This window comes from Mytilus edulis, chromosome 4 (genome assembly GCF_963676685.1).
Source record: "Mytilus edulis chromosome 4, xbMytEdul2.2, whole genome shotgun sequence".
NCBI classification, from domain to species: domain Eukaryota; kingdom Metazoa; phylum Mollusca; class Bivalvia; order Mytilida; family Mytilidae; genus Mytilus; species Mytilus edulis.
Genome location: NC_092347.1, coordinates 84,843,577 through 85,131,934, shown reverse-complemented (window position 1 = coordinate 85,131,934; position 288,358 = coordinate 84,843,577). Strand labels below are relative to the sequence as shown.

Genomic DNA, 288,358 nt, shown 5'->3' with positions numbered 1-288,358 from the left:
TCATAATGAAATTATCACAATTTGAAAGATTAATCTTTCTTCGTTCTTTTGGTACCTCATTTATAAAATATAAAGAAGGATGAAATGAATTACATCAGTTTAAAGTTGTCTGATTGGGAGTGAAAAAAATCTTTTTGTGCTACCTTAAGCGAACGCTGGAACAATTTAAAAAATTTCCAAACACGGCGCAAAGACTACAAAGATATGTCAAAATAAAAATAGTTATGTACGATGTGAACTGGCATAACTCTAAATTCTCAAAGGTGGTGACAGTTGAGATGTTAAACAACTGCGTGGAAATACAATAAACAGTCCTGACCGATCTAAGCTGGTATAATATTTAAAATATGGTAACGGTAGAGCAATTGCAACAGAGACTGCGTATTTAAACATCCCAAAAATATAGTAATTTGATGATAAGAAAAATGAGTATTAAATTTTTACTAAGGTTAAGTAATAGAACGTGGCTGCGTATTTACACATCCCTGCCAACTGTAATTAAAACTAGTATAATTAAAAAATTCCTGAAAAGTGTAAGAGTCAAGTACGGAAGCCGGAGTTACTGGACACAAGTGATGGTAGGGAAAATGAGTGACTCTTCTATGTTTTTTCATTAATGCCCTCTGGGGAAACTGTCCTGAGCTTTCTAATCCAAAAACTTTCCCGAGCAAGTCTGTCGGCCTTTGACCAGACCTCGTTGTGATCTATGATGGTGATGGTAAGTTTTTTAAGATCAGCTTGGGCGTGCCCATGTGATCTTAAATGACGACTTACGGGGAGGTCGGGCTTGCAGGTGTAGTCACTACGATGACCATTCATGCGTTTGTTGAATGGCAGTTCTGTCTCGCCAACTTACTGCATGCCACATCGACACTGCAGAATGTATACAACATTCTGGGTTTTGCAAGTTGCATTACAAAATATTGTGTACACAGACCCAGTGGAGTGGCAAGTCAATGTTTGAGTATTCAGTATTTGTTGGCAAGTCAGACATCGTTTGTTACCACATGACTTGCACCATCCTGTAGTTGAACAGCTTTTATTAGAGGAGACGGCAGCTTTCACAAATAGGTCTTTTAGACTTGCTGGTCTCCGAAAAGCTAAGACAGGAGGATCGGGAAAGATTTTGGATAATGTTACTGGACACAAGTGATGGCAGGAAATTGGTGATGGTAGGGAAAACGAGTGACTCTTCTATGTTTTTTCATTAATGCCCTCTGGGGAAACTGTCCTGAGCTTTCTTATCCAAAAACTTTCCCGAGCAAGTCTGTCGTCCTTTGACCCGTCCTCGTTGTGATCTATGATGGTGATGGTAAGTTTTTTAAGATCAGCTTGGGCGTGCCCATGTGATCTTAAATGACGACTTACGGGGAGGTCGGGCTTGCAGGTGTTACTGTGTAATATATATATAGTCAAATGCGTCTTGTTTAAATATACTTCTTCACTTTTTTGGTCTTTTGGAAAATGTTGTTTGTGCTGTATTTAGACCCTTCTACAACGAAATTTGTTTTCCATGCACACGTATAAAAATTGCGGTTTTTATCCAACGCAATCATAGGTTTGAACGTAGTTTTCAATTTAGACTCGTTTATATATATATATATATATATATATATATATATATATATATATATATCAAACGTCTGAATAATAGTCAACGATTTTTCCCACGTGGGAGCTGGATCGTTACAAGTAACGATACATGTACACAATAAAATAAATTATATAAACGCCTAAAAAGTGTACATAACAACACCAATGATATAAAAAGGAACTATAAATGTAATTATTTATAAATATTTCGGATAACAAATATCCTTCGTCAGTCAGATTCTGATGTTAAATGAATCATCTTTAAGTCTTCTTAGATTTTAACTTTTACTAAATCTTGAAATTTATACAATAAAAAAGGCAAACCGAACATCAGTTAAGACGCTTGCACCATTCTAAAAATTTGTTGAATATGACATAGGTTATATGACTAATTACATCAGAGAGTTCACATATATGCTTTAAATAAAAAATAGCACAATTTTAAAGCTTTAACGGTGTCGATATATATATATATATATATATGCGCTTCTCAATTAAAAAAAGCAGATATTACTTTGAACTTTTACGTTGGTCTATATAGACGACATCCCCTTCACTTTTTTCACTGTATGTATCACAATTGACATGATATAAAGGATACTACCGATATAGTTAAGTCTGCTTCATATCTTGATCAACTTTTACGTCATTTGGTCACTGACAGAGTGTTGTCTAATTGGCAATCATACCACATCTGGCATCTTTAGTCAGTTTTTATTGGACTTTGATTCATTTGATTGACTCTGGTTTCTTCTGTTTCTATTTATTTAGTGTCTGTGGGAAAAAGCAATAGGTATATACCATTATCGTATAAATTGATATTCCCCTATGAGCTTGGCAGTCTTGTTATATTTGAATTAGCTTTCGCTGCGATATAGCCCTTTTGCGCTAAGGCGATTTAAAGCAAACACAATTCATTCAAATCAAGATAGGTTGTGAATTGTGGAACATCTTTACAAGCATAAAAGTGGAGTATTCAGTTAAAGCCACGACAAAGAAAACATTATAATATAATTACGTTAGATGTATGTTTAAATATTATACGCTATTCTGATTGGCTAACTGCACATCACGTGTTATTCCTTAAGCAGTTGCATTACACAATAAAACTTATCATTCATGATGACACGAGGTCCCATATTAAAGTGCACAGGTAAATTAAATAAAAACTTGGTGTTAATCGTTTTTTCATGATCCTAGCTTAAAAATGCTATTATAAGTATTGAATGCTTCTTTTTGTAACTTCATAGGGTTGTAAAAGCGTTGACCGTGCGCACACTTTTAGAATGAAGCGCTTCCGCGCTTCATACAAAATGTAATTCGGTCAACGCTTTAAATTTTTACACCTCAATAAAGTTACAAAAAGAAGCTTTCAATTCTTAACTACTGTTTCCTTTCTAACTCTATAGCTGTTTTACTCTTGCTGTTGTAAATTAAGTTATCAGACAGTTATTAAACGTAGCAGACTGGTGTTGCAGATAGTATCAAAGGAAACACTGACAGTTGACTCATGCACACCGGGGTGAGGTTGAAGGATGTTATTTTCATTATATCAGTTATTACTTCCTTATATCCATGGTGATCGAGCTATTTGTTTTTATGTAACAATAGGTTAAAACCGGATAAACAATGATTGACATATCATATGATAAAATACTTGTGAAAGGTCTTACAAGTTTAAAGGTTTCTGAGCAATTCGTAACAAAATAAACAGAGAAAAATAGTAAGTTTAATTTTTATTCTTGTTTGAATTAATACTGTTAAATTCAATTATAGTTGTTATTTTTCGGTTTGCAATTGATTACTACGAATGAATTCTCGAAAAAGGTGATGCAGGAGTTACGAAGAATGAAACGTTTGTAATTTTGATGTATGTTGAATGATATATGAGAGTTTTAGTCAAATCGGATAACAAAATTTTTACAGCTAATGCCCAGTTAGATGCGTTTGATATATATATAATATATATATATATATTATTATAGATTGCCTAACAATGTAATTTTAACACACTTTTTAGTATGTAAATATAAGAATGTTTAAAATATTTACAAAATGATGAAATTAAACGCAATATTTCGCTAGACCAACTAGCTTTATCAAGCGTGCATCTATCCAGGTGAAATCGGATGTATATAAAGCTAGTTGGTCTAGCGAAATATTGCGTTTATTTTCATCATTTTGTAAATATTTTAAACATTCTTATATTTACATACTAAAAAGTGTGTTAAAATTACATTGTTAGGCAATCTATAATTTTATTTGTATAATTGAATTAATCTCTGTACTGATTAATCCACACTTCCATAGATTTGTATGTCATGTGCTGCTATTTATAGGCACTTATATATTATTATATATATATAATATAAAGGACAATATATATATATATATATATATAGACAATATATAGACTCAAAAAATGGTATATCAAACAGAAGACAAAAAAGGGACAATATAGTGAATTTTGGAGAATTTATATTATTAAATGTACATGCATTTGAAATATTTAAGATCCATGGTGACCTAGCTACCAGTTTAGAAAACAGTGATTTAAATGCTAGTCTATTAGAGGGATATTTCATTTTCATTGGTAGTAGATATAGAATCTTATTTTATCATGAAGTCCAATTTGAAAATGACTTTGGGGAGGGTTGGGATCCCGCTAACATAATTAACCCCGCCACATTATTTATGTATGTGCCTGTCCCAAGTCAGGAGCCTGTAATTCAGTGGTTGTCGTTTGTTTATGTGTTACATATTTGTTTTTCATTCATTTTTTTTTTACATTGTCTTATCGGGGCCTTTTATAGCTGACTATATATGCGGTATGGGTTTTGGGGGGGGGGGGGGGGGGGGCAGTCACGCTTCAGTGAGTGATTCCCTATATAATCAACCAAATTTTTCCCATAAAAGGGTAAAAAGGGGGGGGCGGCCCCCCTGGATCCACCTATGGTCTTAGATAACATTTTATAGTTATGAATATTTTGTCAGTTGACTAAAACTAGATGGAGGTGTGTGTGTTCTTATTTCCAACAGATGTACACTAAACCTATATCAATATGTGCATAAAGCAAATTGATAGTTGCTAGATACTGAATGATTATACCACAAGAAAGTTTTAACCTGTGCATATATACATGTATACTTAAAATACGATAAAACAATCATGTCTTTTTCAGGACTTCTGAATCCAACCATGTAGTATGGAATGTTCTTGAGATATGGTTTTGGTCGATGGATGTTCACGAAGGACCTGTAGTACAAAGTATATCACTGGATTTAGCTCTTTGTCTAAGTGTATTATTAAATTACTTTGCTTTGAGTTCAGTTCATTGTTATGCAATTCTTTCTTTGTAAAATAAAGATTTGACAGACAACTCTCATGTACAAGGATTTGTCAAAGTAGTATCACCTCTTATGTACAATGTAAGTATTAGGGAGATAAAAGCATTCTATTTTAATTTGAACCAAACATATTATGTTAAAAAAATGATAAGCTCTATCTAGGCTTATCGATTTCTTAAACTATATTTCATTGTTCATGCTTGAAATTTTTATACAACCACAGAAATTTTTGCGGTCCTAAATAGGTATCCTGTCGTCGTCCGAAGACAGATGGTTTCCATATAATAACTTAACTATAAGCAAAAAGAAATAAATAAAATTATAACACAATATTTATAACCACAAAAGGAAGCTTGGGATTGATTTTGGGGGTTATAGTCCATAAGGTTTAGGTTCCAAAGGTGCCCAAAACAAGCATTAATTTAGTGTCAGTACAAAAAGTTGTGTATAAGTATTTCAATTGCTCTGAAATTGTACCATAATGTTTAATACCATAAGTAGAAGGTTGGGGTATATTTTAAGGGTTATTGGGGCAAACAGTCGAGGAATTGAGGGCCAAAAACAAGCATGTTTGTAGAGTCGAGACCATAAATTGTCCAGAATGGTTGTTGAATTACCTAAAACCAATGCTTTATGAAATCTTCTTTGAAAATTAGAGTTGTCTTTCTCTGTCCAGAATAGTAGTTTAATCATCTTAAATTAATGCTTTATACAATATACAATGCAAAATTCACTTTACTGCCAACTGATAAATTAAAGCAGTCTTTAATAACCATTCAGTGATTACAAGCACTTTAATTATCATTCTAGGGTTATGCCCTTTTACAAATGGAAACATTGAAGAATTATTTAGTCTTAACTTAAGTTTGTTTTAACTAAATCTAGTGAACCATACCAATAGTAAGCAAATACATATGAAAAAGATGTGGTATGCTTTCCAATGAGACAGTTCTCCACAAGAGACCAAATGACACAGAAGTTAACAACTATAGGTCACTGTACGGACATAAACAATAGGTAAAGCCAATACCGCATAATCAGCTATAAAAGGCACCGAAATGACAATATAAAACAATTCAAACGAGAAAACTAATGGCCTTATTTATGTTAAAAAAAAAATAAACAAAAAACTTATATGTTACACATAAATAAACGACAATCACCGAGTTACAGGCTCCTTATGTCATGTTCTCAAATCTAGATATCATCTCCCATATAGAAAAAAAAAACGTGTGAAAAAATTAATCTATTATGTGTTGCTCTCCTAGATACAAAGATGTAGAACATATTCTATCATAATCATTTTGTAACTAGTGTTATTACTGTCTCCTCCATGCCTGTCATGAACATAAAAAAAATATTAAATAAATAACAGTTCTAATGCTCAGGTTGGTTGTCACCGTGCAACACAGTTAATAATATAAAAAAGAAGATGTGGTATGATTGCCAATGAGACAACTATCCACAAAAGACCAAAATGACACAAACATTAACAGTTATAGGTCACCGTACGGCCTTCAATAATGAGCAAAGCCCATACCGCATATATAGTCAGCTATAAAAGGCCCCGATAAGACAATGTAAAACAATTCAAGCGAGAAAACTAATGGCCTCATTTATGTAAAAAAATGAACGAAAAACAAATATGTAACACATAAACAAACGACAACCACTGAATTACAGGCTCCTGACTTGGGACAGGCACATACAAAAATAATGTGGCAGGGTTAAACATGTTAGTGGGATCCCAAGCCTCCCCCTAACCTGGGACCCTTACAACATAAGAACAAACTATAAAAATCAGTTAAAAAAGGCTTAACTCATCAGATAGACAAAAAAATAACACCATAAAGGAAAAACATAGAACTCCTTTTGTCATAAGACACTGTCAAACATCCAAACATACTATCCACACTCATCTGTGTCCACACTTGTATTATATATATATATATTATTAATTTGTATATTTTAACAAAAGAGTATGTTCGGTAAGGTCCTAAAATGGCCCCCATTTTTAGCGTCAATTTCAAATTCGGATTTATTGACCAATATCACAATAAATTATAGCTTATACAGTGACTAGATAGGAAATAAGCCATTTTGTTGAAAATTTTACGTTTTTACGTTTCATTATGACGTCACAAGTTGTACTCATATTGATTTTTCACGAAAAAATCAATGAAAATGGGTTAATTTCCCATAGATTTTTAGACAGGAAACATAGAGCGCATACGTCGACAACAAAGATTTTTTAATATAATGTTTGTGAAGACATTTCACATGTTTTATTTGAATATTAAGTTTGTCGAGGCCTGCGCTCTATCTTTCCTGGTCCTTAAATTGGTTGAAATCTAGCTGTTTTTGTCAAATTTCACCAAAGCCCTTTATTTTGACCTATTTGGGATGTAAAAATCAACGTGTTAGAATAAAATTTTGACAAAAACAGTTCTGTTAAACTTTCTCACATATCTTTAAGGCAACTTAAAACATTTATTGTCTTGTTACTATGAACTTTATAATTGGGGCCAAATATGGCCCTTACCGAACTTACTCCTTTGATTCGTTATGGGATAGTCACATGTTAAACTATATTTTCGAAGGTAGAGAGAAAACGGCGGATAGCAAAAAGCATATTGACCGGCAAAAAGCATATTGCACGGGTTTTTTTTATAATATCTAAAAACCAATTTGTGACGTCATGTAATGAATTTCAGGATATTGTTTAACGTTTTGAAACAAATGATATCTGTGATCGATTATTTGACAAAACAATCTTCACATACATAAGATGTCCAAAATGAAATAACAACTAATATGTTGTTATTGTCAAGGAGACAATGTAATATCTATAAAGTTCCAACAAACCTAAATGGTCGGAAATTAATAATATAACAAATATAGCCTTTGTATGAGGTCAATACAGGATATATCGACCCAAAGAAGTATATCGATATTATATTATAATATTAGTAAGTTTGACTTCAAAACATTAATAGATTGAGTAATATAACTTATTTTTTCTTTCTACCAGGGCAATCGAAGCCAGTGTATTGATGACGCCATTCATTGTCTTGCTGTTTTTGTCTTCAGTTTGTGCTACACAGTCTTACACAGAAGAATGGAATGGATGTAAATTTCGAATAGAGGACGAATCGGCTGAATATTTTACCAAATGGGTAAAAATACTACAGGGAATGCTTGCACATATAAAATTCATATTTTACGACAAACCGTTCAACGCGACGGACGAGGTCCTGTTTCCGGACAGATGGATGTGGACATTTGTACCTCCTGGAGGAGGCAAATTTTACATTTCATGGCCTGTAGACTATTTTGTTTATTCGTTTGGTCTACTCGACACGCACAGTCTAAAATATCCAGTCACGCTCTATGTTCAAACAGACCCTGAAAACTGCAGTATTCTTTTCGGTGGTAATAACACTATTCATGAACTTAGCAATGCTTTGTATAACATGTCAGAGTATTACCTTTTCAAACTCAATGACCTTTATGAGTACAGTTATTGGTGTTATATAACAACAAACTCAAAGTTCAGAGACTCCACGTGGTATATGCTTAACCAATATCTAGGTGTTCCGCTACAGTTGTTTGGTTATAAATGTTGCCGTAATTTCGTAGAGAAAAGGAAAGCGATTTGTGACATTAGAAACGAAAATATCTGGAATATTTATCAGCTCCTGCCATACTACATTGGAATAATTGTCATGGCGTATTTCCCTCTTGTTGTTGTAAAGATAGGAAAACACGCCATCGATTCTGGGGAAGATTTAGAGAATTCAGGTACCCAACTGTTGAGTCTAGATACTAAAGATACAGATTTTCTGTTTCTTAAACAAAGGGGGCCGATATCAATTTCCAAATTATTGTTTGGATTATTCGGTCTTGGGGATAGGCATCCGCTCCTTGTCTCAAGAATTAGATGAACATTGTTTGTATTGCTCACTCCGATCATTGTGTACGTTTTTCTCCTAATATATCATGGACTTGGACAAAACCTCATCAAGGAGATAGTCAAACATAAAATACCGTGCGGTTTCATGTCACTTCTCGGTGGATTCACAGAAAGCAGGGATTTGTTCCTGCCAATGTTTGGAGGCCCGGTAATATTCCTTATTTTATACAACATTGTTGGAATGATTGTGATATTGGTTCCCGTAGATCTTTCTAAAATTTTGGAACTAGGTCTACCACCGGACACAAAGCCATTTTCAACTCTTCTTATGCTTGATATAGCTACAATAGAGAAATTCTCTAAAAAGCACTGTCTAAACTTCAGTAGATATAGAAAAGTATATTCAGTGATGCGAGGATCTATTTACATGCTTATCAATCCAGTCTTTTTGAAGTTCATAACTTTATTTCATGTACGTAGATGGAATTCCATTATGATGGCTTTATGCAGTTGCTGTAACATGAGCAGATGCCTCGTACTTCTTGTTCGTGTGCCATTGTTTATTATCTACATCTTTTGGTGTCTATTTGAAACCCTGGTAATGTATATTTTCTATGGGTTTCCGATTTTTCTCTTCATTTTGTCTGTCGTGCGAGGATATGTTCGTTACTTCAAGCAATCATACAGAAGGATCCCAGTAGTATCCAGTATATGTGCGATCATACTATTTCCTCTGTGTTGTCTGTTCTATTTCTTTATGTTCAGTATCATAATTCTGCAATCCTTCACTATCATTGGCTATTTTATATTTTTTCTTTATTTGTCATTGATTGTTTTCCCCAGTCGCTCTTTCGGATTCATTTATTTTGTCATTATGTTTATTTTATTTGTACATACTGTGGTGAAAGAATTTGAAAACGAGTATCAAGCATTACTAGAATTGACAATCAAAGCTTCGGAAAAACTAGTTAAAGTTAAAATTGTCAAAGAACTACTCGAAGACAAAACTAAATATAACAGTGGATGCCGTGCAACTGAATGTGTGGCCTTGACAAACACAATTCCTTTAGGAATGTCTTATGAATCGTTGTCCATTCAGTATGGATTTCAAAATGGCGAGTATGTGTTGTATAAAGAACAGGTGCCCGGAGTCAGAAAAGATTTGTTTGAATACATAATTGACAAATTTCGACCCGTTCATATAGCATTTTTTCATATTATAATTCAGATTCTGTGTGTGCAGGTACTTGTTTTAGTATCAATTATCTTCATTTCAAGATACATTAAAAACTTTACATCGGACGAGTCCAATGAAGTCCTGAATGTTATGTCAGTTGTCGTCGTTACCATGTTCCCAAATCTTATTCGTCTGCTTTTCGTGCGCATGCACAATAAATATGTTCGAAAAAGGAAAGTCAGGCAGACGGTGATGGACTTTTGGGAAAAGAAAAAGAAATTTGCAATGGAGAATTAAACATGCTTATTATTAAGTATAATTCAAATAAATATTTCAAACTTTTCCAAATAGAAGAATCGTTCGAAAGCCGAATTTATCAAGGTATCTCTTAAAAGATAAACTCACGATTTAGTGTGTAGACAGGAAGGTCTAGGTCGTGACTAACTAGACAAGGAAATTCACCGAATGATATAGTTATCAAAATGTCATGATACATTCGAACTTTAGTTTTTATATCTATTAAGCTGTTTGTTACTTAAATTAAAAGAGGGAACTAGAAAAAGAACTAACACTATCAATATTTTAATAAGACTGAAAGTTAAAAATAGAATTGCAACTAATATGTAGGAAGAATAATTTTGTCTAATGAAAAAGAGAACAGAAATTTAAGGTTTAATCATGTTTCCCTTCTGTGTTATTCCGTATATGCATTTCTTTTACATTCCAACCTTTATTAAAAGTGACCTCTTTCGTTTCTTTTTGTTTTTTTATTACGCATATGATTTTCAAATGTACATTTTCGTACATTATTCTGTTGTAAGATAAAAGTGTCGGGTAGTATACAAAATATTGTTTTTCGTTGAATATATATGGTTAGTTTTATTTTTAGCCCAAATCTTTTTGTGTATTAAAAAATTTCTTATGTCATGTTCCTTTGTATAATACTATTGTTTACGATGTAGAAAAGACGATGTCTAAAAGAACAAAAGATACTTGAAATAACATTTACTTTAGATTTAAGTACGTTGTTCCTGTCTCGTTATTATTTAACATAACGGAAATAAAAAAAATTGGTGCATTAGTTCTTAGTGTTTACCCATGCAAAGTACACTACAGAAATAGTGTTGTTTTGCTGTTCTTCATCTTCATTTGAAGTCACAGCCTTGAACATGGACCAGAAGGTCATATGGTATTTCCTCAAACAACGGTAGTGCACTAAAGAATCTATATAATTAAAATATATAGAAGTCTGATTTCTTCATGCTGATCCGACGAGTAGGCGAGTTATGACCGAATTTTAAACATATTGTAAAATCAGATAGAAAAATAATTATTTAATAGTTGACAATGCTAGTTTAAATGGACAAAGCATTTAATTCAAAATTAGTGATAGTACCAAGGATTTGTAGATTACTATAAATATCCCTGGTGTGCTTGACCGGCATTACAGGTTGGTTCATAGTAAGCGATGTTCAGCAAGACTTTGGTTATGCACTATGTCGTGTATTTATGGATTCAGTGTCTTTGAAAAGAATAAGTTCAGTTCACAATTTTGCGTCTTCAGCAAAGCTTATAGTCATGCATTTAGTCCCCCACCCGTTCTGACTCTATGTCGGTTTTAAGATATTTGACTTTTCGAATAGTAAAGTCCATGTTTCTTTTAACTTTGATATTGATATATCTGTTGTGTGTTACATCATGATATACTATCTATAATTTATTATTAAATAAGTTGTGGTATAAAATTGGCTCGTTAGTCCAAAATCGCATGAATTTAAGTAACTATATATATATATATAAAGGACACCGTTCGGCTTTCAAGAACGAGAAAAATTCATACCAAAGGTCAGATTTAAAAGCCCCAAACATGACAAGATGTAAAAAAAGAAAAGAAAAAAGGATAACCAACGGCCTGATTTATGACAAAATAATAAATGAAAAACAAACGTGGTAAGACAACTACTGGAAACAAACCAGGCTCATATCCTTGAAAAGTAATATAACGAATGTGGCGGGGTTAAACGTGTTTTTGAGCACTTATCCACATATTTAACCTAGATGAGTGGTGTCACAGCACAACATAACAATACACTAAACATCAGTTGAAACTGTCTTGAATCTTCAGATCAGCATAAGGACATAAAACAACTAACTTGAAGACAAAGAATAATACAACTTACCAATCTTAGAGTACTCGCAATTACTGAAAGCTATTTCAAAGCCAATAGCAACTGATAAATCAATCATGTTTATCTCAAACGAACGTATCAATCAGAACACATCCACGGGATTCAGTGTAAATGTTATAACCCGTCTCAGAAAAAGGTGACATTGTACAATGCAAAAAACAACAACCAAAAACAAAGCATAGTATTGGCAGGATGTAGTCCCTAAGCTTCCATATCAGTATATATAACAATACATTTCAAGTTATGTTTTAATTTATCAAAAAAAACAATATTAATTAAACTGTCAATTGTTCTTGAACAATTGAGAGGTCTTTCCTTTTATAATGTAAAATACATGTTCTAATAGACGTAGAATGTATTGACAAGGTCAAGGTCAACCGTACAAAGCTTGAAAACACACTAAAAATCCATTATATGAGGTTAAAAACACTAAATTCGCTATCTGGGACATGACCTTGACCTTTGACCTTTTTCAAGGTCATTAGTCCTCAATGTCATTGCTGAAGACCCCATGGGTCTAGGACCTTTGGTTATATAGTAAAAGCTGATTTTGTCTTTTTAGAAACCTAAAACAGGGGTTATGCCCCTTATTAAAAGGTCAAATCTCTTTGGTCAAAATGTAACAAAGTTGCGCCGTAATGACCCAAACATTTTCCACTATTTAAAACTTCTGTAAGTATAATGGTTTCTGAGATTATCCCATAACAAGTGTTAGGTCAAAGGTCAAGGTCAAAATACAAATTTGACCTTGAGGTTTTTTTCAAAGATACATGAATTGATGATGATTGGTGAAGATCCTAGGTGTCTACGACTTGCGGTTTCTGAGTTTTGGTGGCCAACCGACACCGGTTAATTTTCATAGGGGCATAACCCTATCAATGAGTCGTTGAATCTTTTCGATCCAAATGTAACGAAGAACCGGGGTCTGTTCCTGAACAAATTCCACCCTTTGTTTTTTTTCTACCTATTATGGTTATGGAGTTTGAATGATAACAAGGTTTTTGGGTTTCGGAGGGATTACTCCGAACCGACAAAATATTTCGACTCACAGGGTGAGTTCCGGATAGGTATTTATGACACCGATACAAAGTGTGAACATGAAAGCGACAAGTCTTACGGTTACGGAGGCTAACTTCGTCAAAGTTTGGCGGAACAAAAAGAATAATAATTAAAATGTCAATTGTTCTTGAACAATTGAGAGGTCTTTCCTTTTCGAAATGTAAAGTACATGTTCCAATAGGCGTAGAATGCATTGAAAAGCTCTCAAACACACATAAAACCGTTAAAAAATGACAAAAACAATAAATTCGATAATTTGGACATGACCTTGACTTTTGACCTTGTGACCTTTGTGAAGGTCATTGGTCCACAATGTCATTGTAAAAGACCCCATGGGTCTAGGACTTTTCGTTCAAGAGTTAAAGCTAATTTTACCTTTTCAGAAACCGTTAACGGCGGTTATGCCCCTTAAGAATATGTCAAATCCTTTCGGTCAAATTGTAAAAAAGTTGTGCCTCAGTCACCTTAAAATTTTTCACTGTTTACTATTTCTGTAAGATTAACCGTTTTTGAGATATCGACTAAAAAGTTGAAAGGTCAAAGGTCAAGGTCAACCTTAAAAACACTTAAAACACACTCAAAATGCTTAAAATAAGGTCAAAAACACATAATTCGCTATCTGGGACATGACCTTGACCTTTGACCTTGTGACCTTTGTCAAGGTCATTAGTCCCCAATGTCATTGGTGAAGACCCCACGGGTCTAGGACCTTTGGTTATATAGTAAAAGCTGATTTTGTCTTTTCAGAAACCTAAATCAGGGGTTATGCCCCTTACAGAAAGGTCAAATCTCTTCGGTCAAAATGTAACAAAGTTGCGCCATAATGACCCAAACATTTTCCACTATTTAAAACTTCTGTAAGTATAATGGTTTCTGAGATTATCCCATAACAAGGTGTTAGGTCAAAGGTCAAGGTCAACATACAAATTTGACCTTGAGGTATTTTTCAAAGATACATGAATTGATGATGAATGGTGAAGATCCTAGGTGTCTACGACTTACGGTTTCTGAGTTTTGGTGGCCAACCGACACCGGTTAATTTTCAGAGGGGCATAACCCTACCAATGAGTCGTTGAATCTTTTCGATCCAAATGTAACGAAGAACCGGGGTCTGGTCCTGAACAAATTTCACCCTTCGGTTTTTTTCTACCTATTACGGTTACGGTGTTGGAACGATAACAAGGTTTTTTGGTTTCGGAGGGATTACTCCGAACCGACAAAATATTTCGACTAACAGGGTGAGTTCCGGATAGGTATTCATGACACCGATACAAAGTGAGAACATGAAAGCGACACGTCTTACGGTTTAGGCTGCTAACTTCGTCAAAGTTTGGCGGAAAAAGAATAATAATAAACAGAAGAAATACAGTAAGGTCTTTCCTTATAGAAAAAGGAAAGACCTTAATTAAAATGTCAATTGTTCTTGAACAATTGAGAGGTCTTTCCTTTTGTAATGTAAAATACATGTTCCAATAGACGTAGAATGTATTGAAAAGCTTTAAAACACACTGAATATCTTTTAAATAAGGTAAAAAAAACATAATTTGCTATATGGGACATGACCTTGACCTTTGACCTTTTGGCCTTTGTCAAGGTCATTAGTCCCCAATGTCATTGCTGAAGACCCCATGGGTCTAGGACCTTTGGTTATACAGTAAAAGCTGATTTTGCCTTTTCAGAAATCTAAAACAAGGGTTATGCCCCTTATAGAAAGGTCAAATCTCTTCGGTCAAATGTCAAAAAGTTGCGCCTCATCCACCTCAACGCGTTTTTCACTATTTACTATTTCTGTAAGTACAATCGTTTTTGAGATATCGACTTAAAAGTTTTAAGGTCAAAGGTCAAGGTCAACCTTAAACAGCTTTAAAACACACTGAAAATCTTTAAAACACATTGAAAATCCCTTAAATAAGGTTAAAATCACTAAATTCGCTATCTGGTACATGACCTTGACCTTTGACCTTTTGACCTTTGTCAAGGTCATTGGTCCCCAATGTCATTGCTGAAGACCCCATGGGTCTAGGACCTTTGGTTATATAGTAAATTCTGATTTTGTCTTTTCAGAAACCTAAAACAGGGGTTATGCCCCTTACAAAAAGGTCAAATATCTTTGGTCAAAATGTAACAAAGTTGCCCCGTAATGACCCAAACATTTTCCACTATTTAAAACTTCTGTAAGTATAATGGTTTCTGAGTTGTTCTGATAACAAGGTGTTAGGTCAAAGGTCAAGGTCAACATACACATTTGACCTTGAGGTATTTTTCAAATTCACATGAATTGATGATGAATGGTGAAGATCCTAGGTCTCTACGACTTACGGTTTTTGAGTTTTGGTTGTCCACCGACACCGGTTAATTTTCATAGGGGCATAACCCTACCAATGAGTCGTTGAATCTTTTCGATCCAAATGTAACGAAGAACCGGGGTCTGGTCCTGAACAAATTTCACCCTTCGTTTATTTTCTACCTATTACGGTTACGGTGTTGGAACGATAACAAGGTTTTTTGGTTTCGGAGGAATTACTCCGAACCGATAAAATATTTCGACTAACAGGGTGAGTTCTAGATAGGTATATATGACACCGATACAAAGTGTGAACATGAAAGCGACACGTCTTACGGTTAAGGCTGCTAACTTCGTCAAAGTTTAGCGGAAAAAGAATAATAATAAACAGAAGAAATACAGTAAGGTCTTTCCCTTTTGTAAAAGGAAAGACCTTAATAACGATAAAAATAGTATACAAACACTATGGTGTTAAATTACATTTGTGTTGCATGGTGTATCATTTGTACCATAAAGCTGTATATATAAATATAAACCAGGAAGACTTTCTATTGGCCGTATATTCAAGAACTTTTACAACAAGGATATAGATGAATCAAAACTGTTTCTTAGGTTAATAGCAAACATTAAAATGTATTGTTAAACTACGATATCACGTTCGGGAATCAGATAAAAAAAAGTGTTATTATTTTAAAAAAACTCGCACATTTAGGAGGCCGGTTTACACGGTATATTGACATAATACAGGTTATGGTCCATTGCGTGTAGCTTTTCGGGGATGAATATCATTTCCCTAATCTATTATCCAAAATGAGACTTTTAAAAATGTTTAATTTGCTTTTCTCCATGTATTTGTAATGCATACAGCCTATAGGAACACTTCTCTGTTAACATACTAAATAACTTTTATAACATGGATATAGATTTCATAAATTTATAAAAATCGTATGTAAATTATAGCACATGTACAGTCATCAAAATTATAATTTTTCATATCAGCAGGTTGAGTACACTGCAGCTATGAGCTTTCTTTGGTTTGGTTGATGTTTTCTATGATACTAGTATCGTAGAATTCGTGTTAATGTTTTTAATTGATTCATTCAAATTTTACAATACTATTATATAAATTGGCATGAATATATAATTATAGTTGAATCATTAGTGCGATTCGGAAACAAGTTTTAAGCTTATATAGTATTGCACAACCCAAATGAAAAAAATAACCAAAAGATATCTAATATCTTTGGTTAGCTTGCTTGCTAGCTGAACCGTGAAGTCATTGTAAGGTTAGGTAAACTACCCTTCTTTAAGAGTAGACTAGTCTGACAAATAACCAATCTATCTGTCTGTAGGATAAGGCTGCTTCGTAAGGAGGGTAGTTTACCTAACCTTACAATGATTTCACGGTTCAGCTAGCAAGCAAGCTAACCAAAGATATTACCTTTAGCTACACACTCAATGAAATTGGTTGTAACATTATTCTACCGTTGATACTGTTTAAAAATATCATTGTTGATCATTACTGAGAGTCTGTTTCTCACCAGCCAAATTGTTCAGTTCTTTTAAGATCTGGAATCAAAATTATTCAAAATACGGACGTGACAAGACTTTTATAGTACAACGTAACATCTATTGCTACTAATGTTTAAAGTTGGTTTTTTAATCGCCTTTTTAAATCAACTGGAGATCCCATCTTCGCTAGCTAGGGGTTACGATCCAGCCCTCTTCTCTCCACCTAAGATGCTGGAGATCCCAACTATTTTTGATATTGTCATCAGTTGATACTTCCAGCTGAATTGAAGCCATGTCCTTTTTCTTACTCATTACCATCGTCGATGTGAACATCGTTCCTTCCTCTCCAAAATTCTATAACTCTCTGTCGGATTTTTCTTTTTCTGACCTTATTGTTATGGACTTTACAGAAGAAAAGGCGAACAAGATTTGGAATCATTGTAACTATTATCACACACATTACATTGAGGACATCACTTGATTCTCGTGACGATTCCCTCTTTATGTACGTGGAAATAAATAATATGGAGATCAAAACAATAACTTGTAGCACTAATATTTGTACTATGATATGGAAGAATGCGATATGCACAGGATATGATCTATCGATAACGAATCGATACAAATCTTTCCGAACTCCTGGTATCTGTTTTCGATATCGTACATATTCGATTCGATTATCATGCTGTATTGATGTTGTTTGATTAAATATTTCTAAGGGAATTCTGTTAGTAATTGCTATAAATTCAGACATAGCACAACAATTCTGTCTTTTATTTAATAGTTCCTTTGCTATGGCAGCCTTTTCCACTTTAATGGAGGCTTGTATAGTATGATGCAATAAGTCTTGGTATTCCTGTTTAAAATCTTTCAATACACTATGTACATATAGAATGAACATAATCACATAGTAGACAAACCCAAAAGACCAGCCGGGAAAAATTATAAGTGATAGGTAGACGAAAAATAGGAAATAACCCATGATTATGAAAGTTTCCAGACTTATCATGACCAACATGAACATGAAAAAGAGAAAGCAAATAGGAAAAAGTATTGATAACACAACATTTAGCATAAATGTCTGTTTTTGTTGTGCTCGTTGGAAATACTTTGCGTATCCTTTAGCAGTTGACACCACAAAATAACAAAAGGGAAAGCCGTAATAAAATATCACCAGAAACGTCTCTAAAATACAGAAACAAAAGTAAGACAGAAATACAGGGACACAAACAATGGCCATACAGGTCGTCCCAACACACCCAGGACACAATTTATCTATTACTTTTCTCAATCTTGTCTTTTGGAACGATATAACGAAACACCAAAATGACGGGTTAATTAACATGTATAACGATCCCCTCATTACAGAATAGAATCTTCGGTAGCCAGATACATTATGACTGCATTTCTTTTTCGAAAACTTTTCAATTGTGACCAGGTCTAATGTTAAAAGTGTTGAATATGTTGATTCGTCTGGAGATAACCCTAACTGCAGAATATCAGACAAACTTCGTGGAACTAAAGTTAATATTAATCCTACTATGAGGTATAAAATGAGCGAAATTGCGGGACCCCCAAACATTGGTAGATACAGGTCTAGACTCTCTGTAAAACCACCGACAACAGATACAAACCCATGTGGAATTTTATGATTCACTATTTCTGTCATCAAGTATCGTCCTTTCTTGTAGTAAAGTAAAATGAATATGTATACAAGAAACGGAGCCAATATTACAAATATAACTCGTCGTACCCTCGACACAATTACCGGATGTTTTTTAGCCAATCCAAACGCGCTGACAATCATTTTAAAGACTGACACAGGACTTCTTGTTCTCATAAAAATATAGTCGTCATCCTGATCTGGTATAATTGAATATTCCGATTGTAACGAGAGATGTGGTATATCATTACTGGATTCTAACACATTTTGTCCAAATTTTAGAAGAGCAAGTGGAAAATAAACTAGGAAAACGAGTCCTATGTAAAACGGTATAAGTTGATAGGAATTCTCTATGACATTTTTGTGGTCACAAATTAGTAGCTTTTTTCTTCCACCTCTGTTTTGACAGCATTTATATCCCAATAGTTGTAATGGTACATTTAGGTATCGACTTAAACCATAGTAAAAAGAGTTGTTAAAATAAGAACTCCTCGACAAATAACACCAGTAGCTATAGTCATACATTTCGTTGATTTTATAAAAGTGTTGCTCCGAAGCCATTTTTTGCAAAGCTTTACCAATACCTTCAGTAGTTTCAGGATCGCCGAATGTAACATTGCAGTCCGGAGGAGTAACGTTTAGGTAGATTTTTGTGGGATATAAAGTATGCGTATCGAGTAGACCGAACGAATACACAAAATAATCCACGGGCCATGAAATGTAGAATTTTCCACCAAAAGGAGGAACAAATGTCCATATCCATCTGTTTGGAAGCAAAACATCTGGTGTTGAACTATATGTATTGTTATTTGTAAACGTAATGTCCAAAGGAGCAACCATTCCGTCTATAATCTTAAGCCATTTTGCTAAGTAAATGCCGGATTTCTTCTCAACCTCAAAATGACACTGTTTATGCTTTTCAAGATTATTTGAAGCATTACAAGAAATAATAAAAGCAACTAGAAGTATCGTGATGGCGTAATCATTCCTACTTCCACACCTTCAATAGAAAAAATAAGTCACAGAACCATTTAAAATAAGGTCACGGGGCAGTGAGTGCCTGGTCATACACTCACCTTTTCTTTACATTTTATTAAAATTTTTACAGTATATATTCATTTATATTTCAACTTATTTGATGTGTTCTTGTTCTTATCCATATCCAATCTTACAAAACAGAAGCAAGTGTATTATAAGTTCTATCAGATTACAGGGGCATGGAGCATATATATTACTGGTATATTGTCGTTTGATGGATAAACATTCCATAAGTTGAAATATTATTGAAAATTGCTAAATATCTAAAACGCATGTGTACAAAACAGAAGGAAGGTCAATGCCCAAAGAGCCTGTTTGTAAAAATAAAAAAAAACATCACATTCTTCAAAGATTTGACATTTTAGTAAACATATTGTAGTTGTATTGATAAGGGTGTTGTGTTTTCATAAAAAAAAAATATTTATTTTTTATTGTAGTTGTATTGGTAAGGGTGTGATGTTTAGATAAAAACATCGCAATTCATTTATTTCTTATTTTATTTTTTGAAGTTTTTTTCAGAGAGATATATCATTTAATTTGCTTAAAATGTCAGTCAACATCACTTTACAGGTATTTTGGTTTTAAATTTATGAAACCTTGAATATTTGAACAAAAAGAAACTTAAGGTTAAACTATAGAAATTAAGGTAAAATCATTTGACCTTTCAGCGTTTTATATAAAAAAAAAAAAAAAAAAAAAAAAAAAGAAGATGTGGTATGATTACCAATGAGACAAATCTCCACAAGAGACCAAAATGACATAGAAATTAACAACTAGGTTTTATAATATATATATAGTTGCCAACTTGGCTAGATAAAAAAAATGTAAACACAAATATAACTTACGCTTTCATCCTAACACAACTACGACAGGTATAAAGAGCTAGGAAGTATATGCTTCATTAAATCTTTTTGGTTTTTTTATTGGTTTTTTAAAGTAGGAAGACGGAAACATTTCAATAAAAAATGAAATTACTTACGTATTTCTATTTAAAATTTCCAAAATGAAATAAATATGTTTAAAGGTTATAAGTTTACTGAAATAACCTCGATTTTTAAATATTGATTACAATTGTTGATAAGATGATCATTTTAGTAACTATTGAATCGTGGATGCAACTTACAAGATACCTCAAACCTTTGTCCAAAAATCATGAAATAAGATGAACGAATCTTTTATGGTGCTTATGCTGCATCGTTTGCTTTCAAATATTCGTCTATGAGTATTCTCGTTGAAGCCAAATCCAGAAAAACGATTCGGACGCAAAACAAGTGTTAGGTGTAATTTTCATTTTTTAAATACTTGAACAGGAGAACATTTTAATAACCAATAACCCCCTTTCCTCATTTTATATGGAAACTATTTTGACTCTTATTCTCTATTCGCTATTTTTCAGTACCCCATTATTCTCTCTATTTTTTTTGGCCAAATTTTCTGTTCTGGATATAGCTTTCCATTTATTCTTCATCTTTTGACGGCCATACTTTTCTCTTCTGTGAACCCCTTATTCAGACCCTAGCTTGATGATGAGTTTTGATTCAATTGATGTTTTATTTATTACCTCGTAGGGGTCATAATCTGGGTCATAATCTGGCTGGAGAAAACACTGTAAATATGCTAACAAAAAATTAACTAGTACTGTCCACACTGATCTGTGTCCACACTTGTTGAAATTGTATTTGACCCGAGTGCAATGTATATAATATATATTTGATATAATTGCTTCCCTCCAAACAAACGTCACGGAAATAAAAGATCATGAAAACAAAAGACACACATATAAACCTACTTTCGATCTCATGACAGACTATATATACGGTAGAATATTTTCAAAACAAATAAAGTGAAAGTATATGTGTAAATTTTATAAATCAATTTGCTCTTCCTTGACAACTTTCATGGTAATATATAGGGAATTATGAATGTATAAAAATACTGTGTTTTTGTGTTATCTATTGCTATGTAAATACTCAGCTATCGCTATGTAAATACATAGAATTGGAACATTAAGTTATTACAATTGTAACGACCTCTTCTTTCTCCTTATAATACATACAGGCACTTGTCTCAGAATTATATAGGGAAAAAAACACCTTCTGAAACAAGTGCCTGTGGTGAAGCAGTATAACTATAAACCAGTTCGGTGTCTTCACACAAATATATATATATATATATATATATATATATATATATATATATATATATATATATATATAATATATATATATATATATAGTTCAACCTTAAAACCTGAAACACCGTATTCCTTGACAGTAATGAATCAGCAATCAATCACCAAGGTAAGAAGATACGAAGCGGGTGAATAAAAAACAAAGTCCGCCTTCAACCCTTCAAATAACTTGAATCAGTTCAGGATCATTTAAACTCAGTAATATATTGTTAGAGAGACGTTCTTCTAAATATGGGTGTTAAAGAATGCTTAGTCAAGAAATGAAGCAAATGCCATGCCAATAAATATGAATCTAACTCAAACACGCGTATCAAAATCTTTGATCTAGATTTTAGGGATGATTACGCGATCTCAGTGACGGTAAATCCAATTTCAGTCATATTGAATACATGTATGTTTGTCTCAACTTCAGCAACCAACTATTAACATATTTTTTGTGAGTTACGACCTATACATGGTTTTTTTCTTAATTTCTAAACTGAAATATGTCAAACTTAAACGAGACATAAGTTAATTAGGCCTCTGTTTTTGTTGTATAGCAGTTATTTCACTATATCAAGGCCGACACTCGGCTAACCGAGAGATTGGTCGGTTAATCTATATTGAGTATGCGGCTATATGGGCGATTGGTCTGTTAATCGGGTTTGATATACGTCTGTTAAGAGTAAAACGCCCAATTTTATGTTAAACTCTATTAAATATACAGATTTTTGGCATATTATAAGAACCAAATCAAAAAAAGAAAAGTGTCTGACAAAATGATATCTATCATAGAATATTTTACAGCTGTAAAAACATTTCATAGTCTGTGCAGTTTTCAGTAAAACTAAAAAGCGTCGCGCAAGTATGTATAATTTATGCTTATACGCATATAGCAATTTTTTTAATAAAAGGCGAAACAAACAATTTTAGATATCATTTAAAGGACACAAAATAGTACTTTGGTTCTAAAAAATAAATTGACATTAGTAAATATTTCATAATTGTAATATAAAGTGAATAATACCACGTTTTAGTGAAAATTATGGGAATAAAGTCTGTTAATGGGTTGGACAATTGAAATTGTGTCAGTTAAGAGTTATTTAGCCACGGCAATAGTTTTGCTACATTTATATTTTCCCATTGAAAAAGTAAAGAATGAGATGTTCTTGAGTAAAAAAAAAAAAAATGACAATACGGTGCAACAGTATCGTTCTAGTAAGAGCATTTTTATTTTGACTTTCTTTGCATTTTATTGAAGGGTGTGTCACTTCAATATAGCATGATATGGATTGGCCGCTGGAATATGCATGAATTTAATATCAACGTTTTCAATCAGCCTTAATTTTTGAATCTGTTCAAAGTAGCACGTTCTCAAATCCGACTGAAAGTGTCTTTCTAATACAAAACAGGGGTACATATAACGTGTTGTCGTTCTCATATGCACATGATATTTGTCACTAGACGTTAACCCCTAATTCGTCAGCATCATCCAATTGGTTCTTTTCTTCTATTACTTAATCATATGTTGTTTTCAAATCGTTCTAAAGAAGTAAATGGAAAGGAGCGAATGCAGCTACATTTTGTTAACTTAAGTTTTAATTCATGTTATTCCGTTTAGTTCCTTTCTACATAAGTGCAGAGGAGAATTGCAGTTGTCCGCATGTCAACTTCTAGCATTCGTCACCAATATGAGTACATCGCAATCCGTTACTGTTTCAACACCCAGGGGTGTTTCATGTTTGTATTCTTAAACAATTATTATTTTTTCTCTCTTTTTAGCAATGCATCAATCTCTACTGTCCTTATCTACTGTTCTATATTCTGCGTCTCCATCCAGATTCTCGTGTATACCATGAGGGTCCGGATTTGGGGTGGTGTTTATTTCTGTATTCTTTAAATTGTTATGTCACTGTTCTCTACATTTTATTTATCTTACTCAGTATTATTAATTCGTATATTTTTAAACTTATTTGATTCGTTCAGGGAAAGTCACATGTTAAACTATATTTTCGAAGGTGATCAAAAACGGCGGGTAGCAAAATGCATATTGCACAGCAAAAAAGCATATTGCACGGTTTATTTATATGTCGTTAATGTATAGGAGACACTATGATATCTATAAAATTTAAACAAAATCAAATGACGATTTTGATACAAATATGGTTGGAAATTTAATAATATCACAATTATAGCCTATGTTTGAGGTCAATACAGAATATATCGACCCAAAGAAGTTTTTCGACCTAGGACTTCGTCCTCAGTCAATATACTTTTTTCAGGTCAATATATTCTTGTATTGCCCTCATACAAAGACTATAATTGTATTTATTCCACTGTTTATACATATTGATAGTTTAATTAATATATGATTGGTTGAGACTATCCCACGTGTCATTGAACAAATCTTCATATCTCCCTGAGGCACGGGAAATAAATGTATATTATTTTTTCTCTATTCTTTATATTTTAGCATTCCAATATATTTTACTTACTGATGGTTAGTTACATTATTACGTTTATCTCTGATTTTTATACTGGTTACCAATGAAGATGACAAATTGGTGTCATTCATTATGTAAACAGAATCCATACGATATATGCTACCATTCTTGGATGGAATTAATATTACTTTAATATAACACTTTTTGAAACCATTTTTATCAATTTTCAATTTCCATTGTCTAAATTGTTAATTGTTCATGTGTTGCTATCGTATATTTTATGTTTCATTGCTCATGTGTTGTTTCCATATATTTTAGCTGCTCGTTTTGAGCCTACCCATTTGATCCGATAACACCCCATATAGCAATAAAATTATATTTTTATTGCCATTCATAACTCTTAACAGACCAATTAACAGACCGGGTTTTATACATCCGACCCATTAACAGACCAGGTTTTAAATAAAGATTGATTTATGTCACCAAAATACAGATTTTCGTGTAGATTTTTCACACAAAGATATCATCAATATGGTTAACAAACATAATGCCTGTCGTTTTTCGATGTTCAAAATATTGCATGCAAGTAAAATCAATCAACGTGTCATTTTGTGTACATTTTGTGTGTGTAAAATGTGTATAAATTTATTGATGAGTAACCCGCCTTTTCATTTTATAGATCGTACATCGAAGCTAGAAAAATAACAATTACACCGCTGGATTCAGTATATTGAATGGTTTTGTTAGACATGAATAATGTTTATAATAAAAATATATTTAAAAAGTTATACAATGAAACATGCTAAACTTTCAATGATTTTCTCGATAAAACCTGATTAACAGACTTTAGCCAACCCGATTAACAGACCAACCGCCTATATACCCGCATACTCAATATAGATTAACCGACCAATCTCTCGGTTAGCCGAGTGTCGGCCGTGTATATAGATGGGATACTTTAATTTCAGTCTGATACGCATTCGTATTCCAATTTAATGATTCCAAGAACTTATTCTTTGAGTTTGTTACCTATAGAAACGTTTCGATGAAGGTATGCTGATAGTAACAATATATCATCATCTATAATTCAATGGGAAACATCAACGCAAACTTCGAAAGGTTTTAAAACTTAAATCCCATGTCGTTAAAGATATGATTCATCGGAGAATCGTTACTATACAACTGTATATTTCTGTTTATAGAATTCTTTAAACAAACGCATAAAACATGTAGTGGATTATTTTATAAAACACTTAGTAGATTTAAATTTGGTAAATTTACATGTCAAACCAATCTGATTTAAAATTAAATGAATAACGTACTATACTTAAAGGGTTGTAAAACAGAAGAATAAATTTTAATCTCTGCATTTATCAAGCGATCCTGTGATAGATTAACATAAAGTATTTGTCTGTTTGTGTGTATTGGAGACATCTAGTTCATTTTATTTCGGTCGGTATATTGGAGACATCTAGTTCATTTTATTTGTGCAGGAATGAAAATGGAATGAATTCTGTTTTTCGTGGATTAATTTTGTTCATTTGATCCATTCATAAATATTTAAGTCAACCAGAAAGATGTCAAAGAAAGGTGGAAAGGTAAGCAAAATAATAGTTAATTGAGTAATTATATCAAAACCGTCGTTTTTGTTACTATATACTTCATAATTGCAATTCAGCTGTCTGCTGACTTTAAACAAAAAAGCCATAGTGAAAAAACAAATTGATAGAGGGTATTTTCGGTAGAAACGATCTCAGGATGTCTAAAAGGTAACGTGGTACGTCAAGTGAAAAAAAACATACCTGTGTGTAATATAATCATTTATAAAAGAATCAAAACATTCTTTATGATACTCTCTGTTGCTTTGTTCACCTATATATAGAGGACAAGTTATAGATTTGAAATATATCTTTGACACCATATAGGTTAAACAAAAAACTTGAAGAAAATTAAATCTAATACACCAATTGACTATATGGAATGATCGGTATGTACCTTTACTTAAACTAGTAAAAAATGATGTAGAAAATGATGTAGAAATCCAATGAATACGTATTATTTGCATGAAGACTCGTTAGACAATGACTTTATATGTCATCGTATTTTCTGATAATCTCTTTTAAAGAATATTGGAAAGAACAAAAAAAAACTCAGCAATTTTAGTAAAAAGTATATCTAGTCTTAATTATTTATGACTTTACTATATGCTCGTTGAAATATGATAATGACTAGTCACAATTGATTATGTCTAGTCATCAATAATTGAGTATAGTTTGAATCATATTATAGTCTAGTCGTTAATCTATATCGGTTTAGTCATATTCATCTAGAACTAAACATAATATAGATCCTTTAGACTAGACATAATTCATTTAGACTAGGCATAATTCATTTAGACTAGACATAATTCATTTAGACTAGGCATAACTCATTTAGACTAGACATAATTCATTTAGACTAGGCATAATTCATTTAGATTAGACTGACATAATTCATTTAGACGAATTACTTGCAAATATTTTTCATACATCTTCTCGATGTATTTCTTTGTGTGTTTACAGTTATGCCTCAAACTTACTAAAACCAGATGCTCCGCAGGGCGTAGCTTTATACGACCGCAGAGGTTGAACCCTGAACGGTTGGGGCAAGTATGGACACAACATTCAAGCTGGATTCAGCTCTAAATTTGGATTGTGATTAAATAGTTGACACAGCATAGGTTTCTGACACAGAATGAATGTGTTCTAATGAACTTAAATTTTTTGTTTTCTCTTAGAGCAATTCACTATGCTGTTGAATAGTAATCCTCTCAAAAAAATGTTTGAAGAAATTTTCTTTTTATTTATGAAATTTCAAATGAGAAAAATTGAACCCAATTTTTTTAATCACATCCCCCTTTCCTTTATTCCAAAACTAATCTCAATTAAAATATTCTAATGGAGTTTGCAACAATAACTACTCATTTAAATACATCATAAAAGATTAAGATGTAAAAAAACTGCTTGTTATCACTGAATGGTAAAAATTATTTTAATTTATCAGTTGGTAGTAAAAAGTGAATATACATAGTATATTGTATATAACAAAGATTTAAGTTGATTCTGGACAAAGAAAGATAACTCCAATTAAAAAAAATTCTTGCTATTGCACAATATTGTGCAATAAGATATTTCTTGCTTACTATTCTGGACAAAGAAAGATAACTCTAATTAAATTTTTTTTTGCTATTTCACAATATTGTGCAATTAGATATTTCTTGCCATTGCGCAATACTGTGCAATTGAAAAGACTTGCTATTGCACAATATTTAATATAATAATTTTAGATCCTGATTTGGACCAACTTGAAAACTGGGCCCATAATCAAAAATCTAAGTACATGTTTAGATTCAGCATATCAAAGAGGCCCAAGAATTCAATTTTTGTTAAAATCAAACTTAGTTTAATTTTGGACCCTTTGGACTTTAATGCGCGTCGACCAATTTGAAAACAGGACCAAAAATGAAGAATCTACATACACAGTTAGATTTGGCATATCAAAGAACCCCATTTATTCAATTTTTGATGAAATCAAACAAAGTTTAATTTTGGACCGCGATTTGGACCAACTTGAAAACTGGGCCAAAAATCAAGAATCTAAGTACATTTTTAGATTCAACATATCAAAGAACCCAACCGATTCATTTTTTGTCAAAATCAAACTAAGTTTAATTTTGGACCCTTTGGACCTTAATGTAGACCAATTTGAAAACGGTACCAAAAGTTAAGAATCTACATACACAGTTAGATTCGGTATATCAAAGAACCCCAATTATTCAATTTTGATGAAATCAAACAAAGTTTAATTTTGGACCCTTTGGGCCCCTTATTCCTAAACTGTTGGGACCTAAACTCCCAAAAACAATACCAACCTTCCTTTTATGGTCATAAACCTTGTGTTTAAATTTCATAGATTTCTATTTACTTATACTAACGTTATGGTGCGAAAACCAAGATAAATGCATATTTGGGTCCCTTTTTGGCCCCTAATTCCTAAACTGTTGGGACCTAAACTCCCAAAATCAATACCAACCTTCCTTTTGTGGTCATAAACATTGTGTTTAAATTTCATTGATTTCTATTTACTTTAACTAAAGTTATTGTGCGAAAACCAAGAATAATGCTTATTTGGGCCCTTTTTTGGCCCCTAATTCCTAAACTGTTGAAACCAAAACTCCCAAAATCAATCCCAACCTTTCATTTGTGGTCATAAACCTTGTGTCAAAATTTCATAGATTTCTATTAACTTAAACTAAAGTTATAGTGCGAAAACCAAGAAAATGCTTATTTGGGCCCTTTTTGGCCCCTAATTCCTAAAATGTTGGGACCAAAACTCCCATAATCAATACCAACTTTCCTTTTATGGTCATAAACCTTGTGTTAAAATTTCATAGATTTCTATGCACTTTTACTAATGTTAGAGTGCGAAAACTAAAAGTATTCGGACGACGACGACGACGACGACGCCAACGTGATAGCAATATACGACGAAAATTTTTTCAAAATTTGCGGTCGTATAAAAATGATAAATAATCAAAACTATTACAGTTCTGTTAACAGATCACATTGAATTTCTTTTGTAAAGTTTCACATTACGTTAATAAACTGTCATTCATCAAAATCATTTAACAGTTACTATTGTTCTGATGAACAATACTTCACAACTGGTCGTGTGGTATCTTGTCCTCTGGAAGTCCGAACGTTTGCTGCTCGAATAACTCCAACCCCTCCTTTGATGGCGACTTCTATTGTTTCTAATCTCCCAAAAAACTCGTGGTAATTCACCTTCTAGTTGAACTACGTTTTTGAGTGAGAACTCACTATAGTCCCATGAGTGTATTTAAGTCTAGAATCCATCTAACTAACTACCGTAGATGACATCTGAAGACAGCCGACGGTCATATGGCCCGATGAAACATAAACACAGATATAACTAGTTATATTTCGAGTGACTAGATAAGAGTTTGATTGATGTTTTTTTATAAGAAAAATACTTTTTTTGTTGTTAAAACTGAAATTTACGACGAAACCCTAAATTCATACAACCTAGATGACATAAAAAAATGTTTTCGCACGTCAACCTCAGTGCACAACCCTCTTGTTTTATCAGTTGCCAAATAATGTAATGTGAAAATATAACCTATATTCTATATTGCCATTTTTTAAAATATTTAAATCTATTATATCTAAAAAGATATTTGAATGATTCATTTCAATATTTTTATTTGCAGAAGAAAGGAAAGAAAGGGGTAAGTTTTTAAAATCTGGTACGTTGTTGCACACTTTTGTAGTAGATAGTAGGTAATTAGTTGTATCAACTTTCACCACTCTCCTTTGCCGGAAATAAAAATCGTCTACCAAGCATAGCAACAAACAATATGGCCGCGAAAAGTCAATCAAAATCAAGTTCTGGAAAGTCAACAAGATCTAATGCATCTACAGGAAAAGATGTGAAAGGAAAGAAGAAAGTAACAGTGGAAGAAGTGTGTATATGTTTACAGTTAACTCAGATTCACAACAAGCAATACTTAATCTTTTAATATGATGCCATCATTATTGAAGCAGGTGCTACCTTTGTCCAAATAATTATGACGTCTTAAAAGTCTATTTTAATTTTTAGCTGTAACATATGGGTCACAGGAAACAGATAGAATAGCCTTTCAAAATATCATAATTATTTCGACTTGTGCTACCTGATCAGACTCAGTCCATTAAGGTTCATACCTGACAATAATTGATGCTTTAAACTGTGTACCTGAGTGGACCTTCTTCTTCTTCGGAAGTCCACCCTATTTGCAGGGTCACCGCATTAAAAATATCCTAGTTTTAGGTAAATTTTTAAAAATGCGTAGTTATTTATAAAGCATTAAAATTGTTAGGTTTAAATATGTAACTTAGTTTTAGTAAAACAAAATAAAAAGGATAAAAAGTAAAAAACTTGTATTTACACTGTACAGAGCATACTGTCACAAGATTAAAACACTGTTTAGATTTAAAATTTAAAAATGGATAAAACCTAAAGTTAATAAGTTTATAAGAGTCCACTTGTTAAAAGATAAAAATATGTTTCAGGTTCATCTATGGCAGTGATGATAAAGAGTTAAGATCAATCGGGGTTCCTCATTAGATCTAAAAAAAGAACTATTAATTCATGTTATAATTTTATTTTAACATGTATTATAACTTGTTACACTTATAACATTGAGGCACATTTTAGATTTATCATCTAGCAACAGGTTTAATTCTCTATTTATTAAATTTATATGGTTGGAATGGAACAAATATATATGTCATTAATAAACCATGATGATAAGTTAAAATTTATACCCGTTCTCATGACCGACACTAGCTAATTTTAGACGATGGGATGTACATCAGTAGGGAGTCAAGTACAATTGTTCATCATCCTTCACTGAATTCCTGAACTCTTACAGTTAATATGCAGAGTGTAATTGTTATGTTTATTTCACAATAATTCTGCTCTCTTGGTGTGTAGTGCAAATACCCAGTCTTTGCAGATTCTTTCTATATCTACTAATTGAGATTTCGGTATCCGAAGGTTGGTGGAACTGTCAATTAACAATTGGAGAAGATCCTCATCAGATTCAATGATGTAGTTGTAGTTGATTTGATTTTCAATCATCAAATGTTTGAGTCTGATACAGTGAATTTTCCTGACCGAGTTAAGGCTTTTGCAATTCACAAGAAAATGTTTATAGTCTTCTGTTTCTTCCGTACAAAGTTTGCACTGTGCAGATTTTGTTGAATCAAAGCGGTTATTTATACTTTGAGTTTTATACGTTCCAGTTAGTATTCTGGATTTAATTATGCCTTTAGCAACATCTCTCTTGTTGTCTCTGACACTACTCCAGCAATTATTAGGTCTTCGGAAATTCCATTTGCTTATTTCCATATGATTTAATGATGATTTGGTTTTAGCTATCTCAGACCATTTTGTTTTCCATGTTGAGTCTATCATATCATGGGTCAATCTTTTCCAATTTTTGTTTGGACTTAAGACTATCTCATGCGCAGAGGGTAATCCATATGACTTGAGAATATGATCCACTTTGATATACCAGCTGTTGGAGTTCTCATCTTTTGTTGCTAATTGTCTGATTCCTATTTTGTATTCAATGGAATTTGTATCTTTTGAAATTCTAAGGAATAGAGAAATCATTGCCTTGTGGATGAGTTGTTCGATGGCTTCTGCTCCAAGCAAAATATATATTGCAGCATCTGCAGTTCTTTGTGGTAGAGATAGCAGATGTTTAAATGTCTTTTTCTGGAAATTCTCTAATTTCAAAATATCAGTCTTGGTAAAATTCAAAATTTCAAAACCGTACAGCATTCTTGGTATAACAAATGTTCTCCACAGTTTATATGATATCAACGGATTTACTCCATTTATTCCATGCAAGCCTGCTCCCATGAGAGAATACATGGTAGCTCTAGCAGTGGATACATATCCAGGGAAACTCAACTGTTTGTCAATTTTATCATCTTCTGCAGGGACGAAAAAAAGTGCATGGCAAAATCCAGTTACGTTATGAATTTTCTAAATCATACAATGCATTTGAATTCTATTTAACTAGGGCATGCTATGCCTTAAAACTTTTCCAGATGCACAGGTTTGTCTGTACTCAGGGTAAATTTTGAGGTGAAAATACGGCCATTTTGGGCATAGGGTCCACATGAACCTTAAGTTAAGATGATGGTGATGGTTTTTTAAAACAAGTTATTTCACATGTTACCTTAACTTTTCATTCATTAAATTTTGGGTTGCACTAATGACAGGACGATTACCCGGATAGTGACAGGACGGTTGACCGGATGAGATATAAATAGTCATAACTTTTTGGTTATTCGATAGATTTGTTTAATATTTGTAGACCTGAAAGATATTAAACTATATTTTATGAAAATTAAAAAAAAAAAAGAGGGAAAATAATTATTTTTGAGCCCAAAAAGTTGACCGGACGGTATTCACACTCGTCGATATACGCTATATATATATTCAACTGGTCGACACAAGTGTTCATATATCTTTTGTTTTACAATATTTGTCCATGAAACTTAGGAATCTGTGAGAATAATAAATATTGGATACGACAATATAAACTTTATAGTAAAAAAAAAAAAAAATCTGCAAAAAAAGTTGACCGGACGGTATGCACATTCGACGATGTACGCGTTGATTATATTGAACTGAGCGACAAAAAATGTAAATATTTTTTTTTGTAAACAATATTTTTTCATAAAACTGAGATATCTGCGAGATAAATAAATATATGATATGAAAATATAAACTTTATGATAAAAAAATTGTTTTTCTTCAAAAAATAGTTGACCGGACGGAACTAACATTCGCCGATATATGCCTTAATATTATTAAATTGATTGACACAAGTGTTAATATTTTTTTTTTACCATATCTGTCCCTGAAATTTATGAACATTGGAGATGAATAAATATATTATACGAAAAATTAAACTATATATTTAAATGAGAAAAGAAAAAAAAAAATGACCGGACGGATTTCACATTCAACCGATATATGCCTCATAATCTTTCAGTCAGTTTAGTTGAAGTCTGGAGCTGGCATGTCAGTTAACTGCTAGTAGTCTGTTGTTATTTATGTATTATTGTCATTTTGTTTATTTTCTTTGGTTACATCTTCTGACATCAGACTCGGATTTCTCTTGAACTGAATTTTAATGTGCGTATTGTTATGCGTTTACTTTACTACATTGGTTAGAGGTATAGGGGGAGGGTTGAGATCTCACAAACATGTTTAACCCCGCCGCATTTTTGCGCCTGTCCCAAGTCAGGAGCCTCTGGCCTTTGTTAGTCTTGTATTATTTTAATTTTAGTTTCTTGTGTACAATTTGGAAATTAGTATGGCGTTCATTATCACTGGACTAGTATATATTTGTTTAGGGGCCAGCTGAAGGACGCCTCCGGGTGCGGGAATTTCTCGCTACATTGAAGACCTGTTGGTGACCCTCTGCTGTTGTTTTTTATTTGGGCGGGTTGTTGTCTCTTTGACACATTCCCCATTTCCATTCTCAATTTTAAATTTTACTTAAATATATTGAACTGATCGACACAAGTATTAATATTTTTCTTTTGTTATAATATTCTTAATAGCAATATTTTATGAAAAAATTAACTTTATTACAAATTGTGCCCAAGTTGTTGTATGCACATTTCTTCAAAGATAATTGCCGACTGACCGATTCTATTTGAAAGAATTAATGTTGATGATCATTAATGACCCATCCGATAAACGGATTACCTATAACAACAGATTATGACACCAGTTGTAACCATTGATTAGCTTGGGGTGGTAAACAAAGTCATAATCTTTTCCCCAGGTAAAATTTAGTAATTAGCGTATCATATCAATACGCAAATTAATATGCAATCGATCTTCAAAAAAGGCAGGGCGCCCTGGAAACTGTAAAAAGGGCACAGGGCGCCACTCGGAAAAGGGCGGGCGCCGCGCCCTCTGAAAACGGCCTAGCTGGAACACTGTTATAGTTAATCGTTTATATTACTATAGAATAAATGAAATTGTTTGTCTATTTTTCTTAATACAGAAGGAGCAGTGCGTGTATACTCAGGGGGATGTGACTTTTTGCTGTTCCCATGGCTAACGGGTACATATACCGTTTCATCTCCCTCATAATGCACAAGTATTAAGCTTTTGTTACTTTTCAAACTATATGCAGTTTTCTTAAACTGTAAAGAACCAACTGGTCTTTTTCTACCGTTTGTATGGTCTGTTGTTCCTGGTAATCGGATTTTGTAAAAATGTTTTTTAAGAACATCATTACCAATGGTGACTGATTTTGTACCATTATTTATCCACAGATATTGGTCACATTTCCAATCATCTGCACCAGTTTGAAACAAATAAACTTTGTTTGCCTTTGGCTTATAGGGGGGAACATTCGATGTACGAGATGTTTCAGGTTTAGTTAAAATATCTACTATTTCTGTTTGATGTAATACATTTGTATGCATATAGACAATAACCCCACTGTCCATTTTGATATTTTGTCTACTAGTAAGTTGACTGTGCTAATATGATGGCTATACAACTGTCTTTAAAAAGACATGCCTTTAAATAAAGCAATATATAGTAGCACTAATATCAATCTATTTACTTTTGTATTTATAAATATATGTTTGACAACTGTCTTTAAAAAGACATGCTTTTAAATAAAGCAATATATATAGTAGCACTATTATCAATCTATCTATATCTATAGTTCAATAATGAATATATATTGAAAATTGTCTTTAAAAAGACATGCTAAAAGCAAAATATAATAGAAATATAATTAGTGCGATCTGAACTGGTTGAAAGTCAGAGCATAAATGACTGAACAATTGAATAGTTATTACTAAGTGAGTTAAATGTTAATATGAAATCCTGAACTTCATAAAATTTCTTCTTTAAATGGATACTAATTACAAACTGATTATAAGGTAATTCAATTAAATGTATTTGATGTCTCAGGTGTGAAAATTTTATTGACATGTTATTTGGCTTGATTGGTGATTACAACAAGTGTCAAAATTAGATTAATTTGATTAAATATCATTACTTCTATTCAGTCAGGAATCTACTTCGTCAGAATTATCTCCCCATTACCCCAGTTCATTTTCACAATCGTAGAAATGGAAGCCATTGAAGGGATGACACGCTACCAATTTTGCTCATGGCAACCGATAAAACTATCCACATTACACCATTACGATCCTTATATGTCAGTTGTATTTTAAAAGACAAATGTATCAACTAGCTAATGAGCATCAGTTAATGATCTTGTCAGCATTGATTCAACTTAAAACTATTGTCTAATCGGTTGTCAGGTGGAATTTTCGAAAATTCATAAACATTTAAAAAAAATTATAATTAAAAATTTCGTGGAAGGGCAGACTAGATTTTTGTAGTGTATAAAGACTATAAACCCTAGTTTTCACACACACAAAATTATATTTTTTCAAAGATATGCATTTTCATCATCCAACTTGAAAGACTGTCGTCAAGTACTTTCAGTAAAAAAATAGTTGTTCGAACACACCTTTTCTGTTTTTGTGACTCATTCGATAGGTATTTCACTTGACCTATATATTTCATCTTTTAGTACTGTTATTTTTTTGTGTTATAAAGTAAATCTGTAGCTTTGATATATAAAAATAATAGAATCTGAACTGAAGCGAGACGATGTATGAAATAATCTTACTTTGTAAGATATCAAGACAAAATATTCAACTCAAACACGCCCTAACATAAAAAGGTGCACTCCATTTTCTCTTTTCGATACAATTGTTACCCATTTTTTGGAATTTTTTCTTGAGTCACATAATGGAAGAGCAGACACGAAAATTACTGAACTAATAGATTGATATGTTTTCCGTCCGTGGTAATTTTTTCAAAAAAATCGGAGGTTATGCATTTTCTTCATCCAACTTGAAAGATACCCATGTCGTCGACTTGAAATCTAATTGTTCTGCTCAACTATGTACTAGATAAATTGAAAACTTATGCAAATGGCGTTTTTAAATAAAACACCTCGTAATTGAGAAGAAAATTGTAATTTTGTTTGTTTCTATTAACTTTTAAAATTGTTGTCACTATAGTAAACAATACAACACACATTTATCGCCTTCTCTAACAAAGAGCTTCGATTCTTTTGTTCTATTTCAACCGGGTTTCCGACTGTATTATGCATTGGTGAACTCGCTCACATAAACATTTTGGGCTCATTGTTTTTTCTTTAAAGTTTATTTATTTTTCTTATGAAATATTTATTAATCTCACAAATTAATTCATTTCATGGACAGATTTATTATAAAAATGAAGAGATATTAACACTTGTGTCGATCAGTTCAATATATTTAAATTATAATATCGGCGAATGTTAAATCCGTCAGATCAACTTTTTTCTTGAAGAACAACATTTTACATATTTAATATAAAGTTTATATTTACTTATTTATCTCTCAGATTTCATAATTTCATACATTTGATAAAATAAAAGAGATATAAACACTTGTGTCTACCAACTTATTATATTTAAGGCATATAATGGTGAATGTTTGTTCCGTCCGGTCAACTTTTTCTGAAGAAAAACATTTTTATTTACTATAAAGTTTACATTTTCATATCAAGTATTTATTGATCTCGTAGATTTTTTAGCTTCGTGTAAAAATATTGTAAAACAAATAAGATATTGACACTTATTTTTATCAGTTCAATATAATTAACGCGTACATCGGCGAATGTGAACACCGTCCGGTCAACTTTTTTTGGAGACAAACTTTTTTTTTCACTATAAAGTTTATATTGTCGTATCCAATATTTATTATTCTCACAGATTTCGGAATTTCATGATCAAATATTGTAAAACAAAAGAGATATCAACACTTGTTGTCGAGGGGTTGAATATATGTATAGCGTATATTGGCGAGTGTGAATACCGTCCGGTCAACTTTTTTGGCTCAAAAATAATTATTTTCCCTCTTTTTTTTTAATTTTCATAAAATATAGTTTAATATCTGTCAGGTCTACAAATATTAAACAAATCTATTGAATAACAAAAAAGTTATGACTATTTCTATGTCGTCCGGTCAACCGTCCTGTCACTATCCGGGTAATCGTCCTGTCATTAGTGCTTCCCTTAAATTTTGATTTTAAAATTGAAGTGAAAACCTATGAAAAACATACAACTAATTTAAAGCAGGTGCTACCTGTGAATGGGAATATGAAGTCCTATGAAGAATATAAAAAAGTTGTGGTATGTGTGTGTAGAGAAAATTCTTCACAAGAGACCAAATGACAGAAATTAACAAATATCACCAATTACTAAAGCCCATAAGCATTAAGTCAGCTACAAAAAGTCCCCAAAATGACAAATGTTAATAATTCAAACAAGAAAACTTTATAGCCTAAATTTTATACAAAATAATGAACTAAAAACAAATATGTAACACAGCAACAAACAACAGCCATTGAAATAAAAGCTCACTCTCTTAAATGTAAGACAGACACATACATAGAGAATGTGACGGGTTAAACATATACATGTAAGTGGAATTAATTGTATTCTTGTAATTATTTTCTTTGGTAGATATACAAATTTGAGGTACAAGTTAAATAGTGACCTACAGAAAAAGTCAAATCGTTATATGATTAAATAGGCAGCTGTGGATAAATGTCTCATTGGCAATCATACCACATCTTCTATTTTATATATCTGGACAAATCTACACATTTACACATTTATATAGTCAATTAGGCATTTGATTTTGAATATAATTTATGTTAAATGACATAATAACTCGTATTTTCATTAGTTCTCTTATATTTAAACTAATTGAGACTTGATAAGCTTAGGCAATTCTAATTGTAGAATGGCAAATACATGTACTTAGAAACCAAGTTTTACAAGATCTTATAGATATCTGGATAGAATTGACTTCTTGCACAATGTGTTCATGTATATAACAAAGAGCTGGCTTTATTAGGAGAATTAATTTATGTATCCTCTTCTATAAATGATTTCTTCTTTCTTTTAGGATGACCCAGATGATGAAACTGCTGTTCTGGCGTTTAAAGTATTGTCTGAAGAACAGACCAAAAAATTACTCACATTAGAAGTTGAAGACATGCAAAAGTAATTTCAAAGTTTCTTATGCTCAATGATACAATGCGGTTGAGTTAATCACAATTTCTTAAGCATTTTTATACAAGTATTATATATAATGTTTTCTAATCTAAACAATATGAGCAGTTATCTTTGCACTGATGCACCACATTTAAAATTACACATATGTCTAGTCTTACATGTTTTCCCCAACACAAAAAGAAGTTAAATGATATTGAAATTCTTACAGTTTATAAGTTAAGGTATATTAGTAATCTTAATTTTTGTAATGGAAAGGTGGAATTAAATCTATCTTTCTTCTTTTTTAAATTTTATGTCATGTGAAATCATCTGAAAAGATAAATTAGTTTGCTTTTACTGAAAGATTTCAAACCCATGTAGAGCTATACTGTATAGCCTATACATACATGTACGAAACTAAAATCCTTAATCTAAACCCTTGATATAAATAAACAATAACTATTTTTTTTTGTCATATTAACTCATTCTTATTTACAAGATAAAAATAACAAAATAACCAAATTTTGATATATGAATATTTTTCATTTTCAGAGAATTATGTGAAATATTCAAATTAAAAAACTACAGCACAGATTTACAGGAAGCCTCTACATTAGATTATTACACAGGAGCGGTATGGTGGGGTAAAGAACAAGGGTTAAATCCACAACAGTTATCAGGATTATTTACTGTAGTTTATAACCTCTTTGAAAATGTAAAAGGTAATTATATAAGAAATTTATCTAAAAGACCAATGTTTGCATTGGATTATATATTTTATTTTAAAGTTATTGACATTGATTAGTCATTTATTCAGTTATAATTTTCATTATCATTTTTGTGAATATTTTTTGTAAGTTTTCATTGAACAGATAGAATTCAAAGATTGTCTCTTAGTTTTGTTTTTACAAAACACCAACGGAACAAAGTCACAAATTGTGACAATATTATAACCATACGATCAGCAGAAATCAGAGCATGTTTATTTGAGAAAGAAATTTAATAGTACATGTAGGAGTTTTATGAAAATGATTTTAACAATGTTTGAAACTTTTTTTTATTAAGCTCTATTATATTTACATCTGAATTACTGAACCTTTTATATTGTAACATTTTAAACTAACTTTTTTTTACAGAACAACACATGAACAAGGTAGACAATTTGAAAGAATTTAAAGCTGTGATGATGGGTATAGAACCAGAATATCCTGATGTCAAATCTGCTGGTTTAGATTTTTTCTCTGTAGCACAGGCAAAAGCCATTGCTCAGTACATAAATACTAGGTAAGAATATCATTAAAATCTGATACTTTAAACATTTGATTGCCACACAAGAAATGTGACATTGGATAATTTAGTGGAAAATATATTATCTGGTAGGTTTGGATCATTTCAGATTAGAACTATTCAGTGATGATCAATTTGCTGCTAATTCAGTGATGATACAATTTGCTGCTTAACTAACTTCTACAGTAAAATTGCATAATAATTAATTAATATAACATGGCAAATGAATGTTGATGCCTCCACAGGCATAGCATAAAGTTGTGGAAATGAACAAACTTTTCTAATATATTTATTGTATATTGACATAAATTTCACAAATTTTACAATCACAATCAATGATGGTTTTCATCTTATGTTGTATCTATGCTGGCATACTGTTGTTTATCTCTATAACAGAAGTTTAAAGTACTGATTTCAAATCATCTTGCAAATAAATTACATAAATACATCCTCAAGATGAAAAAATCAAAAATCTGCAAGTTTCTGTTCATAATTTGAAACTTGTAGCAAGGGAGATAATTTGTGGCAGTTAAAAAATTCCACATATCTCAGTTTGTTCCATAATTCGCAGTAATGATTCTGTTTACCCTGATAAAAATGTGTAGAGTAACATATTTTTTTTATTTGATTAAAATTCCGCTATTTATGGATAATTTCTCATTGTATGTTTTCATAATTTTTTTATTCTAGCTTGTTCCAACACTATAATTTATACCAGTTTATGTTCACACACACTCAAGCAGAAGAAATTATTGGAACAGATGTGAGTTCATATATAATATTACTTAAAAATGGGAGAAAATCAAAATTTATACTTGTAATATTGGCCTGGAAATATTAATTGGAAAACAACCATAAAGTCATAACTTTGGGTGGTTTCTGGGGAAGATAATTACATTGATTTATTGGAGAAATTTATTTTGACACATATAACTAACAAATATCATTAACTGGAAACAATTTATAAAAGATAGACTGTGTATTTGTCTAAAATTATATAGGAACATATTATCACCATGCTAAATAATTTTTTTCTACTTTTTTTGTAATTATTGGATGGAGAAAACCAGTGAAATATATTGATAGTACATGTACTTGTACTATTGTTGACTTTGATAAAAAAAATTGTTAATCTATAATCATTTTCTTTTATAACTTCCACTGAAAAAATAGTTGAGAATTTACTGGCTAGTGCAACAAATTTTCTTTTTTACGAGTAAGACCATTATTTAGGCAGAAAGCTTCATTTGTATTTGTGTCTAGATAAACAAAAATCAACTATATATTAACATGGGGGTAGTTAATACATGAAGTAATGATCATAACTTTTACAGCTTTCTATAGAAGTGGCCAAGCCTTCGACACTGCCATTCCCTCCCCCTCTACATGAAGGAGTTCAGGATGATATGTATGCCTCGTTTATAGCTACACCCCCACCAACACCACCCCCTGTAGAGGTATGTATCAAAAACAAAATAATGTTTTTTTATGGTTGAAATATATTATTCAAGTTTTTTAGTAACAGTTTATTTTCATGTTTTATGCAGTATGTAATTATATATTATGAATGCATTTTCCCTTGATTCCAATATAATCATTGTTTAGTAATTTAATTAAATATATTCTTACATATAAACCTTTATACATCAACATTTAAATAAATTGTCTCTCCTTGTCTGATTAGGGTGCTGAAGATACAAAATCAGATCAGGTAATGTCATAGAAGTATTTTAAGTTATCTCCCTTTATTTTTCACTGCTACCGCATAAGAATAAAGATCAAATAATAGGTTAATGATAGAATTTATACACAGTTCTCACACAAAACCCTTTTTGACTTATTGTTCTTCTATCCATTCAGGTGAAAGAATAAAAATACCATATAAAACTAAGAGATTTGAAAAAGTAAATTTTCAATATTTTCTTTTTTTTCTTTAGAAACTTTCAAACATTACAAATCATTGTACATTTGACATTTATTGTTTTTATGGAAATACAGACATTGCAAAAGTTGTCTATCCCTGAATTTGTAAATACATTTTTTATCACTTTCTTTGTTTGATCTTTATTAATAATTTTTTTCTTATCTCAGTTCAAATTAAATAAAACCCTGACTGTTTAACAGGAATCATATTTGTCCAATCTGTTACAATGACAGCCATCATTAAATATTTATTAATACTAATACTAATACATATTCTTTTCTTGTTAATATATGGCTATATAAGTAAACTTAATATGTTATATGGCTTAGCAGTTTATTTTAAAGATGTTAAGATTTATATTTTACCTGCATGAAAACACAAAGGCATTAATATACATGTGTATGTTCATGATCCTTTTAATGTTTAATTTCCATTTCTCTCTGATGGTCACTAAACAGGCTAACACACAGGCTTACATAGTCATATTAAATTCATGATACATGTTGTACCAACCTTTCCCTCACACTAACCAATCAACAATCAATGAGAAAAAATAGTCAAAATTGATGTACAAGTATTGTAATCCCCCCCCTCCTATTTTTTTTATGTTATCTAACCTTGACCTCCTGCACTTAATGTCATATAACCTAATCTCTTGGTTGACTTATTGTTAAGTCCGACCGTGCAAGGGCTGTATAGCCAGTCAAGGTCGTAAAAAACTTCCATTTGTTGTCTTATTGTTAATTTGATTTAGGGACATCTTCAACAAACAACTTTAAACATTTAACTGCATATTTATTGAGAGAGAAAATGTTTGTTTCAATAGTCTATGCCCTTGCACGGTCGGACTTAACAATAAGTCCCTGCAAGTATATTGGTATATAGAGTCACTCTATATACCAATATACTTGCAGGGACAAATAAACATGTACTTTTATTACAATTTTTTGCCTGTATAATTGTGTGACAATTCGTAGTTAGACTAAAACCAACTTTGTTTAAATAATTATTTAATAACATCGACTCTAACCTGTTGATACAAAATCAAACGGCTTCCTCTCCTTCCCTATATCATCAATATGTTTGACTTTCATTTCAATCAGGCAAGAGAAATTAACCATCACAAACCGTTTTCATGATTTTTACAATTTATATATTTTTTTTTAAGTAACACTATATAAACAGTGACCTATATGAATGAATAAATATTTTAATACTAAAGTGCAACCTGAATTATAACAAACAATTACATTAATATATATTTGCAGCCAGCCAAATAGGCTTATGATGCACTGTACAATGTGTATCATTATTGAAAAATAAAAATAAATAAATAAATATAGTTCAAATTTACACGCAAATATAGTAAGGTACGTTATACACTTGAACTCATTATCAATTTGCTCCCCTTCTCCCTTTATCTTAATTTTTATAAGTGTAATTCTTATCAAGTAAAATCAATAGGCGTTTCCTTCTGCATAAGTGTCCAATCCAATCAACCAAATGGATTTTCGAAAATAAATGTTCAATCTTATCCATCAAATCATATAGTTGAAATATATATATTGTATCGCTTACAAGTTCTTTATAGTAGATAGTTGAGTAAACTTTATCCATACATAGATAATATAAATAGTAATTGCTTTGGTCTAAGGATGCCTTTGTATTCACTTCTGCTTACTTTTTTATTCAATTTCATAATTTGTATACATGTATTAATCAAAATATATTTGCATGTTCCAATGTAGCTGGTCTACATGCTTTCATCAATTCATTTTAATATAAAATGAATGGCCTTTGAGGTATTTAATTTATTTTTTGAATTTTAAATGAAACATCAAATCAGTCTATATTAAATTATCTTGGTTTCTCAAGAAAAAAAAGGGGCATATGCTTAAAGACCTGTTTTTGATCATGACTATTGATTTAATTGAGATGCTGTTAAATTTTTATCTTCAAGTTTTAGAGTTAAATAAAAACATTTCCATCATAGCTTAAGAAGTACTGTTATAATGTAAAAAGAATGTTTGCAAATCATAATTTTATGGAAAAGAAAGAATTTTCTTTAAACGTTTGTAATAATCCTGTGGTAATTCTAAGTCCTAGAAACCATAGATATTATTTTAAATCTATTCATAATAATCCATTTAGCAGTTATGCTATCACTTAAAATGTGTAGTTTCATTTTTAGCATTTATCCAAGTTTGAATAATATTTCAAATTCTTTATGTGTTGAATAAATTATTCCTTCAGGAGACACCAAAAGAAGATGAGCCTACAGTACCAGATATTGATGCCTTTAATGATTTAACTGTGGATGATGTCAGAGAAGTCATAGAAAGTGTGGCTAAAGAAATGTTAGGAGGACTGCAGGTAATATAGATATGTATGATTCCTAAAAAATTATGATGTCAAATTCAGAGATGACCAAACCTAATCAGGTAATATAGCTATGTATACTTTCAAAACATTAGCAGGCCAAATTCAGTGATGACCTGAGCAGTATCAGGTGATATAGCAATTCCTTAGAAAAAAAAAGAAAACACATCAAATTCAGTGATGTCCTTTCTCAAATGTGTAGGACCAAACCTAGTAATAATAATAGGTGGATATATAAGGACCTACTATCTATAAGACTTATGAATCCATTATGAATCCATTATTGTCACAAATAAACCTATCCTTGGTAGAAAATTCAACCACCTTCAGGGAGAGCATGGGATATCTAAAATGTAAAAGAGGTCATTATTGTTTGAAAATATAATTTTGAACATTCTTTCTTTTTCAGAATGACCTTGCTGCAAAACTCAGGGAAAAGGAAAATAATATTATTCAGAGGATAAATAAAATTCATAAAGTGGCAGAATAAATATTGTGTACAGATTATATATATACTGTGATATTCCTTTTGAAGACTATTATTTTGTTACTATAATTGTATTATTTAAAATTTGTTTTGTATAAAAATGTGAACTAAATATCTAAATTAGTTTTTGTTGCACTTTTTACTAATTGAAGCTGTGGTAAACAGAAATGACCAGTGCACATGATACACAAAACAGAAATGACCAGTGCACATGATACACATAACAGAAATGACCAGTGCACATGATACACAAAACAGAAATGACCAGTGCACATGATACACATAAAGATGACTATCCACTCATCCATTTTTGTCTTGCCTTGACAGAGTAAAAACAAGACACAGGAATGGTGTTTCCATTGCGGCGGTATCATCAATGTACATTACAAGTTTGTGATTTGGTCTAGTTTATGGTGGTCTACTAGTGGTAGACCAATAATATAATGTATGCAGTTGTATAAGCATTGGTAAATCTCAATACCATGGAGATTATTTTGTACTGCCCCCTCATTCATGGTCTATTGACTTTGAATCTTTGCTTAGTTTTATACATGTATTAGTTTGTGAATTATGTCAGTTTATTGGGAAGGTGGTAGGTCAGATGAGCCATGCCAGACAGACATGTACACCTAACAATTATTCCATACATAAACTATAGTAGCAAAATCCCTTGAGATACAGATCAAACCACAAAAACAAATCATTGACCAATGAAACATGAAAATGAGGTCACAGTCATATAAAACCTGCCAGACAGACATATAATGACCTTACAATTATTCAATACACTAAGTATACTTCACCTATTTTATTATACCCCGCTTTGAAAAAAAGGGGGGTATACTGTTTTACCTCTGTCTGTCCTTCCGTCAGTCAGTCCTATGAATATTTTTCGTCACATTTTTCTCAGAAACTACACAACCAGGATTTCTGAAATTTGGTTTCAGGCTTGATATAAGTCAGCTATACGGTGTGATGCGTTTTCAGATTCATCACTCAACAAATTCCTGTTTACCGAACACTTGTTTGATTTTACACATGATAGCCAAGTTGAAAATTTTCTCAGGAACTACAATACAAGGATTTCTGAAATTTGGTTTAAGGGTTAATATAAGTCAGCTATACCGTGTGATGCGTTTTCAGATTTATCACTCGACAACTTCCTGTTTACCGAACACTTGCATATTTTTACACAATTAATATTATCCACTTGCGGCGGGGGTATCATCAGTGAGCAGTAGCTCGCAGTTTCACTTGTTTAATTTATAAATTTATCTATCCTATAACTAATCATAAGAGAGTATTTCACCTTTCAAAAAACAGTAATATTTTTCAAGCAGTCATTGAACCATGAAATCAAGGTCAAGGACAATAGACATATAAACGATGGAAACGTGTATGGTATGAAAAATCAGGTTTTAGTTCTGAATTATAAAGCTTTATTCAGGTGACCCTGTTGGATAATTATCTACACTTTAATCTATCTTTTCACCAATTATGGCTTATAACATACTTTCACTGAGATTTTAAGGTATTCATGAATGAACTACAGAAACGAGGTCAAGTAAAACTGACATGTAAATCTATAGATGAAATAAAGTTAAGCAATTACTATAAACAAGAGTGCACACATTGAAATGTTTCATCTGCATAATGGTAAGTGTTTATGACTGAATTTTATGGAAAAAAGTCTTTTTAAGACTAAGGTTTTTTAAATACAGATATCACATAAACTAAACATGGTCAATGATTCCATACACCAAACATAATTTACCTATTTCTTACAATATTTGAATAAACAGACCTTATCATAAACCTGAAATAGTAAAAAACTCATTTAAGAGCAAAAATTTCAATAAGGGACCAACTGATGATTTTGGCCACATGTACTTATTTGTAGATCTTTGCTATTTAAAGTGTCGGTCTATCTATTATAGTTTTTAAGATAATAAATAAAATCACAAAAAATGGTTAACATTTCTTTAAAGTGCAGATTAAGAATCTTCTAAATTGAATCATTTGTAGATGTTATCTTTCTGATGATTTTTAGCTGTTCAAAGTTTCTCTACATTTATTATATTTTCAATACATTTTTTAAAGGTCAACAACCAAATAAAACACACACAACATAGGGTGATATAATTTTAATTTATCTTTCCCCAAAGAAATTGACTAGAATATAATACTGTTAAGATTTCAGACAAACAAATGAAAACAAAAAAAAATCACTTCTGCATAATAAAAAAAAAAATCCAGCTGTCATTAAATGAAGGCATGGCAAATCATATTCTTTCTTGTTAAAAAAAAGTATATCAATACATACATATGAATGTAAAAAAAATTGATTTAAAATTTTGGATGACATTCTTTATAAGTTTGACATACTTTAAACGATATTCTTTTTTGCAAGTGTTTTTTTAAGATGGTGTGCAATAGAACACAAGAATTTGAGACAAAAACTCCAAAGTATCAAACAGAAAATATTCTGGTTTTTAACTGCAGTAGTAATACCCAACCCCAATGGCAGTACTCTTCATGCGACAGATAGTAAAAAATTAGGTTCTTAAAAATAATACATACATCTTATATCTGGCCATGACTTAAGCCACATCTTTTTTCATTTCGTGCCTATGAATTTTGTCCATACTTTTATCATATAATTACAAAATCAGGAAACAAATTTTCCATTTTCAATACATTTAAAGTCAATCATTGATGCAAGCTACTATTAATTAAGTGATAACATGTGAGATATTCATCTTCTAAATTCTACAGAAGTAGCTAGCACCATTTTTATTTAAATTTGTTATTTTTAAGGGTCTAAAATTAATAAGTATACTACAAACATTGGCAGTGCAATCTGTTAGTTCTGCAACCTTCTATTCTAGATACAACATCTTATCAATAGTTTTCACCATAATCAAGTTAAAAAAAAAAATTCTGAATTTGTTGTTGTAAGCTTTATACGAAAAAAAACCCCAAACATTCAAAGATGAGCTATCTAAAATTATAATCATTTAGCAACTACATATATTTCAAAAAGTCGAAGATCATGGGTTTACATTTTTGGCCATGGATCGTACTGTAATTTTTATTTCTCAGTTAATTCTATAAAACAATCACTGTATCTAACAATTCTGATATAGTGAGATCTACATTCCATGAATGTCTCTGTAATGCTGATTTAACATCGTCATCTGAAAGCTGTGGTAAAATACATTTCACTGTCTGTACGTTTTGTTTTTGTTCTGTTGTTAAGGAAACATATTTTTGTTTTGTCCCAGGAGCTTTAATCTTTGGCCCTTTTGAGTTTGTATCTGATAAATGGGATTGTTGATATGTAGAATGCACAGGAGATGTGACATTGAAATTAAGATCAGGTAAATCATCACTGTCTGAGTCTGACAAAGCACTGTCAAACTTTTGTCTGTTTTTTTGATTTAACAGTTTTAATAAAGTTGCCTATCTGTTTACTGGTAGAAGCCTCCTCTTCACTAGATATTGCACTGTCTATGCTTGTATTTCTGACTGTTCTTCTGTTAGGGTTGGATTTGGGTGAAAAACCAGATGTTGAAGGCTGTTCTTCATCTGACCAACTAATTGGATTTTCTATTGACTCGTTTTCACTGGCAGTTGAAACCGACTTCAATTTAAATACCTTGGTACGTGGACAGTACTTCTTAACCATACTTTCAGTTTTTGTATCAGTGTTATCCAGTTTGTGTTTTAAAGTCTTGTTTTTCACATCCAACCAACTGTCTGTTGTATGATTGTCCACAGTTTTCCCCTGATATTTATTATTATTTAAGGTTGCATAATTATATAACCCTGAATTAGTATTATCAAATACACTGTCGTCAATGTAGTCCATCTTTGGCTTATAAGCCCCAGGTACATGATATTTCGATGGTGTATTCCTCCGTTTTGGGGGTGTAGCCTGTATTCCTTTGGAACAGTGATACTGCACAAAAGGCTCAAGTGGAAGTTCTTCAAATGGTACAGCTGAGTTTTTCCTTTCTTTCTGAGGTATATCTGAGTTTGAATATGTGTTTGTTTTACCAGCAAATCCTGTTGATTTTTTGGCATCTGGAGACAGGTGAATTTGTGTAGAGTTTTTTATACATAACGAATCTTTTGGGAAATTGATTTTCTTAGCAGCACCAGTATTTGATTGTTTGTCCCTATTCTTTTCAAAATTTACCTTCTTATATGACGGGGAGGTTTCTACTGTTTCTTCTATGAAAACATCCTGAGTATCAAACCTGACAGGATGATTACTATCATGCTTGTCATCAATAATAGCAACATCATCTTCATTATCACTGTCAATAATATAAAATTCTATTTTCTTCTTCCCTCCCTCTTTACTGTTTAATTCTTTTACAACCATTTCATCACAATCACCTTTTTTCACTCTGAAATGACAATATTTTAAAATATAACTGTATATTTGCGAATATAGTTGCTAATTATGAGTTATAAAACCACAACTGAGTGTGCAACACTTATCTTGCATGTACATATCTAGCTTCTCTATTAATTGTAAAACGTTTCTGTTTATTGTTCATCCTTTTTTTATAATTTCTGATTTCAGGTTCCACAGCCTAGAATAATGGTTGTTTTAATTAAATTTTGTACCTTGTCCTACTCTTCCATGTATACTCAAAAGATCTCCTTTCTGTAATCTTATCCCCTAGTGAAATTTTTTTATTATAACAGGAAAATCTAGAGAAGGAAATAGATAAATACCTCTGTTGAAGTTCTATTGTAATTGATGCCAACATGATGACAGTATCTTGTAAATTCTCTGTCAGTTGTACATTCAAGTCTGGATGGGACCTTAAATCTTTCAGCGCATTCTACAATATACAATAAATCTTAGATTCTCTCAATTAATAGCTCCATCATTGATATAAACAAAGATAATGAATTGAATAATTTGCATAAATGTAAAATTATCAGTTATCCCTGGATCTATTATAGTACAAACATTAGAGTTGTACTCCGAAGACATCTGTCATAGTATGAGCCAACAAATCACTACACTGTGACAACCGGTCATAAATTGGACTCACAACAATATGCTTAAAATCTGCAGGAATACATTCTGAAATAGGACAACAATTCATTCATTTACCTTTGTCTCAATAAGATCTATAATTCCATTAGGCAGTTTATAAATCTCCCATGTATTTCCTGAAAGCAATTTGTATTTTTGACCTTTTGTTACATGACCTGTAAAGCTGTAAACTTATCTTACAAATACCAGACAGCAATCTATTTATTTTACCATAAGCTCATCATGACCTGAATAACTGTAGAATAACCACACATCCCAAAACCTAGATAACCACTCACGCGTTTGACCTTCGACTCACCTTGACCTGAATAACTGTAGGGTTGCCACACATCCCAACACCTTGACAACCATCCATACATTTGACCATATACTGTTCTGGTTCCCCTTCCACAATATACTGTAACTGACACTGTATTCCTTGAGCTGTGAACTGCTGTTTCCACGCCACCATTTTAGTTACCTGTGTCCAAAATCTCCCTTCCTTCAAAGTCCTAGCAACATCATCTATAAATATCAGGAAATCAATAATGTTATATCCTTGATACAGTCCATAGTGTGTTTGTACAGTGATACAATAAACAAGACATTGCAAAACCATTTTTATTAAAGTCATAAGAAACCTCAAATTAAAAAAAATAATGCATTATAATGGACAGTTTTCATTATGAAACTTATGTACATGTACATATATTTTTTTCTGAAGAAAATTGTTTAATTTGTTCATATTTACAAGAAGTTTATTTTATTTTAATTGAAGCAATTCCCCTGACATATTTTCCGCATGCAAAGTGACCTCAGTGTGACCCATCTCGTAAAAATCCGGTGATCAAAATACGCATGGATGTCCTTAAAATAAACTATTATCTGATTGTACATGTTAAGCATGTGCTCAATATCCATGCTTTTTGTTGATTGTGAACAAACAGGTGACAATCGTTAAACTTCGGCTTCAAAACACGAACTTTAATTACCTGCCATATTTTCACAACATCACTGACCGATTGAAAAAAAATTGATAATTATACGAAATTTATGCGAAAAAAATGATAAAATCGTGCACAGAAGACTTATGATGTTTGTATGCATTGGTTCAAGAATTGGAATAACATTATTTTTCACCGGTCACTCGTTTATTATGACTTTAAGCATGGACCAAATATTTAAAATTATCAGAACCATTCTAAACAAGTTCTGACTAGAATATTAAGTTTGGCGAACCATGTGCTCAAAGTTTCCTCAACTTAATTGTGGTTGATATGCTCCTCTACATGCATTGTTATACCTTATTATATCAAAGAAAGTCACATTGTAACTAGGATATTTAAGGAAGCTGGCTTGTCATGTTTTGGATTTTTTGTCAGATTTTCGGAATCCTCTGGTTTTATCCATTTGAATGCCTTGAAAAAATTTGCCCGGTGACCCCCATTTTTCTTTTTGAAAATCTTTTACATGTATAATGATAAGCCATCTGTAAAAGTCTTATAAAATTTTAATTACTTTTTAACAGTTTTTGAGAACTTCAACTTGTCAATGATAAAGCTATGAAAAGTCAAGAGAGAATTTTTTCCCGCCAAAATTTCAATGGCTCATATCTCGAAAACAAGCACGGTGACCTATATATTTTTTTTTGCTCTTTGGATTCCTTTATCAATTCCCTATCAATATAAACTAGTGCTTTGAAAAGTTAATTTCTTTGAAACTGAGAAGCGAACTTCCTTAAAACAAGGAGTTGACACACAAATTTGCATGTTGACAACATGCTTTTTTATTATTTTTTTGCTTTTCACAATTTTTCATTTTGTTGCTTTAGTCAAGTAAGTCTGTCTGAAAAATATATTTTAAGATCACCTGCTCTTTTCCTTTCAACAAGAACTGGTAGAATTCTTTCTGTTCCATCACAGTTCCAGACCCAGCTGTAGTCTCCAACGGGAAGTTTCCTCGTCTTGTACTAAATGTTAACACCTTCTATCATTCTACAAAGCTAAAATTGCAACCCATACCTTATGTAAGAATTATCAGATCCATATAGTACTGTTTATTTTTCCACAATGCTTTTAGCATGAATCTTGCCCAATTCAGGTAACAATGATTTCAAAGTTTGGAATTTTCAAACAAATTTCTGTATTCTATTTATAACCATGTGTAACCATGCCCTTCCACACCCTTATTCACGTAATGTCCTTTAAATAATATAAATATAAAAATCAAAGATATATTCAAGGAGAAAATTAAAATTTGATGGATGCCATACTGGAACCTTGATATGTAACCCAGTAAACTGTTATCAATATCTTTTTTAAACATGCATTGACCATTCTTATTTGATTATATAGGATAAATAAAAGAAAAGAATAAAAGGTGCTCGAAGGAGACAACTTTTTTCTTAAAGCTTAGTTTTTTATAGCTGCTGTGAGCTTAAATTTAAACCTTGAGATAATTCATACCTGCCAACTGTCACTATTAGCGGGGGATTTTCCCCATGGAGGCTCCCTAATGGAAATTTTAAAAGAGCAATTGTGTCCAAAATTTAAACACAAGAGTGCACACGCTGAAATGTCTCGCCTTCTGTACTAATATTTGATATTATGTTGATAGTCCTAAGTATAAAGCTTTATTACAACTGTCTCATAAACTTAACATTAACCAAGATACCTAAACAAAGACCAATGAACCATGAAAATGAGGTCAAGGTCAGATAAACCATGCCAGGCAGACATGTACAGCTAACAATGCTTCTATACAACATATATAGTTGACCTATTACTTATAGTTTAAGAAAAATACACCAAAACACAAAAACTTAACACTGTGCAATGAACCGTGAAAATGAGATCATGGTCAAAAGAAACCTGCGCTACTGACATAAAGATCATAAAATATTTCCATACACCAAATATAGTTGACCTATGGCATATAGTATTAGATAAAAAGACCAAAACACAAAAAACTTAACTTTGACCACTGAACCATGAAAATGAGGTCAAGGTCACATGACATCAGCCCGCCAGACTTGTTCACCTTACAATCATTCCATACAACAAATATAGTAGATCTATTGCATATAGTATGAAAAAAACAGACCAAAACACAAAATTTAACTATAACCACTGAACCATGAAAATGAGGTCAAGGTCACATGACATCTGCCCGCTAGACATGTACACCTTACAATCATTCCATACAACAAATATAGTAGACCTATTGCATATAGTATGAAAAAAACAGACCAAAACACAAAAATTTAACTATAACCACTAAACCATGAAAAATGAGGTCAAGGTCAGATGACACCTGCCAGTTGGACATGTACACCTTACAGTCCTTCCATACACCGAATATACTAGCCCTATTGCTTATAGTATCTGAGATATGGACTTGACCACCAAAACTTAACCTTGTTCACTGATCCATGAAATGAGGTCGAGGTCAAGTGAAAACTGTCTGACAGACATGAGGACCTTGCAAGGTATGCACATATCAAATATAGTTATCCTATTACTTATAATAAGAGAGAATTCAACATTACAAAAAATCTGAACTTTTTTTCAAGTGGTCACTGAACCATGAAAATGAGGTCAAGGACATTGGACATGAGACTGACGGAAACTTCGTAACATGAGGCATCTATATACAAAGTATGAAGCATCCAGGTCTTCCACCTTCTAAAATATATAGTTTTTAAGAAGTTAGCTAACGCCGCCGCCGCCGGATCACTATCCCTATGTCGAGCTTTCTGCAACAAAAGTTGCAGGCTCGACAAAAACCATAAATTTTACAATGGCTATAGGCTTGTAAGAGTATGAAGAACCCAAAAACAACAATACAATATTGATATTAAAATTAAAAGATTTTCAGTAAAAATTAATTTATTGATAAAAGCTATCACCAGTAAATTGACTAAGCAACTTTAAATCATACTATAAGTGGAACTCAACATGGAAGAACTTACAACACCAGTTATATATACTTACATCTCCTAGACCAACTCTGTCTCCTCCCATCTCAGATATATCGACCAATAGAACTACACTGAAATATAAAGTTTGCTGACACTAGTATCATAATGTTTTTTTCCTCTCCTCAGCCAAAAAGACGTATTTTTCGGATAATTTTCTCTGAATATTTTGTAATTTCATTTTTTTTTGTTTTACATAATATTCTGTGTGTTTCAATGTGAAATAATACTGCAATATAATGCTAAAAAGTACATTTTTTAAATTAACATTCATTAAAAAAAAAAGAAGAGAAAATGGCTTCTTGACTTTTGATTTTATAATTACCCATCTGATCCATCATAGTTAGTATAGAGGACATCATTGTGATCAGGAACAGTGGACCACGGTATAACATGACTACCACTAACTGGTAACCTCCCACTTCTTTCTGGAATAAAGGTCAAAAGTGAAGATAAATAGAAAAATTGAACCAAGGATGTAATATTAGTGAGCACATGATCACAATGTATATTAAGGGAGTAAGGGAGACAATCTTTATCATCCATTCAAAGTCAGTGTTTCTCATGAGCACAATAATAAACCAATCTAATCGTTGTTTCTTTGGTTTTGGGGCATTGCAATCATGCAAATTTTTTAACTGGTTTTGAACTTCTGAGTTGTAATCCTTTGTCTGCATGTCAGAATTGTAACAATTGGGATCATGGCAGATGAATTTTCACCTACTAAGAGGTTCTTACAAAGCTATGAAACAAAAGCATGGCTAATTGACAAAATTAAAAGATGCAGTATTATAATAAGCATAATAAATAGTAGCTCATGGACTTTACACTTAGTGCAACAGATCATACAGTTCTGTCATTCTTGTTATTAAATTATCCAAATAATTTAAAGCACAATTAACTGTCTTTTATTTTTCACATGGAATCAGTTACATGTCCTTCTTTGTCCATATTTTTGATTTTGAGAGTCATCATGATCTTTATTATTCCTACACTAAAAAAGATTTCCTGATATTCTAGCTACATGATAATTCTTTACTGCTTAACACAACTTATAAATTTAAATCACATTTTGTACAATCAAATTATCTGAGTTATCTCCCGTTGTAAATGAGATTTCTTAAAAATGTACTAAAAAAATCATTAAAAGTTATTCATCATAGAGGAATTATTTTTAGGCATCTAATTTTGTTGTTCACAAAATATGAGAAGGTATTTTGATCTAAAACTGTTTCTCTCTGAAACAAGTCAGTGACTATCAGACAAAAGGCACAATGTAAAAAGATATTGTACCTCTTAATTTTAAAGCCTCTTCAGTTCCTGATGGCAACAAAACATAGACTGGCGCTTTGTTAAAAATTCTCCTCTTGACCAAATCTCTTTTGATGAGTATTTCAACACGCCACCATGCTGGACATATACCTATAACGATATAATTAAACTTTGTACTCTTCATACACAATAATCACTTCATCTTTTCAACCATAAAAATCCATTAATTCCATTTGACATTAGGATATAAGAAAATCTAAATCCAGTTCCTTTAAAAAGTGAAAAAGTACATAAATTTCATAAGATTTGCTATAAGTTAATTTCTTTTTCTAAAATTTCTTTACTCTAAATTTCATTTTGTAAACATCTTTCCTTTTCAAATGTACATATTTGTCAGTTTTGTAAGGAAACTTTACATTAATATTTGTTTAAGACATACATAAAGTTGTGTCTTCATCCTCCAGATCTAGTAACTGTTCATCACACATTTCTTTAGCTTTAGTCTTTACTACATCTTCAGGGACTAGAACTGAGCTATCCTTACTGAAATTAAAATTGACATTGCAGATAATAAGATATTTTCTGCATAGCTCTACCAGCATACCATATATATTTAACAGTATGTGTGTGCAATTGTGCTGAACATATGCAAGAGTTGAACAAATGCAAAGTTTAACTATTGCCGATCTAAATTATCTCTTAGTGCTATCTTGGAGAACACTCCAGTAATATTTTTGGCTCGTAGAAAACAAAATCTTGTAGATATGCATGATCTATAAACACGGCTCACGCTACCAGGCGACTTGGGCAAAAAAGTCACTTTCCCGACCGTCACTTCGCTTTCCCCAACCCCCAAAAGCAAAAACAAGTTGCCCTGTTGTTTAGGATACCCGCTTTCAGTCGCTTACGACATCGGACATTTTCAATTTTTAACAAGTTGATAAAACATTAATTTTTTATTGATAATTAAAGAAATTCAGACATAAACGATTCATTTTCGTAAGAAAAGAGGTTAAAGCATTGTCTTTACAGTGTGTAGAAGATTGTTTTATAAAAAGACAACTTCTTATCACTTCATGCACTTCCGGCATGTATGGTGCTTGTTATTCGAAAACATACATCAACCTAACTTTCGGCAGCAAAATAAGTTTGTTACTTCATGATAAAAGTTGCCTCCAGTCAATGTGTAATCCATTTATTGCATTAAAAACGTAATGTTCCTTTCCAAATAGCTTGTCAAACATCGTTTATTTTTGTAAATTTTGTTGCATTCGTCCACCATTCATTGTTTCTAACTACGGACCGGAACCGGACCAGCTATGACCGAAATCTGTATTTTTACAATAATAACTATGGACGCATGAAGAGAACAGCTGACAGAAGAATATTGATCCCAAAAGGAAAAATTACGCATTCCATACGCAGTAACATACTTTTGGTTACATCAAATTGATTGATGTATATAATTCGAATAATTAATATCATTATGGATTGTTTCAAAATATTGATTTAAGTTGATTAACTCTGAGACTATTGTACTAATATCAATCTATAATGGCTCAGCTTAAATTTGTATATCTTTTGAAGAGAAACACTGAATTTCATACACAAGATAGTTTTTAATTAAATTGTAATTGATATATTGTAATTTCTTAACCTTTTTGAGTTAAAAAAAAATCTTTTAGTGCAAGATATTTAGTTAATAGTTTCTCACAAGAACCTTAACTTAAACAACTTTGAATTTGAACTGTTACTTTAATTGTATACTCATATATGAATTAAACAATATAAAAAGAACAGTATTTACATATGACCCTTTATACTATAGAAAAATGCAAACATTGTAGCGCAGTGCACGAAGGAACACTTCTCGTTCAAATCCCACCACTTCTCCCTATCAGTTTCAAAAAGAGAAGTCACTTCTTCCTATGATTCTGAAGTAGTGTGAGCCCTGTATAAATGTAGAAAAATAGCACAACTATACCAGAACATCATTACAATTATAAATTTTTTTGTGAGGGCCTCATAAAGATCTAAAAGACAATGCATGTACTTTTATAAAATTGTGACTTGGATTGAGAGTTGTCTCGTTGGCACTAATTACACATATTCCTATACCTATATGCAGCTCTTTTCAATATTTATTTTTTTATCAGAATAGCACTGAATTATTCATGACTAATGTTTAAAACAAATATCATCTTTAGAAGAGATCTGTTTACAAAATTAAAATTAACCAAACCTGTGTCCTTCAGAATAGGCTAGTTCTGTAGCTTCTAACAAAGCCATTAAAATAGCCCCAGCTGATGATACAAATCTCCCTCCAACTGGGGGGTCCTCACTCACAAAATCATCTTCTTTTATTTTCTCTAGTTTCTTCTTTATTTCAGCTCCAATCTAAAATTTTAAGTCAAAATAATCTTATAAAAGTTAACTATTAAAGCAATTACATGTAAATATGCAATTAGTCTTAATTTCTTTATGAAAACACCCAATGAAATTCACATGTTTTATAGATTTCATTTACAGGAAAATAGCAATTCAAAATTATCTCCATATCCAAAGATTCATGGTTTCCATTTTCTACTCTATCAAACATATAGAAGCTATCAAGTTTGAACATACAAACCCCTTCAAGTTTTTCTGCCTGTTTTGTAGATTTGACAGGTCTTTCACACAATTCTAATGATACAATGGCACGTGATGTACATTCTGCAGAAGACTTTAACCAATGCTTAGTCCTTTGGTACACCTCTTGCCGCTGCAGTCCTCTAATAAATTTGTACTTCTGAAAATATAAAAAATTTCAAGAAATGAGAAAGAGTGGTGATATTCTGAGTACCTTTAATTTAAACATGTGATCTTTGATCAATCATTAATCAAAAAACCTTTGTGAGGACGCTCACATAAGAAAGGTAGTACCCAGTACATCCTGTAAGAAATATGTCAAACCAAATTTCAATAAAACTTTTTTTGATAATAAAAAAAACGATGTATTCCCATTACACATGTTACAATTTGTACTTGAATTTCCCTTAAAATCGCCCGATTCAGACTAAGACCAAGGATAAATTTGTATCTACATTCATATCAGTATGAAATAGCATCCGCAGACAATGTTTTATATGGAATTTTGTCCAATGGACAATATTTTATGAGGGTGGTAATGGGGGTATACATACATGTATATACATTCATGACAAATAGCTGTAAAAATGATTGCCAATTGACGTTGACATTAATTTTTGGTGCATAAAGATAAAATGTACACTTTTTTTTACACGATAAAATAATCAGCTTATTTTAACAAATAACATTAATTTTTACCAAAAAAAACCTGATAACCATAATTTTTTTAGAACTCTGACGAATCACAACAAGGATATTTTGATGAATAACAGTAATAATTTTGTCCATACGATTTCTGGCAATCCAATGGACCAATGTTGATGGAACTCTACTATATTGAGGATAAACAAAAATGGCCATTTGATGCCTGACATTTAAGGGCATCACTACCTTGATCTGATCTTGATAGGTTTATGGTGATACATCCAAGGATATTAATACACCTCTCATGCGTCAAGTGATTTACTTGAGTTGGGCCCCCTTACAATTTCACTAAAGTTTTTAGCTGGTTCATCTGTTGTCTGAATTTTGATGAAGATATCCAGTGGTAGTATATTATGCAAGTTTCAGTCTTTAAGGCGAAGTGTACGTTATTGCACGCCTCTAGCGGAATATGGGATTAAAAACGTTCGTCGCTAGTTATGCAAGTTATCTCCCTTACTCCAAGAAAGGACACATGAAAGAGAAACTACTTTTTGCGTTCTATCATGAATCCAACAAGCACACTTGTCTTAAAACCTCAGTCATAGAAATTATCTAAAATACTCCAGTTAGAAATCAAAGCATTCTGTACGTTGTTCTGTGTGCAGCCTGACTTTAAAACACTGTTTTTTTTTTGTTTTAGACGCGTAGGAGAAGGCATTTCGTTTTGATGATATCAACAGAAAAAAACAACACCTCACAACAAAATTATAAACAAATAAACATGTAACAATTTTACATCTATTGATATCAAATTAATTAAAATGAAACCTGAATTGACCCAACAATGTCCATGATATCGTTTTAAAAAGCCGTAGTCTTGAACGAAAAACACAGTACTCAATGTAAAGTTTCATAATAGGTTACAAATAATTAATGAAAGACATGTGAATTTAATTGTTGACTTAAAAAGACGTTGACATGTTCGTATTTTGTAATTGAAAATTTTAGAACATGATTTATATTCATATAAATATAACTTTGGAGTTCATATCATTTACATTCAACATTTTTTATCGAATATTTCCTCTTTACTATCAATGTTAACCCCCCCCCCCCCCCCCCCCAAAAAAATAAATAAAAAATATTCGATAAAAAAAGTTGAATGTAAATGATATGAACTCCAAAGTCTTATATCATAAGACTAGTAAACCACAGGTATTGTATGGTAATGAACTAGGTGAAAGCATAGAGCTGGTTGTAATTTACTTGTTTAATTCTGTTACTTCACAACATGGTATTTGTTTTCTGTAAATATTTTTTATCTAAAACACATTATGTTTATTCCTTCAATTTTTGAAAACAGTATGGTTGTTTATAGTGTTTGCTTACATCGACTTTATTTAACCAGTGGCGGATAGTTGTCTCACTGGAAGTCATACCACATCTCCTTATTTTTTTTTATATTATATAAGTAGGGAAACTATGCATTTGCATTATGCAGAGACAATATTTGTATGGCACTACGCTATTAGTAAACTCGTGTAGAAATACATTATGAATAATCGCCTAGTGTTTCCTACAGGTGGTTTTGGCGTGTAATGGCGCCCTGTCGCGATTTCTCGACGCCCTGCCCTTTTTGAGAAAAAAAATTGGCGCCCTGCCCTAATTTTGTCGAAATTCCTGACGCCATGCCTTTATCATCGTAATTAACAACCGGTACTGAAAGACATATTTCATGAATACCGCTCGAGTTATTTCCCTTCAAACGTAAACAAAAGTTCCAACTTCCGAAGCAAGGTTGTCGGCTCTCCGAACATTCCCGAAGTCCTGCGTCTAACAATGAGATTACAACTAAAAAAAAAGCAGGACAAAATTTTTCATCCTAGCCCCCCATAAAAATCAAATGGTAGCTCTCTTACAGATGTATATGTCCTTTTTATAGCATAAACTAGTATGTTTTAAATGAATCCCTTTTATAGAAATTGCCTGTTTATATTAAGTAAGTGCCCCAAAATTGTTGTCCCTCGTGCTTAATGTGCCCTCTGAGCTAACAATTACCCTGCCCTTTTTAAAAGCTGCAGGAAACACTATCGCTGTGCATTACACTGAGTAAATTCTTATAAATTTAATTAGGTAAATTTTTAAAGCATCGAACATGATACATTCTCATAAGGAGAAGGTTTTGTACCATTCAAACGTTTAATCCCTCTGCAAATGTTTGCACCTGTCATAAGTCAGGAATCTGATGTACAGTAGTTGTCGTTTGTTTATGTAATTTATACGTGTTTCTCGTTTTTTATATAGATTAGACCGTTGGTTTTCCCGTTTGATGGTTTTACATGATAAGGTGTATGTTTTCATCTTGAATATGTATGAAACATCTGCGACGGGAAGTTATACCAACTACTCTGATCTTTTCTATTTCGTTAAAATGTATTAGGGAGTTCTTCTTTTTAACCTCATTACGGCCTAAAAAATTCTGAAGATTAAATGAAATCAACACATTTTAAATTTCAAGCGTCCGAAGCGCTTTTCTTGATTAATCTTAAAATAGAACACTAAAGGCCAAACATTTGAAAGCCATTTGAAATAGTTGAAGAGCCATAGTATGCATTATGCTTATTATTTAAATCCGTGTATGTGGATTTTTAACAAATCATGAAACAGGTTTATAATGTAGAATATATTGTGTGCAAATCCTCAGAATAACACCATGCAGAAATGACGGAGATGAATATATGCAGAAAATAGGTCTACTTTTTTTTTTAAATACAAACATGAAGAAGTAAGATGGAAAACGAGGTGTATACCTGATCCTAATATTAAAACAACACTGTGTTAACCGGGACAAATTCAAACTCGATATTTGATTCATAAACAAAATTTACAATCCATGCAAGCATTAAAAGGTGTGGAAACCACTCTTATATAGAAAAGAATAAAATCTATGGTAACTTTCTTTCATATGTGGTAAATTTAATTACAAACTTGCAATGTTTTGGCGACAGAAATATTCTTTAAAATTAGTTAGCTTATTTCCTTATTAATTTATAATACTTGATCATTTGTAATACATATGAAGATGGGTGATACACACACACGACATTGCTACGACATTGTACGGTATAATAGAGCTACCACGTAGAAGTTGTGGTGACGTTACTGTAGACCATAATGTCGCCGAATAATTTTAATGTTCCGGTCAAAAAACAAACTTCAACAAGGAGTAGCGTAAAAACTAGCACAGTTGCTAAGGACTTTCTTTGCACCGATGCATTCGTCTTTCATTTTTGAATCGTACATAAATTTAAAAAAAAAAATTTGTTGACCAACAAAATAGAAAATCTTGATAATGTAAAAATATCTGCTAATTTTGATGATTTCCCTATATATCCTTTGTATTTTTGCTGTATCATTCTATTAATTTCAACGGCTCGTATCTCAAAAACAAAAACGGTTACCCCCTTTTCTAATTTAATTTTCTAGTGTAATTTTACAAGCAGAATTCATGTGAAATTTTTTTTTTAAATCCAATGTGTAGTTTAATTACGGGCACTGCACCTAATACACCTTATCGCTATTTGTCCGCCATTACTGGATATCACACAGGTTCCCGTAAAATTTTGACATCATCAAAAAAATATCCGACGCCACAATGAAAAAGTGATTGTTGTATGCGTCAAAAGTTCAAGCGGCTGGGTCAGCCGGGATTAGCATTAAGGTGTATTGTATTTGGAATGAAACTGTATTTAATGCGTCTGTTTCCATAATGGAGGCTGAGGAAATGTTGGCTGTGCATGTACCAAGGTATTTAGCAGATGATATAAAACTTTTGTATAATTTTGACAGATTCAATAATGTTAAATGTTGTTTTTTGCTTTCTGAGTGACAGATGGACTGCATAATTTTGACAGGATAAAAAGTCACTATAAGTATATGAGTCTATCTGTCTCATTTACGACTAGTTGACAGCATGTCAAATTATCATTTCATCGAGATCTTGGGAAAAAATATGTTAATTTTAAATAAATTACATATTTTGATAAAAATGTTTAACAATGCTTCTTTGCAGTATGATATAAACATGACATTAAGAGCATTTTTGTCGTTTGTTTACCAAATCTATGTATTTTCTTTTGCCCGCCATTTTTTAAAATCACTTTCTAATCTCCAACATGAAGAATCCTCATATAAATCAAAGCACTGTGCAGTACTCGTAGTCCAGTCAATCTAGCATAAATTTGATCCTAACCCGAAAGTAATTGCAACAGAAGAGTTTTAAGTTGTAATATTTAGCATTGTACCCCAAATATACTCAGAAAAAAGTCCCATAAAATCTAACTTGAGGAAGACTAAAAAAATCACCATTTAAAATTCCTATGGAGATTTGCATTGAAAAGGGAGATAACTCTTGCAAAAAAGACAGAAATATCAATAAAAATTGATACAAAATTATAACTTTACTGCTTCTATTCATCAGAATGTATTGATTCTTGATTTTTTAGCAGTCCATAGAGTATAACAAACAACTCTAAAGATGTTTTCATCTTTTATCAAGCTATAATCTAGATTTTTGTAATTCATTAGTTGACCATTTATTGAATTTTTCAACATGTCAAGGTAAAGAATCTCAAATCTTAAAAAAAAATAAGCATGTGTTCTTCTTTTTGTGGTTTAATGTTTCCTTAGATAAGTAAGTTGCTGAAAAAATATAATGTACAGATATAAACAATACCAAATTTTCAAAATGGTCATAAAGCTTCAAATTTGCAATTTCTTTAATGAAAAATGCACGAAAAAAATAAAACTACCCATAAAACTTCGATTTTGTACATTTCATGAGTAGAAGATTATGTAATTTAGTCAAATACAAACTTACAACCACATCAAAGTATCATACTTTACATAAATTTCAAGAAAAACAACCAAAAGCTGACCAAAAAGACTCATTTTTGCAAGAGTTATCTTCCCTTCCAATGTTAATTTCCATAGGAAATTAAAAATGCTATAAATTTTGAGTTTTCCTCAGTTTAGATTTTATGGGACTTTTTTCTGTGTATATAAAGGGCACAATGCTATAGATAAGAACTAAAACATTTTCTGTTGCAATTAGTTTGAGGTTAAATCTTAGTTTGACTGGACTATCAAGGTCGACAAAAAACACCATACACTCCAAGAGATTTGAAATTCCATTTAAATTAATGGCTGTATCATCCACAAAAATAGCATACGGCTCTTTAAAAAATCTTTAGTCTATTTTTCTATCTACTGTTTCTACTGTTATTTTTTCTACTCACATTTAAAAATTTGCAAAATATGGTGTCTCTAAAGTTATTTTCTAGCTATCTTGATCTATCTTCACTTTCTATGGTCGACTTTATAGGCATTTTATTAAGTCTTCATTAATCATAAGTGTTGTAAAGTCTGATAATACAAATAGACACAAATCATTGACAGTTGTGGACACAATAAGAATCTCTCGAGAAGAAGCATTCAGTACAATGATTCAATGTTTAATGTAGTTTAATTAGAGACATATAATATATGTCTCTGGTTTAACGAACTACCTAAGCCAATGGCAGAATCAGAAATTATCATAAGTGGGGGCCCACTGACTACCACTCTCCTGCTCCATTCCTTCTTCAGTGATTCCCTATATAATCCAAGGCCGTAGCTACCCTTGAGGCAAGTGGGGCAATTGCCTCACTAAAATTTCGACACTGTTTTTTTTTATACATATATATGAATATAATAGTCATTTGTTGTTCTGTCTCAACCTTAATTTCTATAACTTTTCATCCTTCCTTTTAATTTATTCTTCCTGGATATAACTCAGCATCTCAACGGGTGATGTTTCTCGATTATATTAACCTAGTAACGATAATCATTATGGATCTTTAGTTAAAAACAGGCTCTTGCATAAAAAGGAAAAGCGACACTGAAGGTAAAGAAGGAATAATCAAGTAAACTTTTTTTAACAGAGTCTGAGTATTGCATATAACTTCATTAGAACAATCAAAAAACGACAAGTGGACTGACAAATAAAGTACTGGTCTTCGGAAGGGGGCAGTCCTGTATGCGTATTCATTTCTCCGTTTCACCAACTTTTGAAAAATCAAGTACTGGGCATCGCAGCCAAGGGGGCAGTCCTGTCTGCGTATTCATTTCACGAACTTTCTCTTTACAGATAAATGAAATATAAATTATATGAAACATGAATGGATGAATTAGTTTTTATCCATGTTTCTTTAACCTTAAAAATTGAAAGAATATCCCATATTCTAATTTGATATTATTGAGGAATGGTAGAACCTTTAACACAGGATTTTGTCTTTACTTATTCGGGACTACGGAATTTCGTTTCTTTATATTCGGGGTTTCGGAATCGGACACCCCCAAACCCTAACCCCTAAATTTATAGATTCTGGAACTAAAATACCACCAACTATTTTCAGAAATACTTTGAAATTACGGAACTACATGTACAAACGTCAAAAACTCCATTCCAATTCCCCTGTGCCCATATATATACTTACTCTATAGATAGAATCATATACATGTATCTTAGCTCATTCTATTCCTAGTGTGTCTACTCTTTGTCAGCATAAAAGCGAGTTTAATATTTTGTAACTGCGACTGTAGGATGGTGCTTACAGGAAAACTTAATTCACCTTTGGAAATGTAGCAGACAGAGTTATTAGTTAATTTTTAGCTCCCTTTGGTAAAACTCTAAATTTCATATTTGATGTATTTCATTGTTAATTAATTTACATGAAGCTTATTAAGGATATATTTGTTAAATTACATAGCTTTTGCTATTTTAATTCATTGGTTAAAGATATTTATTTAAATTGTAAAGTTTAATATTTGCATCGTTGCAAAATCTTTGGTTACCTTCTGTGAGAAATTTATATATTTTATATAACTAGTTTTAGATTCTTCTTTTGAATCCTCTGAGGGCTAACATTCAGTTTAATTAAGGAAAGCCAAGATAAAAAAAAATTAAGGAAAGCCAAGATAAAAAAAAATTAAGGAAAGCCAAGCTTTCCAACCATGGGTTAGGTTAGTGCATTAGCTACATGCCTCCTTCGTAAGGATATTTTGCAGTCATTGAATGCTCCATTTCTACATACATTTGGCTCTGCATAATAATAGTTGTACTTTGTTAATTAAATTATATATTGTTTTCAGTTTTTGGTTTTCATTTACTTAGATATATTATAGCGCATCACTTTTGGCATCAGTCGTTTTCCGCACACATCAGTTTACAAACTAGAATTAGCTGTGGTCCGCATCCCCGAATCTTAGGCAGAATTGTTCCTGCTACACAAACAAAACTGTTACTACCGATGCTGCTACCGAACTGCTGATGGAGAAGGAATTGGAAGAAGACATTGATCATTGTGTTGATGAAGATGTGCTACCTTTAGAAACACAGACTGCCCTGAAACAACTGAAAACTTGCAAACGTGGCATAGGTGGCGCGAAATTGTGCGGTCTTGCCATGCTCCATGTTCATCGCGAAAAGGATATCAGCAGACCAAATTATGATTCTAGAACGATTTTACTGAACCGGCCATAGAAAAATTTGGAAAACTCTACTGAATCGATGTTTGTTTGTTTGTTCTATGTTCTGACAGCAGACTCAAATCAGTGATATTTGGATGATTATCTTACATATAAATTTTTAAAAAAGTGTTAAAAATTTTGAGTTAGTAAAAGTCTTAAAAAATGAAAAAATTTATATAAAAAGTGACCAAATTCAAAACATTATCAAACTCTCAAAAAATGACTAGAATGCAGGATTTTGCACCATTCATTTCATACCCTCCAAAAAAAAATTTCGCCTCGCTTCGCTCTGCTCAATTATTTTGCCTCACTAAAATAAGTTAAATCCTAATTCGTAAACTCAAACGCACATAAAATATTTATCAAATAACCACAAACTCTTACATGGGAGACGCCACTTGCAGAGACAAGTGCACATTTTATTATAAATATGAGTATAATATTGTTGAAAGTTCATATAAATATATAGCTATCAAGCAGCCTGTACTGGTTCCCCATACCTGTGGTCCACAAATCTGAAAATAAATAATATGATTAATAATATTATTTATTTTGCAAAATGCTACTGTACACTTTGACTGCAATGGCTCGAATGACTTTAAACCACCTGAGTTCACTCGTGCATGAACTCAATATCCCAATCGAACCGACCTTACTATAATTAACCAAACACGTGTTAACTATAAACATACAACATTTTACATGTTACATTTTGTACAACTTTGATAAATACATATGCCTAGCTACGGCCTTGTAATCAACCAATTTTTTTCCAAAAAAAGGGGGCCACGTCTAAATCTGCCACTGTTAGGTACTGTCTTGACAGTAGGTGTTGTCTGAGGCTTTTTGAGATGATAATCTGGCAGTGTCAAACAGTCTCCTTTATAATACTCTGATATGTTATTATTCACATCCTAGATTTTGACTTTACTAAAAAAGTAAATATCTATTTCAAACAGAAAAGTCAATATTGTCTGTATACCCTTACCAAAAAGTGCTAACATGTTGCACATAAGTTGCACATAAGATGCTCACGTTAGAAACTAACATGATTGCACACGAGTTTTTTAACATGCAAATTAGGTGAGCATTTTGTGAGCAAAAAAATTGCACATATGAAACTAACCTAATTTGCATGTTAAAAACCTCACGTGCAACTGCTCATATGAGCTTTTGTTTCACATGTGCATTTTATTTGATTGCTCATATGAGCAGTTGCTCACATGTTGCACACGTGAATATTAGGGAGCTACCATTTGATTTTTATGGGGGGGCTAGGATGAAAAATTTTGTCCTGCTTTTTTTTTTAGTTGTAATCCCTGTCCTGCCTTTTTATTTTTTACTCTATTCGGTCCTGCCTTTTTTTTTACTAGTTTATCCTGACTTTTTTTACACAAATTGTCATCCTGCCTTTTTTTTTTACCAAGTTGCTCATCCTGCCTTTTTTTCCCCTCAAAACTCCTGTCCTGCCTATTTTTTTCAAATTTCATCCTAGCCCCCCCATAAAAATCAAATGGTAGCTCCCTTATAGTTGACCAAAACAAAATGGCTGCTTTAAAAAAGGAATATTTTTCAAATTTAAATGAAAATCTTAAATAATTCAGTTGAAAATAAAATAACTGATACATCATGTAAAAAGAGTTATTCTTTAATTATTGTCAGTTAATTATGATTTTCATATCATTTTTTTATTTTTTTATTTAAACAATAATCATGATCATGACTAAAAACATAACATTACATTATAAAACTAATAGAAGGACTTGGAAGTTTAGTACACAATGAATGTCTTTGATTAATAAGTACTGTATTTCAAAAAGTTTAAAAAGGAAAAATCTTTATACATGTAGTACTTATTTTGAAGCAACCTGTATATATATTCCCATAAAGGACTTAAAATTGTAATATATTTCAAAGTCTGACACAAAAATGAAAATAATGAAATAGAAATGATAACTTACAAATAATTAACCACAGCCACACTGGTTTTATCAGATTTCAACAATGCCTTTCTTCAAATAGCACAATATAGGACTTAACATTTTCCATATCCATCTACCTCCATTTATTGCATGCTTTTCATGAATTTGAATTTACAGGAAGTACATGACTGGGCATGTCATTTTGAAAAAGCTCATATGAGCAATGATGTAGGTTAGTTTTGAATTGTTTGAAGAATGGAAAAACTTTTCAAAGTACAAAACTAACATAAAACTAACATGGATGATAAAGCTCACCTGAGGTTTGAATTGCACATGTGAGCATTATGTTAGATTTTTGTGGGCACATATGAACTACCAAACTGCACATATGAGCAACCTGATTTGCATACAATTCTTACTTGCATCTCATGTGCTTCACATGTGAAACTTATGTGCTTTTGTTAGCAATTTCTGTACGGGTATGGTGCCAATGGTGTTACATGTTAAATAAGCGACTAAATGCTTATCTACAGTTTATACTTGATTCTCTCAATTGGAAAGTCATGGTGAAAAAACATCTCTTACGTTCATCTTTAATTTCAATATGAATTGCTGATATAACTTGCCTGTATGGAATTTTGAAAGAACGTGTATAATGCAAGTTTAAAATTAAAATGGCAATCACTGTGACATCAACTGGAATAGGATCAGCATCCACAAATGAAGTCCTAATATCTTTTAAAATGATATTGTACAGAGATCAAAGATCATTGTCAAAGGTGCTTGAATTTTTTGTATATTCATTGAGTGCTCACAAAACTTTAAACTTCTATGTTTTTTTTAATTTTTTTATTTACTCATGCTCAAAACATTTACCATATGTTCTGTTACATATTATCCTAGAATTCTTGAAAGTATAAGAAATTTGGCAGTCAAATATAGGAATAATGATCTGCTCATCAGTTATAATGGAATTGCTTTAAACTAATTGGGGGAAGGGAGGAATAATGGGGTTTCTGTTCCAATTAATATGTAAAACATAATTTAACCATGATCGAAGGACACACTAGTCTCACTGAGATTTGCCAATTCAACTGCATATCAAAATTTCATTGACTTGTCACAAGTAGTTCCTCTAAAATAAAACCTTGACAAAACATGTAACCTATGCAAGTTTCAAAGTCAGTGAACAATGACTAAGTGAGTAGGGTTCTCCATTGAAATAAACTATGCAATTCCTAATACAGCTGAATACCAAATTGTGGTTTCAAAGTAACATACCTTATCATTAAAGTTTCAATGTCAAAAGACCATTTCTAAAAGAGATCTTGAGTGTCCAAATAATATCCATGCATATATGAGATATGATGAAATCATAATCTTTCAGTCAGTTTAATTGAAGTCTGGAGCTGGCATGTCAGTTAACTGCTAGTAGTCTGTTGTTATTTATGTATTATTGTCATTTTGTTTATTTTCTTTGGTTACATCTTCTGACATCAGACTCGGACTTCTCTTGAACTGAATTTTAATGTGCGTATTGTTATGCGTTTACTTTTCTACATTGGCTAGAGGTATAGGGGGAGGGTTGAGATCTCACAAACATGTTTAACCCCGCCGCATTTTTGCGCCCGTCCCAAGTCAGGAGCCTCTGGCCTTTGTTAGTCTTGTATTTTTTTAATTTTAGTTTCTTGTGTACAATTTGGAAATTAGTATGGCATTCATTATCACTGAACTAGTATATATTTGTTTAGGGGCCAGTTGAAGGACGCCTCCGGGTGCGGGAATTTCTCGCTACATTGAAGACCTGTTGGAGACCTTCTGCTGTTGTTTATTTCTATGGTCGGGTTGTTGTCTCTTTGGCACATTCCCCATTTCCATTCTCAATTTTATTACTCTAAACCAAATCTCCTTTTTCTTCTATACAACTGCTTACCAATTATCAGTGACTTACCAACAGCATTTGTCCTTAAAATGACCTCATCACAAACTTTAACATGTATACAATGCAAAAGTTTCCATCTATAGGCCAGAATGGTGGGACCAGGGCCAAACAATCTCTTTGAAAATAAGCCCTGTCAATGCTCTAACAACTGCATATAAAATATCATTGACTTATCAATAGTTAACCTTGGCTTAATTGCACAAGGTCATTTTTTACTCAGATTGTTGATAATGTCTTTAATAAAAAATCCATTGGATGTGAACTGATTAATGTTTTGTCTTGGACTCATGATTTCTTTATGAGTGATTATGTTCATTAGAACATGAACATTAGCATTATACTTAATAAACAGCTGCACCATGAGCACATGATACGCCCGTTGTCTTGTGTACAATAATAATAAAAAGTTTCTAAGATACAGCGTGACATGTGAAAACCAACCTTTTTAACAAAAAACTCAATGACTCTAAAATAAAATTTTTAATCATCACCAAAAAGTATACAGATCTTGAGATAAGTATAACTAAGAAGTGTGTACAGTTTTAAGCAATAATCATAAATTGCTTTTGAGATACAGCGCGACATGTGAACCCCCCTTCTTTTTTTTTTTTACAAAAAACTCAATATTTCTAAAATAAAATTTTGAATCATAACAAAAAAGTATACAGATCTTAAGATTAATATAACTAAGAAGTGTGTCAAGTTTTAAGCTATAATCATAAATTGTTTTTGAGATACGGTGCGACATGTAAAAACCCCATCCCCCTTTTTTACAAAATACTCAATAACTCAAAAATGGATTTTTGAATCATCACCAAAAAGTATACAGATCTTTAGAATAATATAACTAAAAAGTGTGTAAAGTTTTAAGCAATAATCAAATCATAAATCATTTATGAGATTTGGCGCAACATGTGAAACCCCCCCCCCCCCCCCTTTTTAAAAAAAACCCAATAACTCTAAAATAAAATTTTGAATCATCACCAAAAAGTATGCAGATCTTTGGATTAATATAATTATGAAGTGTGTGAAGTTTAAAGCAATAATCAGAAATAGTTTTTGAGATACAGTGTGACATGTGAAAAATACACTCCCCTGTTTTAGCTATAAAGTCCTGTAACTCTAAAAGTTTAAATCATATTTTCACCAAAAAGTATACAGATCGTTTGACCATCGTAAGAAACAACTATAATGTTAAGTTTCATGAAATTTGGATTAGCCATTCTTGAGTTATGGTGAGATATGTGGACGCCAGACAGACAGACAGTCAGACGGATGCCGGACATTTGTATACCATAAAACATCCCATCAAAATTTGGACGATGCTGACGCTGACGACACCGACGTGATACCAATATACAACCGCAAAAATTTTGCGGTCGTATAAAAATAATACAAGAAGAGGAACCAGGTGCTTCTCAGGGCCAAGCTTTATACGACCGCAGAAGTCGAACACTGAACAGTTAGGGCAAGTTTGGACACAACATTCAAGCTTGAAATCAGCTTTGAATTTGGATTGTGATTAAATAGTTGACACAACATATGTTTCTGACACAGAATGAATGTGGTCTAAGAAAGTGGACATTTACCTATTATAGTCCAATATCCAAAATCAAAATTCATTGTTAGATTCAGCATATCAAAGAACCCCAAGAATTCAATTTTTGAAGAAATCTTATAAAGTTCAATTTTAAATCCTTTACACCTTAATGTAGACCAATTCAAAATGGAACAAAATATGAAGATTCAAAATATACGGTTAGATCAGGCATATCAAGGAACCCCAACAATTAAATTTTCGATGAAATCAAACAAAGTTTAATTTTGGCCCCTTTTGGTCCCTAATTTCTAAACTGTTGAGACCAAAACACCCAAAATCAATCCCAATCTTCATTTTGTGGTTATTAATCTTGTGTTTAAATGTAATAGATTCTATTAACTTATACTAAAGTTATTGTGCCAAAACCAAGAAAAATGCTTATTTGGGCCCTTTTTTGGCCCCTTATTCCTAAACTATTGGGACCACAACCCCTAAAACAATCCCAACCTTCCTTTAGTGGTATTGAACCTTCTGTTAAAAATTTATAGAGATCCATTCACTAAAACTAAAGTCATTGTCCAGAAACTAAATGTGTCTTTGGATTGTAAAAGTACTCTTTAAAACTGTATTAATCTATAAAGTATCTGAAATAACAAATATGCTTTTATAATCTGATTTTATTAAAAACTTATATCTATTCTATATAAAAAGCAAAATAATCATACAATAAATTCAAAAGTATTAACAAATTAAATTGAGTCTTTGCAAATAAAATAGTAAAACTATAAAAAACATAATGGATTTCTGAATAACAACTTATAATATGTATAACCTACATATATAATAAACAATTCTATTGCATAGTACATATTTTGTGACATGCAATAATTAAGGTAGTTCAAGGAATGACAAATAACCACAAAAATTCAAAATGTGTTGAAAATAATCCACAATCCATTAAATTCTGAAATAGAGAATTCTTGAGGAGCTTGATGGTATCAACACAGATTTCAACCATTGGTTTCATTACTGTGAAACACTCTTAAAAAAAAGTTATAGGAAATGCAATGCATATAAAGCTATGGAAAAATGTAATCTGAAAGTGCGACTTTTTCATATTAGTCATAGATTGATAATTTAAATTCTTAAAAAAATTGAAAAAAAACAACTGAATTTCTTCATTGAAAATGAATGATAAGAAAATGTATGATTTAAGTAATGAAATCATAAAAAACTTATATATGTTTGTATTCATTAATTAAGGAAACTCTTAAAAGAACTAAGATTAATTTGAAAAAAAAGTACATGTTTATACTTTTCACTCAATATATACCGGTAATCATTATTATTCCCTTGTATATCAGATGCACTAAATTTATAAAGAGTTACTTTCATTCAATTCAAAGATTATGATCACCACATATTCATTCAATGTTCATAGCCTATACACAATTGTTCTATACCCAGATCTAATGGAAATTATCAATTATGCATTGATTCATGGAATTAAACAATTAGTTTGATCCTATAACATCAGAAAAATATGAAGAGTAAGAATTAATAAAGTTTTTGGTTGATATTAGTTTTCCTGTGCCCTTTGTGATGCCTGTCTAGCTCTTTGTACTTCTCCATGACATTTCTGTCTTCTGACAAGTTTATTGTTTTCAAATTGTCCTTCATTCCTAGGCAAACCATGGGTTAAATCAGAAAATGTTACCAATCCTATAAAAGAAATAATAAATTTTGTTTTAAAAAAATAATTTAGAAAGTGGTATGAATCAAATTACTAGCTACATGTATGTGGTATGGGGTTTGATCTTTGCTTAAGTCCTAGGGTGATCTATATTATTCATTATTTTGTCTCTGGGAAAGTGCAAGATAAAACGAGCCTGAGTTTTTAAGACAACAGCACTTAAATGTTTAATTCTTGTGTTGCATAAAAAATAAAGTTTATCTGCTCTATCACCATCTCAGCTGTATGTTATTTATATAATTATAGATTATCGTTGATCATCTCAACGAGATTGATTTTTTCGCTTGAGCCGTTACGGCGAAAGCGAGAAAGGCAATCTAGTTGAGATGACCAATGATAATCTGTTCATCGCTATTTTACCTATGACGACGTTGTCAATTTCATGTCAATTTCGTTGGCCTGCTTAGTTTCTAACGATAATTTTCCATCTCAAACTAGTAGCATGATATGAAAAATTATCACAAAAAAAGATCAAAGGAAAAATGCACAAAATAGCGATAATATAAATTATTTTCAAAGATTGGCACTACATATTTGCAAAAAATGGATTTTGCTATTCTTAATTTTATTTCATAAGCTTCATTGGAAAACTAATATTAAGAAAATTATTACAGGTAGTTACCTAATCCTTGAATCTTGCCGTCTTGAAACTGTCCTTCAAATTTCATTCCATCACTTCTTACAAATACGCCAAAACCATTAAACTTGCCATTTCTAAATTCTCCTTCATATCTACAACAGAAATTTGATGATTTAAACACTTCTTTATAGAAACTCACAATATTATATACAAATGTCAAATCCTGCTTTATTCCTTAAATACAATAAAGTATTAAAAAAGAGGTTTAAACAAAAAATTACAGCCGTTTTCAATAATTCAGCAATATATACAGTTTATTTTAAATGATTGTCAAAGCATATATTTTGGTATGTATTAACAATAGTGATTTCAGTAAAATTGATAGTAAAATCATATGTGTTTTAACATTGTCATTACAAATAGCACCAACTGCTCAAACCTACCAACAAAAATGGTCAAAATAGTAATGGGAGATAACTCTCTTTTTTTAATATGCAATCTTGTAGTCTATGAAGCTACATATGAATTCTGCTAAATTGCTGAAAATTGCTCGAGCATTTTAAACAAGTTCAACACTATTAGGAGTGACCAATTGCATGCTCAATATCATATTAGCGTTTGTTTTGTGGCACAGTTATTTAAGGTGATAGCAAACAGGTACAATTATGATGCCAGTGTGTTGTCTTTACAGTACCTTGAATGATCAGCAAACACCATTATACCATTTCCATCACACAGTCCCTTATTGAAGGCCCCATAGTACTGAGATCCATCAGGAAACTTCATTACACCATACCCTTCCCTCTGTCCTTGGTCATTCCACTCACCATTGTATTCACTCCCATCAGGATATCTGTATGAATTCTTCATCCCTTATTTTAACCCTATAAAAATAATATGTTATTGCAACATCATTCAAAAGTGACCTAATACATTTTAAATGGGTTTACATATTCTCATACATGTTGCAAAAGGACAATGCAAAGGCATATTCAGTTGGGGCCCTGGGATGCCCAGGCCCCCCCTTTTGTCTGAAAAATTTGGTTGATTATATAGGGAATCACTGAAGCGTGACTGGAGCCCCCCTCCCTTTAAGTTAGTCAGCGGGACCCCTTACAAATATTTTAAAAATAGAAGTATACCCTTACTATTCAAAACTTGGTATACATTTTTTTATAAAATCCATTTTGACTATAATATATTTGACCTGTAGTCCAGTCCCTATGGGTTGATAAAGTTAAGGTCTAAATATAGTTGATGTAATTAACTTTATATTTATTGCATGTTTGTCTTCATGTAGGATATGCATAGTATAATTCATAATTTCTCATAAATTTAATGTTGTTAGTAGTTTTGACAAATATATTGTAGCATATTATGATGACAGTGAAGGCACTATCTTACACAAACAAATTCCATGTAAATGCACAGTTTGTGTCAAATGATAAAGTAACACTTACACAGTCAATACTAGTAACGAAAGCACATACACACCTGTATATAAGTTAGTCCACTAGCTAGTCTATAGTAATTTTAAAAACAAAAATTACTTGTAAATACAATATTCACATGTACATGTTTATTTTGTAATTGTTGTATTTTATGATAATCCAATGTCTGGACTTTATTTCAATAAAAATCACTTACATACTCACAATAATTTCACTATAAATAGATTTCTCTTCCTTATGTTTTAGTTAATAATTAAAAAGTGTAGATAAATTATCTGCTTTTCATAATAATTATTAGTAATTATTTAATTATTTGAAAGATCATCCAAACTTTTACCTGTTCTACCAGTTTCTTAAATATTCATTAAGTGAATCAAGAGATCGTGATTTGTCTGTCACACCTGTAATGTTTACAATTGGACACCTGGACGTGTTCTACGTCATCAATTTCAGTGTTCCTCTCACAGATGCAACATGGTAGATTGTGGAAACTCGAGGTGTCTGCAAGAAAAAAGATCTTTTAAGAAAGAACTTCTATCATGGAGTAAAAAAATACCTATCGCCGTTGGTAAGAATTTGTCGATATACTCAGCACTTTTTTAATTCGAATTTCCAGTTGTTGATGTTGTTTTATGTATCTCTTCCAGCATCCTGAATCCATTGTCAAAATTTTGACCGGCTCTTCCTTATATGTCGTTTCACCCCACTTATATCATGAATTTATTTTTTTAATTGTCATATTATTTATGACATTGTATAGTTTTAATGACAATGTAATTAGATAAGTGTTTAATGTTGTCATTTGGAATAGAACATTATTAAGACATGTCTTTTATATTGTCATTTTCTCAGGTAAAAATTTTGACAGAAATCTACGATTATCGATCGACCAGCCTCCCAAAATTTTGTTGAACCATATGTGTATGATACTTTAAATGGCGTTCTTTTTTTTTTGGAACAAAGACATTGTTTGTTTATTTTTTTCCTTGGTTGACAATCTTAATTTTTATAGGAATTATACATTTTTTAAAGGCTAAATTAAGATCAAGTAATTTGGGGGAATTTTACCTTGCATAATAAATATGCCTATTTGGAATGTGATGTACAATTTATTGATTTTTTAAGCAGTATGTTGCAGCTATTTTGGTGGGTTGACCTGAGTTGTAGAAGTAGAGAAATTGTCATAATGTATTGATTTTTAACACTTTATTCTTTTGTATATTTCTTTGATTTATTGAAATTTATTATTTTTGCCATTTCTTAAAACAAACTGGTTACACATGAATGATTAAATTGAATTGAAGGTTAATTTTAACCTGTTTGATTTTGGATGCAATTAATAGACTGTTCATGTTTTACATGATTAATGCATTAAGATTTGTGACTAACCAGCAGTTGTAAGGTGTATTGTCAATAAGGAAATTTAAAGAAAATAGTCATGACTTTTTTTTAATGCATGCATATTGATCATGATGATTATTTGGGGATCATTAACAAAAACATTTCCTGACAATTAACTTTATAAAATCCTGTTCTAAATTTTTTTTTTTTTAATAATTATTAAATTTAAAGTAGATTAGATGCAAAACTTTATACTTAATAAGTCTGGTTTTATTTATGTTACATTTGAAATCACACTGGTTAATTTTTAATGCAGATTGGTTCTGGTGTTTCAATTTTTCATTGTAAAATGTATGGCAGCTGCATCCCATGGGTTTGTAAATCAAATTCTGAAATCTTTATTGTCTATTATAAAAAAAAACTCTCAGATTATTCTAAAGCATTGAAATATAAAGCTCTCTTGATATTGCCATTGTGTATGGAGATCATTATTGCTATTTAGGAATTTCACTTACCAGTAATGTTAAAATAAAGGGGGGATGGAGGTATACTTTGAAAGATTTATAACCATGAAATCTGGGATTGTTTGAGCAGTCAGTAGAAAAAAAGAAGTCAATATGATCCAATTACTCCTTCAAAGATGTTTTTCTTCTTAAACATAAATAGAATACTCAATAACTGTAGACACATACAGATTCCATTAACTTCTTTAGAGTATAAATTTTAATTGCATACATGTATATCTTTTATTAACAATGACTTTCTTCAGTAAATATTTTGACATAAATATTTTTTGAGTCTTAAACATCAGATTCTGTGAAAGTGTAGAATTTGTTTAAATTTTGACTTGAAAAATGAAATGTGTTGCCACATTTGTTAAAACTGGAGTTGCAATTCCTTTTTCAATTGAAAACAAGGTAAAAGAATTTGCTGTTCAGTTTATTAATTAAGAAATAAATTTTGAGGTTTAATTTTAAATTGTCAGAGACATACATGTAATCTCAGACTTTTTATTTTTTAACATTTTATATAAAATCCATATTGCTGCCACTTAAACGAAGGGAATTATGTAAACCTGTGATTTAACTTCAAGATTTTGCAAAAAATATACCATAGAGGTTTACAAATTTCTGCAAAACAAAAACAATATGTAAAAATACTGTATTTGGAATAAGTGGTGCTTTATTGGTTATGTTGAGTATATAATCTAGGGTAATTTTCCCAGGATTTTTTTTGAATTTTTCAGATTCCTGAAAAGTCAACGAAATAGTAATTTTCTTCTCTGACATTTTTGCGTCTTTCAGAAAATGTATTCCACTAAGTCTTTTAAATAGAAAAATTATATTCATCAGTGTAAAATATTGATGTAAGTTATTAGCTGTACATGAAAGTGAGACAACAGTTTTGTTATCTGTACATGCAGTATATCATTTAATATCAGATTGTATGGCAAATTTATATTTTTATTTCACCCATATGCTTTATATAGCCAATAGAGATTAACCTGATATCACAATGTAAAAACAATTCAAATATATATTATATAGTTGCAAGCTGCAGATTTATTTTGTGGTGGATTGTTGTCTCATTGGCAATTATGTCTCATTTAGCCATAACTTTAGCCATGGCGTTGTCAGTTTGTTTTAGATTTATGAGTTTGACTGTCCCTTTGGTATCTTTCGTCCCTCTTTTTTAATCATTTTAGTATCATTTTGAATTTTGAATGATATTTTACTGACAACAGCATGCATTGATGACAAATTTTCTTTTTAAATAAAAAAAAAATATACAATTTCAAGATGACAAGAAAGATGAATAATTTTTTTTATGTAAAAGTTCATGAGTCAGTTTTTTATTAGTATCCATCAAAATGAACTTTTCTCCAGATCAATAATACATTGTACATGCATCATTTAATTGTCATTTAGAACTCTATTACAAGACCAAAGTTCCCTTCTACTAGTGGAAAATTAATAACTTGTGCAACAGTGCTGTACCAGCTGTTTAGAATCTGTTTTAAGTTAAATTTAGAAATATTAAAGTAAGAAAGTTAAAATGCATATCCACAAATGTGAATAAAAGGTGAATGTAACTTAAACATTGGGTATATATGTTAATGAGAGAACAATCCAACAAAACAGAAAACTGAAAAGAAATTTATTGGTCAATATTCAGCTTTCAACAATATCCACTAGACCATTTGAGAAGTATATATTATGAATACATAGAGATATTATGGGTTTTTGATTGATTGATTGGAGTTTAACTCCACTTTCAGAACTGTTGGATAGAGTTTTTTTGTGTGAAAGAAGCATAGCAAAATAATATTTCCCATAGAAAGTAACCAAAAGTTAGCGTGCAATAAATTATAATATTGCACTAGTGCAATAAATCTTCAAAATTCATGAGGTCATCAATGACAAAATTTTAGTTTAAACCAATTTTTACTCGAAATATTATATTGCTACATGTATACAATAAAAGGGTTATTGCATGAATATTGGGGAATATTGTCCCTCGTAGAACATAATATATTGCACTTGCAAGCTCGTGAAATATAAAATTCTACTCAGGACAATATTCCCCAATATTCATGCAATAACCCTATATTATAAGTAAACTTGACTCTGTTACTATTTGTGTTCTTATTTATTATATGACAGATTTAAATTTTTCAGCATTGAGCATAAAAGTTGCTAATCACATATTTCCCTAAATATTTTAAGATATTTTAACCCTAATTACAGGTTTGCTGTATAAAGATCTACTGTGGCTGCCAAGAAATGTTTGAAATAAACTAACATTATTATAAATTAAAGAATTTTTTAGGCTTGATTTTTCAGAACCTGATTTGTGTCTTTGAAGTATTGAATATCAATAAAGTTAATGAGTATAAAAGAAAACTAATTTTTGTCTTGTAGAAAAGTCATATAGATTATCAAGGAACTGGTTTTGCTTAAGGAAAAACTGAATATCAATAAAATTAGTTGCGATTATTGATAAATAATAATGTTTGTCTTGAATTTCTTGATTAAAGATCAAATGGATTTGAAGATGAACTCGCAAATTATAAGTGAAAGAAAGTCAGTCACATTTGTCATCATACATGTATTAGTAGGACAATGATGTGAACTATCACAGGTCACCTAGCTAACTATACTCAACAATGAACAAAACCCATACCATATACATTGTAATAAGCCATAACATGTACATGTATAAAAGACCCCAGTATGACAGAATGTGAAACCAGCCGCCTGACTTACTATCACAATGAATAAAAAACATTAGGCAGACATCAACCATACAGCACATTTGATAGTAAAAATAAATGGGGAATCTCTCTCACGAGTAAACAACCCATAATATTTTTTTTAAATATGGGCTCAGTGACCCGTTCTTTTGCATATAAGTATACATTGAGATCACAGTTTATCCACATTTTGGGGATTTATTTGTGGGATAATGACTGGAAGCCTTTTGTCACAGGCTTGATAGCTAAGTTTTCCAGAACTCTCACTCATTTCCATCTTTTGGAGCACAAACAACATATTCACAGGACAAAATGACATTTAAAAGCTGATCTTTTCATGGTAAAAAAATTTCTTGACTTAAGATATAGGTTATAACTTTATACCAAACGATTAAGAGTTACTGTTATATCCCTTTAAAAACATAAACCCTCATATTTTTTTTTCTCACTAAAGAAATCTTAGGATCAATATATTTGAAGGTATCATAAACTTCAAACGACACTTTTGTCTTTTGTTGTGCCAGATTTTTTACCTTCAGCAATATCTACATACTAAATTGATAAATCTAGGCAATTGCAATTCTTTATTGGATGTATGTTTGCATTATGATCTTGTAGTTTTTATAAGTTATATATTAACTATGTATATAGAATATAGATACATATACTTTGTAAGAACAATTTGTTTTGAATAAGTTTTGTTATTTGAATATTTCTCATAATTTGTTAGCATTCAGAATTAAACAAGGAAAACACCTAAATATGTAATCAGAAGTTATAATTTTGAAACAAAATGATTTATATTATTTTTTCCCAAAGTTTGGAGTCTTTTTGTACTGAAATTAAATAGGTGTATTTAGTCTGATGAATCTTAACTTCAAACTTAGCCTAGGACTCATCTAGAACAATTGCAAGGATTTCTGCTGGTTTCAGCGGCAGTTAATGAAAGATCAATAAGAGAAAGGCAATAGATTATGGAAACAATGGGAGATAACTCAAATTTTTAAATGAATTTTTTTTGATGGATTGCTTTGAAAATTAGAGTATTTTATGATCTGGAATTATCTGTAGTGTGTGGAAAATGTAATAATTAATTTAATGACATGTATATCTCTATCATTTTACAGTTTAGCAATATTCGATAGGCAAAAAATGTCTGCTCAGGTGTTACCAAACATCTGTCAAATATTGTTAGAGTGTAATGAAAAGTAAAAACACAAAAATACTGAACTCCGAGGAAAATTCAAATAGGAAAATCCAAAATCAAAAGGCAAAATCAAAAGTCCAAACACATCAAATGAATGGATAACAACTTATTACTACATACATGTACTTGTAGGCATAAATTTTAACAGATAATTGTCTTTAATGTGTTGTAAATAAATGTTTTTTTTCTTTTCCTAGTCAAAAGAATAGAATGTCTGTTATTTAACTTGAAAATGTAATTTGATTACCTTTTATAATACTAAATTGCTAAAAATGAAATATTTTTATTAGTATTAATATTTTCCGTCAACAAGAATTGTCAGGAACACTTAGGGTACAAATATATAGAAATCTTAATAACCAAAAGTGATCTAAATATAATGGTTAAATCATCTAAGGTCATCTTTGTTTTTGTGAAATTTATCAAACGAATCAAAGTTTTATGTAATAAATTATAGTAAATGTCGGATTTACTTAGATTTCTAGATGGATGGTACATGTACCATGAGGTATTTATTTTACAGTCATTGATATAATGTTCTGTTTTGCTGCTATTGTGCACATTTATTGATTTTTCACAGGGGTTTCTTTTAGTATGGGTCTAAGGCCAGGGACTTGCCTTCCTAGGAGTAGACTTTTCATATTTGAAATAAAAAAAATGGAAGCATTTAAATTTTTATACGACCGCAAAAATTGAAAAATTTTTGGTCGTATATTGGTATCACGTTGGCGTCGTCGTCTGCGTCGTCGTCGTCCAAATACTTTTAGTTTTTGCACTCTAACTTTAGTAAAAGTGAATATAAATCTATGAAATTTAAACGCAAGGTTCATGACCACTAAAGGAAGATTGGGTTTGATTTTGGGAGTTTTGGTCCCAACAGTTTAGGAATAAGGGGCCCAAAGGGTCCAAAATTGAACTTTGTTTGATTTCATCAAAAATTGAATAATTGGGGTTCTTTGATATGCCGAATCGAACTGTGTATGTAGATTCTTAATTTTTGGTCCCGTTTTCAAATTGGTCTACATTAAGGTCCAAAGGGTCCAAAATTAAACTTAGTTTGATTTTAACAAAAATTGAATCGTTGAATTGGGGTTCTTTGATATGCCGGATCTAACTGTGTATGTAGATTCTTAATTTTTGGAAAATGACGCAGTCATTGTTCCATAACTGCCGACCTGATTTCTCTGCCTACCGCGCTTGGTTTCGTATTTACTAATTTCAATACAAACTGGAGGAATGTGCTTGTGTTATCATTATGCATGAGCATTGTGTAGTAATCAGCCAGGAACCAGTTTACAAACTAACTGGTTTCTGTTTGTATTCCACTACAGTCGAAGAAAGTGTTGTAGTTTGACAGGAACCAGTCCAGAATTTTGTAAACTACAAAACGTAATCGGTTATTATCATTCCGTTTTGGTGTTTCATACCGACTTATATGGTTTGAATAAGCTTAAGACCCTTCAAACATTAATGTGATAGGTATATTAAAGACTGTTTTACAAAAGGATGAAACTGTTTTGCTTTAAAAGTCGTACTATAGTGATATATGTTATGTACGGATTTCCACTCTCACCGGTTAATTTCTTCTTTTACACGTGCTTTTGAAACTTCCTGTTTAAACATCGCAAGTTTTAAAATTGTTTTTTGAGTGAATTAAACTTATTTTAACAATCACGAAGCGTTCGGGAATCATTTCAAGCAGTTTCTTCTTCTATTTGATGATGGAAAATAGGCTTTCTCAAGAAAATACCGCAAACGATCGCAGAGGAATTGAAACGTACAAGTCAAGTCGGCACCTGGTTAAATTGGCATCTAGTCAAATCGGCACCTATTTGACGTCAATTCGGCTTCCAATAATATTTATTATAATATTTTCTATTCAATTAATTAATAACTGTTACCAAGTACATAGTGAATATTAGGTAAACAACGAGACCAAAGTGAATATGTTGTTGTGTATAAAAGTAAACAACGAAGCTATTGTTTTAACCATTAGACAATTATTAAAATTAAATGAAAAACTATGAGTCCCTTTCAATAAATCAAACTTTCATGCCAAATAATTAGCAAATTTAAGGTGGTTTTTTTTCAGTAATGTTTAAACAGAATTAAACAAACAATCCTGTAAAAGACTTAACTGGTTAAATAATGCATAAAAATATCCAATAAGGCTATTTTATTTTTTTCTGGGACGCCTTCCTAAGACGTTCGTAGGAAGGCTTCCTAAGAAGGCGTCCCAGAAAAAAATTAACATAAGCATTGTGGTCATAGGAAGGTGTCCCAGAATAAAATTTAAAAAGCCTTGCCAGACGTAATAATTATTTGGACTACTCATATATATCATTAAAAATACACCAAAAAATTCATGTAGTTGAGAAAAATAAATACATTCAAAATGTACATGAACATCCAAAAAAGTGAAAGTTAGTATTAACTCTTTTTGCTTTAAAAATTTACAACTGCATTTAAGTATTGAATGCTTTCTTTTGTAAATTCATTGAGGTGTAAAAGCGTTGACCGAAGTACTTTTTGTATGAAGCGCGTAAGCGCTTCATTCTAAAAATGTGCACACGGTCAACACTTTGGCAACCCTATGAGGTTACAAAAAGAAACATTCAATACTTATAATTACTTTTTTTAGCTAGGATCATGAAAACACGAATTTTATAACTTTTTTATTCAATTCATCTGTGCACTTTATTGTGGGACCATGTGTTATCATGAATGAAAAGTTTTATTGAGTGATGCAATTGCTTGAGGAATAACATGTGATGTGCAGTTAGCCAATCAGAATAAAGTATTATAATGAAACATATATCAAATGTAATTATAACAAAATACATTACGTTGTAAGAGTTATCTCCCCAAACACTGTTTTTCTTGTGGCCACCTCTCCTTCGTAACCGTAAAAGATTTTATTTTACAAAATTGCTCGTTACATATTTAGGATAAGAATATTTGTTTGAACCATAGCTCTATGGGGACTCCATATGAGAGTTATTCCCCCTTTTTCATTTGATTCAAGCGATCTGCATTTTCAACTGGTAAACCATAACTGATAGAGACCTAGGGTCTTCATGAGGTCATTGGTATTAAAAATGAAAATGAGGTCAATGTCAAAGGTCAAGGTCATATTATAAATTTTGATTTTGGCTTATTTTCACTTCTTTTCAAATACTGTATGACATTTTGACAAATAATTTTTCATAAATTATTAGTTGCGACATGTCCTTACTTGTATATTTTGGTTGAAAGGCTGCGCATACAATAAAAGGGAGTTTTTGTCCATCTTACATTTAAAATTACGCGTCAAGTGGTAGTACTCATTAACCAAACATATTAAAGACCTAGGATATTTTGATTCAAGGTCCATGGTTTGTGACCTTGAAATTGAGGTCAAGGTCATAGGTTAATAGGACGTCATAAAGCCATAGGAACTAACATTTTAAACTGATTTTTCATATTTCAATATAAAAATAGATCTTTTCTAGTGGAAAGACTTCAATTGTTCTCTGAACAATTTGTTTTTAATTTACATCATATTTTGTGGGAGAAGGGGGTTCAGACTATGTGGTATCAGGTCTGTTTGCGCCCAATACACTTTCACACCTCGCACGTTCACACCCAAGGTCCGTTCGCACTCTACTCATTCGCGCCCAATTTTAATTCAAATTCAAGTTGAATAATTGGAAAATCATGATTGTTGTTTTAAATTGCTTTGGTGTAAATACTGAATGTATTTTTAGCTTGGTATGAGTAAAACATTGAAGATTTTAAAGGAAAAACACAAAAGATAATTGTTTTTAAGCCCTTTGATCTGAAACAACAAAACAATAAAATATAGGAACCAAAATAAAGCAATCCACTATTATAACCAAAACATGATAAAATTTATTCAACACACAGAAAAAAAATAGTCAGAATCTCACTTCATTATGAAAGAGGTCAATGAAACAAAGTATAGCAATACACTAACCAAAACATGATTAAGAGTTATTCAACGCTAAATAAAACGTTGACAAAATACCACTTTATTTAGAAACGATTATTATTATCTTTAACAATACGCTATCCAAAACATGATTAAGATTTATTCAACACAAAAAAAAAATGCTGTCTCACTTTATTTTGAGACAATGACAACAATTATACTTATAAGAAAACACTTGCTTACAGAGTTATTAAACACAAAACCAATTAAGATTAGTTGCGAACATGTAGGGTGTGAAAGTGAAAGGGGGCGAACATGAGTTGGTGCAAACGTGAATGGGCGCGAACGGACCCGGATTCAGCCTATGTACCAGTGAGAAATATAGAAGCCTTTCTACGGTATTTATTTGTACAATTCAGGTAGTCTTGACCTATTCATTTGTCTTAAAAAAAAACCCAGCCAGTTGGCACCTTCACTTCACACACACACATATACGAATATCAATTATATGCTTACGAGACATGTTGCATTGTTAAACTAATTACGGTATGTGAAAATCAAGACTTGCATAAAAACTATCCCAATATTAGAGACAGTGGCGTCATTTTTCTTCAGAGCTTTCAGCTCTTTGATTGGTCCCGTTTTCAAATTGGTCTACATTAAGGTCCAAAGGGTCCAAAATTAAACTTAGTTTGATTTTAACAAAAATTGAATGGTTGGGGTTCTTTGATATGCTGAATCTAAAAATGTACTTTGATTTTTGTCGAGCCTGCAACTTTTGTTGCAGAAAGCTCGACATAGGGATAGTGATCCGGCGGCGGTGTTACCTCACTTATTAAAAGCTTTATATTTTAGAAGGTGGAAGACCTGGATGCTTCATTCTTTGTATATAGATGCCTCATGTTACGAAGTTTCCGTCAGTCACATGTCCAATGTCCTTGACCTCATTTTCATGGTTCAGTGACCACTTGAAAAAAAAGTTCAGATTTTTGTAATATTGAATTCTCTCTTATTATAAGTAATAGGATAACTATATTTGGTATGTGCATACCTTGCAAGGTCCTCGTGTCCGTCAGACAGTTTTCACTTGACCTCGACCTCATTTCATGGCTCAGTGAACAAGGTTAAGTTTTGGTGGTCAAGTCCATATCTCAGATACTATAAGCAATAGGGCTAGTATATTCAGTGTATGGAAGGACTTTAAGGTGTACATGTCCAACTGGCAGGTGTCATCTGACCTTGACCTCATTTTCATGGTTCAGTGGTTATAGTTAAGTTTTTGTGTTTTGGTCTGTTTTTCTCATACTTTATGCAATAGGTCTACTATATTTGTTGTATGGAATGATTGTAAGGTGAACAATGCTAGTGGACAGATGTCATCTGACCTTGACCTCATTTTCATGGTTCAGTGGTCAAAGTTAAGTTTTTCAGTTTTGGTCTTTTTATCTGATACTATACGCCATAGGTCAACTATATTTAGTGTATGGAAATATTTTATGATTTATATATTTATTTGACCTTGACCTCATTTTCACGATTCATTGCTCAGTGTTAAGTTTTTGTGTTTTGGTCTATTTTTCTTAAACTATAAGTATTAGGTCAACTATATTTGTTTTATGGAAGCATTGTTAGCTGTACATGTCAGACTGGCATGGTTCATGTGACCTTGACCTCATTTTCATGGTTCATTGGTCTTTGTTTAGTTATCTTGGTTAGTGTAACGTTTATGTGACAGTTGTAATAAAGCTTTATACTTAGGACTATCAACATAATATCAATGATTAGTAAAGAAGGCAAGACATTTCAGTGTGTGCACTCTTGTTGATTATTGGCCCAGTTTTCAAGTTGGTCCAAATCGGGGTCCAAAATTAAACTTTGTTTGATTTCATCAATAATTAAATAATTGGGGTTCTTTGATATGCCAAATCTAACTGTGTATGTAGATTCTTAATTTTTAGTCCGGTTTTCAAATTGGTCTACATTAAAATCCAAAGGGTCCAAAATTTTGATTTTAACAAAAATTGAATTCTTGGGCATTTTTGATATGCTGAATCTAAACATGTACTTAGATTTTTGATTAATATGGGCCCAGTTTTCAAGTTGGTTCAAATCAGGATCCAAAATTATTATATTAAGTATTGTGCAATAGCAAGAAATTTTCAATTGCACAGTATTCAGCAATAGCAAGAAATCTTCAATTGCACAGTATTGTGCAATAGCAAGAAATTTTCAATTGCTCAGTATTGTGCAATAGCAAGAAATCTTTAATTGCACAGTATTGTGCAATAGCAAATATTTTCAATTGCACAGTATTGCACAATAGCAAGAAATATCTAATTACACAATATTGTGCAATAGCAAGAAATTTTCAATTGATTGGAGTTATCTTTCTTTGTCCAGAATAGTAGTTGAATCAACTTAAATCATTGTTTTATACAATATACAATGTATATTCACTTTTACTACCAACTGATAAATTAAAACAATCTTTACCATTCAGTGATAACAAGCACCTTTTGTTACATTTTAATATTTTATGATGTATTTAAATGAGTAGTTATTGTTTCAAACTCCATTAGAAATTTGAAATGAGATCAGTTTTGGAAAAAGGGAAAGGGGGATGTGAAAAAAAAGAGCGGGGGGGGGTTAAATTTTTCTCATTTCAGATTTCATAAATAAAAAGAAAATTTCTTCAAACATTTTTTTGAGAGGATTAATATTCAACAGCATAGTGAATTGCTCAAAGGCAAAAAAAATATTTTAAGTTCATTAGACCACATTCATTCTGTGTCCGAAACCTATGCTGTGTCAACTATTTAATAACAATCCAAATTTAGAGCTGAATCCAGCTTGAATGTTGTGTCCATACTTGCCCCAACCGTTCAGGGTTCAACCTCTGCGGTTGTATAAAGCTGCGCCCTGCATCTGGTTTTATTTAATTTTCATGTGTGCTTCTGATGACAATTTCCAGGATCTACCAATGTTGTAATTAGACAACTAACATGTGGATATTTTCATTCCCCAAGTATTAGATATTACATATCTTCTAATAGGATTGTTGAGTAGAATGATTTTCCTAGAAAAGGCCTGATTACATAGATTTTGTAAATAGATCTTTTGATTATTTTCAGGTCTTGAGAGGATAGCTGAAGAATTAGCTGGAGAGAATGTCATCAAAGAATTGTTACTACCTTTCAACGGTAAGTGAAGAATTGATAAAATGTAATATTGTTATGTGGAAAAACATAAAAGGAATATTTTTTTAGTAATTCATTCAATAGTGAATTTAATCTTCATTTATAGCATTTTAAGTTTTCATATTCTTTCTTTGAATAGAAACCAAAAGAAGAAGTATTTTTTTCTCAATCAAATTTATTTTGCTGGAGGGAGTTAAAACCTTATAACTTCTGGAGACTTTCTTAGGAATAAAAAGAAAGAAAGGTACGATGACAGAAATAAAAGTTTAAAAACACCAAAACGTAAAAAAAAGCACAATAGTAAAAACTTTTAGGACAACAATAATTATTGACTGCACAAGATTTTGATCAAAGTTGTCTTTGTCAAAGAATTCAAAACCCTCAGATCATATGAGGACAGAGCGACTTGTATATTGAATAATGCTCTTAGGAGATTCTTAGTAGTTTTTGAAATTTGAATACCTTTTGATTTTTTCCCTATGGCCTATAAGTACCATGGTAGCATGAGAAATTTGGTGCTGTAATTTTAACTCTTGTGCTATCTTAATTGTCATCATAGAATGTACAATAGAGTGTTTTATAAATGTGGTACTATAATTAAGACCTATTTCAAAACCCATGGTACTATTTGTTAAAAAAAGTACTTGGGAGAACTCTGCAGTTGTGCGGTTTTGAAGGTTCAATGGACTTTGAAATTGAGAATGGAAATGGGGAATGTGTCAAATAGACAATAACATGACCATAGAGCAGACTACATGTTACATGTACTGTGTCAACAGTTGCATTTTATATTCACTTGTTAAGCTTCATGTGTCAACATGCTGCAGGTGTACCAACCTGTCATCCATATAGAGATAAACACACAAAACAGATGTGCAAAGATATTGACATATCAATAAACTAGCAACACAAAGATCATAAGAAGATACAAGAAGGAACAAAAATATCAAGATGTAAACATGTAATGAGTTGTCTTTTATTTATACTTCAGACTTGGAGAAGGAAGAAAAAGAAGACTGGCATCAAGAACAGAATTGTTTTTTCTGTGAATCAAGACTACAGATGATGTTTGTGAGTATCTTTATATTAATATACATAATAGGTTTTATATTTTTATACTGGATTCATTGCTATTTGTGGGGCTACCAAATATTGGGGATTTCGTGGGTACAGGTAAAACCATGAATTTAAATGTTCAATGAATTACACATTTTCTAGTAGGTTTTATGCAGACATTGGCAAAACAGGGAAATCAAATATCCACAAATATGCGAGTTTTTCTCAATCCTAGAAAATTGGTACCCATGAAAATAAATGAATCTGCAGCAGTTGTATAATTTTTACTGAAAATTTATTTTTCTTGAAACTCTATTACAAATAACATTTCCAACCAATTAGTTTTTAAATTACAGTTCTTTTAAAATGGTCTTATTGAATATAACCAATCTTAATCTAATAAAGTTATAAAATTCTCTATTTGGATTTAAGTTGCCGTTTATTTCTCTTTTTGGAAATCATAACATAGATTTCAAATAATGGTTAGGCCTAAAAAAAAAATGTTGTGTTTCCGGTCACCCGACCGACCGTCCTTCAGACCCCCGATTCAAAAGTTTTTAAAGCTGATGTGGGATCTTTTTATCGCCCAAAAAGAAAACAACGCTTATTTTAAACTCGAGGCTTATTTTTGGAATGTACTGGAAAGTGGAATCTTCTTGGCTAATTATATATGCGGGAGTATGCGCAGTAGTTATTTTCGTTGGTCAGTGTTTGAACATGGCAACACAACGCGTCCTATTCAATGTTCAAGCGGAAAGTGTGACCATTTCGCGGAGAAAAAAATATTTCTAAATTTTACAGAAAGTAACACCTTTTTTGACATTAGCAATGAAATTCATCCAATGTCTAACATCGATGAAAAAAAATACACAACACAAATTTTGTGCTCGGCCACCGGCAAAAATGACTAGGGATTGATGACAATAACACAACTGTTGGAACAATGCAATCTTTTGGAATTAAATTTATCAAATTTTCATGCCAGACCCTTCTTCAAAATGAACATGATATTAATCAATCTGAAACTGGTCAGCCAATCAACGCTTTAGACATTCTGATGAAAAGCCACAGATGCTTTGCCAAAAGAAAATGTCCTACCAGGTACAGTGTATATAATATATTTGTCTATCTGTAGGTTTGGGGTGATGTTTGGTTCATGTTCCTATAAATGAATCTGCCCCACATCTTCTCAATTTCTTTCTCTGACAATCCCAAACTTTTGGTCCTGAAATAGGGGAATTGGGTTTAAAAAGCTAATTTCCATGGAGAAGTGCTGCCCAATTTTTTTTTAGGTTTGGACTTAATTTTTTTTCAGGGGTATTTTAAAAGGGGGTAAACTAAAAGTTATTTCAGGGGGATTTTAAATATAAGGGAATTACAAAAATTTTTCATGGAGATAATTATTTGTGAATATTTTCAATGTTATTCAATCTATTATTCTGAAACTTGATTTCATCTTAAAAGCTTTTGGTCATTTCTTAAAATGATATTTACTCCAGGGATTTGTAACACACATATAGATTAATAGGAATAAGTTCAAATAATAAATTACACTGGTTTATAGGAGGTTTGGTAATTGTTCATGTATATCGGAAGCTTCTACAGTTAAAATAAATGTGTTTGAATACACCAAAAAATTAGTGATCTTAAGATTGGTCTAAATTTGGATCAATTTTTCATACATTTTGATAAAAAAAATTTTTTTTAAAGATTCTACACTGCAATTTTTTCAAGTACTTTTATTGTTGGCAGTACATAGCGCTAAAATTAGAGTTGTGTCCCTTACATCTATTATAGTTATTGTGAATGAATCTTTATATCCATTCAAATGTCGGTCATTAAAGTTTGATTTTATAAAATCTTCTACAATAACTAAAGATCACTAAAGTAGAGATAAAACAATTAAGAACATTTAGTGGTACATATTGGACAGTCACGGAGTGAATATAATCGTGAAGACTGCAAAGTAATTGAAGTCATCTTGGTTGGTACATATAGGAAGATGTGGTATGAGTTCCAATGTACTTGTATTTAACATAAAAACACCAAACTAATGCAGATTTTAGTGGAAGACTTTGATACTATGTGTTTAACAACAGAACTAAGATTTTGTTTTTAGAAAACTGATGATAATCAATCGTTACAGGAAGCTGTAGAAAAACTAATGGAAGAAGTGAAAAGTGGGAAAAATTTGACAGATAATCCAAGTATGTACAAAAAGCTATATTTTACAAACAGTTGAAAAGTACTTTCCATAAAAATTGGGTTAATTTGGATGGCTACTGTTTAAATGAAAGTTGTGGTTTTGACTAATGCAAGAAACAAGTGTGTTACCCTTACAAGTATTGCCAAATAATAAGTATCTTGCTTGATAATCAACAGGTCATAGAAAAACCTCTCATAGCCAGAGAATTTTTTTATAGGTATTATCACATGGATGCTAAAAATCACTGTATCAGCTGTAAAATTCATGCACTTTCTAAACGATAAAACCAAAATATCTCAAAAAGATATATCATAAACATTACAATTTAAAAAAAATATTGCAATTAGAATTACTCTGAATATAACTTCATAGTGAGTTCTTTTCCTAAAGCATCAAATAGCTATAATATATATGTTGATGTGTTTCAGGTTTACGTTATTTACAAGAACTTCTTCCATATTGTCCTCAGTTTTACACTCACAACATTGGTAGAGAGATCTTAGCGGAGTTAAAAACAACAGGCCATGGAGAAGGGAGAGATGTGGAAATGAATATACCTCAGACACAGAAAGAACCTATAGAACTCAAAATACCTCATATTATTTCTCATACAAGGTAGTAAATTGTGACAAACTCAAATAAGAAAGTCATTAAGAGCCTAAAAAATAATGTGATTATTTCTCATACTTAATATTTAAAGGTAAAGAACTCAAAATAATTCATACCATTCCACATACTGGATATTAAATTGTATAGAACATAATTATGATACCTCAGTTATCACTTTCTATTTTAAATAAGTACACAATATTTTCACTATTTTGCAAATTACAAGCTTTGAACTACTGGACCGGTCAAAAATTTCCAACTAATGGACCTGGGTGAAACTATTTGACTGCAAGCGTCTTTTTATTTCGCAGAATTTTAAATGCAGCTATGCGATCAGGGGATTTTGAAAATAATGCGGGAGTAAAGACGTCGTGTTTTACCTATTGTATCTAGTATAGGGTTGACGCCAGTGCAAGACGTAGCCTTAGACAATATTTTATGATAGTATGATACTAAACCCCTAACGGGAGGGATTGTACCTGATATTCATATGATGAAGACATAATCTTTCAATCAGTTTAATTGAGGTCTGGAGCTGGCATGTCAGTTAACTGCTAGTAGTCTGTTGTTATTTATGTATTATTGTCATTTTATTTATTTTCTTTTGTTACATCTTTTGACATCAGACTCGGACTTCTCTTGAACTGAATTTTAATGTGCGTATTGTTATTGTTTTACTTTTCTACATTGGCTAGAGGTATAGGGGGAGGGTTGAGATCTCATAAACATGTTTAACCCCGCCGCAATTTTGCGCCTGTCCCAAGTCAGGAGCCTCTGGCCTTTGTTAGTCTTGTATGATTTTAAATTTTAGTTTCTTGTGTATAATTCGGAGTTTAGTATGACGTCCATTATCACTGTACTATTATGCATATTTTAGGGGCCAGCTGAAGGACACCTACGGGTGCGGGAATTCTCGCTACATTGAAGACCCATTGGTTGCCTTCGGCTGTTGTTTGCTCTATGGTCGGGTGGTTGTCGCTTTGACATATTCACCATTTCCTTTCTCAATTTTATTAGCATTTGAACATATCTTTGAAATAAACGTTATGGTTTGGTTTCTTCTTTTTAAAATTACGATAGTTGATTTATCACCGCCATTTATTGTCTATTGTCTTTTTCTATATAATAAAACACTTACTGACTGGATATTTGTGGAATAGTCAGTTTATTTCCCTCGAATAAAACTATTGCCCTCGGCTATGCCTCAGGACAATAGTTGCTCCTCGGAGCAATAAACTTACTATTCCACTCATACCCAGTCAATAAGTATAAATTATTCTAGAAATCTTACCTTTTCTAGAAGAAGGTAAAACTGAAAATATTTATATTACATAAAAAGGAAAGCAAAGTCATATAAACTCAAATAACCTCATTTTATTTCTCTCTTTTTTTCTTTTTTTTACAATAAAAAAATGATGATGTCTATTTCTTTGCTTTTGTCTGCCTTTTTTTTGATACAACTGATTAAAAAAAAATCTATGAATATGAAATAAGAAAATAAAACTAAGACAACTGTAAAATTTAATGTTTGATTGTATATTTCAACAGGCAAAAAGCAAAAGAAAGTCCACAAGCATGTAAGAAGTCATACACTGATGATGAATTGACAGCAGCAGTTAATGAAATACAAAGTGGAAAATTAGGAACAAGACGAGCTTCAGTTTTATATGGAATCCCGAGATCAACGCTACGTAATAAAATATTCAGAATGGGCTCTGACAAACCGAGTATATATTCCATAAATGGAGATGAGGGCTACGAGGATGCCCTGGCAGCAGAAATTGCCTTGAAGTGGACAGACTTGATTCAGGGAAGTTATAGACCCTTGTTTATACAACAGTTGCCTTTAATGCTTAACCCTGATTACAAGGTCATTGATTCAGGAGATGACTTTGAAAAGAAGTTGGAATATATTCGTAAAAAACACAATCTTGGTCGTAAAAAAGAGAAATATCATTCTGAGTATGCTCATGAACTTAGACTTCCGTACCTGAAGAATATAATAAGGAAATTAACAGAAGAAAGGTTTGATATGGAACGTAACGCAGAGAGAGTCAGAAAAATCAGCAAGAAAGATATCCTAAAGTCACAGCTTGCCAAAAGTAATGTCATAGAAATGCCAAGCTTGCCTACTACAGAAGCATCAGATATTGTTATACCATGTTTTAAACCAGCTCATGACACAAAAACTGAAAAACAAATTACAGAACAACTTTCACATTCCTTTGACAAATATGATAATACAAGATTAGGTGATACACTGAAGGACATTATTGTTAAAACTATCTCAGAAAAAGTTAGGGTCAAGTCACAAGCATTAGAAGCTTTCTGTAATAGTTCTATCAAAACTGAGAGTGATATAATTATTAAGTCTGAACCTCAGTCCCCTATTCCATCGCCATTTAAGAAAATAAAGAGGGAGGATTATGACAGAAAACGGGAACATGTTGAACATATGACAAAACCACTGAAGAAAACTCGTCCAAAGCGTGGTCAATACAGGAAGTATAATAGTCAGTTACTGATGGAGGCTGTGAAGGCAGTCCAGAGAGGAGAAATGAGTGTTCATAGGGCTGGAAGTTATTATGGAGTACCACATTCTACTCTGGAATATAAAGTCAAAGAAAGACATCTATTACGTCAGAAAAAAATTAAGGAGCAAAAGGAAGCGGCAGCACGAGCAGCTGCTGCAGGTACCAGTAATCCAGTCACAAATCACAGTAGTAATAGTAACAGTTCTACTGGTACCGATACAGAAGCCATTACTGTTAAAAAAGAACCAGAAGAAGAGATTACAAGTCCAAAAACTACCCTCTCAACCTCATGGATGCCGTCCTACTTTAAATCTGGTTCTAATATAGCAGGGACAACAGATTTGAACTTTTTTGGTACTTCAGGTTATGCTCTAAGTACCCCTGCCTCTGAACTGCTCAGGAAGCTACAACACAAAGTTCAGACTAAAGCTGATGAAAGTGATTCTTGCTCAAACTCAGGGGAAGGATATGTTTATATTCACTAATATCATGAATAAAGGTAAGACTTTTATTTATTGAAAGAAGAAAAATTCTGAGAATAAAAAAGTATGTCTCATTTTTCAGTGGAAAACTGATTAAGAAAAAAAGTTTCTGACACTTGAAAAACTGTGATTTTGTTAGTGCTGCACTGCATATGAAAATTGATTATAGAATAAAAGTGGATTAATCTGCAACAGTAACACTTTAATAAAAGAAGACTTCTAGATAAAGTTTACATTTTATGAATTACTGCATCAACATGATCAATGAACAGATGCTATGACTAACGGTTCATTTTATAATCTTATATTATCATGTTTTTAAAAGAATCAGTTGATAAATTGCTTTGAAGAAAAAATTTTGACGACTTTGCTTTGACAATGTATTGATATCATAGATAATCTTCTTATTCACAAATAACTGATGTTCAATTAAAGCATAGATTTTGATGGAATTGCATCAAATATACAATTCTGTGAAGTTGTTTTTATATGACTTTTACTAATTGCTTACTTTCTACTTACAGAATGGTAACAGTAAAGATGGAAACCAGTCTCACAATTTATATTTATGGCTACTTTTAAATGAAATGGACATAGTATACATGTATTGTTTTTTTTTATAAAAAATATATTTAATATTTGTTTCATACTTGAAAATGGTAAAGAAATCAGGACATATTATTTCTCAGTCTATATTTTATTAAATTGTTGGTTTAATAAGGTGTTCTAAAAAATATAAGGACTTTGTTGGACCTTATTTCTTTATATATTACAAAATCATAAAAATCTGTAACCAGTACTTTTTCAGAATCAGTTATATTTCTAATAGTTTTTTTATTTTTTCTTATTTCATATTTGAAAATAAAACAGTACCATATCTTGAAGCTTTGGAATTCTGTTAAAATAATATAAATAGAATATACTTTGAACAATTTATAAGATATATGCTTCAACCCATAATTTTGTCCCATACTGTGCATGTATATATAGCTTGATATTTGCTTGCTTGAAATACAAGTTCAGGTTATTTGTATGTGATTAGCTTTTATACTTTCCATGCAGTTTGTTTTATTTATAATTTATTATTATGTGTTCATAGATTGGACTTACAGTGTAGCTGTTTTTATTATATTTTGTTATACAATGTATATGTGTATAGATTCGATCGAAAATAAAACACATATCATGTGTTCAAGCTACTCTTACAATGATCTGACAACACTTTATTTAAGTTTCTGTTTTAAATACTTTTTAGGATCCTCCAGTATTGTCCAAATCTTACAAAACTTTAAAAACAGTGTAGCACAAACACATGATTTTTATCTGATTAGCATAAATTTAAACATAAATGAGCTACTCGTATCAACCTAGGTTTGATGAGGTATTTGATTTCATTATAACCATGATAGTGAGTAAAAACCAAACATCTTGGAAACTTTAGATTGATTTAATAATTGATCTCATTCAATGTTATTTTCAAATATTAAGCAAAGCAGCGTTTATATAATTTATATATGAAATCATTGAACAACCTCAGAAATAGATCATAAGATTAGGTTAACGTAAGGATCTACACTGAATACTATATGTATAAAATTATATATGTTGGAACATCAAATGTCACAATACTAGTCATTATTCTGATCAAATTAATTGAAAATTGACATGTTTAGTATGAGTTATGTATTGTATTGAACAAAAAATCTAAACCCAACTACTACATCTTTCTGTATCTGGTGGAGAATTGTCTCATTGGCTATCATACTGCATCTTCTTATTTTTATACCTGTCAGTTTTACTAATGCTTTAACTTAAATCATTCTATTTGTGTACAATTGGCACTTTATAAAGTCATATTGACTTAAGTATAGTTGAAATTATTACTGTAAATTTGTCAAAACCAATACTTGTTAAGAATTTTCCATTTTCAAGCTATCAACTTTGTTTTCATTTTTATAAAATTTTGCTAAAAAAAAACCTTTCAGGTGACTGTGTCCATGTTCATTCAAACCAAATGGAAACAGCATGTTTTCATGTAGCAACGCTTTTAAGAACTTTCATTCCATATCATCTGATCAGCTATACAAAGTTTAACATAAATGTGTTACTCACATACATTGTCAAAATAATTATCAGATCCTGCACAGTTCACCATGCTTGCTCTATATATTTTTTTAAAGGCAGGGATTGAGTTCCTCTTTATTTAGAGTTATTTCCCTTTGCAAAATATAGTATCTAAATTTGAAAGTAATCCAATAACTTGGACATGGAATATTGCACAAAATTTTTTTTTTTGTTCTGTTGATATCTTGAATTTTTATGTATATTTGTGTATGTGGTATGATAATTTATGATAATTTTGATGTACTATTTATTGTTATTTATTATATTAAATCGATATTGTTTAACTCCAAGTGCAATTTTTTTATGAATTATTATTTTGTTGCCATGGTTTTTTTTTTAACTGTTTGATGGTGCATTTATATAACTATTTTTTGTATTTTGTACATTCCAGATCTCAAAGTCAAATATTTATATTTTTAGTGACAAATTAAGGTAACACATCACATGACATTATAGAAAAAATAAAAGTAACATTAGGTCACATGTTATTATAGAATAGATACAAAGGTAACATTAGGTCACATGATATATATATGTTACAGTAAATAGGTGAAATTAGGAATTACATGTAATTACTAAAATTTAGGAATTACAGGTAATTCCCGATGCACTTCATGCACTTAGTTAATACAAGTAATTCCTTAAACGGCCCAGTTATTACCAGTAATTACTAAATTTAAAATGAATATTTACACCTATTTACTGACTGCTAACACAACCATAACTTTTGATCACCTGACCATAATACAACATTGTTTTAGCTGTGTAATACTAACTAGAAGATCAGTTAGTACACTTAAAATTTTGAATGGTTGATATGTATAAAAAATATCTTGAATAAATATGGACTTTCAAATATTTGGTTAAATCAGAGTAACTTTAGTTTTAATCCAAAATGGTTTAAGTTGAGCATTATAATACAGATAATTTTTGACCAACTTCAGCAGACATGGAAATCAGAAATGGAAAATTCTCCCAAAGCATTATGTCTTAACTTTTTAAAGAACTCTTTGAATATGCAGAATATTTAGACTTATTACCTTATAAAGATAAGATAACGTTATGTAGGTTAAGAACTGGAATGAACTGTTATGTGCATTAGCTTCGAGATATATAAAAAAATATCTTTTTTTTGGTGTTAAATCATTTATAAAAATGATATTGTAAAATTATAATTCACTGTTAGCAGCCATTCTGGTTTTATTTTGTTAAATTAGCTGAGAAACAAGGTTGATGAGTTGTGCACTTGCAAGTGAATATTTGGACCTCATTGAATACGTATTCATGTGACCTTCAAATCAATCCCTAGCTGGAGATGGGTTATCGATGTATTAAGCTATTAAAATTGTACGGGTTTTTGCAGAACAAATACATGTAGTCTCGGTTACTTTTGCTGTTAATCGCAGGCTCAACAAAAATGAAGAAAAAATATTAAAATTTTCCTCTAGATACTATATGTTGACTAGTACTGTAAGAAGCTTCAGTCAAAATTGGGTAAAAATCCAGGATGGTTTATAAAATCTAATGTTTTAAAAACTTTAACTACAGAGTGTATGTAATGTTAACTGGGACAAAACTAGACCATTTATAAGTAATATACGAAAAAAAGGATTTTTTTTTCAAACTTTACTTTTGGATATTATTTTATGATCATAAACATTTAGCTTCTGTCCAAGTTCATGAAGTTTGGTAGAAATCCAGGATATTTGGAGAAAGTTTTTTTTAAAGTTTTGAGCCACAGTGCATGATGGAGATTTTAGTTTGATTTTGGATAGATATCATTGTCTTGCATACATATATTTACGGAGTTTCAAAACCTATAAAACAACCATTTTCCAGTTTCAATTCACAAACACTAAAGAGTATGCACTTTGGATGTGCATTATATTCCTACATCCTTAAGTTAGCGCCGTTAAAATCCCTACCCCTTTACTTTCTTATTTGATATCTTGAATTATGTTTTTAATTTTAAAACAAAAACATCAAGTTAGTAAATAGCTGTAAAAATGACAAAAAAAATCAGTGATTACCAGTAATCACTGAAACAACTAGTAAATACATGTAATTACTAAATTGGCTAGTAATTACAGGTATTTACTGAAGTGTTTAGTAATTACATGTAATTCCTAATTTCACCTATTTACTGTAACATATACAATAAATGCTTTTAGTTTTGAAGCTAAAATTGACCACATTTATGTACTAATATTTAGTTTTCTAGTCAAACTGTGCAATTTATTTTATTGGTATTCTACACATTTTGTTGTTTAGTTTATAATTAATGATTTTGACTTATTAGTTGTAGGTTAACTTTTCTGAAACTACGTCAATTTATACCATTGTGTTATACTCAATTTTATTTTGTTTTTTTATGGTCACATAATTTTCTAAAATTAAGGCCACACAATTTTAAATGTTAAACATGTGTCTAGTTTAATAATTAGGAGATGTGTCAATATTGTTATTTATTTTTTGTTAAGCAAATTTTGATACATTGTAATTCGTATTGTATCTAGATTGCCAATGATATCTAAACTAAATGGTCCATACAAAAAAAATTATATGGATAGGGAATGTCACAAATATGCATTTTCTTTATGTTAAATAATTTTTAAAGGGCCTTGCTAAAACCTTTAAACGCTAGAGACTCCTATTAAAGTACAGCTTTGCAATCTATAAACCCCAGATAAAGTCATTTCTATCATTACTGAATTGACTAATATTTTTTGTTGGATTTCAAAATTAAAAAATATTTGTAAAGCAAGATTTACTTCAATCCAAATTAGCATGTATCAAGTTACAAAGGGTAAAATGAATATAAAGCAACCATTCAATGATTGTTTTCCATTACAAGTTGTCAATGTCATGATTTTTTTTAGTTTTCCCAAACATTGTTGTGGTGAATTGTCTCAGAAATAAGGTAAAAATGTTTAGTTAACAGAAAGTAAATATACAATTAGAGTGGGGCGCTCATATTTGCCTTGGACACAATTTCAACGTTTAATATTTTTGAGGTGTAAAAACTTCAAAGGATGGTTGAATGGAAGAAATATGCCGGTTAATTATATTTTTATAGCAAACATGATTATTTTTGAAAATGAAACAAAATTTCGGCACTTACCGCAATGTACTGAAAAATGGACAACAATTTTCAGCCAATTTCCTGAATGAAAAAAAGATTTCAAAGAAGTATTTATTAGTAATTCTTTGACTGATTGCCCTAAATTTCAGTTTTATACACCTTTCAAATGTTTGCTATTTATTTATAATGAAATTTATTTGATAAATATTGTTTAAAGGCTGCAGTTATTTGGTTTTAAATAGATGTATAAAAACGGCGAATATGTGTCCCCGTTGACAAAAAATCATGAAATTTCAAACACCCTTTAATCACACTTTTCAGATGATTTTTCTCAAAACAAACACGTTTTCAAGCTTAGAATATTTTGCATTTGAAGTTATCTTCAGTATACTTAAAAAACACAAAGACCTGAACATAAACTGAAGAAAACATGGAAAGATATAGCGAAAATGAGCACCCAACTCTACAAATTTTATATAGAATAATAGTAACTTGTAAATTGTGCACATTAGATGATGACATCTAAATGATAGAATGCACATTTAGACACCAGGAAATATTATATATAAAATAAAACATGGCCTGAAGATAAATAGAAAGAAAATAAAACAGCACTGTTACTCCTTGTTTTGAAAAATTTCAATATGGAACAAAATATTCACTAAGTTTTATTTATGAAAAATATTAAGAAAATAGAATGGCATATTTGTGTTAATCAAGTAACTAAGTCATATCTACAAGAAGTTTACAATTTCTGTCCTTGTTTTGTGTATTTATATATCTTGTTGAATATATTTTTACTATTTATTCTCAATTGTTACTGTCTCATATTTATCACAATGTTGTTGCCTTAATCATTAATAAAAGTGTTCTAAATTATTGCAAGTGTTATATTACATTCCCATAGGTATTTAAATTCTTGGATCTCATTTTATGGATCAGTGTCAAGTTTACATGGTCAACTCTATCTCAGATACCATTAGACATAGGTCAACTATATTTGGTGTATGTAATTATTGTAAGGTGTAATTGTCTTACCTTGACCTCATTTATATGGTTCAGTGGACAATGTTTGGTTTTTGTGGTTGGGTGTATTAATACTATAAACAATAAAGACACTATATTTTGTGTAGGGAATTATTGTTAAGTGTACATATTTGTCTAGCAGGTTTTATCTGTATTTGACCTTATTTGTTAGTGTTAAGTTTTAAAAGGTGTGCATGTTTGTCTGGCAGGGTTCATATGACCTTGACCTCATTTTCATGATTTATTGGTCATTGTTAAGTTTTTGTGATTTGGTCTGTTTTCCAGGTACTGCAAGCAAAAGAACCACTATATTTGGGTATGGAATGATTGAAAGGTATACATATCTGTCTGACATGGTCCATCTGACTGTAGCCTCATTTTCATAGATTGTTTATAATGTAATGTTAAATTGTAAAAAACTTCATATTATAGTCTGTCAATTTAACACAATCTTAGGTAAAGCAGGAAACATTTCAGTCTGTGTTAAAAGTGTGAGTTGGGTATTAGGGTCGGAATTATTTCTTTTCTATGGAAACCAGAAGTTTTATTCTTATGGTATGTAAACTGCATTCTTCATGTCCCATTACATGGCATCTATCCAGCTTAGGGGTATGGAAGGAAGGTTAACATCATTAGAAGTTATATAATTACACCATACTCATATATTTTGATAAAATTATATCTGATGGGAGTTTCTCACTTGCTTACAGAACAATAATGATTCACTTTTCTTCTTAAATGAAACTTGCATTATTGGCGTTACTACTTAAAGACTAAAAGTAATTCTAAAACTATCCCCCTTGAAGAAAATGCAATCATATATCAACTTCTTATATACAATATAGCAAAATCAGCTTGACTGCCTAAGCAAGAAAATTTATTTCAAAACTGAACCTCAAAGGAGTTGACATATTGAAATAACTTCTTATATACCATATAGCAGCCTTGGTATGACCTACTACCTCAAGAAGAAAATTAATTCCAAAACTATCTACCTAAAGGAAGATGCTTTCATAAAATAACTCTTTACATACAAGACAGCAACATGGCCTAACTACCTAAAGAAGAAAATTAATTCCAAAAGTATCCATCTAAAAGAAGATCCTATCAGAAAATAACTCTTTACACACAAGATAGCAACATAGGTGAAGAAAAGTCATTACAAAAGAATCCACCTAAAAGAATCCCATCAGAAAATATTTCCTCATCTAAATTAAGGTGACAATAATTAAATGATGTTATAATATGGTAAATCACTTCAGAAAAAACAAATCAAGGATGCAAACAAAGTACTGAGGGAATCAAATTAACTCGAAAGAGAGAGAGACCTGGCCACAGACCACAATTAATTCCTCTATCAGTTCTTTATAACCTTTTGCACCATTAAAAAAATTGCACCATGCACTTTTGTCCAATTTTTTGTGTGTGTAATGTATAGTCCTAGTCCAAATATATATATCCAAAATTCAGAAAGATTGTAGCAATCACTTTTACAAATTTAGCCAATACACATCCATACCCCTATTGACAAGTCAAGAGATGTTCCGAAAACTGTAAATGTTACATTTTTGCACTTGGCCTAATCACTCATTCCAAATCAAAATAAGTTAAAATACAACATCCAAAAATTTATTTCACCTCTCTTCTTTCATTTCCACCAAAATAAATCGAAGAAATGAGTGAGGAAGGGAAAGAAAAAAAATTAAGGAAAAATACACTCTAATTAAAAGGAACTATATTCGTGGACAACGAAAAGCGGGGTCATTAATTGTGGTCTTGGGCCACCTGCATGATTGTCTTCTGTTATATAGATATAAGAAGATGTGGTACCAAGTCACAATTTGTAAAAGTAAATGAAATCCTAAAAGAGAGAGACCTGATTGTCTTCTGCTATACATGCATCACCAACCAAGATAATTCACATTCAGTAAAAACTTTACAATCGAGGGAAAAGGACATAATCAGTAAAATTACAATAAGAAATCAGTGCATGTATATCTTTAATTAAAAAATGATAAAAATATATATAAAGTAAGTAGTATATAATATATATAAATGATATGTGTAAACAAAATAAAAACAATGAAATCTCAAATCAAATGATGGAATGTAGTCATGGATACTGAAAGGCACATATTTAATTTGATAATTCAGAAAGATATCTTCAACATGTCTTACTTTCTACACTTAAATTTCTTAATTCTATTTGAATATCAACAAGACTAGTGCCGTCTCAATATCATACTATTCACAGGAGTCAAGAAGTTTATCAATAAATGAGAATTGAAAATAAAATAGTCTTCATAAAAAAAAAGATAATTTTGACCTTATTTCTCATTTATTGATAAAATAGGTAACTCCTGTGTGTTGCTACAGACAAACAACAAAAAGTTTTTTGGACTTTAAAATTTCATTTCCATGGTTACAGCTAGCACAGGTGAAAGATTTCATAGTACAGTATATTCAAATTTTTTAAAATTCGACACTAATTCCTTTACAAAATAAAAATTGAAGGAATAAGTTTTACATTTGAGTTATTGTGAATCTATGATAGATGATAAATTACATAATAATACTGTAAAAGTACATTTATCTATTGGATTTTTGTTTTTTTGAAGACTTGTAGTAAACTTAAATTGAATGTATTAACGCTAAATTAATGACTTATATTCAGTTAATTTCAAAGTCTAAAACTCACAAACCAACAGATTTCTCAAAACTTTCAATTCACTAATAAAAGTACTTTCCCAGTAAGTAATAAGTACAGTGCTGTTTATTACACAGCATATTTCAAGTTATCTTCAATTTTGTTAAATATTTTTAGATTAACATTCTTGGTTAGAAATATTTTTTTTTATTCATTTTCTTTTAATCTGACAGCAGGAAAATTTCCCTGGCCATATATTAAATGATCTTTATCGGAATGTAATCCATATAACTAACAGCACTCATTTTTATGACAATACTCTTAGAGCATTTGTATGAAATGATTTTGAATGAAACTGTGATATGTATATAATTCTGAAGTAATGCCATATAAAATAAATGTACATTTTGTTCTATACAAAAATTTCATGAATATTAAAGTGTTACGAGGACTCCATAATTATATAAACATAAAATAAATGAATTGAAAAATATAAAAATCTTTTAAGTATATTTTTATGTAAAATAATGGATGGCCAGCCACCCAACAACAAAAAAGAATTTCATATTTTTGAAATAAATATGAACTACAAACAGGTATAGAAGATATCATAAATATATATATTTGTGGGATATAGATGTCATATTAAGATATTTCCAAATATTTTTATATAAAAAAAAAATAAAGCAAAAGCTATAGGCCCTTCAGATCACTCTCGTCTAAGAATACTATAAGGTCAGAAATTATTGTAATGTTTTTTTATTATTGTGAACAATTTTTCAGGATAATTTATATTTTAAATAACATAAACAAATCATATTCTGTTTTTTAATAACTATATTTTAATCTCGCAATTCCGGCTACCATTTTCACAATCAATAATAAATGAATGCAATAGTTTCTGAATTTACACCATATTAAATTTCAGGTGTTTAAATCTAACCTCAATTTCTAGTTCACAAGAATAAAATGGATTTCAAGTGATTAAAATAAACTTGGATTTCAGTTGCTTAAAACCTACCTGGATTTTATAGTTTACAAGAATCAAATTGATTTCAAATGTTTTACAACAAGCAAAGTTCTATGCACTAAATACCAACATGGTTTCCTTGTTAACAAGAATGATATGGATTTTAAATTTTGAAAAACAAGCTGGATATTACCGGGTAGATGCTTAAAACCAACCTGGTTGTAACGGATTTCAAGAGGTAAAAATAAACTAGCAGTTTAGGTGTTAAAACCTTGGTTTTCTTGTTTACAAGAATCAAATAGATTTCCTGAACACAATATGAATAAGATGTAGGGGGTCTCCAAGTACATTTTATATTATGATAAACACATTTCCTAAGCCCCATGTATAATGCACCTTTATAAAACATATTTGGTTCAAAATTTGTGAAACATTTCAGCAAAATAAACCCTCAGCAGTATCATTATTCTAAAGTAATACTTTATTGGTGGTATACTTATAGATAAACAAACTATCTGTGGCAATAACATACTAGAAAAATATAAATGGTATCAATAAAATGATTCAACCTATAGTCATAGCAAAAAAGTGAAGATGTTCCTGTTGTCAACAAAATTGTTCAAGTGTTATGAAAATATTCAAACATAATTTAGATGAATTTCTGAAAATTTATTTTTATAGAAATTTATGTCAGGTTTCCAGTTTATTTAGGATTTAGTTTGGAACTCTATTTCATTAAGTACAAAACAAACAATAAAAAGATACAATGATTTTATCTACTTATAGACTCTGACATCACAAAAACTTCACTAAACATCATTTACAAGTAACTTATTTATTTGTTACAGACATCACAGCACCAAACCTGTTTATCACTATATCATGGGACTATTACATCAGCATTATAAATATTTCGTTCATTCAATTATTTTCTGGGACTATTGCATAAGCATTATAAATATTTTGTTCATCACCATTATATCTTATCTATTCTTAGAATAATTCTTCAGCATTCTCAATATTTTGTGAAAGTTTTGTATATTACATCAGCATTATAAATACTTTTTTACAATAAGTTTTGTTTGTATATTACATCAGCATTATAAATACTTTTTTACAATAAGTTTTGTTTGTATATTGCATCAGTGCTATAAATATTTTGTACACATTTGTTAGGCAGCTGATGAACAGCTTATAGCTTTTAACATTGTATCAAATCCAACAAGTTCACTGAGCAGGGTGATTAACACTGGATATGTAGAGTCTTTGATTGTACTAGAACATCCATGTGTCGGCAAATTCGTCTGAAGGCACTCAGTAATTCTTTGTAATTTCCTGCAAAAAAAAGAACAATATGAATAACATTTGGAGGAATTGGGTTGAATCAAAATAAAAAAATGTTTAGCTGTGGAGAATAATATCAATTTATGTTAAACAGGGACCATATAAAACTATGGTCTTCTAATCGCTGTTGTTTTATTATCTATTACAAATTGTGTTATCCAACTTTAAAATTTGCTGTTTTGGTATCTATAAGACAGGTTTTGTTCAACTGTTTTGGTATCTATAAGACAGGTTTTGTTCAACTGTTTTGGTATCTATAAGACATGTTTTGGTATCTATAAGACATGTTTTGGTATCTATAAGACAGGTTTTGGTATCTATAAGACAGGTTTTGTTCAAACGTTAAGTGACTGTAAATTGACCCAGAAATACTGTGAAGATGTATCTTGAAAATTCATGAAGGTTCTGCAAAATGAAAAAGAAAAAATGATATAAATTGTGCTTGGGTATTATCTCTTGATTTCAAGAAGCCCCTGTCCAAATTTTGTAAATTCCAAGAAAGTTGCCCAAACTATTAAATTTAAAAATCTATAAGCACAGGCTGTACTTATATGTATAAAAATAATTTTGAAAAACCGAAGTCTACTTATAATTAATATAACTTACCCACAAAAAGTAAGAAGATCATCACTTTCATTAAAGCTATCCACCTGAGATTTACACTCAGTGATACCCATCTTTCTAAATAATTCTTTAGACGTACACACATCTGAAATGGAGAAACAATTGCAATCACAGTTTAACAAATTGATGATGAGTTATTCATACATGTTTTATATGCTTCCAATAAAATTACTGTTTCTCTACAAAATCCTCCAATCTTTTTCTTTTAAATAACAGGTCTGCACAATTAAGCTTAAATACAGAGTTAGATATCATTTCAAATATTAAACAAACAAAATCTTTTCAAAGAAGGTATACTCATTGTTTTATTGAATTATTGAATTTTCAAAATTCATAGTTTCAATTGCAATTTACTGAAATGTTCCTTAACAATGAATATTAAATATGTAACACTGAAGTAAATGCAAGGTGCTGCAGATTAAATCTTCCTGTTACATATGAATTAAGGTTCTTAATCTTTTAACAACTGATAAGATGAAGAACAGCAATAAAACATTGTTCCTTTGATATTGATTAGATAGTTGTCTTCACATATCCTTCCTTGAATTATTTAATAAAAAAGAAACCATAGAAGAAATACAGGTACAGAATCCCAAAGGGGAGGGGGCACCTGTTGTGCACCATTGGATAATTAAGTTAAAATTAGAGCCAATTTGAGTTGAAACAAGAATGTGTCATAAGAACACGGATGCCCCACTCGCACTATCATTTTCTATGTTCAGTGGACCGTGAAATTGGGGTAAAAACTCTAATTTGGCATTGAAATTAGAAAGATCTAGAAAGATCATATCATAGGGAACATGTGTACTAAGTTTCAAGTTGATTGGACTTCAACTTCATCAAAATCTACCTTGACTAAAAACTTTAACCTGAGGCGGGACGAATGAACAGACGAATGAACAGACAAACGAACAGACGGACGAACGAACAAACGGACCCACAGACCAGAAAACATAATGCCCTCTACTATTGAAGGTGGATCATAAAAAGAGTATTTAGCTCATAAAAAAGGTTCTGAATTTAAAGTGTTAGTATTTCAAATTGATTTAAGATCTGTCAGTAGGTAGTTTTTATGTTTGTAGGCGAACATTTTCTATGGGAAACACTGTTCATGTGCACCTACTTTTATGTCACTACACTTCTAAACATATTTAAAACTATATTTCTACACTTCTGTTTGACCTACCTGCACATGGGAAACAGAATTGTTTCAATGATATTGTAGGCGTCTTGCTATGCCTATTAATACTTTTATCATTCTCATTATAACTGCCTCCCATTGGATAAATGAAGTAAGCACAGTTATCTTCCGAGAATATAAAGTCAGAAGTATCATTTGTATCCCTATGACGTTGAAATGAAATTGATGTTATTCCATTCATCCTGTCCCAAGCAGCATTTTTAACATTTTGTGTTGTGTCTAAGAGTGAACCATAGTAAGATGGATTATTTCTGAAAAATACAAATCAACCATCACACATATATTGCCACTTTTAAAAGAGCTAAAAATATATTAATGAGAAAATATATTGTGGAAAGAAATTATGCTTTAAAAAGTTATTATAATCAAAGAGCTTGGTAGCTCTAAAGGGAAAGGATGATAAACAAAAATATTAGCCAGAAAAAAACTAACCAAGAATACTCTGTAAATAAATGCTATTGACCATTGTTTCTTTTGATATAAATTTTCTGTTCCAAAAATTACTGAGCTGCATATGTTCCACAAATACCATTTTATTATGGTGAAATAATTCTAATTTTGTTTTATTAGGTCGATTCAAATCAAACAAAAGTCATTATGGTCATAAAAACCAGTTACAATGTATCTTCATAGGTTGTTTGAGAGTTGTGCACTTACAAGGTTGAAGTTTTCTTTTTGAATTGGATTAAGTGGTCTTAGGCTTAATTGTTTCATAAGATTTTATATAAATGTGATCAATCGTTGCATAATTAAATTAATTTTAACAAAAGTTAATAAAAAAATCCAGATAAATGAATAAGGTGATTGAAGAATATCACTAAGTGTGAGGGGATATAAACCATGTGAAGTGATTATATTCATATACTGTTAGATTCATTACAACTAGTACACACCCGCGAAATCGCGGGCATTCAGATCGTAGTTTAAAGTATGTAAAGTGTTGTTTGAAGAATTTTGTAAAATATTGAATGACTGGAGAATTTCAGCAAACGTATCATGAGTCATAGGTTATTGGGGATAGGAAAATGTTTTTTTATCCATTCTCCTAAATTTCTTAATTCCTAATTTTTGGTTTTCTAACAATTTCAATACGAACATACCTTTAGTATGTTGTGAACATTTAAGTAAGGAGCCTGTAATTCAGTGGTTGTCGTTTGTTTATGTGTTACATATTTGTTTTTCGCTCATTTTTTGTACACAAATAATAGTTTTCTCGTTTGAATTGTTTTACATCGTCATTTCGGGGCCTTTTAAAGCTGAGTATACGGTTTGGGCTTTGCTCGTTGTTGAAGGCGGTATGGTGATCTATAATTGTTAATTTCTGTGTCATTTTGGTCTCTCGTGGAGACGGTTGTCTCGACATGGCAATCATACCACATCTTCTTTTTTTTGTAATCAATGAATTTTGTAAAAGATTTAATGACGGAGAATTTCAGAAAAGGTATCAAAAGTTCACATGAATAATTTTAGCGCTTATCTGTATATTATGAACATTCATTACTATATAAATAAAGTGTATTTACTTTCAATTCAGTCTAAGTTTACTAATCGATCCATGGTGGTCATTGATATAGTATACAGACCCTCTATTTGATAAACTCTGTGACCGCCGTGGATAGTAAACTTGAAAATGATAGCAGATAGAATTAAAATACACTTTATAAAGTTAAATTTGTAGTATATGTTTGTTCAAAGTATACAGAAAAACGCAAACCGGAAGTCTAATCTGACTTAAAATTTCGTCCAATGACGGGACATTATCCGGATGCCTTTTCCTCGTTTTTCTCCCAAAATAACTCAATCTGAATAATCATATGAATGGATGACAAATGCGACTATGTACTGTACCTATAGGACACAGAGGCGTGTTGATTAATCTATTGTGGAAAGAAGAGAAGCGACACCCAAAATGAGGTCTTCTCGTTTAATAGTATAGATATAAGATCTATTATATCTACCTGTCAGTAACTGTAACTGTTGCCTGGGGTGTTATCCATCCAACTAAGGCATCTGAACCAGCCTGAAAAATATAATCAAAATCACAAGTTTAATTAAGTCTAAAATATAGGTCTATAGGACAGCATGCACAGTCACACCGTTGCATTTCCAAGTTCAGTGAACCTTATAATCTGGGTCAAAATCTTAAATTTATATATATTATATGTTATAGACCTGTTGGTGACCTTCTGTTGTTGTCTGTTCAATGGTTGGGTTGTTGTCTCTTTGACATATTCCCCATTTCCATTCTCAATTTTAATTTTATACAGTTCACTTCATAATAAACATGTGTAATAGATTTAAAGGTGATGCGATCACAAACTACATAAAACCAAATCATTGACAAATCACATTTCCATGTTTAGTGAACTGCGAAATCCAAGTCAAAACCTGAATTTGGCATTAACTCATAACGCACATGTGTCCTTGATATCAAGATGACAAACAACATTAAAAGACCAAAATTTAAATGAATAAGGGACGAATGGAAGGTCAGACAAGGAAACTATTATAGATGAGGCATTAAATTATTCAAGTGCAGCTGAAAAACAATATTGTATCGATGTTTCTTATATCTAGCTATACTTTATCATTAAATCTAACCAACATTGTCTAACAACTCACCATTTTTTTCTGTCCATTAAATCCAACACCCAGCCATTTATCAGAATCTATAGCTGCTGTTACATTAAATGAAATCATCTGTGTATTTGGGTTATATGACCATGTGACCATATGACAATCTTGTTGAGATGCACAGCTTCCCCACTGTCCTAAACACATGTCTGATATAGACTGATTAGCATTATTTGTGTGATTGGCAGCATCTAAAAAAAAACCAATTGTAATTTTTATAAGAGTAAAAATGACAGCTTTTCCCATAAAAGGCAATGAAATACTCAGGTAGGAGAAAAAAGGATAAATACATAATAAAATTTTAAGATTGGTTAGTTGGACACAGAAAATACTGGTATCTTATCTCAGCTTCCTCTATCAGAATGAGTGTTCTTCTTATTGCAATTCTACCAATAACCCATTCCCATTATTCCCACTAATAAACACCTTGCATAAATTTCTGAATTTGCAGTATTAAAAAATTTGGTTAAATTGTACTTGAAATTTGATTACATATCATTAGTTCACTGGCTGTAAGCTTGTAATTCAATTTTCTGTTTTATATGAATTATGATTCTAAAATAATCCAACCAAACTTAATAAACAAGTTATGCTTACCACAAGTTGAGATATTAAATCCAACTGGTAACATCTTAGCAACCATCACCATGGTAACAACATGTGACAACATTCTGTTCCTGTTGCATGTCACTCCTGGCATTAGTGGACTTAAACATCTATCAACAATGCTACTAAGGGCTCTAAAATATCAATTATAAAAAAATTATTAAGACCAGTAAAAATATCTATCAACAATGCTACCAAGTAAACTTATGAGGTTGATGGTGAATCATTGATAGTGTCTATTAAACTCACAACTTCTCTTAATGATGCAGGGGTAGGGGCAGATCCAGCCATTTTTAAATGGGGGTTCCAACTAGGGATAAAGGGGGGGCAATAGGGGGTCCGTAACATGTTAACAACACCTCGATTTTGGCAAAAGCAGTTAACAACTAATACAATAAAGGGCTGCTCTTTAGCGCATGATACGCCCGTATAAAAATGGCAAAAAAGACTACAATGACAATGAGGAGCAGCAAGAAGATAACAGGGAAAGTTAAGATTATGAAAGTGACTACTGAAAGTTATGATCTAAATGAGGAAGTAGGTGATGAAAGTAAGGATTTCATTGACGACGGGCGTATAAAAATGGCAAAAAAGACTACAATGACAATGAGAAGCAGCAAGAAGATAACAGGGAAAGTGAAGATGGTGAAAGTGACTCTACTGAAAGTTATGATCTAAATGAGAAAGTAGGTGATGAAAGTAAGGATTTCATTGATGATGAAGATAAAGATTTCACTGATGATGAGGAGGCCTCTTCTGAGAATGAAAATGAGGATTTTTCTGATGATGAGGACAGTGATTACAGTGAAGAAGACACTGATGATTAAACCTAGTTCAGCTTTTCAATATTTAGCATAAAAAACAAATATCATTAACATTGGCATATAACATAGAAGTCTTCAATGCAATATAAGGAAAGTGATATATGATTATGGGTTTTAGTAATTCTATGGCTGATTTCCTAATTTTATAGTAGTTTGAAAGAAGGTAATTTTCTTGGGGTATATTGCTCATAGTTAGATTCTGTTGAACACATACAGTAAGGAATCCATACTAAATTATACAAAGATGTATGCAAAAGTTGTTCAAATGGTGCTTAATATGGTGGATAATGATTATTACCTTTTTATTGTTTAGAATATTCACAAGATGATCATATTGATAAATGTTTAGGAGACTTGATTTACTTATTTTTTTCATAAAATGACACCCTTTAACATTTAAGGAATATTTAGTCACATGTTAGGATTTTCATGTTGTCACTTGTTCACTTATTACGTGCTATTGTAGACTAGTTATGTTTTATAACATTTTTTATTGCGCTCAACCATTCCACCGAAACCGAACTCTATAAAAAAGCTGCAATGCTAAGGTATCATTTGTGATTTCAATTGCATCCAATTTTAACAAGAGTAAAACATCCTATATGCAAACACAGTATTTGATTTTTATCCATAGCTTAGATAGTAAAAATGTTATCATAAAATGATATATGCCTCAGGGAACAGTTAGTATCTCAGGGACTGCTAATGTGCTTTCATCCTTGCAACCATTCAATAATAGTACAAACGTATGACATTCATGGAACCTATTTTTTACAAGAAATTTAATGTTTTAAATTGAACTAAAGATTTTACAAATTTTATGTTTTCATCAGATTTTATTAAGTATTATTTGTTACATCAATAGATATAAACAATTCACCAAAGTTTCATGGACATTGGTGAAAGCCTTTTTGAGTTATTGTCCGAAGTGTTAAAAATTCCCCTTTTTTTTATGAAAAAAGGCCCATTGATCCAAAACTAAAAATCTGAAATTTATAAAAATTGAAAGGGAGCTTACATCAATAGATATAAACAATTCACCAAAGTTTCATGGACATTGGTGAAAGCCTTTTTGAGTTATTGTCCGAAGTGTTGAAATTCCCCCCTTTTTTTATGAATAAAGCCCCATAAATCCAAAACTTAAAATTTGAAATTAAAAAAAAACGAAAGGGAGCTTACGTCAATAGATATAAACAATTCACTTAAGTTTCATGGAAATTGGTGAAAGTGTTTTTGAGTTATTGTCCGAAGTGTGGACGACGGACGGACAGACAGACAGACGGACGGACAACGGTATACCATAATACGTCCCGTCTAAAAGACAGGCAAAAGACGGGCGTATAAAAATGCTGATGACAGTTAACAAAGTGGGTTGAAAACAGTTAACAGCTTTTTGAAGAATTTGAGTTGTTGGGTTGCTGTTCATTGACTTTTTACTCTATGGCCAATTTATAAAAACAATATCTATAATGCGATTACTTACTGACAAGAGAATTGGTTCTGAAATCCTTGTAGATATGAAGTACAAGACTGATTGACTATTAACTCCATCAACATACTGTCTTCACAAATATCATCCATATCATCTGTAAATATTTGGATCATACTATGTAATGTGTACTATAATATCATAAGACAATACATAAAGATATTCAAAATACCCTATGATTTAAGTAGAGACAGTTTATAGAAGATCATTGAGATAAGTCTGTTTTTTCCCAGTGTTGACAGACTAGCAATTTGTTTTTTTATTACTTGGCCACCATGGTCCATTTTCATTTCAAAGAAGAAAATACTATTAAGAGAATTGAGTTCCAGTCCATACTACTAGATTCACTTCTTATATAATGTTGAAATGGCAACACATTTAAATGCTTAAAACATAATATAAATTTTCAATGTACCAAAACAGTCAGAGACAAGCCTTCCAAGTTTGAAAATAAAGAATACTTAGTTTAATAGTAAATTACCAACCTGGTATGAAAGGTTCTGATAGTCTATGAATGGTAGCTGTAACTGTGTCTGCTATTTTACCCAGGAAATTGACATTGTCATCTGTCAGCATTGTGTCAAGGTCATCACAAGGGTTGTGGTAACATTGTATCATATCACCACGGAAATTAGCTAAAAAATATTAGCATGGGAGGTTTAACACTTCAATTTTCAGTATACATATTCGTTTATTGTTAATGGATAACTTTTATTATTTCAGTATTGATTTTCAATCACAAAATGTCTTTAATGGTATTAATTAGATCTAACTTTTTTTACCTTTCATTACTGATTTGCTATACTATATGTACATTTTCATTTCTAAATTTACAGTAATGAGTATTCAAATTAACAAATAATTTCAATTTATTTGAAGCTTGAACCATTGGACATTTCTAGGTATCAAATTAAAATAAAATATTTAAACTTTACCTGAATCGGTGAGAAATATGGCAGGTAAATTAGCTCCCCAGAAATTGGCATGGTCACTTCTCAGGAATTGATACATAAATGCTAAATTTTCCTGTGGAACGCTTGATAAGTCTGCAAATGGCAACCCGAATGATTCGATTTCAAACTCAGACCTTCCTGCAGCTGTCCAGGATGAGTCAAATGTCTCAGCCAGAACTCTATCGTCAGTAGGTTGACGGTATATTAAAGAGATGAAGTCACCTCTAGCATCATCTGATAGTATACTTTCAACAGCACTTGGGAAAAATTGCTGAAACTGAAATAATAGTATGATATATTTCATCCATGCTTAAAATAATGTTTAAAAAGATAAAAATGAGGATGGAAATGGAGAATGTGTCAAAGATACAACAACCCGACCAAAGAGCATATAACAGCTGAATGCCACCAATGGATCTTCAATACAGAAAAAAAATCCACACCCGGATTCACCCTTCAACTGAAAGAGTCTATATATTACATAGGGTGTAACATTCTACTATTTTCATTGGATCACATGTTTCCAGGGTTATTTTATGTATCCAAAGCCTTGTTTCTATTTTTAAGTATAATGACACTGTGTATCTATATACAGGTATAATGACAGTCCTAAACTAAGATCCAGATATAAGCTGTTCCCGCCTAAATTACTCTTTGCTATGCATCACACATCGCAATCATAAAGAAAGGTGCCAAAGCAGATGAAAAAAATTGCAAGTTTACCAGAAGAACTTATGAATAATTTGATGTTAAATGCAGACGCTAGGTATACAAGAAAGCTAGTGCATGCATCAAGCTGTGAAGTTGTTAAAAAAAATATTCATATTTTCAATGCCATGTTAAAAGTATTGCAAAATACAATTTCAGAATACACAAAAAGAACATTGAAGTATATTTGCCTGATAAATATCAATAAACAGAGATGCGGGGTATTCATTAATGAAACAGCAATCCAATGATGAAAAAGGACAAAAAACAACTATAAGTCAATACACAACAAGAGACATTTGTATATAGAACATGTTAAGCTGTTTTAATCATCCAAATTTAAAATAAAGGAGAATAAAATCAAAGATCCACCCATAAAATATGTCTTTACATCTATACAATCCCAATTTTTTCAGTTATTATTGCAATGTTTTCATAATTGTGAAAATGCAAGTAAGGTTATAATGTAATTATTTACTCTCATTTTAAAATTTTCTTTATGAATTATTAAAACAGGACTTTTCTCAATATCACAAAAATCAAAATCCCAATTATAAATGCGTGCAATAATTTCTCACATTACAGTATGTCAGAATATTCTTTTCAACCTCAATATAACTATAACTTATCAATTTAATCTTACCTGGTCCAATGCACCTAGTGGAAAGACCTGTGATTGGCTAGAAGTGTTATACTCCATTATTGTGTCAAGGATAATAACACCTTGTAGTTTTTCTGGTATGGTGGAGCCATAATTCTTTATCAGCCATGGAGTGAGCCAGTCCTGTAGAAAGTTCCTACTTCCAGACAACCCTAAGTGAAAATAAATAAATTGCCAATAGTTGATCTTACAGGTTTAGAAAATACAATTCATAAGAGAAATAATAGTCAAAACAATATGTAATGTTCTCAAATGATAATTAAAAACTCTTCTTAATTGTTCAGTTTGCCAAAGGTAATAGTAAAAAAAATATCACAGTAACAAGAAGATAACTTTGATGTTTTCTCCTTATGAGGGAGCTGCAGATGGTATCTGTTCCATCTCTTCAATCCACTAAATAATTCTCTAAGACTTGTAAATAAAGTATTTTTTTTTCTTATTTCTTATTTCATGATTAATATTAATAACATACCTCCATATTCTTCTAAATCAAATGAGACAAAAATAATTGTGTTTTTGCTCTTGTATCCTGAATTATTTATATTAGTGATTTGTCGGACCACTTCCAACATGGCTGCCACACCAGAACCATTATCATCCACTCCTGTATATATAAAAAAAAATACGTTGATTTATTCTTGAGAAAATTTGCATCACAAATTGTCTTTTTTTCGTCATTTGATATCAACATTTGAAGAAAAGCGCTGACATTATTTGATTATCATTTAAACATATTTGATGTGCATTTAACTATATGTTCGTAAATTAATTCATTAGAACTTCTGAATTTTATTTCATTTTATTGCCAATTAACAGAATATTTCGAAATTCAGTTTAAATTCTTTATTTTCATGTTCTACATGTAATAAATTGAGAGATCGATTCCTCATTTTAACCCATTTCAACATTGAGTGTCCACTATTAATTAATTATATATCTTAATTTCATTGAAAAATAAGCACTTAATATATGTACAAAATATTTATGCAATAATGAGATGCGTTTATCTAACTCATTGCTGCTGTTCTAAGGAAACATTTATTTAATTAAACTCTGCTGTTTTAAGGAAACACTCTTTCAATTCAATATTCTGTTTGAAGGTAAAACATTTATTAATTTAATGCTGTTGTTTTAAAGAAACTTGTATCTATGACAATCTTTACCCTTCGATGTGTTAACTGTGTTTTAATGTGCACCAAACCTTACCCTATGATGTGTTAACTGTGTTGTAATGTGCACCAAATCTTACCCTATGATGTGTTAACTGTGTTGTAATGTGCACCAGGACCTTACCCTTGGGTAAGTTACCTGTGTTGTAATGTGCACCAAACTTTACCCTTCGATGAGTTAACTGTGTTGTAATGTGCACCAAGACCTTACCCTTCGATGTGTTAACTGTGTCGTAATGTGCACCAAGACCTTACCCTATGATGTTCTAACTGTGTCTTAATGTGCACCAAGACCTTAACCTTCGATATTCTAACTGTGTCGTAATGTTCACCAAGACCTTACCCTTGGGTAAGTTACCTGTGTTGTAATGTGCACCAAGTCCTTACCCTTCGATGTGTTAACTGTGTCGTAATGTTCACCAAGACCTTACCCTTGAATGTGTTAACTGTGTTGTAATGTGTACCAAGACCTCACCCTTGGATGTGTTAACTGTGTCGTAATGCGCACCAAGACCTTACCCTTGGATGTGCTAACTGTGATGTAATGGGCACCAAGACCTTACCCTTGGATGTGCTAACTGTGATGTAATGGGCACCAAGACCTTACCCTTGGATGTGTTAACTGTGTCGTAATGTGCACCAAGACCTTACCCTTGAATGTGCTAACTGTGTCGTAATGTGCACCAAGACCTTACCCTTGAATGTGCTAACTGTGATGTAATGGGCACCAAGACCTTACCCTTGGATGTGTTAACTGTGTCGTAATGCGCACCAAGACCCGAAATCAAATCATCAGCTGTTCCAAATCTTGTTCCTTTGAGTACTCCAATCACTGATTGAAAAGTTGCCTGGAAAAAAGAAAATTGATATATTGCATAGGATAATTGTACTCATGAAATACAGTTTTCAATTTTTAATTTATGGCCACTTTGTGGTACTCTTTTACCCTAATTTGATATCACAAATATGAGAAATATGACTATGTAATAGATTTAATACCAATTTGCCTAAACATATTGTTTATCAAGGGCAATAACTCCTGTGAAAAGTTGATAAATTGTCTCAGTCATAATGATACTATTGCTGATCCTTTTTGCAAACAAATCCTGACGATTTCAAATTATAATAGATGCAAGAAAATGTAGTATTAGTGCCAATGAGACTTCTCTCCATCCAATTCACAATTTGTAAAAGCAAACCACCAAAGCACAGTCTTCAACATGGAGCCCGGCCAACATCGAATAGCTAGCCATAAAGGGCCCCAAAAATGACTAGTGCAAAACCATTCAAACAGGAAAACCAACAGTCTGATCCATATAAAAAATGAGAAACGAGAAACACTTATGAACCAAATCAACAAACAGTAACTACTGAACATCAGATTTCATTAATATATACCATATAGTGGGTTATTTTCACGGGTGTAAATTTTCACTTATTTTCGCGGTTAGAACCAAATCGCCAAATAAATTCCGCCAATTTTAAATGCACATGCAAAGGTATTGATAAAGGTTTATATACCGCGAAAATAATAACCGCCAAAATATTTCGTATACTTTATTCAATGCAAATCGCGAAATTTTACACCTGCGAAAATAACCCACTATACAGTATTTAATAAGCGTAACATATTTATCCTCTTAAGTTTAGCTTCTACTTACTGTAGATGAAACTTCTGTGTCGTTAAAGGTATGGTACTCAGTGTCTAATCCAAATCTCTGGAACTCATCAAAGATAAACTGTTTAGCAGTTTGTTTGTAGGCACTATATTGTGGAGCATGGTGTCTGGTATCAGAAAAGTGAGATCGGATAACTCTTTTCATATATTCTAAATCAGCTCTAAAATCCACAGAACCCTGCCCTGAAATTCAAAAAATAAAATTATGTGCAATACGAACATTGTAAATTTGATATTCATGTAATTATAACCTTATGCATCTTTGAAATCAAATTCCAAAAATAAATAAACACAGGAAGATGACAGAAAAATGTCAACAATAGGAAATTTTAATTCTTTTGTACGAAATGAATGTGGCATTAAAGTTAAGAGAGTAAGGGATGTCTAAATTGTTTTAGTACATTTATGACAGTACAAAAACTTTAGTGTGAAACATATCTTTGAGTGCTTTAAAATATTTCTTAAATTTAAATTACCTGAACAACTGAGTAAAGCCTTTAAATCTGATCGACCAATAGATTCAAAAACTGTTTGCATGATTCCTTCTAAAGAGTCTCTTGTACACTTTTGTCTATTGGCTGTTACACTGCTTACAACACAGTTCAGGAAATAGTTGTACAACCTAAAATAATGGAAAATATTATGTTTATCCAAGGAAATTTGTCCTAAAATAGACAATTAATCTAGAACTAATATTGTACATGAGATTTGGAATAAACACTTTTTAGATTACACTATAGGAAATATATGTAGCCTTGAAATAGAAAATCTTTGAACAGTTGACCACAAAAAAACTTGTTTCAACAATTTAAGAATTAAAAGATAAATGTGAAGTCTTATATAAAGCTGTGTCAGATATATATATAGCTAAGTTTTATACACGAGTCAAAGATGAGATTTAGATTTCGAAAAAACAAATAAAATAATTTATAATTTTTTGTTCTAACCAAGTCAAAACTAAGATGAGTTTAAGCTGTATCTATAGTTTTGAGAGTTATCAGAAAACTCGTTAAGTCAAAAACAAGATTTGATTTGATTTGGTTTTTGATGTTTTAACACCACTTTTAAGCACCACATTTAGGCTGTTTAGTGGAGGTCAGTTTTTATTGGTGGAGGAAGCTGGAGTGCAGGAGAAAAAGCACCGACCTTGGATAGGAAAACTGACAATCCTTAAGTCAAATAAGATTGGAGTGGAGTGCACCCGCACGATTGGGGTTCAAACTCACAACCTCAGTGTTGACTGTCTAGTGATTACAGTAGTAACTACTTAGACCTTTGACATATTTCAGAAGATTATAAACTCATACATACCCACAGTTAGTTCTATTGTCTTTAAATTGAGTATAGTTGAGATATGAAGAGCACACTTGTAATTCTCTGGCAATCTTAGTCACATCTGTACATACATCTTCTGATTCTGAAATATAATTCACAACATTTATAAGTGTACTTTTTAATTACATACATACTTTTACTGTGGTAATACACTTATCTCATCTATCAGATGAGAAAAAAATGTTAGTGACCTCTACAACTTCAACGTTAATGTAATTCATTATCATCTTTGTCGAGTCTTATTACTCTTGTGGACTAAACACAACTGTTAGAAATAAAAAAAAAAAACAATTAAATTTTACTGTTTTATCAACATTTAATACCCTTCTTTATAAATTATGAACATTCAAATTTTTATTCACAGAAATCTTTGAATATTGTGTAAAAATTTCCTACCATATGAGTAAGGTTTGTAAAGTAAACAATTGGATTAAACAAATGTCTAACTCTAAATACTGTTTTTCTCTCTGGAATTTTTATTTCTTTTAACTTTTGGTGAACTTAAAAGCTTTAAAATGTATTTGAACAATTATGATTTTCCAAATAATACATATTTGACATAATCTAATTCCAAACCTAGTCCTAATTCATAAATACATTTTAATAGCAATTGTAAACTATTAATTTTCAACCATCTGTAAAAATCATTTCTTGTCATTTTCCTTTTAGGGGTCATCCATAATTGTCAACCATTTTCCAAAGTGTACAAAACGTACACTTTTTCAGACCCCCCACCCTCCCTCAAAAAGTGTACATCAACCATTTTCAGATTTCAAGAGAAGAATCAGTCATTCTTAATAAAAAGAAGATCCTGTCTATTATATTTTAGTTTAATATAGAACTTTGCATTGAAGAAAAAAACTAAAACATATCTGACTGTTTTATTTGATGACATCTATCTGTGATGCTTGTGTTTTGTCAGAATAAAGAGTACAAAGATTAGTGTTTCCCCTATCACACAGTGGAAATGGTAACTCCAATAAAAAAGGGCACCTAGAGCATGCAAAAGATTAACAAAAGGGCACATAAATTATGCTAAGAATCAAAGAAAGGGAAATGCATGGTTTTATTGCATTGGTAAAGTATCATTAGTATGGACTGACAGTTGTTGATGGAATCAGAGTTCAAGACAGCAATCAATAAAAGTGTAATGTTTTAAAACATTTTGAGTTTTTAAATTTCCCGCCTGTATTTCTATTTAAATGGTCCCTGTAAATATGCCATTCTTGGCACTATAATTATCGTTTATGTATATATACTGTAACGTGTAACTTTATTGGATATTTTCTAAGTTAAGGTTAAACTTTATATGGAGGTGCTCCTAATTGAAGGAGGCTTTTACTAAGAAAAATAAGTTTACTTCCGGTTTACTGGTTTTTACTATTTTGGAATGCATTACAATTAAGGAAATTAATCGAAGGACCAGTTTAAAATCTTTTCACAAAATGGCGTCTTGTCAAAATCAAAACATTCAACGAATTTAGTGTTTCGATCAATTTTGTTTATTAAACAGAGTAAAACGATTTCGATCAATAATAAAGCAGGTGAAATTGAAAATCGGGGTACTGAGAAATGCTTGCAAACTTTTTGTTTAAATAATTTTACTAGTTTACATTTTTGAAAGATTTAGTTTTCATATGATTTGATCTTTTAATCGTTCAATCCCGATTTGAGTAGAATTATGATATCGAAATAAATATCATCAAGTGAAAATAATAAAGAAGAAATAAGAAGAGAAACACACCCAAGCCAATTCTCGATTTTATAAATCGACTTTCCCTACGGAAACGATATAAATTTCGGAAATAAAAAAAAAAGCGTATGGTAAAAATGTTGATTTTTTAACCCCCTCCCCCCAAGTGTACGTTTTGTACACTTTGGAAAATGGTTGACAATTATGGATGACCCCTTAGGTATACCATAATAATTTAGTTACAAAGGGCTGCTTTATCAGTAAATTGTGTTCTTTACCTGGGAGTATTTCAACAGACAGATTTGACCATTTCTGTAAGATGGTGTATTCTGGGTCATCTTGGATTTCCTCTATTCTTGTCTTCAAGGTCATCTCAAGTTTATGTTCTGTTATGTCCATATCAAACTCAGCTTCACACCCAGCTATGATACTTCCAGGTCTTGAAAATTAAAGATTTTAATGAAGTATAATTAGGAGATAACTGTATTGTATTTTAAGCTCCGACGGCATCAATTGGGGATTTGATGGTCGCAAATTAAGTTTACTGGCGACGCGTTAGCGGATGCAGTAAACAGGTATTTGCGACCATCAAATCCCCAATTGATATCGTTGGAGTTTAAAATACAATATTGTTATCTCCATTCTAATGAAACTGACAGAAAACAACGTTAAAACATGTATTTAAAATCTGTCATATGCCGTCTGCTCTTGTGCGTATGTTCCATAGCATCAATTGTCAATTGATGCCATGTTAATAAGTGACGTTATCCAATCAAAATGAATGTTACAAACGTTGTTGCATTAGAATGTGTAATATTCAAAGAATTGGTAAAAAATCATTTCAAGGGCAATAACTAGAATAAGGGATCTATTAACAATTTTCGGTCATATTGATTTATTAGTAGCTCTTACTTTGCAAAACATTTTTATCATTTGAAATTTATGAAAAAAATATTTAATCAGTCTTTAAAGGGCAATAACTCCATATCAGGATAAATTTGACAAATTTAATTCTTAGACTTTTTGGTAGATCTACAATGTAATTTTGCTGTTTAAAATTTCATTCCATTTATAATAGTTTTTAAGATGAAAACCTAAGACTAAGAAATTTCAAAATTATTATCATTTACGGGGAATAACTCAAAATCAGGTTATCTAAATGTCTGAATTTTTTTTCGGTTAGATAGACCTTTTTCTGTTGATAATCACTGACAGTGTTGCTCCAATTGTTTTACTTTGAGATGTAGACCAATAACAGCATTTTATCCTATGTTTTATATTTAGCCATTGTGGCCATGTTTATTGACTCACCATAATAAAAAAAAAACACCAAAAAAACTTTATACTAAATATCATAAGATCCTTCACCCCAAGTTTGGTTAAAATCAGTTCAGTAGTTTCAAAGCAGATCTTTGAAAAAGTTTACTATGACAACAGACACCAAATGTTGACATTAGTTCACTCTTTGTGCCAGGTGAGCTAAAAAGGAACAAAACGAACTTCTCTAGTTAAATTTTTTGTTTCATCATTTATTATTTGGTCAAGCCATGTTTTGTACCTATCCATTTAATTGTATAGTTAACACATACCTCAACACCACAACTCTGATATACTTCAAATAGGCCTTTAACTCACTGCTGGCTATTATTCTATTTAGCTGAAAAGGAAATAAATGTAACCTACACAAATGTTATAGTTCTTTCATTGTATTGGGAGATTGCTATGCTTCCAACACAATAAGACTCTTTCAGAATTATCCATGAAGTGTAGCCAAATAATTCCCAGGCTTAATTTTCTCCTAATTCCTGTGACATTTAATTTTTTTTCACCGGTGACCCCATAGCCCCTTCCTAGTGAATAAAAATCACAATAATTAGAAACATGCCTTTTGAAATGTGATACATATATCTGTTTTCAAATTTTCCATCAAATACCAATAATAAATGTGCACAATAATTTCTAAATTTACAGTAAACAAGAGGCTGTCACAACGACAGCAAACCGGATTTATTAATATTTATTTGTGTCCTGGCAATATCACAAGAACCATTACTGATGAATGGTGAAAGTGAAAATCGTCAATATCAAATTTGATCTCAATTTTGTCATCAGTATCAACATATTAAAATTTGAAAAGCTTAGATTGAATGGTTCATGAGTAAATGCAACAACGTGAATGGAAACGCCATTTTACAATCTTTCAAGAACCATAACGCCTGAACGGTAAAAGTCAAAATCGTCATTATTGAACTTGACCTCTATTTTGTCATCAGTAACAACATATAAAAATTTCAAAAGCTTTGGTTGAATAGTTCATGAGAAAATGCACGGACACGACTGGAAACACCATTTTTCAATCTTTCAAGAACCATAACTCCTGAACGGTAAAAGTCAAAATCGTCATTTTTTAACTCGACCTCTATTTTGTCATCAGTAACAACATATTAAAATTTGGGAAGCTTTGGTAGAACAGTTCATGCGTAAATGCACGGCCACAACTGGAAACTCCATTTTTCAATTTTTCAAGAACCATAACTCCTGAACGGTAAAAGTCAAAATCGTCATTATTGAACTTGACCTTCATTTAGTTGTCAGTAACAACATATTAAAATTTTAAAAGCTTTGGTTGAACGGTTCATGAGTTAATGCGACCGCACGGCCGCCCGCCGCACATCCCCAAATCAATAACCGACATTTTTGTCACAAAAATCCGGTTAATAAAAACCAAGTATTGCCATCATACCTCACTGGTGAGTGTTGTTCTAAAAGTACTGTTTTCTTCTCTATATTCTGGCCTCCAATCTAAGTCAAATCTTATGGTAATGTTAAACCTGCCAGAGTTGTCTTCTGTAAAGATATAAATACAATTTTTGTTTACTTTAAGAAAATGAGAAGAATGATGTGATATGAGAAAACAATCCACTAAATTCCAAATGAAGGGGAGATAAGCAACTATAGGTGACAGAACAGCTAACGTTATAAAAAGCCTAACATTTAGGAAAACATGGATTTTAAAATAAATGAAAAACAAATTGTGATTTATTCTAATATTACAACTGTTATTACATCCAAGAATATTTGTTTGTTTGATTCATTTAAAAAAAAATATTATAAGGGGGGATAACAAAGATAATATAATTTACTTTACATAAAGTTAAAACAAATCTGCATACCAACTAAAAGTTTCATTTATCTTATAAAATACACAAAGAACTTTTAAACAGTACACATGTAGTCTGCTAATAACCTCATCTTAAAACTTTAACATTAGAAAGCATTAATTTCACACTATCAGATTTCTATATTCAAAATCAGGGTCAAAAAGTAAGCATCATAATAAAATGGGATTTAAGTTGATCACATCTTCATAGTTATCTAAACCAAAAAAGAACATACTGACCCACAGACCAAAAATAAATAATCCCTCTGCTGCATTAAAACTTTCTTCTTTCATCATTCACTATAATTTTAGTAATATTTCTAACTTTATTGTAATTTCAGTAATATTCTTTACCTTTCCCTTTCAATAATTCAAGTCAAATTTTTCTAATTCACTGTAATTTTTAGTAATATTTAATAAATTTCAACATAATTCAAGTAATTTAAGTACCCAGTTATATTTTTTTAGCTTACTATTAGAATCAGGATCCATACAGACATGACCACATCCGTTAGAGCAACATTTCTGGTCCCCTGTACAATTATAATCTCCTGAGCATTCCTCCACGCATAAACCTACAGTATAGTTACCAACAGCTGGACAGGTTCCTTGTTTGCCACTTGTATCTCTATTGCCTTTAAACACATAAAAATAATCAAAATAAATGAAACTGCGAGCTACTGCTTATTGATGATACCCCTCCCAAATAATTCAGTAAACAGGAAGTTGTTGAGTGATAAAGTATCCTATGTTATTTCACATATTTCTTCTAGTATCAATATTTAATCAAATAAATCACTGATAAATAAAACAACAATAAACAATGTCAGAATCCTGCTCACTTTGAAAGAGCAAAAATTGTAAGGATATAAAAAAAAAAAACGAAACAGCTGAAGAACTATGGGACCAAAAAGGATCTTAAAAGTTGCCTAAATTCCTCTTAGGTCAAATCTACAGTCTACTTAAGGGAGTTGAAAACTTAGTTTCCTGATAATTTAAAATTTAAAAATGGACAATTTTAGAAAGGTTTGTTATACAGAGTTTATTATACTGAGCTGATGTGCCCTCAAAGACTGTTAGTCCACCAGCAGAGGTATCAACTGTGGCCTCATTCTAACATAAGTACATTAAAACAGTATTTACTGAAGACAAATACTGTGCAGTAAAAAGAAATAGTCTGATTACAACAAATAAATGGGAAACATTTTTGTACTTCATTTTTATCATGTGCCTTCTGTACCCATTAATCAGAAAACTAGTATTCATTAGGGTAATATTTATATACTAGTAATACTTCATAGTGCTATTAAACTTACAGCTAGAAATCTCCACTCTACCCTGGGTTAACTTTCCAAACAAATCACCCACTGCACTTAGACTACGCCAAATTCTTTCCGCTGAACAAAATATCCTTTTCCTTGACAAGCCATTTGACAAACAAGGAATATATGCAGACTCCAAAGAACTGAAAAAAATAGGTGAAATTGTTATACATCTAAAAACTAAAACTAGATGTGCACATTTGACAGAAAAACCCCTCAAATTAAACAAAAAAGCCATTATCACTTAATACACATTTTTGTTTAGTGTCCATCTGAAGCATGCCTCAGGGTGTGGGATTTTCTCACTGTGTTGAAGACCTATTGGTGGCCTTCAGCCATTTTCTGCTCTTTGTCGGGTTGTTGTCTCTTTGACACATTCCCCATTTCCATTCACAATTTTATAGGTGTAATTTTTCACTGGCCATAACTCTCAAAAGATAGTTATCAGAGAATTACACACATTATGTCCTATTAAATTTCCAATAAGGTCAGTATATGCTGTAGTAAATCAAATACAACTATCATTTTTATGAAATTATTTGTCTAACAGAAGACATTTTATAAAATATTTGCCTAACATTTGTTTAGACCTTCTGAAATCTATTAAACTAGTGTGGTGTCTTAAACATATGATCAGACTTACTTGCAAATTTGATCACCTATAGAATATAAACAAGTTATTTCTGACATAATCAAACCAGCACCATCATCACACAGATCCTGACCAAAGTCTGGTGTCTTTGTCACATTAGCTACAATAAAAAACAATTATCAGAGTTTAGGTCCTTACTCCTAAGACACACTTTGATTGATTGCTAAAGTACAAAGCAAAAAAATAATATGAACAATACCATATTTGGCAATGGTGAACAAATTTGTAAACTGTTTTTAAGAACAACTGTGAGCTTTTAGACCCAAAATTACTCATTTTCATATAATTTACCTATACACATCTTACATTCAAATACCAGAATTATTACTGGATTTGTACTAACATGAGCAACATGACAGGTCAGGTGCCACATGTGGAGCAGGATCTGCTTACCCTTCCAGAGCACCTGAGATCACCCCCAGTTTTTGGTGGGGTTTGTGTTGATTAGTCTTTATTTTTCTATGTTGTATTTTATGTACTATTGTTTGACTATAGATAAAACGTAGATTGTGGTATGAGTGCCAATGAGACAACTCTCCATCCAAGTCACAATTTATAAAAATAAACCATTAAAGGTCAAAGTACGGTCTTCAAGACGGAGCCTCGGCTCACACTGAACAGCAAGCTATAAAAGGCCCCAAAAATGACTAGTGTAAAATCATTCAAACGGGAAAACCATCTTATCTATATAAAAAACAAGAAATAAGAAACACTTATAAACCACATCATCAAACAACAACTACTAAACATCAGATTCCTGAATTAGGACAGGTGCAAATAAATGCAGCGGGTTTAAATGTTATTTATAGGTACCAACATTCACCCTTATCTGAAACAATAGTGTAACATCAACTCATGTCTTTTTTTTTAGCCATGGCATTGTAAGTTTATATTCGATTTATGAATTTGACTGTCCCTGTGCTATCTTTATCCCCTCTTTTATTTTATTTACCTATACATGTCTCTACTGTCTTTCTCTCATCAAGTGGAGATCCCATGGCTATAGACATAATGTCATTTAAACCATTAGTTAGCCAGATCATGTGATCTTCCATCACCTCTGTCTCATTAGCCAGGCATAGTTGATGTTCTTTAATTGGTCTGTATAAACATTCTGACATCTCTTGGTAAATACTGAATAAAACAGGAACTATAACTTAAGTTTAAACATATTTTATTTGCAAAATATCACAAAAAGTAATTGACAAAAGTTGGTCCACCTTGAAATCATTTTCTCAAAGACTTTAACTCATATGCAATCTACCTGAGGTTTAAGGACATATCAGGCTTGTGCATATAGGCAATATTCTATTGTGAAATAGTCTGTGTAACATTGATAGGAATAGTGTAATTTACTCAAAAATACAAAAAAAATTAGCGGCAAATAATACCTGACACCACAGCTTGAATGTTAAGTTCAGATGAATTCCAGTTCAAGCTACAGACAATTTTTAGTAAACACAAAAGATGTTTTTTTAACCAGGGGAAGTACTGATTTCTACCTTAAAAATTTGTAAGGGTTCCTCGGAATACAGTGTCTCACCTACTTTTGCTGTTTATAACAGGCTCAACAAAAATGAGGAAAAAAATATATAAAAATATTCCTCTCAATAGTATCTTTTGATTGTAAGAAGCTTCTGTTCAAGTTTGGAAAAAATCCAGGATATTTTATGAATCTTATAAATGTTTTAAAAACTTGAACTGTAGACTGTATGTAATGTTAACTGGAAGAAAACTAAGTTCATTTATAAGTAAAATACAGAAAAAATGGAATTTAATTTTTACAAAATTTTCTTCTTAGAAATTCCAGGATAGTTTAAGAAAGTTATTAAAATTTTACAAAACTTTAACCACAGAGTGAATGTAATATTTCCTGGCAGAAAAACTAAGTCCATTTATAAGTAAATCAAAGCGCTGTAAGCGCTGAAGGCAGTTAACCAAAAACCAAGGCAACCGTATATATATACGTAATTATGAAAACTATGGCAATGTTGCCTCAACATTAAACATTCATATATAGAACATTCATGTTTATCTAATGATTTATTTATTAAGGCAAATAATTTATATGTTATCAAGGTTTCAAAAGCAATGCATATATCAATGTATATATTTTTATGGTGAGTCTGCAGTGGTACAAGTTCCCAATGATTGCAGTTGTTCTACTTGGCAGTTAACCTTGGTTTTATTTGACTGCTAGAAGTTCAAGTTGACTTAGTATGAACATGTAATAGTATGAATGGACTGGTTTCCCTGGAAAGAAAACTGAGTTTGTGTTCTATAGTACAAAAGTTATGAGACACGAATTAGATAAATGTTCACTACAACAGGGATCAAAGGTGAGGTCTGACTGACCTGCCCATAGTAAATGTAAATGATTTGTTATTTTGTCCCATACATATGAATATATATAATTTAGGGATCTCAACGGTTTTCAAGTTCTCAAACAGGTAGGTTTGGGAAAAAAATTGGTTGCTTATATAGGAAATCACTGAAGCGTGACTGGAGCGGGCCCCCACTTATGAAAATTATATTTTATTATATGTATTATATATATATTGTCCCATACATGAATATATATGGTTTAGGGGTGGGGATCTCATTGGTTTCCAAGTTCTCAAACAGGAGGGGTAGGGTGACCCCAGGGACTCCATCTATATTTCATTTAATTAGTTATATTGGCCCATACATGAATATATATTGTTTTGGTGTGGGGATCTCAACCATTTCCAAGTTCTCAAACTGGAGGGTTGGGGTGACCACAGGGACTTCCCCTATATTTTATTTGACTTGTTATATTGTCCCATACATGAGTATATATGGTTTAGGGGTAAGGATCTTGACCATTTCCAAGTTCTCAAACAGAAGGGTATACAGTGACCTCAGGGACTCCCCTATCTTTCATTTGAATTGTTATATTGTCCCGTACATGAATATATGGTTAAAGGGTGGCGATCTCAACGGGTTTCAAATTCTCAAACAGGAGGGGGTAGGGTGACCCAAGGCACTCCCCCTATATTTCATTTGATTTTTCATATTGTCACAAACATGAATATATATGGTTAAGGGGTGTGGATCTCGACCGTTTCCAAGTTCTCAAACAGGAGGGGGTGGGGTAACTCCAGGGACTCCCCCTATATTTCATTTTATTTATCATATTGTCCTATACTTGAATATATGCAGGGGCAGATTCAGGGCGAGGGGTGTTGCGGGCTTGCACCCCCTTAAATTTGCAAAGCATGGGTTGTTCTCAGCTTAAAGGGATAATTCGCGAATTTTCACTTTTCATCTTATTTTGTTCATAATACCATAAAAAACATATTCACCGAGTTTTATTTTGATATGAAATCTAATAAAGGAGAAAATAGGGAATTATTAATTTTATTTCTTGAAACTTCCTGACTTATGTGACGTAGTTTAAGTCTTTGATGCATGCCGGGAGTGAAAATATCTCATTTAAGTCTTGTTCGTTAACCATTTAATAACGCCATTTAAAGCGCATCGACGACTTTTGGTGTAGCTATTAACCAACGAAAAATAAGTGATAGCCATGCAACTTTTAAAATTAGATCGTGTGGATATTTTAAATCGAATTTTAATAATAAAATTAATTCATACAAGAGAACATTTTTATGATTTTTTCTACAAATACTTTAAACAAACATATGAAATTGACATGATCAAGAGTGTAATAAAAATACACGTTTGTATTTTGACCTTTTTGCTTCATTCTCACATTTTCACTTGCTTGAACGGTGGAAATAAAATGTGTATTGTTTTGTGACACCTAAAGAATGTTGAGTGCGTCGGTTAACTCAAGGTAATTAAAGGATTAGCATTATGTAATTCTAATCCTTTGATCCTCATTCAGTGAAATCTAGGCGTCACGGTTTACTGGCTTGAAGGTGTGAACAACATTTCGTATGAATTGAAAACGGGAGTCAGTAAAAGTTTTAGACACAGAAATCAAGGACTTATATAGACGTCCCTGCAGAAATGTAAAAAAAAGTTAATTAATTAACGGGAATAATAAGGTCGCACAATAACTGGATAGCTGTTGTATATTTTTATATTTTGCATAAGCATGATAAGATCACTTTTAAATGAATTATGACTTTTGATTAATTCAGTAACGATAAAATACTTTATTATTTTAATTGAAGTATAAATTCATTTTAAAAATGGCCTTCTAATTACGAGTGTATGAACCAAAAATTGTACTATTTTAGATTAGGATCGGCAGCCTTAAATATTTCAAACAGATCATTAACAATTGCAATTATATAATTTAGTCCATCCAAAGTTATCTTTAATTACCTATTTAGGAATTAATGTTTTCATCAAAATATTTCAAATCTCACAAAGCACGAATACTTCAGATATTTGATAATTTTTTTTAAAAAATTGACAGAAAATCTAAGAATCTTTTTGGAATGGAATCGAAATTTACGAACATATATGCTTTTCAAGTGTGAAAAACAACAACATTTTGTTTTACATAATCGGGAATGTCCTTAACAAAATAGTCTTCGTCTCACACCGTAACTATATCGGGCCCAATTATATATAATACTTTAGCTATTTGACCAACAATGTATAAAAAAAAAAAAAAAAACAGAACGAATTTAATGTCATCTTTCCCTATTGTTTAATGTTATTATAAGTCTGTTTCAACTGGCAAGAATACCTATAAAGCGGACAAGCAGCGACCTGTATTTAAATCTCTTCTTCTTCTTCTTTTGGTATACAATAGTCTTTCGACATTTGATGATTACATACTGTTGGCATACGTGGACTAGTCCACTAACAAAACTTTTACCACTATTTACACAAAATGTATGTTTCTTTCTTATGTACAATGTATACATGTATATATTTGAATTTGCGCTATAGTTCCGTAACTTTTTATCCTGGCGTATATACGATGGTCGACAAGTGCGTACATTTTTTTAAATAAAAATTTCTGGTATGGTCCGATCTGTCCTTCACCATTGACAAAAAATATGTATATAGATTTTTATTTCATCAAATCTGTTGTTTATTTTTAGGTATTATCTATATTTTTATAAATAATTTTCTTTACATCAGAAATTTTATTCATAAACAAGCGTATGAGCAAGGATTTGTATAGTTAGACTAACTATACAAATCCTTGGTATGAGTTTAGTAATGACTAGTATATAATATCACTTTCGGACACGCAAGATAGAGATGCATATTATACACCTAATAGTTCAAAATGGAAAGTTATAAGTTATCGGCCGTGTACACTGACCAATACCCTAAGAAGTGAAACGATGCATGAATTTGCAAGCTCGACAGGAAATCGCTTGAATACCTGGACGTGTCACACCCCCTGCAATACCTTTGGGAGTAATACCTTTAGCCATGCAGGTGATCAGTGGAGCGAAGATCCTAATTTATTTGAATAAAGTTTATTACATAAAAGAATTATGAACTAATTAGATTTCCGAAAACAATTCAAGTTTCACGGAACACTTATTTATGATTTGAAACTTTTACTTTTTAACTAATTCCAATACTATCATTATTGTAAAAAATAACAGATCATGGTTATTAAAAAAAAAAGATAAGAAAATTGTCTGTATCAACTTAGTTATAGTTAACTAGTCGGATAAAACAACCGTACGATTGACAAGATATCAACACGCAATTACGACTACATCGGGTTACTGTAGTTTTGGTCCTTAGACATATCTTGGGAGCAATTCGGAGAAGGTAACAAAATGGCCGACCGGAGAGAATTGATACTCTAAATTTAAAATCGATGGTGATCTCTTATCAAGCAGAATAATATTCATGAATTTGAGCATTTTTATACAGAATGAACATAATATCAATTTTTGATTTTTTTGCGAAGTTTCCCTTTAATAAAGAATATTCCGATAATTTTACCTCAAATTTTTTTAGCCTCGCTCTGCTCGGCGAAAATTTAAGTTTGTGCCCCTCCTAGCCTAAAAATCCTGGATCTGCCCCTCATATGGTTTAGGGGTGGGGAGCTCGACCGTTTCCATGTTATCAAACAGTAGAGGGTAGAGTGGCCCAAAGAATGCCACCTATATATCTTATGATTTACTTACATTCAGGTATATATAATATAGTTGCATTATTTGTTAAAATAAAGAAAGAAACTTTCAGCTACTTTAATTGACCCTTCAAAATTGAGAAAAACAAATAACCCTTCGAAATTGCAGTAATATGTTTACACTTTAAAAGCATCTCACATGCATTATCATCATTTATCACTGATAAAGAAAATTTGGACTGTGACCATGAACATGTATATTGTTAGATATACTGTTCCCAGCTGTCACATTGTATTGGATTTTTAAATTAAAATTTGTCAAAAAGTAATTTTGAGTTTCTGTATAAAATATTTTTCTGCTTTTTCTTTCTTTTACATATATCTTTTGGTTTACAATTCTATTGTTTATATTCATTTACCATGCATAGATTTATTTTTTCACCTGCTTTGATTTATTTTGTAAATGATCGCCAAACCCAAAATTATCCTTATCCGCTTCCGGAATCGGATCCGATACTGTAAAATTTTGTCTTCACAGCCGCCATTGTTATGTGTTTACAATGTTGTTTTTGTCAATCAGATACGATTTTACTCGAATTTATACAATATCTGTCGGCGATTTTCTGTATAAAGCTAGCGGTTGAACAAAATGAACATCGCTGTCATGAATAATAATGATAAAAATAAGTTTTTAGCTCGTTTAATTGGAGACTTTGGTGACTTGCATGGAAGGTTTGCAAAGTAATTTCTTACTTTCTTTCAAGTAGAAGGTGACTACGTCGGGCGTAGCTAGAAACCAACTATCCACAAAATTCCGCTTGCAAAAGTGGAAGGTCGCGGACCTCGGACCACCGCTAATTTGCACACCTGCCTCCAAATTGAAAAGCTACGAAAATTTCTTTTTCTAATTTGAAATTGCCGCCAACAGCGTGAACAGTTGAACTTATTATATAATAAGACTACTGACGTAATTGTACTACGTATTGATGACAAACAATATCACTACGACTTTTGCCATTTGGGAAATCTAAACTACTTGTCTTAAGAGATTTTCGGCGATTAAATATTTCATACAATTGTTCTTTGACATCTTAGCTAAAAGCACAAGTCATAATGAACTACACAAGGATTCTTAATAAGCACTACTTCCTATGTGTAACTTCAAAACTTTTGGATAAATCGACGATCATTTAAGGTTTTTCTGGTCATATTTTTTGTAATCCAGAATAAAAAGTATTAAAAAAGTGTTCAATTAGTTATATATAACATAGTAGCGAGCTAGATAATAACAATGGCAAGTATTTCAGCATTTATTGGGTAGAACACAAATCTAGGGCGCTCGCATAATGCAGCTTAACTGCATAAAAACGGAAAAAAAGGAATTTTATTTTTACAAAATTTACTTCTGGATACTTTCTTATGAACACAAACAAGCCTCTGACCAAGTTTGGTAGAAATCCAGGATAGTTTAAGAAAGTTATTAAAATTTCAAGAACTTGAACCACAGAGTGAATATTTGTGGACAACGCTGACGGAATGTAGGATCGCTATGTCTAGCTTTTTAGACTAAAGTCGCTATATCTAGCTTTTTCTACTAAAGTCGCTATGTCTAGCTGTTTCAACAAGTCGAAGGCTCGACAAAATTGATAAATAGCTCTATATAAAGGTTCTAACATAACTGACAAGATGCAAGACTATTAATTAACAGCTGTTTGACCTTGGGTGTGATGGCCAAGGTTATATGTTAATGTTTTTGTTTTATACTTACAGACATGGGTAATCAGATGTATCCATTATACCATATGCAGCAGTTATTCTGTTTGCCACAGCAGTCCCATAACAGGTCTGGACTATTGCGAAGACATCCTCACTATACATTGCTCTGGTACACTTATCTGCTGACTTGTATAAACCTGAAGAAAAAGGATTGAGTCACATAAACTGACAGTTCAGAAATTTTTGTCAAGTCTATTCTATTGGATTGTTTAGATTTTAGAGGGATGGGCAGAAGAAAACAGAGCTTTTGAATAAGTAAGTTGGAAAATAGGAGTAAAAAAAGATTGAATCAAGAGAATAAAGTGTATACGAGGAAGGCAGGATTGTGGTAAAGAATAATGAAGTAGAAAAGAAAGAAGAAGATCAAAGGGAAAAGTGCAGTGTGATTCAATATTCATATTTGTGCTGTTATCTTTACATAGTGAAAACGATTTTCTTTATTTCTTTCAATGCTCAACTTTAGCATCTTCCTTTTGATACAATATGAAGTATCTGAAGACTATGTATGGAATATATAACACTCACCAAGACATTCCGACATAGTGACATTATCTGGGGAAACTTTAAACAATTCATCTTCATATTTAGTTAAAACACCATTTACTTCTTCCAAAGAACATTGTCCTAGTTGATTTTTGTTTGTCTGTAAAGTTCTATAGAGACAAGCTGAAGAGTACCAATACATTCTAAAAAAAATATAATCAAATAAAAGTATAATCTAAAATTAGACATGTCCAAAAAATGAATTTACATAATATCTGATGTACATTGAGAGATATTAAGAAGGATTTCATGTAAGAATTATGCAGTAGTTTTACCAGGATATTTTAAAAACTTTTTAATAGATTATTATCTAATGAATATAATATTTGCAAATCTGAATGGACACTGTTCAGGGGCGGATGCAGGAATTTTCCAAAGGGGGGGTGCTATCCCAGGGCAAAGGGGGGGTGCAAAACATATGTCCCGATACAAATGCATTGATCGGCCAAAATAAAGGGGGGGTGCGAACCCCCGGAACCCCCCCTCTGGATCCGCCACTGCTGTTTGGCAGCCCCGCAAGTCATACATTCCCAAAATCAATAACTGATTTTTTCCTTTGATATCTGGTTAATAAAATCTGTGGTCCCAACAAGGTTTGATTCTTATTTAGAACTTATTCTGTGAAAATCCTTTGGTCAATTATTTATATGTACCTGCAGCTATCAAGTTTATCATCTCCCTGTATTTGTTTCTGTAACCCGTAGTAATAACAGTCATAGTTTAGAATGTAGTGAACTACATCAGGATGAACACACGGCATCAAGGTCACATTCAGTGGAACAATGGTCGGCAATACAACTTCATTTCCTGGACCTATAACAAAAAGTTTCAAATTAAACTTTAAAAGAAAAATTGTCAAATTGACAAAAACAGCTTTTACAGTTATCTGCTTAAAGATATCATACATTATATAAACAATAAATTATTACAAGGTTGATGTTGATGGAATGCATACAATTGAAACTGTTTCACTTTAGTTATTTTGTTATTCATCCCATATTTAACGTTCTTTACAGACATTATCAATACTGTGAATATAAAACATTAATTGTTTAACATTAAATGACTTTTTAAATCAACCATTGGTAAATTAAAAAACTTAAAAATGAGACTAAAGTCTATAAAAATTTGTTTTATAATAACAAAATTGGATTAAAAAAGACGCACCACATAAAAGATAAAATATACAAACCAAGACATGAGATTGGATCAAACACTGATATATTTTGTCCTATCATTGACCAAGAGTCCATGGACATTGTTGAAACTATTTGTTCCTTATTGCAGATACCTGTCTGGAACAGTACACATCCAATCATGTCCAAAAGAACACTGAAAATAAAGATCATCTAAAGATTAAAGATATAAAACAAAATTGTCAAAACAAACACTCATTCAAACTACAGTATCTTTTAACAATACTTTGAGCTTTCTCTCTTACAGTATAGTTTCATTAATTATTGCTTTTCGATAACCGATGTTTACTGAATGTTTTTTGGTACTATTGATAAAGTCTACTGGTCACGATTAAAAAAGTTGATGGTTTGAGATACCTAAAATAATCCTGACATATATCTGTTCCAAATTTTAAACTACATCAGTGGTTGTCTTATGCCATACCTAAGTATTCAATCATTTTTTATGATTTGGTGTTGATGTCAGAGCTTTGATATTTTTTGTTGAAATAATTTACATTTCATTTGTCTTAACAATTCTCTACTATTGAAAAACTGAATGTGGACATAAAATATTTTTTGCATTATTTGTGGTTAGTTCTCTTTGAACATGTTCCCTGTCTTTTCATTAAAAACTTGAAAGTTTGTTGTGTCTGTAACTTCAATAAAAGGTGAATTAATCTGTTCCTTTTCAACATCATGTATAAATAAAATGTATTCCTTACAATCAAATTCACAGGACATCAAACACTAGTCCTCATTTGATTTCTGCTTTGTGTTTTTTTTAATTGAAAACAGAAAAATCGGAATTACATTTAAATACGAAAAGCAAAATCTGATGTATGAAATATAGCTGACCAGCTCATCTTGTTTGAGATAAGTAAACAATACAGATATTTCTATATTTTATTACCTGCACTTTCTATCTTTGTCGACCAACCTTAGTTGGGACTTTGCTGAGTCACACTGACTATCTAAAATACTTGATACGTATCTCATACTATTGCAATCAGGTGCTGAAATATATAAATACAAATTCAGTCTAAGTATAACCAATGGATTCAATCCTGGTAAAAGTGTATAGAATGGATTCAGTCTTGGTAAAGGTGTATAGAATAAATTCAATCTTGGTTAAGGTGTATAGAATGGATTCAATCTTGGTAAGGGTGTATAGAATGGATTCAATCTTGATAAAGGTGTATAGAATGGATTCAATCATGGTAAAGTTATATAGTATGGATTCAATCATGGTAAAGTTATATAGTATGGATACAATCTTGGTAAAGGTATATAGTGTGGATTCAATCTTGGTAAAGGTATATAGAATGGATTCAACCTTGGTAAAGTTAAATAGAATGGATTCAATCATGGTAAAGTTATATAGTATGGATTCAATCATGGTAAAGGTATATAGTATGGATACAATCTTGGTAAAGTTATATAGTATGGATTCACTCATGGTAAAGGTATATAGTGTGGATTCAATCTTGGTAAAGGTATGTAGAATGGATTCAACCTTGGTAAAGGTAAATAGAATGGATTCAATCATGGTAGAGGTATATAGTGTGGATTCAATCTTGGTAAAGGTATGTAGAATGGATTCAATCTTGATAAAGGTGTATAGTATGGATTCAATCTTGGTAAAGTTATATAGTATGGACTCAATCATGGTAAAGTTATATAGTATGGATTCAATCTTGGTAAAGTTATATAGTATGGATTCACTCATGGTAAAGGTATATAGTGTGGATTCAATCTTGGTAAAGGTACGTAGAATGGATTCAACCTTGGTAAAGGTAAATAGAATGGATTCAATCATGGTAGAGGTATAAAGTGTGGATTCAATCTTGGTAAAGTTATTTAGTATTGATTCAATCATGGTAAAGTTATATAGTATAGATTCAATCTTGTTAAAGGTATATAGTGTGGATTCAATTTTGGTAAAGTTATAAAGTATGGATTCAATCTTACTAAAGGTATATAGAATGGATTCAATCATGGTAAAGTTATATAGTATGGATTCAATCATGGTATAGTTATATAGTATGGATTCAATCATGGTAAAGTTATATAATATGGATTCAATCATGGTAAAGTGATATAGTATGGATTCAATCATGGTAAAGTGATATAGTATGGATTCAATCATGGTAAAGGTATATAGTATGGATTCAATTTTGGTAAAGTTATATAGTATGGATTCAATCTTGGTAAAGTTATATAGTATGGATTCAAACTTAGTAAAGGTAAATAGTATGGATTAAATCTTGGTAAAGGTAAATAGAATGGATTCAAACATGGTAAAGTTATATAGTATGGATTCAATCTTGGTTAAGGTTAATAGAATGGATTCAATCATGGCAAAGTTATATAGTATGGATTCATTCATGGTAAAGTTATATAGTATGGATTCAATCATGGTAAAGTTATACAGTATGGATTCAATCTTGGTAAAGTTATATAGTATGGATTCAATCATGGTAAAGTTATATAGTATGGATTCAATCTTGGTAAAGGTATATAGTGTGGATTCAGTTTTGGTAAAGGTATATAGTGTGGATTCAATATTGGTATAGGTATATAGTATGGATTCAATCAAGGTAAAGGTATATAGTGTGAATTCAATCATGGTAAAGTTATATAGTATGGATTCAATCATGGTAAAGTTATATAGTATGGATTCAATCTTGGTAAAGTTAAATAGTATGGATTCAATATTGGTTTAGGTATATAGTATGGATTCAATCAAGGTAAAGGTATATAGTGTGAATTCAATCATGGTAAAGGTATATAGTATGGATTCAATCTTGGTAAAGGTATATAGTGTGGATTCAATCTTGGTAAAGTTATATAGTGTGGGTTCAATCATGGCAAAGGTAAATAGTATGGATTCAATCATGGTAATGTTATATAGTGTGGATTCAATCTTGGTAAAGGTAAATAGTATGGATTCAATCGTGGTAAAGTTATATAGTGTGGATTCAATCTTGGTAAAGGTAAATAGTATGGATTCAATCATGGTAAAGTTATATAGTGTGGATTCAATCTTGGTAAAGTTATATAGTATGGATTCAATTTTGGTAAAGGTATATAGTGTGGATTCAATATTGGTAAAGGTATATAGTATGGATTCAATTTTGGTAAAGGTATATAGTATGGATTCAATCATGGTAAAGTTATATAGTATGGATTATTATCTTGGTAAAGGTAAATAGTATGGATTCAATCATGGTAAAGTTTTATAGTGTGGATTCAATCTTGGTAAAGTTATATAGTATGGATTCAATCATGGTAAAGGTTAATAGTATGGATTCAATCATGGTAAAGTTATATAGTGTAGATTCAATCTTGGTAAAGGTAAATAGTATGGATTCACTCATGGTAAAGTTATATAGTGTGGATTCAATCTTGGTAAATTATATAGTATGGATTCAATCATGGTAAAGGTAAATAGTATGGATTCAATCATGGTAAAGTTATATAGTATGGATTCAATCTTGGTTAAGGTATATAGAATGGATTCAATCATGGTAAAGTTATATAGTGTGAATTCAATCTTGGTGAAGGTATATAGTGTTGATTCAATCTTGGTAAAGTTATATAGTATGGATTCAATCTTGGTAAAGGTACACAGTGTTGATTCAATCTTGGTAAAGTTATATAGTATGGATTCAATCATGGTAAAGTTATATAGTATGGATTCAATCTTGGTAAAGTTATATAGTGTGGATTCAATCTTGCTAAAGGTATATAGTATGGATTCAATCTTGGTAAAGGTAAATAGTTTGGATTCAATCTTGGTAATGGTAAATAGTATGGATTCAATCTTGGTATAGGTATATAGTGTGGATTCAATCTTGGTTAATGTATATAGTATGGATTCAATCTGGGTAACAGTATATAGTGTGGATTCAACCTTGGGAAAGGTGTATAGTATGGATTCAATCATGCTAAAGGCATATAGTGTGGAATCAATCATGGTAAAGGTATATAGTATGGATTCAACCTTGGTTAAGGTGTATAGTGTGGATTCAATCTTGGTAATGGTAAATAGTATGGATTCAATCAGGGTAAAGGTAAATAGTATGGATTCAATCATGGTAAAGGTGTATAGTATGGATTCAATCTTGGTAAAGGTAAATAGTGTGGATTCAATCATGGTAAAGGTGTATAGTGTGGATTCAATCTTGGTAAAGGTATATAGTGTGGATTCAATCTTGGTAATGGTAAATAGTATGGATTCAATCAGGGTAATGGTAAATAGTATGGATTCAATCTTGGTAAAGGTGTATAGTATGGCTTCAATCTTGGTAAAGATATAAAAAATATTGTTTTGTTACTCTTAGAATAACTTTTACATTCTTTTTAAAGTTCAATGTTTTTACTCCATTGTAGAAACAAATTAAAAATTGAAAAAATTCATAAGGGTTCCACGGAACCCAGTGTCTCGCCTACTAGTGCTTTAAATTGCAGACTCAACAAAAATGAGGAAAAACATCAATAAAAATTTCCCTCTCGATACTGTCTTTTGATTGAAAGAAGCTTCCAAGTTTGGTAAAAAAATCCAGGATAGTTTATGAATCTAATAAATGTTTTATAAACTTTAACTGCAGACTGTATGTAATGTTAACTGGAAGAAAAACTAAGTCCATTTATAAGTAAAATACGGAAAAGTGGAAATTTATTTTTACAAAATTTTCTTCTTGATAGTATCTTATGATCATAAACAAGCTTCTGTCCAAGTTTGGTACAAATCAAGGATAGTTTATGAAAGTTATTAAAATTTTAAAAACTTTAACCACAGAGTGAATGTAATGTTTCCTCGCAGAAAAACTAAGTCCATTTATAAGTAAAATACGGAAAAGTGGAAATTTATTTTTACAAAATTTTCTTCTTGATACTATCTTATGATCATAAACAAGCTTCTGTCCAAATTTGGTACAAATCAAGGATAGTTTATGAAAGTTATTAAAATTTTAAAATCTTTAACCAGAGTGAATGTAATGTTTCCTCGCAGAAAAACTAAGTCCATTTATAAGTAAAATACGGAAAAAATGGAATTTTATTTTTACAAAATTTACTTCTGGATACTTTCTTATGATCATAAACAAGCTTCTGTCCAAGTTTGGTAGAAATTCAGTATAGTTTAAGAAAGTAATTAAAATTTCCAAAACTTTAACCACAGAGTGAATATTTGTGGACGCCGCCGCCGCCGCCGACGATGCCGCCGACGACGACGACGGAATGTAGGATCGCTTAGTCACGCTTTTTCGACTAAAGTCGAAGGCTCGACAAAAAACCACTATAAAAACATTTATACTTTCTTATGATCATAAACAAGCTTCTGTCCAAGTTTGGTAGAAATTCAGTATAGTTTAAGAAAGTTATTAAAATTTCAAAAACTTTAACCACAGAGTGAATATTTGTGGACACCGCCGACGACGACGACGGAATGTAGGAATCGCTTAGTCCCGCTTTTTCGACTAAAGTCGAAGGCTCGACAAAAAACCACTATTAAAATATTTATTTTTATTGTACAAATGGTTTTTTTTCTTCAACTGAATTTTAATGTGCATATTATTGTTATGCGTTTACTTTTCTACATTGGCTAGAGGTATAGGGGAAGGTTGAGATCTCAGAAACATGTTTAACCCCGCCGCAATTTTGCGCCTGTCCCAAGTTAGGAGCCTCTGGCCTTTGTTAGTCTTGTATGATTTTTAATTTTAGTTTCTTGTGTATAAGTCAGAGTTTAGTATGACGTCCATGACATCGGACTCAGACTTCTCTTGAACTGAATTTTAATGTGCGTATTGTTATGTGTTTACTTTTCTACATTGGCTAGAGGTATAGGGGAGGGTTAAGATCTCATAAACATGTTTAACCCCGCCGCAATTTTGCGCCTGTCCCAAGTCAGGAGCCTCTGGCCTTTGTTAGTCTTGTATGATTTTTAATTTTAGTTTCTTGTGTATAATTCAGAGTTTTGTATGACGTTCATAATCACTGTACTAGTATTGGTAGTATACATATTTTTTAAGGGGCCAGCTGAAGGACACCTACGGGTGCGAGAGTTTCTCGCTACATTGAAGACCCATTGGTGGCCTTCGGCTGTTGTCTGCTCTATGGTCAGGTTGTTGTCGCTTTGACACATTCCCCATTTCCTTTTTCAATTTTATTTACATTAAATATTATCATAAAAAGGTTTAGCGGAACACTGGGTCTTGTCTGCCATCGCTGCTGTCAGTGTAAAAATGTAAGGTTGGTTGCAAAATACTTAGTCCATTTATCAAAAAAAAAAAGTGTTGTTGACAAGGAGATGTCTCGCCTGTATTTAATTTGAGAGTTAAATGCAAATGTTGTAATAAAAATAGCAATAATTAATCATGGTAACAGCAGGGCTTCCAAAAAAATATTTGAGCCAGCCGGACATTTCATATCTGATCCTGATTTTAATCCCTTAAGACTTAGTCACAAAAGGCAATTATGGTAGGCAGATGGCCATTCCAATGATTGACATTACGTTAAAAAAAAAAACGATTTTAAACTTTACTTTGATATGATATGAATTTGATGTTCGGATGTTACTGTTAAATTGGCAGTGCAGCATTCAAAGTATGCACATCAGCATGCTCCTACCTGCCTTAGACTTTTTATTTGTGCAAAATGACATTGTCAAAAACTTTGCTTTCGTTTTCAACCGGATGTTGACTTGACAATGGTAAAAAATGGACCATAAACGGATACATAAATCCGTGTACGTTTACAAAGCCCGACTGAGAGAAGAAGCTCTTTCCACGTTATTTCTTCAACAAAATACTTGAATTGAATTAGATACAGGTGTCAATGAAAATTTTAGCATTTTTAAAGAAATGTAGGATGCATTATTAAACTTCCCACCTGTGCACATGCGCACACATGTTCCAGTTCATATGACGTAGTTTTGACGATTTTTTTGTTTAAAACCTTTTTAAATTTTTCATCAAATCATGTTCATAAACTAATTTCTAATAATTTTAATCTTTTGGACTAAATCAATTAGACACAAACCGCTGAAATGTAAGAAAATAATTGTGAATATACCGATCAATTTATACGATGTCCAGTACTGAACATAGTTCACCTGTCACCTGAACAGGTAGATTTCAGCTGTCCAACTACTAATTAGCCTTGATTAAAATTAGAAAGTATTGAAGTAGGTGTTGTTTTGATAGTAATTAATCATCATGTCACATTTATGAAAGGAAATGTGTTGATGCTAAAGGCAAAAGGTTGGGTCAAAAAGATCTTGAATTATGTAAAAATGACAGAAAAAGCCTTGAAAACTAAAAAGTATATGACCGTTTCATGCTTTGCCCAGCCGGACTTTTACCAGACATTATACAAATGACCGGAATACATGACCGTTTTGGAAGCCCTTGGTAACAGTGCCATATAATCTCTGAGAGATAAGATTTGCCAATGCTTAAACAACTGCAATCACAATCATATTGACTTTTCATAAGTGGTTCCACTTGATCATAACTAATCACAAACTTTAACATCAAAAAGTTTCAAAGTTGAAATGTGTAGTGCTAAACCTTGTTTGCAAGAACAATTCATATGAAATTAAATGTGCGTAGTCTATTATGACTATTACAAAAGAATAAATCTTTTGTTTATAATGGTATGGTCAGTATCTAAATACCTGTTATTATTTTGACATAGATATGGTCAGTATCTAATTACCTGTTATTATTCTGACATAGATATGGTCTGTATCAACAGCTTTGATCAGATCAAGCTCAGATTTCGGGTCCATCCTTGCTGCAGTAACAAACCCTAACATTCCTGATCTTACATCACTGGTTGTTTTCTGATAATAATAGATCACTTCAAACACCACATACACACTGCCTTGTCTGAAATATAAAATCAGATTTTACAACTTATTTTCAGATGAAAAGTTACTCGCCCTTCTACAAGAAGCAATACGCATAGATAAATCAGAGAGTTAATAAGAAATCTACAAACAGAAATATGAAACTCTAATTGAGAAAAAATTTAAAGCTTTCCTTTACCACAATCAGTTCCTCTTTGTCAGGCTATTTAAATTTTTAAAAGTTGACCTGTGCAATGGTATAAATAAAATAGCTGTAGCTATTGTTCTCCTAGGAATTCATTCTATGAACCTTTAAATATTTAATTGATTAATTTTTCTGGTTTTTTTCATGTCTTTTTTTAATAATACTTTTAAAGCTACCACTGTAAATTAATTTGTTTTATTTGTCCTTAGTTATAGAAAGTTTGTCATTATCTGATATTAAGATTATAGCAGACTGAAGTCTTCATGGATAAAGTAATGAAGTTTGGGATATTATACTATGCTTAAGCTTCCAATGATTAAATTACCAGCCAATAAGTAAATAGCTGCAGTGTATACAAAACGATAAACCAACCTAAGTTCTGTAATCTTCATGGAGGAAATGTTTGAGCTAAAATTTCTTGATATTATTGTCATCTGAAATAAAACAAAAACAATGTTACTGTAGTTCATTAATTACCAAAATCTAGTGGATGTGGTTTTGTAAAATCTAAAATGAAGTTGTTCGTTACAGGTTTGTTTTTGTGCTCAGTTAAACAGATTCAATATTTTGCCTGTATCTCATCTTTTTCTTTTAAGATTCAAGACAAAATTTATTAATACAATGTAAAAGACAACATTTAAACAAATGAATTGATTACATTCCTGACTAGACTTAAAAGCATCTTATATGAAATCTTACAGACTGTTTCCAAAAGCTTAATCAATTTCCCATCCTATTTGAAAATATTTCTTTACCTGTTAAAATTGCAATTTGCATTCCTAATTCAACATATTTAAAATTGGTGAAGAAAATAAAAGGAAACAGCTGAGGCTTGAGAAGGGATGATCTTGACAAGTCATAAACTATTGGATAACTAGCTACACTGTTACTTGTCTAATCCGACATCTGAGTATTCCCACATCCTGCTTTAATGGACACATTTTCATGGTCCCAAAATATGCCTATCCTTGCAGAAAAAACCTGAGTATACCCCCAGTGTGTCGGATTAGGCAAGTTACACTGCATTTAAGAATTGAATGCTTCTTTTTGTAACTTCATTGGGGTGCAAAAGCGATGACCGCAGTACAATTTCGCGCTTCATTCTAAAAATGTGCGCATGGTCAACGCTTTTACAACCCTATGAAGTTACAAAAAGAAGCATCCAATATTTATAATTACATTTTTTAGCTAGGATCATGAAAGCACGATTTTTATCAAGTTTTTATTTCATTTACCTGTGCACTTTATTGTAATACCTTGATTCATCATGAATGATAAATTTTATTGTGTAATAAAGTTGATTAAGGAATAATGGGAGATTGCAGTTAGCCAATCAGAATAACGTATTATAATGAAACATTCATCTAATGTTATTATCTATAAATCAAAATACCTGTTTTAGAATTTCTCTTGTTAAGTTCTGATAATTTACACTGGTTTTATCAGTATACTCTGACTCCCAAGGAATGTCAAATTTCATGGTAATTTCAAACTGATATGAACGTATATCTGAAAGATAATAAAAAATAATATTCTGAAGCATGCAATACAAATCAAACTATTTGTCAAAAAGAATTTTCAACCTATAAATCTTCTATGTAACCACCCTGCTAAAAAAAGGACCGAACTTGGCAATCATACCACATCTTCTTTTTTAATATCAAAAGAATAATTGACATTGCTGATGTTAGTAGAGTCTTCGTAAGCTGATCTATTTACTGAAATCACATGTAGTACTGCTGAAAAACTTGTTGTTTCTCGTGAGTTGATGCATTTTCTTTATAATATATATACATATAACCTTATTTATGTTGATTCATGTAACCGATTATTTTTATATTTGTATAAATATATATCCTTAATTGTAAAATTGTTTTACTAATCTCATGAGCAACAGATTCCCATGGTTTGCTTCAGTTTCTTTTTTTTTTTGGAAATATATCACTTTTGAATTCTTCAATAGTTAAGTTTACAGCAATAAACCTCTTAATCTGTAATTATCAGTGTTATTAATTTTTTATTTTATTTCTGATCCTTTTTAGTTTAAGTTTTAATGATCCTCTTTTTTTTTATAGTCTTGATAATAACCAAATCTCAAATTATTTAAGGCATATAAAGTATGTTGCCAAATTTATAATGCTTAATTGTTTATTGTGTGCATTGGATATCCGTTTGCCTGTATTCATTTCTTTAAATTTTTTTTTTTTTTTTTTTTTTTTTTTTTTCACTATGTGTACCCTGTTTGTATTTTTTTGTCAACTTGTATTATATTGTTTGTTTATGTATATGTTTTGCTCAGTGATCCATAATCCCGCAACATTCCACTTGCTTACCTATGATCGGGGTTGATCAGTATAGAGCGTGTATCGGACGATTTCATAATACTATTGTATCAAAGCAATTACGAATAAACAGTTCTCACTTTTTGAATAGCACCTTGTCACACTCTCGTTACGTGTACGTCTTTTGTTCAGTTATTACTGTTCTTTCATTTTCTGTTTCACTACACAAGCTAGCAATGATGATATTTTTATTACTAGTCACATCGGGAACTATTCATCCTAATCTGGGTCCGTCCGGGGATCTATCTGTATGTCACTTAAATGCACGTAGTTTATATTCTTTTGATACCGTATTAAAGTCCAACCGAACTAAGCTAGATGAAATTGAGTTCGTCCTGTGTAACGAACTCCAATATGATGTGATCTGTATAAGTGAAACTTGGTTAAAACCAGATATATCATTTGAAGATATTAAGATTGATAATTATAATACTTACAGGCGAGATAGGGCTGACGGGTTTGGTTACGGTGGTGTAGCCATATATGTTTCCGACCGACTATATTCTATGCGCCGTCAGGAGTTAGAAATACAGGGTCTCGAATTCTTATGCATTGAAGTCAAAACCAAGGATAAGTCTATCCTTGTTAGTGTTTGTTACTGACCGCCGAATGTAACGGCAAATGAACGTAAACAAGAGGCTGTCACAACGACAGCAAACCGGATTTATTAACATTTATTTGTGTCCTGGCAATATCACAAGAGCCATAACTGATGAATGCTGAAAGTGAAAATCGTCAATATCAAATTTGACCTCCATTTTGTAGTCAGTATCAACATATTAAAATTTGAAAAGCTTGGATTGAATGGTTCATTAGTAAATGCAACAACGTGAATGGAAACACCATTTTATGATTTAAGAACCATAACTCCTGAACGGTAAAAGTCAAAATCGTCATTATTGAACTTGACCTTTATTTTGTCATCACTAACAACATATAAAAATTTCAAAAGCTTTGGTTGAATGGTTTATGAGAAAATGCACGGACACGACTGGAAACACCATTTTTCAATCTTTCAAGAACCATAACTCCTGAACGGTAAAAGTCAAAATCGTCATTATTGAACTTGACCTCCATTTTGTCGTCAGTAACAATATATTAAAATTTGGGAAGCTTTGGTAGAACAGTTCATGCGTAAATGCACGGACACGACTGGAAACTCCATTTTTCAAACTTTCAAGAACCATAACTCCTGAACCGTAAAAATCAAAATCGTCATTATTGAACTTGACCTCCATTTTGTCATCGGTAACAACATATTAAAATTTGGGGAGCTTTGGTAGAACAGTTCATGCGTAAATGCACGGACACGACTGGAAACTCCATTTTTCAATCTTTCAAGAACCATAACTCCTGAACGGTAAAAGTCAAAATCGCCATTATTGAACTTGACCTTCATTTAGTTGTCAGTAACAACATATTAAAATTTTAAAAGCTTTGGTTGAACGGTTCATGAGTTAATGCACGGACAACATTTGATTGTCCGTCCGCCAACCCGCCCGCCCGCCCGCCCGCCCGCCGTACATCCCCAAATCAATAACCGACATTTTTGTCACAAAAATCCGGTTAAAAATTCACTGATAGCTTTACTGCAGTCATTGAAAATATGAAATCACACAGCCCAGATGTGTGCCTGATTCTAGGGGACTTCAACGACCGGTGTGTTTCATGGTTTGATAGTCATAGTCACAGCGAGCTCGGTCTAACTCTTTTTAATCTGGCCCATAGGTATGGTCTATCACAATTAATTGATGAACCGACCAGGTATACGGATAGCAATGCGACATTGTTAGACCTTATATTCACTGACAATGAACGTTGTGTATCGGACTTCGGAGTTAGCCCACCCCTACTTAATCTCGACCATTGCATTATTTTCTGTAAACTATCCCTCAAAGTAAGTAAATCACGTGCCTTTCAGCGTCGTGTTTGGGATTACAAGTCAGCTGATTTTAATAGTCTGAATACCGCATTATTAAACGCTCCCTTTGATTCCGCATATGAAATTTTTGACGATGTAAACGACATTGCTAGTTATACGAGTGATCTTATCACCTCCGCTTGTTCTGAATTCATACCGAATAAAATAGTAACTATTCGTCATAGGGATAAACCATGGATGAGTAACGAGGTTAGGCGAGCGATTCGCAAGCGTGATCGTTGCTTCAAAAAATATCAACGGACTCGAAGAGACGAAGACAAGTTATATCACATAGTTGCTAGGAGAGAGGTCAATCGCTTAAAACGAGACGCAAAGCAAAGATATGAAATTAATATCATTCGCTCATTTTCTAGAGAAAACCTTAATCCTAGGAAATTTTGGTCCCTTAGTAAATCTGTGTTAGGTTACAATTCAGATAGAACTATCCCCCCTTTAAAAGATAACATGAATCTGATATCTGATGATCTTGAGAAAGCAGAACTCCTTAATTTTTATTTTTCTGCTCAGATGCACTAGGGTCAACACAAAATAGTCTGAATACCGCATTATTAAACGCTCCCTTTGATTCCGCATATGAAATTTTTGACGATGTAAACGACATTGCTAGTTATACGAGTGATCTTATCACCTCCGCTTGTTCTGAATTCATACCGAATAAAATAGTAACTATTCGTCATAGGGATAAACCATGGATGAGTAACGAGGTTAGGCGAGCGATTCGCAAGCGTGATCGTTGCTTCAAAAAATATCAACGGACTCGAAGAGACGAAGACAAGTTATATCACATAGTTGCTAGGAGAGAGGTCAATCACTTAAAACGAGATGCAAAGCAAAGATATGAAATTAATATCATTCGCTCATTTTCTAGAGAAAACCTTAATCCTAGGAAATTTTGGTCCCTTAGTAAATCTGTGTTAGGTTACAATTCAGATAGAACTATCCCCCCTTTAAAAGATAACATGAATCTGATATCTGATGATCTTGAGAAAGCAGAACTCCTTAATTGTTATTTTTCTGCTCAGATGCACTAGGGTCAACATGAAAATGACTTGCCCGCTCTACCGCCATTATCTTTTCTTACAGTAGAGCGTCTTCAGGAGATAGTAGCTGTCGAAGAAGATGTTCTTAAATATTTACGCCAATCTAACCCCCATAAGTCATGCGGCCCAGATGGTATATCAAACCATATCCTAAAGTACTGTGCTCATTCTCTGTATAAACCACTCACTAAACTCTTTAATTTCTCACTCCATTCTGGAGTATATCCATCTCTCTGGAAAGTATCTAATGTGTGCCCAGTGTACAAAAATAAAGGCGATAAAAATATCATGTCTAATTATCGACCAATTGCTCTACTATCATCTGTGTCCAAGATCCTTGAAAAAGTCATCTACAAGGCTATCTATGAGTTCTGTGAATTTAATGACTTACTCATCAGTGAAAATTCGGGCTTTAAGAAAAACGATTCAACAGTGAATCAACTAATTACTATTACTCATGAAATTTACAAGTCATTAGATAGCGGTAAAGATGTATGTACAATCTTTTTAGATGTTTCAAAGGCCTTTGATAAGGTTTGGCACAAAGGCCTGATTTTCAAACTTAAACAATTTGGCATATGTGGCTCACTTTTGTCTCTTGTAGAGAATTACCTCTCAGGTCGTACTCAAAGAGTCGTTATTAATGGTCAGACATCATCGAGTCAAAACACCTATGCTGGTGTACCCCAGGGCTCTATACTCGGTCCTTTGCTTTTTCTTATATATGTGAATGATATTAAAGATGGAATTGTCAGCAATATCAAACTGTTTGCTGATGATACGTCCCTTGTCAAACAAATTGATGACATCTCTGATTGTTTCCAAACTCTGAACAGTGACCTCATCACGTTGAACACATGGGCCCAGCAATGGTGTGTAACATTCAATGCAGAAAAAACGGAGTATCTTATTATTTCTAAGAAGAAGCAAATACCACACTACCCTCCATTGATCTTAAATAATGTAAATATAAAGAGAGTTACATGCCATAAACATTTAGGTCTTATCTTGAATGATAAACTTTCTTGGACCGATCATATTGCTGATATTTGTAAGAAATGTCATAATAAACTGAACACTATCTTGAGGATGCGACATATATTACCTAGATTATGCATTGAAAAATTATATAAAACATTTGTTCGTTCATTGCTAGATTATGCAGATGTCATCTATGATAACTGCACTAGCGCCGATTCTGCAAACATTGAACATGTACAGAGACGTGCCTGCATTATATCTACTGGGGCAATCAGGGTCACAAAACATGTCACTTAATTGAAAGAGGTTGGTCTTGAGCTTCTCAAAACACGCCGTCAAGTTCATAGACTTACATACTTGCACAAAATTAAAAATCATCTTGTCCCAGATTATCTTTGTAATTTTCATCCATTGTTCCATCATAATACTGAAAACTATAACTTAAGACGACATGCTAACCTGATACCCATCAGGTCAAGAACAGTAGCATACTATAACTCTTTTCTTCTAGCTACGATTAGAGACTGGAATAGTTTGTCAGCTGAACTAATTACAGCAACATCTTTGGCAAGTTTCAAAAGGTTGTTAAAGAAGAATCTCAATTTGTGTAGTAAAAAAATATATTCACGAGGACATGGTTATGAGAAAAAGATTCATACTAGATTACGCTTAGGGCTTAGTGCTCTTAATGACCACTTGTATAAATATAATCTAACATTAAATAGGTTTTGCGATTTCTGCCCAGGTAACTGCATTGAAAACACTGAGCACTATTTAATTCATTGCGCCCGTTACACGAACTATCGGATTACTCTTCTACTTGGAATTAAGAATCTGCTTTGTCCAGATATAAATATAGCAATGTTGCGGGATCTATGTCCCAACTATCTGAGCAAAATATTAATAGAAGGTAGTGATGATTTGTCTGATGATACTAATTTAGAGATGTTTGAGTGTGTGTTTAGATTTATTAAATCTTCGAACAGATTTTCTCGATAGCTTAAAAACTTTTTTTGACCTGATTGTGCTCAAAATTGTCTTTCCATAATCACTATTTTATATTACTGAATCATACATGTTTGTTAATTCGTGTGCCTGTGAGTAAGAATGAGCGAGTGATTGGATGGGTGTGTAGTATTTGTATGTCTTGTCCTGTACATATTGTCTTGTCTTGTGTTTAACATGTTTGTATTCAAAACTTTGATAATTGTGAATCTGTATATATCTATGTTGAGGAGATCCACGCGTAGCCTCTGGCTGTTGGCAATCCTCTTTAAATAAATAAAGAATTAAATTAAATCTTCTTTTTTAAATTTACATATACAAACCAAATATAATTAATAGTAAACTAATTATTTCATCCTAACAGGTGAAATATTTTTGTCTTGACAAATTCTTCATACATGCTTTTAAGGAATTTGAATTTCTTAGAACACTTCAATTTGTGGTTTAACTCATGAAAAACAATGAAAATTAATGCCCAATGATTATTTTAAATACATCCGCTATATTGACCTGATTGCCATTATATTAAATGGTGTTATGGTTTATTTGACAATTTTTTTAAGAATGTACATCCAAACGACACCATGTTTTAACTATCCTATATCTGTGAAATTACAAGTCAATATTATAATCTGTCACATCATCCAAACGACACCATGCTCTGTTTTAACTATCCTATATCTGTGAAATTACAGGTCAATAATGTAATCTGTCACATCATCTAAAAGAAGTTCAACAAATAATGAACTGGTGTACTCATTTTCAAGTTTCAAACTTCATGGTTAGCTATCTTCACTATAAACTTTAACCTGAGAATGCATTTAACTCACTATCACATTTCTATAGATATAAGAAGATGTGTTATGAGTGCCAATGAGACAACTCTCCATCAAAGACACATTTTGCAAAACTAAACAGTTATAGGTCAAAGTAGGGTCTTCAATATGGAGCCAAACAGCTATGTTCAGTAAACTGTGTAATCAGGGTCAAAAAGTGATCATAATGATCATGTGCACTTAAGATTCAAATTCATGTGACCACACCTTCATAATAAACTACCTCTTTGAAATATTCCCCATATATATTCTTAATTTTACTTTATCCAAACACTATTATAGGGTTATTGCATGAATATTGGGGAATATTGTTCTGAGTAGAATTTTATATTGCACGAGCTTGCGAGTGCAATATATGTTCTACGAGGGACAATATTCCCCAATATTCATGCAATAACCCTTTTATTGTATAGCAATATAATATTTGAAAGTAAAAACTGGTTTAAACTAAGATTTTGTCGTTGATGACATCATGGATTTTGAAGATTTATTGTACTAGTGCAATATTAGAATTTATTGCACGCTAACTTTTGGTTACTTTCTGTGGGAAATGATATATTGCTATGCAATTACCTGATACTGAACTGACTCATGGACGAACTGACAAAGACACAAACCCCAAAACACAATCCCCTTACTGCATTCGAATTTCTGATAAAACACAGATATAAAACATCAAGTCATTGCCTCATTCTTTTGCAGTAATTTAATTTTTGAGCTTACTATTAGAATCAGGATCCATACAGACATGACCACATCCGTTAGAGCAACATTTCTGGTTCCCTGTACAATTATAATCTCTGGAGCATTCCTCCACACATGTACTAACAGTATGGTTACCAACAGCTGGACAGGTTCCTTGTTTGATGCCTGTATCACTGTTACCTATAATTTATTTTTTTATTTTACTGTCATCTACCAGTTGTAAGCTAAGAAGTGGATGCTTACAATCAGTAATGAAATTAAAAAAATAAAATATGAACTAGACTTTACTCAGTTTTTACATTTATTGTCTTAAGATTCAGCTTTACCTTTTTTCTTATATGGACGTATTTACGCCACAAATTTTACTTATTAGTACAGAGAAACTTTGAGAAGTTTTTAAAAGGCATGACAGGACATAGATAATTGAATTCTAAATACATTTGTGTTTCAGAAAATTATAAACTTTTCTGGATTTTGCTATTTTTGCATATGTTACCTGGGAGTGTTTCAACAGACAGATTTGACCATTTCTGTAAGATGGTGTATTCTGGGTCACCTTGGATTTCCTCTATTCTTGTTTTCAAGGTCATCTCAAGTTTCTGTTCTGTTATGTCCATATCAAACTCAGCCTCACACCCAGCTATTATACTGCCGGGTCTAGAAAATTAGAGATTTAATGGAGTATCCTATGTAATATTTTTTTGTTGTTAAGATTCCAATCTTTCTTCTCTTTAGTTAATATGGTATTCTTTTTACCTCCAGAATGTAGTTTGATACAAAGTTAAAACAATGATTACCTATACAATTGTGGACACACAATGTAGTTTCTCTAAATTAATTAGGAAAACTTTATATTTAGAGGCATTATCTTTACAAATATTAATCAAGTCATTCAAGGACACTAAATAAAAGTAATCATTAGCAAAGTTAATTGCAATTTGTCAGAAATTTTAAATGCATACAAGATCTGTTAGAAAGTAAGATACCATTTTTTTACTATTTCTAAATATCATTACAGTGACTTGACTGTAAGTGTTGCTCTCCAACTATAGCAACTCATTCAAAATTATGGCAAAAGGCAATTTGTTATATTAAACCAAACTGTTCAGTAATTTAAAAGCAGAAGATCTTTGCTCTAGTTTTGTTTCATTATTCATCATTTGGTGAAGACATGATTTGTACTTATCCATTTAATGTTATAGTTGATACATACCTCAACACCATAACTCTGATATACTTCAAGTAGGCTTTTAACTCACTGCTGGCTATTATCTTATTTAGCTGAAAAGGAAAGAAATGTAATCTATAAAAATGTAATAGTTCTTTTATGTTTTTTTAAATCTTGCTATGCCCCAGCACAAAAAATACCCTGTATAATGGCTGTCAAAGTCAAAATTAGTCTCCCAACCCCTCTCCCTTACATTCCTTAACTTCTTATAGTCAGTTATGCAGCTGGGATTTAAAACAACAACTCAATTAACATTTAAGTAGCGTTTAAGTAATTTAATAGAAGAGTGGAAATTTATAGGAAAAGACGGAAACATTTCATACAACACAAAATGATGAACTGATATATACAACACTTTTATATACTGTGGATTCATTTATTTTCATATGTACCAATTTTCATGGACTGCAGAAATCTTGCATTTTTTGTGGATATTTGATTTTGTGGTTTTGACAAAGTCTTCATGGGAGCCTATTTAAACCTTGCTATAAGTTGAACATCTGTTGAATGATTCTGATTTAAAATACAGAGAACTCAGAACAAACTAAATGAAACATATAAAATAAAAAGAAATGGCTGTACATCTACATAAAGAATTATCTAAATAAAAGTATTGCCATCTTACCTCATTGGTGAGTGTTGTTCTAAAAGTACTGTTTTCTTCTCTATATTCTGGCCTCCAATCTAAGTCAAATCTTATGGTAATGTTAAACCTGCCAGAGTCGTCTTCCGAAAAGATATAAAAACACTTATTTTACCTCATGGAAATCAGTAGAATGATGAGGTATAACTGCATATGAGAAAATAATCCACTAAATTCCAAATGAAGGGGAGGTAAGCAACTATAGTTGACTGAACAGTTTATGTTTTAAAAAGAAATAACATTTAGTAAAATATGAACTAAAAGTTTTATCTATCTAATGTAAAATACAGAAAGCACTTTTAAAAGGTACATAGGTTGTCTGATAAATATTTTTGTTAACTCTAGTTGAGAATTTCTCTTGTAAGGTCATTGAAATTTATATAATAATTTTTAACTTCATTGTAATTTAAGTCATTGAAATTTAAATAATAATTTTGAACTTAGCGTAATTGAAGTTATTTTTTTCCAACTTACTGTAATTAAAGTAATATTTTTATTATTCATTGTAATTTGAGTAATCTAAATAAAAACTATTGTGATTTAAGTGAAAACAAGAATGTGTTCAAAGTACACAGATGCCTCATCTGCACTATCATTTTCCAAATTCAATGGACTGTGAAAATGTGGAAAAATCTCTAATTTGGCATTAGAATTCGAAAGGTCATATCATAAGGAACATGTGTACTAAGTTTCAAGTAGATTTGACTTCATTCGACTTCATGAAAAACTTTAACCTGAAGCGGGACAGACAGATGGAATAATGAACAGACCAACAGATGAACAGACAGACGAACAGATGAACAGACAGACACACAGACCAGAAATTCTAAATGGGGCATAAAAATAAATTCACTGTCTAAACTGAAGTACATTTTTGTAATAATTTTTAGCTTACTTTTGGAATCAGGATCCATACAGACATGACCACATCCATTAGAGCAACATTTCTGGTCCCCTGTACAATTATAATCTCTTGAGCATTCCTCCACACAGGTACCAACAGTATGGTTACCAACAGCTGGACAGGTTCCCAGTTTGCTGCCTGTATCTCTATTGCCTTTTTACATTAAAATATTCAAAGTAAAATATCAGGTATACTATACATGATTCAATACTAACTTTGAAGCTTTCTTTGAAATAAGATATAAAAGCTACTTCTAGCTAGTACAAATGTAAAAACCTTATCATTTTCTATTTTACTTTAATCTACCAAAAAGACAATGTTTTGTTAGCTAAGAAGTGGATTCTAACAATCAGTAATAAAATGCATACAAAGATATGGACAAAACTTTACTTGATATTAAAATTAATATTTATACTGTAAAAGGTCTACCTTCCTTCTTAAAAATAAAATCAAATACCCTTTCTACTTTTATCAATATAAATACATTAGTTCATCTTTTGTTGTTTCATATAGTTCTTCTAATTCCAATAATTAATCAAATGAATCACTAGCAAAATGAAACAAAAACAATATTAAAATCCTGCTCATTTTGAAAGAGCAATAATTTAACAAGGGTCACCATCTCAAGCAATTCATTCACTGCACTTAAAGCAGAAATATATCCATTAATCTACAGACTACTGTCTATAGGGTAATATACTGGTAATACTTCATAAACTTACAGCTAGAAATCTCCACTTTACCATAAGTTAACTTTCCAAACAAATCACTCACTGCACTTAGACTACGCCAAATTCTTTCCGCTGAACAAAATATCCTTTTCCTTGACAAGCCATTTGACAAACAAGGAATATATGCTGACTCCAACGAACTGAAAAAAAAGGAATATTTATTTTACAACTAAAAATCTTACTCTAGATGTATGTTTCTTTACAACTAAAAAACTTCATCTAGATGTGTACATTTGACAGAAATGAAAAGGAAAAATAATAGGTGTTATTTTCACTGGCCATGACTGTCAAATGATAGTTATCAGGGAACAACACATTATATCCAATTTAACTTCCAGTAAGGTCAGTATCTGCAAGGGTAAATCAACGACAATTATAGTTTTATGAAATTATTAGATTAAAAGAAGATATTATCACCAATATTTCCCTTAGATTTGTTAATTAATATCCGCTGAATTCTATCAAACAAGTATGATGTCTCAAATACATGATCAGGGCCTCGGTGGATGAGTGGTCAAAGTAACTGTTATCACTAGCCAGTCAACACTGAGGTTGTGAGTTTGAATCTTGCTCATGCCGGTGCATTTGATTCCAATCTTAATTGATTAGGATTGTCAGTTCTCCTATTAAAGGTCAGTGTTTTTTTCCAGGCACTCCAGCTTCCTCCACCAATAAAAATTTGCTGCCACAAAATAGTCTAAATAGGGTGCTTAAAAGTGGCATTAAAACACCAAAAATCAAAATCAAATCAAATACATGATCAGACTTACTTGCAGACTGGATTACCAATGTAATATAAACAAGTTATTTCTGACATGATCAATCCAGCACCATCATCACACAGATCCTGACCAAAGTCTGGTGTCTTTGTTACATTAGCTACAATAAAAAAACAATTATCAAAGTTTAGGTCCTAAGACACCCATTACTTGATTGCTAATAAGTTTAGGATAAAAGTACAAATATAATATCAACACTTTCATTATGGTTCTGTTCAAACAAATAAAGATTTGACAAAATGCAGAACTTGAATATAAATTGTACTCTTGTATCCCTTAAAAGCAGTTTGTCAATTTGTAAATGCTGTTTTAATTTTTTAATACTTACAGACTTATCCCAAAAATACTTTTACAATTATCATAAAATTTACCTATATAGGTCATTAAAGTAAAATCCCATAGATACTATACAATTATCATATAATTTACCTATACATGTCTCTACAGTAAAATCCCATAAATACTATTCAATTATCATATTATTTACCTATACATGTCTCTACAGTAAAATCCCATAAATACTATACAAATATCATATAATTTACCTATACACATAGCTACAGTAAAATCCCATAAAACAATACAATTATCATATAATTTACCTATACATGTCACTACAGTAAAATCCCATTAATACTATTCAATTATCATATAATTTACCTATACATGTCTCTACAGTAAAATCCCATAAATACTATTCAATTATCATATAATTTACCTATACATGTCTCTACAGTAAAATCGCATAAATACTATTCAATTATCATTTATTTACCTATAAATGTATCTACAGTAAAATCGCATAAATTCTATTCAATTATCATATAATTTACCTATACATGTCTCTACAGTAAAATCCCATAAATACTATTCAATTATCATTTATTTACCTATACATGTCTCTACAGTAAAATCGCATAAATTCTATTCAATTATCATATGATTTACCTATACATGTCTCTACAGTAAAATCCCATAAATACTATTCAATTATCATTTATTTACCTATACATGTCTCTACAGTCAAATCGCATAAATTCTATTCAATTATCATATAATTTACCTTTACATGTCTCTACAGTAAAATCGCATAAATACTATTCAAATATCATATAATTTACCTATACACAAACATGTATCTACAGTAAAATTCCTGAAATAGTTAACAAATATCCTATAATTTACCTATACATTTCTCTACTGTCTTTCTCTCATCAAGTGGAGATCCCATCGCTATAGTCATAATATCATTTAAACCATTAGTAAGCCAGATCATGTGATCTTCCATCACCTCTGTCTGATTAGCCAGGCATAGTTGATGTTCTTTAATTGGTCTGTATAAACATTCTGACATCTCTTGGTAAATACTGAATAGAACAGGAACTATTACTCATATGAGGTCAACATGACATTTTTTACTAACCAAAGAGAACTATAACTCATATGAGGTCAACATGACATTTTTTCACTAACAAAAGAGATCTATAACTCATATGAGATCAACATGACATTTTTTCTATTAACCAAAGAGAACTATAACTCATATGAGGTCAACATGACATTTTTTCTATTAACCAAAGAGAACTATAACTCATATGAGGTTAACATGACATTTTTTTACTAACCAAAGAGAACTATAATTCATATGAGGTCAACATGACATTTTTTTACTAACCAAAGAGAACTATAATTCATATGAGGTCAACATGATATTATTTTTCTAACCAAAGAGATTTATAACTCATATGAGGTCAACATGACATTTTTTTACTAACCAAAGAAAACTATAACTCATATGAGGTCAACATGACATTTTTTCTACTAACCAAAGAGAACTATAACTCATATGAGGTCAACATGACTTTTTTTCTACTAACCAAAGAGAACTATAACTCATATGAGGTCAACATGACTTTTTTTACTAACCAAAGGGATCTATAACTCATATGAGGTCAACATGACATTTTTTTACTAACCAAAGAGAACTATAACTCATATGAGGTCAACATGACATTTTTTTACTAACCAAAGAAAACTATAATTCATATGAGTTCAACATGACATTTTTTTACTAACCAAAGGGATCTATAACTCATATGAGTTCAACATGACATTTTTTTACTAACCAAAGGGATCTATAACTCATATGAGGTCAACATGACATTTTTTCTATTAACCAAAGAGAACTATAACCCATAATGACATTTTTTTACTAACCAAAGAAAACTATAACTCATATGAGGTCAACATGACATTTTTTCTATTAACCAAAGAGAACTATAACCCATATGAGGTTAACATGACATTTTTTTACTAACCAAAGAAAACTATAACTCATATGAGGTCAACATGACATTTTTTTACTAACCAAAGAGAACTATAACTCATATGAGGTCAACATGACATTTTTTCTATTAACCAAAGAGAACTATAACCCATATGAGGTTAACATGACATTTTTTTACTAACCAAAGAAAACTATAACTCATATGAGGTCAACATGACATTTTTTTACTAACCAAAGAGAACTAAAACTCATATGAGGTCAACATGAAACTTTTTTACTAACCAAAGAGATCTATAACTCATATGAGGTCAACATGACATTTTTTACTCAGCAAAGACATCTTTAAATATAGAATATGTACATTGGATAATTTTCATACTAACATCATCCAGGTCAAATATCAAACATGTGAACAAGAAGGTATAAAACAATATGAAATAAGTCAGTCTTTTATTCTTTGTATTATAACTAAGAAAACTTAAATGCACTAAATATATAATTATATTATGACAAATCACACCTGACACCACATGTTGAATGCAAAGTTTACATAGGTTACATATAAGTTAACTTATTTCTTCCTTAAAGTATATAAAAATTCTAATGTAGAATTCAACCAGAACTGACAAGGTGCAAGGCAATTAATTAACAGCTGTTTGACCTTGGGGTGTGATGACCAAGGTTATATGTAAATGTTTTTGTTGTACACTTACAGACATGGGTAATCAGATGTATCCATTATACCATATGCAGCAGTCATTCTGTTTGCCACAGCAGTTCCATAACAAGTCTGGACTATTGTGAACACATCGTCACTATACATTGCTCTGGTACACTTATCTGCTGACTTGTATAAACCTGAAAAAGAACAAGAATGTGTCCATAATACAAAGATGCTTCACTCACATTATCATTTTCTATGTTCAGTGTGAATTTGGGTTCAAACTATAATTTGGCATTGGAATTTATACAAACATTTAACCTGAACCAGGATGAACAATAGATGGACTAACAAATAAGCTGATGCACAGACTGAAAAACATAATGCCCAGAAATGGGGCATTAAAATAGATAAATAGCATATGTTAACATTTCAAAATTGATTTCTAATTTTCATTTGTTATAGTATGATGTCAAGGAGCACAAAATGTATAGGTGTTGCATGTTCAACAAGAAATATTAAAAAAAAATCCTGTTATCATGTTATAAATATTATCATTATATTAAAATGTCCATCCATTACTCTGCAGATATACAAAAAATTATAGCTAATTAATGCTTTAATGATGACGAATGAAATCTAATATATAACACTCACCAAGACATTCTGACATAGTGACATTATCTGGGGAAACTTTAAACAATTCATCTTCATATTTAGTTAGAACACCATTTACTTCTTCTAAAGAACATTGTCCTAGTTTATCTTTGTTTGTCTGTAAAGTTCCATACAGACAAGCAGAAGAGTACCAATACATTCTAAAAAAAACAAAAAGTAAATATAATCTAAAAATAAGATATGTCCAAAAATGTATTGTAAAAATAAGGGAATTATTGTTAACTTTTAAGTAGGCACTTGTAAGATAATGTGATGAGTCCATGTTAGACTCATCAACTTATTAAGATGGAAATATTCTGACCATATTCATTTTGTAAACAAGTAGTCTTACTGGTTGCCATGGTGGCCTTATAATTTACCATGCCCATTAAGTCATTTTAAATAATTATGTAAAACATATAGGTATCTGAAATTGTGATGCATGAAAAGAAAACAAACAAGAAAGAAATTGCAATTACATTAAATTATATGTAGTGAATATGTAGAACATCTATTATTTGAAATAGAAGTCTCATCATTTTAAACATTACCAAATACACAATTACAAAAATAAAATAGAGGAAACATGATTTTCAAGCTAAATATGCCATATTATGTAGCTAAAGGCAACAAGGAGCCAGAATAACTCCTGACCAGTACAGCTAAAGATGGGTTTTTTCAAGGACAAATTTTCGATTTATAAACCAAACACACCCCTTACTAAAATCTTAAGTCCAAACAAGGTTTGGTTAACACAGTTCTGTTTATAACTTGATTTGAGAAATCCTTTGGTTTATTATTTAACCCTACCTGCAACTGTCAAGTTTATCATCTCCCTGCATTTGTTTCTGTAACCCATAGTAATAACAGTCATAGTTTAGAATGTAGTGAACTACATCAGGATTAACACAGGGCATCATGGTCACGTTCAGTGGAACAATGGTCGGCAATACAACTTCATTTCCTGGACCTATAACAAAGTAGAAAAAACCTTCAAAGTACTGTTCTTATTTCCAATGATTTTTAACAACATTTCACTCGCTATTGGCTAAACTGCTTTGAATATAAACTACGATTTTGGTACATATCCTTTCAGCAATTGGTATTGTAAAAGGTATTATGAAAGGGCAAAGCCTTTAGGATAAGCAGAGTAAAATTAACCTAAATAAAAAAAAATATCAAATAAGACACAAAATTTTATTTTGATTTTGATTTCAGATATTATAAATCTAAAGTTCAATTTGTTTATTTCATCCGTGTATTGAAGATAGTTGTTGTGCATACAGAATAGCTCAATATAACTGAAACTGTCTCACTTGCTTTTTTTTTTATCAATCCTTTATTTTCTGTTCTATATGGGTACATGTTATATATGTAATTACTGTTCATAAAATATTAAAGATTTTCACATTAAATCCATTTTCTATATCAAGCATTTGTATACAAAATGCAATAGATGGACACAAACAAAAGGGATTTAACAAAGTGCATAACAAATGTTTACAATAGTATAACTTGATTTCAAAAACAGTATATGAATAAACAAATATACAAACCAAAACATGAGATTGGATCAAACACTGATACATTTTGTCCTATCATAGACCAAGAGTCCATGGACATTGTTGAAACTATTTGTTCCTTGTTGCAGATATGTGTATGGAACAGTGCACATCCAATCATGTCTAAAAGAACACTGAAAAAAAACAGTATACAGTAAACAATGTCTAATAGAACACTGAAAATAAAGCCATTAAAAAAGATAGAATTGTTAAGTATTCACACAATCATTCAGGCTATCTGTCAACCTTTGGGTACTGGGGAACCACAAAGGAGTATGTTCGATAAGGTCCTAAAATGGCCCCCTTTTATAGCGTAAATTTCAAATTTCGGATTTATTGACCAATATCACGATAAGTTATAGCTAATGCATTGACTAGATAGGATATAAGCCATTCTGTTGAAAATTTTATGTTTCTGTGTTTCATTATGACGTCACAAGTTGTTCTCATATTGATTTTTCACGAAAAAATCAATGAAAACAGGTAAATTTCCAAAGATTATTTGACAAGAAACATAGAGCGCATACATCGACAACAAAGATTTTTTAAAATAATGTTTGTGAAGACATTTAACATGTCTTATTTATATATTAAGCTTGTCGACGCCTGCTCTCTATGTTTCCTGGTCCTTTATTTGGTTGAAATCCAGCTGATTTTGTCAAAGGAGTAGGTCCGGTAAGACCCCTTTTTGGCCCCAAAATATAACAGTTTTACAAAATTGTTAAAATGTAAACTTTTAGTAATTTATTGGACAGTTGAATGCTTCTGCTACATAAATATGGGCTGTTTTTTGACAATACAATGCACATATATCGGGTTGTAGCACCATTAAGTCATGCTAAATTACTGAAATCTTCAAAATTCTATCATTTTAGTTAAATTTTAGACGGTTTCCGTGTAAAACGAAAGTGGCCGCATTCATGTTCATCCTTAATATTGAAATGTAAGTTGTATTTTATGATAAAACATAACATATATAAAGGTTGTGGATGAACACGGATGCGGCCAGTTTCATTTTTGACAAAAACCATCAGAAAAGTGACGTTTTTTGGCATATTTGAGAGATTTTTCATATTTGAGCTTTAATCGGGTCTATTTTAATGACTAAATTAGTTAAAATCTTTCACAAAAACTAATTGAATCAAGTGAAATAGACACTTAAGTGTTTAAAAAGTGGTCAAAATCTTTCGTCAGATGAAACTGAAATTTGAGGCCAAAATGGGTCCTTACCGGACCTACTCCTTTCACCAAAATCCCTTATCTTGACCTTTTTGGGATGTAAAAATCAACGTGTTAGAATTAAACTTTGACAAAAACGGCTCTGCTTAACTTTCTCACATGTCTTTAAGGCAACTTAAAACTATAATTGTCTTGTAACCATGAACTTTATAATGGCCAAATATGGCACTTACCGAACTTACTCCTTTAATAGTTCAAGAATTACAAATTTTCTGAAGGAAAGTATGCAGATTTTGTCAAAACCACAAATTCAAATATCCACTAAAATGATAGTTTTCCACAAACCGAGAAAATTGGTACCCACGAAAATTAATGAATCTACAGTATTGCCTATTATTATTAATCATTGCTTTGTTTCTATCTGTTTTTGTCATCTTTAATAATATTATGTCAAATATAAATGCTAATCCTGTACTGATATTTACGAATATTCCTTTGTTAACCATTTCTTAGGTCCACTGATTGAGATGGAAAAAGGAGGGGTGTTTAGATATGAAATGTAAGATTGAGCATGAAAATAGGAAATGTGTCAAAGAGAGAACAACCCAACCATTAAAAGCAGGAAACAGCCTTAGGCCACCAATGGGTCTTCAACACAGCAAGAAATCCTGCACCCAGAGGCATGCATAAGCTAGCCCCTAAACAAAATTGTGTATTAGTTTAACCTTGCCATTTGCTCATGTGCATGTTTAAAGGATTGACCCTTATAAATAATATCAGAGTTTATATCATATGTTAAGTTTTTTGGCAGATTTGAGGTTAATGTCAGAGCTTAAATAGTTTCTGTTTAAATTATTCACACGATTTTTAGTCTGTGGACAATTAAGAGCTTGACTAGACATATGCCTATTGCTGAAAAACCTATTGATATAATTTGTATATTTGGCATGATTAGTCATTGAAATATTCCCTCATATTAATTTATTGATAACTTCAAGATTTAGAGCGTGCCAGTTCCTTTGTTAAATAGTTTAATAAATTATGAGTTCCATTTAAATCTAGTTTTAACAGTTTGTCCTCTAAATAAAATCAATAAATGATATTTCAAAAGGTTTTTTAAAGTTCAATGATACAGTAAAATATTTTTAAATGCCTAGATCTAACTTCAGCTAAAAAAATCAATATACTCTCATGATTCTAATTGAAAACGTATATTTATATCTCTATAGTGACAACTTCCGGTTTTAAAATGGACAGTGAAGAAGATGTTGATGAGAAAAGACAGTTGTCTGAATTAGTTTCAGACATACTTAAATGGCAAGGGTTTTACATGGAATATGTTGCTGTGATAAGGTCTGAGTGCTTACTATCTGAGAAGATAACAAAAGACCTATTTGGGTCAACTGTGATAAAATGTGGTAGTTCAGTGTCAGAGGGATCAGATTTACAAGGCAGTGATAAAGATCACATGCATGTCATTCCGAAAATCATAGCTGTTAATAGTAATTGTAAAAGTGTTTTATTAAATTCAAAAATGCACATCTTTACCATGGCACTTGAGAATTGTTTACCTGGTTATACAAGACTTCTAGTAAAGAAATTAAATCAAAAATGTGCTTTCAGGCCAAAACTTCAAACAATGATAAAGGAAGAAGGAAATAGATTTTTTTTGTCAAGTGAAGAACTTTATAAGAACATCCAAAACATTTACATCAAATTTTTTACATCTCGCTATGGAATTCGATGCGTCAGCTTTAATTCTAATGGACCATGTACTACATGCTTAGTATACAATATAAAAGGAATTTCTGGAAAAGTAGAACATGATATGACGCAAGGAATAGAATGCTTTTCCTGGCCTGTTGCTGCTACAGAGTGGATATACAGACCCCGTTTAATGGGCTGGCCATCACAAGAAATTATAAAAAAAATCGCTGCACTGAAAGTCCATGTAATGCCAGTTGGTGACCCCAAATCTGACATTTCATCAATGCAGTGGCGCTTTGCCTTTTCTGAAGCAGAAAGGGAGCTAATCTGGAATTTTAGTGATTTCCAGTTTCAATGTTACGTTTTAATGAAAGGTATTTTCAAAATTAAACTCAAACCTTTCTCTCCAAATGAAATAAGTGGATATCAAATAAAAATGTTACTTTTTTGGATATCTGAGGAGTATGGTGTTAAAATATTTACAAAGGAAAATTTGCTCCATTGTGTTGAAATCTGTTTTGAACGGTATAAAGATCAAATATTAAACTGTGTTCTTCCACATTATATTTTTCGTGATAGAAATCTGCTCGCTGGTAAATTAGAAATACAAACACGACAACAGATTGCAGATGAAATAGACAATATTTTGAAAGATATATTTGTTACTGTTATGGAATGCAAACATATTATGCCAATTCCTAGTAATTACATGTTTCAATATTATAAAGGATCAAAAAGAAATTTTCTACGTGATTTAACGAGTTCACTGAACTTGTGCATAACGCAATGCTCAAAAAAATTAAAATTGAAGACCTTTGAAGACAGTTTGAAAGTGTGTTTAGAAATGATATACACACCAAAAAACTTTAAAAAGCTTACAGCTTTTATAGAAGATATGGATTTAGAAAAGAACCGCTATAACAAAATTTTCCCATATATGCTAAATACTGCAAAAATGTTTGGTTTTATACAATTAGGATTGATGTTTAATGAAGACAGTTTTGATGAGAAAACTCCAGAAGAAAAAGATATCCTTTTCCATAAAGCCAATTCAGCATTCAAAAGGGGAATGGAATTGGATGAATTTTCAGGAAAACTGTATCTAGTGTCTTTTTTACTTTTAAATGACAAAATTGATACGGCATTATCAATACTATCTTCCATCATGCAACATACTAAACCTTTTGTATATACTGGATATTGCTCCACAGATATTATACACGTGTTACAATTTTACAAAACTGAAATTCTTTACTTTGATTATTATAAAGATAATCTAGAAGTTTCTAACTGTTACGATATGATCTTTCCAAATGACATCGTAAATTTTGTTCCAAAGCCTATCAAGTATGAACTTTTTCTGCAACAATGTACAAAAGAGTGGCATGTTTGCGGTTATCATCCAGTGGTATATGCATTTTACTTAATGTTTGAAATGACAAGAAAGAAAGGTGGAAAAATAATGGAACAAAACAATATTCTCAATAAACTTTCTAGATTTATTGAAGACTGTAATGGGGGTGTAGAACGTCATAGAGCTTACAATTTGCTTGCTTTCTGCTATTACACAAGTGGGCAAATAGATGCAGCTATTGCTGCCTATTGTCAATCACTTCAAGAAAAATTTGACTTCAAAAATGTTGCCTTTTATCACTTGTGTACAATATTATTGGAACATATCACAAGTCATGCTTCGGTTTTCTACTCAAGGAAATAATGAAATGTTTGAATATTTAAATAACTTACAAGAATTTTACCATAATTTGCAAGTGTTGCATTCATTCTTAGTTTAAAGATGTCCATGATGAAAGAACAGAATGAATATACAACTAAATTACCTTTGCATTAAGGCTTTCATACACCAAAGTTGTAATGCTTAAGTAGTAGCTTTTCCCCCCTGACTTTCTGCGATTAATTTTTAAAAACATATAACACATGCTGAACAAAAAAACAAAACATTTTATCAACCATACACATACAATGTAAGGTAATAGTATATAATAGAAATTGGGGCAATATGTATTCTAGTTTTCTCCATCAGGTAGAATTTTAAAAGGGGGGAGTAGGATAACCAGCTTAACAAAATGTCCATCATATTTGTTTTTGTTTATTTTGACGCTAAGTGACTTCATACTTTAAAGTGAGTTAACTCCTGATCATTTAGGTACAAGGAGGGTAGGGTTGTTCAATGAAGGCTACAATTTGTCAGGGTTATTCATCACTTCTGACAATTTTTTGAAAAACATCTTAATTAAACTTTGACACATTATTACATACTATCCAATCAGACATTAAATCAGAATATATAATGTTTGCAAATAGTTCACCAGCTTATTTTATTTGAGACCAGTAACAAAAAAAATTTAATTGACAATCCCAGACATTTCTATAATTTATTACCTGCACTTTCTATCTTTGTTGACCATTCTAAGTCGGGACTTTGATGACTCACATTGACTATCTATAATACTTGATATGTAAGTCATACTATTGCAATCAGGTGCTGAAATATATAAATACATATTTAGTCTTAGTTACAGTATTTAGCATGGATTCATAGAATTGGATTCAAACTTGGCAAAGGTATATAAGTATGGATTCAATCTCCATTAATATAATAAATGATAAATGTCATTTGGCTCTGAAAATCCATTGAAAGAATTGTAGAGGATGCAAGGGTGATGAATATTTATTAATTAAAAAGGGGTAATACTATTTAAAATAGACATTTTATGAATTTCTTGTTTTTTTTACAATTATATTATAATACTTACCAAGTGTTGTGGTAGAGGGTGTTGATACTTCTTATGAAAAGAAACAGAAAAAGTGGAATATTATACTTTCATAAAGAGAATGCTATTAGTCATGGTTACATTATATTTCATAATGAGAGTGCTACAGAGTACTTAAAATATTTTTTTCCTAATGTGTATGCTATAGATCGAGGCACCTTGACATAATTTGTTTTAAAAATGAGAGTGCTATAGAGGCACAGCATTAACAACTTTTTTTTTCAAAATTGGTATAATATTGAGGGAAATTGACATATTTTTTTCTACTTTAGAAGAAACACTTGTTAGATACATCTTATTTACTAGTCATTCTATTTACAATAAATGTTAGATATTAATTTATAAACTATCACTTGTCACTTTCTTTTTTCAATACATTGTACTAATAAATATTTTCCATCCAAAATTTCTTTTATATTTTATTCACATTTAATTAGTTACTTGTGAATATTACTATAATCTACACTGACTTCAAGGAAGAATTTTGAGACATCTTTATTACCTTGGTTACCATCATTGCTGCCTGTAATATTGATGCTGTCATCATCAACAGATGTAAAATAGTTTGGTGCTGTTGGGGGATTCATCTTCAATTCATTTATCGCTCTCAGAAGTTCTTGTCTGAAGTCCTCCAGTTGCAGAGTTTTATAAAAGTCTGAATTCATTTTTATGATGACAGCAAATTCAACTATAATACTGCCAGGTCTGAAAACAAGATGTAAATTTATAACATCAGAAATTTGGGCATTCAAAGTTACAACTATGCCTTAATAATATTAATGTTTATTTTCAGAACAGGACAGATCAATTGTAGTGATGTTTGATATCCCAGTAAGAACTTTATAAAATATAAGGAGATATAGTATGATTGCCAATGATACAACTATTCACCAATTGAAAGGGATGTAAGCAACCTTTAATTGTGATGTTACAATTCAAACCTTAAAAATCTAAAACAAAAATAATTGATTAATTGATTGTTGGTGTTTAATGCCACTTTAGTTAGTATTGACTTTATTGTGCTGGTCATATGGATGACCACTTGATCTATAAGTTTGTGTGTCAGGTGTTACAGATAAAATATGGAAACCTTCACAAAGTTTTGTACTTGATCTATAAGTTTGTGTTATAGGTTTAACAGATAAAATAAGGAAATGTTCACAGATTTTTTTCTGGATATATAAGTTTGTGTGTCAGCTTTTACAAATGAAATATGGAAACCTTCAGAAAGTCAGTTTTATACTAAAATATGTTAAAAACATACACTTTCTGAAAATATCAAATACTTGATTAAATTTCTCTTTCCCTTAAATAAACTTAATAATTACATTTCGTTGATCAATTACTTACTTGAAACTAAGAACATCTATGGTTTCTATGTTGTCTTTTAAGACCAGAACTTTGTTGGAGAACATCATCCATGCCTGAAAATATTTTTTAAAAACAGTTTTATAATCTATGCATTTAAACGCTATATTTTTAATTGTAGGCTTTACAAACTTAAAAGCTTGGTAAAAATGTAACATTATAAATATCCTAACCTGTTGCCCAAATCGGTTCCAAAGAATAACTCCTACCAACACAAATAATGACAGTATTACATCCTGCAAGTGCAAAAAATATAGGTAATAAGTGTAGTCAATACCTGTTGTTCAATTGTTGATTTTAATTGTCTGTATTTACTAGTCTCTGCAGACCTTAGATCCTCATCCCAAGTGGCATTTATCTTCACTTCAGCCACAAACTTAGATGGACCACTCACTATTGAGATAAAAAGGTTTTTGTTAATTTATGATGATAGCAATATAGACTCTTAACCAATCCCCAAAATATATGTATATATTATTCACTATTTTGGCGCCAAAAATGGGTACATGGAACCTTGATTCATTAATTAAAGGAATAACAATCTTGTAATGAGAAGAACTTCAACAGTAAATTTGGGATTACATATCATACTGGATGTAACACTTAATATAAATTTCTATGGCAATACTGAAAATATATTCAAAATAAAACTTTTTTTCTGATAACCACTAGTTCAATGTATAAGTCACAAATAAAACTGAATGTCAACAGTGAAACTGACGACAAAAGTTGTCCAATTAAAAGTGTTCCTTCATGTTATGATATAGTAGGTTTTTCCTTAAAATTGCACATTTATTAATAATTACCTCCGAAACATGACATTGGATTAAAAGTCTGTGGAATTCTGTTTTTGATAATTGAGTTGACCATGGTCTGTGCAAAAATATATTCATCACAACCAGGGAAAAGTCCTCCCATGCATTCCAAAAACATCCTGGCATTTCTGTATAAAAGCAATTAAATATAGATTCTACCACTGTATCAAGTGTTTTACCCATTTAACAATTCAAGCCATTTAAAGAAGGAGTTAATTTGTTCCTGAAATGGCAAATGTAGCAAAACAACCAAGCTTTTCAAATTATGCTAATTTCATTGACAAATGAACAGGTTGATACATTAAGTTCAGTACCGTCACTTTCATGTCAATAACTTGTTGGAATTGAAATATTTTAGCTAAAATGACCGTTCTATACATGACTTATTTTTGATAAAATAAATATGGAGTGCAGTTGGTAATATAAAATTAACAAAATGTGGTATGATTGGCAATACAACAACTTTCCATGAGAGACCAAATGATGAAAAAGTTAATAACTATAAGTGCCTGTAGGGCCTACAATTGTCAATGAACTAAACCAATACTGCAAAGTAAGCTATAAAAGACCCTGATATGATCAACATGAAACAATTCATCTGAGTGCCATACTTACAGACAACTAGGATATGAAGCCATTATGTCTAGATAATATCCACATTTTGTAGTGTTTATCATCAGTTCTAGGGTGTATATATCATTACAATAGTTTGTATTGGTCACTGGAATAAATGAAGGTCAAACAAAATTAACATTATATAAACAATATTCATTCAAAAGCAAATTCATACAGGCATGGAGTAAATATGACGCAAGGATTGGAAAACAATTGTGTAGTCACATTTTCAAATCCTTCTCCTTAAATAAACGTTAAAAATTACATTCTCATAAACTACAAATTATCATCTTAAATTTTAAATAATCAAAGTTATTTGAGAATAGTAAAAATATGTAACTAACCAGAAACTGAGTTTGATAACATTATATTTCAGTTTTCAAAATTACTATGAAATAAAAAAAAAATGCATGATGTTTCATGGGAAATTTATCTTAAAACGTTGTATTTTTTTAATGAAAATGGAAATGCAAAGAATGTGTCATAATGAAACTAGGTAAATCTCAGGACAGAACTATAACTAGTGTATGTTAAATAAGCAATAAGTGTCAGAAATTGTTTTTAGACAAGCTTAAATCATTTTCCAATTAAAATTCATTCAGAATAGTGTACATTTATTAAGTTTCCATTATTTCCTTATAAGGGTATTGGTACCGGTGTTAGTATCTGTACTAACGACTTTCTTAGCATGCCTATTAATAGAACTTACCATTACACCTGTCAGCACCAGAAATATTGTAGCGTTTATCTACGTATCCAGGCAACCAGGTATGTAGAGAAAACTTTTCACACTGATGACTTTCCTTTATATTTGTTGTCACACAACTTAAATAAACATTGTATTTTTTACATAATAGTCCAAAAGGATCTTGTTGTCCGTCTTGACCAATGGCTATTGTACAGTCTTCTTCGTCCTGGACATACATGTAGTTTGTATAATTCAAACATACATCTCCTCCACCTGTAGGGAGAAAAAAAATTATAATTAATTACTTTTTTTAATATTAGCTCATATGAAGAGTGAGTAGAACAAGAATGTGTCCCTAGTACACGGATGCCCCACTTGCACTATCATTTTCTAATTTCAGTGGACCATGAAATTGGGATGAAAACTCTAATTTGGCATTAAAGTTAGAAAGATAATATCCTAGGGAACATTTGTAATAAGTTTCAAGTTGATTGGACTTTAACTTCATCATAAACTACCTTGACCGAAAACTTTAACCTGAAGCAGGACAGACGGACGGACAGACCAGAAAACATAATTAACCTTCACTATCTTAGGTGGGGCATAAATATAAAACTTTCAGGTAAAAATTAGAATGTTTCTTCGTGTAAAACATTTAAAGGTACAAACATATCTGCTCAGGACCAACTTCTCTTCCTGAATACACAAGATGTCCTGTAAGCTATTATTGCTCACCAAAATTCAAAAAAAGAAACAGTAAAAGATAATAAATTAATACATTAATTCAGAATTTAAAGTAAATAATCTCAAACAGATATAAATATTTATTAAGAAAATCCAACTTATTATCAACATTATTTCATCCACGAAACAAAATAAGTTAGTAGGCGTATTATTTGAATGTGTACCTCCATAGCAATGAAGAGCTTCAAAATGGTCAGGTACAACAGCTTTAAACAAAGGTAATTCTACAATCTTCTTTACCATGTCTGTTCTGTCACATTGTGGTAAAAATCCACCCAAACAGTCAAAATAATCGGTTACATTTCTGAAAAATAAATAGTGTCCTTTCCATGGAGGTAAATGTTATACAATCACTACCTTTGGATGAGGTAAATGTTTGGTTTTATTTACTTTTGAAAAACTGTTATTCACTGATATTCCAAGAGAAGTATATGTAATGGAAATTACTTACCAAAACCAATTGTACATCAAACGTTTTTTACCAAAATTTTACATGTAATCAAAGAGCTGAAAGCTCTGAAGAAAAATGACGCCACTGTCTCTAATATTGGGATAGTTTTTATGCAAGTCTTGATTTTCACATACCGAAATTAGTTTAACAATGCAACATGTCTCGTAAGCATATAATTGATATTCGTATATATGTGTGTGTGTGAAGTGAAGTGAAGGTGACAACTGGCTGTTTTTTTAAGACAAATGAATAGGTCAAGACTACCTGAATTGTACAAATAAATACCGTAGAAAGGCTTGTATATTTCTCACTGGTACATAGTCTGAATCCGGGTCCGTTCGCGCCCACTCATGTTCGCCCCCTTTCACTTTCACACCCTAAATGTTCGCACCCAATCTTAATTGGTTTTGTGTTTAATAACTCTGTAAGCAAGTGTTTTCTTATAAGTATAATTGTTGTCATTGTCTCAAAATAAAGTGAGACAGCATTTTTATTTGTGTTGAATAAATCTTAATCATGTTTTGGATAGCGTATTGTTAAAAATAATAATAATCCTTTCTAATTAAAGTGGTATTTTGTCAACGTTTTATTTTGTGTTGAATAACTCTTAATCATGTTTTGGTTAGTGTATTGCTATAACTTTGTTTCATTGACTTCTTTCAAAATGAAGTTAGATTCTGACTATGTTTTTTTCTGTGTGTTGAATAGATATTATCATGTTTTGGTTATAATAGTGGATTGCTATATTTTGGTTCCTATATTTTATTGTTTCGTTGTTTCAGATCAAAGGGACCAAGCTGTTAAAAACAATTATCTTTTGTGTTTTTCCTTTAAAATCTTCAATGTTTTACTCATACCAAGCTATAAATACATTCAGTATTTACACCAAAGCAATTTAAAACAACAATCATGATTTTCCAATTATTCAACTTGAATTTGAATTAAAATTGAGCGCGAATGAGTAGAGTGCGAACGGACCTTTGGTGCGAACGTGCGAGGTGCGAACCTGCAAGGTGCGAAAGTGTATTGGGCGCGAACAGACCTGATACCACAAAATATTAAGTAAATAATCTTTTTGTTACTGTTATCAAAGGTCTAATGAAACTCAGGTAATTTCAAACATTTGTCAAAGAATTCTAGTCATACCAGCACCTGGTTAAATTGGCACCTGGACAAATCAGCACCTGGTTAAATCGACACCTGATATAGTCAATTCGTCACCCATGTTAAATATATATTTTAACAGTATTTTAAGCAAAAAGAGTAAAAATAAGTAAGGGGTATCCAGAATTTTTTTCAGTATTTAAGCAAAAAGAGTTAAATACTAACTTTCACATATTTGGGTGTTCATTGTACATTTTGTATATATTTATTTTTATGCCCCACCTACGATAGTAGAGGGGCATTATGTTTTCTGGTCTGTGCGTCCGTTCGTTCGTTCGTTCGTCCGTTCGTTCGTTCATCCGTCTGTCCCGCTTCAGGTTAAAGTTTTTGGTCGAGGTAGTTTTTGATGAAGTTGAAGTCCAATCGACTTCAAACTTGGTACACATGTTCCCTATGATATGATCTTTCTAATTTTAATGCCAAATTAGAGATTTTACCCCAATTTCACGGTCCACTGAACATAGAAAATGATAGTGCGAGTGGGGCATTCGTGTACTGAGGACACATTCTTGTTCTCAACTAAATGACATTTTTGGTGTATTTTTAATGATATATATATGAGTAGTCAAAATAAATATTACGTCTGGCAAGGCTTTTTTAATTTTATTCTGGGACACCTTTCTATGACCGCAAGGCTATGTTAATTTTTTTCTGGGACGCCTTCCTAAGAAAGCCTTCCTATGAACTTCGTAGGAAGACGTCACAGAAAAATAATAAAATAGCCTTGCCAGACGTCATAATTATTTGGACTAATACATGAGATATTGGATATTTTTATGCATTATTTAAACCAGTTGAGCATTTTACAGGATTGTTTGTTTAATGCTTTTTAAACTTTAATGAAAAAAAACACCTTAAATTTGCTTATTATTTGGCATGAAAGTTTGATTTATTGAAAGGGACTCATAGTTTTCCATTTTTTTTAAATAATTGTCTAATTGTTAAAACAACAGCTTGGGTAAGGGCTTCGTTGTTTACCTTTATACACAACAACATAATTTCACTTTGGTTTCGTTGTTTACCTAAATACACAACAACATATTCACTATGTACTTGGTAACAGTTATTAATTAATTGAATAGAAAATATATTAACAAATATTATTGGATGCCGAATTGACGTCAAATAGGTGCCGATTTGACTAGATGCCAATTTAACCAGGTGCCGACTTGACTTGTACGTTTCAATTCCTCTGCGATCGTTTGCGGTATTTTCTTGAGAAAAACCTATTTTCCATCATCAAAGAGAAGAAGAAACTGCTTGAAAATGATTCTGGAACGCTTCATGATTGTTAAAATAAGTTAAATTCACTCAAAAAATAATTTTTAAACTTGCGATGTTTAAACAGGAAGTTTCAAAAGCACGTGTAAAAAAAGAAATTAACCGGTGAGAGTGGAAATCCGTACATAACAGATATCACTATAGTACGACTTTGAAAGCAAAACAGTTCCATCCTTTTGTAAAACAGTCTTTAATATACCTATCACATTAATGTTTGAAGGGTCTTAAGCTTATTCAAACCATAAAAGTCGGTATGAAACACCAAAACGGAATGAACAATAACCGATTACGTTTTGTAGTTTACAAATTCTAAACTGGTTCCCGTCAAACTACAACACTTTGTCCGAGTGTAGTGGAATACAAGCAGAAACCAGTTAGTTTGTAAACTGGTTCCTGGCTGATTACTACACAATGACCTCTCATGCATAATTAATGATAACACAAGCAGATTCCAGTTTGTATAGAAAATAGTAAATACGAAACCAAGCGCGGTAGGCAGAGAAATGTAATGAAGTTCAGGTCGCCAGTAATGGAACAATGACTGCGTCATTTTCCAAAAAAAAACAATGTTCTGCACAGTGAATATACTTTTTAGGCAGGTGAATATACTTATTCAAATTTATGAGTCATACATACCAATGAAAAATTGGTACCCACTGAATAATAAATAATCCACAGTATTCTTAAACAATCCACATACCTGCATGTAATCTTTGGTGTGAAATGGAAAAAAATAATGGCAATAGAACATGTAGTGTTTACAGCAGCTACTTCTAAAGTCTTTGGGTCATTACATATATCTTTATCATTGGATACTGAAAAGAAAAAAATGGAGAATGTGTCAATGCCCCCACTTGAATATAACATTAGATCGGGATATAACTAGTGAATGGTAACAGAAAATCCAGTAATTTTTCAATTTATAAAGGGGCCTAACTCTAAAACAGCAAAAGTAAAGCCATTTGATCTGTTTGTGGTAATGAGTACTGTGTATAAATTTTCATGATATTTGGTTGAGACAAACTAAAGTTTGAGAATGAAAACTAAATTTGAAACATAGACATACATACGGACAAGGGTAACACTTTATGCCCCCTTTACTGTGGTAGGGATGTAAAAATGTTTTTCATATATTGCTCAACTTGGAGTTTCATTAACTTTTTATTTGAAAGTAAAATGGCTAAAGTAAACAGCAAATCATTTAACAAGATAACACAAAGGGTGATTTTTTTCTTTTCTGCAATATCTTTTCAGAATAGAGAAAAATTGTCACAAATGTCTCCTATTCAGTCAAACAATCTAAAGAACAAAGAACTATATCTTAAAATATCTTACTACTACAAGCTCTGAGTTGTGTATCCTTTATATTAGGAAAGTATACTGTTACAATGTTTGGCATCCAGGTAGCTAATGATGTTCTTTTACATCCCTTGCCAGTTTTCTCTTCTTGTGCAGACTGTATACAACCCAAGTAAATTTCGTAGATGCTGAAAAATAATGTAATTATGTTAGTAATTTCATTCATGAGCTTCATAGAAAAAAAAATTAAACATGAAATCCCTATTCTTTGCTTCACAATATTTATTCATATACAGGCTAAATATTTCTATAGTGGACAATCTACCATTTAGCCATACAGATTTTTACAATTGTCTAAAAGTAGATCTAAATTAAACCATATAAGTTGCTAGTCATTTGTAGTTTATCAACCATCTCATTTTTCATGCATCTCTATTTTCATGTCTCCTTATTACTCCTTGTATTTTCAACAAGATTACTTAAAAGTCAGTGCCCTTTTTTTTAAATTGTCAAAATCACACTAAATCCATAGCAGAAACGTACTTGTATTCACTATTTCATCATATTTCCATCATGAATTTTCTAACCATTTTTCTAAAAACTCTGAAGAACAGTTTAGGGAAGGAAACAGATAAAAATTTGGAAATGATTATAATGATTCAAAAGTGGTAATTTTTCAGACATTGCTAATAGTTTCTTTCAATTTTGAAGACAAATTTTAAACCAGAAGTTTTTTACATCGGGATTCATTTCCAGGATTCCTTTTGTTTATCAAACTGACCGAGAATCAATGGCTTTCAAATTTGATTACCTTTTTAAGTGTTTGAATATAACAGATAATAGTTGAAATTATTTATTTAAGCATAAAATCATGATTCATTTTACTTTCAGGTGTCTAATCTGTTGAAGATAATTTCATGCATGCCTATTATATGAAAATAAAGCACATGTCAAAGGAATGTGTAACTTCTACCTAGAGGCTCTAAAGAGCCTGTGTCGCTCACCTTGGTCTGTGTGAATATTAAACAAAGGAAGCAGATGGATTCATGACAAAATTGTGTTTTGGTGATGGTGATGTGTTTTTACTTCTTACTTTACTGAACATTCTTGCTGCTTACAGTTATCTCTATCTATAATGAACTTTGCCCAGTAGTTTCAGTGAAAATGTTAGTAAAAATTTACAAATTTTATAAAAATTGTTAAAAATTGACTATAAAGGACAATAACTCCTTAGGGGGTCAATTGACCATTTCAGTCATGTTGACTTAATGGTAAATCTTACTTTGCTGTACATTATTGCTGTTTAAAGTTTATCTCTATCTATAATAACATTCAAGATAATAACCCAAAACAGTAAAATTTCCTTAAATATTCCAATTTAGGGGCAGCAACCCAACATCAGGTTGTCCGATTCATCTGAAAATTTCAGGGCAGATAGATTTTGACCTGATAAACAATTTTACCCTGTCAGATTTGCTCTAAATGCTTTGGTTTTTGAGTTATAAGTCAAAAACTGCATTTTACCCCTATGTTCTATTTTTAGCCATGGCGGCCATCTTATTGGTTGGCAGGGTCACGCCACAAATCTTTTAAACTAGATATCCTAATGATAATTGTGGCCAAGTTTAGTTTAATTTGGCCTAGTAGTTTCAGAGGAGACGATTTTTGTAAAAGTTAACAACGACGGACGACGAATGCCAAGTGATGAGAAAAGCTCACTTGGCCCTTTGGGCCAGGTGAGCTAAAAAAACTACTTTTTTCTACGTAAATTAATTTAAGTCTTAATTTTTAAATCATAATTGACGACTGTCTTTGCTGAAAAGTACTATAACAATGAAGACAATTTTCATGGGATGTTAATTTCTTTTTGATAATAGTCCTGAGCTTGTGATCAATGTCTTGTGTAAACTGAAAAAAACAGGAAAAACTAATTAGGGATCATTAACTTATATTTCCCTGAGGCATTACAGTGACTTGACTGTTAGTGTTGCTCTCCACCAATTGCAATTCATTCAAAATTTTGACAAAATTGCAATTTGTTTTATAAAATCAAATTGTTCAACTGGTCAGAAATTTGAACCAACTGCTGTAGAAAACCACAGCCAAGTCATGAAAGTGCAAGGTGATAAAATAAAACATACTTACAATCCTATAAGACTTTAACTCCACTTTAATGATGTTGTGACAAAATTAGTTTATCAGTTTGTATAGTTATATTATATTCATTTCCATGCTGAAGGGGAACTGTTTATTTTGAATTGCTATTAAATTGTCCAAACTAAGCTTTCATATAGTTTTTCTTTCTAAAAGTATTCTATATTTATAAGAATCAGACATTATGTGAATTAAAACATTTCATATTCAGTAAAATATTTGTAAAATTGCAATATATGTTTGTAGGAAGTTTCCATTGGGGAGATAATAACTTTTCTTTCAAAAAGTCTTTATTCAAAAGAATAATATTTTAGGTTATTTCCCCTGAAAACTTATCAATAGCATATTGTTATTTCACACATATTTTACTGAATATATATGTATTTATTAAAGTTGAGCATACACATGTTTTCTATTATGTAAACAATAACACGTGATTGTGTGTCCGCATAGTGGTCATCTATTGGTGTTTATATTGGATAATGAGGTTTGTGTTTTAAATATATGATATTTCGGATTGGTCAATATTTGTCGCATTGCGTAAATATATTGAGTATGATATTTGTTATGTAAATAGCACAGGATTTTTAAAGCGCGAATAGTTGTATTGTTTAAGTAATTTAAGATATATGGTCATTCGAAGCTTGTATACCATTCAGTAAGGCAGCTTAGTTTAGGTAAAGATATGTCCGAAACCAGTACTCGATCTGAATGAAGAAGATTTGTTAAGGGACCCCTTACATGGTCAGCCCGAACGTCTTAACGCTTCCAATTCACAAGCTAATCAACAAAACCGTGACTTAGTAGACACTTTTGGGATTTTTAAAGACTATTTGGATAAGAAACTTGTTGATTTAAAGTTCGACATTCTGTCAGAACAAGACAATTTATCCAAGAAATACAGAGATGAGGCTAATATTAAGTTCAAATCAGAAGGGAATCGGATTCAGTTTCGACACAATCCACAAGGATCTTGTATCTGTTGCTTCCCCCTTTTCTTCTATTACTGGTGATTTGGTGGGTAAACTTAAAGAAAGGAACAAACTCATCAGGATCGCTGATAACTCCACTGGGGGATGGGTTACGGTTAGAGAATATGAAAGTAACGATATCGCCGAAAATGATGAGGACGAGAAAAAGATTCGCCAGGCCGAGACTAGAGCCCTTAAAACTATTAAGGAGAAAAAGACCCGCCCTCAGCCGTATACAGCTAGACCTACTCCAGCAGTTGGAAGTATCGCTACTGCCACTGCTCCTCCTCCAGCTTATGATTTCAGTCGTTATCAACAGCCCTTTCGTACCAGCACTGCACGGCGTGAGCTGTGCCCCATCGACATCTGTCACTACTGCAAGCAGTATGGTCACTGGAGAAGAAACTGCCCACTCAACTTCAAGTCAGCCACAGCTTCTGCACCCAGTTACCAGCCATCCAAACAGCAATGATACAGTTACTGTTAATGATAAGTATCTAGATATAAGTTTGTTATCTTCTAGCTATGAATGCAATAACGACGAACTTGACGAATTTATGTCACAAGTTCAATTTCTTGAAAAATTAGATTTTTCTGCTAGTCATAACTTTAAAGGTGTTAAAGGCAGGCTTGCAAAACATTACGATTTTTGGGTTAAGATTGGAGCTAGTGATTTTGTTTTAGATACAATTAAAAACGGTTATGTAATCCCATTTTTAGTGCCTCCCCCTAGTATGCACATGAAAAACAATAAATCTGCTGTTTCTAACTCAGAATTTGTGGATAAAGCCGTTTTAGAATTAGTTGATTCTGGATGTGCATATGAAGTTCCCTTTACACCTTATATTGTTAATCCTTTATCAGTAGCCACCAATAAGTCTGGAAAAAAGAGGTTAATATTGGATCTTTCAATTTTAAATAAATCCGTCAAAAAAGAGAAATTTAAATTTGAAGACTGGAAAACAGCTATTCAATTTTTAAAAAGAGGTTCTTGTCTGTTTAAGTTCGATTTAAAGTCTGGTTATCATCATTACGACATTTGTCCTCAGCAACAAACGTTTCTTGGTTTTTCCTGGAATAACAAGTATTACTGTTTTTCAGTTTTAGTTTTTGGTCTAGCTTCTAGCCCTTACTTGTTTACCAAATGTTTGAGATCAATGGTCAAATATTGGAGACAAAATTCGATTGATATTGTTTTGTATTTAGATGATGGTTTCGGAATGGCTTCGGATTACGAATTATGTCGGAAAGATTCCGATATTGTCAAAAAATCACTAAAAGAAGCTGGTTTTTTAGTCAATATAGAAAAATCTGTTTTTGAACCTACACAAAAGTTAGAATGGTTAGGAATCACTTGGGATTCTGCTCAATTCTGCATTTCTATTCCCGAAAGAAGATTAAATGATTTGTTACAGTCTATAGATGAAATTTTAGACAGATTTTTGTTTTTCTCTGCTAGGCAATTAGCTTAAGTGACTGGTAAGATTATTTCTTTATCATCAGTGTTCGGAAATTTGACTAGATTGATGACAAGATATTGTTACTTGTGCATTGTGCAAAGATTGAGCTGGGATAAATTATTACAAATAGTTTATCCAGCTGAGATTTTGAATGAGCTTCAGTTCTGGAAATCTAATGTGCTTACTTTGAATAAAAAGAAATTGGCTATGTACAGCCCTTCTTTGATAGTAATTATTTCAGATGCTAGTAATGTAGCCTGTGGGGCTTATACTGTAGAATTAGAAAATAAGATTTTTCACAAAATGTGGAACGAATTAGAAAGATGTAAAAGCTCCAGCTGGAGAGAGATGAGAGCCATTGAACAGGCCCTATTGTCGTTTAGTACTCTATTTATGGGCAAAAGTTTAAAATGGTTTACTGATAACCAAAACTGTGTACGTATAGTACAAGCTGGAAGCATGAAGGAAGATTTACAAAATCTTGCCTATTCTATATTTTGTATTTGTAAAGAGCACAATATATTCATTGAATTACAATGGATTCCCCGCACATTGAATTCAAAGGCAGATTACATTAGCAAAATGAGTGATCATGAGGATTGGCAAATTTCAAATGAATTTTTTGAATTTTTAGAAAGTTTATGGGGACCTTTTACTGTTGACAGGTTTGCTAGCGTGATGAATAACAAGACAAAAAGGTTTAACTCACTTTTCTGGAATCCGACCGCACAGGCTGTAGATGCGTTTACACAAAATTGGCATGGAGAAAATAATTGGCTTGTCCCCCCTATTTATTCAGTTATACGCACAATTAAACATCTGATTTACTGTAATGCTAAAGGGTCTTTGATTGTCCCACGATGGGTGTCTGCGCCATTCTGGTCATATATTTTTAATAAAAACTTGACTTACAAAGCTTATGTTAAAGATGTGCTAGAATTTAAAGAAGCGAATAGAATCTATTCAAAAGGAAGTAGTCCGAAGTGTATCTTTGGAACTGAAAAATTCTTATCAACTGTTCTCGCAGTAAGACTAGACGCTAGTCTGTGATGGTTCACATGGTCCTGATATCAATTTCGGTATTGCAGAGGCATGGTGAATGAGATTTTACGTTGTACATATTACTCAGTTGAGAATGTAAAAGATGAAGGTTTTTTAGCGACATGGCCCTAGTATCATATGTTGTAGTATGATATTGTAGTAGGCACGGTTGATTGTTTAATGTCATATGCATTTTATTATAATAATTTATATGAATACTTGTTTAATTTTCCTTTATTGGGTAACACATTTTTCAGATGTTTTCAAAACCGGAAGATGGATTGATATTGGTTCTTTTCGTCAGTCACAATCTCCATCCATGCAGCTCCTTGTAGACCAGATACCTTCCTTTTGTTTGTCATCTAGAGCAGCCAACACTCAACGGCAGTATAGATATGTTTTCAACGCTTTTTGTAAGTGGTGTTTATCTACTAATATTTCATACACGTTACCTGCTTCAGTTATTTCTGTCGCATCGTATTTAGTTTATTTGACTAATATTGGTAAATCTACAAGCAGCATAAATGAAGCTTTTTATGCTATAAGTTGGACTCATAGATTAGCCGGAGTTGAAAATCCGTGTAAATCGGATTTGGTTATTTCTGTGAAGGAAGGATCTTTGAGATCTGTTGGACACATTGTGGTTAAGAAAAAACCTATAACACCAGAAATTTTGTATCAAATTGTTATGCTTTATGGTAACGATAAATCTAATCTTAAAGATGTTAGAATAGCATGTATGTGCCTTATAAGTTTTGCTGGATTTTTGAGGTATTCAGAATTAGCAAATCTGACAAGAAATAATATTGTTTTTCATGATTTGTACATTGTTTTACTGATAGAGAGTAGTAAAACTGATATTTACCGTGAGGGTAGAGATGTACTCATTTCAAAAACGGACAAAATTACATGTCCCGTTAAAATGTTGATGAAATATTTAGATTTAGCAAACATCAAGTCGGACAGTAATGATTTGATTTTTCGTCCTTTATCTTTTTGTAAATCTGTAAATCACGGGTTACAAATTAAGAAATGGGAAGCTTTCTTATACTACTGCAAGAGAAATTCTGTTATCTACTTTAACATCTATTGGATTAGACAAAAAGTATTTTGGTTTGCATAGTTTGAGGTCCGGAGGCGCCACTGCTGCTGCAAACGCGCATGTGGAAGATCGAATCTTCAAAAAACATGGTCGCTGGAAATCAGACCAGGCTAAGGACGGATATGTCAAAGAGAATATCAGTGAACGTCTGACAGTAACTAAAAATTTAGGAATTTAAAAAACACACATTTGCGCCTTTCTTTGTTTTGTCGAAAATAGCTGCACATGCTGGCGAGCTATTCCTATGTAACAAGTGTTTGTTTTTATTTTATAAATACTTTATATGCGTTTGAGTTGACGAATTAGAATATAAATGTATTTATTAAAGTTGAGCATACACATGTTTTCTATTATGTAAACAATCACACGTGATTGTGTGTCCGCATAGTGGTCATCTATTGGTGTTTATATTGGATAAACAGGTTTGTGTTTTAAATATATGATATTTCGGATTGGTCAATATTTGTCGCATTGCGTAAATATATTGAGTATGATATTTGTTATGTAAATAGCACGGGATTTTTAAAGCGCGAATAGTTGTATTGTTTAAGTAATTTAAGATATATGGTCATTCGAAGCTCGTATACCGTTCAGTAAGGCAGCTTAGTTTAGGTAAAGACCCCCCCCCCCCACACACGGTTTAAGATGCTTGTATATTTGAAATGTTTTCACGCATAGATAGATAGATATTTATACTATCAGTAGGACATTGTCTGTTTGATTATTAAGATTTATATGTATATATGATTTCTGATTTTGTTTTTCTATTTTGTAGGCTGTCGTGTACTACGCAGCGGTGTTGCCGATATCATGACATCGGGACTCAATATTTTGTTTTAATAAAATTTAACAGTAAGCTGCCCATGCTGGCGAGCTATTCCTATGTAACAAGTGTTTGTTTTTATTCTATAAATACTTTATATGCGTTTGAGTTGACGAATTAGAATATAAGATGTTTTATTCAAAATGATATCAGATTCTTATAAATATAGAATACTTTTAAGAAAGAAAAACTATATGAAAGCTTAGTTTGGACAATTTTATAGCAATTCAAAATAAACAGGTCCTCTTCAGCATGGAAATGACTATAATATAACTATACAAATGGATAAACTAATTTTGTCACAACATCATTAAAGTGGAGTTAAAGTCTTATAGGATTGTAAGTATGTTTTATTTTATCACCTTGCACTTTCACATTTTGACTGAACAATTTGTTCAATATTCTGACCAGTTGAACAATTTGGTTAAATAAAACAAATTGCAATTTGGTCAAAATTTTGAATGAGTTGCAATTGGTGGAGAGCAACACTAACAGTCAAGTCACTGTAATATAGTTATGAGTAGGGCCCTAAGGATTATCATACTATATTGGAGACAGTTTTATTACAGGAAAGGGATAAAAAAAACAAAAACAAGTGGAAAATGGTAAATTAAAAACCTGACCTTGATGAAATGACCAAAATTATTTCGGTAAAAAAAATCAAATTTGTCCTAAATCCTAATATTTCGTTTATGACAAATAGCTCTCAGTTTAGGTCATGTCCAGAAAATATTACCCTTGAATTAGATGGTTGAATTCCACTCTACATCCTTAGTCTGTCTTCCATTAAATTGACTATTTTACAATCTAATGCATTCTGAGCCTCATTTACAGTAGATTCACATTCCATTAACTATTTACCTGCATAAGAAGTCTTGATCTATATTGGTTTTGTTATAAACACTTAACCAAACCATACCACATGCATCAGGGAAGACTATCTTCTCAGAATAAACTGCACACACATCAGTTGTCTGATTTTTATCTATAATATATATATATTATATACATTACTGACAAAACATGAAATGCTTTTGTGCAATACACTATGCTGTTGCAAAAATGCCTCCCCCCCCCTCACAAATTTTTTTTAAAAATTAAACATATAAAAATAAAAGCAATGTAAGGGAAGTAATTCAAATATGGCATTGTAATTATTATCTTTTAAATTTAATGTTTACTAAATTAAACATTAACAAATTTTATAGCCATAGGACCAAAATTAAGACCAATTAGAAAATATGGGACCAACAACCAAATACACAGTTAAATTCAGCATATGAAAAAATATTTAATACATAGAGCATGAAAAATTGTAAACCTTATATCAAAAAGTCCCAACAGAAAGAATCAAAGCATATCAAAGACAATAAAGATATATATTGTTCTCTTCTATATACTGTAAAATATCATGAATCAATCAAATGCTTATAAAATGCTAAATGGTTCAATGTCAATTTCATAAAGATCCAAAGAGCAATACTTTGAAAAGTAATTGTCCATTAATCAGGAAACCCTTGTTTCCCCCTATTTTGCACCTAATTCTTAAACGAGTTGACCCATAGCCCCGCAAAGGCCAATCCTTACTATCCATTTGAGGCATAGAAACTTGTGGTACAATTTCAGAGAGATCCATACACTGTTCCACAAGTTAAGTCTGGAAAGTAGAAAAATGCTTACTTGGGCCCTGACCCCTTTTTGGCCCCTTATTCCTGAAGTGTTGGGACCATAACCCCAATAATCAATCCCAACCATCCTTTTGTGGTTTTAAATCTTGTGTTTAAATTTCATAGATTTCTATTCACTTATACAAAAATTATTGTCTGGAAACCAAATGTCTTTGGACGAAACTGACGAAGACAATGTAAAATCAATAGACCACAAAAATTTTCAGTCGTATAAAAAGGCAGTACGCTATACATTATTCCATTCAACGAATAAAGATGACCTACTGCATATAGTATCTGAGATACAGACATAGCTATACATGAAAACTTAAAATTGACCAGTAAAGCATGAAAAAAGATCAAGGTCAGATAAACTCAGCCAAATAGAAATAAACATTTTACAATCATTATATACACTAAATATAGTTGACAAATTACTTATGGTCATTGAGAAACAGACCTTTAGTATATGTATACCCTTTAGTAGGATGCACTTCTGACAATGCAATTTCCCATACGAACTCCCCTTACGACTAAAACTAAAACCACTATGGAGTTTCATAAAATAAATATTTTCTAGAATAGAAAGTTGACAACTATTTCATTCAAAGGTCAAAACATAGTGCTGGTCAGCATATTTTCAACTTTTATATGCCCGTGGAACTTCTAAGAGTTTGAACTTATACTAAATTTCTGTACTACCCCACCCTTACTTTTGGGTCTGCCTTAGAATTCAATTATGCTACCACGTGTATAAATGCTGGTAACATTCCAATATAGAGATTATATCTTGGAACCAGTATGTAAATAAAATTAACTAGATGCTCCGCAGGGCACAGCTTCATACAACTGCAGAGGTTGAACCCTGAACAGTTGGGGCAAGTATGGACACAACATTCAAGATGGGCTCTAAATTTGGATTGTGATTAAATAGTTGACACAGCATAGGTTTCTGATACAGAATGAATGTGGTCTAATGAACTTAAAATTTTTTGTTTGCCTTTGAGCAATTAACTATGCTGTTGAATATTAATCCTCTCAAAAAAAATGTTTGAAGAAATTTTCTTTTTATTTATGAAATCTGAAATAAGAAAAATTGAACCCCCCCCCCCCCCCCCCCCTCAATTTTTTTTTCTCACATCCCCCTTACCCTTATTCCAAAACTGATCTCAATTCAAATTTCTTTTGGAGTTTGCAACAATAACTACTCATTTAAACACATCATAAAATATTAAAATGTACATTGTATATTGTATAAAACAATGATTTAAGTTGATTCAATTACTATTCTGGACAAAGAAAGATAACTCCAATTTTCAAAGAATATTTCATAAAAACTGTGCAATTGAAAATTTCTTACTATTGAGCAATATTGTGCAATTAGATATTTCTTGCTATTGCGCAATACTGTGCAATTGAAGATTTCTTGCTATTTCACAATACTGTGCAATTGAAGATTTCTTGCTATTGTGCAATACTGTGCAATTGAAAATTTCTTGCTATTGCACAATACTGTGCAACTGAAGATTTCTTGCTATTGCGCAAATTATTAACTGTGCAATTGAAAATTTCTTGCTATTGCACAATACTCAATATAATAATGTTGGACCCCGATTTGGACCAACTTGAAAACAGGGCCCATAATCAAAAATCTAAGTACATGTACCGGTACATGTTTAGATTCAGCATATCAAAGAACCCCAAGAATTCAATTTTTGTTAAAATCAAGCTACATGTAAGTTGAATTTTGGACCCTTTGGACCTTAATAGAGACCAATTTGAAAATAGGACCAAAACTTAAGAATCTGAATACACGGTTAGATTCGGCATATCAAAGACCCAAATAATTCATTTTTTGTTGAAATCAAACAAAGTTTAATTTTTGACCCTTTTGGCCCCTAATTCATTGGGACCAAAGAAAATATGGGATTTTTTTACAATTAATGGTTTCAATTTTTAAACAATAAGGGTGATAACTCCTGAATGGCAAAAGTGATCTATAGCACTATAATTAAATTTGACGTACTTAGATGGAATGTCTCTCAAGTTATTGCAGAGAAAAACCATAAAGTACCAATTTTAATCAAAACAAGGATCCATAACATCTGAAGGTCTTATCCTACATTTTGTCATCAGTAACAACATATTTAAATTTTAAAAGCATTGGATGAATGGCTCTCTAGTTATTGCTTAAAAATAAACAAAAGCCATTTTCCTTATTAAATTCACCATAGCATGAAAGTAATTTACAGGGAGATTTTGCAATTTATTAAGATATATACAAAAGAAAACGTGGTATGATTGCAAATGAGACAACTCTACACAAGTGACCAAAATACACAGAAGTTAACAATTATAGGTCACCGTACTACCCTCAACAATGAGCAAAGCCCATACAACATATTCTTTTACATAAAATTGAGAGAAAAATTCAGGTCATTTTACCTGGCACACAAGTGAGTAAATCAAATCCCTGTGGTATATAGCTGCTAAAATTTGATTTGACCAAGGTCTCTGCAACATCTCTGATAGTACATGATGGAAAAGTCATAGCTGTACAGTTGATAAACTGGAGCCAGATTCTGTAAAATTCAGTGAGAACATATTTTAAATAGAGGTGGTGGTGAACAAAATTTCAAAATTAGGACCAAGATATTTTATTTTTGTCATTTTCTTGTGTTGGTTCTGTTTTTTTTCACTTTTAGTGGTTTTACCTTGATGACACTACTTTTGAGTCAAGCAGATTATAAGTCTACTTAGGCAGGGTAATCCACCAATTTTGAATCATATGAAGCGACATAAATATATACTGAATATTTCGTATCTTTGGCCATCACTTATTGTAAAAAGAATTTGTTATAAATCAGACAATTGATACCAATTGACTGAATATGAGTGGAATACCGTACAGAGGGTTATTTTGGCGGGTTTAAACATTTCTCCATTGTCATTGAATAAGGTATAGGAAATATTTTGGCAGTTATTAAGTTGGGTGATTCAAAACTTTTATCAATACCTTTGCATGTGTCCTTTTATTGATCTATTCATGATATAAAGTGAAAATTTACACCCCACGAAAATATCCCGTTATACAGTAGTAAGTTTATTGTCCCTTGAGGTGTAACTAATGACCTCAGGCATAATCTAGGGCAATATTTGTATCTTAGGGAACAAAAAACTTACTTTTCACGAAAGATTCAGTTAGTTAGTTTTATTAAACCATAAGAGACAACAGACACAAAGATATACAAAGGACTGAGCTGCACAGCTGACCAAAATTCAGTATAACAGTTGAAAAAGACAATACACCTTATCGCTATTTGGAAATCTGGTTGACCCAAGAATCTGCCCCACTTGAACTATTGTCGTCATACAATAATCACTTTTCCATTGTGGCGTCAGATATTTTGTATTATGACGTCAAAATTTGACAGGTACCTTTGTGAAGTCCAGTAAGGGCAGAAAAATAGCGATTATGTGTATGGACATATAATGAGGAGATTTACCCAATTGTAAATATACGTTCCAATAATGAGCAATTGACTATAATAATCGTTGATAACGGTCCAGTATAAATTGTTAAAAACCTGCAAGCCATCCTGTAGGTGCAGTTGAAATCCCGCTATGTTATATCTGTATAAATCTTCTTCTCGCAATGTTTTGTGACAATCTTTGTCACTTACTGTGGATTTATTTATTTTCATGGGTACCAATTTTCGTGGATTGAAGAAAACTTGCATATTTGTGGATATTTAATTCGTTGTTTTGACAAAATCTGCATGTATTCCTTCTGAGAATTCGTAAATATTTGAATATTTAGATTTGGTGCTTCCCCTGTTCTCACAAAAATTTGTATCCAACAAATATTAATGAATCCACAGTATACCGTATAAATTATTTAAACAGTACAGTTTGTCATTTATACTGTAAAGTTTATTTTCATACTCACTGACAATGTGGATACTGTAAAGATGGCCCGTATCCAGTAAAACATGCACTGTTCATCGCCATGGTTTCTATTAGTTCTGTATTATGACAGGAATCCAAATCATCATCATTCACTAGAGAAAGGAATGAAATATGGAATCATTTATAATTATCTCTTGAACTAATGATTGCAATTAGAAACTACTTCAAATAGACTATGACTGACTTTTGACTTCAGAAGTTATATATTTTTTTGACAGGTTACTTTCTCTGTGGTTGGACATCCTGGTATTCTTTCAAGCAAGAAGTTACTTATGTAAGTAACTTCATGATTTTAATTGGTACAATTTTGAAGGAAAGCTAACTGTTTGATGAATTCTGCACATGACTAAATCATCAGAAAGCAGTAAACTTTCTCTAAAATTACATCATTTATATATTTGATATTACTTTGTTTGGTTGCTCGTAATTGACAGATTACCAGGATGTCTTACCACAGAGCAGGTAACCTGTTGAAAAAAATATAGAACCCAGAGTTGAAAGTCGGTAATATGAAAACATGCTATTGTCTTGCATTTCAAAAAATAAGCCTGGAATATATATAATAATTTTTGGGGGTATAATACCTGTCAAATTCTTAAAGCATTGAATCTGCACATCTGTCTGTATCTTACATTTATTTTATCAAAGAGTAAATCAAGTTTTATTAACTAAGGAAGAGATAAAATAACTCCCTGGCTTATACCATTAAAATTGTAAGTACAAATGTATATAAACTGTTGACATCAAGATATATCTTGCATGTATATAACTTTTAGAGTAAACATTGAATATTAAAATGACAATTTTAACATATTACTATCATACTATGTAACACATTAAAAGTCAATGAACCTTGATTGATGGTAAAGGACAACATAATGTCTTTGGAAATAAGATAAGCAAAACTAAAACAACTGCAAACAAGATATATTAGGCTTATTCTTAGGGGTTCCCCTTATGTCCACTTTTTATTTTTCTCTTTGAGAAGGAAATATGGTTACTCTGTAGATATTGTTCTATTTGGAAATGCCATCACTGTTTTTTTCCTTTAAGGAGGCTTGTGGGTATAAAGCATTTATTTTTTGTAATATAGGATTTCGCTATATTTTTTTATAAATGAACTTTCTCATATACTTATTAGAAAAATGAAATAAAAATATGGGGTCACTGTTCATTTAAGCTCACAATCTGCCTCTGAAAGAAGCATACAATTTTGTTAATGTCCTTTTTTTTCTATTGAACTAATAGGTGAAAAAGAGGTACTATCAGAATAAAAAAAGAACTAAATTACAGAAATCGCTTAAATTTTACAATTATTTAGTTTATGTAAAGCTTATTTGAAAACAATAATTAAAAATATAGGTCACCGATGAGTTTAAGAAGATATTTCAATTTTAATGCCAAAAAATGGCATTTTTGCACCGTAGGGAGGTAATTTGGAGCTTTGTCAATGATAAAAACATTTTAAAAGTCATCTGGGGCCAAACCCAATTGATTTTTTTGGTTGATTTTGGTACCATATCATAAAATAATAACTAATAGTGTAATAAATAAAATTTGTAATGAAAAAATAAATGTTAAATTTTTTGCCGAAATGTTTGTACCCGCAAAAAAAAGTCTCCTTAAAAGATTTATAAGAGAAATGAAAAAAACTTGACTGCCCATTCAATATAAAATCTTACCATTACAAGATCTGATTTGTGACTGAGGAATATTTGGTAGAAAGCTTTGTAATATAGCTGGCATCCATCCATTAAGTGATGTCCTTGCACACTTCTTGTCTGTGTTTTCTTCAGTTGTCTGATGTATACAATCTAAGTATATATTGTATGACCTGCAATGAAAAAAGTTTATCATAGGTATCATAAAGAGGCAGTCTATAAAGTAAAAGGAGATAAACTTAAAGCCAAAAGTTTCTTTACAGCATTAGCAAAGCAGAAAAAAATATTAAATTAACCAATGTATACTGATGTTTACAATCTATTTCTTTCTAACAAGTTTCATACTGTAGTTATCATCTGCTTTAACTCTAATTTAACTCTAATTTAACTCTAATTTAACTCTAATTTAACTCTAATTTAACTCTAATTTAACTCTAATTTAATCCCATTTTTACCCTTTCTAGCGCAATATAAACAAAATCTGTCAATAAACAGAAACCGGATTGTCTAATCGCACCAGAAAATTTAAGATTCCAGAAAGATATTTAGTTTATTTTAAAAACCAAAACCCAATAAGACAACTAAGTTTTCGATAGGAAGCCACAATTGACAAATACCCCTTTTCTACTCATGCTTTCTCATCTTTCTCTCATAGCTTCTACGATTATTTCATTATTTTTTAGTGTTTTATCTGTTTAATCTGCATTGCTTCACAAATGCATGCCAGTTGTTTTGGGAGTCAATACAAGCCCAATTTTGACAACTGATACTGCCATCCAGAACTTTCTTTTATTTTTTTAGTTTTCTCAGTAATAGTGACCTTGACCATTGACTTATTGGCTAACAAGAATGTGTCCATAGTACACGGATGCCCCACTCGCACTATCATTTTACATGTTCAGTGGACCGTGAAATTGGGGTCAATACTATAATTTGGCATTAAAATTAAAAAGATCATATCATAGGGAACATGTGTACTAAGTTTCAAGTTGATTGGAATTCAACTTCATCAAAAACTACCTTGACCAAAAACTTTAACCAAAACTTTAACCTGAGCTTCGCACTATCTTTTTCTTTGTTCAGTGGACCGTGAAATTGGGGTCAATACTTTAATCTGGCATTAAAATTAGAAAGATCATATCATAGGGAACATGTGTACTAAGTTTCAAGTTGATTGGAATTCAACTTCATCAAAAACTACCTTGACCATAAACTTTAACCAAAACTTTAACCTGAGCTTCGCACTATCTTTTTCTTTGTTCAGTGGACCGTGAAATCGGGGTCAAAACTTTAATTTGGCATTAAAATTAGAAAGATCATATCATGGGGAACATGTGTACTAAGTTTCGCGTTGATTGGACTTCAACTTCATCAAAAACTAACTTGACCAAAAACTTAAACCTGAAGCGGGACGAATGGACGCACGGACGAACAGAACGAAGGAAAAACAAACAGACAAACGGAGGCACAGATCAGAAAACATAATGCCCCTCTACGATCGTAGGTGGGGCATAAAAAATCACTAGGAGTCTTTCCCTACCCTACATCAAAATCAATATTATATGCTCCTGAAAATTTTAAGAAACATAAAAATAAAGCTTAAAATTTAATTAAAAGTCTACATGGATTCCCAGACAATTATTAGCTTTATGAACATAATCCTTTTTACAGAAAACCATAAATGTTTTTTAAGAGGTCTATTCTGTTTGTATTGTAACTGAAAAGTACCAGTTGTTGAAATCAAAGTTGTGCAAATAAACTCAGGTTAATCTAAGTTTATCCAGCCTTAGTCATGCTCTATCTGAACTTTTGTAAATCCAAGCTTAACCAACCTAAGTCAAGGTCAAGCTTAACTTTTGTTAATCTAAGCCTAACCCACTCAGGCAAGGTGAGGCTGAACTTACATAAATTTAACATTAATCAACCTAAGTTGAGCTGAGGCTGAATGCGAGTAAATCTAAGCTTTACCAACATAAGTCAAGCTCAGGCTGGACATATGAAAATTTAATCTTAACCCACCTAATTCAAGCTTGGGCTGAACTTATGTAAATCTAAGCGTAACCAACCTAAGTCAAGGTCAAGAAGAACTCATGTAAATTTATGTTTTATTTGTATTATATTTACCTGCAGAAAATTTCTTGGTCTATGTTGGTTTTATTCATGTATCCATACAAAGCCATAATACAAGTCTGAACAGACATGACTTCTATATTGTAAACTTTACAAACATCATCTGAACCTGTTGTGTCATCTGTGTAAAAAAATGTCATATACATCATAGGTAAATACTTCAGAACATCAGTTCAAAAATTTTGTGTTTTAGAAATGCGCAAATATATTCAGCCTTGCCACATTCTATGTGTGTCTGTCTCAAGTCATAAGACTGTAATTCAAACTTAATGGTTGCTTTTTTGTTGCTTTTTATCATATTTATTTTTCCTTTATTGTTATACATATAAATCAGGCCAATAGTGTTCTAGTATGAGTTGTTTTAATTTTGTCATTTCTGGGTCTGTTATAGCTCACTATGTGGTATTGGTTTTGCTCATTGTAGAAGGCTGTAGTGTTGCTAACTTCTACATCCCTTGGTCTCAAGTGGAAAATTGTCTCATTGACAAGAACATTTATTTTATGGCTTTGTTCATGTTAAGAATATTATTTATTTATTTTATATAATGACCTGTTCCTTTTTACTTTACTGACATAATTGCATTGATTGAATGTTAGTTGCTTCATGTCTAGTGGCACTGACATAAATACATGTGAAATGTCTAAATTTACCTTCTTTGGATACAACAATAACACTATCTGGATCTGCAAGCTTAACTAAATCAAGCTGTGACTTTGGGTCACCTCTAACTTCCAAAAGCATTTGTACTGTGCCTGATTTGATATCTGATGTCTTAAGTAGATAGTAATACTTGATCAGAAATACTGCTATTACACTGCCTTCTCTGTGAATGAATAATAATTTATAATAATGATACCTTTAAATAAATGTAATACATGTACAAATGTATGCTGCAGTCAAGGTGACTTCCCTAGAACTACATGTAAAGTCCCATCTACAGAATCAGATTATATCTTTCTACGTTTGTCAATTATGCAAGTTTTCATGATGTCATTTAACAGATAGAGGGGATCACCTGTATAACTGTACTTTCAAAGTTCATCAAGCCTTTCCCTGATTGTCATTATGCAGGATAAACTAGAAATAATGTTTGTTCTGTAGGTACTTAATCACAGATCCCTAATAGATCTGTGCTGAATATCAACTATAATGATTGATTGTTGGTTGCTTAATGTCCAGTGGGAAATATTTCATGTGTGTTCAGGACGAGAACTAGTTGACAATAAATACAATAGTTAGGTTTTGTAATAGAGACAGGATGAAGGTCAATGAAATTTGGACTGCCACCAGAAAATGACTAAATAAAAGTATAAATTATAAGAATTTAATTTGCCCAATACTTCATGCAACATAGCACCATGTTTTTTTAACCACTCAATCAACATCAGAAGTTGTCTATTTATTGAAATGGGAAGATATCCCTTATTTCTTGAAGTAATTTTAAATATGTTTAGATATTATAAATATATATTAAAGTCTGATGATATCCTTCTCTCTGAAGCCCTGAATGTCTCTAGATCACTAAATAGTTTAAACAAAAATAGTTGGTATAGTTGTATTGCTATTCTTATGAAATATCTTGATATAGATCTTAAACTTGTTAAAATTTCAAAGATGGATTTAAAATCACTAATTTACCGGAAATTAAAACAGAAATATTCTTGTATCTGGAAATCTGAACTTTACAATGATAGACAAAATAAACAGCTAGAAATAAACTAAGAACTTACAGATTATTTAAAGAAAATATTTATATGGAAAAGTACTTATTAATTTTAAATGAGGATGAAAGGCGACTGCTCATTAAGTTCAGAGTCAGTGCACATAAATTAGAAATTGAAAGAGGCAGATATGTGGGGCTTCGAGTGGAGGATAGAATATGTAAATTATGTAACACTGAAGTTGAAGATGAAATTCATTTTCTTCTTCAGTGTCCTGTTTTAGAAAATAAAAGATCTGAATATATAGATTACTTAAATAAGGTTAACAAAAACTTTAAAAGCCCCCCAAATAAATCAAAATTAATATGGTTAATGTCATCTGAGGATAATGTTATAATTAAAAAAGTAAGTTTATTATTGTGTACTTTATTCAAAGAGACAAAATTAATTCTAGATACAGTTTAGTCACAGGTAGTTTGTCCATCTATATTATATTGTAAAACTATATATATATATATATCTTTTCTGCAGAATTTATTTGGTTGAAAAAGACTTCACTTTGTTTAATTGTTAAATAATCAATGTAATCAATATGTAATCACTTGTATGAAATTGAACTTAATTGTACTGCTCAAATTATTGGGCGTCATAATTGACAATAAAAAACTTTGTGTTGTATTTGTATTGTATAAGTTAGACTTAGCATGATACAAACTTTTGTCAAATAAAGATTGAGATAACATCAATTTAATGTCTCACTGCTAAAATCATTCTAACACCATTTAAAAAATTACAAACCTTAGTTCTATAACCTTGAAGTAATCAATTGCTGCACTGTTGTTTCCTGCACCTATAATAATCTACACAGAAAAAAAAATTAAAACTTTATATTTCAACAATAAATTGATAACAACTTAGGGGTATATGGAAAAAATTTGTTCATGTAACTACATATAACATGTATATATACATATGTTCATTACTCATCATAGGCACTTTCAGTTTATCATGCAGATACTTTTTTTTTATTAATTTGTCATTTTGGGCCCTTTTATAGCCTGCTATCATAGCAGTGTTATGAGGTATGTGTATTGCTCGTTGTTCATGGACATATGGTAACAAATAGTTGCAGACTCTTATGTTATTTCAATTTGGTGTCTGGTTCAGATTTGACCATTGGCAATAACACCACATCTTTTTTTATATTGATCTTTGAAATTGACCATATTCTACCAAGACCTTCAACAATGTTGTAGAGTAAATGAAAGTCTTAATGCTTTACTGATTTCAATGTTCTAGTGGATTACTCTATTAACACAGTTGATAAAGAGCTGTGAGTAATGCCAGGGTCTTATCCCTGGACTGCACAGTGGTAATTCTGGAAGAAATTATTGTGTGCTTTACCTATACTTATGTATTCCAACAAATGAATCCACAGTATTTAACTTTTATTACAGTTAATAATTCCTTGCTATACTTAGGTACCTGATTTACAAGTCTGGTCTCCAAGTCTGAGAATTCTTTGCTTGATGTATTGGAATATTCTGGCTTCCATGGAATGTCAAATTTAATGGTTATTTCAAACATTGATGAACTCTCATCTGTTAAAGATAGGAAAATATTTAAGTAGAGGTATCCTTCAGAGGTGGTCAATGTGAAAGCCTCTCCCTGTTTACTACATCATTATCCTGACATTATAGAATTGCTACATGCCTTAACTATTTAATGCCATCTTGCTGTATACATGTCATATTTTTAGTTACAAATACAATTGTCTTTAATTTCAAATCTATTTAGTATCCCTGTAAGACCACCTTCACCTTTTCAGAAGTGAGAAATTAAATTTTTAACAACAACAAAAAGTTAATTGATGTGGATTGTGGAGTTCCAACTAGCAAATTAGTTTTTGAGAAAAATTTTAAAAACTAAAAGACAAAGGTCACTGATGACAGATGACAAACACCAAGGGATGGGAATAGCACTCAATGGTCTTTTCAGTCAGGAGACGCTATAATTCATGATCCCCAACATTTATCATTGGATTCCATTCACCAACAGTTTAAGTATATACCATATTTTGTTCAGTAAATTTGTCTTTCTTTAATTTATAAGTTTTATATTTTCTAGAAGATGCCTGTGAATTCACAGTACAATTGGGCAAGTATTGAAAAAAAAAATTCAAATTTCGTGGGCAGTATGTCAACTCAGCTTGCACAAAAGCATATAAAACATTTTGAATTTAGACATTTTCTCAAAAACTTGTGTTTTCTGTTGATAAAAGGTTGTTTCAAAGACAAATTTAGAAAGTACAAAACATTACATTTATATGCCATATAACACATATTTCTGACTTTGTATGGTTTCAAATCTAGAGGAGATGCGGTTCAATGAAATCTGTCTTTTCCTTTCGTACTATATATATAAATATATTACCTGGAAGACATGAGGTAATTAAATCAAGATCTTGTGGAACCAGACTCCTGAAGTTCGCTGAGGTCATCAATGTTTGTGCTACTCCATTTATTGTACATGATGGAAATATATTAGCTATACATTTAAGGTAAGGAGTCCAGACCAAGCTGAAAAATAAAAATACTTGAAACATTTATCTATCAAAAACATACATATATTGTAAAGAATGTTTGGGTTTGCTATGTGGTAGAAATGTATAGTCCATGAGAGTTGAGGTATCACAATTGATCACATGATCATTGAAAGACAAGGATATGATTAGTTGGTGGACAAATGGTGTATAATGCACCTTTCAACCCCTTTTGTCTTATCATTGTGGCTAGTGTATAGTGGTGGGAGAGAAAAATCAATTATAGGCATGAAAACTGGCAATCTAGTCATTTAAGATTGGAGCTAAACCCACCTGCATTAAAGCCAGGTTCAAACTCATAACCTTAGTGTTGACAGGCTAGTGATTATTGTAGAAGGAATAGCAACTGAGGCACAAGCTAGAATGTGAGAATTAGTTTTAAGGGCCAGTCTTTGTAAGAATCAGGCAATTTAGAAGCATTCACAACAAACCCACTGACCTAACTATGCTATTTTGAATTTACCCTCATCCGGAGTTAGAAATTGTAGGTCTTTTGTTTCTGCATGTTGACAATTTGAGAAATCTAAATAACTTTTGATTAGAATGATAACAAATAAAAAAGTTTGCTCCCCTTAATTGGAAATTTCTAGTGCATTTCAACCAAATTATATCTTGAAATACCTGAACAGGAAAAGGTAACAACAGTTTTTTCATGCACCAATTCTTTTTTTAACTTAAATTAATGTAAAGTTGTGCTGGTTTTTTTTTGTCATGTTTTGACACCTGTCTGATTCTAAGGCAGATGGCACTTAAAAAACAAGACTTTGGAACACAATTGATTTCCTTGATAAACCTAAGAAATACAATATAATAAATATACTTTGATAAAATGTGTTCATATCTGGCATTAACATTTAGCATTAGAAAAATGCCAAAAAATCACCTACCTGCATGATGGACTTTGTAGGTATTGCACATAAGCAGCACAAGCACTGTTGAAAGCCATCTTCTCCAGAAGTTGTACATTTCCACACGAAAATACATCATCATCATCAACTGAAAGTCAGAAAATAAAATCACTACCACATAAGTAATTGTATGAATTAAAAATATGTAGATTTTGTTGATTAGAACTGATTTTTTTCTTGAAAGAGACATTCTCTTAACAACTAAAAATATTAAACTTTAAAAAAAAGTTTATACCTACAAGGCAAAATAGGACTGTAATAGAAGCTGTTTATGACTTGTGTTCAACTTAAATCAGAATCACTGTATTTATGTAGTGTCTTTTTTAATTCTTTTATTTTAATCAGAAAAAGGTGTAATATGACTTGTTTCTTGTCTGAATAGACAACTTTCAAGTTCAATGCATTTCTGTCAAAAACTTTGGTTTTAGTGAACATCATTCGTGCTTTTAGGGGCGTCGTCACTTCCGTTCCAATGTTGAGCGAGTGCTGGGAAAACTATGATGTTATATTGCACGAATTATTCGGCAAATTGAATTCTCATAATTGACAATCAGCACTGCTGTCATTAGGGAATGGTGATTAAGTGCCTACAGAACAAACATTATTTCTAGTTTAGTTTACAATGACAATCACTAAGTGCAGGAATACAGGCGATCATGACTGGGCCTTTTGCAACTCACAATGTGGTATGGGTATTACTTATTGTTCAAGGATATACACTATACAGTGGCCTCTAGTGTTGCTTACTTCTCTAAAGAGGTCTCTCATGGAGATTTGTTTCTTTAGAAATCATACCACATCTTCCTTTTTTTTTATATAACATTAAGAAAAGAACCCAATGAAGGTCCAAATATTTCCGATATCCCTGTTATATCATTTATTTCCAGGACTTCATTCCAGTAAAGGAAGCTTACCATCGCATGATCTAAATCGAGAGTCTGGAATATTTAGCATATATGGTAAAGCCGCTGGCATCCATGTATCCAAAGTTGATCTTTTACAATCTTTTCCTGTTTCTTTTTCCACAGTTAAATGCAAACAGTTCAAGTAGATATTGTATGCACTAAAACAAAAAAGTTTTTATCAATAATCAAATGTATGACCTATAGTTATTATTGTAATTTCATTCATTTAAACGAGCAGTGCAATAGAGTGAAATTAATTTCTCCTGGGTGTTTTCATCATTGTAGCATAGAGTCCCTAGGTTTTCCCACTTCAAAAACTATTTTCGCTGTATTTTTTTGCCCATGTCATCATTCAGCACGACACCATCAATCTGAACAGACGAATTTTCTTGGTAAATTTGACTTCTGGTTAAAAGTTTATTCAGCTTTATATTTGAAGAGTTTTTTGTTTGATACTGATGTTTGAATTATATATTATATATATGTATGATTATGAATAATGTTTATTTCATATTAAATATAGAGCATCAGCGTTTTCGTGCAACTATCAACTTTGGTATTTATTATAGCCTTTTATGGCGTGTATTTTCAAAGTGTTTATATATACTTTGATATTTGGTACAAATATTGGTGTTATGTCTACATTGATGGGTTGTTTATACTAGGAGAACTGCTATGTTATTTAAATTGTGATGTATAGTTGTCCCATTGGCAATCATACCAAATCTCCGTATCATTTATATTACGTTCTTATGATAAATAGCACAAGAAAACAAAAGTTCATTACCAAACCTCATTACAAATTATAAAATCTATTAAGTTCTCATGAGTAATCAAGAAAACACTAATTCCTCACCAAATCACAAAACAATCTTATTTTTACAAAAAAAAAATGAAGTTCAAAAATAGGCCACAAATATGAAGTCCATTGTTACAAGATTAAATATATATATTAAAATTATGAATAGACAGGTGAGCCAGTAAAAAACGACTATTTTTGTCCAGATGAAATGAGGTTAATACAAATAGTCTTGACAAATATGAAATATGTACCTTCTGCAGCATTTCTGCATGGGCACTTTCAAAGGAGAATTTAATTCTTTACATAAAAATGTTCATGTCAAAGATATCTCTAAAACAAGCACTGTAACCAACTTTTGATAATTCATTTAAGGGGGACAACTCCTGATAGAACTGTTTATTTATAATAATATAATAATAATAAATACTTTATTTCTTGGCATAGTGATTTTTTTAAATGTTTGCTTGAGTGATGATGAACATACTACTCCAATAAATTTGAATGAACTAGATATCATTGAGATGGGAGCCATCTCTGTGGGCCCCGCTGTCAATAACGTGGGGTAAATAAGTTGTATGGATAATCTGATATGAAGCATTATTTGAAGTTATTACATAGTCTCATGTGTGATTTTGATCTAAGATTTTAAGTTAAAACTGATAAATATTCTCATCTTACTTTCATAGTATAATAGTGATATGACCAGGGCTTTCAATAAGTTTAGAAGTAGAAGGATAAAACCAAAAAATAGGAGTCCCATCAATGCGGACGGCGAAGCCGGCCGCGGCGACGAGCTTGCTCGTCGAACCTACGGCCTGGGGTCTGGGGCCCGCTCAAGGGCCCCAGAATTTTTTTTTAAAATGGTGCAAAATCCTGCATTCTGGGAGTCTCCTGGACCCTGTTTCAGTCCTCTCAAAACATCATTTTTTTAATGAAGATAATGTAAATGTTTGATTAAAATTTGTAGCATGGTTGGATTTTCTGTAAATATTGACTACATTTATATCTGCATTTGATCCAGACTTCAACTTAAAGCTTGTATTTGAAGTTGTTTGAGAATAGCAATGACATGGTGATAATATAGGGAAAGATCCACATCCAATCATATTTATTCATTAATAAAATTTTATTATACTTAAACTCAAGAAGTTCTGAAATAGAAGAGGGGACCACTATATTTTGGTACAATTATAGCACTATGAAAATCCCTTTTTATAATATAGGAAATTATTCAATGCGCTTTATGAATTAATACTATCAGGAGGCTGGCCTAAATTACAAATGCATGTGTTTGCTGTTCGCTTACTGACCCGTCTGATGATTCACACCCCTCTAAAAATATTGATTTTCTGAAAAAAAACATTTTAAAATTTTATTTAAAAAAAAATTATTATTATTTGCCCCTTACAACATGCCTTAATAATTTTGTGATTATTGTGCTCTTTGAATAATAATTGAAAAAATAGTCATTAGATTAAAATTCTATGAGTTCAGGGAAAATAGAATATAAATTGAATGGGACATTAACATTCAGTTCAGTAGATACAACAGAGGCAGACAAATCCTTAACAGGATAATAAATTATATGATCCTTGACATGGGCATTGAGTGTGGGTACATCGTTGCATTGTGCATTGAAGTCAGAAGACCCTAAAGTGGGCCCAAATTTGACAGTGATGCTTTACAGATACAAAGAAAAGAAGATTGCGACACCAATTTATTTAATTTTTAATACAAAGCCAACATAGTTATAAAGGAACATGTTCATGTAGTTCACTCTATGTAATAGGATTTGAATCTAAAAACAAATGTGGGATCGGTGTCCTTGCGAACACGTGGGTCAGTGGCTGTACGTTGTTTATATTGGCGTTTGTTTGTTTTTTATTTTATTTTAACATTGTGAAAATATATAGTGTTCTCCTTTGAATAAGTTGTATTTCCATTCAATATTTATAAAGCACCTTGTGTTTGTATTTTTCTAATCCATTGACTGATGTCACTTTGGTTTCGTTTACTTATTTTCGTACACGCCTATTAATTACACCAATCGTAGGTCGTTTAAGAAAACCGGTTGTAAATCGACCAATCAGGAGTCTGTTTACAGACGGTGTTCGGGTGCATTCTGCTGGTTTCTACTTTCAGTAGTTTTTGCCTTACTCTCCTTGTTGATAGCGATCCCAGCCTAGGCGTTCGTGACTACTCGGGTCACTTCACGTAGAGGTTATAAATATCAGAGACATATGTCTCTGTAAATATCAACCACACTTTATCGGAAATCCCCTGGTTGTGTCAACAGCGTAAATTTCCCCTTCAGTCATTTTTATTGATTTTTTAATTTTACAATTTTGAGCAAAGTAGGCGGCGGATTTCCTTCAAGTAGACGACGAAAATCGCCGCCTACCGCCTTCTATTGAAAGCCCTGTATGACTGCATGATGTGAACTCATTGATTACTACTCTAAGGTGACTTCTGGATATATGGATTGATGTTTGAACAATATGTTTAAAGGTGCTGCCCAATTGATATTTGTCACATATTTTTAGAATTATGCCTTCAATATATTATGACCCACCAAGTATAAAGTATGAAATATTAATGGTTCTCGAGAGGTAGAGCGGACACAATTTGTTAAGAACAACGAACAGATGGACAGACCGACAGACTGATCTTAGACCTAGGATGCATACATTATGACACATTCTCTTGTGTTGGTTAATATATATGTTAAGTTGAAAATGTTTGTCAGGTATAAAGTATGAAATAATAACAGCTGTCCTCTCAAAATATAATGTGGATCAAATTTGTTAGCGATGGACAGACCAACAGACAGACAGACCTTTGACCTAGGAAGTGGTACATATATCATGACACACCCTCTGGTGTTGGTTAAAATAGATGTCAAGTATAATATTTGAAATCATAACGGTTTTCAAGATATAGAGCGGACACAATCTTCACCACAGGACACAGGGTTGTCAACTGAAACCAAAGTTTTTTTGACGTTGACCTTTGACCTAGGAAGTTGTACATACATCATGACACGCCCTCTGGTGGTGGTTAAAATGTATGACAAGTATATACTTTGAAATCATAACGATTATCTAGATATGGAGTGGACACGATCTTCACCACAGGACACGGGGTTGTCAACTGAAACCAAAGTTTTTGACCTTGACCTTTGACCTAGGAAGTTGTACATACAACATGACACACCCTCTGGTGTTGGTTAATAATCATGTTAAGTATTAAGTATGAAATCATAACGGTTCTCTAGATATGGAGCGGACACGAAAGTGTTACGGACGGACGGACGGACGGACGGACAGACGGACGGACGGACAGACGGACGGACGGACGGACGGACAGACGGACGGACGGACGGACGGACAGACGGACGGACGGACGGACAGACTGATCACTATAGGGCGACCCGCCGTCGACGGGGCCCTAATTATTAATACATCATTTAATTATTGATGATACCTGCAGAGTAAATCTTGATCCACATTGGTATTATTGACAAATCCATACACAGCAGCCGCACACAAAGTACTGTTCATTACTCTAGCATTGTAGCTTCCACATATACCAGTTACTGGGGAGTCATCTAAAATAGAAATAAATGTGGAATATGTCCATAGGGACACAGATGATGCCCCCGCTAGCATATAACATATTACAGGGACGTAACTCAAGAACTGTAAAAGTGAAGCTTCCAAAACCTGAGTTAAGAGGTAATAAGCGTTATATATGTAGGACTCTAAAGTGCGATGGGGACGCTAAAGTACGATGGTCACGCTAAAGTGCGATGGTCTATGCTAAAGTACGTGGTTCCATACGCTAAAGTCCGATGGTCCGGGAAAATATCGACGTAAAAACGTAGTTCGATAATGACGTTAACAGTTGTTTATAAAAACTAAAAATGAACATACTGGAAAATATATTAGAAATATTTGATTAACAATTTTTACACCATATGTCCATGACAAGTAATCGAGTAATTGATTGAATTTAACCGTTTTTTATCAGCTGAATCACAATGTTTATTTTTTATCAAGTGCTGGAAAAAAGACTTGTGTCCTACAGTCGACCGTTTTACTATATAAATACAAAACAGTATACGCATACTTATATCCTGCTTCTATTTGAAGCGAACGGATACATTCGAATCATTGTTTATGCATGTGGCAGTTTACTTTGTGATCCCCGTTAAAATGCTGTCGATTTTAATAAAAAGTAAAGTCGGTAAAATAGAGATACATGTGTTCATGCGTTAACTATAAATTGTCTGCGAAAACATAAGTCGTACTGTATATTGTAGGAAAATACGGAAAAGGAGAAAGCTCGGCGACATTATTTTTCTTGGATTTAGATTTAAGCTTATGCAAATAAATGCTGCATTTTCCGATAATGAACGAATTAGGGATTTTTAATTTTCAATGACAAATGTAAGGGAGGTTGTAACATTAGTGTGAACGGCAATCTACACCAATTATCCAAATATTCAATACGCTCCGAATTGTTAAAAAAAATTATTTTACATGAAATATAATATTAGCAAAACATAAATAACCTTTATAGCAATTATTACTTGGTCGGACTTGTTAATTTAGAAACAATTACTTACGCCTACCGGTAAATTGTAAAGCCTATCTCATATGTTATATCTTAGCATAATAGCTTTTGCAAAAAAACTTTTTAAACCTCTATGTTTTGATACTTCCAATCTTACCCTTTGGACCATCACACTTTAGCCTGATACACCATCGTACTTTAGCGAACAAACAACCAACGCACTTTAGCGTGAGACACCATCGTACTTTAGCGTAGACCATCGCACTTTAGCGTGACCATCGCACTTTAGAGTACCATCGCACTTTAGAGTCCTACATATATACATTTCATTAAATTTAGTTGAGAAAAACTTAAGTTAGAAAAAGGAAACAAAATATCATATAAGGTTGAGAAGGGACAAACAAATCTACCTTAGTCCATAATTGGAGTTACTATATAATTTTTTTTAATTAATTTTAACAATTATACCATTGATTTTTTTAGAATAGACACTAGATTCCTTTTTTTTCCATTTGTAAAAGAGAATAACTCTAGAACAGTTGAAGTAACACCACCAAAATTCAAAGTTGTTCAGTATTTTGTGGTAATAAGCATTTGGTTGAGGCAAACTTAAGTAAATTAACTGAAACAAAAAATTCAGCTTTTTTTCATTTGTAAAGGGGCATAACTTGATCTTTGTATTATGGTAATAAGCATTTTGTGTAAGTTTCATTACATTTGGTTGAGGCAAACTTATGTTAGAGAAGGGAAACTAAAATTTTTGCAATTTTTGCATTTATAAAGGGGCATAACTCTAGAACGGTTGAAAAGATGCCACCAAAATTTACACTTGATCTGTGTTTTGCAAAAATAGGCATTGTGTATAAGTTTGAACCATTTAGTTGAGGCAAACTGAAGAAGAGACAATTTTTGAGACGTACAGACAGACAAGAGTAAAACTTTATGCCCCCTCTGCTACATTGGGGGCTAATAAAAAGTTACTGGGTGTCATCTTAAATTGAAAAATAAAAAGTTGTCAAAATGACTATTTGCTGGGTTATTCTTACATTTATTGATGTTATTGTTAAGCAATCAAGGGCAGTAATTACTGAACAGCAGAAGTGAAATAATCAAAACCCAATTGTGATCTCAAATTTGTCATGAGAAACAAAACATTCACATTCCTCAGTTAATGCACAGAATTGACATAAAGTACAATTTAACCAATAAATAAGGGAGCACAACTCCTGAATAAATAAGGGGCCACAACTCCTGAATAAAAAGGAAATTGTCAGTTTAGACCTTGACTTGCATTTGTCATCATGATAAAGAATACAATTTTAGATGTGCTTTAATTATCCTTGACAACCAAAATTTTGACTGTACACGAGTTGAAATGTATACATTTCATGAAAAAATTTCAGGACCACAGGAAAATTTGAACTCATCCAAAATTCAGAGTCAACTGTGTTCCAGTTAAATGTGTGTATCATAAACAGAGAGTCTATGAATACCAAAGAGTATGTCATCAGATCAAGTTGTAAATTCCAATCCCAACTGTTTATTAAAGTATAAAAATAATTACCTCCCTTTGGTTCAACAATAATACTGTATGGATCTCCAGCTTTAATAAGGTCAAACTGAGAGCTTGGATCTCTATTGGCTGCCATTATCATCTGGGCTGTTCCTGACGATATGTCTGATACCTTTATTAGATGGTAGTATTTCATTTCAATTACAACAACTACGCTACCAGATCTAAAAATACAATTTAAAGTTGAAGTAAAGTGACAAAGGCTCACAAAATGTCCCCACCACCACATAAAGAATTGGAACATTCATTATCATAACAATTGTTCTACCTTTAAATTGTATGAACCTCCTGCAATGGCACATAAACCAACTCAAATAAATGAATAAATATGACAACAAATAAATTAGCAAAACAATTTGTGTTGAAGCCTACCTATGTGCATGTTGGAAGTTATGAACGACGAGTGTTGTAGGGGTGAACTTTTATTTTTCAATCTTCAAGATACTTAAGTGTTTCATTTACTATTAAAATAAATCATTGTAAAGGTGCATATCATTTTACATTGCCCACTGACAATTTTTAAGCTTGACTGGAATTAGTGGTTAAAAGGTTAGGAAATAACAAGTGAATCTGTGAGCTACTGCTCACTAATGATACCCTTACTGCTAAAAGTATAAGGTAGACAGGAAAATCTGAAAATGCATCACACAGTATAACTGATTTATTTAAACCCTGAAATATCAGAAGTCCATGTAACATAGTTCCTGGGTAAGATGTGAAGAAAATATTCATGGGATGTAATGATGAACAAATAAACAGATAGAGTAAAAACAGTAAACCCCCATATTTAAAGGTAGGGGAATAATTATATCATGTTATATACCTGACATCAATGACTTTGATATACTCAATAACACTGCTGTACTCTTGATTCAGAGCTCTCACCTGAAATAAATTACATAAATCTGAAGGTTTCTAACAAATTTCATAAACACTGTATGAACCTTATTACTTATTCATTTTATGGTAGAATTTATATTATGTGCTTTTTTTGTAAATTCTGCTTAAAAAAAAGACTACCGTTTGAATTATATGTGTCTAGTAGCCATTTGGGTAAAATGTTATGATAAATATAAGAACATAGCTCTTACTATGTGCTTTCAGAAAATGAAAATAAAATTTGGGATAAAGAGAATTGTTTTCTTGCTACAAAACAAATAAGGCAAATTTACAAAACTTTCCTTTATAAAAGTATAATAATCTAAGTTATCTCTCCTTATATGGCTAAGGTAAAAATTAAAACAAAAAATATTCTGAAATTGTAAACTGTCATAATAATGAGAAAAACAAAGTTTTCTTCAAATAGATCAAATGTCTTTAAAATAAATTACATTCGTCTCTCAAAAGCATACTTCATTGAAAACCTAGACCTGAAAAGTATTAACAAAAATACTGGACTCCAATTGTTTTCTGCTATTTTACAATCCAAGATAGCAGAAGACACCTGATCTATCTGACGTTACCTGTTCCTCTACTTTCCTTGTAAAGTTGGCATACTCTTGACTATTCTTATCAGCATATTCTACTTTCCATGGAAGGTCCAATGTTAAAGTTATTTCAAACTTTGATGAAGTTTTATCTAGAGAAATATAAAAAAAAATATAATTGGAAAATAAACTGTCATAAATAAAAACAGTCTTTATGTCAACTTGTTCTGGAGATATAAAAATAAATTTATAACAGGAAAGGACAGCATTATGTTTCCAAACATTTTATGTAAATAGATAAAAAGATAAAAGATTCTAGAGTACTCAATGTTGGATGAAATATACATAAACATTTTATTGCAGCCTGACCTTAAAGAACTTAGCTTTGCAAGAATAAATACTATGGGATACTCTTACAGGGGAAACCCCTAAATCTTTTTGGCTTGTGAAATTTATAGATTATCTATAGTTTTTTTTCAGATGAGAGAGTGTTTTTCAGTTACAAACAAACTGGGATGTGGCCAAGAAACATAATGAGTTTTTAATAGACCATTGGTAATCTGTTTATCACTATTTTGCATATAATGTTGCTGATGTTTACATTGACAATGTCACATGCACCCTTAGTTTTTGACAATAATTTACTATCTCAATTGAGTTGCATGATATGAATAAATAATAACTGAAAGAATATTAATAACTCCCTAACCTGGTGATGGGAAGCAGGATTCCATTACATCATAACCTTGAGGAACACGTCCCTGTATGGTTGAAGAGTTCAGTAATGCATAAGCTATATGGTCTGTCCTACATGCTGGAAACATCTTAGCTATACAACGAATATATGGGGTCCAAACTCTGGAAATAAAGATATATTTCAGCATTGAATCAATATATTACAGCACAAAACAAATAAGTTTATTTCTTTTACATCAAATTGCAAGCCAGTTTGTGGGTTTTTTTTCAATCATTTTATTTTGTTTGATGATCACAACTCAAAGAGAATGTTTCATCCTAATCTATTGCTTTTTCTTTTGCAATTGCTAAAAAATGCGAAAAAAATTAATTTAAATACATAATAAAAAAGACTGTTTAAATTTGGACTACATATTAGAAAACGAGGCTGATTTACTCCCAAACCGAATACTTATTAACTCACAAACTGAATTGACTTCTTATGTAACATTTGTTGAGTCAGCAGCCCATATGAACCATCAATTCCCTCTAGAAAAAAAATGTGTTTTAACTGTATAATTGTTACCCCAACCAATTGTATTTTTTCCTTTCAATTTTAACTTTCTTGGAACCAATTGTCAAAATGGCACATCCTGAACATTCATTCCTTAGTACACTCTGATACTTACTGGCAGCTTGGATGAATCAAATATTGAGAAAAAGCTGTACATCCACTGACCATGGCCATCGTCTCTACTTCTTTCACATTGTTACAGTAATTGACATTATCATCAGTAACTACAATCATATGTTTTTAAACAAAACAGCATGAAATATTTTCTAAGGAAAACTTGAGACTGGAATCTTAAAATAAAATCAAGGTGTAATTTATATTCTAAAACAATCAGGAATCAAACTTATCTGAATGCTTAGACAGGATAACAAATCTGAATTCTTTAACAAACTTCTTAAATTTATAGTTAAATAAAATTAGTAAAACTGGGTCAACATTGGTTTATCAAACAAAATTAATATTATAAACTATTTCATGCAGGTGAGGCATACTAATGGCTACAACCAGACACGTTTGAATTTTCCAAAGTCTTAAACGGTATAATGAATGGAATGAAAAATAATTCTTCTTACCGTTACATGCACCTATGTTTGTTTCCGTCAAAGTTGTAAATGCTGACAAATAGACTGGCAGCCATGTCTTTAAAGATGACTTCTTGCACATCTTGCCAGTTTTCTCTCCATTTTTAATTGATAAACAATTAATGAAAACATTGTAGCCACTGTAAAAAAACAATTGATTTGTATTAGTGTTGTAAATTAATTTGATAGTAATTTTAAGTTGTGTACTACTATAAAACCATAGTGAACAGATGCATTTTGAATTATATGTTTTTCTCTGAAAATGATTCTTAGAACTTTGTAAAAAAAGATGAGAGCAATTTTGAAACGACAGTTAAATAAATGAGGAGTGTGTCCATAGGACATAGACAGTGCCACGCTTGCATATCATATAAAGTTATATAGAGACATAACTGTAGAACAGTAAAAGTGACACTACCCATATGTGTACTTGATCTGAGTTTTGTGGTTATAAGTATTGTGTATATAAGTTTCATAACATTTGGTTGAGGCAAACTAAAGTGGAGAACAGAAACGTAAAATTCAATAATGAACTACTGCTACAGCGGGGGCATAAAACTAGTATTCATTTTTGTTAAGGGGCCAGCTGAAGGACACCTCCTGGTGCGGGAGTTTTTCGCTGTATTGTAGACCCATTGGTTGCCTTTGGCTGTTGTTTGCTCTTTGGTCAAGTTGTTGTCTCTTTGACACATTCCCCATTTCCATTCTCAATTTCATAGAAGTCATAGGCGGATCCAGGGGGAGGGGGGGGGGGGTGGCTCTGGGGGGCCCGGGCCCCCCCCCCCCCCCTTTTGTGGGAAAAATTTGGTTGATTATATAGGGAATCATTGAAGCATGACTGGAGCGGGCCCCCCTTAGGTCAGTCAGAGCCCCCCCCCCCCCCCCCCCCCCCCCCCCCCCTTAGGGAAAGTTCTGGATCCGCCACTGGAAGTGTTATGTAAGTACTATAAAAAATATATATTAATATTCAGTAAAAATAATAGAAAATACAATATTGAAATCCTTCAATCAAGTGCTTGTGATACAAGTTTTTATGAAATGATCTTTTGTTCAAACTAATAGCATAAAATAAACAAGTGAAACTGTGAGCTTCTGCACACTAATGACCCCTGTCGCAAGTGGATTATTTTAATAATGTAAAAATATGTAAGTGTTCTTTTAACCAGGAAGTTGTTGAGTGATGAATTTAAAAAAGGCATCACACAGTACAACTGACTTATGAAAACAGCGAAACCAAATTTCAGAAATCCTTGTAATGTAGTTCCTGAGAAAATACAATGAAAAATATTCATGGGACGTACGGACAGACAGAGGTAAAACGTTATAATAACAACAACATACATTACTTTTTTCAAATACCAATCAATGAATTAAATGTGAGTGTTAAAGGACCACTGAATAACAACACTACAATAAATCAAAAGAAATTCATGTAATGGAAAATGAATAAAGAAAATAAAAATACCTTTAAGGTAGGCTCCTGGGTATAAATCAAATTTTTTTTCTAATACAAGATTTCGCTATATTTTTTTATAAATGAAATTTATCATATACTTAAAAGAAAAATGAAATAAAAAAATGGGGTCACCGTTCATTTAAGCTCACAATCTCCGGAAGAAGCATACATTTTTGTTAATGTCCTTTTTTTCTGTTGAACTAATAGGAGAAATAGAGGTAATATCAAAATAAAAAAATAACCTAATTACAGAAATCGCTTAAATTTTACAATTATTTAGTTTATGTACAGCTTATATGAAAACAATAATAAAAAATATAGGTCACCGATGAGTTAAAAAGATATTTCAAATTTAATGCCAAAAAATGGCATGTTTGCACCAAAGGGAGATAATTTGGAGCTTTTTCAATGATATAAACATTTTAAAAGTCATCTAGGGCCAAACCGAATCGATTTTTTGGGTTGATTTTTTTACCATATCATTAAGTAATAACTTATGGTGTAATAAATAAAATTTGTAATGAAAAAATAAAGGTTCAATTTTTTGCTGAATTTTTTGTACCCACGAGCCACCTTAAATGAAATCAACTGAAACTTAATATTATAAAAGTAAGGTGTTAATCTTTTTCATGAATATAATTTAAGTGTTAAGACATGATACCCGCTACTGGGTATTTAACAACCTTGACTACCACGATGGTCATAAATTATAGACCAAATCATAAAACTTATCAAAATAGTACTATTTACACAATACACTAAGGTGAAATTTACCTTAGATATAAACCAGTAAGAAAATACGTCATATATATCTAACAACAATGGCGTTCTCTAAGTCGGTTTTAAGAAGTCAAGCTCCTGCCAAATGTGGAATATGTGAAACTGAACGACCAATCAAGTGGAAGTGTATTGACTGTAATAATCTATTGTGCGATAACTGCAAGGAAAAAGTGCATCCGAAATTCCAAAATGCCAAGGATCATCAGGTAGTAAACATCAAAGATGTGGGACAACCAACTGTTGTAGAACTAAATATCAATAAACAATATCAGACAAAACTATCTGAAGTAAGTTGTTTGTCCTATTTTTATGATGATTCACTGTGGATAAGTAATGCAGGAAATGAAGTATTACAGAGAGTAAAACCTGAAGGAACCAAACTGAACATACTATCCAGCTTTAATATCAAGGTCGTTGGTATGGCTGTTACTCAATCAAACAATCTACTTATATCTACAGTGAAATCAAGACTAAAACAAATCAATAGTAATACAGGTGCACTTACAGACTCAGTATATAATGTGTCACCATTCTGTTCTACAGTAGTCCATATCACCAGTGACAATAAAGTTCTAGTAGGATGTATTAATAGTGACTACCCTAAACCAGGAAGAAGAGTTGTAATACTAATGAATCAGAATGGAGACCATGAGAGAGTGTATGAACATGATCAACAAAAACAAACAATATTCACCCTTCCCTATAGAATAACCAGTACCAGGAATGGGAATATTCATGTGGTGGATAAAGTAAGAGTGGTAGTGTTAGGACAGAGTGGTGATATCATCAATACCTATACAGGAGATGAAGAGATCAACAAGGAGGAACCATTCATACCAACAGACATAGTGACAACACCTAGAGACAATGTAATTGTAGCTGATATGAACACTCATACACTCCATATCCTGAACAATGCTGGCCTGCTGATGACATATTATAAAACAAGGGAGATAAACATAATGTTCCCACTTTGTCTGGCATTCACTCCAACAGGACAACTCTGCATAGGATGTTTTAGACCAAAGGGCAGTACAATCAAGGAAGCCAAGATATATGATGTGACAATATCAGGATGTTAATGTAACTGCTAAACAAATTCTTTACTTTTTGCATAATGTTACCTTTAATAAATTTGATATTTGTATAAATTTAAATATCAATATATATAAAACATTAAATGTTCTCTCTTTTATTGTAATTCTTTTCTTTTTGCATAATGTTATCTTTAATAAATTTGATGTTTTGTATAAATATATATATAAAAATTAATGTTCTGTCTTTCATTGTTCACAAAGATAAATGTCATTCTTTGTATATGTTCAAAATTGGAAAAGTCAAAAGTTATTCCTACAAATGAAAATATTGGCTGGTATTCAAGTTGTATGTAACTGTACCATCTTTTCATCATAATATATGTACAAGAATCATCCAAATAAAAAGAAGAAAAGGACTCATCTTACCTCCTAAACATTGTTTTAGAAAAGTTTATATTTATCCCTGAGAGGTTTACATATCAATCTAATTCATTTAAAGTTTGATTTAAGGACTGATATTTTTTTTTTTCGCTACTAGTGTGAACAAAACATCATTTCATACAAAGGAGTAGGTCTGGTAAGAGCTGATTTTGGCCTCAAATTTCAGGTTCATCTGACGAAAGATTTTTGACACATTTTAAACACTTAAGTGTCTATTTCAATTGATTCAATTAGTTTATGTGAAAGATTTTCACTGATTTAGACATTAAAAATGCTCTGATTAAAGCTTAAATATGAAAAATCTATCAAAAATGCCAAAAAACGTCACTTTTCAAATGGTTTTGTCAAAATTGAAAGTGGCCGTATCCGTGTTCATCCTCAACCTTTATATATGTTATGTAATATCATCAAATACAACTTACATTTCAATATTATGAATGAACACGAATGCGGCCACTTTCATTTAAGACGGAAACCGTCTAAAATTTAACTAAAATGCTAAAATTGTGAAGAATTCAGTAATTTAGCATGACTTAATGATGCTAGTACCTGATATATATATATTATATTGTCAAAACAGCCCATATTAATGTAGCAGAAGCATTCTTCTTTCCAGTAAATAGCGAAAAGATTACATTTTCACAATTTTGTAAAACTGATATATTTTGGGGCCAAAAAGGGGTCTTACTGAACCTACACCTTTGTGCCACAGGCACTTAAGTACAGAATTTCAATATTGTATTTTTTTTTTTATTGTTTTCATTGAATATTTAATTAATTATTTTTATACCACAAACAGAACACTTTGATGATGTTCTTACCTAGTTTTGAGTGAATCTATTTTTTCCTCAAATGTGACCTACCAAATAAGACTTATCACTATTTTTGTACTCACATAGGAAGCACAATGGGTGTTACATGTGGAGCAGGATCTGCTTACCCTTATGTAGCACATGAGATCACCACTAATTTTAAAGGGTTACATGTTTTTCTGTCTTTAGTTTTCTATGTTGTTTTTTTGTACTTTTGTTTGTCTTCTAGATGTATCTGTTTTTTGTCATAGCATTGTCAGTTTGTTCTCCGACTGATGAGTTTGACTATCCATTTAGTATTTTTGGCCTCTCTTTTATAAGTGTTTTTGCTTATTACATGTAACTTGAAAACTACCATAGATGAATAGTAACTGTGAACAGCAAAAATGACCAGCTATACAATATCTCCATTGGTGGCAACAATTTGTTTAAACTTGTTAGGACAGTTTAAGGCCTACAGGTAGTTTGGATTGGGAGTAAGATACTGTAGTGACAAACTTTGTCCAAACAGAAATTTATCCTGGGGTGCAACATCTTTTATGTTATTGGGTATTAATTTTGACGTAGATCTTGATAAAATTATTAACATCAATTATAGTGAGAGAGTTTTGCAGATAAAAAATCTAATCAAAATTTTGCAGGATGTATTCCATGCATGGGACATTATTGTTGATAAAGAAGAAAAGAATATGTGGGAATATTTTTTGTCAAACCCACTGTGGATGAATAATTGTATAAAAATAGACAAGAGTGCACACGCTGAAATGTCTCGCCTTCTATACTAATCATTGATATTATGTTGATAGTCCTAAGTATAAAGCTAAGCTTTATTACAACTGTCACATAAACTTAACATTAACCAAGATAACTAAACAAAGACCAATGAACCTTGAAAAAGAGGTCCAGGTCAGATGAACCATGCCAGGCAGACAGGTACAGCTAACAATGCTTCTATACAACATATATAGTTGACACATTACTTATAGTTTAAGAAAAATAGACCAAAACACAAAAACTTAACACTGTGCAATGAACCGTGAAAATGAGGTCACGGTTAAATAAAACCTGCTCGACTGACATAAAGATCATAAAATATTTCCATACACCAAATATAGTTGACCTATGGCATATAGCATTAGATAAAAAGACCAAAACTCAAAAACTTAACTTTGACCACTGAACCATGAAAATGAGGTCAAGGTCACATGACATCTGCCCGCTAGACATGTACACTTAACCATCATTCCATACAACAAATATAGTAGACCTATTGCATATGGTATGAGAAAAACAGACCAAAACACAAAAATTTAACTATAACCACTGAACCATGATAAAGAGGTCAAGGTCAAATGACACCTGCCAGTTGGACATGTACACCTTACAGTCCTTCCATACACCGAATATACTAGCCCTATTGCTTATAGTATCTGAGATATGGACTTGACCACCAAAACTTAACCTTGTTCACTGATCCATGAAATGAGGTCGAGGTCAAGTGAAAACTGTCTGACAGACACGAGGACCTTGCAAGGTACGCACATATCAAATATAAATATCCTATTACTTATAATAAGAGAGAATTCAACATTACAAAAAATTTGAACTTTTTTTTCAAGTGGTCACTGAACCATGAAAATGAGGTCAAGGACATTGGACATGTGACTGACGGAAACTTCGTAACATGAAGCATCTATATACAAAGTATGAAGCATCCAGGTCTTCCACCTTCTAAAATATAAAGCTTTTAAGAAGTGAGCTAACGCCGCCGCCATAGCTGCCGCCGTAGCCGCCGGATCACTATCCCTATGTCCAGCTTTCTGCAACAAAAGTTGCAGGCTCGACAAAAATAAACCTGTGTTTTATAAAAACCGGTTTAATAAAGGTATATTTTTCATTAATGACATTGTATCAGATGATGGAAAAATTCTCAGTTTGGAACAGTTAGAAGAAACATTTAAAATTGATAGAAATGCTATGAAATATAACAGCATAATATCTGCTGTAAAGAATGCAAGAAAGGGATATGTTTTTGATAATTATAAACTACCGGTAGTCACCCCTCTTATTCCTTCATTTGCCAAGTTCTTTTTTGAAAGCTCAAGGGGAACTAAAGACATGTATTCACTATTAATTAAAAATAATAAAGTTTCAACGGGTCAGAAAAAATGGGATCAAATTGTAGAGGTAGATGAAGAGGAATGGAAATTAATTTTCAAATTACCTTTTAAAGTCACAAAATATACCAAACTAAAGTGGTTACAATATAGAATAAATCAGCATATTTTAGGTACTAATAAATTTTTGAATAAAATTAAGGTCACTGACAACCCAAATTAGTAGAAATTAGATTTGTCATATGATATATTGTCTCTTACATGAGAAAGAACTACATAATTAATCTCTGCAAATAAATAACAAAAAACAAACAAAAAAACATATCCGTCCTCATCTTTAAAACAGATATTCTCTAACTCTCAACCATCTTATGATGGCATCAATAAAAGTTTCAGATGGATGATTTCAACTTCACTCCTTGGAATTCTTGGTTCAAAAGCCTCCTTGTAAGTAGAAATCCTATATCAAAGAAATTATGATAGGAAATGCAAGATCAGGAATATCCTATCAATGAGGAGATATATACTCTATATGCAGGTGATGCTGGCATGTTGCTACATAGAATTGAAAATATGGGAAAGCTGAAATCATCCTTTTTGTCGTAAAGTTTTGTTTTCAACCAACTCACATTGTCAATTTCTGACGGACAGACCGATGGACGAATGGATGGATGCATGTACAGACAGAGGTAAAAACAGTATACCCCCTTTTTCAAAGCGCGGGTTTAATTAAAATACTTGGCAAGGTGCTTTTTCTTTTTCGTCTTTTAGAAGGTTCTGAATGAATTCTGCTTCATACAAGTATAAAAACTATTCATCCAGTAGGGGTGTATATCTAAGATAGTTTATAGGCAAAACCATGAGAATTAACTAAAAAATTGTCATTTAAGGGCAATAACATAAAAAAAATCTAATCATTTTGATGCAAACAGGAATCTAGACATTCTGATCAATAAAGGTCAAGTCAGATTTTCTTCAATAGTTTTCTAAATATAAGACAACTATAGCAATATAATTAAGTTGATTTTAACCTGTATATATCATATTTAGATTCCTAACCTCTAGGATAACAACCAATCAAATCTAAAGGGGGCAAATTATATACAGTTTTGACTCAAATTCTCATATTTGATTTACAACAATCTAAAACACTTGTCTTTTTACAATAAGTCTGAAATAAACAATCAACAATGCATAAATATGATAATATGTGCCAGCATTTCGTGTGTATTTAAGTCTAAATGCCATCTAATTAAACATTGAGGGGTCTCTGTGGCTGAGTGGTCCAAGTAGTTACTACAGTAATCCCCAGCCAGTCAAGAACATCCCTTGTGTGGATGCAGTCAACTCTAGACTTAAAAGGCTATTTGCCAATTCCCGGAATTGACCCTGTAATTAGAGATCCCTTTTTTAGTTGTCTCCCTTTTGAGGGACATTAATTTTTATTTACAATGGAGAGCTAGCAGAAAGGGCAAATTTACCTGAGCGTAATGTGAGTAATCTATAAGGTTTTAAAATCTTTTAATTACATTACTTCGTTGTTTAGCTAAATACTTTTGACATTTGAAGTTGTTTTTCATGAAAAATTAGTTGAACCGCAGATACATCACTTTCAATTCATCATGCTTTGCATTGGCAAAAGCCAATTTTGTCCAGTATGGAACCCGTCTACGATTGACAAAGGGAAGTAATTTGTTTAAAAAGTGTTTAATAACAGAATTAAATCAGTAATTGGCAAATGGACTATTGACTAGAAATGTCAGTTTTCCTATCAAAGGTTGGTGGTTTTCCCAAGGCACTTCAGCTGGATACAACTGCAGATGTCCAATCCTGAAAAGTTGGGGCCAAAGTGGACACAATATTCACCCTTGATACAGTCAGAATTTGAAGCGTAATTAATTTTTTGACACAGAATAACTGTAGTCAAAGAACTTCGAATTGGTTATATGATTTGAATTTATATTCAATATTTTTGTGCAATACACTATGCTGTTGCCAATTTACAAGCAGTTAATTGGAGGCCATCAAACATTTTTCTTTAAATTGATTTGGATAACCTCCCTTACACTGCTTTTAAATTGTCTCAATTGTCCTTTAACCAAAAAAACCCTTGTTTTCCACTTTTTTTGCCCCAATTCCTAAATGGTTTGAGCAATAACCCCCCAAAGTCAATCCTAACCATCCCTTTGTAATATGGAAACTTGTGGTATAATTTCAGAGAGATTCATACACTTGAACACAAGTTGTTGTCTGGAAACTACAAAAGAGTTTATTTCGGCCCCTTCTTTGGCCCCTAATTCCAAAACAATTTGGACCTTTACCCCCCAAATTCAATCCCAACCTTTCTTTATTGGTTATGAACCTTATGCTAAAATTTTATTGATTTCTATTTATTTATACTTGTTATTATTATTATCCAGAAACCATCTGTCTTCAGACGACGCTGACGATGTCACATGAATAAGGATTCAATGAGATTGAATTATTTACTAGCTTCTAAAAATGAAGTATCATTTCCAGAATTCACTTTCATTAATGATTGAACTATAAAAAATCATATTATAATTTGTTTTATAACTCGTAGCTAATGCCGCTTTAAGTATAAGGTATACAGGTTTAACTCAACATATTTATATTGTTTGCAGATTTCAATCTGAATTAAAATGCTTGAGCACACATCAATACAAACAAAGCAGGAAAGCCAACCAAAGTCTCACTTGTTTTTAAAAAGCAGTAAGAAAATAAGCTCCAAACAGAAGTAAAACGAAATCTCACCTGCAAAGAACCTCTGTAGACACTGTTTTATTTATAAAACCATAGACAGCCATTGAACAATCTTCAAAGTTGACAATTTCTGGTTTGTAGGATGTACAAATATCTGTTTCATTCATTGACATACCTGTGGAGTAAAAATATTCAAATAATATAGATGATTGATTGATTTCTAGTGTTTAACCCCACTTTCAACACTATTGGCTCTTTTGCGGCAGTCAGTTTTTGTATTTGTGGAGGAAGCCCTTTGGCCCAGGTAAAATCCTCATTTTTGGTAAGAAAACTATAATCCTACTTAATTATGATTTGAGTAAAATGCTTTTGCCATGTGCATGTTTCGTACCTAAAACAAAAGGTTGACAGACTACTGTAACAGTTGGTAAAATATTTACATCACTCAGCCACCAAGGCCAAAAATAATATAGAGGAAACTTTAATAACCTTGAAAAGTTCATTCATATAAATCAAAATAAATCTGATTTCTTGTGGAAACAAAATCACTTCTGAAGTCATATACCATGTATACAGGTACAGACACTAAAATCTAAAAGGAAAAAAATAAATAAAAGAATAAACTTACAAGATGATAAATCTACTTTTCCTCTGGATAACTCTGTAATGAGATGATTTTCCTCCAAGATACTCTTCTTTATATCTCCACTAGTGCAATTGAAATGATTAGAAAGCTTCTCCATTATACAGGGTATATAACGATCTTCAAATGTCCTGAAATGTAAATGTTTTTTAAAGTCTTTAAACATGATGGGGACATTTGTTTCTAGTTATTTACTGGACTGCTATTATGAAAACTGTTCTAAATTAATATCTGACATTAAAATATGATATCACTAACAGGATATCTTTCATTAACAGTATGACAATAGGGGGAGTAGGAGGAGTAGGAAGGGGTCTCATACTGATTTCTAGAGAAAATTAAATACCAAAAGTCCTGTGAAAATCATGGGTCTATTTCTGACAATTTAACTGGCTTTTCCCAAATTTTTTAGAATTTTAAAACAGCTCAATCCTGAATTCCCTTCAAAAGTTTTTAAACACCTCTAAGTAGCTAGCTTACAAAAGTAATGACCAACTCCACAATTTGCCTTATTATCTCTTAAAAAATTATGTTTAATTATTTCACCCTCCATTATTAGCATTCAATGAAAAAAAATTATCTGTTAAACACCAAAGTCCTCAGGTTCTAATCAAATATATCTAGTTTAATAGAATTTGCTCTAACATTGTCAGATATAAAAATAAGTGCAAGTCCAATGATCCATCTTATTTCACTTTGAATTTGTTTGAAAAGTATCAAAAGAGTACATTTACATTATCTGCTGATTGTTTTGCTGTATAATGCATACCTGCAGACAGAATCTAATGGTTGAGACATCAATATTTCGCTGATACATTCAGTTCTTGATAAAATAAGCCCTCTTCCATCTCCACATATACTGTGTCCAAAATCTGGAACACTGGTTGAATTACCTATAAAATTAAAATTGTTGTAATATTGTGACAAATCTTCCAATAATACTATGGCCCATGAGAAAACTAAAAGATCTCAAAATCCAAAAGAAAGCATTGTCCATGCAAGTTTCGATCTTATTTCTGGCTTAAATGTTAAAAACATGTATGTATATATATATGGAAGTGTTTAACGACCTTGACTGGCTTTTCAGCCCTCGCACGGTCGGTCCATAAACATGTATGTAATGTTTGGAAGTGTGTGTTTTTGCAAAAGTCATGAGAGTAGTATCCTTTTGTTTTATGATGCAATTAATTTTATCATGTGATGTAAAATAATTCTGAATTACAGTAAATGATTTTAGAAGCAACTTGGCTACAATTTTTACCCCCAATATTAAAATCATACTTATGCATTTCTGTGTAATTTCTGGTTCCGCTATATCCATGCCCATCATCTGTGACCACTGGGCAGCTCGCATGTTTATCATCCAGATTAAATCTGATTCAAACTGACTCTTGACACAGCTGTCTAGTCCCTTCCACTTGTAATATCTAAATACACATTCTGTTGCTTCTTTGTATAGCCTGTAAGTAAACACAATAACTCATATAGTCTGTAAGTAAAAACATTAAATAAAATTAGCAGAAACTGTTTGTTCTTTGACATGTGTTGAAATAAATTGTGAACATCTCGGTAATAAGGTGGACATGTTAAGGGAGGGTTTGGTGCCAGTAAACATGTATAATCCACCACATTCTATACGTCCCTGTCCCAAATCAGGACTCTGTAATTCAGTGGTTGTCATTTATTGCTGTATTTCATACAAGATATCTTATTTGCCAATAATTGTGCCCAACATTTGAGCTATAAAATCAACTGAATTACAAATAAAGCACAGTAAATGATTGGATTAATTAAAGTACATTTAAACAAAAACATATATACATATTTTAACAAAGTAATATAATGATAAACATTGTCATTAAGAAAACATTATGTTATTTTTGAAGCCACTGTGACCTGGAGAAATAATGTTTCTTAATCAATATATTGACATAGGTCTATGGGAGACAACTCCTGATCCATTTTTTTAATATCATGTATTTTTTTCAAATTATATTGATATTTTCTAGAAGTACCTTTCCTTCTTCATATTTGTCTTTAACTTATTGTTTTGTACATATTAGGCTGCTAGTTTTCTTGTTTGAATTATTTTACATTTGTCATTTCAGCCAATTTATAACTTGCTTTGCGGTAAGGGTATTGCTCATTTAGAAGGTTATATAGTGACCTATAATCCTATATGTGTTGACTTCTACATTGTTTGTTCTCTGGTTGAAAGTTGTCTAGTTGGAAATCATATCACATCTTATTTTTATATGTTGTTCAAGAAGTTATTAAAAACTGCTTTCTGTATGGAACAGAATACAGTAAAAGTTCTTGCAATTGAAACAATTGAAATATGTGGTCTATTTGAAAGTGCATTTGTATATACATGAGTATAATAACAATATAATACTGGCAATATCACCTTAACACATTGACAGAACATTCAGGTACATACAAAACGGACAGCAACTAAACAAGAAAAGAAACAAAGGAAAGAATTCAAATTGTGGTCTTTATAATGCATACATATCTTTTATAATAGACCAATGATTACTGCAATGTGGAAAGGATACCATGACAAATTTACACTGGATCTTTTAGATACAACCTCTGAGCTTTATTCTTTATATAATACCATAGTTAAATTTTATTTAACTTACACACAGGTCAAATTGGCAGTATCCAACTTTGTGTCAAACCTAGCCTTCATGACATTGTAAAGGCAGTCATCAAAATCCTTGTACATTTCTGGATCATATAGAAAACTGGAACATCTATCTTGGTCACGATTATAGCCTGCAATTCAAAAATCATAGAGACAATTTTACACTCCTTTACAACTCATAAAATTATTCTATTACAGTTAAAGTAACTACTCTTATGGTTTAGACTATTTGAGGTTCGAATGGGGTTTACAGAATAGAGAATAGTGGGCAAAAAAACAAAGATGAATGGACAAAAATAAAGAATACAGAACAATGGGTAAATAAATAAAGAATAGTGAAATAAAGAAATGAAGGACTCTGAATACAGGTCCTTAATTCTTTAGTCAAATATTTCAAGATGATAATTATCTTAATTCTTATTCAAGAAAAAGGCAAATCAGGTAAACTAAATGACAACATTTTTCTTCAAATATTTCTGGAATTACTGATATGAAAAAATCACTTGCTTATCACAAATAAATTACATGCAATTTCAAAGTGATACTTTCAAATAAGATGCATTAATAGAAACTGAAAGAAAACAAATCTAAATTGGATCATTGGAACATTTGATCTACTAGCTTCTTAACAACTGAAAGTTCTGTATACATTTTAAAAATGCTTACTATAGCAGTCTGAAGGAGTAATATTGTTTGGTTTAACTCGATACATCTGGCTGGCATGCTGTTGTAATACACTTGTAATGTCACTGTATGTACATGCCCCAGCACTCTGTAGTAGTGGGTTCATTTTACTCATTCTATACACACATGCTGATGACTGCCAATAAAATCTGAAATAACAAGACATCATACTTTTTAAGTCAATAGTTCTGACAGAAATTAAATAACAAAAAATTTTTTCAGATAAAAATCATCTGAATTATTCTCAGATTATATGGTTAGCGTATTCAACTAGATTGTTAACTTATATCCATACCTTTTCATTTTCCAAATGTCCATACATGTGTTAATTTGGCTTATTTGGTTTATAAATGCCATTAATAAAAGAAAAAATCACAGAAGATTTTGCAGTCTTTCTCTGTAAGGAATGCATTTTCCCTATAACAAAATCTAGTTGGCTTATCAAAAAGCTTGTCAGTAATATTAGGAATATAATAATTAATTTAATTTTGATTTATGGTGGAATTCCATTTAAAGGATGAATAAAGTGCATAGTTATAAAATGTAGAAAATTCATTTACCTGCATTTTTCTGTCATTGAAGCACCTTGTTCAATATCTGTGGGTATGGCATCATAGTGACAATCAAAGTTCAATATATAGGACAATACATCAGGGTGAATACAAGGTCTGACTTGGGAAGTGATTGGCATCATAGTAGGTAAAACAACTGTATCAACTGAAGCTGAAAAAGAAAGTAAAAGGATGATTAACAAGGACACGTTGGACTTAAAATCTATAATAGGCATCATTGTAGGTAAAACAAAGATGAACTGTGAAATATCGTTCACTAATGATGACTCCATTATAAATATTGACTAAACAGGAAGTTAATGAGAGATGGATGTAGAATTCTTTCCATGGTACAGCATGATTACATAAAACTTGATACCTATTTTCAGGAAGCTCTGACTTGTAACTCGAGAGAAAACACAACAAATATTACATTTATTTGCCTTGTGAAAGAAAATGAAGGTATTTGGTAAACAATCAGTTGATGATCGGTCAATTTGGAAATGCATCACAAGGTATAGAGCATTTTCTCATAAAGCTTCCTACCAAGTTTTAGAAAGCTCTGATTTGAAGTCCCTGATGCTTGTTAGGAATAAGCATGACATCTTCGACATTCAATAATTTGTAAGGACAATCCATTATTCCATTCCTTTGACATTATTTATTTTTAAAGATGAGAATATTCGTTCATTCACCTATTTCATTTGAGACAAGGTCTCCTTACACAAATTTGCAATTTTTGGGAGAATATAATTATAAAATTTAATCCTCCTCATGAAATTGAAGTTAATTGATTAATTTTAATTAACTATCTCAATTTTAATTCAAAAAGCTGAATATTTGTCAATTATCTGGCCATGACGTTTTATAACTCACCATAGCAGGAGCTTGGATCGAAGCCTGTGACTGTCCCTACACCAGACACTATATCCTGGAAGTGTGTTGTCATGGTTTTAGTCACTTTCTCCACAGAACACTGCTGGGCATTAAAAACAACACATCCAATCGTTTGGAGAAAAATTCTGAAAACAAATCATAAATGCAAAAAAATACATCAGAATAACCATATTCTAAATTTCAATTATTTTGCTTTTTCTACCCATAAAAAAAAATAAACAATACAAAAACACTTGATTAAAGAATTTTAAGTACACAATTACAAAAACATATGGCCTAAATATTTAATAACAAACACAATTTGTTTAGGAACAATTGCTGGAGTTATCACTTCTTTGTTGACTTTACCACTTTGACTAACGCCCTAGTTTTCCATAAATAAACCTCGTAATGGGCTTTGAGTAATTTATGTTAATTTATACAATATTGCAATTAATGGTATGTAGCATACTACCAGTAGCACTGAGCACTTTCTTAAAGAGAGATTATGGGTCAACTAAGTACGTTTAAAGACTACTGACCTACACCTGTCCTGAGAATCTGGTACCTGTGTCAGTCGTCGCAGTGCTGCGTCACAACTGTTGTGTATTATTGTTTTAATATAGGAGTTTTTATCACACTCTGTTAGTACAACTAAAAAAGACAAAATATACAGTAAAACCTGCTGTGTTAAAAGACCATCAATTTAATATCCCTCTGTAGTACATTTTATATAAATTGAACCTGTATTTAAAGACCACCTGTCTTAAGAGACCACTTGTTTTGCTCTCCCTTGAATGGTCTCTTAAAACAGGTTTGACTGTATATAAATAATTGCTATTTGACTTAATATAAACAGTAAACAGTCATTGTGCAAAAAAAACAGAATGAGATTTATTACTTTTTTTACCATTTTAATTCCTTTTAAATAAATGTATCCAACATGAAGAAGAGTTAGGCCATGGGCCACTAAAATTCGGCCTCATTGATATTAAATCTATAATTCAATAGAGTGTCTATGTTAAAAGAATTAATTTGTAGGACATCTTCAAAGTCTTATAGGTTTTGTTTGTGGTGTTTGTGCTGCTCAGTGTTTACATTGTTGTGTTTTAGGTGCTGTTCTTGGTCTTTAGGTCGTCCTGTGGATTCATTATTATTCGTTGGATACCAATTTTCGTGGTTTTCGTTGCTACAAGTGAACCACAAATTCAAATGTTCAATGAATTACACATTTTTTATAGGCTTTGTATGCAGAGATTGACAAAACCACGAAATCAAATATCCACGAAAATGCTGGTTTTCCGAAATCCACGAAAATTGATACCCACGAAAATAAATGAATCCACAGTATTTCATTTTTTTGTCATGACACTGTCATTTGTTTTATGAGTTTTATTATCCCTTTGGTATCATCCTTCTCTCATTATAAGATTTAAATCATATTTCATTAAATTTTTTTTTTTTAAATTCTTGAAATCAATAACTAATAATCTTATAATTTGGTGATACCTAGTGCTGAAAAACTAATGATTTTTAAAGACTTAGCAAGTTACAGTAATTTGAGTTAGATATACCTGTGACTTCTTTAAAGGAGATTTCCTCTGTATTAATAGTTTGTACAAAGTCTAAATTATCTACTTCAGGATCTTTTTTCACAGCTTCAATTATCATTGCTGTCTCTTGTATCAGTTTTTCTGAGGTCCAATTACGAAGGTTTGGAGAATCTTTCTTTAGAATTATCAAAATGACAAACACTATAGAGCCTTGACTGAAATGAAATGAATATTTTTTATTAAATACAGCCTGAAAAATCATAACTTTATGGAATTTCTGCACAAGAAAGATTTGTTGCTGACATAGAAAATGCACTTAAGGTCCTTTTCTGATTAAAAAAGAAAAGTATTACAAAAAAAAAAAAACGGGCCACTAGTCCTGTGCGTGTTGTTGAGTAAGATTATAGATTGCAATGTTACATATTCTATTCCCTCTCCCAAAACAATTTTTAAAGTTTAACTTCAAACAAAACAATAGCACAAATAAGCATAAAAATCAAAATAGCTTTCCACCATTAATCTGGATATTTTGTTAACATTTCGTGCAAATTGTTCCAAGCTAATTTCATATCAAACACAAAGTTAACACAGCAGAAAAGTTGAATACCATTGAACAGCTGATATATTAGAATACTTAGTTAAAACAACAGTAACACATGATTTTTCATAATGCAACATCTAAAACTTTAATATCAGTACAGGAACCTGCAACCAGATTTTACATACCTGACCTCTAAAATAACAATGTCTTCAACTTCCACAGAACTGTTCTTGTAGTTATACAAAGCTAAGGTCTAAAACAATATATACAAAACAACCTAAATAAAGTTAAAATAATACACTCTTCTGATATTGCATCAAATGTTTTTGAATTATTTTTGCTCTAAAAATCTCAAGTTTCATCATTAGTTTTATCTTTTGTTTAACGATCCTTTTAATAGGACATTTTGTGTTATCTTCTTCACTGGAAAGTTTGTCATTACGCTGGCCTATATGATGTATTTTACCAGATAGAGAAGATCGCTTGTTTTCCTGCAATTCCTGTATTAAGTTCATCAAGTGTCTTTGTGACTGTCATTATGCAGGATAAACTAGAAATGATGTTTATTATTTAGATACTTAATCACAATTCCCTAATGACAGCAGTGTTGTTTATCAATGATAATAATTCAATTTGCTGAATAATTTGTGCAATACAGAATTATAATTTTTAATCCCTTGCTCAACATGGGAAGCAAGAGGCATTGCCTATAAACACACGAATGATGTTCACTTAAACTAAATTTTTGATGGAAATGCAACAAACTCAACAGTTGCATAGACCTTGCTGCATGTGACTTAACTTCCACTTGTACAAGTTTGGTTTCAACACCCAATATTTCTTTTAGATAGCCGTTGGAAGCAATTAAAAATAAATTGTCACTTGCAAGATGATTGATAAACACATGTATGGTTATATATAAATTTCTTATGAGTGACTAACCTGATTTCTGAACTTTTCTGTTAACTCTTTATATTCTGTGCTATTTTTATCCTCAAATTTTGAATCCCATGTTTTATTCACTTTCATATTAGCCTCAAATTCACCTGTAAAAATGAGAATTAGTTCAGTATATACATGTTTTCCATTTTGTCTAATGTATCATAAATTAAAAAAAAGTTTATAAACCATAGACCGACTTTTCATATATATTTTTTTCAGTGTGAAAATGCACCAAAACACCAAAAAATAGTTATTACCTTTATATACCATCCCCATGGAACACATCTTTATATACCATCCCCATGGAACACACCATTATATACCATCCCTATGGAACACACCTTTATATACCATCCCCATGGAACACACCTTTATATACCATCCCCATGGAACACACCTTTATATACCATCCCCATGGAACACACCTTTATATACCATCCCCATGTACCATCCCCATGGAACACATCATTTGTCCGCCGACCATGACAATATTTAATAACAGTAGGAAGACTAATTTTTCAAATAGGTGAATTTAATAAGTAGAAAGTTTTAATGTTTTGCAAAAAATAAAAACTTGCAGTGTAAATTTCAATATCATATTTGAATGTATTTCCATAAGACACAATTATCAATCTTCCATTTGTGTCCTTTGTTCAACCATCTCAAAGATAAATGCATGCATAAATTTCTGAATTAACAGTACCAAAAAAGACACCATGCCTATTAAATATTCTGCCATCAAATAAGTTAACTAGAATGAATAGCCAATGGAGGGCATAAAACCTTTTACCAACAAGGCACTGGATGTCTTATAACCCAATCAATAAGTTTTAAAAATATAAAACACCTTTGTAAATATTCTGTTATTCATGATGTTGACATATAGTCCATAAACAGTACAGGCTATTCACTCTTACAGCCATTTAATTTTTTCCTATTTGTGAATGTGCATGAAAACAGCTAGGAACTCATTTACTCCAAAAAAAAAAATAGAAATAATTATTTTATCTACTAACTGACCTTCAACAACCACTATTGTAGCTGTTGTTGTTTGTGGATCCATTGTTGTCATAGCTTCTTCCATTGTTGTCATTTCTTCTGCAGGAGATGTCATCACAATATGACCTTCAAAATATTCAAATAATACTATAACTTTTCTATTAATTGAAAATTCCTTAAAACTTTGTTAAATAGAAAAAGTTTTAATAAAGTGCAAGATCAATAGTTAATTGCATGAAAAAGGTTACTTGCAAAATTTGACAAACTTACAAATTCTGGCAAAGTTTGTTTATCAATGAACTTACTTGAAATGTATTTTTTTTACCTTCCTCCAATAAATATTTGACCTGTACTAAGTTTTTAATATAAATAGGTTTCTTTTTTTGCAATTCATAAAGATGGTCTCTATCTAAAATCATATGTTTTCATATAACAAATTCTCAAATTTAAATTAAACAAACACAGTTTAAGTTATATAAACACCTTCATTATTGTGTTGGCTAATCATATATTATGTGATGCTGGTTCTAGCTTTCACATTGTATGAAAACATGTTGCAGTTTCTTGCTTATGCCATGTACTAAGGAACAAGTATTATCTTTTATATAGGTGTATTTTTTTCATCTCAACTACATTTTTCCACGATCCTTCCTTTTATTAACCACCTGAATTATTTTTTAATAAATCAAGTGACGGAGGTAAAAAAAGAGTTCTTCATAAGCAGAATATTATATTTATATTAGCTGTAAACTTACAATCTTGAATACTTGGTTGATTAGAGACTCCTATAATCTGAGTCTGGTACATACTAATGAGCTGATAGATACTATCTATTGTACATATAGCTTTTAACACAGCTTTAAGTTGTTGTTCTATGCATACAACCAAATTACTCGCTTTCCTACAAAGAACATGGAAATAAGTTTTCAATAATTCTCAAGTAAATACAAAAGCAGAATATATTCTCAACAACCTCTGTTGACATAATACAAGAAACACCTATTTTTTTTGGCAAAAAATAAAAAAAAATATATGTATCTGCTAATCAACACAACAAACTTAAGTTCTTAAAATGCATTCTTGGAATCAATTATAATTTTTTCTAATGTCACTTTAAGAATACAAATAACTCACTTTTCAAAAACTTTAATTTTGGGAATATAAAAATATCAAATTCAAATGGATACACACAAAGTAGAACTTCAATGTAAACACTTACATGCATTTATCATCTTGACTGGCAGATATAAACTCCTTCAAGTCATTAGGACAATACATATTAACAATCAAATGGACTGCATCAGGATCACTACACAGGGACACTTTACTTCCAGGATCTATCCAATCCATATCAACTGTAAAACAAAGGGAGGTAATAAATATTAACAATCAAATGGACTGCATCAGGATCATTACACAATATAACTTTACTTCCAGGATCTATCCAATCCATATCAACTGTAAAACAAAGGGAGGTAATAAATATTAACAATCAAATGGACTGCATCAGGATCATTACACAATATAACTTTACTTCCAGGATCTATCCAATCCATATCAACTGTAAAAAAAAAAGGGAGGTAATAAATATTAACAATCAAATGGACTGCATCAGGATCATTACACAATATAACTTTACTTCCAGGATCTATCCAATCCATATCAACTGTAAAACAAAGGGAGGTAATAAATATTAACAATCAAATGGACTGCATCAGGATCATTATACAATATAACTTTACTTCCAGGATCTATCCAATCCATATCAACTGTAAAACAAAGGGAGGTAATAAATATTAACAATCAAATGGACTGCATCAGGATCATTACACAATATAACTTTACTTCCAGGATCTATCCAATCCATATCAACTGTAAAACAAAGGGAGGTAATACATAATTAGGTTGCCTTGTAGGAGGGGAGTAATGCCCTTTACCATCAGGCGTCAAACAGTCATTTTCAGCTACTGTTAGCATCAAACTGGTTAAAATTTTACCGTAATTCATCAAAATATCCTTATCCTGATTTGCCAGAGGTCTCAAAAAATTATCGATACCATTAAAAATTTATCATGATTTTACCGTTATTTGTCATAAAGGTACCCCCATTACAACCCTCTTGTAGTAAAGATATAAGGTAGGGAAAGTCATATAAAAATGAACATTTACTAACAGAAGTATAAAAAGTTCTTACAAAAGAAGTGAGCTCAAAACCAACATGATTCAAAAAGAAGGAGAAACAGTGAAAATAGAACAAAAGATACATAGATGACAAACAAAAATGTTTAAGTCCTAGAAAAAACAAGGCCAAAAGGTTAACAAAGTAAAGGTAAACAAATGTCTATAACAACACTATATGATAAAAAAAAAACTACACCTAGAAACATGAACCCCTGGACAGTGACCAAAAACTGGGGCTGGTCTTCGATACTCTGGAATGATTGACAGATCCTGCTCCACTGGTGGAGTCTGTGGTGTTGCATGGCATATGAAATTGTTCCCTTTGAATAAATTATTACGAACATTTGAATATTGTTGTTTTTTTTCAAATGTTTTTTCATGTTGAATCAACAAGTTGATCTTTTTTGTATCCAGTAGCTTGAAAAGTCTTTGCCCAATATTAATGCCTGAAAATTCATATATAAATGCTTGGATGCTTAATTTCCTGAATCTTACTTAGTATAAATGAAATATAAAGAAAATCAAATTAATATTTTCACATTCCATTCATGAACTAAGGTATCTTTATAGAAGACTTATTATAAATAAGGGTTACTCCATAATAACCCTTGCAGTACACAACAGAAATCATCAGTAAATGAATACCTACCATTACATGTATTAGGTTCTGGTTTCTTTATATCTTCTAGCCACGTTGTATAGTTAGTACTGAGTGTATTCATGTACTGGGTCATGTTACATTTATCTGTACCAACATGGTAGTAATAACACTTCAAAGCATCAGAAAAGTCACTAAAATAAAATAAAACTTAGTTAAAATTAGTGCTATTTGTGATCCCTGTTACATATAAATCTTACTATGAGGTCTTTGTTCCTGAGGATTTATGTCTATTTAAAGTTAAATTTTGACCAACTTTTGAATAAATAAAAATTACCTTTAACTTGTAAATGATCTGAAAAATTTGATTTGAGATTCACATATCTTACCTACAACTTCCCAATGATTTGAGAGAGTTGATTTGAGATTCACATATCTTACCTACAACTTCCTAACGATCTGAGGCAGTTGATTTGAGATTCACATATATCTTACCTACAACTTCCTAATGATCTGAGGGAGTTGATTTAAAATTCACATATCTTACCTACAACTTCCTAATGATCTGAGGGAGTTGATTTGAGATTCACATATATATATTACCTACAACTTCCTAATGATCTGAGGGAGTTGATTTGAGATTCACATATATCTTACCTACAACTTCCTAACGATCTGCGGAAGTTGATTTGAGATTCACATATCTTACCTACAACTTCCTAATGATCTGAGGGAGTTGATTTGAGATTCACATATATCTTACCTACAACTTCCTAATGATCTGAGGGAGTTGATTTGACAACTTCCTAATGATCTGAGGGAGTTGATTTGAGATTCACATATCTTACCTACAACTTCCTAATGATCTGAGGGAGTTGATTTGAGATTCACATATATCTTACCTACAACTTCCTAACCATCTGAGGAAGTTGATTTGACAACTTCCTAATGATCTGAGGGAGTTGATTTGAGATTCACATATCTTACCTACAACTTCCTAATGATCTGAGGGAGTTGATTTGAGATTCATATATCTTACCTACAACTTCCTAACGATCTGAGGAAGTTGATTTGAGTTTAACATATCTTACCTACAACTTCCTAATGATCTGAGGGAGTTGATTTGAGATTCACATATCACTGGTATATAGTATGTAATGGCTTCTATTTCTGTACATGATGATGTTGGTAAACCTAAAAAATAAAAATAAACTTAAAAATCAGATAAATTGGAAATAAATTCTTCCTGACTGACAATTTTTGTTTGAAAAACTTCCCTCACCTCTAGTGTTTTTCATTGGCAACTTTCAGCAGTTGAAAAAATATATTTCATATTGTTCAATTTTGGGTTTTATTTTATTATTTGAATGGTTTTGAACAAAATTATCATTAAATTAGTATTTTTTTATATGCTCATACCTTTCATATTTTAATTTAAAAAAAAAAAGTTATCTGCTCTCTGTTCAGTTGTTGTCTCTTTGACATATTCCCCAATTTTATTCAAAAATCTTTTTGAGACTGTGTTGCAAGACACTAAATTGTGTCATTTTGTGAGACTTAATTTCTTTTCAAGGTCATGCTGATTTGCTAAGTCAACCCTTTCTGACTAATTTTACAATTCATTCTTATGTTGGGAAGGTTCAACATGTAAAACATGTTTAACCCCACCAAATTCTTTATACGCCTTTCCCAAGTCAGAAGTGCAATTCACTGGTTGTAAATTGTTTTTAGCATAAATCAGGCAGTTGGTTGTCTCTTTTGAATTATTCCTATTTTGTAATGCTTGAGCCTTATACTATATGATATTGGTTTTGAACATTGCCTTAGGCTGTGTGTATTGACCTACAGTTGTCTTATTGGCAACTATACCACATCTCCTTCTGACATACATTTTACATATGACCAAACTCAGTCATTTACATCTTGTTTTCAAAATACAAAGTTAAACATGACTAACTACCAACCTTGTTCATTGTGATGAAAAGCTGATTTTGATATACTTCAATTAGACAGCAACCCAAGAAAATTTGTGAATAATTTTAACAGATTATCAAGTTTGCCAACAACATAAAACTCCATAAATGAAAGACTACTAATACTAACAAGAGTGCACACACTGAAATGTCTCGCCTTCTTTACTAATCATTGATATTATGTTGATAGTCCTAAGTATAAAGCTTTATTACAACTGTCACATAAACTTAACATTAACCAAGAAAGCTAAACAAGACCAATGAACCATGACAGGCAGACATGTACAGCTAACAAAGCTTCCATACAACAAATATAGTTGATCTACTACTTATAGTTTAAGAAAATTAGACCAAGACACAAAAACTTAACACTGTGCAATGAACCGTGCAATTGAGGTCATGGTCAAATAAAACCTGCGGGACTAACATATAGATCATAATATATTTCCATACACCAAATATAGTTGACCTTTGGCAAATAATATTAGATAAAAAGACCAAAACTTAAAAACTTAACTTTGACCACTGAACCATGAAAATGAGGTCAAGGTCAGATGACATCTGCCCGCTAGACATGTACACCTTACAATCATTCCATACAACAAATATAGTAGACCTATTGCATAAAGTATTAGAAAAACAGACCAAAACACAAAAACTTAACTATAACCACTGAACCATAAAAATGAGGTCAAGGTCAGATGACACCTGCCAGTTGGACATGTACACCTTCCAGTCCTTCCATACACCAAATATACTAGCCTTATTGGTTATAGTATCTGAGATATGGACTTGACCACCAAAACTCAACCTTGTTCACTGATCCATGAAATGAGGTCGAGGTCAAGTGAAAACTGTCTGACGGGCATGAGGACCTTGCAAGGTACGCACATACCAAATATAGTTATCCTATTACTTATAATAAGAGAGAATTAAACATTACAAAAATTCTGAACTTTTTTTTCAAGTGGTCACTGAACCATGAAAATGAGGTCAAGGACATTGGACATGTGACTGACAGAAACTTCGTAACATGAGGCATCTATATACATAGTATGAAGCATCCAGGTCTAAACCTTTTAAGAAGTTAGCTAACACCGCCGCCGTAGCCGCCGCCGCCGCCGCCGGATCACTATCCCTATGTCGAGCTTTCTGCAACAAAAGTTGCAGGCTCGACAAAAAACCACGAATGACAGTCTTTAATCAGGTTCATACCTTCAGACAGGCACATGAACATGTAGCAAGCTTAAACTATACCTTTTCAATCTTGTTATTGATAAACAAACTTACATGACATAGGATCAACATTGAGCATGTTACCAATACTCTCCCTGTTATCGACAATGATGTTATGTCTTTGTTCCTCTGTACATGTCCTACCACTGTAATCTGTTTTTATCTTATTTATGATACAGGATAAAATAGTTCCCATAAGTATGCTGTAAGAAATATTTACATACTGTTAATTCTGAAATTATTGCAACTTTATGCTAAAAATGCAACAGTATCAGGTTCACAATTAAAATAAACACACAGTCAAGATTTCAATTGTGATTTTCCTTCACAAGATTTTTGCAATTGCATTAATTTTAAAATGTTGACAGTTTATGAATGTTTTACTATAAATATCACATTAATTTAACATCATCAATTTCCTATGGAAATAAGGCAAGGTCAGGTGAACCATGCCAAGCAGACATGTATTTCTTTCAATCGTTACATACAACCAAATAAAGTGGTTCTTTTGCTTATAGTACATGAGAAACAGACCAAACCACAAAATCTAAACATTTACCAATAAACCATGAAAATGAGGTCAAGGTCAGTTGAACCCTATCAGACGTACATGCACACAATCGTTCCATACATTAAATATAGTTAACCTAATGCTCGTAGTATCTGGGATATATCATGTGACGTCCTAAAAAACAAGACTCTATTTCTTAAAATAAATAAAAGTAAGCATAGATTTATGTCAAATTGTTTTAAATATTTGCAGAAATAAAGCAAATTATCTGTAATTTGATTTATAAGGATGTGAATTTAAGAATGGATTCAATATGGGTACCCCTCATTACAGAATCTGGATGGTTTGGAGGTCTGTTGATTCAGTATACATTCAAAATTTAATTGATGGAACCATATAGTGAATCATGATACATCTACAAAATAAACACATAATGGTAACTTTTGTGTGGATCAAAAACAAATGTAGGTGAAAAAACTGTCAAAATAGGTGCAATTTGGGTACCCACATGTTACATTAATTGAACAAACCTGCATTTTTCTTCAGAAGTGATACCATTTCTAGCTAAATCTCCTGACGAGGCAGCCACACATGCCAAGGAAGGGGACAGAAGTAAACTAGAGTTAGTACATGGATTACCAACTGCAAAAACAAATTTAAATAGTAAGATCAAGTCTGGTTAAACCTTGACAAAAATCAGGATTCTTATCTGCATTTTGTTATAAAACAAAATGCATTTTTATAAAAAAAAATATCTGTTTCAGCTTTTCAAAAAGTATGTAATTTATTTCTTAAATATATGAAACTGACTTTTAAAAGAAAACAAGAAACAAAACCAAGATGTACTCACCACCTGTGACACTAAGTTTGGTGATGCCACTATGACCTTGACCTCCAGAACTGGAAGCAAAACACACATAAGATCCTTCATCACTTGGCAGGGCATTTAAAATTGTCAAGGATGGATTGCTGGTACTACTACCACTGTATTTGGTGATATTTGTTTGAGAATTGATTGTTTCTATATCACCAAGTACTTGTCTCTGCCAGAACACATTGGTAACAGCTAAGGTAGAGGTCACACTACATTCCAAGGTCACACTGCCACTAGCAACACTGTAGGATACTTTGGATAACGAAACAGATGGTACATCTACATAATACAAGAAAAATCAGCAATTAAGGTAGCACAATACAAAGATTTTTTTACTTCCAATCACTAACCTTTGAAATGCTGTAACTTTCTTATGAATGAATAGAAAATGACAAAAGAGGTATATATAGATAGATAAAAGATAAATCTTTTAAATGCATGCAATATTTTTATTATGCAATCATTATGTAATCAATTATTATGTAATTAGTGGCAAAATGTGGGTAAGTTCACTTGAATGAATTTAGCTCTATCATCTCTTTAACTATACAGAAAATTTTAACGAAATCTTAATCAACACATCATGGGCTTCAAAAGGGTGTCTCAAATTGTCTCTATGGTATTCCATTCTCTCATAAATCTCTAATTAGTGTAAACATCCTAACCACATAAAAGAAGATAATGTTTAATTAGGTGTAAAATTTGTTCTATACATTCTATCTGAAATCTGAGACACCTTTTTGTAGATAATGGCCATAAGAACAACATATAATAAAATCAACCCTCTAGGGATACCTATGAAGAAGCTAATTTCATTTGAAAGTGGAAATTTGGTGAAAAATATTTTAGACACAGTTAACATTATAATTGGTTACATAATTGTTGCATAATACTAACATTACATTAATTTGAAAGAGTAATCTGTTAGCTATCCAAAACTATCACTTTTATTAATTTTCAAGCGTTATTAAGAAAGTTACAGGATTTTAAAACTTGGGAGTTGGAGTTATAAAATCTTTGTATTGTGCTACCTTAATTGTTTTGTAGAATCCAGTTTGTGAACAAAAGTTAGTTCCTACTCAAAGAATGTCCTATCATTTCAATTTAAATCAATATTTTTCTAAAAATAAATTACCAAAAACCATTAATGAGCGAGTTTTTTAAAAATAAATAGCATGAGATGTAGATATAATTATTTGTTTATTTGGCCATATTACTATTAAGGCTCGCCCTTTTCTGATGAGGTGAATACACAAAAAATGTATATTTAACATGATCATGATCAATCTATGAATATGAAATTGAAAGTTTATATTGAATACAAGTAATACTTTAGAAGTTGTCATTATATGAAGTTTCAACGTATATAAACTTTAAATTCAGAATAAAAATTATTAAAACATATATAGTGCTCCCATGAGATAAAAATCTTATTAATCTAGAAATTAAACATAAAAAGAAGTTGAAGTTAAATACATTTAAACTTAGTCTGCATACCATTTTTAGTAATAAGAATCTAAATAAATTAGTTTTTTAAGGTAAATATAAAGTATAAAATTGACAAACAAAAACTTGTTAGACTTTTAACATATACAGTAATTAAGGGTGAGAAGGTATGTTTAATTATCAAAGATATCAAGTGGAACCTCAAACACTGTAAATTCAGAAATTTTTACATGCATTCATTACTGTCATTTTTATAGAATGGACAAAATGTGAAAATTATTATTGTCATTCCACGGAAAAAACAACTGCAAACAGAAGAATGTATCAAATATTAGAATACAGTTAGTTCTTATTATTCAATACTTACCAAGTCAAATGTTTTGCATTAATAAAGACTTCTCAATAATTTCTGAATTGTACAGTATACAGTGTATCATATGAATTAAAACCAGTGCACAGAGAGAGAGAAGACGATGTTAAGGTGGCAAACAAACAAAAAATGTGATGAGTTAGGGAGGAAAACACCCTTACCTGATGGTGGCATTGTTGTTGCCTCAATTTGGGATGTTGTTTGTTCAGGGGTAACAACAGATTGTGTTGTTGTCTTGTCTTGGGTAATAACTTGTTCTGCAGTTGTATGATCTTGGGTAACAACAGACTGTGTTGTTGTTTTTTCTTGAGTAAGAACAACTTCAGTGGTTGTCTCTTCAGGAGAAATTACTCCTGTTGTTTGTTCTTGGGTAACAACAGATTGTGTTGTTGTTTTAGCTTCAGTAACAACTGATTGTGTACTTTGTTGTTGAGTAACTTGTTTTGTTGATTCAGCTTCAGTAATAGCTAATTTAGTAGTACCTGTAGTTGGTGCATTAGTTGTTGTCATTGGTGGCTGAGCATCTTCTGTTGTTAAAACTTCTTCAGTTGTTGCCTTTGTAGTGGTAGTAGTTGGAGCTTTGCTTGTTGTCGTTGGTGGCTGAGCATCTTCTGTTGTCACAACCAATGTAGGTGTTGCTTTGCTAGTGGTAGTAGTTTGAGTTTTGGTTGTTGTTGTTGGTGGTTGAGCATCTTCTGTTGTTAAAACTTTTTCAGTTGTTGCCTCAGTAGTGGTAGTAGTTGGAGCTTTGCTTGTTGCTGTTGTTGGCTGTGCATCTTCTGTTGTAAAAACTTCTGCAGTTGTTGACTTGGTAGTTGTTGTTGGCTGTGCACCTTCTGTTGTCTTAACCAATGTAGTTGTTGCCTTGGTAGTGGAAGTGGTTGGAGCCTTTGTTGTTGTTGTTGTTGTTGTTGTAGTGGTTGTTGTTGTTTGTGACACTATAAACAGAAGATAATTTTATTATGTACATCTCAATTTGTTTTTTAAAAATCTTTAAATCTGAATGGCACTTTTGATAAAAATCAAAAATAATCTCACCAATAGCTTGGCTAGATTAACTTAAAAATATGTCATTTACTATTTAAAAAACTAAAAGGGCTGGACACCAGTTAATCTAATAGTCTTTTATTCAAAAGCAATACAGCTAATAGAATTTACATATACAAATATAAAGCAACATTACTACATACTCTCCTGTTATAAGTAAAAAAAAATAATAAAAATTCTTGTTTAAGGAGTGTGAAGTTCCCAGTTTTTACATTTACTGTAAATACTTTACTGATTTATTCTTACCAATGACTGCTGTCACAGTTACTTGTTCTACAGCCTGGATCAAATCAGAAGAAGATGCTGAGTCATCCTTAATTTGCTGTACACTTTGTTCTGTAGCTTGCTTTACAGTGGTAACTGTCTGTACTGTATTTGGGTTCAATGTTATGATATAGTCTGCTACTATACTTCCTTGGCTGAAATACAAGTATACTGGTCAGTTAATTTTATTATGGCAAGAGCTTAGGTCTCAGATAAAGAAAATGATGTCCTCCCCCTTAGGTGAAAGAACTACATTACACAGACCATACAGTTTACAGGAATTGGGGAACATCTGTTCATTGCATGTCTTATAGGCAAAGCTGCCCACACTCTAAACACCACTACCACTGCTTTTAAAATAGCATTCAAACGTTATTTTTTCTTTTTACAGTAGTTGTTAATCGCACATTCAAGTCCTCCCCTCATATAAAATATCAATGATCAATATCCCCTCTTTTAACTTTCAATCTCCTATCCTCTTCGCTCCTGGTGGAGCATAAGGTCACTTTAACTTTCAATGCAATTACTGAATTAAATATATCAATCTATTCTATAAGTCCAGTAATATGCCTTGCAATAGGAACATCTGATTATACTTCACTTTTTGCAGGCTATATATTTGTTCATAGATTTGTTTGGATTGTAATTTGTACAACAGGTATTTGTATTAACCTAGTCTTGGATTTTTTTTATCCCTGAACACTTTTTTTTACTGGTAATAATACTTTTTTTTTAAGTAAACTGACATTGACTGTACTTTTTCAGTGTAGCAAAGGGACATTGCTTTTATTGCTGTTCTCTATTTGAAGTAGTTTTTAGCCCTTTATGTTTGTACTCACCTTAATCCTGTTACTGTTACTCCTTGAAAGTCATTCTTTAAAGCAGATCCTCGATACATAGATGATAGCTACAAAATAAAGAATGCTGTTTTCAAGACTAATTCAAATCTAAACAAGAAATGTGTTTGTAGGACACCATGCACCACTCATGATTGGTTAAAACCTAATTTATATATTTTATTATCATAATTTACATTAACTTCTTTGCTCTAAATCTGTTGGATGTAAACAGATTGATATGTTGGTCTAAAGAATATGATTTGTGTATAAGTTGGCTTTAAACTAGCTTTCAGTAACTGAGTGTTTTTATGGGTACTTTGTCTTTTGTCTCTATGTTAGTTGTGTTTATGCCTCATGCTGGTCATTCCCAACAGAACTTTATAATTTGTTATGTTGTGCTGTTATACCACTATCCCTGATTAGGAAAGGGTTAAGCTCTTTCAGACATGTTTAATCCTGCAACATTCTATATTTGCCTTTTCGAAGTCAGGAGTCTGTAATTCAGTCACTGAGTGAAAGTCGTTAGTTTCCGTTTGTCAAAATTGTTTTCATTTTAGGTTTTTAGCATAAATCCGGCTGTTTATATTTTGGTTTGAATTGCAGACTTGACAAAATTTAAGTAACCATGTGAATCAGAATTACAAATTGAGTTGTTGTTGCTTGATCAATGTCATAATCAAGATTTGAACAATAAAATAAGAATGGAAAAAAGTAAAGAGAATATATGTACTAGTAACTGTTGTAAATATCTGAATGAACTATCATTTTCATTTTTAGATATCAATTCATCAGTTAAGTTACTGCATGTAGTCCTTGGTTTTTGAGTTTACAGTTGAACTTACCTGTCCTTCTAATTTTGCTTTCATGTCTTTATATTGTTGACTATTTTGATTTGCATATGCAGCATCATATGGTTTATTGATTTTCATAGACGTCTGAAACTTTCCTACATTAGATGTAATGAAATAAACAATCAAAACATGTTATATATCTAAGAAAATATGCTTGTTCTAGAAGATGTAGGGACAATTAAAATAATTTAGCCCCACTTTTATTGCATCTTAAAAAATTATTACACATGTTCTTAAACTTTCCCTGATATGACTAACAAAGATAAATTTCCAATTTGAAAGTTCAATGGCAGGATGACTAAGTTGCATTATTATTTTGAAAGTTTTCTTGATTTTCCCTCTTTTTTGGGTACATTTTGGATTGGAAAAGGATGAAGTGTGATGGACAGACAGACAAAGGGATGCATGATGGACGCATGCCAAGTATTTCTGGGTCCTATGCCACATGTTGCACGTTGGACAATAATTGATAAATATTCTAAAAAAAAGTTTGCAACTGTTTTATTGTGGGATTTTTTGTAGTGAAATATTACTGAAAATAAAAGTTAAGCAACTACGTTAACTTAACCGTTTAGTACTTTTATGTTACCTTTTTAATTATAGTCAGGGCTATAATAATACACTTAATAATATTAAATAATAAAAAGCGTGTGTTGAGATGTCAAAAAAATGTAAACCTGCCGAATCTCATGTGACTAAGGAATTTCAAGCGTGACATTAATGTAAAGGCACTTGTCTATCCATGAAAACTATTGTCTTTTTCTTATTATGTTGCAGTGTTGCTGTCTGCCTGGCATAAACCCTACATCCCTTTCTATTTAGTAAAGTATCTCACTTTGTTTAGTCAAAAGACAGGAAAGAGTTCATTGGAGTTGCTACTTGTATATCAAGGGGAATATACAGTGTTGAATGGAAGGGTATGAACATTTCAATGTTGCATAATTGTTGTCTATAAAACCCCTCAGATCTGAACTTGACCCTTCAGTAATGTTTACAAATATTAACCTTAAATTAATTATTTAGGCATTGTACGGTCAGACCCTAGAAATATAGTTACCTCAAACCACCCTATATTTTCTATTATCATGATACATGTACTATCATAAATTAGTGAAAAGATTTGACTTTCACATATTAAACCAGATGCTCCGCAGGGCGTAGCTTTATACGACCGCAGAGGTTGAACCCTGAACGGTTGGGGCAAGTATGGACACAACATTCAAGCTGAATTCAGCTCTAAATTTGGATTGTGATTAAATAGTTGACACAGCATAGGTTTCTGACACAGAATGAATGTGTTCTAATGAACTTAAAATTTTTGTTTTCTCTTAGAGCAATTCACTATGCTGTTGAATATTAATCCTCTCAAAAAAATGTTTGAAGAAATTTTCTTTTTTATTTATGAAATTTCAAATGAGAAAAATTGAACCCAATTTTTTTAATCACATCCCCCTTTCCCTTATTCCAAAACTAATCTCAATTAAAATTTCTAATGGAGTTTGCAACAATAACTACTCATTTAAATACATCATAAAATATTAAGATGTAAAAAAAACTGCTTGTTATCACTGAATGTTATTTATTATAATTTATCAGTTCGTAGTAAAAAGTGATTTAGTTGATTCTGGACAAAGAAAGATAACTCCAATTAAAAAAAAATCTTGCTATTGCACAATATTTTGCAATTAGATATTTCTTGCTTACTATTCTGGACAAAGAAAGATAACTCTTATTAAAAAAAAATTTGCTATTTCACAATATTGTGCAATTAGATATTTCTTGCCATTGCGCAATACTGTGCAATTGAAAAGACTTGCTATTGCACAATACTTAATATAATAATTTTAGATCCTGATTTGGACCAACTTGAAAACTGGGCCCATAATAAAAAATCTAAGTACATTTTTGGATTCAGCATATCAAAGAACCCCAAGATTTCAATTTTTGTTGAAATCAGACTAAGTTTAATTTTGGACCCTTTGGACTTTAGAGTAGACCAATTTGAAAACAGGAACAAAAATGAAGAATCTACATACACAGTTAGATTTGGTATATCAAAGAACCCCATTTATTCAATTTTTGATGAAATCAAACAAAGTTTAATTTTGGACCCCAATTTGGACCAACTTGAAAACTGGGCCAATAATCAAGAATCTAAGTACATTTTTAGATTCAGCATATCAAAGAACCTAACTGATTCATTTTTTGTCAAAATCAAACTAAGTTTAATTTTGGACCCTTTGGACCTTAATGTAGACCAATTTGAAAACGGGACCAAAAGTTAAGAATCTACTTACACAGTCATGACAGTTAGATTCGGCATATCAAAGAACCCCAATTATTCAATTTTGATGAAATCAAACAAAGTTTAATTTTGGACCCTTTGGGCCCCTTATTCTGTTAGGACCAAAACTCACAAAATCAATACCAACCTTCCTTTTATGGTCATAAACCTTGTGTTTAAATTTCATAGATTTCTATTTACTTATACTAACGTTATGGTGCGAAAACCAAAAAAAATGTTTATTTGGGTCCCTTTTTGGCCCCTAATTCCTAAACTGTTGGGACCTAAACTCCCAAAATCAATCCCAACCGTTCTTTTGTGGTCATAAACCTTGTGTCAAAATTTCATAGATTTCTATTAACTTAAACTAAAGTTATAGTGCGAAAACCAAAAAAATGCTTTTTTGGGCCCTTTTTGGCCCCTAATTCCTAAAATGTTGGGACCAAAACTCCCAAAATCAATACCAACCTTCCTTTTGTGGTCATAAACCTTGTGTTAAAATTTCATAGATTTCCATTCACTTTTACTAAAGTTAGAGTGCGAAAACTAAAAGTATTCGGACGCCAGACGACGACGACGACGACGACGACGCCGACGCCAACGCCAACGTGATAGCAATATACGACGAAAAATTTTTCAAATTTTGCGGTCGTATAATAAATCATCTTATCTGGTCTATTATTCAAATAGCCATTTCTTGAGAAAAAACAACAACAACAACAACAAATGCCAAAACTATCTTTACTGTGGAATGCTTTCTGTAAATATATTGATTGTAAAATAATATTTTCTTAATGTAAGGTATTGATTAAAGATTTTCACATACTTATGTCGGCCATGAAATAATAAAAACAACCAATACAAAGACCTATTATTGAGAGAATTATGTAAAGTGTCACTTCTTTAAATTTGCAGAACATTCAAATAATGATGAAATGATATTCTTTAAACCACTGTGACTGTGACTAAACATTTGTGTGAAGATGTCTTTAGGACTGTTTTGTAAGACAACAGTATTAAGGTTCATCCTATACAAATATTAAATGTCTCTGATGAAAAGATATACTGCCTCAAGTCATGAAAATAGTCAATTAAGTTTAAAGTGAATACATTATTGTATATGTATAGACATTCTTTTTCTATTCCACATTGAGTTTTCTCTTTAATCTACATTTTATATTCACACTACAATTGATGGAAGAAATAGATATATTCTGTTGAAAGTGATAACCATTTGATTCTTGTTTGGCACCATATTGCTGCAACCCATTCAAGAAAATAGAGAAAAACTTCAAATATTTTGGTAATATTTCAAGGACTATGACATGTAGATATTAATATAATGTTTATGCATAATAGACAGGGGCTCTGATTAAACTGAAATATCATCTACTGTATCTAAGTTACTTGACTTAATGTACTTTTAATATGGATTTCAAACCTATAATGCTTGAAACCTTGGTATCTTAGACATGATTTAAAGCTTCTTTTATAACCAATATAGATAGATCAATGTTTAAATCACATTTTTGTGAATGATTATCAATAATTTAAATATTTGGCCTTGTAATATAGTGTCAGTTGAACTCAGTTCATATAAAATAATTGGGGCAGAACCGGATTATATATAAGACTCAGCTTACTACAGTGCGTTAAATAAGTCTGACTGACCAACTATCAATACATCTCAGTTTAGGTCAAACATAATGGGTCTAATAACTCAGTTAAGGTCATCCATGGATTTCTTACATTACAGATGAGATTTTTTTTATTAAAATGTCAAAATATGAATAACAGATGATGTGAATTATTAAATCAATACATCCTTACTGCACATACAGTCCATTAGACTTCAAGCCTTCAATAATCAATATACAGGTATCTCTACATTATGTCTAGCCCTGAATTATCATAAGCTAAATGAGCGGAGATCATCCAAAGATATGCCACTGATATCAAAATCACTAAAGAACTAAAAACATTAGATAGTATAAACATACAATCACTGACGAGGATCATAACTTTTGATCATACAGCTTTTCGCAAATTTAGGTCTTATACATCCTTTGGGTTTCAAATGTTCCCTTCATCAATGAATATAAAAGAATACCAATAACAGCAATTTACTAGTTAGGTATTGTCTTTTCCTTGCTGTAAGCTTTTAGTTCCTTGGTTCACTATTTATCAGTTACTGCTTAGATAAGGCACAGCAATACAAGAACACTTCCATTGAAACATGGTAACTTCCAGAGTATTTGTGTCATGTGCATCCACGACATGGCTCTTTTCAATATTTGTAAATAACCATTCAAAGGTAATGGTGGGACATATAATTATATATACCTTTTTCATACTGTGATTCCTTAGAAACCGTGTCTGGTTTGTCCATGACTAAAATTAGAAATTTTAGTGAATTGATATTCTGAAATGATTAGTATTAACGGCAAATCATAAAACATAAAAAAAATAAAAAACGAAAGGCATCTAAAAACTAAGAAAAAACATCTTATGATTAATTTCTGGATAAAACAGCACTCTTCTTGAGTATTATGGCTTCTTTGCAGGATTATATCACTGTGGTAAAAACAGCTATTACTATCAAGCAGCATTTCAGTCTTACATGCATGATTATTTTAGTTGTTTATGGCTTTGAACTAGCTGTCAGTAATTGTTAGTACTATCTGATCTGTACTAGGTGCATTTTTGTTGTGGGGATGTATAAGTACCTGTTCAAATCCAATCTGTGTTTTTGTGAGATGTATTTCTATTTGTATCAATCTGATTTCAGCCTGATTTTTATAGTAAGGTGTCATGTTGTACTGTAACACAAATGTTTCAGATTTGTGGAAAGGTGGGTGCCGTCAAACAAGTTTAACCCTGCAACATTCTGTATATGCCTACACAAAGTCAGGAGCCTGTAATTCAGTGGTTGTTGTTTGTTGCTGTGTAACATTTTTGTTTTTTGTTTATTATTTTGTATATAAATTAGGCCTTTGGTTTTCTTTTTTTAATTGTTTTACATTTGTCATTTCAGAGCCTTTTTAGTTTTATAGCTGACAACGCCTGTGGGCTTTGCTCATTGATGAAGGCTTTACAGTGACCTATAGTTGTTAATTTGTGTGCTTTTAGTCTCTTGTGAAGAGTTGTCTCATTGGCAATCATAACACATCTTTTTGTTTTTATATAGATGAAATTAAAAAAAAAAGTGAACAATGAGCTTGGGTCCACTTTTGATAGCACAGGAAAATAATGAGTTATTGATGTGCAATCACCTACCATTAAAATATATACTGAGGAACAAAAGAAAATCTAATTTCAACATGAGAACTTTATTAATCATAGATATTACTTACTCCCGAAATATATACCAAGGAATACTGCCAGACCTATAACTAACAGGAGAACTATAATAATGATTGCTATCACTTACTTCCAAAATATACACCAAGGAATACTGCCAGACCTATAACTAACAGGAGAACTATAATAATGATTGCTATCACTTACTTCCAAAATATATACCAAGGAATACTGCCAGACCTATAACTAACAGGAGAACTATAATAATGATTGCTATCACTTACTTCCAAAATATATACCAAGGAATACTGCCAGACCTATAACTAACAGGAGAGCTATAATAATAATTGCTATCACTTACTTCCAAAATATATACCAAGGAATACTGCCAGACCTATAACTAACAGGAGAACTATAATAATGATTGCTATCACTTACTTCCAAAATATATACCAAGGAATACTGCCAGACCTATAACTAACAGGAGAGCTATAATAATAATTGCTATCACTTACTTCCAAAATATATACCAAGGAATACTGCCAGACCTATAACTAACAGGAGAACTATAATAATGATTGCTATCACTTACTTCCAAAATATATACCAAGGAATACTGCCAGACCTATAACTAACAGGAGAGCAATAATAATGATTGCTATCACTTACTTCCAAAATATATACCAAGGAATACTGCCAGACCTATAACTAAGACGGCGTGCACAATGTTGACGGCAACTGTAAAATGCGCGTTTTAAAAAGTTTTATACAACCGTGTTTAAAATATGTTTGAATAAAAATAAGAATAAGAATTTTTTTATGATAAAATGATGAATGCATGCCATTAAAATCCACATTACTAGTAAGGTAAATTAAAATTTAATCTATAAAGCATGAAACGGACATATAGAAAACGGCAAAAAATACGGTGTAACTTGTAACATTAAATAAGCATAAATAAGAGTTTTTGACCTAAAACTTATACAAATTCAACATATTTTCCTGCATTTTCGTTGAATAGAACTGTTCGGATTCGGACTCGGACGTCACACTAAATTCATCGCAAAAAAAATCAAAAAAGATCATTGTAGATAAGTCTGGAATGATCTTCGTTATGTGTAAGAAGTAGTTATTTGGAAGGACTAATGATCGAAATGGAAGAATCGGCAAGAAAAATATGTAATTGCAATCTTTTTATTTTCAAAAAAAACTTGGTATTCCAGATGTGCATAACCAGAGGTTTAAAATGATCTGCAAAATATGAATAATTCGATAGTCCAGACTGAACACCTGATTTTTTTTAATGTCCAGCTATTATGTTACAATCTAAAGAAATGACGTTTTAACGCTATTTTCTGAAAAGGGTCGACGACATAGTCGCTTATCATTTCCATTTCACTGCTCTGAGCACATATTTATCTATATTTCCAGAATGTGCATTTGCTGCACTTTTTTGTTCGAAAGAAAAAACAAATATGTTGAACGTAAATATTTAAAGTTATGTGATAAACTAAGTGTCCAGTGTTTTTGTTACGCGCTTGTTTTCTGGGGGAAAATGCCGACGTCGTAAACGATTTTAGTACTTTGAAGACGTTACGTTTGTGGACTCAGCTTTGTGCACGCCGTCTAACAGGAGAACTATAATAATGATTGCTATCACTTACTTCCAAAATATATACCAAGGAATACTGCCAGACCTATAACTAACAGGAGAGCTATAATAATGATTGCTATCACTTACTTCCAAAATATATACCAAGGAATACTGCCAGACCTATAACTAACAGGAGAACTATAATAATGATTGCTATCACTTACTTCCAAAATATATACCAAGGAATACTGCCAGACCTATAACTAACAGAAGAACTATAATAATGATTGCTATCACTTACTTCCAAAATATATACCAAGGAATACTGCCAGACCTATAACTAACAGGAGAACTATAATAATGATTGCTATCACTTACTTCCAAAATATATATACAAAGGAATACTGCCAGACCTATAAACAACAGGAGAACTATAATAATGATTGCTATCACTTACTTCCAAAATATTTACCTAGGAATACTGCCAGACCTATAACTAACAGGAGAACTATAATAATGATTGCTATCACTTACTTCCAAAATATATACCAAGGAATACTGCCAGACCTATAACTAACAGGAGAGCTATAATAATAATTGCTATCACTTACTTCCAAAATATATACCAAGGAATACTGCCAGACCTATAACTAACAGGAGAACTATAATAATGATTGCTATCACTTACTTCCAAAATATATACCAAGGAATACTGCCAGACCTATAACTAACAGGAGAACTATAATAATGATTGCTATCAAACATCTACTTCTCTTCTTTCTGTAAGTATCTATAATGATAAATAAATGTTTCCTATTAATAACATGCTCACTTTTGCATCTTTTTCTTATTATTTTGTAGCCTCTCTGACTCTTTCATAAGAAACAGGCCTGGTCTCTCGATCATAACACTTTACTCAGTACTGGGAGTACAAAATTTGTCCTGGAAACACCAAATCCAGTTTGATTCTCATACATTCAAACTTTTAAGACCACAAGGCCTGGGGAAAGTAATTCTTTACATTGCAATATTACACCTAAATCTCATGCAATCAATTACATTACAATGATATTGTCAATGAAATTAATTACAATACAAGTGCATTGTTGATGAAATTAATTACGTTACAATTACATTGTCAATGAAATGCATAACAATTACAATTTAATTATTTTTGTGCTTAAAACTTTATCATTTAAGCATTAAATGTTAACCAGTTAGTATAAGTTTTTTTCTAATCAATTCTAGCCTTCAAACATTTGTAGAATAAAATTGAAAATGGGAATGGGAAATGTGTGAAAAAGACAGCAACCCAACCAAACACCAGAAGCATCTTTTATGTTCTGAAAAATGAATAACATTTGTATCTCTCATGTCCTTTTTGATAAGAAAGAGGACCTTGATTATTATCCTTTTTGTTAAAATTTTATTTTGGCCTAGATTTAAAACTGTGTAATTGAAAGTCTTGTACTGTGATAACAGCAGATGTCAGTGGTAATTGAATGCTTAAGTGAATAGGCAGCTGAGAAAGCCAGTCATGGAAGGAACATATAGTAATTGCAGTTCTGTCAAAGAGAAAACTTCATCCAAGCCTTCTGCTTTGAAAAAAAACATTGTATGAATATATCAAAGAAATGAAAGAAATATTTTTATGGTGGGTATATAAATAAATTTTACATTCTGTATAAAAATAAGAATTATGCTGTGGTTTATCATAGGCAATGCAAAAACGGTTTACCCTGGACAATAAAAAGAGTGTTATGCACCTTCAAATTGTACACAATTTTCTCAACTTTGGAACTTTCAATATTCAGTTTAAATTCTACAATAATTAAAGAAGAGACAAAATATATTCATTAATCATAGTATAAGTTTTTTTTCTAATCAATTCTAGCCTTTAAACATTTGTAGAATAAAATTGAAAATGGAAATGGTGAATGTGTGAAAAAGACAGCAACCCAACCAAACACCAGAAGCATCTTTTATGTTCTGAAAAATAAATAACATTTGTATCTCTCATGTCCTTTTTGGTAAGAAAGAGGACCTTGATTATTATCCTTTTTGTTAAAATTTTCTTTTAAAATTGAATTCTTTATTTTGGCCTAGATTTAAAACTGTGTAATTGAAAGTCTTGTACTGTGATAACAGCAGATGTCAGTGGTAATTGAATGCTTAAGTGAATAGGCAGCTGAGAAAGCCAGTCATGGAAGGAACATATACATGTAGTAATTGCAGTTCTGTCAAAGAGAAAACTTCATCCAAGCCTTCTGCTTTGAATAAAAACATTGTATGAATATATCAAAGAAATAAACAAATTATTTCTATAGTGGTATAAATAAATTTTACATTCTGTATAAAAATAAGAATTATGCTGTGTTTATCATAGGCAATGCAAAACAGCACGGGACGTTTGCGCATTTTCATAGGACATTTGCGCTTTTATTTTTGGACACTTGCGCTTTAAATCATAGGACATTTGTGCTTTTTAAAAATGGACATTTGCACTTTTTACATAGGACATTTGTGCTTTTGCAATATTTGGTTTTAGGAAAAAGGAGGACCACCTCTTTTATCAGGGCTTGGGACCGGCATGCTTGACCTCGCAGAGTTAAAAGTTTTAAAATCATTTCATAGCACAGTTCTTAGCACATTGGCATATGTTAAAAAGTTTATATACAACTAAAACTAGTAAAAGAAAACATTCTTAATCCATGTTAACACATAGTTTTCTCTTGATATCTTAAGCCCAAGGACTGAAAACTAGAGGCTCTAAAGAGCCTGTGTCGCTCACCTTGGTCTATGTGCATATTAAACAAAGGACACAAATGGATTCATGACAAAATTGTATTTTGGTGATGGTGATGTGTTTGAAGTTCTTACTTTACTGAACGATTTTGCTTCTTACAATTATATCTATAATGAACTTTGCCCATTAGTAACAGAGAACTATATTTGGTAAAAATTTACATATATTTACCAAATTAATGAAAATTGTTAAAAATTGACTATAAAGGGCAATAACTCCTTAAGGGGTCAATTGACCATTTAGGTCATGTTGACTTATTTGTAGATCTTACTTTGCTGAACATTATTGCTGTTTACAGTTTATCGCTATCTATAATAGTATTCAAGATAACCAAAAACGGCAAAATTTCTTTAAAAATTACCAATTGGAGGGCAGCAACCCAACAACCAGTTGTCTAATTCATCTGAAAAATTCAGGGCAGATAGATATTGACTTGATTAACAATTTAACTTCTTGTCAGATTTGCTCTAGATGCTTGGAATTCATAGTTATAAGCCAAAAACTGCATTTTACCCCTATGTTCTATTTTTAGCCGTGGCGGCCATCTTGGTTGAATGGCCAGGTCATCGGACACATTTTTCAAACTAGATACCCCAAAGATGATTGTGGCCTAGTAGTTTCAGTGGAGATTTTGTAAAAGATTACTTAGATTTATGAAAAATGGTTAAAGATTGACTATAAAGGGCAATAACTCCTAAAGGGGTCAACTGACCATTTTGGTCATGTTGACTTATTTGTAGATCTTACTTTGCTGAACATTATTGCTGTTTACAATTTATCTCTATCTATAATAATATTCAAGATAATAACCAAAAACAGCAAAATTTCCTCAAAATTACCAATTCAGGGGCAGCAACCCAACAACCGATTGACCGATTCATCTGAAAATTTCAGGGCAGATAGATCTTGACCTGATAAACATTTTTATCCCTGTCAGATTTCCTCAAAATGCTTTGGTTTTTGAGTTATAAGCCAAAAACTGCATTTTACCCCTATGTTCTATTTTTAGCGGTGGCGGCCATCTTGGTTGGTTGACCAGGTCACGCCACACATTTTTTAAACTAGATACCCCAAAGATGATTGTGGCCAAGTTTGGATTAATTTGGCCCAGTAGTTTCAGAGGAGAAGATTTTTGTAAAAGATTAATTTAATTTATGAAAAATGGTTAAAATTGACTATAAAGGGCAATAACTCCTAAACAGGTCAACTGACCATTTTGGTCATGTTGACTTATTTGTAGATCTTACTTTGCTGAACATTATTGCTGTTTACAGTTTATCTCTATCTATAATAATATTCAAGATAATAACCAAAAACAGCAAAATTTCCTCAAAATTACCAATTCAGGGGCAGCAATCCAACAACCGATTGACTGATTCATCTGAAAATTTCAGGGCAGATAGATCTTGACCTGATAAACATTTTTATCCCGTCAGATTTCCTCAAAATGCTTTGGTTTTTGAGTTATAAGCCAAAAACTGCATTTTACCCCTTTGTTCTATTTTTAGCCGTGGCGGCCATCTTGGTTGGTTGACCAGGTCACGCCACACATTTTTTAAACTAGATACCCCAAAGATGATTGTGGCCAAGTTTGGATTAATTTGGCCCAGTAGTTTCAGAGGAGAAGATTTTTGTAAAAGATTACTTTAATTAACGAAAAATGGTTAAAAATTGACTATAAAGGGCAATAACTCCTAAACGGGTCAACTGACCATTTTGGTCATGTTGACTTATTTGTAGATCTTACTTTGCTGAACATTATTGCTGTTTACAGTTTATCTCTATCTATAATAATATTCAAGATAATAACCAAAAACAGCAAAATTTCCTCAAAATTACCAATTCAGGGGCAGCAACCCAACAACCGATTGACCGATTCATCTGAAAATTTCAGGGCAGATAGATCTTGACCTGATAAACATTTTTACCCCATGTCAGATTTGCTCTAAATGCTTTGGTTTTTGAGTTATAAGCCAAAAACTGCATTTTACCCCTATGTTCTATTTTTAGCCGTGGCGGCCATCTTGGTTGGTTGACCGGGTCACGCCATACATTTTTTAAACTAGATACCCCAATGATGATTGTGGCCAAGTTTGGTTTGATTTGGCCCAGTAGTTTCAGAGGAGAAGATTTTTGTAAAAGTTAACGACGACGGACGACGACGACGGACGACGACGGACGACGGACGACGGACGACGGACGCCAAGTGATGAGAAAAGCTCACTTGGCCCTTCGGGCCAGGTGAGCTAAAAAAATAGCTCTTGTTATCTGTTCTGACTGGTATTTCTCCCATATTTCAAATAAATCATCATGTTTCTCAATAGTTGGGGTGCCTGCTCATCAATATAACAAATCATAATGTAAATAACCGACTGTTGTCAAATGATACTCTTCAAAAAGAAAAAAAATATTTGCAGAATGAGTGAGTAGAACTGTTCATTTAAGTGGGCATGGAAGGATTCTGCACCATTTGTCATAATCATGAAAAAATATAAGTTAAATTCATCTACGTTGTATTATTTCTCCTTATAATTACAGATGCACAATGATAGGTAAAAAGCGCAAATGTCAGGTCAATTGAATACAGGTGATTCAAAATTTAAAGTGCAAATGTCCATAGTATTTGAAGCACAAATGTCCATAGTATTTGAAGCGCAAATGTCCTATCGTTTTACAGGTAAAAAAGCGCAAACGTCCTGTGCCCATGCAAAAACAGTTTACCCTGGACGATAAAAGAGTGTTATGCACCTTCAAATTGTACACAATTTTCTCAACTTTGGCACTTTCAATATTCAGTATAATTTTCTTAAATAATTAAAGCAGAGACTAAATATATTCATTAATCATTTGTTTAAATTCTTAAAATAATTTGCATTAATCTTAAATCTTAAAGCATGGCTATGACATTTACATTTCTGTATAAAGGTTAAGCTATTTAAAAATGAGACACAACAACTTTTACATGCATACTATATATTACCGGGTACGCAATGATTCAAAGATTATTTTTTGAATTATTTTTCTTTCTTGTAATATTGTATTAATTGTTATGTTTAGGAGACAGTTTATTTTTAAAATAAGAAATTAAAAGCATTGTTGCTAAACTTTTTTTATTCGGTATATATTAACAAAATACTATTCTCGCATGACAAACTTTTGTAAATAGTAAAAGTTTTAATCCTCATGTGTCATCCACAAACACTTTGCAAATTAACGAATTTAAATCACATTTAGAAACACTTCTTAAACAATAATAATGAAGTAAGTATTGAACCTGAGTTTCTGAAAAGAAAAAAAGAAAACAGCCTTCATTGTACCTACCAAATTTTATTTGATGTGGCATGTTATCACATTCTTTGGATGAATAATCTATATATGTATTAGGTAACCTGTCACTACTTTTGCTACAGTCACTGCTCGTCTTTTGAGCCAATTCTTGTAAATTTTCAGAACTATCTTTATAGTCTTTAAAATGAAAATACTCTGTTTTCCGTTTTTCAGCAGCAGCAGAACTTTTTGTTTCTCTCATCTGTGGCACATCCTCGTTACCACAGAGGTCTATACTATCAGTACTGATATAAGCATGATTTATGTATGCTGCACCCTGAGTTTCTGGATGAGGAACATTATTGTCAGCAGATGACATTCCATTCTGCCCTATAGTACTAGTGTTAATCCCATTCTCATTTTCAAAACCTTTGCCACTCTCAAGGTCACCTGTTTCCATCATTTTATGCAGTATCCATTAAATTAAACATGCTTTTTATATCCCAATTGTTAACACTAATGTAAATCCTATCTTAATTCACTACAATCGGGGATCTTCCTCTAAATTATAGACTTAAGTTTTATATCCACACACCCAAGTTTAAATATACAATAAACAAGTTATATAGCAGTATTTTTTATACAAGAATTAAATTAGGTATAGCAGTTTTGCATGGATGGAGCAATGTCAATTCACATTGTAATTATAGCTACATTTGAACTTCACGAACCATGATAAGTTTTTATTTAAAGTCCTATGAATATTTAAAATAGGATTGATGTGAAAATGCAGAATGAATTTGTTTTTATGGTATGCAGTATAGAGCCTTGTAACTTACATAATTATTAAGTTCATATGTGAATGAACCTGGAGGCTTTGGATTTTTATAAAGAATATCTAGAATAACATTTTTTTGTTTTAGACTTCTATGCTTTCAAAGTGATCATCAGAATAAACTGGAAAATTGTAGTATAATTAAATCAGAAGTCAGTAATGTGGCCATGCATAAAAACTTCCAACAACACATGTCTAGTATAACATTTTTTGCTTTAGACTTCTACCCTTATAAAATTTTGATCAGAATAAAATGGGAATTGTAGTATAATTAAATCAGAAGTCAGTAAAGTGGTCATGCATAAAAGCTTCCAAAAACACATGTTAAGGTGTACAGCTAATTGCTTAAATTTAATAGTTAGAATCCAGTTACTCTGGAAACTAAGTAAGTACATGTACCGACAGTACCTACAAAATTTTAAAATCTAAGGTACCTTACATTCTCCAATCACAACAAAAGTGTAAATTTTTAAGAAAATGGACCTAAGAATACTCAATTTGACAGTGCTACATATTGAAAATAAATTTGAAATGGAATTAGACTACAATTTGACCAATCACACAACAACGAAAACAGGCCGTCAAAATGATGGCAACTAGTGTTTTTGATTACAATATTATGCTAGATCTTCATTTTGTCATCAGTAACATATCAATATTTGAAAATGATAATTAGAATGCTTTCAACTAAAACAGGATGGAAATGCCATAAAAATCCATTTTCCAATCAAAAAAGACCATTAACCTCTGAACAGCAATGGTGAAAACCACAAATATTGAACTAGATTTTAGATCATCAGTAACAACATATAAACATTTGAAAAGAATTAATACAACAATTGTCAAGTTGTTGCATGGAAACTCCTAAAAGTACCAAATTCTAATAAATTTAGGACCATAACTTCTGAACAGCAAAAGTGAAAATCCTCACTATCAAACTTGGACCTCATTTTTGTCATCAGTAACAATAAAGGAAAATTTGAAAGCACTTGTTTAAAGATTCATAAATTATTTCACTAAAACAACATGATGTGCCACTTTCAAAGAAATCAAAGATTGCAAAAGTGTAATAATTGCAATAAATAGGAGGGTAAAAATTTGAACGGTAAGCTTACTTTCACTATTACAAACAAGAACACAGTTTAGAGAAAACCAATCCCAGCATTTCCTGATCTCAGAGAGGAGCATTAACTACAAATGTATTAACTTTTTGATTCAAAATGAAGTGTTATCATGGAGTGTTATCATATGAATAAGTGCACTTGACCATTAAAAACAAATAGATGGGTAAAATACACCCCAAATGTACCTTCACTACAGTGTATGGGTAGGTATATTTAATTTCATATATGTAATAGATATATTTTCACCTATTTATTCACCAAAGGATTTTTTGGGTGATAATGTTGTTGAAGTCTCCTTCTGATTTGTTTTTCTCTCAACCGAAACATGTATACAGCAGTTTTTTTCACAATATATAGTTTTACCGGTTGTACATTGCACATAAACAGTTTAATTTTGGTACTAAACAAGATTTCAACCTTGACCACAATATTTAGTTGAAATTAAAACAAAATGCTGAATTAACCTGAATTTTATTGTTTCTTGTCACAATCCCTAGACACTTTGGGTTCTAACTTACAACAATCTTTTACATTTTTATATCTATCCTGCCATTATAGTCTGCTTGAATGGTATATGGTACATTAAATCTGTTCACATCAAACATACTAAAGAGATATCTATCATTACAAGGACAAAACATATACAATGGTATAAAAAAAGGAAAGAGTTTTGTTTACAAATCTGATCGAAATAAATAAATATTAATAATTCAAATATCCTCCAGCTTTTATTATTATTCATTTCTGAATGAGTTATTAATACAATTAGTAAACACATAAATAATTGATTTGGATTAGTAAAAGTATCATGTTCACAGAGAGAGAAGACCAAACAGACAAATATCATATTCTCAAGAAGTGAAGATGAAGGAATGAAATATCCTGTTCACAGAGAGAAAAGATCAAACAGACAATATATCCTGTTCAGAGAGAGAGAGGACCAAACAGACAAAATATCCTGTTCACAGAGAGAGAAGACCAAACAGACAAAATATCCTGTTCACAGAAAGAGAAGACCAACAGAGAAATATCCTGTTCACAGAGAGACAAGACCAAGCAGACAAAATATCCTGTTCAGAGAGAGAGAGGACCAAACAGACAAAATATCCTATTCACAGAGAGAGAGAAGACCAAACATACAAAATATCCTGTTCAGAGAGAGAGAGAGAACCAAACAGACAAAATATCCTGTTCACAGAAAGAGAGAGAAGACCAAACAGACAAAATATCCTGTTCACAGAAAGAGAAGACCAACAGAGAAATATCCTGTTCACAGAGAGACAAGACCAAACAGACAAAATATCCTGTTCACAGAAAGAGAAGACCAACAGAGAAATATCCTGTTCACAGAGAGACAAGACCAAACAGACAAAATATCCTGTTCACAGAGAGAGAAGACCAAACACAAAATATCCTGTTCACAGAAAGAGAAGATCAAACAGACAAAATATCCTGTTCACAGAGAGAGAAAACCAAACAGACAAAAAATCCTGTTCACAGAGAGAGAAAACCAAAAAGACAAAAAATCCTGTTCACAGAGAGAGAAGATCAAACAGACAAAATATCCTGTTCACAGAAAGAGAGAAGACCAACCAGACAAAATATCCTGTTCACAGAGAGAGAAAACCAAAGAGACAAAATATTCTGTTCACAGAAAGAAGATCAAACAAACAAAATATCCAGTTCACAGAAAGAGAGAAGACCAAACAGACAAAATATCCTGTTCACAGAGAGAGAAAACCAAAGAGACAAAATATCCTGTTCACAGAGTGAGAAAACCAAACAGACAAAATATCCTGTTCACAGAGTGAGAAGACGAAACAGACAAAATATCCTGTTCACACAGAGAGAAAACCAGAGACAAAATATCCTGTTCACAGAGAGAGAAAACCAAAGAGACAAAATATCCTGTTCACAGAGAGAGAAAAGCAAAGAGACAAAAAATCCTGTTCACAGAGAGAGAAAACCAAACAGACAAAAAATCCTGTTCACAGAGAGAGAAAAACCAAACAGACAAAAAATCCTGTTCACAGAGAGAGAAAACCAAACAGACAAAAAATCCTGTTCACAGAGAGAAAACCAAAGAGAAACAAGAATTTGTCCCCAGTTACTTACACAGATGCCCCACTCACACTATCATTTTCTATGTTCAGTGGACTGTGAAATTGGGGTCAAAACTCTTATTTTTGCATTACAATTAGTAAGATAATATCATAAGGAACATGTGTACTACGTTTCAAGTTGATTGGACTTCAACTTCACCAAAAACTACCTTGACCAAAAACTTTAACCTGAAGTGGGACGAACGGATGCATGGACGAATGAACAGACAGACAGACGGATGGACAGACGAACAGACATACAGACCAGAAAACGTAATGCCCCTCTACTATTGTAGGTGGGGCATAAAAATATCCTATTCATAAAGAGACAACACCAAACAGACAAAATTTCCTGTTCACAGAGAGAGAGAACCAAACAGACAAAATATTCTATTCACAGAGAGAGAAGACCAAACAGACAAAACATCCTGTTCACAGAGAGAGAGAAGACCAAACAGACAAAATATCCTGTTCACGGAGAGAGAAGACCAAACAGCCAAAATATCCTATTCACAGAGAGAGAGGACCAAACAGACAAAATATCCTGTTCATAGAGTGAGAAGACCAAACGGACAAAATATCCTGTTCACGGAGAGAGAAGACCAAACAGACAAAATATCTTGTTCACAGAGAAAGAAGACCAAACAGAGAAATATCCTGTTCACAGAGAGACAAGACCGAACAGACAAAATATCCTGTCCACACAGAGAGAGAGAGGACCAAACAGACAAAATATCCTCTTCATAGAGTGAGAAGACCAAACAGACAAAATATCCTGTTCATAAAAAGCATGACCAAATATCCCTTTTACAGAAAAGGCAACACTAAAAGGCTGACCAAATATCCTTTTTTGTTCTATGGTCAGGTTGTTGTCTCTTTGACACATTCCCCATTTTCATTCTCAATTTTAAAATATCCTGTTCATAGAGTGAGAAGACCAAACAGACAAAATATCCTGTTCTTAAAAAGCATGACCAAATATCCTGTTTACAGAAAAGGCAACACTAAAAGGCTGACCAAGTATCCTTTTTTGTTCTATGGTCAGGTTGTTGTCTCTTTGACACATTCCCCATTTTCATTCTCAATTTTAAAATATATCCTGTTCACAGAGAGAGAAGACCAAACAGACAAATATCCTGTTCACAGAGAGAGAAGACCAGACAAAATATCCTGTTCACAGAAAGAAGATCAAACAGACAAAATATCCTGTTCACAGAGAGAGAAGACCAGACAAAATATCCTGTTCACAGAGAGAGAAGACCAAACAGACAAAATATCCTGTTCACAGAAAGAATACCAAACAGACAAAATATCCTGTTCACAGAAAGAAGATCAAACAGACAAATATCCTGTTCACAGAGAGAGAAGACCAAACAGACAAAATATCCTGTTCACAGAGAGAGAAGACCAAACAGACAAAATATCCTGTTCACAGAAAGAAGATCAAACAAACAAAATATCCTGTTCACAGAAAGAGAGAAGACCAAACAGACAAAATATCCTGTTCACAGAGAGAGAAAACCAGAGACAAAATATCCTGTTCACAGAAAGAAGATCAAACAAACAAAATATCCTGTTCACACAGTGTTCTAGGATTTTTTTGGCACCTTGACTTACCACGGGTAAGATCAATAAAAAAATTACTTACCCACATCTAAAAGTTAAATCCGCCAACCAATGCGGACGCCGGGGGTCTGGGGTAAATGATGCAAAATCCTGCATTCTAGCCATTTCCTGGCACCTTTTTCATGCTTCAGAAAGTACCCTTTTTTGTGATGTCAAATGATGTTTTGTATGAAGCAATGATGACTAAAGTGTATTGAAAAGTATTTGAAATATATGGCTTAATTGTAACGGCTTAATTGTAACTATATACCTATACCACCAGAAAAGTACATTGAACTATAACAGTACTTCACTGACTTTCATACCAATAATCCACTGTAAAAAAAATAAGGGACTTACATGCAACTCTTTTTAAAAATCAGACATGCTCTTTATAAAATACTGAATATTTTTCAGGCTGATTCACTGAACATTAATGATTAAGGATAAGATTTTAAATTTAAAAACTTTTATGACATGCTTTAAATTATATGTTGTGAAGTTTGTCTGAACAAAGCTGGATTCGGATACGATTGAATTTTGTACAAAATTTAAAAAAAACGATTTCTTACTAAATTTGACAAATATGTTATAGTTATTACTATGTCATTTATTAAGAGCTATAATAAATGCAACTGTAAGTTTATTTTCCTCCGATGACAAGAAAAAAAATCGTTTATGTCCCGATTTAACCACCAGTTATCAATCCGGATTTTCCGATTTTACCGACACCGTGACCGACTTTTAGAATGATAGGAGAAGAATGTGGTCTCTTTTGCGCTTGATTACACCTAGTAAACGAGTGCTTGAATAAAAGCGCCGATAGACATCGACAAAATGTTCGATCTTTTTTTCAAAGTTTTTTCTCGTGATTTAATAAAAATAAAAAGCAGATATGGGAAAATTGAAGAGGATCGGGAAATTTCAAGAGTTTTTCGGCTTCCCCGAACTTGAAAATTGACTTACCACCGGGTGACAAAGGCTAAAAAATGACTTACCCGTTGTCCTAATCCACTTACCCCGGGTAACGGGTAATGGGAATCCTAGAACACTGTTCACAGAGAGAGAAAACCAGAGACAAAATATCCTGTTCACAGAGAGAGAACCAAACAGACAAAATATCCTATTCACAGAGAGAGAAAACCAAACAGACAAAATATCCTGTTCACAGAGAGAGAAAACCAGAGACAAAATAGCCTGTTCACAGAAAGAAGATCAAACAAACAAAATATCCTGTTCACAGAGAGAGAAAACCAGAGACAAAATATCCTGTTCACAGAGAGAGAAAACCAGAGACAAAATATCCTGTTCACAGAGAGAGAACCAAACAGACAAAATATCCTGTTCATAAAAAGCATGACCAAATATCCCGTTTACAGAAAAGGCAACACTAAAAGGCTGACCAAATATCCTTTTTTGTTCTATGGTCAGGTTGTTGTCTCTTTGACACATTCCCCATTTTCATTCTCAATTTTAAAATATCTTGTTCATAGAGTGAGAAGACCAAACAGACAAAATATCCTGTTCATAAAAAGCATGACCAAATATCCTGTTTACAGAAAAGGCAACACTAAAAGGCTGACCAAATATCCTTTTTTGTTCTATGGTCAGGTTGTTGTCTCTTTGACACATTCCCCATTTTCATTCTCAATTTTAAAATATCCTGTTCACAGAGAGAGAAGACCAAACAGACAAAATATCCTGTTCACAGAGAGAGAGAAGACCAAACAGACAAAATATTCTGTTCACGGAGAGAGAAGACCAAACAGCCAAAATATCCTATTCACAGAGAGAGAGGACCAAACAGACAAAATATCCTGTTCATAGAGTGAGAAGACCAAACGGACAAAATATCCTGTTCACGGAGAGAGAAGACCAAACAGACAAAATATCTTGTTCACAGAGAAAGAAGACCAAACAGAGAAATATCCTGTTCACAGAGAGACAAGACCAAACAGACAAAATATCCTGTCCACAGAGAGAGAGAGAGAGAGAGAGGACCAAACAGACAAAATATCCTGTTCATAGAGTGAGAAGACCAAACAGACAAAATATCCTGTTCATAAAAAGCATGACCAAATATCCCGTTTACAGAAAAGGCAACACTAAAAGGCTGACCAAATATCCTTTTTTGTTCTATGGTCAGGTTGTTGTCTCTTTGACACATTCCCCATTTTCATTCTTAATTTTAAAATATATATCCTGTTCATAGAGTGAGAAGACCAAACAGACAAAATATCCTGTTCATAAAAAGCATGACCAAATATCCTGTTCACAGAAATGGCCTTACCAAATATCCTGTTTTCAGAAAAGGTCTGACCAAATATCCTTTTTACAGAAAAGGCCTGACCAAATATCCTATTTACAGAAAAGGCCTGACCAAATATCAAATTTACAGAAAAGGCCTGACCAAATATCAAATTTACAGAAAAGGCCTGACCAAATATCCTGTTTACAGAAAAGGCTTTGCCAAATATTCTGTTGACAGAAAGGTCTAACCAAATTAGCAAAAAAGCATATCAAAAGTGGACAGTAAATGATCAAATTGTGTATGAAGTGTCTGCAAATAGCCAATTAGTATAAATACATATTTAGTTTCATGATATGTCTTCAATTTAGAAATCTGTACCATCTCCAGCATGGCTGAATCAAAAACTGTTAACACAGAGGCATGTCTCACTACCTTACTACAACCTTTAACAACTGTTAATGTGTAAACACAGAGGCATGTCTCACTACCTTACTACAACCTTTAACAACTGTTAATGTGTTAACACAGAGGCATGTCTCACTACCTTATAACAAAATTAATCTTTAACAACAGTTAATGTGTTAACACAGAGGCATGTCTCACTACCTTATCACAACCTTTAACAACTGTTAATCTGTTAACACAGAGGCATGTCTCACTAACTTATCACAACCTTTAACAACTGTTAATGTGTTGACACAGAGGCATGTCTTACTACCTTACTACAACCTTTAACAACTGTTAATGTGTTAACACAGAGGCATGTCTCACTACCTTATAACAAAATTAATCTTTTACAACTGTTAATGTGTTGACACAGAGGCATGTCTCACTACCTTACTACAACCTTTAACAACTGTTAATGTGTTAACACAGAGGCATGTCTCACTACCTTATAACAAAATTAATCTTTAACAACTGTTAATGTGTTGACACAGAGATATGTCTCACTACCTTATCACAACCTTTAACAACTGTTAATGTGTTAACACAGAGGCATGTCTCACTACCTTATCACAACCTTTAACAACTGTTAATGGGTTGACATCATAAACTGACAAGTCTTGCTTCTACCTATTTTGACCAGGTGTGACAAAAAATGTTTTAAGTGGTCAATATGAAATTGTTTCTACTAAAAGGATATTGTATAGATAATTGATTTTTAAAAAGGAAAAGTTCTGTAATCAAACATTCCACAAATGAAAACCAAAAAATCTTTGTGATTACGTAGTAAAAGTATTTTTAAGGAAGAACTTCATTTCCTCAATTTAATGCGTAATTTGTGGTAACACTAATGATATGGGCCAAACCTTTATCCCTTATTATTTTCATAATATTGATTTCATAGTTTTGAAATATATAGTCATGAAACTGACATTAAAAACATATTAAGTTACAATGTACACAGCTTTTGTCCTTAAGCACAATGATAAGGTTCAATTCTACTACGTTGGTTTAAATACTAACAAATAAAAAAGATTAACGGAATGCAGGGATCTATAATATATATAGACAGACAAACATGATGACTTATTATAAATCACTATAATACAGCCCCCTTTGAAACAGGAAATCAAAACAGTTTTTAAAAAATTATGTTTTAACTACAACTTTTATCAATGAATACAAAATACATATAAAGGACTACAAACACCAATGTCTCTTTATTTTTAAGAAGTTCAATGAAATTCCAACTGAGTTACACAGTATTATTCATTTTCTTTCAATCTTGACTTCTTAACGCATTTTAAAGGCCAATATTTATTACATGATTTTTATGTATCACAGTCAATGAACTTTTGTGATATGTATCTGACAAGAGTAATACAAGTACACTGTTGCCCTCTAAAAAATAAAACGACGTAAATCTTTACAAACTGTAAAATCCCATTTTATACACTCCTTTTGTAAATTCCATGTCAAGATATGACTATCTGATCAATATAACAAGGAAATATTTTCAATTTACCATGTTTAAGTGAAATTAAGGCAGTCTGGTAACACATTCAAGATTTTAATAATTGATATTAGAGAATCACTGACCAAAACATGCTATAAAATTATATGTAAATGAAAAGAGTTCATTGTAGTTTATTTATTAATTCTATGTTTTTAGAAATTTATTTATTTGTTTTATTTATTTATTTATTTTTCATTTATTACTGTAATTTCAGAAATTATTGCAATGTTTTTATCATTGCGAAAAATGTGACAGGGTTATAATCGCAATAATTTAAAATCATATTTAGATATTTTTTACATGAATTAAACAGAATTTTTCTCAATAATGCAAAAATTAAAATCGCATTTTGGTCTAAAATGACAAAATCGCAATAACAAATGCACGCAATAATTTCTGAATTTACAGTATATATTATAAAGAATGTCCATTAACCAAATTCATCAAAATTTTATGTGAATTGGTCAAATTTCATAAATAATTATGACTGAAACTCCCTAAAATTTGGGATTACATTCATAACTATCAATAATAGATTTCACTTCCTTCTTTCATCAATACGAAGTGATGTTGAAAACTTTAGTCATGGAAACTATGAAAACATTCAAAATAAATCTAATTCTGAGGAAAAGACATGACAGAGATGGATGGACTTTGGACTAACTTTCTATTCTTCTTGACTGAAACATCAGTTATTTCCAAACAAACTGATTGGTTCGTGTGTACTGTTATCATCAAAGTGATCAAACCATCCACATTTTACAAGAGGATTTCATAAGAGTACACACTTCATCAACTTTTTGTTTCTACAATTAATTTTAAATTTACTCACCATCAGAGTGCTCATCAGAGCCCCTAGCAAAGGAACCTTTATTAGTATGTGGACCACTGTATGTAGCATTGTCGTAGTAGGCCAGTCCACCAGAAACCATTCCATCTTTTCTTTCACCATTCTTTACACCAGGATCACTCTGTGAGTACCAAGAATTTGCGTTGTTAGTATAATCATGGTCAGGAAGATGCAGCTTATGGACATTATACCAGGAATTCTGATATAAACAAAAAGTCATCATGAAATACAATGTATATGAAATAGAATAGTTTATGACATATAATACATATATATTTTTTTTGTATCTTATTCAACATGTTTAATGATTACCAACATAAGTGGTTTTGGAAACAAGGAGTCCTTAAAAATGAGGAAAGTAGAACGGGAGAGATCCGTTTGCGCCAAAAATGCATCCTTTTTCGCCACAACTTTTTTTCTCAAATGCTACGTTTGCGCCACATGTTTTAAAATTAGATTGTTTCATTTGCGCCAAAAATAAAACATGCGATTGCGCCAGTTTAAAGAAAATTACTTCCTTTCTCCTTTATTCGGACTTGGAACCGGCAGTGTAACACGGCACATGTTTCCTTTTCTAAAACATATTTTTATTACTGCTGCTGCATGGGTACTTCCCAATTTAATGTATGTAGTAGCTTTTAACTTCTTTTTATTGTCCAAAAACACAAACATTGAAGGATGAAATCCATAAAATAGTTAATAATAGTTCATAATAATAATAAAGCCCATACGCATGGTGGAACAAAGCTCTGTGTCATCAACATTTGTGGCTAAAACATAAAGAGCAAAAACTTCTATTTTCTATATTGGCATATCTTTGTTAAGCAAAGCAATAAGTTTTATTCTCTCTCTGTACATTGACTGTCTAATGCTGCTTAAGTCATTTAATTCTCTTCAGAAACTCATCTTTATGATGAAATATCTCCTAACATGTGATACCTTTTGGGGCAAAAATAAGAATACATCTATAGTAATCATTAATATTCATGATAGATATATGTACAGGTAAATTGGCGCAAATGAGTTCTGAATATTGGCGCAATTGATACATTTTGAAAATAAAATTTGGCGCAAATGATACCCCTGAAAAACAGTAATTGGCGCAAAAGGACTGCTGCCAATAGAACTATAGCTATACATAAAATTTTGATACATATTTAATTACAAACAATGATTATATCATTTGAACTCTGATAGATAGTTGTGTCACTGGCAATAATACCACATCTTAGTACTTATTTGTATGATACATAGATGTATATATTGTTATTTCACACATGTTTAATACCGAATATATGATGTTTTAATTCAAATGATGTCTGATTCTTCAGTTTGTTCAAAATTCTGACCAGTTGAACAGTTTGGTTTTATATAATAAATTGCAATTTGGTCAGAATTGTGAATGAGTTGCAATAGTCAGAGAGCAACACTAACAGTCAAGTTACTGTAATGGTATAATGAAAGAACATTTCTGAGCATGCAGACATACCCCATGCTGGGCACTGGGCAAACAATCATAAGTTCAAAGACTCCTAATTCCTAACAAAGTAAACTGATTATGATTCTTGTGGATAAGTACATCTAAAAATCATGTTCTCATTAACTACAAAGCTTCATTTATCTTTGTTTGTTTCTGGTTTCAGATGATTTGGGCTAACAAATGAATGCAGTAGTATATTTAGGTCAATCTTCTAAGTTTAAGGGAGCATAATCATTAGAAAAATAATAAATCATAATTTCTTATCTATATGTACATCTACATTGAGAATGAAAATGGGGAATATGTCAACAACAATAATAACAACAACCCGACTAAAGAGCAGAAAACAGCTGACAGGCAACCAATGGGTCTTCAACTCAGCGGGAAAATGTCTTTATTGCCAACAAAGTTTCCAATTGCTGTGAAGTTTTTAGGCAAGGAGCACATCGCAAGTCTTCATAATAAATCACCATGCTGCTAGTTAGATGGCTTTCATTTTGTTGTAGTGAAAACCATTTAAAAAGGATGTCATTACTGGACATCATACTTATGTTTATTTCAAATGTAGCATTAAATAATTGTTTTGGAAAGCAGAAACACATGCCACAAAAATAATGTTTAATCCTCTCTTTAAAACAAACAAAAAGATCTTTCTAGACCATGTGTACAATTGTTAATTTTTTTTTCTTAATTTTCATGAAGAACAACATGTGGTTAATGAAAATGTGTTTTCCATAATAATTCAGTAAAATTCCGAAAAAGAGAAATCAAATTATAAACTGTTATTCACTTTCCACGTGAAAAAGTAATAAAGTTTCCAGTAACAATCTAAATTCTCTGTGTATACATGTGTATTTAATAGTTCAATTATATATTATACATGTATATATTAGTAATCTTATTATTTGTCTGTAGAATCAAATTAATAAGGGTGGACATGGAGCTTGCAATGCTAAATATCTGGTTCTTGCTGGAAGGGCATTTCAATTCAAATCAATATTTTATTTAAGTCTAATCTCTCAATAATAATTAATACAACATTCAATTAAAAGTAACATAAAGGGCATAATTGAGTTTACAAATATAAGGGAATTAATTATGAAATTTTTTAAACAAGGAGACAATCTAAAAGTACAAACCAAATAATGCCAAAACACACATGCTCATTGCTGCCAGCTTCTTAAAATCTCAAAAGGGCATTTTTTGCACATGAGAACCTTAAAATGCATCTTGTATACATATCATAGGTGCTATCAACTGAACTATTTTAATGGGTATATATGTGGTTAAATACCCTTTTAAGCTCCTTTAAATGTATTCCTTGTGCTATTCAGATCAAAACTAAGGACTTTGGTCAAAAACTCTCATCTGGGAAATCCCCCTTCAATGGGTATTAAAGTTAGCAGGTTTGCATGAACGTTTTTCTATAGATAGTTTATTTTCAACAACAAAAAAACAAGTCTAAAACACCAAATCACAACAAATAACAGGATTAGCAGAATACAAACAATATTAAATATAAGTTTATAATATAAAAAATTTGTGCTTTTTTACCTGAACCTAAAATGAAACAAGAGTGCACATGCTGTTTTAATTATTATTGGATTCATGCTGAAAGTATGTAATACGAAGGTTTTACTACAAGTATCACATAAACTTAACATTGACCAATGAACCATGAAATTGAGGTCAAGGTTATTTAAATCCTGCGTGACAGACATCTAAATGGGCAACACTCCTTTTGCGCCAATTACTGTTTTTCAGGGGTATCATTTGCGCCAATTTTATTTTCTTCAAATGTATCAATTGCGCCAGTTTTCGGAACTCATTTGCGCCAATTTACCTGAACACATATTGATCGTACATATCAAAGATTAATATATATTTAGTATCATTTTTGTCTGAGGGGAAATCTTGAATTATAGCTCTTCATCTTTTATATAAGCTTTGGATTTCAAATATTTTGGCTTGGCCACGAGCATCACTGAAGAGACATGTATTGTCGAAAAGCGCATCTGGTGCAAGAAAATTGATACCGTTAATTTTATTGCACATACACATAAGACAGACCCACAAAAGTTAGAGCGTCAAATACTACGAACAGCATGCAAAAGAAAAGCTATGTACAGAGAGAGAAGATAACTGTTCTTTGCCCAACTAAAAAGTTCAGTAGAATTTCAAAAAATTTAATTGAGGTATAGTGATCACAAATAAAGAAGAAGAGTTTGTTTTAGTAAATGATATTGATAGTGGCATTGTTATTCTCGGTTGTGAAGCTAACTTGAAATATCTTTGTATGCGGGGCAGAAGGTGTTTTTGCATACAATACATGGATTCAGGAATGGACATTTAATTTGTATTCCACTTTTAGATTGCCTTTTGCCATCTAAATCAGGAAACTGTAATAGAAAAAAATTTCTGTGTTTAAGGAATGTTTTTCTTTAAATTGGCGCAATCGTATATTTTATTTTTGGCGCAATTGATACCATGTAATTTTTAAACAGGTGGCGCAAACGTAGCATTAGAGAAAAAAAGTTGTGGCGCAAAAGGACGCATTTTTGGCGCAAACGGATCTCTCCCTCTAAATGTACATCTTACAATCATTCAATACATTAAATATAGTTGACCTATTGCTTAAAGTATCTGATTAACTGACCAAAATTATAAAAAAAAAAAACCATTATAATTGACCAATGGACCATGAAAATTAGGTCAAGGTTATATAAATCCTACCAGACAGACAATGGTTCCATACACTAAACATAATTGATCTATTGCTAGTAATATCTGAGAAATAGACCATACATATACCACAAAAACAAAAAATTGACCAATGAACCATCAAATTAAGGTCAAGGTCAAATGAAACCTGTCAGTTGGACATATACACCTTACAATCCTTCCAATTACACCAATATAGTTGACCAGCTATTGATTATGGTATCTGAGATACAGACTTTACCATGTAACTTTAACCTTGAACACTAATCCATCAAATAAGGTTGAGGTCAGGTAAACTCTACCTGACAGACATGTAGATGTTGCATGGCACCTATATACTAAATATAGTTATTCAAATTACTCATAATAAGAGAGAATTTCACTTTACAAAAATAAAATGTCACTGAGCTATGAAAATGAGGTCAAAGACAATGGACATATTACAGAACATAAGGTATCTACACACAGGTATGAAACCTCCAGATCATGTAAATTTTATAAAGGGCCATTTGCAGTGTTTTAAGTAATATTTGGAAAAAAATAGTCTGATTAATCATAATGTAATATATTGTGCTATTGTATACATGTACAGTTCTTCTATTCAGGTTACAGCCATGGCTGTCTTAGACTGAAGGCATTGTGACATGTAGATCACCAGTGAATAATTTAAAATATAAATGATCCAAATAAGACTTTTTATTTGTAAAATTACCATAATTGGTGCTTATATATCAATAAATAAAAGATGTGGGGTATAATTAATGTCAAAGAGACAAATATCAAACAAAACACATCTAGGGGTCATTTTAGGGGCTTATACATTTTTTTTTACATTATATGACAAGTTCCTAAATCCAAAAGAATGCGCTATCATTTAATGAGCTCAAAGTACTGAAACTTAACTGATAATAAATATTTGTGTAATTCACCAAATATTGGCTGCTGTACCACTGAGTAGATTTCATACAGCTATTTTTCAAGCAGCGCAAAAAGACATTTACTTGTGCAATATCAAAAGTAATTTGTGCAGTTTCAAAACAGAAAATCTACAAATTAGGGAAATGATATCAATCCATAAAAAAATACCAGATGCAATATTTAGTTATGATGTCAACATAGCCATTACACATACATGATACATACACATAAAAGTTAAAAGAAGACAAAAGTCAACTTTTAATTTAATTAAAGCATATTTCCAGGTTACTATTTAAAATTTACAATGAAAGACTTCTCTTTCATTTGAAATGAAGAGAATAAGGTGTCTCAACTGTCTAGGCCTTAAGGTGACCTTAAGTTGTCCATTTAGACTCTGGTGGAAAGTTGTCTTATTGTCAATCATACCACATCTTCTTATCTTTATAGGGGTACAAATGAAATGGCAAAAAAATGGTTTCATTTGGGGTAAACAAGTTAAAAAGCTGAATTTTGTGCAAAACATAATTTCAAGTAAGGCTTTTATAAAATCACAGAATTACGCAATGTAAACCTTCAGACAATCATTTCAATTTATAAATAGCAAATACTCGTGAGAAAAAAGTTCACCAACTTTGTACATACTTTAACACATACATGATATAACTAATCTATTCAATATACAAAAGGTATTACGAAATCCTTACATATTTATTACCATTTATGTAATTAAATAACCAACACTTTCTCTAAATGTATGCTGCTTTAATTGTACACTACAATTTAAACATTTTCCATATAACTATTTTAAGATTAATGCCCATCTTTTTTTGTGAAATTTTTTCCACTGAAAGAAGAATTACTTTAAGTTACATTTAAAAATCTAAGTTACTGTATTATTATAATCAGTGTTTAACTTGTCATAGGTAAACTGTGGTATACATTGTTCATGGTTTTCTATAATTTTGTTATAATCACTGATGTAAAAAAAAAACCAGTAATTTTATTTTAGTGTTTAAATGATTTTTCTTTCAAAGCATAGATAATGGCAGAAGAATTGTTACAATCACTGATTTATTATTCAGATTACGGTTTGGGATATTCAAAAAGAAGACAAATTCTGCATAGTTTTAACTACAATATTAATTTATTCATATTTTGGAACAAAATATTTTCTGGAATCATGTCTTTGACAGGAAAAGATCTTGAATTACACACTCCCTTGTGACATGTATGACATTGTACAAATGTTGTATCTCTTTGTACTTTTGTATGGAGGGTGACCAGTTAATGAGATTTTTATTTCCCTAATATTTTGTGCAGTATATATCACCACTTTTTTTCTCATTTGTTCAACATTTGTTGGAAGTGAGGATGTCTACATTTTGGTCATGAGGTGATGAAAGTCACATAGCAGACATTTACTTAATTACCCTATCTGGGAACTGGTGTATTACTATGAATATATTTTAAACAGGTAATATTATGATTCTTACTAAAAACTGATTTTTTATTAATCAACTAAATTATCTTTATCAAAAATCATTTTTAAATTAAATTTTTCATATGATTTTACATTTCAAACATTTTGTATAGAACTTAGAAAAATTATCAAAAATTAAATGTAGTTGTAACTATTTCTAATATGATTTAAAACTTAATTATTGTCAAATAGAAGATGCATCAATAAGATGAGTAACTTCAGACTTCTAATCGATATGAAAATGTTTGATTTCCAGGGTTAATATGACAAATAACCTTAACAATGTTTGTACAAAACTTAAAACTGTTATCAGCATACCTATCTAAATGATTTAAAACAGATGTTATTCACTAATAATTCAATTCTGTCTCATTATGACATTAAGGCCTGGCCTAAAGTTATTTTTAAGGATTGATCAAATAATGACTACATATACATGATATACACATTTCCTTTTTTACACCAAAAATCAAATAGGTTTTTTTTCTTTTTTTTCTGGGGGGTGGGGGGGGGGGATTAGTGAAAAAAACTATGTTTATCTTTTAAAACAAAAAAGTTATGTATTTCTGTTGAATGGAAAAATATGTCCTGGCACAAATACCAAATTTTTTAGCAAATGTAAAAAAAATATAAAATTTGGACCTCATTTTACCATGTTTACTCAAAAAGTAGCACATGAAGGTATATTTTTTATTACATATTTCATATTTGATTTAATCAGGCAAAAAATAGCATATATGCAAATTGTCAGCAAAATTTAAATAAGGGATCAGCAAAATTTAAATAAGGGATCATCAAAACTGTGTTGTTTGTCCTTTTAAAATTGCTTAAACCTAATTAATAGAACTAGTTTGAATAATTAAAGTGGTTTTTTTCTGTTGTTCTTTTTTAGAAATTTGGCATAATTACACCCTCAATATACTAAAAATAACTGTAGTCGCCATCAAAGCAATCTTAATCTGTATTTTGTACACTGTAGCATTCCTGTAGGAAACAATGGGAAACTCGATGAAAACAGAGACATATATGTGTATATATATTTATCCTGCAATTGGGTGTTCTACTATACAGATACAGCCCTACAGATATCGCTATGCTGTATCTGTATACTATACAGATATCGCTTTAAAGCTCCGCCCACTGCCGGACTTAGTATTGTATGAACCTGCGTGACCTCAGAATGTGTATTGCAGTAGCATTCCAATGACGTATTTTTTGCGAATTAACGATTTCTTTTATACGTTCTGTTTATTTTCAAACATTTCTTTAGAGCAATAAGAATCACACAATTTTTCTCATAACATACACACATGAACAGCAGTATTTTCTACGATGACAACTATCGATTTCAAGACTTAAATGTTTATGATTGTGTAACAAAAACAACCATGTCAATTTCAGCATGCATGTTTAGTGAATGTCGAGTCTGAAGCGTAGGACAACTCGTACACTCTTGTTTCAAATTGGACAATGTTTTGTTATTTGTTTTTACTGTTGAAATTAGTTGTTATGTTAAAATAGATAATTATTCACCTTGAGCGATGTATTATTATGTTGACCATTCGAGAATCTTTTTTGGCGAACCTGTCTTCAGCTGAATGTGTGATTACTGTATCGTATCACTACACGGGCCTCAAGGGATTTCAAATCGAAAATAAATGCAAAACATGTGTTTTTATATCTTTCAAAACACAAATAATATACAGAATCAATTGCAGGATAAAGACAATAACTGATTAGTGACTTTAAATATCAGCTGTATTTGTACTCGGCTCGAAACAGGTGTAATAGCTCGCTAAAAGCTCGCATACACCTTGTTTCCTAGCCTCGTACAAATACAGCTGATATTCAAAGACACTAAACAGTTATTGTCTATGTCTCTGATGAAAACAAGACAATCCCTCAAAAATATCATTATGGTCTCGTGTTTTTATCTGTTCTTGGCATGCGCTTACTCATTACTGTTGGATGCTTTTTGAAATTCGTGATAATTTTTACACCAAGGTTTCAATAATAGATCTTTCTTTATAGAGATCAGCATCTCAGTTTTTTTAGTGTTCCGCCTATTTACTGTATCTGTACTATGACCAGCCAGCTCATCTTTGAAAAAATTATCAGGTACCAGTCAACTTATAATTCATGAACCGTTTTTCGGTATTTATATGAACTGTTTCCGTTCTCAGAGAAGAGAATATGCTGTTAATATCATTTGCTAACTAATGCTTTATTTATACAAGTATTGTCTAGATTATATAATGTTTTGAAAATTCTATATAATTTTGTGTGTACTACTAATATGTTAAATCAAGGATTTGTATTTGTATATACAAATCCTTGGTTAAATTAATGAGTAGTCAGTGCAAGGATTTGTATTTGTATGTACAAATCCTTGGTTAAATTAATGAGTAGTCAGTGCAAGGATTTGTACGTATACATAGTAACCTTCCGCTTACTATACTGTACAGGGGCGGATTTAGGCGGGGGCGTGGCGGGCGTGCCCCCCCCTAAAATTTGCAAAGCATGGGTTGTCTTCTAACTTATTTAAAGATCAGAAGAGACCATTTCATCTTTTTTAACATTGAAAGTATATAAAACAGTCAGTTTGACAGAGTCAACGTTATTATCATTTAACTGACCTACGATTTATTTAAGTTCTGTAATATGTATATCATATACCTAAAAGGAAGGTGTCAAACACGGAGCTGCGTTTGATGACAAATGAAATAGGGTTTTAGCAGTTAAAGTACAAACAATTGTTACATTGTATTTGCGGTTTTATAATCAATTTCTTTGATAATCGAATTTCTAAAGCATCCCTAACGGACTTACTCACTTTCACAATTTCATCATGGCACGGGCCAAGAAAACAGTCAAGGTGAGATTCTTTCTTAATGTAGAAATACTGTTTCGAGCGAAAGGTTAGTTCATAATTTGTATCTCTAGAGCTGTGTCTTTATATATTTCTTACTTGTAACCTGAAAATTTTTCCGAATTATGTACCGCATTATTACATGCATGGGATCCTCAGAAAAAAAAAACATAACAACGTAAATGCATCTCATTCTGATTTTATGTGGTTTGTGCCGAACACAGTATATATAAAGTCTGGCACGACCTCCGAAAATCAAAAAAGTAAAAACAGATATAATATGAGAGGACAATTTAATTCAAATTCACGGAGAAAAGTAGAAATTTTCGTTTGCCAAATCTAAAACAAGTATTGGTCAGGTGAGCTGTTTTGATCTGTCTCGTCTCACCTTGCTTCCGTCGGTCCGCCCGTCTAGCTGTCAACTCTTCACATTTCCATCGTCTTAACCAAGTTTGTCGCGGCTGGTGTTCATGGTGTTATGGAGTGGTAAAATAACTCTAATGTGAACCGATTTCATTTCACATTATTGAAAGCATGTACAATCGGCTTTGACACATTGACCGGCGATGTGCAAACAAGGGTAATTTCTTTTTGTGATGTTTCTGTATTTCTGTTTGTCACAACTACCAGCGCCATGTCTTTCTTCAAGGATTAGTTGAGATATTTATTACCTGATATTGCTTTATAGATCATCTTACAAAAAGTGCTGGTGTCTTTATTGTAGATTGGTTTGCATAGGAACACAGAATCAAAATAAAATGTTCACATGGTCTTCAGATTCTGTTTTTAGGGCTGCAGCTTTATGACTGTAGCTTTATTAACTCATAGTATGCAAATGAATCTCTTAGTGCGTAAGTAAGGGGTGTTAGAAGATTGTTGTAATTTTTTCTAATTTGTAGGAGACCTTGCCATCATAACTTGAAGTTCTACGCGGAAAAGGAACACACATATATATATATACATATATATTGTTTTACATCTGTCCGTCCATTCGGTAGTCAGTCACTAGTGATTGTATAATGTTGACAGGGTGGATTTAGGCGGTTTCTGCTAGAAACTTTAATTTCTCGCTAAATTTACCTCAGAATAGTTCGTAATACCTACACTGTACCCCTTTAGAAGAATATTTCAATAATTTTACCTCAAAATTTTTTCGCATCGCTCCGCTCGGCGAATATATAATTTGCACCCCCTAATCTGAAATCCTGGATCCGCCCCTGATACAAATCATTGGTCAGTGACATATGTGTGTGTGTGTGTGTGTGTATAATATATATATAATATAATAGTAAGAGATATTTATGTCTCTGGTAAAATATAATTTCCTTACTATTTCAACTCATTTTCACTGATAGTGTGTTATGTTTTCTTGCTAATATCCATGCGATTTCATCACAGGCGCCTAAATTGACCCCCTCTTGTCTATGCATGTAAGGCCTATCAATTTAAAAAAAATATCAATGTATAACTGATCATTTATTTTCAGTACATGGTATATGCACTATTCGAGTTACTAAGATTAAGGAAGAAGGAACTTTACTGTGCCTTTGTCGACTTTGAAAAGGCCGCCTAATTTGATTTTATACAAAGAATTTTTTTATTATTTAAACTGTTAGAGAATAATATAAATGGCAAATTTTTCCGTATTATACAAAATATGTACGAAAATGTAAAATCACGCATTATATTTAATGGTGAGAAATCAGAGTTATCTACTTGTGAAATGGGTGTAAGACAGGGAGAACATCTTTCCCTTGCTCTGTTTGTATTATTTTTAAATGATTTACAGCATTTTTTGGAAGGCAAAGATGTACTTGGTGTAAATTTTATTAGTGCGGATGACCTCGAACACGAGTTAACAGTATTTTAAAAAATATTTATGTTATTATATGCGGATGACACTGTGATGTTTTCCGAGAGTAGAGAAGATTCACAAAACATGCTTAATGAATTTGATGATTATTGTGAAAAATGGCAACTCAAAATAAATGTTAACAAGACAAAAGTTCTTATATTCTCCAAAGGGAGACAACCCAAAAATATTAGATTTGTTATACAGAAGAGAATAAGAAATTGTAACTGAATATAAATACCTCGGTATATTTTTGCTAGAAGTGGTTCTTTTTTAAAGACCCGAAAATATATTTGTGAACAAGCTACAAAAGCAATGTATGGTATTTTAAAATAAAAAAGTGTAGACAAAACAGTTTGACTATACTGGAATGTCAGTTATACATGTTTGATTAGATAGTTTTACCTATTCATCTTTATGGTTCGGAAATTTTGGATTTGAAAATTTTGATTTGATAGAACATTTAAAATTTTCAAAGCTTGTTTTACATTTAAAACAGAGTACACCTAGCTGTATTGTTTATGCGGAATTGGGTAGATATCCTGTAATTGTTAATGCCAAAGTTCGTAAAGTTAGTTTCTTATGTAGATTACTATGTGGCAAAGAAAGTAAAATTTCATGTCTTTTACATAAACTATTTTTTATCAATTTTCAAACCTATGGTCTTAAATGTAAATGGACATCATTTGTAAAAAATGTTTTTGATACCTGTGGAATGTCAAATATCTGGTTGAACCAAATGTTGGATAAATGGGTAATTAAAAGTATTGAGTTGAAACTTAAAGACCAGTTTTTGCAGAATTGCCTAAGCGAAATTAACACTACTCCTGAATGCTTATGTTATAGAATTTTTAAAACTGATATTAATGTAATTGTTTATAAATTCTCTGTAACTATGTAATTTGTAGTTTATGAGAAATAAAATTCATTCATAATTTTATTGCAATAATTTGTATAGTATATACACTGTGTTTGAAACTAAAAATGCTGCAGTTTCACAATAAAAACAACACCAAACGCGTTTTTACATTTCTAAGTGTCTAATGCCTAAAATCACATGTTTGATCATACTGCAGTCCACATGGTCCATTCCCATGCCGGTCATGGTAACTAAATGGGGTACTCATGAACACTGAGATATATATGATGTTATAATGGTGGTGGTCATGATTTTCAAAAAATACTTGAGTCAAGGGACTGTGAAATTTCCCCGCGAGCTGCTATTTGTTTTTCGTCATACTACATGAAGCAAGTTGTCCCCAAAAGAAACAGCAAATCATTTGTGATATTTGCTAAGGAATTGCTTACGACATGCATACTGAGAAGGGCGTCTTATAATGTCGATTTTAAAAAGCTCACTAGAGCTTGTGTTACTTTGTTAACTATATATCGACAATAAATAAAACTTTGATTTGATTTGATTTAGTTGATGGTACAATTGTTACAAATTCTATCGTCGCTTAGCGAGAATATTTTGATAAAAAGATGAATTGACAATGCAATATGTTGATTCTGTTCAATTTGTTTTTAATTCAAACCCTCAAAAAATTCAAAATGAAATGAATATAAAAATAATGTTAACAGAACGTACCAAGGTATAGACATGCTACGCGTGAGCTATGATTTAAAGTATTTTGATATCATAAGTTCATATATATCTGCAGTTCATTGAATATATGTTACAAAAAAATCAATAATAATTTACTCAAGGGCGTCTAGTTAATTCAAATGGTTTTGTGATTGTGAAAAATATTTTAAGCTTTTGTATTTAAAGTATATTACAACTTTAACAGAAGACGTTATTATATAACAGCAATTAAACATTTTTAATTTCTCATTTAATTATTATTGGGATATTATTATTATTATTAATATTGTTATCATTATTCAGTATTGTTATTATTTCTATCACTTAACTATATTTTGAGTTTACTTAAAATTTATTCTGCCGTTATATATATTTGAAAATCAACTGATTGAGACTTTTTACAGTCCACCCGATAATTAGGATGGTTCTTACAACACTACATCATAAGTCTGAACAAACGGTCATATAATCTTACCTCAGCGTGATTGAACCGGTAACTCCCCGACATTATTAGTCCACTGTACAAGGAGGTTGTTTCTCCTAAGTTTTTGAATGGTAGTATTTAGTCACTAGAAGCTGAGAGCCTTTTAATCCACACACACTATAAACAAATCGTTGTTTTGGTATGTACCTCTACATAATCATGTCTTTATCATATAACTTTGTTTCGGATCAAAGATTTTAGAAATTTAAACACAGTTTAACTCTCCGTTTTGTGCGTCTTTCACAAACTGAGGGTAAAAACAGGCACTATAATATGATACTGATTTCAAAAGAGTACAGTTCACGTTAGCAATTTACGGGTAGACCTTGTTTATCTATTAATTATTGATGGTACAAGTCGATATTTTCTTTTCAGGTGAAACAGTCTGTGTTGAATAATAAAAGCCCTGGAGATTTATACGGTTATCACCTGTTAAAACTTCTAATCGGAAAATCAAGAACTTTATAGTTTGAATAATAAAATTTCAATATTTAAGCTTTTTATCGTTAGAAATGATATTTTCACATTTTTTCAAACAATTGTCCCTAACTGGACATATTCGATTTGATGCGAATTGATTTTATTATTTCCCCATAAACAGTGAATAACTTCTTCACGGGTGTCATTCATTTTAACGAGAGAAATGATCGTGAAAGAATATCTAACGACGGTCAAGTATTGAGAGACGATCGTGAAAGCTCTGGTAACGGATCGTGACTGTTATCAAAGGTGCCAGGATTATAATTTAGTACGCCAGACGCGCGTTTCGTCTACATAAGACTCACCAGCGACGCTTATATCAAAATAGATGTAAAGCCAAACAAGTACGAAGTTGTAGAGCATCGAGGATCCAAAATCCCCAAAAGTTGTGCCAAATTCGGCTAAGGTAATATATGCCTTGGATAAGAAAATCCTTAGTTTTTCGAAAAATTCAAAGTTTTGTAAACAGGAAAATTATAAAAATGACCATATAATTGATATTCATGTCAACATCGAAGCGCTGACTACTGGGCTGGTGATACCCTCGGGGACGAAACGTCCACCAGCAGTGGCATCGATCCAGTGGTGTAAATAGTTATCAAAGGTACCAGGATTATAATTTAGTACGCCCGACGCGCTTTTCGTCTACATAAGACTCATCAATGACGCTCATATCAAAATAGTTTTAAAGCCAAACAAGTACGAAGTCGTAGAGCTATTGAGGATCCAAAATTCAAAAAAAGTTGTGCCAAATACGGCTAAGGTAATCTATGCCCTCTACCCCTTCGTATGGTGTTTACATATCTCAATTGATACGTTATTTTCGTGCTTGTCAAATTCAGTCATACGGACTTCATATACAGGAGTGTGCTCCCTACGCAGAAACTGCTCCAACAAAGTTATGAGGAGGACAGATTAAAATTGACACTCCGTAAACTTTACGGACACCATCACGAATCGATTGATCCATACGATGTGTCTTTGTCCAAACTAGCTAAGGACATTTTCACCGCATGTTATATTGTGGTTTGTCATTACGTCGTCTAATCTTTGAATTACCGAACGTGAATGTTTTGCTGGGTGTGAATTCGCATTGCTATAAGACGTGTTACGGTACTTTTCTGTCCCAAATTCATGTATTTAGTTTTGATGTTATATTTGTAATTCTCATCGGATTTCGACAAATGTCTTGACGTCTTTTCGGTTATATTCATGTGTTATGGTAAAGAAAATTAATCACCGCCTTCATTTATTAGATGTGATTTGGTTCAACGTTATTTGTACGATGTATTACGTAAGCAGTTTGATTCAGAATTCTCATCGAATTTTGTCTTATACTTAGTTCGTTTCTGTGTGTGTTACATTTTAATGTTGTGTCGTCATTCTCTTCTTATATTTAATGCGTTTCCCTCGGTTTTGGTTTGTGATCCGGATTTGCTTTTTTTCTATCGATTTATGAGTTTTGAACATCGGTATACCTCTGTTGCCGTTATTTATAAGAAAATCTTAAGTTTTTCGAAAAATTCAAAGTTTGGTAAACAGGAAATTTATAAAAATGACCACATAATTGATATTCATGTCAACACCGAAGTGCTGACTACTGGGCTGGTGATACCCTCGGGGACGAAACGTCCACCAGCAGTGGCATCGACCTAGTGGTGTACATAGTTATCAAAGGTACATTGTTATGTCATTTCAGATTTGAAGAAATTTTTTAAACTGACTATACTGTTTTACAACGAGCTAAAAATTAGAGAAATGCATTGCTGAACTATCCCGAATACCACGCGGCTTTAAATTTAAAACCCCAATACTTTTATCTGATAGCAATCGGTTTATTGTTGGGTAACACCGTTCAAGACAGTCCTTACTAGAATCCTGATGCATCTCTGAGTCATAGCGTATGAATTGGTAGACTTTGATCGATCGATGAATTACTAAAGCAGTCAAAAGACTTTACATCATCATGTTTTACCTTTTATCAGGAACGGACCGAACCTGTTATCTTACCATGACAGAAGGACAGCTCATTAGACTTCAACACCAAAACAATGAGACTGTAAACACTTTACAAAAGAAACAACAATTTACCATTGGGTAACGCCTATCAAGACAGTGAGTTGTTATTTCTAGAATCCTGGTATATCTCGGGCGTATGCATTGGCGACTTCGATCGATGGATCGAAGAAATTACTGAAGCAATCAAAAGACTTTTCATCATGGTTAGGAACGGCCCGAACCTGTTATCTTACAGATCATTAGACTATAACACCAAAACAATGAAACTACATATAAACACTATACTAAAAAAATACAAGATTCCGATAAAAATTGCTGAACAATATCAAGGTGCTTAAAAATAAGTTTATAGATTTATAAATCCGAATAATGTAAATCCAAACTCAGGACCAAAACGCGATAATAGCACGATACCACTGAATAACATGTGACCAATGTTTAACATAGGACGACAACGGTAATATATGACATATTTGTGACAAGGTATCATATCAACTGCTAAGCCATACAAAGCAAAATCTTATGAGAGAAACATCTCGGTGTAATGGGATTTTAATCCACAATCCACTATGCTATGGTTGAGCAGCTATTCTAACATATAACAGTGTTAACTCACAACCAGAATGTTTACTTGACATCAGTACAGCTTAATAATAAAAAATATAAAAACTGCAAAATAAACAAGAAATAAAAGTAAACTGAAATACTTCAACCATCTATAGCATAAATGATCCTTAATGTTAACTTCAGTCCAGAAACCCCGTTAGTACAAATGTATCATCAATGACAAAATATTTCCACCAGCATGTAACATCTATCACACACAAGGATCATCGATACTCTTGTTAAAAAAAAAACAATGAAACGCAGGATGGACTCCTGATAGCTACAAAAAAGTTTATAAGCTTTGAGGTACCATAACTGAAAACAAACTTTGAAATAATTTGGACAGGAGCAAATAACCTCTGCGCGTATGGTCATTCTGTTATCATAAAAAATCTGTCAATAGTGCTTCATAAGTAATCTAGGCTTACTCGTGGGGTGATGTCTTCAGCCTTACAGAATGGAATTGGTCAGATCGAAGAAAATAATGCGTTAAAATTGTATGATATGTCCATGGTCAAACAAAACCGAACGCTAAAGAACAGAACATGCAGAAAAATCCAACCCATGCCGTAGACTTTCCTGATGGCAATGGATTCACACAATTTAACCCCATCTGTTTCAACCTGTTGGTATGCATGCATGTTAGCAGAACAGCCGTGTAAAGTTTTCTAACTCTACGTAGTGTTGTTGCTTTATATGGAGTCAATAGTTTTGAATTATACTTTTGTGAATACAGTTCATCACAAATTGTATAAGCATGTCAGCATGTCACAGTCAACCACATTATGATAGAGCCCATTCTTTAAGTTTTCCAGGTATGATTTTTTTTCTGGGGGTAACTTTCACGTTTATGCTTAGGTCTTCTGCGTGAAAAAATCTAAATCTTCATCTGCTGTATTATAAAATGTATCTTTTTGAAGATATATTCTTATTGTGTCTAGACTTAACTATGTGTAGGCAATATGTTTTTGTTAATAGTTTGCTACTTATTTTCTCCTGGTTTCAAATTAATTGGCTTGTTTCCTGTTCATTGCCAGACTTTATGAGACACAAAGGATGGTTTTTCTTGTATTTGGGGGTATTTCAATGTCTGTTTGTTGGACTAGTATTCTCAGTTGCAAGTTGACGCTATGGGATTTGGAAGTCTAACGATAAGTTGGTTCTTATCATGGTCATTCAAAAAGATAGCGTATTTTGGTCTATTGTCAAACGGATTGGTGCTGTCCCAATTAAAGTGTAGACTGCTGTGTTAGCTACCTGACTGTGTAGGCCCTGTAATGGCCTTTAGTTTTCCATTTGGTTCCATTTCTTTTTTTTAATTGACACTTAACGTTTTGAATTTCCCTTAGAGTTTTTTTTTTTTATTTTTTTTTTCTCCATACATGCCGTAGAGAGTGGTCCGTCCTATTTTCATAATTTCTATTCATTTCTTGTTATACCTAGGTGTTTTGGAATTGTACTTCTACCTTGCTGTGATCTGTCAATAGTGACTACACTTTACTGCTTGGTATTATTAATTTAATTAAAGCATATTTCAAGGTTACTTTTTAAAATTAACAATGAAAAACTACTCTTTAACTTGAAATGAACAGAATGAGATATCTCAAATGTTCTAGGCCTTAATGTGACCTATAATTGCTCATTTAGACTCTGGTGGAAAGATGTATAATTGTCAATTATACCACATCTTCTTATCTTAAAAGGGTACAAAAAAATTACAAACATTGGTTTCATGATGGGAAAATAAGTTAAAAAGCTTCATTTGAGCAAAACATTATTTTAAGTAAGGCTTTTTTAATTTCATCGAATTATGAAATGTTACCTTCAAACAATCGTTTCAAATTATAAATAGCAAAGTTTACCAACTATGTACATAAAACTGATCCATTAAATATACAAAAGGTATTACGAAATCCTTACATATTCAATACCATACATGTAATTCTAACCAAAAGACTGATATAAAAACTCTTTTCTTTTTTTTCTAAATGTATGTTGATTTAATTAAACTGTGCAATAAAATTTAAACCTTGTCCCTATAATCATAGTGAAATTTCAACCGTTTAAAGCTGAATTACATTAAGTTTCATCTCAAAATCTAAGTTAGTGTAATATCATAAGCAGTGTTTGACTTGTCATAGGTAAACTCTAGCACACATTATTTATGATTTTCTGTAATTTTTTTGGTAATTGTTGATGTACAAAAAAATAGTAATTTCAGTGTTCAAATAGTATAGATAACATCAAACGAATTGTTTTTAAATCGACTAAATTATCGTAATCAAAATGTTTTTAAATCAAATTTTCATATGATTGTACATTTCAATCATTTTGTATTGAACTTAGGAAAATGAACAAAAATGTAATGTACTTGTAACTAATTCTTATATGATATAAAACTTAATTATTGTCATATTGGAGATGCATCAATAAAATAAGATGAGTAATTTTACATTTCACAGCGGCATAAATCTGTTTCCTGTATTCCTATCGTACACAAGTAATCTGGTTATTAACGATAGCACTCGGGATGGAGTCTGTGACGAACTTCATTATGTGATTTTTATCTTTTATTAATTATTTGCTTATTGTTCATAAATTGTAATTCATGAAAGGCAGCTCACTATCTTATTTTCATGGTTTGTAAAGGTATGTATAAATTGCACCCTGATTGGCACCCCACTCATTGATTTACGCGCCAGGTAAAAATCATGTGACAAGTAGCACATGGTTTTCATACAGGTAAAGTGGTTAGGCAGAGCACACCTAGATTTTGATGTGAACAGACGTTCTGTCTGCTGCAGTTCACTTATATTTGGTGATACCTCAGAATTGTCAATTCAGGACATGGAGATTCACAGGACAATATAATGAATTTGCTCAGGTAAGAACATTTATATTTTTGAAGGTGTTATCATTTAGTTGTCATTTTGACTTATCAAACAGACCCGGAGACTTTTCATTCACGTGGCGGTCGATTTATGGTTTGAAATCTTGTTTTCATTTGATTATAAATTTATTTGGGGTTCAATTATTTGTTTCAGGGGTTGGTCCATGCAGTTTTAATGCTCAGTTTTGGAGCGGCAGCATTTAAATGGTCAGACAACGTACGTCCCATTTATTGACACAGATCTTCCCAAATACCAGTTGTGAGGTTTAGTTTAACGTATCATACAACGGCCAATATATATATGTTATGTGGCAGAAATTACGTATTTACGTTTATAGAAGCTGTGGTATATTCACCGGAAGTTGGTGTTAGTTTACCGGAAGTCCGTGTTTCATTTAACGGAAGTGGCATATCAATATAGAAGCTATGCAATTAGTGAAATGTATTTTATAAGTGAATATATAGTGAGCCATACATCTTATTGATGTTACAAGTGTACACAAGTCAATATTAAATAGTGAAAAGTTTAATAAAGTAAAAGTTTAGAATAATTCAATCTGAAAGTATTTGATGTTCGTTCCAAGCGACGTCCTAGATCTTGACCGCAAACAGAGTGAATGATAGCAGATGTGATGAGACATTTTTCTGATTAGTTTCAATTTATACTTACTAACATTTCAGTTGTTTACTTTGTTTATTTGTATTCATTTGCATGTTATAATTATGTTTAGTTTTGTTTGATTTTGTTTATTTTTGTTTTAGTAAAATATTATTTTTTACTTGTGTTTCTATGAATGTTGGCCAACTGACAATCCGATTATCCTACGTCTTTACAATGGTGGCAGCGGTGGGATTGTCACAGGTCCAACATTCATAGAGTTCATTTGTTATGAAGGTATAACCAGACACTGTTGATTTATTTTTGAGATTTTATTTCTGGTAACCTTACTCCGAAATATTTGTATATTTTTTGTATCATTATCAGATTAGATTGTGTACAACATGACGTCAGAAAAGTTGCCACAGTGGATGGCAGACTTGATTGATAAAGGTGAAACGGCATCTACTTGTTTAAATTTGTATAGAGAGATGCAAGCTGCAGAAAGAGATGAGAGAGCAGCTGAACGAGATATGAGAAAAGCAGAGATGGACAATAGTTATAGACTGAGAGAGCTGGAGTTGAGAGAGAAAGAGTTGGCAACAGGAGGTAAAAGTAGTTTTAAAACGTCAGAGTCTATTAAGACTAAGTTACCTAAATTTTCTGAAGGTCAAGATCCAGATGTATTTTTAAAAGCTTTTGAAAAACTTGTTACACTTCATAAAGTTCAAAAGAGTGAATGGCCACTACGACTTATTCCCCTTCTTTGTGGTAAAGCTCTTGAGGCATATTCCAGGTTGAGTGATGAGGATAGTAGGTTATACGACAAGATTAAGACAGCTATTTTGGTTCGGTATGAGTTAACTTCTGAGGCATATCGGGCTAAGTTCAGGAATTCGGCTCAGTTTGCTGGGGAGTCTTTCAAGGAATTTTCTGTACGGATAGAGGGTTTTTTAAGGCACTGGTGTGCCAGAGAAGACATTGATGGTAGTTTTGATAAGCTCTATGATTTGATGGTCAGGGATCAGTTGACAGTAAGTAGTGATAAGGATTTAAGGTTGTGGATTCAGGAGCATAAACCACCGGATCTTAGGTCTTTAGTAGAACTAGCCGAAGCTTATCAAACAGCACACAAAGATGTAGGTAAGGGTAATGATAAAGCACAGTCTAGCAGTGATTATCAGAAGAAACAGCAGAGTAAATCGAACGGGAACAATCAAGGTCAGTATAAACCTGAAACCAGAACATGCTTTGTGTGTAACCGCAAAGGACATATTGCTTCAGATTGTATTTTAAGGAATAGACAACAAGGTAAAATAGGATTATGTTTTGTTAAGCCAGGACAAACAGAACCATGTAGTACAGTTGACGAATACGCAGGTGGCATGACAATTCGGTTACCAGGGGTGTCATGTGACGAGGTGAAGACAAACGAAGTACCAGGATTAGATATAGTTGAAGGTAAGGTAAACAGTAAACCAGTTTCAGTGTTAAGGGACACAGGATGTTCAACTGTTTTTGTAAACCAAAAATATGTTGACTCAGATAAGTTTACAGGTAAGAGTAGAGGTATTTGTCTTGCAGATGGTTCTTCACGTGTATGCAAGGAAGTTTGGATTAATATTAACACTCCTTTTGTTTCAGGTACTGTTTTAGCTCTAGTTTTGGATACTCCTTTCGCAGAGCTCATCATAGGGAACTATGTTAACACTTATATACCTACTAGTGTTAAGGACACTGTTGTAGTTGGTGATGATTCTGTAGATTTTTCAGTTTTAGATCCAGTTTTAGATCCATCCTCAAAGCCATGTCAAGCAGTGAAGACTAGATCACAGAAGATTAAACAGTCGGACGAGGAGATAAGAATTGAGAAGAACACAGAGAAGTATAGTGATGATTTACCTTTAACAGAGCCTTTTCAAATTACTAATTTTGACTCTAATTTTCAGATTTGTACTAGACAGGAGCTGATTGATGCACAGAAGTCTGATCATACTTTAGATACTCTTAGATCTTATATTACAGATGACTCGGATGAACAGTCTTATTTTACAATAAGATCTGATATTCTTTACAGGATATTTAGGCCACAGTCAAGGGAGGCAATTAGTCAAATTGTTGTCCCTCAGAAGTTTCGGAACACAGTTTTGACCTTAGGTCATGATATTTCTTTAGCAGGTCATTTGGGTATTACTAAGACCAGGTATAGGATTATGCAGCATTTCTATTGGCCTAGAATATTTGTTGATATTGCTCAGTATTGTAGATCATGTCCAGAGTGTCTAAGAGGGGTTCAGAAGGGTAGAATTTCTAAAGCTCCACTTGTCAGTATACCTCCTATGGACGAACCATTTCACAAGACAGATGAACCAGTTTTCAAGGAACCACACCCTTTGCCGTATGCAGTTAGAAACCAAGTCAAGGTAGAAGTTGAGATGTTAAAGCCTGGTATTATTGAACCTTCAACCAGTCCTTATGCAGCACCAGTGGTTCTAGTAAAGAAGAAGGTTCCAGTATTCAATTTTGCGTGGATTATCATTATATTTATTTTATTATTTATTTTACAGACAGATGCTTCACAGTTTGGTCTCAGTGCTGTTTTGGAGCAGGGATTTGAAGATGGCAGACATCCAGTTATTTTTATCAGTAAGAAGCTGAGTGGTGCAGAATGTAACTATGCAGTCATCGAAAAGGAATGTTATGCTATTGTATCATGTGTATGGGCGGTAAAAACATTGAGGGTATATTTAGAAGGTAGTGAATTTACTATTTTCAGTGACCATGCACCTTTGCAGTGGCTTTATAGAATGAAAACCAGCAACCAGCGTTTACTTCGCTGGAGTTTATTTTTACAGGAGTTTAGGTACACGATTACACATATTCCAGGGAAGCAGAATATAGCAGCAGATGCACTTTCTAGGTGTGACGAAGATTGACCCCTGAGCAGTTATTAGCATCTGATGTGTATATCTAGTATCTATGTATATATTGAGGTATTAATTTCAGATTGTTTTTGTTTTGAAGTTCGTTGGTGTTGGCTGGACTAAATCATAGTTTAGTCTTTTGAAGGGGGACGTATGTGACGAACTTCATTATGTGATTTTTATCTTTTATTAATTATTTGCTTATTGTTCATAAATTGTAATTCATGAAAGGCAGCTCACTATCTTATTTTCATGGTTTGTAAAGGTATGTATAAATTGCACCCTGATTGGCACCCCACTCATTGATTTACGCGCCAGGTAAAAATCATGTGACAAGTAGCACATGGTTTTCATACAGGTAAAGTGGTTAGGCAGAGCACACCTAGATTTTGATGTGAACAGACGTTCTGTCTGCTGCAGTTCACTTATATTTGGTGATACCTCAGAATTGTCAATTCAGGACAGAGTCCTAGTAGCGATAGACAGGTTTATAGGCTTTGATGTATCAGAACTGAAAACAATCTTTGAAAAAATTTGGGCACAAATCCACAAAAAAAAAGACCTCTACGCATGGTCGTTCTGTTATCTAAAACATATGTCAATAGATCTTTACTAAGTAATCTAGACTTACTAGTCGGGTGATGACTTCAACTTTTAACAGGATGGAATTGGTCAAAGCAGAGACATTGCATTCTACTGGTATAAAAAAGAAGACATTGCATTCTGCTGGTATGCATGCATGTCTTAGCAGAGCAGTCGTTTAATGTTTTTTCTAACTCTATGCATTGTTGTTGCTTCATATGGAGTCCATAGATAATGCTTTTGTGGGTACAGTCCATCACAATTTGTATACAAATGTCACAGTCAACCAAATTATGATAGAACCCATTCTTTACATTGTCCAGTTATGATTTTATTTTCTGGAGGTAATTTTTATGTGTATGCTAAGGTTTACTGCGTGAAAA

At 31.8% G+C, this 288,358-nt stretch overlaps 5 protein-coding genes, 1 long non-coding RNA gene and 1 pseudogene across 13 annotated transcripts; 4 read left to right on the top strand and 3 right to left on the bottom strand.

The window, feature by feature from the left end:
* The first annotated feature begins 3,123 nt into the window (after positions 1-3,123).
* LOC139520831 (uncharacterized) lies at positions 3,124-10,781 on the top strand. Of its 2 annotated transcripts, none has more exons than XM_071313808.1 (2): positions 3,124-3,316; positions 7,973-10,781. In XM_071313808.1, exon 2 carries the CDS (start codon positions 9,000-9,002, stop codon positions 10,326-10,328), a length of 1,329 nt encoding a protein of 442 aa, XP_071169909.1. In that variant the 5' UTR covers positions 3,124-3,316; positions 7,973-8,999; the 3' UTR covers positions 10,329-10,781. The 2 variants fall into 2 exon arrangements, with proteins under 2 accessions (XP_071169909.1, XP_071169910.1); XM_071313809.1 differs by having other exon boundaries at positions 3,184-3,316.
* Positions 10,782-25,861: 15,080 nt separating this feature from the next.
* On the top strand, positions 25,862-44,299 carry LOC139520830 (ciliary-associated calcium-binding coiled-coil protein 1-like). 3 transcript variants are annotated; one of them, XM_071313807.1, is made up of 10 exons: positions 25,862-25,988; positions 29,660-29,677; positions 38,022-38,119; positions 38,663-38,832; positions 39,247-39,394; positions 40,088-40,160; positions 40,732-40,854; positions 41,082-41,108; positions 43,575-43,694; positions 44,110-44,299. In XM_071313807.1, exons 1-10 carry the CDS (start codon positions 25,968-25,970, stop codon positions 44,188-44,190), a joined length of 879 nt encoding a protein of 292 aa, XP_071169908.1. In that variant the 5' UTR covers positions 25,862-25,967; the 3' UTR covers positions 44,191-44,299. The 3 variants fall into 3 exon arrangements, with proteins under 3 accessions (XP_071169908.1, XP_071169906.1, XP_071169907.1); XM_071313805.1 differs by lacking the exons at positions 25,862-25,988; positions 29,660-29,677 and adding an exon at positions 29,770-29,911; XM_071313806.1 differs by lacking the exons at positions 25,862-25,988; positions 29,660-29,677; positions 41,082-41,108 and adding an exon at positions 29,770-29,911.
* A 2,017-nt stretch (positions 44,300-46,316) lies between these two features.
* LOC139520829 (uncharacterized) lies at positions 46,317-61,944 on the bottom strand (annotated as a pseudogene).
* Positions 61,945-71,399: 9,455 nt separating this feature from the next.
* Positions 71,400-75,213, bottom strand: LOC139520828 (MORN repeat-containing protein 4-like). Of its 4 annotated transcripts, none has more exons than XM_071313801.1 (4): positions 75,081-75,213; positions 73,768-73,957; positions 73,116-73,225; positions 71,400-72,462 (listed from the first exon to the last, which is right to left on the bottom strand). In XM_071313801.1, the coding sequence occupies exons 2-4, from the start codon at positions 73,941-73,943 to the stop codon at positions 72,320-72,322; spliced, it is 429 nt and encodes a 142-aa protein (XP_071169902.1). In that variant the 5' UTR covers positions 73,944-73,957; positions 75,081-75,213; the 3' UTR covers positions 71,400-72,319. The 4 variants fall into 4 exon arrangements, with proteins under 4 accessions (XP_071169902.1, XP_071169901.1, XP_071169903.1 ...); XM_071313800.1 differs by lacking the exon at positions 75,081-75,213 and adding an exon at positions 74,862-74,987; XM_071313802.1 differs by lacking the exon at positions 75,081-75,213 and adding an exon at positions 74,926-74,964.
* On the top strand, positions 74,991-95,566 carry LOC139520826 (mushroom body large-type Kenyon cell-specific protein 1-like). 2 transcript variants are annotated; one of them, XM_071313799.1, is made up of 7 exons: positions 74,991-75,092; positions 87,388-87,456; positions 88,445-88,524; positions 90,656-90,716; positions 91,144-91,330; positions 92,873-94,357; positions 94,865-95,566. In XM_071313799.1, the coding sequence occupies exons 1-6, from the start codon at positions 74,999-75,001 to the stop codon at positions 94,341-94,343; spliced, it is 1,962 nt and encodes a 653-aa protein (XP_071169900.1). In that variant the 5' UTR covers positions 74,991-74,998; the 3' UTR covers positions 94,344-94,357; positions 94,865-95,566. The 2 variants fall into 2 exon arrangements, with proteins under 2 accessions (XP_071169900.1, XP_071169899.1); XM_071313798.1 differs by having other exon boundaries at positions 90,629-90,716; positions 94,865-95,310.
* Positions 95,567-102,555: 6,989 nt separating this feature from the next.
* LOC139520825 (uncharacterized) lies at positions 102,556-278,035 on the bottom strand. Its single transcript, XM_071313797.1, has 99 exons — positions 277,868-278,035; positions 264,467-264,683; positions 248,373-248,474; positions 245,134-245,181; positions 240,498-240,601; positions 239,656-239,723; positions 238,799-238,971; positions 237,667-238,443; positions 235,666-235,968; positions 235,346-235,457; positions 234,359-234,507; positions 232,187-232,289; positions 231,147-231,289; positions 229,536-229,671; positions 229,072-229,217; positions 228,338-228,442; positions 227,318-227,421; positions 226,561-226,628; positions 225,856-226,049; positions 224,824-224,935; positions 224,282-224,427; positions 223,415-223,577; positions 222,837-223,003; positions 222,166-222,301; positions 220,802-220,980; positions 220,290-220,413; positions 219,506-219,651; positions 218,929-219,052; positions 209,502-209,650; positions 209,045-209,153; positions 208,390-208,538; positions 207,717-207,832; positions 207,077-207,138; positions 206,245-206,417; positions 203,589-203,712; positions 199,313-199,461; positions 198,378-198,486; positions 197,322-197,467; positions 196,374-196,489; positions 195,687-195,748; positions 193,878-194,050; positions 193,221-193,347; positions 191,118-191,269; positions 189,416-189,527; positions 187,912-188,048; positions 184,661-184,784; positions 176,285-176,436; positions 175,650-175,764; positions 172,218-172,357; positions 171,331-171,582; positions 170,622-170,727; positions 169,998-170,134; positions 169,469-169,584; positions 169,174-169,247; positions 168,326-168,528; positions 167,806-167,835; positions 167,432-167,534; positions 162,140-162,279; positions 161,394-161,553; positions 160,584-160,744; positions 159,979-160,123; positions 158,164-158,345; positions 156,970-157,078; positions 156,191-156,339; positions 155,460-155,621; positions 154,547-154,647; positions 153,907-153,974; positions 153,190-153,350; positions 152,712-152,873; positions 145,236-145,351; positions 144,215-144,276; positions 143,505-143,677; positions 136,696-136,798; positions 135,800-135,939; positions 135,261-135,420; positions 134,590-134,750; positions 134,057-134,201; positions 127,195-127,376; positions 126,234-126,342; positions 125,585-125,733; positions 124,742-124,903; positions 123,852-123,955; positions 122,698-122,765; positions 121,387-121,547; positions 119,392-119,497; positions 118,557-118,702; positions 118,064-118,263; positions 117,142-117,250; positions 115,706-115,837; positions 115,216-115,385; positions 113,847-114,141; positions 113,397-113,546; positions 112,906-113,008; positions 110,590-110,732; positions 109,981-110,183; positions 109,317-109,378; positions 107,344-107,609; positions 106,140-106,242; positions 102,556-105,524 (listed from the first exon to the last, which is right to left on the bottom strand). The coding sequence occupies exons 1-99, from the start codon at positions 277,898-277,900 to the stop codon at positions 105,362-105,364; spliced, it is 14,145 nt and encodes a 4,714-aa protein (XP_071169898.1). The 5' UTR covers positions 277,901-278,035; the 3' UTR covers positions 102,556-105,361.
* A 5,682-nt stretch (positions 278,036-283,717) lies between these two features.
* LOC139520807 (uncharacterized) lies at positions 283,718-284,650 on the top strand. The gene is made up of 2 exons (XR_011663958.1): positions 283,718-283,865; positions 284,026-284,650. It is a non-coding gene; the product is annotated as an uncharacterized lncRNA (long non-coding RNA).
* Positions 284,651-288,358: the final 3,708 nt, after the last annotated feature.

Excerpts from the sequence above, each read along its gene's own strand:
- LOC139520830 (XM_071313805.1), top strand. The coding sequence starts at position 29,807 with ATGGCCGCGAAAAGTCAATCAAAATCAAGTTCTGGAAAGTCAACAAGA. Across the intron at positions 40,161-40,731 it reads AAGAAATTATTGGAACAGAT|CTTTCTATAGAAGTGGCCAA; the intron begins GTGAGTTCATAT and ends TAACTTTTACAG. Across the intron at positions 43,695-44,109 it reads AAATGTTAGGAGGACTGCAG|AATGACCTTGCTGCAAAACT; the intron begins GTAATATAGATA and ends TTTCTTTTTCAG.
- LOC139520831 (XM_071313808.1), top strand. The coding sequence starts at position 9,000 with ATGTCACTTCTCGGTGGATTCACAGAAAGCAGGGATTTGTTCCTGCCA.
- LOC139520828 (XM_071313801.1), bottom strand. The coding sequence starts at position 73,943 with ATGAAGAATTCATACAGATATCCTGATGGGAGTGAATACAATGGTGAG. Across the intron at positions 73,226-73,767 it reads GTGTTTGCTGATCATTCAAG|ATATGAAGGAGAATTTAGAA; the intron begins GTACTGTAAAGA and ends TTTCTGTTGTAG. Across the intron at positions 72,463-73,115 it reads CGGCAAGATTCAAGGATTAG|GATTGGTAACATTTTCTGAT; the intron begins GTAACTACCTGT and ends TTTCTTTTATAG.
- LOC139520825 (XM_071313797.1), bottom strand. The coding sequence starts at position 277,900 with ATGTCGGGGAGTTACCGGTTCAATCACGCTGAG. Across the intron at positions 207,833-208,389 it reads ATCCTGCTTCCCATCACCAG|ATAAAACTTCATCAAAGTTT; the intron begins GTTAGGGAGTTA and ends ATATTTCTCTAG. Across the intron at positions 134,751-135,260 it reads GATAAACTTGATAGCTGCAG|AATGTATTGGTACTCTTCAG; the intron begins GTACATATAAAT and ends TATTTTTTTTAG.
- LOC139520826 (XM_071313798.1), top strand. The coding sequence starts at position 74,999 with ATGGTAGATTGTGGAAACTCGAGGTGTCTGCAAGAAAAAAGATCTTTT. Across the intron at positions 88,525-90,628 it reads CAAGACTACAGATGATGTTT|AAAACTGATGATAATCAATC; the intron begins GTGAGTATCTTT and ends TTTTGTTTTTAG. Across the intron at positions 90,717-91,143 it reads AAATTTGACAGATAATCCAA|GTTTACGTTATTTACAAGAA; the intron begins GTATGTACAAAA and ends GATGTGTTTCAG.